Consider the following 238,479-nt stretch of genomic DNA (forward strand, 5'->3'; position numbering starts at 1 on the left):
TCGAGTATGACAATTCAGATTACCGCTCATCTCATTGGTCGAGGAAAGGTCGCTTGCGGAGAAAATACCGGAAGACAACAGATGACCACAACAAGAAGCATGGCCAACAGGGGAACAAACGCCGACACTGCGGTGCAAGTCTCGGACGACAGTACACCTAAAGCTGGGCAGACACTGTGCGATTTTTTCAGTCACGTTATTCAGCTCCTGCTCAAACTGCACGATTGACTCGCAGGGGTTAGAAGTTGGTAGGTCACGATGCAGGTCTCACACTATACCGCCCGATGCTCTGATGCGACCTGAGTGCTCACACTGTGCCTCCATAACATGAAGGTTATAACAGAAATTCTGTCGCTCTCCCTCTCTCTCTCTGTCTCTCACTCACACAGACACACCACCACCATCAACTTTGCTAAATTGCTAATGAAAAACATTGATCAGGCAGCTGTGATTAAGCAGCAGTGTAAATCCAACTATTTTCACGGTTGTTGTGGTCGTGATAATTTTGTGAGGCCACATCGAAAAGGCTCGGATGAGCTTTCCAAAGTTCTACAAGTTGTGCCTCCATCGCTTGTGTCCAGATCACACGCTGCACAGCCGTGCTGCTCCGTCTTTTTCACCGACGTTTACGTGTTTGCACGTGAGCAGTGTGAGCGGCTGTGGTGACACCCTCACGAGCGATTGATGATCGGGAGCTGCTCGAGTTGTTAATCACTTCTCGTTACCCCACGTATACTACACGATGCACGATGAAGGCCAAAATCGGGCCGATCACCAAATCGGTCGCACGACTCAAAAACCGTCTCAAAATGGGCCAAAAATCGCACAGTGTAAGCCCAGCATTAGAGCAGCAATGTTTGTTCCCCTCAGAGAAAGAAAAAAAAAGGCTGCAAAAGTACAGGGAGGAATGGGAAAAGGAAAACACCTGGCTGGAAAAGTGCACGATAACACCTATAAAGCGCACTTCACTGTGTGCCGGCGCACTTTTTCCATAGGCATGCTTCTAATGGTGGGCACATGAAGAACATGAGAGGCGTGAAAGCTCGGGGAACCCTTAACCAATTTTTTGTCCACCAGGCCACGGCAGAAGCAGATATGGTATGTAAACATTGGGGTTAATATGGGCATGTGCAGTGAATATCAGCGCTATGTGGCCAGAAGTGTGATAATATAATTTATTTTGTGTAATAAACAACTGCAAGGATAGATGATTACAACAAATAGATGACTAATACATAAAAGTAATACATAGATGAATAATGATGATGAGTTAAGATGCGTAATCATGGGAACAAGCGGGTTTACAAACAGGAGCAGCTGATTAGCATTAGAAAAGCTGAAATAATACCTCAACTGAAGCCAATTGTACTAAATGCACTATATGTGCACAGTTACAAGAATATTTTTCGTTCTATTGTTTTCTATTAATTTATATAATTTTAAGTTAAGCAGGACAGAGTTCTTTTAAAGAAAGATTTACTTATATTCTCAAAAGTTAAGCATGACAGGCTTCTGTTTAAGAAAGAGACCTGTTTTACTGTGTTAATGTTGTCATTTTGAGCTAAAAATAAATGGCTAAATGATCATTTGTTTCCCATATGGTCATATCACAAAGAATATGCATCTGCTTAAATCAAATTCAAGTCAAATGGTTAAAAAATAATTTCACACACACAAAAAAAGAGCTACCACACTGGGAAGGGTGAAGACAACTGGGTTGCCCGGCCCTGGCCACGAGGTGTCCCTTATTTATTTTTCAAGGAGTTGGCAACCCTAATTCTAGTGCAAAGACAAGTGGAAGCAGAAAAAAACAACAAGCACGCAGGCTACAAACTAAACTTTGTTTAATATGCTGCTGAGAATATAGCCCAGGAGAAGCGTATAGTATAGATTTTATTTTGGAAAGAGACATTTCTCTGTAATAAACTCTCTTTTCCAAAGATGAGTGATTTCTCGATCAGATAGATTTTTTTTAATCATTATTATTTTGTTGTTTTAGCAACATTAAATTTAAAAACTGTACTAAAATATATTATATTAAAATATATATTTCTAATTTTAATAAATGACAAATTAAAAAGGCATGAACCTTTTTTGTATCGAAAAAATATCGAACCGTGACACCAAAGTATCGAACCGAACCGAACCGTGAATTTTGTGTATCGTTGCACCCCTAAGAGATATATATATATATATATATATATATATATATATATATATATATATATATATATATATATATATATATATATATATATATATGCGCGCGCACACACACACAGACATGTATACATACTTCTTTGTTCTGTGCCTCTCCATTCTTTCTGTGTTTTGACCATGAAAAACCTGACAGAGAAAAATAAGAAAGCATAAAGAAGTGAAAAACATTTTTCTTTACCTAACAAAAAACTGTCCAAACTGACAGACTTACATTTGTTTCTTTTAATTTAATTGACTAATATATGAACCGCTAAATGTGTCTGACTACTGAAAAGTAAATATAGTTTAGATACTTTATACATGACTATGTTAGAATGGGCATTTTAAATTTATATTTTACCTACATTTGTAGGTGAAAACCGCAATAACCACAAGTAGCAGGAGAGCAACGAGGACAGCCGCAGTGATGACCACAGTTAAAGGAGAACCAGCTGTAAGACAAAAATCAGAAAGAAATATCACAATAGAGCTGTAAACACAGACATGTCTGCTAGAACTGTCAGTTTAATAGAATTCACATAAATATGCTGACAGACTCTTTTAATCTATCAATAAGAGCACTTTCTCACAGGGACCTGTCACAGGAGGTGTCTGGGTTGTAGAATTGGTGGCTGGAGATGAAGGATTCAGTGATGTAGTGGAGGATGTAGTGGAGGGGTCTGGGTACACAAAAGTATGTAAGTTGTGCATTGAAACAATAGTAAATTAACAAGCTGCCATTATTACAGATAAATTAACAATATTTAGTGAATTTAAAAAAAGTTCATTATTTGGAAACATCGCTGCCAAGTTTAGTTTCTTTTTTCATGAGACATAATATATAAAATACAATGAAATGATTGTACCATTTTTTTACTGCCTGTATTTATTTCAAATGTATTAGATGACCATAATAGGGATATCATCTCTGAGTTACTCTCATTACTTATAGATCAAACATTAGAAAAAGGTAGAGGATTTTGAAGCACGAATTTTTGTCTCACATGGATTATTTGTTCACATTTGGCCATTTATAATGAGCTTTCAATAGCAAAGAATAGTCCGAAAACAAAGGTTGTGTGTCTGAAATGTCCTGTTTCACTCTTTGTTTAAAGATTCTAAATAACATTTAATTTGCATTCTTCTATCAAATATACTATATGTTCCTCTTTCTTCAACATTTGTACACAAAACTGTTAGATTGTCAAGAACGTCAACAAAAGAGAACCAATGCACTCATTGCACACACTGTGTGTGTGTGTGTGTGTGTGTGTGTGTGTGTGTGTGTGTGTGTGTGTGTGTGTGTGTGTGTGTGTGTGTGTGTGTGTAAAAAGAGATGTGCTATCAAAAAGAGAAGGCAAAGAAATGAAACAAATAAATGTTAAAAATGTAAATAAAAGACTAAATCATTCCCTGCAAATAATTAGAAACTAGTCAAACCCTTTGACCAGATTATGCAAAAAAACCCAAAAAAAACCAACCCTCTACCTCGTACTGTAGGAGTTTCTACTATGACTGATGTGCATTTTAATACATGAGCAAGACATGAAAACATGTGGAGCACATAAATAGAAACACACATACTAGATTATTTTTCTCACCTTCAACCTCCAGTTTTATTTGTCTGACTGAAACTCTGTAGCTTCCATCCTTTGATCCCACTCCACACCAGTAGACACCAGCGTCCTGTGAGGAAACATCCCTGATGGACACGTTGAAGCCTCTGTTGGTGTTTGTGAGTCTGAATTTCCCGTTTAACCTCTGACCTTTTGTTGACAAAATATCGTTACAGGTGAAATTCTCCCCTCTGCAGAAAAACTGGACCCCGTACTTGAAATCATCATCTGGATAATCACACTTGATGTTAGCTGCTCTGGTCACAGTTTGAGTAAATGGCTGCTGGCAGTTTTCTGTATAAAAATAAAGACAAAACCCCCCCAAAGCAGGACGATAAAGTATTTGAATGTGCTTCATTATATCACAACATGTAACTTGTACTTTGTCACCAGAGCGTTTGTCACACACTACTTTAACATTTTTAACTTCCTCGTGTGCTGACAAAGGTGTGAAACAGATGAAGACACGAGCAAACTGTGAAATTTCCTTTCAAAAGTCTGAGATGTAAAGTAACTTCTGAGATTAAAAAACAAACAAAGTAATGTAAACATGCGTTTAACCTGTAATCTGTAATAAATCTTTACATTTCCAAACTATGATTTATGTTGTGTGATAGAAACAAACTATATAATACCAAAATACAGGTGAGGAAATCTGATTTTAGTTATTAATTTCTTGTGTTGTACTAATAACATCAACAACAACAATAATAATCACATTTCTTACCAGATTTCAATTTCTTTTTGACAGGAGATCTGTTTGAGCCTTGATCAAATCTGTACGTCCCAAAGTCTGCTTGTTTAAGATCTCTGATGCCCACCATCAGAGTTTTATGTTTTGTATCATGGTACAGAGAAAATCTGCCTTTATCGTCCCAAACATCCTTCAGAGAGCTTCGTAAGCTTGGTCTATTGGGAATAACTACATTGACGTGGTCATATTTTTTATTTGCTCCAGGATATTTGCAGATGAATTGAACCCATCCTTGTTTGCATGCCTTCACTTCATCTTCATCATCACCATCGGCACCACGACCTGCAGATCAAAGACAAAAAGTTGTTTTGAATATTTTTAGTATTTCTGATTTGAGAGAGATGATGTTGCTACACAGTCGTCACTATGAGTAAACTGCATGTTGAACTTTTCCAACAGGTTTGTGATTTTTGCTTTTTGAAAATTGGTCAAAACCTCTTCTCTCAAAACAATAGAAGATGGGACGGTCTCTACATCAGAGGTGGGCGAACTCCAGGCCTTAAGGGCCGGTGTCCTGCAGGTTTTAGTTGTGTCATTGATCCAACACAGCTGATTTAAATGGCAAAAAATACCTCCTTAACATGTCTTGAAGTTCTCCAGAGGTCTGGTGATGGACCAATCATTTGATTCAGGTGTGTTAAACCAAGGTGATATGTAAAACCTACAGGACAGCGGCCCTTGAGGCCCGGAGTCCCCCACCCCCCCTGTACATATTAGAGACCAAACCTCTGCCCTGATGGAAGAACCTGATTCAATCATTAGTCTGATCTTTTCGTATTTTTGGTCTATCAGGAAGGCTTTCATTTCATGTAGATGCTCAAGGTCGTTAAGAGTGGCACCACTACTCTCACAGCACAGTTCAACTTTTTTCCAATTTGCTCATTTTTCTGATTATAAGACTTCTAAACCTCCAAGTCAGAGAAATGTTTGAAAAAATGAATCAACAAATGAAGAAGAAAACATTTAAATTAATGTCCAGTTTTTGCAGATGACCTTGGTATAAAGGTGTTGGGATATTCACCTCTGAGAAGATTGGCAGCTCTCTTGGGTGTTTTCCACTCATGAATAATCACTCTAAATTTTGAATGATGGACTTCAAATTGTATGACTTGAAATAGTCTTACAAACCCTTCACAAATTGATGGGCAGCAGCAGTTGCTTCTCTAAGATCACTGCTGATGTCTTCTCTGAAATGACGTCATGTAATAAATCATGTGTCGTTGTTCATCTAAGGCTGTTTATACCTAATATTAAGACCTTTCATTATGTTGTGACATGTTAACCCTTAGGATTTACAGAATCTAAAATTTAAAGCTTACTTTGTTTTTATCATGACTGTAAATGGCAACAATTTCTGGTCATCATATACATGAAATTATTATAATAATGAATGTGTAATATTACTAATCAGTAGTCTTACCTGTCATCAGCGTGAGGATGAGCAGCAGGAGCTTCATTATTTTGGTCGTCTCTTTGAGTCCAAACAGTGCGCTTGTTCAAGCGTCTCCGCGATGTCGTCTAAAACTTTATAGTGCCACTTTGTTTCCAGAAAAAAGAGGAAACTGCTAACGTCATGATTATCTAAAAAAGGATATGAAATATGTAGTTCTTCCTCAGTGTCTATATGGTTTTTACAGAATTACATAATCTAGTTTAAAGTTAGACTATAGAAAGAAAACAGGATGTGACTCACTTTAACTCACTGCCCATTGCACAAAAACACAAAACCACAGCTTGTTTCATCAGCTGTTATTTTCAAAAGTGTGGTACGAGTGGCAGCTGAGTGCAGTCTCACTTTGATTACGTGTCCACACACAAACTGAGCTAAAGAACCCGCTTTATGGATAATAACAATAATAACAACAACTGCATACAAACATAGCAAAGCATCGTTTCGACCTTCTGTTTTTGTGACAATACTTTTTAGAAAATGAAAAAGTTGACCTACTACTTGACCCAGTTCTCTAAACTCGTCATTAGTCATTGTTAAATCATGATTACTGTTATCGCAGCAGCACAACTCACAAAAGATGATCCACAAAACACTTTACACTATATCACAGGGCCAGGCTATGAAAGTAAGTGCTAAGTTTAGAAGACCTCCCAAGAATACATGTAAAGGGTTTGTTTACTCATACTAAGCTCATTCAATTAAATAATAATAATAATTTAAAAAAACGATGCTGGGTCTAGTATGTTACTATTATTACTTTTTTGGAGAATGCAGTAATTTAACAGCTTACTAAATCAGTAATATACTACAATTACAATTATTTTGCTACTTCTATTACAGGGTACTTCAATTAGCTCCACATGGGCAGATAAAAAGGAAGAAGAAAGACATCAGTCGTGCTTTCTTCTTCCTGTGTAGTTAAGGTACAATTAGCTGACTTCAATTTGTAGCATGTGTGTGTGTGTCTGAGATGTGACAGTGGCAGGACCTCCTGCTGTTGGATCTCTGGCTGACACACCTGTGATCCATCAGTTTATCTTCCTGTTGTGCACTTATGGACGAGCGCTCTGTCAACAGCATCATCAAATACTTCCTGAGATTCATCTCTGCAAAGAAAACTCACCAGCCTGATCTACCCACTCCATAACTCAACCTCCACCATTTAAGTGGCTTTTTAACTTTTGCAGTAAATCCTTAAACTTGAATGATGCGTTTACTTCCACCTGCTGCACCAGCCTGGGAACCAACAGAAAATTGTACTGACACAGAAATGGAGATAAATGAACAACGATTGAGTGAAGAGGGAGAAAGTTTGATCAGACTAGAAATGGACTGTAACAATATGTTACTAGCGTGTGTGAATGTTTGAAACTGGGCATTACTGGAGTTTAATGAGTGAATAGCATCTGTTGCACAAGACACCATTAAAGAAGCATCCTACAGGGATGCGCGGACCAAACAGTCCTCATACGAACTCCACAATCACCAGCAGATCGTGTAGATTGTGTTGAATCCTACAATTTAAACCCATCTGTCATAACTAATACTACGCATAATTTTTCCTGACAATCCTCAGCGGGTATCTTGGCTGTGTGGACTAGGAGGGACACCCCCTTTTTTCATGCAGCACTAATGGCTTTTGGCCCATGTCATGGTTTTGGAGTCTGATAACATACATCATCTGCTCCAAGGGAAACATGGAACAATGGCTGAGTGTGTATTTATGGTTTACGAGTGTGTTTGCAACCTGTGTGACTGCCAGCCAATCTGGAAAGAAAACATAGATAAGATAAGAGATTTTATATGGTTTGGGGTCCTCAGAGCCAAGTGCTGTACTACACACACATGCAGAGCTGATTGGTTTATAAAGACTCTGGCTGTGATTTATTGGTTATTTATGATCTGCTGGTGAGAAGAACAATTACAAGGGATGTCTGTTAGAGTGATGAACAACAGGCTATAAAGAGGCAAGCAAGTGCATGCATGATGATATGTTTGTTTTGTTTCTATTTTTTGTTCCTGTTACTATTTGGCAGTAAAGTTTCTGAGTTTATTATGTGCTAAAGCCAGTCCTGACATTAATAAATCAACATTCAAACACTTGTTTTATTAACCTTTAGGTGCTGTCAGCATGTCCTAAAATTTGCAAAGTGTAAATGTACATGAGTATTTTCAGGCCATGCACATCGGTCTTTGATAGTCCCTAAACTAATTCCTTTCTGTGGAATCATGGTAACGGCCTCCTTTTTGAGAATAATAAGTACCTGGAAAGTAGGTCTGTCATTAAGCTGGGATCTTCTACACACTTGAAACATCACCAGACTGAATGGCTGTTATCAGTGGTTATCACTCTCATACAAATTACCAGTGGGCACTCCTGTTAACTCGTATGGGACTGACAACCTTCTTGCAGATTGTTATAATCCATATATCCATCCATATAATCAAAGCCTACTTTTTCCTAACCCTGTACTTTGTCAAAACCTAGTGCAGTACTTTTGGCCTAAATCTTTACAGCTTACAGTTAGGTGTGGCTCAGGTGACTCTAAACCTTTGCTGCTATAGGTCGACACTGCTGTGGGACTTTTCATGATGCACTGAGCACCTCTCCTCTATTCTCTTGCTATTCATTAACTTTTCTTTACTCTCTCCTCTTGTTTGTGTTTTGTCCTGTTTGTTGCAGCTGTTTCATACCATGAAAGCTAATTAAGTATTTCTAAGGTCTAAACCTAAAGCAACAGTCTCAATAAAGTAAACTGTGGTTGGAGACTACAACAATAACATTATTAAGACAGCATGCAGCGAACAGGGACTCTTGTTGCATTTAAAAGTTTTGCTGCTTCAAAGACAGGGATCAGGTCTGTGACCACTCACAGTCAGTCACCATCTTAACATGCAACAATGCTACGATGACAAATCGTCAGTATATTACGCTTTCGGCCACCCAACACGTCCCTACGAGTTTGGAAAAATGAGGAAACATGATAACCGTTTGTAATGAACCTACACATGTATGTTTATTTCACTTAAATCGCTGTGGAAAACACTTTCTAACTATCTAAGGTGGTGGTTAACGTTAGGGATAAGATTAGGGTTAGGGCTGGAATACAAGCGTTATTTTTTTCAATTTCATGCACAATATGGCGTGTAGCATAGGAACGAGGACGGTCACCTTCGCGTTCCCATGGAATGTCTCGGGACGTGACAAATCATCGGTATATTATTCATTGGGAGGGAGAGCGGGCTCTAATGTATGGCGTTATTTTTGCGCCACTATTCTGAGCACACATATAAAAAAAAGGTTTGCAGGTGCAAGTGTTGCATTTTGAGGAGAAATTTATTTTGAGTGAAGAAAAGCTGAATTTGAGTGAACAAAATTCATTCCTGTGTGCAAAAAATGTATTTCAGTGTTTGCTATTATCCACACACACAACAGCAGCCCCTCTCGCTCAGTTTTTGCATTTGCGCTCGCTCACAATGTGTTGCTCGCGCTCTCAACATTTCTGCCCGTGCGCGCTCAACTCTTTGTGTACGCCGTTATAGTTGTGCCACAAAACCAGCCAATCACAGACTTGGATGCAAAAATATCTGATTGGCTGTTTTGGTCTCCAATCAGCTCGAAATGACGAAATGCAATATCCCAGAATCCATTTCGTCCAAAACTCAAACGAGGCAGTGGTGGAGGAACACAGAGTGGCGGAGTTTGAAATATTACTCTTTCTGGGTCACAAAATAAACTTTTAAGATATTTTCATGCGAGAATGGTGCTGTGTAAACTTCTAATACCTGCTCGATTCATCAAGACATCACATAAGTGCTCTAACGTTTTCGGAGATGCCTGTTACCCACCAGTTGACCGGGTGGTCACTCGGGTTAAACATAATATAAAAGGCTGAACTGACAGAAAAATCACCGACTACACCACCAGGTATTACAGGAAAAACCATAAAGCCTTTGAACTAAAACAAACACTGTTGCAACAGTGATGTACACTGTCTTGTTGGTATATATGTATGATTTGTATCACCTTCATGTTTCCAAACCGATATCATGAGCAGCAGCTTTCTGTGGCTCCAGCAAACATCAGCTGATACTAGAAATTAATTTTAAATAAATTCTAACAACAGCTGATCAAACTTGAACGTGCTGCTGTTGTTTAGCGCGACGTCCGCTGGTTTCCTGTTTCTGGCGCAAAGTGGGAGATAAACAAACAAGAGAGACAATCAGCTGATCATTGATCAGTTTCATGATTGAAGTAGCAACAGGAGAGGGAGGGGAGAGAATGAGGGGAGAAGAGGCAGCTGAGCAACGTAAGGACAGAATAACTCCAGCTTTGTCTTTTTTTCATTCTAGCTGAACTACAGGACGAATCGCGTTCCTTTTCCTCTCAATACAGATGTATTTTAATTGGTCCAGCCCAGAGTTGATCATGACCAATTGGCTAATCCACCACCTTTCATTGTTAATACCATTACAAAGACAAACAAACATAAAAATGAAAAATCACCATCAGTCCACCAGGCAAATGCCCGGTATGCCCAATGGCCAGTCCAGCTATGCGGTCAACTGGTGGGTAACAGGCATCTCCGAAAACGTTAGAGCAATTATGGAAATATGTGATGTCTTGATGAATCGAGCAGGTATTAGAAGTTTACACAGCACCATTCTCGCATGAAAATATCTTAAAAGTTTATTTTGTGACCCAGAAAAAGTAATATTTCAAACTCCGCCACTCTGTGTTCCTCCACCACTGCCTCGTTTGAGTTTTGGACAAAATTCTGCGATATTGCATTTCGAGCTGATTGGAGACCAAAACAGCCAATCAGATATTTTTGCATCCAAGTCTGTGATTGGCTGGTTTTGTGGCACAAATATAATGGTGTACAGAAAGTATTGAGCACGCACGGGCAGAAATGTTGAGAGCGTGAGCAACACATTGCGAGTGAGAGCAAATGCAAAAACTGAGCGAGAGGGGCTGCTGTTGTGTGTGTGGATAATAGCAAACACTGAAATACATTTTTTGCACACAGGAAATTCACTCAAATTCAGCTTTTCTTCACTCAAAATAAATTTCTCCTCAAAATGCAACACTTGCACCTGCAAACCTTTTTTACGTGCGCTCAGAATAGTGGCACAAAAATAACGCCATACTAATGGCGACTAAACCGTTTATGATAATACAGTGTTTAACTTTGATAAATCAAAGTTGCAAATACAAAGTTGCTGCAGAACTGCAATTTAACTGAAAATACCACTCACTATGTGCTCAGCTGTCTTCTTTTATATAGGAATATAACCAGAATACAACCAGAATATAAACAGCTGAGTCCCGTCCCCTACTACAACGAGACACGCCACAGACAAAAAGCCTTGATTACTGCAGACTGATTCAGATTGATTGCAACATGTTCGGCAATTAACACACCTTGTTCATCCGAACTACTTGCAATTGATCACAAAGCAGAAAAATATTTTTTCTCAAATAGACTGACATCCAGGTTTTACTCTGTTGTGACTGAGCCATAAACAAGTACATTTGGTTCCTGAAGCTAATCAACCAGTGAAAAATGAAAATGAAAACAGTTAATTTTGTAATTTTCAAGGTTGACAGAATTAACAACATCCAAAAAGTAACAACAAAATTAAGATCGGCAAATTAAGACAACTATTAAACGGATAAAAAGCATGAGAAAATAATAAAACCAGTTCATCAAACAGTTCAGGCTTTTCCACTATAGTACAGTTACTATACATCTTCAGGCTTTTTTCAACACTAATTGTGAAAGAAAATGTGCAGAAGAATGATTTACAACAGCATTAACCTTTAGGTTTCTTTATGATTGAAGAGCAAATGTCTATGTGCTAAGATTGTAGCATGAAGCACTGCGATGTGTTGAGAGTGTGTGGTGAAGTTTGATTGATGAGGGTTAATGTTACCCTGCAGTTTGGGGAGCTGTAGTGTGTTTACACAAGGATTTAAAAGCCTGTCAGGAACCACCGGCTGCAGGTTGACCTCCTACAAATTCCTCTCTATAACTGTCAAACATACATTTACCCTGCCCACATGTCTAAGCCCAGCCACTGACTGGCCACAGAGCCAGACACTCTGAAAACGAGGATGTGTTAAATTCTTTATTAATAATCCACCAACATCTTTCCAATTATAGAGATTTAATTAGTGAATTACCACCAGTCGCTTTAAAACTCCTTTTTAAAACATTTTCCTGAATAATTAATTCGCTAAGTGACCTCGTTAATCTTCATAGCTGCTGTTATCACACATTAAATAACTTCTATGATACAGTTAGAATGAAGCAGATAATGCTGTATAAACATGATTATCCCAGTGGTGGGAAATCTTCCTCAGTTTATGACAAGTTTTTAGACTCTAAAAGGTTTTTCTGAGGATGTAACTGCAGTAAATTCCACTTTTTAAAGGAAAGATATGCTTTTACTCCCTCACTGAAAGCATTCCTGTCAGAAACACTGACGGTAGGAGATATCATAATTTACATGCTACTGTACGTTAACAATGAGACTGCTTCATAAAATATCACATTATTATCTCTTTAAAGCTAAACAGAAAACACCCCAGGGCAGTTTTATTTTACATTTTGAATTTTCTGTACCACATAACTTTAAAAAAAAACAGACCATTGAAATGATACCTGCTCATGGTCAGCGGTGTTCAGTTGGTAACAATACAATGTTTTTTGAGAATCATACTGATGTTTGGTTAACTCTGGGCTGAAGTGGACCAAATTTGTAGGTTGGATAATTTTTTCATTGAAGATGAAACAGATTTTCGGTCTCCTGTTGATCTTCATATTGAAATTGCATCTTATCAATCTCTTTAAGCTTGATTTTAACTTTGGCACTTCCTTGAATGTAGACCTCAGTTTTCTCTGCAACTTCAAGGCCAAAACACTAGTTGTCAGTGGAGTTTCTCTCTTCAAGCTAATCAGTTCTCCTCCAATTGATTCAAAAATTGGTTGAAGAAAAAAAAAAGTCCTTTGGAAATATACAAGATAAAACAAGAGCACTGAACAGGAAAGCCGCGGTCAATGTGGGCTGTGCTGATGCAACATGTAGTTGATTCAAGCGAGGTACACGTCAGCTTACAAGTTACAGTTTGGGATTTTAAAAGTTGCAGTTAAAGCGTATCACAGCGGCAAATGTAAATCTGTTGTTAGTTCTTGGCTATTTTCTGTTATAGACTCACACAGTCAAGTCGTCGTTCCTTTGAAGTTAGCTTGACGTCCTTGTAGTTGGTGTATTATAATGTAAAGTACTTAATTAGTGAGCAGTTATTGTGTGATTGAGTGTATGAGTAAAATGTGTCAACCAGCTAAAACTGAATATTCACATAATCTGTTTGATTTTCTTGATTAAACGGTGCAAACATCAGATATGTCTGGATATGGATTAAATACACTGTGTATCATCATGCTAACTATCATGCTAACCTTCTAATGATGAAATTTAAATCACTGGGACTCAAGCGGACTTGTGGATATGAAAAGCATAATCCCTATTTTAATGATTATATATTTCTCCTACCCTTTATTTACAATAACTTAATTCAATCAATAATAAACTGAATTAACTGACGAAGAACAGTTCCCATAGGCAAATATAATTAGTGATATGTGAGAATGTTCTTCTGCTACATATTCAAAGACGGCTCCTATTTCTCACCTCTTTGCTCTATGACAGAAAATCAAACTGTCATGGCGGCTGTGTGGCTGGCAGAGGTAGGACCTAAACGCAGGACTTGGAAGAGAGGGAGTAAACGAATATGTAGTTTTATTAAACTAAAGAACAAAATAACAAAAAAAAAAACTAGGAAGAATCAAACCTTTAAGACAAGAAGGAAAAAATATGGGAAGAATATAACAGAAAACAGAGGACAATGCAGACAATTTATACACAAGGAGGATAACGAGGGAACAGGCCAAGGGTGGGATCACAGCTGACACTAATCCAGAGAAATTAGACATGGGAAGCAAAAGCAACAGAATACACAGGAGACCATCGAGTAAAACAAGAAGTAACACACACTTGAAAAAACAAACTAAGACACACAAGCTTGACACTGAGACCAAGGAGAAACAGACATGGAGACATGACCGGGGAGACTGAAGGAATAACAAAACACAGAGAAGAGACTAGGACAGAGCAGAAATCCACAACTATAAATACAAACTCAGAGTCACTGGAAAATGACGTGTTCAGAAACTAGAAGATGATTAACTCATACTTTCAAAGAAGCAAACAACAAATGAATTCAAATTCAAATTCAAATTTTTATTTGTCACGTACACAGTCATACACAGTACGATATGTAGTGAAATGCTTGGACAACTGCTCGTGACCTAAAGAAAACAAAAAAGGAAAAGGCTATGAATAAGATAGGAAATAAATATGAAAAATTAAAAAGGGTAAATTTAACTAGGAAGGAATAAAATATAAATTAAGGTTAAAAATGAAATAACTGTACAACAAAATACACAATATAGAACTATATAAGAATGTATGAAGAAATCTAAATATAAATAAATATATACACAATAACAGCAACTGTACAAGTATTAACCGGAAATGAAGAATATAGTGACCAGTGTTGTGCAAAACCAATGTCCAGAATGTCCAGTGTGTGTGTAAGAACTGTATGTGTGGGTCAGGACTGTGTGGTGGTGTGATTGAGAGACCGTATCGCCTGCAGGAAGAAGCTCCTCCTCAGTCTCTCTGTGTTGGTCTTCAGGGAGCGGAATCGCTTTCCTGACCTCAACAGAGAGAACAGTCTGTTGTTGGGATGGCTGAGGTCCTTCACGATCTTCCTGGCCTTGGTCCAGCACCGCCTGCTGTAGATTGAGTGCAGGTCAGGGAGCTCGGAGCGGATGGTGCGCTCAGCTGACCGCACAACCCTCTCTAGAGCTCGTCTGTCCTGCATGGTGCTGTTCCCGAACCAGGTTAAGATGTTTCCCGCCAGGATGCTCTTTATGGTGCACGAGTAAAAGTTCCTGAGCACCTTGGAGGGCAGTTGGAAGTCTCTCAAGCGTCTGAGGTGGTAGAGACGCTGTCGGGCCTTTTTCACCACGGAGTTGATGTGACAGGACCATGACAGGTCCTGCGTGATGTGAACTCCGAGGTATTTGAAGCTGTCCACTCTCTCCACTGGGCACTCGTTGATGACGGGGGTCTGGTAGTTCCTCTCCTGCTTAGTGCTGAAGTCCACTATCAGCTCCTTTGTCTTACTGACGTTTAGAAGGAGGTTGTTCCTCTGGCACCAGTTCTCCAGATTCCTAATCTCCTTCAGGTAGGCCGTCTCGTTGTTATCAGAGATCAGGCCCACCACGACGGTGTCGTCAGCAAACTTGATGATGGTGGTGGAGCTGGTAGTGGCCACGCAGTCATATGTGTACAAAGAGTACAGCAGGGGGCTCAGAATACACCCCTGGGGGGCTCCAGTGCTGAGAGTGGTGGAGGCTGAGAAACAACTGAAACAGGTCAAAGACCCTGGACCATGACAGAAACAGTTCATAATGCTTACATGTAAACAAATATAAGACACAACAATACAGCAGCTTAAAGCATATACATTTTACTGCAGTGTCACACACAGATCGACAGACGGATTGGTGCTGCAGCCGCAGTGATGTGGATGCTGCACCGGTCCGTCGTGATGAAGGAGAGAGCTGAGCATAAAAGCGAAGCTCTCAATTTACCGATTGATCTACGTCCCTACCCTTGCCTATGGTCATGAGCTGTGGGTAGTCACCAAAAGAACGAGATACAAGCGGCGGAAATGAGCTTCCTCCGAAGGGTGGCTGGCCTCTTCCTTAGAGGTAGGGTGAGAAGTTCAGTCGATTGGGAGGGGCTCAGAGTGGAGCCGCTGCTCCTCCACATCGAAAGGAGCCAGTTGGGGAGTTTCGGGCATCTGACAAGGATGCCTCCTGGGCGCCTCCTGGGTGAGGTGTTCTGGGCATGTCCCAGAAGGAGGAGGCCCCGGGGCAGACCCAGGACACGCTGGAGAGATTATATCTCTTGGCTGGCCTGGGAACGTCTTGGTGTTCCCCCAGATAAGCAAGAGGAGGTGGCTGGGGAGAGGGAGGTCTGGGCTTCTCTGCTTAGGCTGCTGCCCCTGCGCCGGCCTCGGATAAAGTGGAAGAAGATGGATGGATGGCATAAAAATGAGCTAGGGTCCATAAAACATCATGAGGCGGCTGCTGTGATTTGGCTGTTATGGGTAACGCTGTGTGGCGAGTTACCCAGAAGAGGGGCTCCGGAAGCAAAGAGTGAAAATAATAAATAGGTTTATTGCTGAAACTCATAAATCACCAGAATAGGAAGACTAAACTATATGAATCAGAATCATAGCATGAGGGACGCTAGGGCTGTTCGATATAACAATATGTATCGGATGATGATATAAAAACATCTATCGTTTGTTTCGTGGTGTCACAAAATAAACTGTTTACGGCAATATTTTTTCTTCACGCAAGTCGAGCTGCCCGAGATTCACAGAATTTACAGAAAATGTTAAATTTTTGTGATTTATATCATTATCGGACAATAAATGTCTTATATCGGGATATGAGATTTTGGTCACATCGCACAACCCTAAGGGATGCGCATCCTTCCTCATCCAACAACAAACAGCAGGAGATGGACACAATATGCACACTTAGCAGGTAACAAGCAGAAAAGACACAGTGAGGATAAAACCTGGAACATCACAGATGATGAGACAAGTAGAACTAAACACAAGACAAGAGAGTGACAAAATAAGACAGGAAGGTCTAAACACAGAGATGCAAACCTGACTAAGACACAGAGACCAGACCGACTACATACATGGGACATTAGAGAGGACACAGAGAGATGAGACAAAGACTAACAAACATGGAGACACGACTTCAAAGAGACACAAACGAACAAAACACGGGGAGATGACAAACGGAACAGGAAGGGAGCTAATAAACCTCAAGTCATTTATTATTAAATTAGAGACATAAACTAATACAACAGGAAACTAAAAGCAATCAGGAAAAACTCATAAACGCCAAGGAAACCAAAACATAATAATAATAGACTAGAAACAAAAGCAGTGAAATTTTAAAAACTCAAAATAGTGGGCCCTAAACCCAAGACCGTGCCACTAGTGCGATCTAAATAAAACTGAATTGGATCGAAAGATTTTTTTGTAATGAATTTATCGTAGCAAAGTAGACACAAACTATCCATTCATCCTGTCATCAATCCATTCTTCCATCCAGTTTGCATGTATAAAACCTTCCCTCTGTTATTTCCTTTAATGAGTCAAAGCTTCTCAGGTTGCAGCCTGTCACTGTTTTTGCAGGTGCTGACTGTTAGAAAGTGTGCAGAGGATCATCACCTCGTCCATCACAGCATCATAGTACCAGCAGGTTCAGACATTATTCCACACCCTGCTGACTGTGCCCGCCAGTCACTGTGTGGACACACGGTATTACACATGCTGCAGTGCACAGTGATAGAGCTCCAGACATACTGTTACTCTTTTTATATGCACCGTTCCCCTGTCCTTACTTCAGGATTAGTCTTGTGTTTCAGTATCAGTTATGTTTTTGGTTATTTCCTGTTTTACTACAAGACTATTTGTGTCCTGCATCTTGTTGTGTATGCAGGTGTATCCTTTTACCTTCAGAATATAAAAAACAGTCATGGGACAAAGCTTTAATAGAAAATCAGTGGGCATTACTCTTTGAACAACTCCTCCTTGTAATCCAAAAGTTGCTTTAATTAAAACTGACCTTAAAGATAAGAATATTGTGATCTTTGTTAGATTGTTACAGATGTTACATTTGTTAGATTTGCTACATTTGTTACATTTGACATCAAGTGTTGGGCTGTAACAAAAACCTTTTGTGGTGCAGCTTTTTAATTGGCATCACTTTAAAATGAAGATGCAAGGAATCATGTGTCATGTTTTGTGTTTTGTCCCCTTTACCTCATCTCCTTTCACATCACATCCTTTCCTCACCTCCTCCGCTCACATCTCCGATGGCATGGACATTTGATATTTATTTTGCTTACTTTTAATGTTGTCACTTTACCTCCCTCTTTCTAGCACCTTTTCGGGGGTGAACTGGTTCTACAAGAGAAGAAAAGCCTGAGGATTACATGGATTACTTGTTACATGTTTAATATGATCATCCTCCAACTGTATGGCTATATAACAGAAAATAAGCAAAGATATAATGCATTCTCTTCAAACAATTTCACTTCATCTAAGTAAGGACTTAGTCTTTGATTCAAACAAACACTCTGAAGTGCAGCTTTTTCTTCCATTTAAACTTTTCTTCGTGTTTTTGGTGTAAGCGAACACGTCTCCATCCTCTGGTGCGGTCTGTTGTTATTTGGCATTGAGTGCTGGATGTGGTAAAAGTGCCCTGCTGTTGTTTAGGTTTGTGTTCAGCTTTCCTGGCTCGAACATAAAATCTTTGGCTGTGTGCTGTCTCTGGTACCATTACACTGTGTGCCATGTTTGCCTTAACAACCAACATCATCTGGACTTGTTGTTTTGTGCCTTTGAGACCTTGGCCTCCCTCCAGTTCATCGTGCCATGTAGCACAAAGGACCAAACCCCGTTAAATGTGGTGCTGGCAGAAACGTCTGAATGTCCATCACCTGGTTATTAGACAGCAGCAGGTGGAGCTGCTACAGTAAACTTAAATGCAGTGTTGTCACAGCTGGTAGCGACAGCTTTAATTGAGTTCTGTTTAGATTCAACCTTTCCAAGCAATGTGAGAAAAGCCATGTGTTTGTTCATCTGCAGTGATTACAAGTGTGTTTTTTTCTCACACAGTAGAAACAGCAAAGATTGGCACTGAATAAATAGACAGGACACAACAAAGGGCTGGATTTTGTGTGCTAATGTTTGTGTCAAAAATAATCAGATATATGTTTTACATTTTGAAATGTACACTTATGAACCTGATGTAGACTTTAAACATTTATATATCCTGTCTATAATGCTTGTCTATTTTTTTATATTTATACTTGATACTTTACAAAGTTCACCTACAGTGTGAAACATCATGTTGGATTTTTATGGATTTTATCCCTTATTGTCAGCTAAAACGATGAATTCTGTAGAAACACATAGAAGATGAAGGTGTTTAATTTCACATGAATTCAGTGCAAGTTAAAAATTTTCTACTTGTTTTTTTAAATAAAATATCTTAAAATGTATCTGGATAGTTAACTTTAACCAAGGATACAGTACTATAACACATTACTGTAATAAATTTAGCTGTTATATTACGGTACTAATCAATGAATAAACAATTATTCCTTTGACAGTTGGATAGAAAAGGAGGATCTTTAAACATGCCTTCAGTAATAATCATTTGAGCTTAAATCGTGTGATGTGCAGAGAGATCTATGACTTTTGAGAAGTGAAAACAACGTGATGCAAAGAACAAACTGTACTCAATCCTGAAAGAACAATCTACACCTGTAAATATGACATTAAAGCTCGAGAGACACCTACGAATGCAAACAACTCTACAATCTATGATGCTAATAGAAAGCTAGCAGTGAGGTGGAGCGTGTGCCAACTCCAATTGAAGCTTGTCTATAAACAGGTGACAGAGAGGCTCAAATTCACTTTATTTTCTACTCTGACTGAGCAGTCGCAGCATTTTATTTTTGAATAAACATTTAAATCACACACACATACAGATGAATGCATCTGGGGTTCAAATGCTTGTTGGTGTTGTTGTGTATTTGTTGAATAATCCAAAAGTGGATGATCTGATATCCTCGTGTTGGTGTTGTTCCCAGACCATCATGAAAATGTTGTTCCAGGTTCAACATTGCAAGTGACCAATCACATTGTTGTGACGTTATTCCTTTGCGCGCCAAGCCATTCGTGCATTTATGAAATTCCAATGTTGCAAGGACAATATCAATTCTGCTTACTGTTTATTAAAGGGTTACGGTTAGGGTTAGGGTCAGGGTCCGTTGATCGTTGATATATCAGATCAACCTCCAAAAGTAGTCCAAAGAGCAAAGCAAATTAAAGTAAAGTATAGCAATGCACGGCGTGTAAAAAAGCAAAGAATTATATCTCAAACATGTACGAGTATCACTGAGTCACATTGAATGACCACTCTAGTGACCAGTGGTCAACTACAAAAACAATCATCAACAAGTTCAATTCAATTCAATTGTATTTATATAGCACCAAAACACAACAACAGTTCAAGGCACAAGTGAATCAGGTTATAACCAGACGGAGCTCCTGATGTCAGAGACTTGGAGTCTAACTGTATTAATTGGAAGTTAACTTTGTGCCTCATCTTTGAATTCTTTGGCTGTTAAACATGCAGAAATACACAGAATATTTAATCATTCAGTGCAAATGTGAAATGCACGTCATATTTGTCTGTTCTCTTCTCTGTTGGGCAGTGAATGATCCTCCAGATTGTAGTAAAACTTCACAAGCGGCAGGATGCCTATTCTCTCACAGACTCATCGTCTGAAACCTCGAGACAGGAAATCCTCCGCTCTCCTTCTTTTCTGTCTCTGTTTGCCTGAATCTGTGTTTCAATGAATCTTTTTGTCTCCACGGCTCTCCTTATTTTGTCCAGTTTTCATTTGCCCCTCTGTCGCTTTATCTCTAGTAATCTTTTCTGGCTCGATAAATGGATGGGAAATAACATAACTAAATGATGTGAGATATTTAAAAGTACATCAAGTAAAATCAAAACAAAGCATTAAACGTGTGATGCGACTGAGTTCATGGTGAAGAAGTCAAACTACATTAGACAAAAATAAAGATTATCGCTGTTTCTTCTCAAACATGTAATGGAAACAGCATTATGGTTTTGTCCCAATATAGATTAGATACACAAAGTCTTCATTTTTGGCCCAATCGGTCTCTGACAAACATCATCAGAGAGTCGGAAACACTCAGTCATGAAAGCTGCGACAACATGACTAAACTACCAAACTTCATGCATCCAATAACACGAAAGGTCAGAGAAGAAAGAAGCCAGACCAACAAATAAAGATAAACATGAAGTTTATAAAAGGGACAAAAAGGAGACTGGAAAGATCTCATTCTTCCATCCGTCCCCACAGAGAGAAGGTGAAAGGGCTGGTTCATGACTCATGTGCCCTCTGCTGCCTCTGATATCAGCCTGAAAAAAGTCCAGACGAGTACCAGCACGACCCAGAGTCGAACAGGACAGGAGTATCTTATAGCATGTTGTTCCAATCTTCTCCCCAAGATTTACTGGCTCCACAAAAGTTGCCTGTATGAGATATGATCTGATTTCAGTAACTTGACAAATTTTCCACTGACAGTGAGGAACAACCTTCCAAGCTGACTCATCAAATTTAGTTTACTTATTCACCGAGGGAGGCTTTGTAGTTGCGTCATGACATCCATGTCTACTTCTTTAACGTTGTTAAAATAATGAGAAACAGTTTTTCCAGAACAAAAGATGCATAAAGTAACCTTTGTTTTATCCGAAAGTTTTGTATTGACTGCTGTCCTTTCATTTCCTGTTTTATTTTGTAATCTTTGGTTCTCAAGTTTCCTGTTTAGTTTTACTTCTTCTCAACTTTTTTCTAATTCCTACAGGGTAAGCTTTGTAGACACTTCCCCTTGGAAGTTTTCCCCTGCTCACAGAATAAGCTGCTGATTTTGGAAGGCTCAGAAAAGCTGCTTGGCTTTCTGAATCAGTAAAAATGCCCAAGCCTATTGTTCAGCGTGAAGTGTGTGTGTGTACTTTATTGAGTCCCGTGGGGAAATTGCTCTCTGCATTTAACCCATTCACTCAGTGAAGCAGTGGGCAGCCATTGGGCGCCGGGGGAGCAGTGTGTAGGGACGATACCTTGCTCAGGGGTACCTCAGGGTAGCTGTTAAGGGGAATCGAACCCCCGACCTTCCGATCATGGGGCAACCACTCTACCTACTGAGCTATCCCTGCCCTTGAAGCTGAAGAGATCAGGGGAGGAAGTTTAGCAGAGTAGTAGCTCAAACACACTGGTGAATTTTCAAAATAAAAGACCATGTACAGACTGATTTCTCTGGTTCTAAGGCTCTTCCACCGTGATTTGAAGCAAAGGAGGAAACAAAACCACACTGGAGATCTTATATTTACAATGGCTCCTAAACATAAAGACATAACGACACAGTCAGGGTGGATTGGGACACTGTCATTTTAAAGAAGAAAAGCTGCCATTGCTGCCTTCACCATCTGAATATGGAACTTCTCAAACTGGAGGTTATTAGAACGTTGGGCATATGACTGGATTTACTGTACCTGAGGGAGCTGGGGCATGCCCTGGTCATGCCACACACAAAAGGAGAGCTGGAGAGATTTTACCTTTGCATCTGAATCATAAACATGAAGCCTGGCTGCTCTGCATGTAACATGCCACCATGTCACCGAGTATTGCATGAGGTAAACTGGATGCTATAATTGACTGTTGTGTCTGATTATCTCAGTTGTTTTCAGTCAGTTCTGTTCCGTGTACGGCCACAGTGAGAGCTTAGTTTGCACCGCCGGTAATAAGTCAGTCTGGGCAGACGGGGCTGCCCTCTGTCACCGACTCTAGTCACAATATTTATGGGCAGAGTTTCTAGGCTCAGCCAAGGTTTGGAGGGTTCAGTGGTGTCAGGGTCTTATCTCTGCTTTTTTTGCAAATGATGGCTGTGTTGGCTTCATCAAAAGACGACCTCCAACTTGCAGTGGGGTGGTTTGCAACTGAGTATCAAATGGCTGGGATGAGAAATGGTCCTCAGCTGGAAAAGGATGGAGTGCCCACTTCTGTTCAGGGATGAGTCGTTTCCCCAAGTTTCTGAGTTTAAGTACTTGCTTAAGTGCCTGTTTAAGGTCTTGCACCCAAGTGAAGGGAGAGTGGAGTGAGAGATTGACAGATGGATTGGTGTAGCATCTACAGTAACATGAACACTGTACCGGTGTGCTGGTGAAGACAGAGCTGATCACAAAGATTTTATGATCTCCAGGTAGTGATTGAAAAAGTAGTGCCCTCTCTCACTGTCCCTCTCCCCTTCTGTTTTTCTTTTCCTTCATCTTTCTTTCTCCCTTTCCTATCCCTCAGTCATGTCTGTCCCGTCTGTAACAACTGAAAATAAAATAAAATAAATAATAACAACAAAGGTCGATCAAATGGACTAATACGGCATGGCCGTGATGATCCATTTGGCAAAGTAAATCCATTGGGTATCCTTGTTGGTCTTCAGACAACAATTCTGACGGCTAAAGAACCAAATGGGACAGGCAAAAAAAAAAAAAGAAAAGAAAGAGATAAGGTGAGGAGTTTGGTCATTTGGGAGGGACGAAGCCAAAGAAGCCAGCCAAGGGGACGAGAAAGCCTTCAGGGTGAAACGTTTTGGACAGGGGCAGCGGGAGGAGGTAAGGAGGTGGGGAGGCCCCAGGGCAGACCCAGGACATGCGGGAGAGATTAGATCTCTGGGCTGTCTGGTTGTGTGTTTGTTTCAGTTATTTTATACTGTGGTTAAAATGACCCGTGAACAGGTTTCATCAAATAACTCCAACAAATAATGTTTACTTGAAATTTCTGCAAACTAAGAGTCAAAGTTTAAGTAATAAAATGGACTGTAGATGGGATAGAAGCTGCAAATTGTATTATAGAAAAGTTTAGATTATAATTTTATGACATATGCAAATGAATAGTAACTTTGTAATAATAATAATAATAATGAAAGATGGCATTACATAACTTTAAGAAAAAATGAGATGTGCTATCATTTTTATTTTTCTATTATGATTGTGTCTCACAGTCAATTATTCTTGGGGTCCTGAGTAAACCCAGTCTGTGGTCCAGTATGTATGTAAAATATGTTAATAATAATAATAATAATGGATTGGATTTATATAGCGCTTTTCAAGGCACCCAAAGCGCTTTACAATGCCACTATTCATTCACTCTCACATAGGATGAGGGTTAAGTAAAGATCAGTGTCCACAGTGTTTACATTGATTAAAAGATCTAAAGACGTACTGTTTGGAGCAGATAGTGAGACAGAAAATCAGTTAGCAAGTGTAGCACCAAACTCTGATCAATACAAGTGACACGAAAGAAAAAAACAATCAGGGTTGTGCAGATGTGCTAATTCTCAGATTTGCATGTTCTGAATAAATCGCCACAGTACTTCCTCTCTAATAACTTAGTTTATTATTTAATATTAAACTGAAAGCAAGAGCAATTTAGGGGCAGGACAGTATGTATCTCTATTATTTTTCACTGACTGCGATCACACCACATATTGAGGATAATATAAGGATTATATGAAACATCATGCTTTTCAGGGGTATTCATCAACCATTAGCATTTTTTACAGCTTTGTTTGGGTCAGAGTTCATCACAAATAAACAAAATCTGTCCATGAATAAATGAGAACGTAACAAAAACCTGTACCATACATGAGCAGACAGAAAAGCAGATGAAATAAAAGAATGAGAATAAGTGAGACCGAAACAATCCCACAATAAAAAACATTTTCCTCTTAAAACATAAACAGAAATGATGCAATTAGAGGACTCTTCTATGTTGTGCAGCTCTGTGCACCAGGCTCAGGGTCAGGCCGGGCTGAAAATAGGACTGCTTTATGTCAAAATAAATAACTTGTCGGTGGTAAGATGTTGGGAGCAGCTCTTTATCTTTGCAGAAACACAGTCTTCAAAACAGAATCATTCAATCTTTGATCGCCTAACGCTGAGCTGCCATTCTAAACCTGTTTTGGAGGCTTCATTCTCTCGCAGAAATCTGTTTGTCTCGTGGCTCGTATCAAAGAATTTTATCTGCGTTCTGCAAAACAGTTTGTCACTGTGCAAATAAACTCTGTAACTGACAGCGCACATTGTCCCGCCACATGTAGAGCTTGTGTTTCATCATCCGGGGACAAAGCCATCAGTCTGGAACTAATCTTTGTATGTGGTTCCATGTGGACAGATGAGAGGCGTTGAGGAGGTACATCCTGCGACTGAGAGAGCGTTTCAGCTTTAAGTACGTAGACTGCGTGGGTTTCCTTGGCCTCCTGATGTCCCACGATGCCCCTGAGCATGGTTGTGTTTAGTGGACAAAGTGAAATGTCTCTGGCTGCCAGCTCCGTTTGAATGACCATACAAGGCATCAGGATTTTCTTCAGAACTGAGAGATCAGTCAGGAAAGAAGATTACAGGAGCCTCTTTTAGATCTCTCTTTCTTCTTCTATCACGTTCTTTCTCAGTGTCTTTTCTCTGTCTGTCAGCAGTTAAGTTTCTTTTCAAACTTTGTCTTTCTCAGCATTTGTATTCCTTATCTGACTCTTTTTCACTCCCTTAATCTTCACATTTCTTCTTCTTTTCTGGCTACTTCTCACTCTTTCCTTCCTTCCTCCTTTCATTTCGTCTCAGCCCACTAACAGAGAGAGGGTACTCTAACAGACCTCCCTCAGGTCTCCTGTCCGTCCACTCCTCCCTCTCCTCCTCCGTCCTTTCTCTCTCTCCCCCCTCCTCTCTCCCCTCTTCTCTCTCTCATTCCTCCTCTTCTCAGCCAGCGCAGATAAGAAGGGGGCAGAGGCAATTCCCTTCAGCCACTTCTAAAACTGGAGCCACCAGAGAAGAGTGGGAGTACAAAGATATTTAGCTCTTCAGCTTCACAGACTGTTTGGACACAACTGCTCATCATCTTCACATTACTTCTGCTTTTAAATTTGTAGCTTTGGGTTCTTCCATTTTTTTTGCAGAGTGGATCTGGATCTGCACCTGATACCTTAAGGAAAAAACATGCAACAGCTGATCAGTTGAGCTAATATATGAGCCCTAAAAAGTCTTTATTACCTTGAAGAACCCGGCCTCAGAAAACACGATTACGACCAAACAACGAAGACAGAGGAGGGAGGAATCCTTGGACATCGTCACCACAAATGAAGGAGACCATTCAGTGTGAGGCCAGAGATGCTTTCGGCTTTCTTTTCCAAAAACTGTGATTGAAACAGAGGAGATCAAACTAACGACAGACTGTGCTGACACTCTTGTTCATATCCTGCACACAGACGTTTTCCTAAACTTAATCGGGGTCAGAGTGTGAATGAGCTTCCTTTGACCCTCTTCTGCACTGAGAAATAAACAATTTCATATAATTAAAGAGAGTGTCATGAAAGGCTTAAGTCTCAGCCGGGGGTTGCTGGTCTTTCTGCTCCTTTGGACTTTGTCAGCTGTCATTGATGCAGGCAGCGCAGAACGAGGAGTATCTGGAAGAAGGAGAGGAGGAAGTGGTGGCGGCGCCGGCGAGAAAAGGAGGAAGTTGCACCGCATCCAGCACGGCCAGTGCAGCTACACCTTCATCCTGCCAGAGCTGGACGGATGCCCCGGTGGAGGGTCGCCATCACAGACGCAACACTATGGTGGCTTTCAGGGCGGGCCGGGTGTCGTTCAGAGAGACTCGCCGCCTGCTGACAGCGAATGGTCGGCTCAGAAACTGCAACACCTGGAGAGCACGATGGAGAACAACACACAGTGGCTGCAGAAGGTAAGACACAAACTGGCTTCTTATCTTTCCATTAAAGGTCACGTCAACATAAAGTTACAGATTTATAACAGATGTTGAGAAAGGGAAAAGAAAACTGTGTTTACGATCCTGATTAACTCGGGAGAAATGAAAGTATTCACCAGAAAACATCTGTAAAACTATACAGGAACTTTCTTTTCTTGTGTTTTCCCACAAATACCACAACATAATACCAATGGGTACATTCATAACAGTGGAATCAAAATAACACGGTGATTAGAGACTGCAAGTATCAAGAGAATGTGTGTGTGTATTTGTGTTACCACATATGATGATGGGTGTGTTATCATGGAGCACTGAACTCTTTGATAGGAAGAAAAGCATGAAAACCATCCAGTGAGTGGTAATGTCAGAGCAACTCGGGATTCCTCCGACACACACCGCTCGAGCTCCAGCAGCTGTGTGATTTTCAGCAGAAACCGTTTAGGTTTTGGTGTGTGGTGATCTGTGGGCCAGAGATCAAAGTTCCAGGTAATCACTCTGGGACATGTGGTGTCTGCTTCCAATCAGGAGAAAAACAATGAGCGTGTTCCCTTCTGTTGTCCTTACAAACTACAATTCTGTCTAATCTAATCTACTTTCAGCTGAGCTTTGGTTGCGCAGTCAGCGCTGTAATTGAGCACTTGTAATGCCATTGTTCCTCCATTACCTCACGTTTGTGCTGCAGGATTGATGCAGAAATCCTTGCTGTATGATGAAATTAAGCATTCATCCATTACATTTCTTATCATGTTACCACTTTCCCAGTTTTTCTTTCATCACAGATCATAGCTTTGGTCTTTTTCAAAGTACGGGCTGCTGACTGAATCATCATTCTGAATCATAGGACGCAAAAAGTAACTTTACATCAATACATCATAAAATTACAAAGTCAACAATACAAATCAAGAGAGAGAAAAAAGTGAAATCTTTAAATCCCGTGGTAAAGTGAGGGTAACATAGGAGGATCTACAGGAGGGAATACTGATGTGCACATCAGAGGTAATGAAGAGGCTTCAAAATCAGAAGCAGAATCTTAAAATGAAGCAATATTTTGCAGGCTTCCAATCAAACTGCTGGAGCACAGCAGTTATATGTTCAAGAAATGGCATAAACAGTTTCGAACAATTTGAAGTCTATGGAGACTTTTGTGCAGTAAAGCAGAGAGGACAGAATTACAATAATCAATCTAAGATGTAACCAGCACATGTACAAGAATAGCAGTACTGCTAGCTGTGAGGGACGGACACAACCGACTGATATTACATAAGCAGAAATATCCAGGCTGTGATTATTGATATGTGTTTCAAAATTTAAGGTGGTATCGAAAACTCGACTGACATCTTAACCTGGGATGAAGGAGAGATCAGAGAACTGATGATACAAAGAGAATTACCCAACCAATCGTTTACAAAAAGACTTTTAGTTACAACAAGAAGAGTCTCTGTCTTCTCACTCTTTAATTTAATATGCTTCTTACTTTGGTGTTGGTTCCTAATCTGCAGCCAACAACATTCAGATCAGTGTTTGTGCCAAAACTGTTGGAAGCATCAACACTGGTAGCCACAGGAGGGCGGACCACAAGAAATCCACCTCTGCATGCTGCTGATTCTCAGACCTTAACGTGTGGATTGGTTTTCTACAGTTGCCGTCACAGCACCACTTTGGTGGAAAAGAGGATTAAGACCAACTGTGCTCAGTGGAAGGTCAGCCTGTTCTCACTTGGGCGACCGTGGCTCAGGGGGTTGGGAATCGCATCTGTAACCGGAAGGTCGCCGGTTCGATCCCTGGGCTCTCTGTCCTGGTCGTTGTGTCCCTGGGCAAGACACTTTACCCTACCGCCTACTGGTGTTGGCCAGAGGGGCCGATGGCGCGATATGGCAGCCTCGTTTCTGTCAGTCTGCCCCAGGGCAGCTGTGGCTACAACTGTAGCTGCCTCCACCAGTGTATGAATGTGAGAGTGAATGAATAGTGGTATTGTAAAGCGCTTTGGGTGCCTTGAAAAGCGCTATATAAATCCAATCTATTATTATTATTATTATTACTCGCAGATTTGACGCCCTGCGATACTCACAAGGTGCTTTTTGGCGTTGAAGCTGTGATGTCATAGTGAGAAAAGTCTTGTTTCTAGTATCTTGAACGGGTTCTGCGGTCGTCATACGATTACTTTGCAGGTTGCGTGTTGTAGCCGTGTACTCGCTGCAGTGTGCTTTTTTATCGTGGTGTTGTTGTTCCTTCAGCCTGCTGCAGAGTACAGTGAACTTCACACTGAAGTGAAACTGAGTGTTTAAAAACCGTGAAACGTGTTTACTGCTGACACTTATTTTTAGCTTTGTTTTTTCCCCATACTTCCCCCAATTTGTAAACTCTGCTGTTCCTCTCTTTCCTGTTCTGCCCCTCTTTTCAACCAATCAGCTTTTATCCGACACACCCAGGTCGAGCTGCATGGTGTTGGGTTTTTGGGGCGACTGCATTTAAGCATTTTAGAATCGGTTGCGTCCCCGTTTGTGTAGGTTTTATGCTCTATACTGAAACTATGTTAAATGCATCATCTCTTTCAGATAAAATGTAATAAAGAAATCAAAAGTAAAAGTGAAACAACACAAAGCTCTCAAACTGGAAATGAACTGCAAACTCTTGGTTGCACAACACTGATGAACTGATACGGAGAATGGATGACTGAAGAAGTTTCCTTTGGTTCCCTTATTCAAATATACCAATCAAATCAATTTCATGTACTTACACAGTTTGTATTTAAATCTGAGCTGTAAATTTTTTCATCAATCTTCTACCCAAATATGAACTGGATCCCTTTAAAGACAGACCACACAGCATCTTCCTGGGTTTACCTCTCTCCTCCATCGCCTCCCCACAGTTAAACCTCCAGTCAGTCGCCTGCTGATGTGCAGATTGAAGTGATTTGGCTGCAGCAGGAGATGTTGATCCATTAAATAAGATTAGCTAAAGAAAACATTTCTAAAGGGATCTGCGTGCAGGGAGTTCCCATTCATCATCATTAGAATCATTTAAAGCTTTCGTAGAATGACAGCAGCTGCATGAATAACGCTGCTGTCTTGGCAGATTTATTTAACTTTCTGAAGATGTTGGCTGCATCCGTCACGGCCACCGCAAAGTTGAAATGTGCTGCTAATTCTGTGGAGAGAAGAAAAATCTGCGACTTCCTTAATGTATCACAATTCACATAATTTTCAAACAGGCTGGTATCCTAATAAATTTAGGAAGTGACTAAAGAGCCTTAAACTTTGGCCTGCTTAAAAAAAGTTGTTTCAGCTGGCTGTTAGTTAGCATGCTGATGTGTCAGACGCAAAACCAAAGTGAGGTGGTGCAAATGGTCTCGAGGAAAGAGCCGCAGAGAAATGGAGGTGAAATTGAGGTAAGTAGTTTAGTGAAAAGAGGATTTTTGTTTGGAAAACTCAAACAAAGGTAGACTGTCTGGTTCCCAGTAGCAGATCTTTGAGTTCCAGTCTTTTACCAGAACCACCATCCTGCTGTACTTCCAGAGTAATCCTTAATATTCTGCACTTTAACATATGTCATAATTTCACCTTTATTACTATTTATTGATGTGAGAAAGTTAAGCAAAAATGTTATTTAGCACCAAATTACTGACGTCAGTTGTTGATTTATAACTAGACTGTCAGATTTCAGTCTTTGATACGTAGCAATGATCAGATGCCTTACCATCACCTTGGCTAAGAATTTAACTTTGGTGGAGTAAGTACTCGTGGCTTTGACAATGGTTGCTCCGTGTACACTGACAGCATTGGTTATTTCCTTATTTGACAGAAGCCGGTGCTTTATCATGTTATTTCTAATCATTTCAGAGTAATTTTATCTATTTTAATTTATGCTTCAAACATTTTTAGGGATGCAAAGAAACTCATTTCAGAGGAAAACCCCTAAATATTACTGGAAAAGGTTTATCAAGCCCACGCACATGTTAGCAGGTTTTTCCCGTTCAAACAGAGCACATGGCTGAACTCTCAATGACTTTATCTCCACTAAATCTGCTTAAATCATGTCAGTGACTCCACTGATCTTTCCTCAGTAGATCATTTCCCAATATCAGAGCCCTGACTGCCAAAACTAGCCGAGCCTCTGAAACAGACTAAAGTCCCGTGCATGTGCTATTAAGACTTAACGGGAGACGCTGCTTTGTAGCTGCCAGCTGATCGCTGCGTACACTTTAGCAGTGGTATTACAAACTGTTTAATGTTTTCAGAACGTTTGCTGCACCTGTTTTTAGTGAACAAATGTAAAATGTACTAGTGCCAGTGTATTTTACAGTTGCATGGTTGGGCTTTTTTTATTGGCGCTTTATTATTAATATTAGTGTTATTCTTTTAAAAACGGTTAAATCCATTTTTCAAAGCCAGCTGAACAAAAAGAAATAATTGGAAGAAAATGAGTAAAAGTGCCTGTGCTGAAGAAAATGCCTCTTTTTAGAAGCAGGGATGTGGAAAGATCATTTCTCTGTCAGTTTTTTCATAAATTGTTTGGGGTTTTTTTGGTGGGGGGGGGGGGGGGGGGGGGGGGGGGGGTGTCACCTGTGTTGTGCACTCTTTACGTGTCTTTAATGGTGGTCACGTGATCAAAATTTGCACCTTTGCAACCTGCTGGAATACCAAGGGGTCTTTGAATCAGATTTCCTCATTGTAACAGTTTAAAGCAGATCTGCTGCGATTACAGTGGATACATTAAATTGTGGCTTTAGATACATTCCGGTGTAAATGGAGCGACTAAGAGTTTTATCGTTTCTGCTGCCCACCATAGTTGAGTGTTTCTTTTTTGTTTTCGTGGTAGCTGTTGGAGGGATGGAATTGCTTTCTGGAAGGCTGTTAATCTGACTGTAAATTCAGTGTTTCGTTGGATTAACCCTCTGAGAGTTTTCCAACGTCTTCAACGAGGCTTGTGTGTGAGCATGTGTGTGTTTGCCACCCACAATGTTAAAGCCCGGAGGAGACTCGGGTCAAGTCCACAGCTGAGGTCTGCAGCACCCCGACAGGAGATCAACAGTGACCTTTAACCTTAGGGGTGGAGTTAGGGTCAGCTGTTGGGATCTAATCGGTGTCTCACTTAAGAACATCGGTGCAAGCTGTCACCTTCACCTCATCTGAGCTTTAATTCAGTTCAGTTAAAAGATAATGTCTCCACTTTCTTTCTTCTTTGCTGACTTTGTCTCCGTTTCTTGTCCTCCCTTCAGAAAGATAAACCATCAAAGCATCAACGAGTCAAAGGTTCAGAGTTAAAGTAAATTTCCTAATCATAAATTAATCCTTTGAACAAACAGATTTTTATGTTGTGCATTGAAACCAAGACTTTGAAGTTGGTGTTAATTAGAAACCAATACCCATTCAAAAGTATTTAAAGTCCCCTGCAGAAGAAAACACTAAATCAGGTTTCAAGAGAACAGATAATTAAGTGCACAGCAATAACGTTTAAGTTTTTATCTACAGAAAGTACAGGCAAAAAAACAAAAACAAAACACTGTCATGAGTAGAAAAGGAGGCACATTAGCTAAAACACAACCTAAAGTGTCTTAGCCCTGCACAGGAGCAGCGTCCGTCCTCCTCGGCGTTGATGTTCTGGGCCACATGGACCTTATTGCTGACTTCCAAACTATATAATTTTATTTTTGAATGATGGTGGTGATGGCTGCTCACTGAGTCCAGTGATGGTCACTCTGCTTTGGACTAACAGCTGAATATAAATGATGGCCATTGCTGCTGTGAAGTGCATCCATCCAAATGCTGATATTTTTCTTTTAATTTGTCACCTTCCTGTAATAACATCAGTGTTAAGTTGCACCAGCCGAGGTTTCTACTGAACCACAGCTGTGTTGCTTCTAAATCACAGAGCTCGGTCGAAGCACAGAGAAGTATCTAATTCCCCCAACCCTCTTAACTGACGCACAGTGGACTCACTCTATTTGTTCAACTCCTTCTCAGTATTTGTGTATTCAAAACTCCTCTCTCGGGGCTCAGGAAGTCACAAATCAAAACCTTAAAGCTGTGGTCTGTAACGTTGGTTAGATCCAGACTGCAGAAGAGGCAGCTGCTCATGCAGTGTTGCAAGAAGATGAAATGGCATCAGTGAACAGCTGTGAGCCAACAAACCTGACTTCACCATGCCACAGCAGTGGGTCATTGAATCTGTTAGGTAGTCTACTGTTCTGTTATAACAGCCACACCACAAACAGAAACTGATTTAATTACAATTTCTCGACCAAACGGCAACTAACTGGTAAACGTAGTTGTGACCATTATCATTAGCATTTCCACTGGCTAGCTTTAATGGTATAAATGAAGAATAGAGATAAATAGTCTTGCTGTTTTGGTCCTCTATATGTTTTAGATGTCTCAACCTGTAGCCAGACTGACTCCAACTCTGTAGTCTCGGACTAGACTGGGACAATCGTGGCTCAAGAGTTGGGAGTTCGGCTTGTAATCGGAAGGTTGCTGGTTCGAGCCCCGGCTTGGACAGTCTCGGTCGTTGTGTCCTTGGGCAAGACACTTCACCCGTTGCCTACTGGTGGTGGTCAGAGGGCCCGGTGGCGCCAGTGTCCGGCAGCCTCGCCTCTGTCAGTGCGCCCCAGGGTGGCTGTGGCTACAATGTAGCTGCCATCACCAGTGTGTGAATGTGAGTGAATGTGTGGATGACTGGATGTGTAAAGCGCTTTGGGGTCCGTAGGGACTAGTAAACTCAGGGCACTCACTAGTGATTGTGTTGGAAATGCTGCACAGAGCTCTGGCACCTTCGCTCTGGACCTGGCTCTGTTTTCTGTTTCCGTCCTGGCAGAAATTATGGATCAATCCTGAAGAAATATTAATGTAGGACCTTCAACTTAAGCTATCAACAGCACTAATTATAATCAGTTTGAATGAGCAAACTGACCCAGACAGAGCAGACTCTGACACAACAGCTCTGGTTTGAAGTTTACTAACGTGGTCTCGAAAAGCAAATTCAGGTTGCTTCTGCAGGTTGCTTATGAAAAGTTAACTTTTATATTTTATTACTGTTTTATATTTCTGTGAAACAATAAAGAACAATAAAATATTTCTTGAATCAGGTATTGTACCTAAAAATTCTTCTTATGGCTTTTATTTATTCTTTAATCTTTTCTATATGAATAAAATAATGCACACTTTTCTTTACCGGCAACAGTAAACTGCAAATGTGTTTATCTCAAGTGTTACCACTCACTCAGACACTGTTTGGCCTCTGCAGCCGTTTGGTGGTTTTCTCAAAATCTGGTCTGTAAACAGAAGTAAGTGAGGTAGTTAACAGGGGGCTTGTTTAGTTTTCTGCCAAATGACTGACTTCAAATGAAGCCGTGCCTGAGAGACGAAGAGAACGAAACAGGAAAGCCACTGTGGTTAGATCACAGCACGGTTATCAACTGCTGCCACTACCATGCCATGCTTTGATGTGGTCAAAGGTTCTGCTGATGATAACCCTCTGCAGAGAGACTAAGCCAGAGCAGCAGCAGCTATGAAAAATGTGGTGGGATAAGACGGAGAAAGTTTGATTTTATAGCAAAGGATAAATATTTTATTAGTCATGCTTCACTATATGAGCCTGAGGATTGTCCTGGAGCATAAAATTATGTTTATTAAGTCAGCATGACATCAAATGTTATTTCAAAATACTCTGCATTTATGGAAAATATGAATTTTTTATTGAGAAATTGGCTCAAATTAAAATACTTTATATGGCCTCCATTATGAGCTGTTTTACAGGCCAGTTTATGATACATGTCTGGAGCACGTAGCTAGTGAATGTTTCCATTAAATTTAAATAAATTATTAGAAACATTTTATCAACAGCAGCACGCATCTTTGCAGAGTGCTCAAATACTTCAAAGTTGGGAAAACAAACTCTTTATATGCGTATAAGTATGTAAATGTGCAAATAAAGACAAAAACAAAAAGTTGTGTCAATTAGTTTCCAGATATTTTATCCCGTCATGAACACCTTTAAAAGAATATCTGCATAGTTGTTTATGTTTGTTGGTAAATATTTAGACTTTATTCATAAAAATAAAATAAAATCACAGCTTTTGAATTACTTTAACAATAAGTCAAGATTTGACTCACAAGTAAAAATCCAAAGAGAAAATCCAACCTGGAACTGTGAGCTGATACATGATCAGATCATTGATCATGATCAGATCATTGATCATGTAGCACGTGGCACCCTGAGCTATGGTACCAGTGAGATGGGTTTCCAGCCCAAATCCGACATTCTCAGTGTGAAGTGTGCAGTGTGGGCACTGTTACTCAAAAACAGTAACATATTACACATTCCGCATTACTTTTCTGTACTGCAGTGCGTTACCTAATTACTATCCAAAGAAAGTAGTTTGTTACACTGCTCTGTAACTTACTTTACTTTTTATGGCATTACTCAATAAAATAGCCTGAAACGCACTGTCAGATAATGACACTATTAAGAACCTAATACAAGTAATAACATTATTGTTATTGTGATGTCATTACTCAAGCCAGTATAGTTACATTACTACTGAAACATGTACAGTAATGTGTTACTTTGGGAGACATTATACCTGACAGTGCTGCTGTGGAAGGCCAGATTAAACCCAACCAGTCTGATAAACCTGACACACCCACCCACTTTTGTCCCAGTATGGACTTTTTGGCCCCGAGCACAGTGACGCTATCTATCAGTGACCAAAGGAGACCTGGTGTGTGACTAGACCCACACAGGCAGAATCTGATGGTTATCTGACGCCACGGGAAGAAACGCGCCACACTCAGTGACTCTTTGTCGTGCTTCATTGAACAACATGTCTGTACAGTTTAAAGTGTTTTCTGAACTCAAAACATGTCCTGGACGCACAGCCAGCGGGGTAATAACAAACTACACTGAGGAGCTTTCACGAGTACTTTTTGATCTTCGCTCAGAGAAACACCTGGTCTTTGAGCTACTGCCCTGTGCTCCATCATCCTTCACAGCCACACATCAAACAGCTCTGAGCAGACCCCACTGACAGCAATAATAACAGCGTAATGACCCCCATTATCTCCCAGTCAGCCTCCTTCAGTCTAAACACAACTGCTGACAATTCGGCTCTTATTGAGCTGCTACTTGTTCCTAAATACATCGTTAACATTGCAGCGATGTTGAAAGACTCTTATCTGATCTTTTAGAGGACGCAATAACAAATATCTCAGAGGAAGTAAACGTTGCTGATAATCGATCGATGATTCTGTGCTTTAACGTCATAGTTTCAGTTTGTGGTTTTAATCTGAGTAATAGATGAGACATCAAAGACTTTGTGAGGAGATTAACCCTCCTGCCATCCTTTAAAAAACTCACACCCATCACCCTAGGGACCATTCTCAGCCACGCCATAAAAAGACCATATATCCATATTTTATTCCACTTTAAATTAGCCAACCTTGTAAAACTACTTCTCCCTGAAATATTCATGTAAAGTTTTAATTATATTTTCGTTGTTTTAACCCTTCAAATCCCAGTGTTATTACATGAGCGCCCTGTGTTATAAGCCCCAAAAACCAAAAAACGAAACTAAATATTTCCACAAAAAACCAGTTGAAGTAATATGTGATTGTCATTATAAGTAGGCCTTTAGATGGACCAAAGATTGGCACCAACATACATTTTGACCTGCCATTATTTTTTTTGCATTTTTTTTGCAATTTAAAAATTAAAACTTCAAGGCCCTGAGTCTTCATTGACATCCAAGAAAAGAAGAAAAAATAAAATCATATGATGATAATTTGGGGTTGAAAAATAGCGTTTATAATGGAAGTCAATGGGCAGAAAATGGTCCCCAGGGTGATGGGTGTGGGGATTTCTGCTGCTCAGCCATTTTAGGCTGATTTAAGGAATTCACACTGGAATATTAACATTGACAGGTAAAAACTATCCTGTGGCAAGTTTGGTTATATTCCACTGAACACAGTGGAAATGGCAGCCATTTAACACATAGCAGTGGCACAAAAAGGTCCCAAGAAGGCAGGAAGGTTAAGTTAGAATATTCAGCAGCAATGGAGTTTTTTTATGACCTCACTATTATTGGATTTGTATGACCAATATAGCATATTTGTACGAGGGCTGCAAGAGTATCAAATTTTCACTTCATTGTATTGTAGCTGATAGAACTAAGAACATGAATACTTTAAAGATTTCTATACAAAATGTGAATCATATTAACAATTTGACCGTTGCTTGTTTTGTTCATCAGTCCATTTTCTTCGTGTTGTCCAATTCAGGGTTACGCTCAGCTGGAGCCTGTCACAGTTGCCATAGGACAAGGATGCTAACTGATCACAGCAAGACAGACAACCACACACCTACAGCCAGCTTAGAATCAGTAGTTAACCTTACATGTATGACTCTGAGCGCACACATGGGGAGAACATGCCAACTCCAAGCAGAAAGACCACAGCTGACCAGCGGACTCAAACCCACGACCCTCTTGCTGTCGTGGGTTTGAGTTGGTTGAGTCTTGTGGTTTGTCTTTTCTGGCAAATGAATAATTCTTGAAATGCGAGTGTAAGGGAGTGGAGGGAAACCCTTTAACTAAAGCTGTTCAGATGTTTACAGAAACAATAATGTCTCGATTATTTATGATATTATCATGTGTGCTATGAAAACAAGAGCGCTCAGAGAGAATAACTTCCCCTGAAGGGTGAAGGCTATACTCAAACTGTTTTATGCTGTCATCAGCAGAAAAGATGTCAATATTAAAATCCCCGATAATGTGCGTTATTTTCCTAGACCATTACTGCTGATGTCAGCAATGTTACATGGATATCTAATGTGGTATATTCATATTTTTGTGTCATTGTCATTGTCATTTTAAGACATGGACACGTGTTGTCAGGCTCAGGAGAGACTCGGAGGCAGACCGTCTTAAAGTTTCACAATTTATTTACACACAGATACTAAGTGCAGATATATACAGGTGAGGGGGTACGGGAAGAGGGTCTCCGGGGAACACTGGCACGGGAAGGGGACACACGGGGCTATGTACACAATCCTTCGCTGATGCTCAGGTTAGCTCGGACTCCGGCTTTAGCTCACCAAACGGCGGTCCTCAGGCTGACGAGAAATCTGGCACAGGGAGGAAGAACAGGTAAGCTGCGGCACGAAAGAAACTCGTGGAAAAGCTCAGACTTGCAATGACACTGACGAGTGTTACACAATAATCCAGCGAAGAAGCGTTCTCGGCAGCCGCCTTAAGAAGTGAGCGTGGTGATGAGACGATTGCTTGCAGGTGTCTGAGCCAGGGGCTGGAGTCGTCATGACTACGCCCCGGTAGAGCGAGAGACGCAACACAACAGAAACACTTGTAGCCATACAGAGTCAGCCGAGAAGGCACAGGGTCATGACACGTGTTGTGTTTTTGGGGAAACTTTATGGTGTCATTGTGACATCATAGAGTGATGTATTGAAAAAGTAAAACGCAGGTTGTACAGCTCTATCCATGCTCTTCCATATGATATGTTAATCTATATGGTTTCTTGAAATGTATCATTTAAGGTCAACTTTCTCCTTGGGTGGTAACAGTGAAGGTCAAATGTTTATCCAACCTAGGTACTGGTGTCTCCCGTGGCCTAGTATTTGGAGACAAAGTATCTGAATTTCAGGAGCGGGATCACGCCTCCAAACACGCTCCTTTTGGTTTTTATCTATACGTCCCGCCAGTTCTACAAGCTGTTTGTTCAGGTTTATGTGCTCCACCCTCCCTCCCCTTTTCAATTCTTTAACTTCTTCACTTCACTTATTTAATACATGTGGATCTACCAGGCCTGGGAACCACCGCCAACCCCCCTCCAGGCTTTCCCCAAACCGCAGCTCAATTCATGTCCAAGCCCTTTATCGACTAAAATGCTCTGTTGTTGGTGTCGACCATCACACAAAACAAACTGACTAAATGACATACACCTTTCCTTCAGGAGGAAAAAGAAATCTCTAAGGATGACATCTGGGACCTTGAGTTTGCAGAATACGATGTTATTTTGTCAGATCACTTCTGTGTCTCATGATTATGCACAGGGTTTCCTCTGGTCTTGTTGTTTCAGTTGCGTTTTGGTGTCTCAGTGATAATAACCGTTTTAGAGAGCAGCACTAACATCAGGAGGATGGAGCGGTGAGTGTGGCCTGAGCCCAATTAGTGACTATTTGAAATCTTGCCGTGGTGTTCTGCCGTCTGTCTTCACATCTGTGCGAAGGCCTCAGATTAACAACTTTGGGTTCTTGTTTCCGACTTTGCTCCCCTGTTGAGAATAATTGGGAAATGATTTTTGTAGAATTGGCTGCAGTGATGGGAATCTTTGGGAATGCTTTTACCACAATGATGTATTTGATTATGCTTTATGGAGATCTGCAGCAGGGAGGCGGGATTGTGTTTGGGTCTTTCTAAACCAGTTAATAAAAAGATCTGACTGCTGGCTGAAGCGCTCGTGGTTCATGATCTGATAGTGTAAAGGCCAGAGTCTCAGAGCAAAGGGCCTCTGTTATACACTTCTGTGTTTGTGACATCGACACCAGGATCTCGACAGTTTAATAACAGCAATCACCAAACCTCAGAACAAAATATATCGTTACTTTTTTTTTCTTTCTAAAGTTTCATCTTATTGAGTTTATGGGATGTAAATCAAATGAAAAGAGACAGAGTTGCACAATGTAGTAAAACAAGGGCCAGAATAGCTATTAAAGTAGAAATTAGAAACATAAAAAGTGGTAACAGTGCAGGAAATGCACTCACAGGGGATGAGGCTGTGGTCATGAGTGGGAGAGTGTGTGTTTCTACTTGTGGGTGTGTGGATTGTTTATTGGCATGAGAGTCTGACATCAAGAGAGGCATCATTCAGAGTGACTGCTACACTGAGCTTAAAAACTATGACATAGTGATACATGGTCCCTCCTGAATTTTGCAACATACTGCTTGTTCTTACTACTTGTCATATATAGTGACATGAATCACAAAGGCAGGTAAACAAGGGTATGGGTTTTCACTGGAACACAAAATTGGCAGTTTGGAGTTCGTCAGTTTGTCAAAATTGAATCATTTTTGTTGCATCGCCTGGTACTTTGCACAGTATTTGTTACATGCCTACGGTTAAATGAAAGAGGAAAAGTTGAACAGAAGGCAGGGGGCTGTGCTGTTCAACACGAACAACTTCAGAACTAAATTCTGCAGATGTCCAAACTCTTCTGGAGCAACGAATGCCATTCTTTCCACCCTACACATGATCGTCCACAATTTCAAACTTGATGTAATTTCAGACTTTCCACACCTGCACTGTTAACGTTAAAGCCGGTTATTTAATATCGATCATCTGATAACAATAACTTAAAGCAGCAAATTAGAAGGAAGAGAAAAAAAAGCACACAGGATGAAATGTGGACTAAAATACTTTTGTGAAAACACAACAGTCATTGGCCAGTTTACTGCAGAGCCCAGGTAAGGTGCAGACGTTCTTTCCTGTCAGACAGTTTAAAAACAATATGCTGAAATTATGTTGTTTCCGTGCACTGACGCATATCCACGTTGCCCACTGCAGCTTTAAATAAGACGATGACTCAGTCTGTTAAAACCCCAGTGATGTGTTTCCTATAGAAACTATTCTGCAGCTGAATGCCATCAGCAGTTACTTAGTACGGCAGCAGGAGAGGGAAAAATAAACCTTGAGCATGTTATTAATAACATAATATTGTTTGGTACTTCTTGAAAATGTCTGCAAGTCTGACACCTGTGAATATACCGTCTGAGCCTCTGTCAGAAATTGTTTGATTTCATTACACAAATGTACCTGGAGAGAATTTCTGAATATTTTGGTGCTGATATTATGTTGGAAATTGTGCAATCCTTTTAAATGTTGCTCAGCATTCTGTAGTTAGCCTCCAGGGACTTTCTCTTGAACGCTCTCTGGTACATCTTGCTGTTGTTGTCTGATACCTTTACTGTGTATTACAATTTGTGCATCTATGAGTATATGAGAAGCATAAATTCAAACTTCACATGTTGAATCGCAGGTGACCCACAGTGCAGTTTTCTGGGTTAATGTCTGTAATTCCTGCATAGGCCTCACTAGAATGAATTTGGTTGCAAAGCAGCGCTTCACCTAAATCCCCCATATGACTGATTTGGTCACAGTCACTGCTAATTTGCATGCGAGACATCAACCTGTCTGTCTGAAGTCAGACAGGTAGTGACACTGTGGAATGAGTGACGCAAACAGAAAACAAAACCTTTTCATACCTATTCCTGGTAAATTTCACTGTTAAACGATCTGCATTGATTCTCTGTAGAGAAATACACAAACAAATGGAACCATGCTTATGTAAAGCATGCACTGGCTTCCATCCACTGTTGAAGTTACTGTCTGCAATATGACATTAAATTTAACTAGTAGAGTGCAACAATGGTTGCTCCAGCTATTGTGGCTCAGAAGCAGGCCCTTGTGTTGTGTTTTACCAATTTTTGCATTGACATGATTATAAAATCTAAAGTAAGTCATTACATGCAACATGTGGCTGCTACTGCACATATCTGTTGTCATGTTTTCAACGGCAGCAGGTCAAAATAATCGCAGCTGCTTTGTGACCACATGTGGCCCATTTTCAGACCTGGTTACTGACGACTTTAACCGCCCCGTGAAGAAGGAAAGGATGAAACAGACTCACTCGGGGGTTTCTTTTTAGTGGGAGCCAATTCGGACATCTGTATCACTCCCACTGATTGTCGTACTGTTATCGACACAGTGAATCTTACTGGCTGCCGGAGACACACTTCAAACAAGCTGGCAGAGATGCAGAGGGAAGGGAAGAAAAAGAAAATCGTTCATTCAAAGGATTCGAGTAACAGTGGCAAGTTTGTTTGTTCTCTTCAGAAGAAAAAACACATTTTTTTAATCACAGAATGAAAACTCGCAGCTGATTAGTTCCTGAACATTTTACCATCTTTAAGAGTTTACAAAGTTTACAAAGTAATACTTCCCTTTCAAAAACATTAGTAAACCTCATCCTGTTTCAACAAAGAAACCACAAAAGCAAGATGTCATCAAAATGCTGTTAAATTATTTTTACAAGATTTCGCTTTTTTGAGCTTTTAAATAATTTGTGCACAGTTCAAAGACCATATTTTCATGGATAATCGTTACTTTGCTGTTTTGAGCGAAGCATGAATGCGTACCTCAGCTGGAAAACTGTGGGAGGAACTGAAATCATTTGTCACCGGAAACCAAAGATAAAAATAAATAAAATACATCCATCTGTCTTTGTCATGTCTACTTTGAGTCTTTGAGCAGGTGACATTTTGCCCCCCTTCAGACTTTTAGAAATAAAATCGGTTTTAGAGTTATCAGAGTGAGGATGCATTTGTCAGTGGATGTCATCACAAAGATGGCAAAGCAATCATGAGAATATGTTTGCGCCTCTGAAATACTGACCATGAAGGATGTATTTTAATCAAAATATAAGTACTACTCATCCAAATCAACACCCCACTTGCTCGTGCCCCAGCAGCACTGTGGTTCTGTGGTTCTCGAGACAGAACAGATGGACATGATTTCTTGAATTATTAGTAAAATATGCATTCAATATTTCCCTGACCTCCTACATAATGCTGTTCTTATTCGTTCTTCATAACAGCAGCTCTTCTCGTCATGTGTTTCACGTACACATGCTGTCATGAGTAATAACAGTTCATATAGAAACCAGACTGAAAGGCAGAAAGCAGCTACTTCCTAATGAGACTGAGATGATGACATTAATAGATGAGCTAAAGGAGGAAGTCCGTGCTGTTATAATGTCCAACACAGGCCTTTGCTCGCTGTGGAATTCGGGTTTGACTTAATGGCGTCTTGATTCAGCTCGTTGTCATGATAAAACACTACAGTTTAAAAGTTGGAAGAGACAAAGTGGATTAAAAGGAGGGTAAGTGCTTAAAAGAAACAGAGACAGCGAGGAAACAAGGGAGGGGGAACTGAAGAGGAGGACATAGTTCAGCACTTTCAGACATGTCGCCTATTAACTCATGAATCACAACAGTGAAGCCAAGCAAGCACGCTGGGGGGGGGGGGGGGGGGGGGGACGAAGATACAGTCAGCAGAGATAAATGTAAGGAGGGGGAGGGAGGTGAGAGGAACTGTGAGACAGAAACAGCGAGAGGGAGGAAAAATGCAAATACATTAATACAGAGTTGCAAAACCAATTTTAGGTCAATATTTTTCTGAGAATGTGGCATAAAAGATGTAGTTGTTCTATATTTAAAGATTAGATGCTTATGATTTCAGGGCCTTAGGTAATGTTTTATTGATAGTTCTCAAGAATACAATAAAGTCTAGAGAGAAAGAGTTCTCAGTCTTCAGTCAGGGTCAATAAATAAAGGTAACCATTTAGTATCAAGTGTCTGTGTCTGTGGATTTCACCCAGACAGTTTACAGCACGGTAACTACTCCACCATTTGCTCTAATTATGGCCACATCTAACTCCAGAAAATATAGGTGGGGGTCCTAAAGTGGAGGATTCTCAGAATCCAGAGATGACTGGGAAACATCGCGGTTGCAGTTCATTCTATCTTTTATATACAGTCTATGGCTTCTCATGCATTGGACTCGTGATAAGTGTCTTTTAAATTAGAATAAAGTGTTTTGAGGCACTCATGACTTCTTTATACTTTTCCCCCAAAGAATTCGACCTTCTTTCTACACAAAACAGGAAACCTATAAGAATTAATTTCTTCTTTGAAACTGTCGGCGCAAAGAAGTGTTGGCTGCTGGAGACACACTTCTAACAAACCTGCAGAGATACAGACTGAAGAAGAGGAAGAGAGGAAAATCATTTATTTAAAGAATTATAGTAATAGTGGCAAAATGTTTTCTTTTTGGGAAAAAAAACCACATTTTTTAAATCGATTCAATTCAATTTTATTTACACAGCACCAAATCACAACAGCAGTCGCCTCAAGGCGCTTTATATTGTACAGTAGATCGTACAATAATAGATGCAGAGAAAAACCCAACAATCATATGACCCCCTATGAGCAAGCACTTTGGCGACAGTGGGAAGGAAAAACTTCCTTTTAACGGGAAGAAACCTCTGACAGAACCAGGCTCAGCGAGGGGCGGGGCCATCTGCTGCGACCGGTTGGGGTGAGAGAAGGAAGACAGGATAAAGACATGCTGTGGAAGAGAGACAGAGATTAATACCAGATATGATTCAATGCAGAGAGCAAATTGCAAAATTTAAACTCAAAGCTTCAGTTTCTGGAAACTTTGCTGACACCAAACTCAAATGCAGCTCAGTATCTTTAAGAGATACTGGACTGGATGTCTGGACTAGCATGACTTGTAAACTAGATGGCGTTTTGCATATTCTTTAAAGGCCTGCTTTAGACTTGATTTTAGGGATAAAATTTGAGTTAGGTTAAGGCAAGTTTTAGGAACTTAGTTTTGAAGGTTAAAATTTGGGGGTAAATGGCCTGTATTTATATAGCGCTTTACTAGTCCCTAAGGACCCCAAAGCGCTTTACATATCCAGTCATCCACCCATTCACACACACTGGTGATGGCAAGCTACATTGTAGCCACAGCCACCCTGGGGCGCACTGACAGAGGCGAGGCTGCCGGACACTGGCACCACCGGGCCCTCTGACCACCACCAGTAGGCAACGGGTGAAGTGTCTTGCCCAAGGACACAACGACCAAGACTGTCCAAGCCGGGGCTCGAACCGGCAACCTTCCGATTACAAGGCGAACGCCCAACTCTTGAGCCACGATCGGTAAGAGGCTAAGGAATGCAATTATGTCATTATTGTGTCTTTAGGAACTTTGTTACTAGCATCCATCCATCCATCCATCCATCCATCCATCTTCTTCCGCTTTATCCGGGGCCGGGTCGCGGGGGCAGCAGCCCAAGCAGAGAAGCCCAGACCTCCCTCTCCCCAGCCACCTCCTCCAGCTTATCCGGGGGAAGACCAAGGCATTCCCAGGCCACCTGCGAGATATAATCTCTCTAGCATGTCCTGGGTCTGCCCCGGGGCCTCCTCCCAGTGGGACATGCCTGGAACACCTCACCCAGGAGGCGCCCAGGGGGCATCCTTGTCAGATGCCTGAACCACCTCAGCTGGCTCCTTTTGATGTGGAGCAGCAGCTGCTCTACTCTGAGCCCCTCCCGGATGGCCGAACTTCTCACCCTATCTCTAAGGGAGAGGCCAGCCACCCTTCGGAGGAAACCCATTTTCTGCTGCTTGTATCCGCGATCTTGTTCTTTCGGTCACTACCCACAGCTCATGACCATAGGTGAGGGTAGGGACGTAAAAAAATTGAGAGCTTCACTTTTACGCTCATCTCTCTCTTCACCACAAGGGAAGCATCCGCATTACTGCAGCCGCAGCACCAATCCGTCTGTCGATCTCCTGCTCCCTTCTCCCATCACTCGCAAACAAGACCCCGAGATACTTGAACTCCTCCACTTGGTCTTGTCCCTGACAAGACCAAGTGGGAACTCTACCCTTTTCCGGCTGAGGACCATGGCCTCAGATTTGGAGGTGCTGATTCCCACCGCTTCACACTCAACTGCGAACAGTTCCAAGGCAAGTTGGAGGCCATCACCTGATGAAGCCAACAGGCCCACATCATCTGCGAAAAGCAAATGAGATTCTGAGACCACCAAAGTGAAAGCCTTCCGCAACTTGGCTATGCCTAGAAATTCTGTCCATAAAAATTATGAACAGAATCGTGACAAAGGGCAGCCCTGGCGGAGCCCATCACCCACCGGGAACGAGTCTGACTTATTGTCGGCTATGCTCTTGCAATGGTCGTATAAGGACTGAATGGCCCGTAGCAATGGGCCAGACACTCCGTACTCCTGGAGCATCCCAGTCGAATACCTTCTCCGAGTCCACAAAACACACGTAGACTGGTTGAGCAAACTCCCATGCACCCTCAAGCTTCCTCGAGAGGATAAAGAGCTGGTCCAGTGTTCCACGACCAGGATGGAAACCGCATTGTTCCTCCTGTATCCGAGGTTCAACTAACGGACGAACTCTCCTCTCCAGAGGAGAGGTTACTAGCCTCCAATTGCAAAAACACCCCATTTGTTCCCATTTCCTTAGTTGAATCGATGAAAAATGCCAAAGACAACACAGTTTGACAGCCTAAAATTTTATTTTTTTAGTAGTAACGTGATCCCAAAGAGCTATTAGCTGAAAACTAATCTCAAGATGGTATGCAGTGTGTGCTTAAAAAATTAATACAAGTGGAGACAAATCAAGAAGAAGATGAACAGAAACTGAAGTCATGTCCTTAAAAAATAGGGAAAAGTTCAAGCAAAGGCTGACAGATTCATCTGACAATGGCCTTCCTTGAAAGGCCATTGTCAGTGAAGACTGAGGTACACAAGAAATGGACAGAAAATCAGTGGTTCAAGTCATTGTCAATATGTACAGATGAAGCCAGAAGAGAAGTAGAACAGAGAGCGTATAAAGCCATCTGTAAAACATTGCAGAGGCTCTGGCATATACCATCTGGAAAACCTCTGATTGATTATCAGTCTTAGATTGGAGCCCAGATCGCAGCTTTATTGAAGCAGTGTGGGACCGTCCTGACACAGAACGGACCAAAAGGCAGAAACATTGAAAGAAAAAACAGCTTTGAATGTCCTTCAAGAAGCTTGGAGAACTATTACTGAAGACTGGCTCAGAGAGTTAAGATTAAAGGTGGTCAAACCAAATGACTTTCAAGCTCGTTGTAATATAACAAAGTTTACTGTATTTCTGTTTGTATGTTTCAGTAAATCCCTACACCTGTTTCCAAGAATTGAGGTGAAAGACTTGAAACTTTTCCACAATCCTTCCGATAGAGGTTTGGTCTTGTTGGAGGCAAAGTCAAGATGGCCGATTGGTGTCATGCCTGGGTGTAGATGGACTTTCACTGCATTCTGTGTTTTGTTTAAAGAACCAGAAAACGTTTTCCTCTCCAACTCCAAAATCTCACTTCTCTGTTTAGTTTTGACACCCTTTTTTCACATGTCATGTTTGGATCATTGAGATTTGTGAACAGTTTTGTTTTAAATAGCCTGATGAGCTTTAGAAGCTCATCATTCATTTCTGTTAGGGCAGGATAAACATTCCTGCCTGATCTAATACTTCACAAGTTATCTGAAAAGGAGTGATGGCAGAAAATCAAAACGATTTATTCTCATTTAAAACTTCTTGTGTATCATCACTAACATGTGTATCAGAGTGAAGAATTCTTTTGAAGATTACACATAAATGTGAGTTTTACGTTATAATCTAATTCATGTAAAAGGAAAAATATTTAATATTTAATATGTAATTCTCCCTATCAAATCTTGGAAAGGGTGTTGTGCCATAAGATGTATTAACTATATATCAATAAATAAATCAGAAAATCCAATAAAAAAAATATCTATGTTGCGATGAGAATATACAGGGTTTCTTCTCTATCAGTTTTTCAGACAGGCAGTGATAGCAGCACTTTACTGCAGAGCATCACTTCAGCCGCAGCCTCTTCGTCTGCTGCACACCAGCTGCTTCACGTCTCAGCTCAGAGCCGAGACAGAGCTTTTATTTCCCTGGAAGTCAATCTCAAACTACAAGTATCCACAACACCTTTTTTTAAAACCATCTTTCTCTGCTTCAGATCAAACTCGATGTCGCTGCTATGCAGACAGACAGCTCGCATTACCTTCTAATTTACTGCTGTCAACGCAAAGCCATAAATTTCCCTAAAAGACAGTTTGATGAGTTCAGTCAATCAGGAGGACTGACTGAGAAAACCCACTGCTGCTCCATATCGAAAGGAGCCAGTTGAGGCATGCACCTCAAGGATAAGGTCTTCTGGGGTATCCCACCAAGAGGATGGCCCAGAGTAGAGATCAAATCTATTGGCTGGACTGGGAACGCCTCAAGGTTTCCCTGGATGAGCTCAAGGAGGTCTGCGCGTCCCTGACTTAAGACCCAACCTGACTTCAGATAAGCAGGAAAAAATAAAATAAAAATGTTTTAAATATTAATTTGTCATAATATAATAATAAGGGGACTTTAGTAGTAATGTTTTCATATCATATCTGAGTGTTTCTTGGTTGTAGACTTGTTGGTTTGATGGTAACTTTTTTGGGGGTTTCATTGACTAAGAAATTAGTGGCCAGGAGCGTCCCTAATATTAATATTTCAATACAAGATCTCCTTAGAAGTGTTTTTTTATCTAACAGTACTTCTGTCAATAATCTCAAGTGTTACACTTACAATTTACTTGGATCTATTTTATCAGTTATATTTTATTATAATTTTGTTATCATCTCAGAGACAAACGCCATCTAAGAGTGAATCTTCTCTTCTCTTTTGTAGAGTGCTATCCAGTTAAACATGGCTCTTCTTCTCTTGTGTTTTCGCTAAAAAGTATCCAAGTAATTAATGTGATTATTGTGACTCTAGCTCTACACGCTTGGTCTGCAGATGGTGGCAGCAGTCCCTGTTCCTGGTGGGCTAATCCAGAACCTGCACCAGATGTAGCGTTGGTTCTCTTCAGGGCAGAACAAACAGACAGTTCAAAGTATCTGCAGAGAATAATCTTCGTTACGGTATTTAATAATAATGACTCCAATGCTTTCAGCCAAATAACTGGGGCGTTATTGTGAAATATAACCAATAACTAGGGCAGCCTAACCACCACAGAGTCAGCATCACAAACACAAAACCTATAAATGAAACTGTCATTCTTATCAGGTCACAGTCAGACTGACCTGCAACAGTAGGAGTAGATCTGCTGGATGGTCACCAGTTTCATTTCTCGAGCAAAAATGGGAGCTGTTCTTGTTCGTGCTTGAAACTATAAACTATGAAGACTTTCCACTGTCGCCATTCTGCCTTTCTCACTTGTGTTTTTCTTTTTCTGTGCATCCCCATTACTTCTGGTTTATGAATGACCATAAATCCTGCATAAAAAATGTTGCCACTGACTTAGCTTATAGTAGCTGCGGGGCACGTGCAGTATGGATGTTTAATCATACAGGCAACACGGAGGACTTTCTTTTGGGGACAAAAAGCATGCTTTGCACAAATCGTTACATTTTAGGGTGGCAGCTAGATTTAGGATCGGGGTTAGTGATTACTTGGTAATTATGGATAGTTTCCAAGAAATTACTCTACTGTAAAGTCAATATAATGTACTCTGAATTGAGGGGAACACAACTTTGTGAGTGTGTGTTGTTGTTGTAACACAGTGAGTTCACAAGCAAATTCATAGCATAATTCTAGATAATTTCTCCGTGTTATGATCCGCAGCTGCTTTTCGTTTCCCTGATTTTTACAAAAGCTCTGAGACTTTTTAATAGCACTTAAGTAAACCCAGATACCAAGATAAGTTGCAAAAACACACACACTTTTCTTCTAATCAGCTGATCTGTTGCACAATGAAGTACTCTGATTACGTGCATGTATGAAAACAAAGTGAAAATGCACCAATGTACGGTCTCAGTCTCTCACACAGACATGCAAATGTGTTGACAGATGAAGCAGGTTCATAAGAAACATACACAAACAGTAATATAAAAGAATAAGAACGGAAAAGGTTACACAAAAATGCTGCACGGATCACACGCATGGACACACACAGCTCTCATCAGCTGCTGTGATTCCCTTTGGATGTCCTTTTTTCTGACGTTATTTGTCAGTTGGCTTTTCCCAGAGAAAAGCTGCTGCCAGCACAACAGCTGGAAAACAAACAAACCAACAGTCAGCAACTTTCCCATTACTGCTTCCCATTAGATCTGTGTGCCTGTCCGTGTCCGTGTGTGTGTGTGTGTGTGTGTGTGTGTGTTAGATGAACAGGGGTATCATTAAAAAACATTTAATCTGATCCATACAGTGTTTATGTGTGGCATTTGTCCTAAATTATTTATGGGGCGATCGTGGCTCAAGAGTTGGGAGTTCCCTTGTAATTGGAAGGTTGCCAGTTTGAGCCCGGCTCGGACAGTCTCGGTCGTTGTGTCCTTGGGCAAGACACTTCACCCTTTGCCTACTGGTGGTGGTCAGAGGGCCCGGTGGCGCCAGTGTCCGGCAGCCTCGCCTCTGTCAGTGCGCCCCAGGGTGGCTGTGGCTACAATGTAGCTGCCATCACCAGTGTGTGAATGTGTGGATGACGGGATATGTAAAGCGCTATACAAATACAGGCCATGTACCATGTCCTGTAAGTTAAACAGTGTTAACATACTGGCTGTGTTTGTAGTGCACCGGTCCATCCTGAACTTTATGCAAGTGTTACATTTGTGTGATTTATTTACTTACTCTACACACTTTTATTTACAGTTGCATTTCTAGTTGGCACCTGTTGTGCTGATAGTGTTGAAAATTGAATGTACATTGTTGGCACTTGCGTGGATCATCTGCGGCCAAACAATCTCTCTATACCAGACATGAATTGAGTACTTGGATCAGGAAGGATGTCTGGATCCCATTAGTCTTTGATATTTTCTTGAGAAGCTCAAGATGATGTCTTTTTAATTTTATTAGAATTTGTTAAGGTATGACTCAAAATGTCCAATTTTGCTCTGCTTCATTATGGTAAAAAAAAAAACAATTTTTCCAAAAATTCCTGGATCCAGATCTGGATTGACCTCAAAAGTTAATCATGTCTGGAGGAGGTTGGGCCAAGCCATACCTCCTGTAGGATTTCCATGCAAATCATCCATAACTTTTTGTGGGACAAAAGGAAGGGACAAAAGGACCCCCTGATGATCCTCTAATCATCAGGGGGTCCTTTTGTCCCTTCCTTTTGTCCCTCTGTGGGGGGTTACTCCCACTAGGTTTATATCTGGGACTCTCCACCATTTGACCTTAGAACTGAAGAAGCTTCTCGGATGAGAGGTGAAACGTCTTCAGGCAACTTAAAGAAGTCCAGACGCTTTTCTTTGCAAGCTCCTTTGATCCCCCAATAACCCGAAGAGCAGAGTCCTGGCCCCTAGCCCTGCCAGTGTAGCAGAAATGATGAGGATGATGATGCAGCAGCAGCCGTTCTTCTCTGCATGAGTAGCTTAAGGTTGTTTGTGTGTAATTTACGTTGAGTAGGCTAACCACGTTATTACATTAATGCATGTAAGGTGAACTAGCAAACATCATCATAGCTACATGCGGCTGTCTTCTTGTTTGATGGCAGATACTCCCTTCACCCTGGCCAAAAAGGCTAAAATGACCAAAGAAAAAGTGGAAAACAGTTAAACATGAGAGGTTTTTGGACAAAGTTTGTGTTTTTTCCATTGTTTAAGCACTGCTTCCAGTCAAGAGTGATGCCATAAATCACCTATAGCTGCAGAAAAGGCTAACATTGTTATCTTTTTACAAAAAAACAGCTAAACATGAGAGGTTTTTGGACCAATTTTGTGTTCTCCATTCTTTAAGCACCAGTTTGAGCACCGTTTAAGCACCATCACCGTTTCAAAAGTACTGGTTTGGTACTGGTATCGGATAAAACCTAAACGATACCCATCCCTAGCCATGTGACAATCCTTCAGTTCGCTCTGTGAGACAAACAGCTGCTGTCTGACTGTTCATCCATGTCAGCATTCATTCACTATGGAGGTAAATACTGAGAGACTCCAGTCACATTTAACATGTTGACCAGCCGCCTCTCATACCTCTCATAGACTTTTGCATGTTGTATCTTGTGACATTGGCTCCTTATGTGCCCACAACAGCAATGATCTGAGTTATTGGTCCTCTTAAAAGACCTCCCAGCCCATTGTTCCTTCAGTGGGCTGGTTTCAGTCATAATGCAAATGTACTGTTTATAAGATTGGGGAAACCTGCAGTCAGCTGAGACTGAAGAAGTCACTTGGTTGAGTAACGAAACGTTTCTCCCACAAAACGCTACGTCCAGATGAACAGAATCCACTTTTTGGAGAGGTCCTCTTAAAAGGACTTAAAAAAGTAGGTTTAGAAGTTGGAGGTTTGGAGGCTGGAAAAGGCTGCAGATCATCTACTGTTCAGTTCACTGAGTGTTGTAATTTCCTTTATATTTACTCACAGAGTTTTTTCTTCGTATTGACTTTTAGGTTTCTCTTTCACTCAGCAGTTAAGTTTAGACCTCAAGAGTACTTGGCTAAATTTAACCAAACATCGTGGTTTGTGTTGAAATTTGTGGCTTCACAACGCTGAATGCTACATAATGACCGTTGACCAGTGCGTGTAAATGTGATGACAGGGGGTCCATGTACGAGTGTCAGAGAGATGCCTGCTTGGTGCACTTGGGCTTAACAAAAAGAGGAAAAGGTAGAGCTACTCTGTGCAATTTTTAAATTTTGAAACATGAAATTGTACCGCTAACTGTAATGGGTCATTCACATGGTCCATTTGTCTTAACGGACATTTAATCTAAATCGATCGGTGCAGTTGCAGTGAGCGGTTCACCACATCTTTATTTCGGAATATTTTCATGATTACAACTTTAGTTGTTTTTGCTACTGAACATAAAAACTGTGGAAATGTTCTGTTACTCTGCTAATTATAATACTGACATGATGGACTGTTTTAAAAGTCACAGAAAAGTTTCGTTTGTGTTATATGAACAATGTGAAGTGAGATTGTTTGATTAGGTGTCAACTGTCTCTCTAATGTAAATTTGTTTGCACTTTCTTAGAGGCCTTTTTCATCTGTGCACAGGACTCGCTGATGTAACAGGATAAAATAATGTTTGTTTTATATTCTGTTCGTTTATTTGCGGCATTTGAAGCCGAAATGCTGACATTTAAAGTCACAGTTAAATCTTTCAGTTTAATTTCAAATTGGCACAAACTCTCTCTCTGCGGCTCAGACAGGTGGCCAAGTTAAACAAGAAAACGATGCTGTATTTAATCAAGATTTAGAGCAGTGCTGTGGGTGAAAGTGATTTTACTTTAAGCCGCCGGCCAAATATGTGTTTAAATGAGTGAATATCAGTCACTCTGTGTAATAATGCACAAACAAAACGCTATCAAACACACACAGCCTGCCAGCTCTCGAGATGGACACCGATATTTCATCGCTGACGTCTTTTGGAGTGTTTGTGTTGTTGGAGTAATACAGTACGTGCCATTTGTGTTTGTAATGATTATTCAACCTGTCACTGAGCACTTAAGCTACTGCAATTAATTCAGTCCACTTAGAGCTACGTGCTGTGTGACAGTGCCAGCTGCAGCAGCAGCGAGCTCTTTATTCGTCTTTCATTAAGTCCAATTATCTAAATCGTAGATAATGATATCGAAAAGATAAGACTAATTTTACAGGTTCCCAAAGGCGACCTGGGGAGATTGAAGTAGAGGTGGAGGCTGGTGAACAACGAGAAAAACTTACTAAAGGCTTTAAATTAAATGCAAACAGGTGGTTTGGCAATCACTGACAAGTAACGTAATTCTATAAGACATTATTTTCTTAGTAAACTTAGGAGGGAATAGCTGATTAAGTTCTGCTGGGAGCATAAAACTCTTCCATGCAGCTCCAGGGCGTCTGCACAGATTCTGTCTGCAGGACTCCATTTTTTGTCCCACGTACATATCAGACAAAAGCAAAAACACTCAGTAGTGCGAAGCTCAGCTCGGGCCAAGATGATGGGAAGTCAAAAGGCTGCATAGCTGAACTTTGGAAGGATCAACAGTTTCCCTCTGAGTCTTTAGGCAGCGGGTTACCCAGGTCTAGCTGGCTGCCACCATTCACTCTCCACTGCTTGGATGACTCTTCGTTCCTGCGGCAGGTCAGACCTTGTCAGCCGTCTTTAGGAGACAGACGTTGTTTTTAAAAACACTCTGACTCCTTAGAAGATTACTCCAGCTCCCCCTGAAACCTCCAAGTGCTGCTCAGATGTTTGTTTGATTTTTATTTGAGTTGTATTTAAAGTTTATGGAAATCCGCTGAAAAAAAATAAGCACAGCTTTTGTTAAATTAGTGAAAAATCGTGGGATTAAATTTTGAACTATAATAAATTATTGGCTCAGGGGGTCTCCACCTGTTCTCATAACAGGGCGTCAGATACTGTCAGACATGGTCCTGATGCCTCGACGCACCAACGTGGAGTGAAAAAGGCTCACATCGGGGTGTTGCATAGGAGGCGATTTAGGAGGTCCGATGTTTGTCAGTCATCATGGTCATCAAAAATAATATTTCTTGTGTTATTTATTCTTTAACATTGTTCAAGTTTTAAAAATTTGCCAAACCAATTTTAAAAATGTTTATTGATTAATTTAAAAAAAATTATTTTTCTGTTTAATTATTTACTTTGATTTGATTTTTGCAGAACAGTTTTACAATATTTGCATCATTTTTCTTACTCTGTGAAGGACTTGAGGCTGATATATGAATATGGTGAATGGACTGATTCTTATATAGCAGTTTTCTACTCTCCTGGAGTACTCAAAGCCACATTCACCCATTCACACAAGCACTGTGTCTATGCTTTAAAGTGCTTTCTAACTACCATTCACACACATTCATGCTCCAATGGATGCATCAGAGAGCAACTTGGGGTTAATATTTTGCCCAAGGATATTTAGCATGCAGACTGGGGGGAGCCAGGGATCAGTAGATGACCTGCTCTAGAGCTCTAGAGGTAGAGCAGGTAGAGCAAATAAACCTCAGTTGAACATTTGTGTTACTGTTGAATCTAATGAACTATATGTTAAATATTCAATCCCCTGATCGAATATTTGATGCATACTGGTAATGAACACTGGATCACATCTCAGCAGCTGTTCCATCGGTCCTTCTGCATGTTCCTCGCACTTTAAAACATCTCATCAGAAAATAATGAGTGAACATGCACATACTTAGAAAGATGTGCATGTTCACGCCAACTGCGCTCTCATAATCACACAGACATCCAAGGACACTGTGGTGGGACTGAAAAACCATTAATTTGCCATTACTCTGGTTTTCTCAGGGGGTCTTTTCATAAACATTCACTGCTTTCAAAATGTCTTCACCTCCCTGATCCAAAGAAAATGTTCTGTTGAGTTGAGAAGAGACAGAGCGCAAAGTGCACCACACATTTAATCACGTGCAAATAAATATTTGTGAGATTTTCAAGACTGCGAGTGTATAATGTATAACATAGTTAGTTCAGTTTATCATGGGGGAGTATATATAATTAGATGATTTAATGTTAAAGTGGATCAAACAGTGTTGACATCATGTGGCGTAACACTTCCAGGAACAGGCGTTATTTCGACTGTACATCTAACCGACTCTAATCAGAGTTTAATCAAACACAGTTAGACGGGGCGTGTGTTTATTCCAGCACAAACACTACACACACACTTTAGGCTGAGATTTACTGTCCTTGACTTTGATGTGACCCCACCCCACCATGTTCACTTAACTCATTCATGTTGTTTTAGGGGAAGGTTCAGTGTTGCATGGTCCAACGACTTTAGTGCTGATTCCCTCCACTGCCCCAGACGTAGGCTAATACTGTACATAATATTTATATGAGGGTAAATCACACAGGTTTCCATTTCAAAGGCTCATTTGGATTCACGACATAATCTGCTGCCACAGATGGGCAGTTTAATTGCACTCAGCAGGTTCCCATCAAGCTAAAGCTTTGGTTGAAACTTCACCATTATGGAAGTGACTAAAAACTGCTGTTCTTCATGTGGCCACTTGAGGCTAGCTAAAAAAAACCCTCAAATCTCATAGATTCCCATGATAAACACGTTTATATTGTGGTACATAAAATGATTTTGATGATTTACTCCTGCTAATTTGCTGCTCTATGACAGCTGCACAGACTGTTTTTAGTCTATTTGTTTGGATTTTGTCAAGTTAGGTGTGTGGATGCCATTGTTTGCTGTGTGCCAGCACAGGAAGCACAGGAATTGTTTGCTGTAGTAAGTGGACTGAACTGGTAAACTGGAGCTCTAGACTGTGTGTTAACCCTTTTCCACTGAGATGTTTTCACACATTTACATCAATATGTAAAACTCCAAAACTGCTGACCCAAAATTGTGGTTGTGGGAGTTACAGGCAGATGTGGCCTACAGATTTACCAGCATGACTTTCTTCTAATTAATATTGCCCTGACTTGTATTAGATAAAACTAAAGAATATTTGGTTCTTAAATCGGTTGAAATGGTTGTAGTTGGTTCTCAAAAGGCACCAAGGCAAAACTGACTCAGCATAGAGACGCATAGAAGTAAATGTTTACAATGGAGTACACCAGAACTGCATCAGTAGGTAAGAAGTATTTGGGGTCTTGGTGTGTTTTGGAGCATTGTTAATGCTAATATGATGTTTGAGTTTAGAACTAAAATGTTTTTATTTTGGTTTTAGGCAGTGAAATTCTAGTGTGTCCGTCTGGTATTTAGTACTTTTTAGCAGACATCTCCTTCTGTACATAGGCTGTGAATGCAACTTGATAACCAAGGTTGCTATCATTCATTGATAACTTAGCACTCCACCCTGCATAGACCACAATCATAAGATTCTCCCAAAAAGTTGATTCTGCAGTGGGAGACTAAGAAGAGTACTTCTCCCTACAAGACATGGTGGTGTCCAAAACACAAAACCTCAAAGCTTCCAAACTGGGGTCTAAAACCAGTTCAGTTAAGTCCATCCATCCATCCATCCATCCATGCATCCATCCATCCATCCATCCATCCTCTCCTGCTTATCCTTGTCAGGGTTGTATCTAGGTGGGAGTCTATCCCAGCTACCATACAGCAAGGGGCGGGGAATGGAGAGCACAGGAAGAGAGTACAAAACACAAACTGAGGGAGCAAGAGGACAAAAATGCAATGGCATGGTGCAGGTATAGAAACATGTGTGGAGTGAAAAGAGGTGAGTGGAGAAGAATTTCTCACAGCGTATCACGATAAGACCTGCAGCAATCTGAGCCTATAGCAGCACAACTAAGGAATGGTTCAGGGTCACCTGATCCAGCCCTGAAAACTAATGGATGATATCATGGTGGCTACCTCCATTTTTTATATGCAGCCTGTAAATTACATGGATATGATTGTAAGTGTTTCATAAACCCAGTTAGATGCTGTTCCTGGTAGAAGCCAGATTACTGTAGCAGACCTGTAACCTGGTTCGGTCTCGCAGGGTCAAGCTGGACTCGTTGCCCTATGCTTGACCGAGTCCAAAAAGCCCTCTGCTGTATTCCTAAACTCGACCGGGAGTTGATGTAAAGCTTCTTAAATACTTGATTACTCTGGTCAAACAAGCCAAATGGTCCCTTTGGCTCTCAGATGTCCTCCTACGCATCTGTGTTTGGCTGTGTCCTGCCTGACTTGGCTGACATCTTTCAATTTCATTGTACCTGTGACAATGACAATAAAGAATATTCAAAAATATTCAATATAACAGGGATCCAACAGTCCTGCAGCGATCACTGGTTTATCAGGTTTTTGGCCTCAAAGGCCAGTTTTTCTGTTATTAATGTTGTAGTGCAAGCTGTGCACACATAGTAGAGCTTTATTGTTGAGATATTAAAAGTTTTATACAGATGTCTTCGTTATAATATTCAGAAGGTTAAAAAGAGTCACATTTCCTACTTAATGGCAAACAGAGAAATGAAATCAGCTGTAATTACAAAGACATTTGTTCCAGTGAAACCCAGAGACTGCACATTGTCAGCTAGAGTGTTTATTTTTACAGTTTAACTCACAGAGACCATTATAGCATCACAAACAAGCAATGTGGCACCCAATGACCGAGCAGGACTCGGGATCCACGCTGAGTGAAACATTTGACCACACAGCTGATTCACAATGAAACATGCTGTATGAATGACATTTAGCATGCAGGGCATTTGAATGCTTAAACCATATTTAAATAAGTTATAATCCGTGATTGTGAGGGTGTATAAAGGCTTTTATGTAAACTGTTAGTCGCAGACTGCGATGTTTCTTTATTAGTGAGACACAAACCAGCTCAAACCGACATCCAACAAATCCGGGGGATGAAGAATATTTCGGTTCATGTGTCATGTACAGCTCAGTTTGATTTCAAATGTGGTCGGAGCAGTGAAATCATTGCATACTAACCTGTAATCAAAACCCAAACGCCTCAGATTTCTTTTCTTCTTCCCGTATGAAGATGTACAAATACGTGTCCGCTTTCAAATCAGATTTAGTGAGAAATATGCGCTTCAAACAACACATCTCAGTTTTTCCACACGCAGCCTTTTGTGAATCAATAAAACATGTCATGATAGCTCCTCTGTGCTTTCATCGCCGTGCTCTGGTGTGGTGTGGAAGGCTGTAAGACCGAGATGATTCAGACCTCTGGCTCAGATGAAATTAACAGTGCAGACCGCTCTCTGTCATGGTGCTGGGTTTTGTGTAAAGTTTGAGTCTTTGTTCCTGTTTTCAGTTCATTTAATATTCTTTGTTGTGTTTCTGGGTGTTTACCTTTTTCCCAGCATCCCCTGTGTTTGCGTCTCTCGTGTTTCTCTGTAGTCGTTTCCTGTTTCAGTTGTCCTACCTTTGTCTTCTCATCGCTGCTCTTCTCTAATTGATTGCACCTGTGTCTTCTTCTTCCTTCCCCTGCAGCCCTCAGCACAGATCTAATCCTGTCTCTGCTTCCATAATCTTTCACCCTCCCGTGTCCATTAGTGTCATTGCTCACCTCCTGTGTGTTCTCCTTTCTATTCCCTTTTTTGTCTTTTTTCCACCTGTCACCTTCCTATTTGGCTACATTGTTTAAATAAATTATTAAATAACTTATTTGCCCAGAAGTGCAGTTGCAGCCTCTGAGATTTTAAAAACACTCACAATGATTCATTCTTTGCACTATAAAGCTTCTTGCTGCAGAATTTGGGGAAACAAGCTACTTCCTCCTTTTCTACTTTTTTCACAGTTTCATCAGTGGGCTGGATTTGACCTTTACGTGAAGCAGTTCACTGTCTGACCAATCAATCAAATGTCAGACTAAAACTAGGAACTTTTGTTATTAACATCAAATTCTGAAATCAGCTTCCTCCTCACTCTCTCTCATACACAACTGCACAGTCACGATGATTCTTGTTGGGGCTTTTGGGACTAAACGGCCACATATTTTAAGCTTGCGTTGAGTCATTTTTTTAGTTAAGGTGGTCTGATGCAATTGATGTGAACGTGATTCCCTTTACATAAGCCACACTAACAGAAGGCCTGCCTATCCAGTACAGCAGCCTGTACATTAACATATATGCGTGTATATTACTGAAAAGGCTGGTAACTGACTTTTAATAAGTGTTTTTGATGAGCAACAACATGACTGAGGTGGCATTACTTCTGTATTATCAGTACTTTGGCTCTTTTGCTGTGCTGTTGGCCAGTCACTGTTTGTTTATGTGAGCCTGAGAGAGGAATCTCAGCCTTTGGCCCGCCGCTGCTCTTTCCCTCTGAGCAGCCGGGTCAAAGCACTCAGGCCCAGTTTGGGGGAAGCCAGCACCATCTGAATTGCAAAGAAAACATCAAATCTACTTGAGGCTCAGTCCTGACTTTATGATAACACATAATTAATCGACTGGAATCTTCTGGCGCAATCAGCTGTGGCCTTAACCCTGCACCTCTGTGTAATTACAAGCTAAGGATGGAGAATATGAAGTGTGTTCTGGGGGGGAAATTGTTTTACTCAGAGTTGCTCCACATGAACAAACAACTGGGAGGAAGTGTTTACAGCACGTCTGGGTAGAACGTTTTGTGTGTTGAATCTCTGTGCGTACTGCAGGATACTCCGTTTGTTGATTTGCTTATGGCACTTTCTGGAATGAAAGCGTTTGTCTAGAGGGAAAACAAATACTGCAGAGAGGTTCTGTGTCTGTGTTTCAATTTGTGAGGCTCTCTGGGGAGGTAGCGTCTGGACATCAAGTGGACATTCAGCCCACAGCAAAGCGTCAGGAAGCCTCACTGCAGGATTAAAGGATTAGTTCGTCCAATCATAGCAAATGCAGGTTTTTATGATGTCAAACCATCACGGATTATGAGACGGATGCTAAAGTCAAAGAGGACAGAGTCTAAAAAGATCAAATTGAATTATAAATATTATCTGTTTTATGTGACAGTAGGTCAGGTTTTACAAAATGGGTTCCTGTGGGTACTATGAGAGTACCATCAGAAGGTTGGTGGTTGATGGTTCGATCCCAGGCTTCAGTATTTAACATTGAGCAGGTAGAAACAGAGACATTGTGAGATGTAGCGCTAACGAGTCCTGAATGAACAAAGCATCACGGTTGCTGCTCGGTTGCATGCTCACAGTCAAGGTTCATAACATTTTCACTTGTTTGTGTTAGGTCTTTCTAATCGATGTCACAGTACAGGTGTAGGTCTCATGACTTCATATTAGCATCATGATGAACAAGTTCCCTTGTGGAAAATTAACAGGTTTATGAAGCCATGAACTACTGAATGAATTTTGTTTTGTTTGTTTTAACACAGACTTGGTTTGTCATTCCAGACAAGCAGTTTTTCTGTCCTGGTGATCACTAAAATGAAACTATTCTCTTTATTTATTAAAAATGGGCTTCAGTATATGTGCCAATTTCCAAGAGAGCTGCCAAGTGCTTAAACCTCTTGTTATTCTTATCCTGTTGAGACAGATACCCATCTGACTGATGAAATTGTTCTTACTTTTGCAAGTGTATGACTCCATGGAGCGTAAAAAATTTCCAACCATCCATTCCGCTTGTCCAGGTTGCAGGGTGGGTGGAGCCTATGCCAGCTGTCTTAGAGTGAAAGGCGGGGTACACCCTGGACAGGTCGCCAGTCTCTCACACACAGAGCACTCACATCACCATTGTGTGATTGTGGCTCAAGAGTTGGGAGTTCGCCTCGTAATTGGAAGGTTGCCGGTTCGAGCCCCGGCTTGGACAGTCTCGGTCATTGTGTCCTTGGGCAAGACACTTCACCCGTTGCCTACTGGTGGTGGTCAGAGGGCCCGGTGGTGCCAGTGTCCGGCAGCCTCGCCTCTGTCAGTGCGCCCCAGGGCGGCTGTGGCTACGATGTAGCTGCCATCACCAGTGTGTGAATGAGTGTGTGAATGGGTGGATGACTGGATATGTAAAGCGCTTTGGGGTCCTTAGGGACTAGTAAAGCGCTATATAAATACAGGCCATTTACCATTTACCATCACCAATTAACCTGTGGGAGGAAGCCAGAGTGTCCAGAGAGAAAAAGCACAGGGGACATGCCTGACAGTGGAAAGGACCTTCTTGCTGTGAGGCAGTCTCAGGCACAAGACTCTGGTTATAAAAGTATGAGGCTTGAAAACAGCAGAATGGCTCCTCTCTAACATGATGAAGTTTACTTTCTCTCTTTTTACATAAAATAAGGTTGATGAGAACCAATTGCTTCATTTTTTCTGGCTGCAGTGCTGCTTCGTGGTGTTTGGGATACATAACCAAACATTCAGTTAATTTTTCCTGTGGACACAGCGATGTTTGTAACTGAGATGGTTACGTTTAGTGGACTAAGGCTGCAGCGTCTCAGTTCCTGCAGGTCAGCAGTACAGGTGTATTTCCTCCACCTTAATTTCCTTCCTGCAGTTTTAATGAACTGTGTGTTTGTTGTCTGATGTTATCGAGATCCTGCGAGCAGGTGAGGACTTGAGATTGTCATCCTTTCATAAAGTAAACACAGTTGCTTTTCCATGGACCAAACGACCACCAACATCTTAGGAATAAAAAGAATAAACAAGATATCTAGGCATAAACAAGCATATGAGACGTCAGCACAGTGAACACAGGGATGCACCAGTACTTCCTGCAGTGTTATAATACACTGAGATCCTTTTTCAACTCAGCTCTGATAGGCCAGCGGAGGCTAACTGAGGACTTTTTCTTTCTGAACCATTTTTGAAATCACAGCCGTTTAGTATAAGAAAATGAATTTTACTTCTAATAAAATTATACTTTAAGTCATACTGTGTTTATATCAAATCGGTCGCACATTATTCCCAATCTGTAGTCCGTAAGAGTTGCATTAATTTGAACTATTCTCTGAACAGATTTGAAGTCCAATATCAACACAGGAACCTTGCAGAAACAGTCTTTACTTGTAGAGTGGTGAAAGGAAACGGGACGCAGCTCGTGGTGATGAATGATCCTCGTTTTGTATGTCAGCAAAGCTTCTCCATATGAAATGGTATCAAAGGAATTATTGGATACCTGTTATATTATAAAATTCATCTTTGGTGTTTTTCTATGAGCTCTGTGTGAAATTCTTAGTTTTCTTTTTTAGTTTTTTTTTTTTAGGCTGCTAAGTTTTGCTATTTCAATAGAAACGAGGGGACGTGCAAGTACTGCCCTTTCTGTGTACAAACATGGTAACAGAAGTAAACAGTCTGAGACTGCAAACCTTCACCTTCAGCCTTAAAATTCACTCCACGCCATGCACAAGGACATAAAACGGATCAAATGACTTTTTCTTGAATTATTCTTCAATTATCGATATGATGTTTTTCATCGTTTCTCGTACCAATTTGTTATAGTTGATATTTGTGAAAACATAGTGCAACGGAACCATTTTTGTTTTAAATTACAAATGTTAAAGAATAATTCTGGTTTGGATTAATTCCAAAAAATAAATCATCTCAAAGCCGAGCCGGGCCCCACTGCTAGTGGAATTTTCAAGCAAATCCAGCCAACAAACGGACAAACCAAACTGGTCACATGACCTCCTCTGTAGCTGTAGATTACTAAGAGAACTGCCCCCTCATAGTCATAAAGGGCTGTGGTCATTTGAGGTTGCATTTTTTCATGTATTGCTACCTAAATAATAATCTGTCCCGCTTTTTCCTGTCTTAAAATGCTGTTATGTGCAGTACAATTTATTAGCATTGAGCCTTTGGGGGTTACATTCGTACGTGTACTGACTCTACAGCCTCTTATCTTCTGTAGCATGGGCTGTTATCTCACACTTTAAATTCATGTTCGGTTAATGCAGTGCACAGACATGCGTCCGTGTTTTCTTCGTATATAAATTCCTCGACCTTTTGGCTGTGACAGTAATACACAATACTTCTGAACTTCTGGATATGAGGCAACATTTCCTCCTGTGGATCATTTCCTCTTCCTTTCACAAGATGCTTTCTGCCCCAGAATCTGATTTATCACAGCCTCACCTCATGCGTCCTGCAGAGAAACCTTCCTCATGCTGTGGATTGTAAATACACGAGTCTTGTTTAACATCCAGAGTGGATCAACATATGTCCAGTGTTGCATTTAAGAGCACACTTCAGGCTCCCAAACTGTGCGTAAATCTGCTGCTGTTAGAGAGTTTGAGTGCTTTATAAGCATCAGCCACACTCAGATAGCAGCTTATACAGAAGAAATATTGAACACACATGAGTGGCTGTGTGGGTTGCGGTCTGCCTCTAGAAACTTCCGACCTCACATGATTATACGTGCAGCTGTCAAAAAGATTTGTTCAATTTAGGAAAAAAAAGTTGTAAAAACAGAGTGAAAACTTCTCTCACGTGAAGCTGAAATAGCGTTCGTCTTTTATTGATCCCTGAGAGTTTCATGATTCTGATTTCAGTTGATGGTTTTATTTTTTGTTTTTCCACTTTGTATGAAGGAAATTTGACCCAGCAGGACGCCGACATATGACAAAACCATCAGTGAGCTCTGTGGGGTCTGAGCAGACGTACTCACATCTTCTAAAGAGAAAATCAACTAAATACAAATTCCAGTGTTAGTCAAGAAGCTTTGTTCAATTATTTAAAAATCAAAGGCATAAAATGACAATGTGTTAAAAAAAAGTATTTCATTTCATTTCACTGAGCTAAAAACAATGTTTTTAGTTTAAACATCACCAGGAGAAATCACTGCAATAACATGTTTGTTGTTCTGAAGTTATGAGACCATGACCTGCATCGCATGACTGAAATCACACAGGTCTGTCTTGCCATAAGTCAGTGAGAGCAAATCATTCAGTCTTGATGTTTTACCTGTAACTTTGCACCATAAAACGTTCCATAAAACTAGACTGCATTTTCAATTATCTTACAAGGGAAGTGTATCTTCTGACAACAAAAAAAAGTCTTTGGCGTAGGTTAAACGTGAGAAGGCTGAAGCTTGAGCCCCATGTGAGACGTGGGATCAGACTGGAGGTGAACAGAGGTGGGAGGGCTGTTTTCCAGCCTGGCTGGACGATCATGGTGATGATCGTGGTTATTATAAACAGAAGTTAAACGACAAAATTACAACAATAACTAAGAGATAAAGCATGTAGCTGGTCTTCCTACCTACAGTATGCAGAGATGAGTTTCTGGATATCCACTGCATTTCGTTTACAATATGCCACATGAGCAAAGTCAGACCAGTATATAAAACCTACAAATGCATTTATAACATTTATTCAGACGAAGGTTTGAGAACAGCTTTTGCGAGTTTCCTACAGTAGAATTTGAAATTGGCAGGTAGAAGGAAATGTCCTCAAATCAAGGAAAAGGTAAAGTGGGACTGTTGCAGGTACGCTGTTCAGTTAGGCCAAGAAACCCAAACTTCTTGGACAAGATCAGGTATATATTTAGGTTGTGTTATAGCACACGACATGATTCTGAAACGCTGAACTTACCTGACGCACCTCACCGAGGAGGTTTGAAAAAGGCATCTTTTCTCAAAAGCTAACGTCGTCTGCATGGAAAGTCGTGTTTTAGGAGACAATGGCATTGTGGGTAAAACAAGACTGTGTAGTCAGCATGAGCAAAGCAATATGCGAACAAAGAGCCCCAGCGATTAGGTTGTGACGGGCATTTGATCTCCACAAAGTGCTGTTCCAGCACATGAAGCGCATCACAGGGCAAAACAAACAGGCTCAGGTGTCTGCCTCAGCTCCAGTTTTGAGCTGCTGACTTTAAACATCCCTGTTCAGCGTCTCTAGGAGACGTTTTTGTGGCGCAGAGCCAGAACTTGAGACCCGGTGCTTTATGTGACAAATAGGCAAGAGGAGGAAAGCGAGCGAGAGAAAGACTGTAAGTGAGATTTATGGTCTGTTCAAAAGGCCACCAAATTTGTTAGTGCAGCAGACGGGCTTTTATCAGCTGGACGGGGATAAAGTATTGTGTGTGTGTCCCACTAAGAGATTGGGAGTGAGTGGTGGTTCCTTTTGTTTTCAAATCCCAGTTTAAAAAGTCATTAGTCACCGTACAGCTGCGAGCTGCCATAGTGAGCGTTGCCGTGGAAGTCGGCGAGCCGAGGGCAAAGGGAGGACAGACGAACAGAAGAGATGAAGAAGGAGGAAGAAAAGGATTAAAACAGGCACGATTACTGTGAAGTTTGGGGCAGAATGATGGAGAGAATCAGGGTGGTAGATGTGTGAAAGAGCATAAAGATGGGGAGTGTGACTGAACGGGGCTGAAAGAAGAAATAGAAAGAGGGGGAGTAAGAGAGGGAGAGATTCCCAGTGACTCGTGGCTGAGCGCCAAGCTGACCACAACCACGCAGGGCTTCTTGGAAAATCTCTTCTTGTTCCCTCTCACTCCGGCTCTCTCTTTCTCTGATTTTCACTGAGCAACCAGAAGCTCACTAACTGCACACACACACACATGCACTCACACGCACACACACGCACACACACACGCACGCACACACACACACGTATACACACACACACACACACACATATACACACACACACACACGCACACACACACATGCACTCACACGCACACACATGCACGCACACACACACACGTATACACACACACACACACACACGCACACACACACTTGTATTTCTGTCTTTGTGAGGACCATTGTTAACATACTGCATCCCCAGCTGCTTATACTAACTTACTGAAAACATGATTTTTAATGGTGGAGATCTCTGTCCCTCTGTATAACGGGGTCATTAACTCTCCCTGATGAATACTGTAAATCAGCTAAAAAGCTGATAAACTGCACCCCAGGATGAACGTATGCTGTGTGTGTCGAACCATCCCAAAGTACACAAAAGGATTCGTCACTGAAATGCAATTCATCGCACAATAAAGAAGACCTCGCGCACATCAAGCACATCAGGTAGACCTTTTTTGGTGTAAATCACTAAAGTACGACAAATACCTCGCACTGAGAGGGGGTCCTGCTGCTGCTTTCCTTGCCTCAGGCTTCCCATGTAAGGCAGGGAGGTCCCAGAACAGAGAGCCATCACCAAATAAGAATCACTGCTGATGGAAATCGCCATCGTCTGCTCACTGCAGTGGTAACTAAATTATAGATGGGCTGTTAAAATCCTTTTTTGGTGTTTCGAACTTGTTCCTTGTTTGTTTCATTTCATACGTCGCTCTCTCTGTTTGTCTTTGCATAAATCCACAGATTTTCTTTCTCACTAAAATCATTAAAAACTTGGCTCACTCCCACTGTCGCTTTGTGAGGAGGGAAAGGGAGCTTTGTGAAACAAATTATATCACCCATATTCTCTATAATGCATGCAAATGTCAGGCAGTTTGGTTTAGTGTAGCCGTTGTGTTGCTTAGTGTTTTTGTAGGTGTATCATATGTGACTTGTATTGCACCGAAAAATAGGAGAAAAAATTTGGCTCTTGTGTATTTTGCAGTTCGTATTAAAGGGTTAGAGACGTGTGTCACATTTGTTCTTTTATTTCATTGTTATAAATGCTAATAATAAAGAAAAACAGGATGATTAAACGTTGCTAAAGCTTCGGTGAAATTTGACCAGAACATGATCCGAATCCATCTGAGAGCAGCAGAAATTCACAAACGATGACTGAAAGCTCCTGTTCCCAACAGAGAAAGCAGAAAGTGTCCTAAAGCTTATCCACAAGTGTGACTCTGCACTGCGTTACACTCACAGAGGTCAGTCATGGAGTAGGAGGGTGATGGAACAGAATGGGAGTCTTCTTCTCTTATTCCTTTCCTATTTACTTTGTTTCTGAAACGCATGAGGCAACGCTGCTCCATCAGTTAGAAACATTGGCCGCATCCACTGGATTAGCATGTGTAACCATAAACATTTGTTACACTACACAAACCTGAGCAATAAAACTACGTCTGCATTCTTATATAGTTCTTGGAGGATCAGCCAGAATCCTCTGAAAATGTTCACACTCCCCAGATCTCAAATGGTCCCTCCAAAGACAGATGATCAAGTACACAGCTGGCCTGTTTCCAAGCATCACAACCACTCACAGGCTGAAACATTCCTTTTTTATTGCCCTACAAATGAGTGAACACAAATTTTTATCTGCTCTCCTTCCACGGTTCTTAGGGGACAGCAGGTAGTCAAAACCAAAGCCCCGATCGTAATCAGATGTATGAAAGTTTTTAGGACGTGTGGGAGTACATTTTGCTTTCTTCTTTCATAGTCAGACTGCGAGGACAAACAGGAAGGATAGGAGAGCGTGAGGGAGAGGGCATGAAAGACAAAAGTCTTGGATCAGATTCAAACCCACAACGTCTCAGTTACATGATTAGCACAGCAGACCCCCGAAGGCCAAATTCTGAGCCCTTATTTGCAATTCAGTCCTGTCATTTATAAACTCGTAAGTCAGCAGCTGTTATCGCCAACAACTCAGCCCCACATCCTCAGGTTCTCTGCATTTCCCATTTCTGCAAACCACACTTTGATTTCACACTTGTAAACTTTTATTCAGCATGTGTTCACAGTCCCAGGTAGACTGTAACGTGCTGTTGTGGCCAAACAACAAATGCAAACTTCAGCTGCTCCAGAATGTTGCAGCAATTTCAGAATCCAGTAAAATGTAATTAATTTAAAGCATTCATGGGATTGGTTCCTGATTGCATCCCCAAAATCCCCCAGATCCCTTTATGAGCCCTAACGCAACCTTCAGCAGATTTCCTCGGTCATTTCCTAACCGGAGCCAGAGCTATGAAGCCCCTCTAGGGTCAGCTGAGAAAAAGAGAGGCATTTATGACTCTTGGTTTATAAACTGTGCTTTTGGTTTTGTAATTCATGCCCACAGATTTGCAATCAGAGGCCACAAAGACAGATCATATTTCTTCTCTATCTTACTATGTGCATGCATTTATATACTGGAGTCCATTAGCTTTTGTTTTCTCTCTCGTGTCGACCATCTTGGCTCTGCTGGAAGTTTCTCCCTGTTAAAGGGAGTTCTTCCTCCCCACTGTCATAAGTGCAGCACACCGCTATCATCGGGTCATTAAACAACTTGTCTAAAGGTTAGTGGTTGTCAGTCGGTGCAGTATGAATAAAGCTGTGGTGCAGTGGTTAGCACTGTTGCCTCACAGGACTCAAATCCATGTTTCTGTGTGGAGTCTGCATGTTCTCCCAGTGTCTGTGTGGGTTCACTCTGAGGCACAGTCCAAGCACATGCATGTGGTTAGGTTAACTTAACTTAATTCTTAACTGGTGTACTCTTCTCTCAGCCTGTGGTTGGATAAGGATGTGCTGTAAGGATGTGTTGAAAAGCTCCGTTCAAGAGATCATGCTCAAATGTGTGTGCGCTGATTATTCACATGAAGATGTGATTTATGAACCAAAAGTTTACTTGCTGTCTACAAAATATTTACTGTTTTGGAGCTGATCATATAGATAGAAAAGGGGATAGAAACACCACACTATGTTTTGTGAATTTATTTCTGTTTTATTTGTGATTTTAATTTTAGGTTTATCTGAGATTCTCCTGATTTTGTGTCACTGGTTGAAAAACTAAAGATTTTTGTAGTATTTCTTGTACTGTTCCTTGAGTTAATAAAGATAAAACTACAGCTACATGCAGCACAATCTGATCTCTGAAGAGTCAATTTTGCCCTTCAGCCATGGCCAAGATTTTTTTAGAAAACCCTACAAATCAGGTGAACGTGACGCAGATCGCCCCGTGGGTGGGGCTTCACGGCGTCAATGCATTAGCGCGGTTAGCTCGTTAACGCATTAGCGCCGTCCAGCCCCACGCACGGGGCGATCCGCGTTAACTTGCTAATGGGGATTTGCCGCATTACTGCGGTTGTGGTGCCAACGTCACTTTAACGAGATTAACGCTGCCAGCACTTTTGAAAACCTGAAAATTATTGGTGTTTTTCTACGTTTCAACTGTAAAAATACTTTAAACTTGCCAGATATTTCCACTGTGGTGTTTTACTGACGAGAACAGAGCGACATTCGGCTGCTCACTTGTCACAAGGCATATTTGAATTTTCAGAGTTTTAAGACTGGATGCCTAACCCGATGCAAACAGGAAGGGTTTGTGTCTCTGCCTGAAACCGAATGACGAACAATTTGCCTGCCAAGACATTATGTAAATCACCACACTATAGGACAGACATACACAAGAATATCAGCGTACTTCAATAGAAACCCTGCAATAGTTACTGACTTCAGACTTACAGCCATTAAAGAGGCCCAAACTGGACCCTTCAATGGGCCTGCTGGGGCTCCTGGGCCACATGTTTGACACCCTTGTCCTGAGAGGACAAAACCTCTGCGACCACAGATCAGCTCTCTGACTCTTTCCACCATTGTTTGCCGTCTCCACCGAGGATTGCAACATCCACAACCGCAATCACTTTTCTTCTTGCTCTACCAAACTAACATCAGCCACGCCGTCTATCATCCAGCAATAAGTCCGTCATCGAGTGGCGCCCATCCAGCACCATCTGTTCATACACGCTGACGGTGACAACACTGGTCATTAATATTAAACACTGACTTTATTTGTTGTGATAGTAAATAGATTAGGACATGCAGGTAATGTTACAGACGTGCCTTTCAGCGCCTCAGATGTCCATCTTGTCCGTGCAGTTTAGCTAATGTTCAGCACGGTGAGTGCGGAAATAACAGCTGCTGTCACTCATTTATTTTCCTACACCTTACCTGCAGCCATCACAGCCTGGGCTCAACTATAACTATATTCTATGTTTGCATTCTTCTGCTGCTTTTGAAACCCTCTATTTTACATCAGAGCATTAACCCCTGTGGGCTGTCTTTATATATGAACCAGACAGTCACGCAGCAGGACAGGTTCTGGCCTCGAAGCGGAGCAGCAAAATCCTCTTTCCCAACCCGTTGTTTCTCCCCCTGCTGTGTCTTTGCCCTCTGACGGGCCTGGCAGATTCTTGTGCTTCATGAAGCCTCTACAGAGTCCACAGCCATGCTTGCTGAGGCTCTACTGTCCCCTCGCACTTTAAAAACTAACATCTGCACAACTTCACACTCACACATGCGCACACACATCACTGTGTTGACTTAGCCCATCTGGTCCAGATTGTGTTGAGATGATTGAGATATTTGTCGTAGCTCGTTTGCGGGGGTGTAGCGGTGACCCGGTAGGCTAACTGAGACGCACGGTCATGTGTGTATATGTTGTAGATGGATTTACTTACATGCACCCACTCGCTCGTTCACTTTGCACACGCAAGCATTCAGACATATTTTCAGTGCTGTGGATGTAACACACAGCAGACAGTTAAAAGGTCATTAAACTCTAATATTTAGGTTAGTGACACAGTGGAGGGTTTCATTACACAGACACAGAGAGCTGTGATGCACTGCGTGTCAAACAGGAAGCTTTTCTTTTGTTTTCTTTTTTATTATCTTATCTTTTCTTATCTATTCCTGTCATGTGGGTGTTTGTTTTGCAGCTGGAGTCATCAGTGAGTTATCCTGGCTGCGATTTGATCTCCAATGACAAAAATTCCAAGTAACCGGTGGTCTGTTTCTAAGAAAAGTTACTAATGCTGGAATTTTTTGCTGTATTTAAAGTGTGTGTCATGGTCCTGGGTCATTTTGGCCCAGCGTTTTGTGTTTCCTTGAAGTTCATTTTTGTGCTTTGTGTTTATTCTGATTTTGTATTGGTTTAGGGTTGAACCTGTAGTTTGGTGTGTGTATTCAGCCCTACCTGTGTCTGTCCTTGGTGCTCTGTTCATGTCCCCGTGTTGTGTTGTAAATCAGTCTGTGTGTTCCTGCTTTACTTTGAAGGCTCATGTTCTGGATTTCCTATTCTATTTTGAAGGTCTGTGTCTGTTGTCATTGTGTTCAGCTTGTGTCCTCCGGTCCTCATGTGTATTAGGTTCAGCTGTTCTTCCCTCCTGTGTGTGATTACCTGATTACCTTGTGTGTGTGTGTATATTTAGTGGGTGTCGGTCTGTGTTCATTGTCGGCTCGTCTGCGTTCTATGGTGTTCCTGTCTCTGCGTCTCTCTGCCCCGCACCCCTTTTGTATGGTCTCAGGTTTGTCATTTAGTTCTCCCAGTTTAGGTTTCTTCAGTTGTTTTGTCATGCCTCACTGCCTGTTTCTGCCATTGTCACTTTGTAAATAAACATCACTCGTATCATCAGTCACTGCTGCATTTTGGGTCCTCCCTTTCCTCCACACCACACGGCTCACTCCGCCAGCCGTGACAGTGTGGCTATTGAGACATCTGCCCGTTCAGACTAAAACACTGCCATGAAATTTAGCACAGACGGGAACGTTGTAGTCACAGTGAATGGCATCATTTCTGGCTTCTGACAAATATCATTTTTGTATGAATCACATACCTTTATGTGCCATGCAGCCCTGCTGTCCACCAGCCTGCTGACTACAGGATGTTTTTGTAAACGTTGATCTCAGAAGAACCCACAGTTCAGAGTCTCGGCTGAGATGCTACCACATCGTGCAAACGTCTTCAGCTCGGATGGATGTGTATTTGACGGTTTACAGTTTTGCATGCAGTTTTGAAAACTTGGGTTTGAACACACCTTTATTCTTGTTTTGTTGCATGACTGCACGATGGTGCTCATCATCTGCTTGGACATCTGTGCTGCTAGTTTAAGAACACTCCTGTTCAGAGCACCTTGCTCTTGCTTATCTTTGGTGCATGTAGGATCCTCTAACTCGTGCCAAAATGGTGACCCTTTATCTTGAATTGTATAAGAAGTTGTAGAAGTCAAAGTCATGGGGACGAACTCCTGTAGAGTAGAGCAGTCAGGATTGGATGCAGCAGTAAAAGCCTGTGGTGAGAGTCTCTCACATCCCCGGTTTGTTCCTTCCAGCAAATTACATGAGCTCTAAACCTGTGATGATTCACAACATGAACATGTTGAGTCAGTGTGACACAGAATGTGTTTTTGGGCAACTTTGAGGTCCGTGGTGAAGCACAGCCGAGCTGAAAGCAGGTCAGAGATGCTCAAAGAGCTGAACATGAAGGGGGAAAGTTGTAAACTTGTTTCTGGTGAAACATATATGTGTGTAAGAAATTGGTCCATGAGATGACAGTGGTCTTTTTTGGGGTGTTTGACATTGAAGAAAAACATTTGCATAAATAATCCTCGCATAGAAAATGGTTCCAACTGTAGCCTAAAGCCATTACTGGGCATCACTGCACCAGGATCTGTGCTGTTTGTGTTTGTCCCATGCCTGGTGCAGTCTTTCTGTTGGTGTCCTGTGGGAACAAGATTCAAAATAACTAATCTGGCCCCACATCACCACTTTCCCACTCCTACCTCTTTCATAATTTTAGACTTCCCATAAAAAGGATTAAAAGACACTCAGGCTTGAGTAGAGAAAATGAAAGTTAAAAATGCATCTGTTTTTCATTCAGTTTTCTTCTCTACAAACTGAGCGCTGGAACATGAACTGTGTGTTGAGCACATCCATAAATGTCTGCTCTAACAAAGATGTCAGTGCAACAGAAGAGTCGCTTAAAGACATTGTTGGACAAAGTTTGAGTGATTTAAAAACTGCTGACAATCACATCAAACACATTTAGACACTTGTGGCTTGCATACATTCCCTCCATGAGATTTTTGAAGGCCTGACAAATTTTGCAGACAGTCAACACAAACACATAACAGTTTGTTAAAAAGGGCTCAAGTGAATTGTCATCCCCTGGAGATTTTTCCATTGCACTCTTTGCCTGGTACCAAAGCAACTGTGAGGTCCACGCCAGATTTAAAAGAAACCACAGTGACCCTGATGGATGAGAGGAATGAATATACGCTCTCATTCTTAGTAACTTAGCTGTAAATCCACCTTTTCCCCTCCTGTAGTCACCTGGGCCTGGACTATGAAGTATGATTAGCAGGGTATTCAGGTCCCTTTAGACTTAATCTCTCATTTTTACCTGTGATAAAAGTTCACTTTAGATGCTCGAGGATATCACTCATACAGATGCTATAAAGACATTAACAGAATAGTTTGGTGTTTCCAGATGTGTCTGCAAACAGAAGTACTGACTTGAAAATGACAGCATCATTTGCATCCCACCTGATTACACAACAAATCTTGACTTTAACTAGAGATAAAGCTGAAGTCTGATATTTTGGGACCTGAAAGCACATGAGGAGTCCCACCTTGGATATGTACGTGGCCAGAAATCTCGGAGTGCTCAGACGTGCTTTAGAGATCATTTCATTTTTTTGCAATAAAGTATCTGAATTTCAGGAGCGGGACCACGCCTCAAAACCTCCGGTTCTTATTTATATGTCGCACACTTGGACGAAACGACACTTCCAGGCGTGCATGAGATTGGAATCGTTTCTCTTTACTTGTTCATTTGCTCTGCAAATACACAAACACAAGCACTTTGGTTCATCGTGGCTGCACTCTGCAGGCTGTCTCTGCACTAAAACACACAGGACCCCCAAGCTGTCCCATCCAGCGCCTGCATGAGCGTCACTCATGGGAATCATCATTAACTAAATTATTCTAGCTGGAATGCCAGTGAGCACAATACGTGTCAGAAATACAGTAATAAAGACCTGAATGCACCCAGTAACAACGATAAGCACCCCAAACACATAACATTCACATACACCAGTTCCCCCAGTTCTACAAGCTTCTTGTTTTCATGCCCCACCCTTCCTCCCCTTTTTCAATCATTTCACTTCTTCACTTCTCATTAGTACATGGGGCTGTGTCAGGCCCATCCGAGGCTTTTTCCCAAACTGGAGCTCAATTCATGTCTAATTCCTTCACCTTTGTCTACTAAAAACACTGTTGAACCTAAAAATGAGTTCAGCTGGTGAACTACATGATTCCAAACTCAGACTCATTTGTTTTGTTTAAAGACAAGTTCCTCAGATGTGACACATCAGAGGCGTGTTCTTGCTCGTTGTCTTTTTATCCTCAGCTGTTCTTTGGTGGTGGTTTGTTTTGCAGCATACAAAGTTATTGTTGCAAACAGGACTAAGGCAGCCTGGTTGAAAAACCTGTGAACCACCCTCATTCCTCCGTCTTCCTAACACAGACCTTTTCAGTCTCAAAAAGAGGACCGTTATCTCCCAGGGACCAACAGCAAATACCAAAAAGGCTCTTAGGGATGAAGAAGATGTCCTAAATGAAGTATGTGGAGGTTTGCAGACATTTTAAAACATTTTTATGTTTTTTTATTTTGCTTTCGTGTCAGTGTAGAATGTGAATGTGGAGACCTGAAGTGAAGTATTGGCGTATAAAGGTCAGGAGCTGTTATCAGGAAGTGTAGGTGCAGGGATGAAAGTGGAGCAATGAACTGGTCTGTGAAGTCTGGATGAACTGCAAGATTCAAATCAGGGGTCAGATGTATTTTTAAATTTGTATCAGGGACGTGGTGAAGTTACAACTTCATGTTAAGGGGCTCTTCAAATTATTAAGTCCAATTGTAAAAGTAACACTTTATAACCTACCACTCCTGTAATCGTGAGGGTGTTATTGTATATTCCCTTAGAGGACCATGTGCAAAGCATCTTCTTGCTGCTCTGGTGTTTTTGAAAGCACCTGTCAGGAGATGTGCTAAAGATGGAACATATGAGGCGTGGGGAATGAAAACAGCACACTGTGGTTTTTACAGCTTCGGACAGGTGAAAAAACACGACAGCACTTACAGATGATTAGCAACTGACAGGAAGACGGGAATGCCTTAAAGTGCGCGTGGTTAGTGGGACACACGGGGCATATGAATTCAATGGAAAACACATTAATGAGGCAAGTATGGAGTCTGAAGGTTTCATCGTGTGGTAGCTTTCACAGCTCCGCTTTTACAAGAACACGACTCAAAATGTGCCTTTAGGGGGTGACAGCAATAATCACCAGGGGTCCACGTACAGTAAAGTCAAGTCTGTTATTTATATCGCACATTTAAAAGTAATAGGAGCTGACTGAAAGCAGTTTCCAGTCTGGGTACATGAGCTGACTGACACATGGGTGGTGTAAATGAGAAATACAGCGAGAGAATAATAAAACATGACAACTGCAACCTCAGACTGAGCTACAAGAAAGAAAAGGGAAAGAGGTGCATGTGAAAAAATTAAAAGATGCCAAACTGAATAAATATAAAGTAAATAAAAGAATGCATTATTTTATTATTTCCTGGAATAATTTCCAACTATTCATCAGTTTTCTTATCCACTTCAGGGTTATGAGGGGAGGCTGGTGTCTAAGCTAATGACAACAAGGAATACTTGATTTATCCTAAAAGCTGGGAATGGGGCTGTTAGAGTGAGAGGTGAGGTCATCATGGTCACCAGTACATCAGGAAGACCAGCACAGACCAATTACACTCAATTTACAATGTAAAATCTCCAGATAACCTAACACGCGTGTCTTTGGACTGTGGGAGGCAGAACGGAGAACCCGGACGAATCCCACGCAGACACGGGAATCCGAGCACAGACTCCAGACTCAAACTGAAGTGACGGTGCGGCACAGAGCCAGCCAACGCCTCATAAACAAAGACATGATTTTACTTTTACACACAAACCCTCTTGCAGAGTATGATGAGATGTTTTAAGGTTTTTTTGGTTTAAATGTGGCTGTTTTGGGAAGCAGTGACATGCGTGTGTCCTCTCATGTGCTCCTCGCTGTCCTCTCATACACATTATATATTTATTAATTATTGAACAGCAGCAATTTTCCGTTGAGCTTGTGGGAAGCAGCTGTTGTTAAGGAAGCATCGGGCTCTTTGTTTGGGAAGCTCGTGTTGGAAGTGTTCGTCTTTATGGGTCGGATGTTCTCAGGCACAGTATGGACTGACAGTGACCTCTTAAATTGGAAAGTATGTTATTATTACTGTCACATCATTTTCACATGTGCATTTGTGTAAAAATAAAACTACAATGTCGTAGTGCAAAGTAGAAGTATTTGAATAGTTTATATTGCAGCTACCTCAGAGGTCTGCAGAAGATCCTGACTGGCTGTTCTGTTTTACTTTTAGTGACTAAATAAGAATATTTATCAGATTTTATAGTATTCAGTTGTTTGATGGTGCGAGGTTCTGGAAAGGCAACGAAACACATTGAATAGAGCTATCTTGACCAAATGTCTCTTTGCGTTGATGGCTTTCATGCTGAAGGCTTGGAGGTAAAGCAAATATGGTCCATAAATTGTGTTTTTAATCTCAGGTTGAATATTGCTGTTAAACTGTCAACTTTTGCCGCACGTGCAGGAAAAACTTGGTTTCCTCTTAACAGCAATTACGGTTTTTAACTTTGTCATGTAACTATATTTTTAAATTCTTTGCTTTGCCCCCACTAAGCCTAATCTGATTTTTTGTGCTTATTTGCGTTGTGTCACGACACTGTGGAGCTTCATAAGGAAATGAAATTCTGTCCAGACTACCTTTAGGGATTCCTGTCTGTATCAGAAAGACCAGCATTAGCAGGTGTCACACCTCAGGCACAACCACTGAAAAAACTTCACTCAGCAGCTCATCACTGCACAGATCTTCACAAATAAAGAGAGTTTATTTAAATTTATAAATGTTATGCAGTTATCTAAACAAAAAGTGATGAAGTATCCTGATTATGATCCTCTGCACATGAGACCCTGGAGTCAAGTTCATGCATGAGGCATGCACAGAGAGCACAGAGGGGAAAGAACAAAAGTTGGCGAGTGCACAAAAAGAGGAGAGAGCAAAGGTCGGGTACCACGCAGGCAGATATATTTGCCTACAGTGCAGCAGTGCTCAGAAATGAAGCCTGAGGCTGTTGGCTCGTTCTGCCGGTTTATAAAGTTCTGATTTTCAGCCAAAACATCTGGCCGCTCTAATACTTACAGGCACGCTGCAATAATATAACACGATCTGCAAGTGTGCCTTTCTTATCTCCTGTTCAGCTGGATCGAACTCAGCATGTTTGTCCAAGTCAAAATATATCATTATGTAGGCTAATAGCTGGGAAGGTCTGAATTAGAAGAGCCATCTGCACTGCAGTCGTGGATGACAAACAAACACTAAAGTTAAATATCTAAATGTCTTCTGTTGCTTTTTGTGTGTGTGTGTCTATGTTTGCACAGGGTTTACAGTCACTTCTATAGAAAACTTTTAATCTTTTCCTGTACTTGTGAATTTCTGTGCTCACATGCTGGTAATATTTCCACATTTACACTTGGTAATATCGTCATTTTGCTACCCACTGGCACCTGCAGTCTTATTTAGCTTTCAGGCTGGTCAGCACAGCTTTCCATCCGTGACCTCAAACAAAAATTCTGCTTTGCAAAGAAAATCTTCCTCCTTATAAACAGAAACCAGCGGGCGATGTCAACTAAACGCCTTGACTGGACATTCAAGCAATCATTCAATGTCAAATATTTGCTTAACAGAAGTTTTTTCGGGGTTATTAGGTGAATCACTCAAGCTTAAAACGATTGTGGTCATGGGGAAAGGAACTGTTGAGAAACAGGACTTAAACCCTCGTTTTTGATGCCGAGCTGACCTCCAAACTTCACATTTCACTGCACTCAAACGTCACACTGCTTCCTTACTCGGCACTAAAGATAAACACAGAGCTGATTTTAGCTGTTTGAGCAGAGGGGCGGCGGCAGCCATGTTTCAGTCCCTCAGCGCACCTTCGCATCCTCAGCTGCCAACTCAGACCCCGACACACTCCAGCGACGCACGGTGCACTTGTTACCCCAGATCGCTATCGGTGCTACTTGCCTGTGCTTCAGTGTAATCGAGGCTGTTTGGCGACCCCACCCCAGCACCCCCCCCCCCCCCCCCCCCCACCCACCCACTCTTCTCCCCTCTGTCCCCTGTGAAGTCACCCAGAGGGCCAGATCACAGCAAAGCCAACATGTGGTTTGAGTTAGCGTCTCAGAAACCAGCCCTCCATACGTGGGGTTGTGTGCGTAATCCCAGGGCTCGCTGGTCAGGCTCTGCTTGTGTAGTGTGCAATTGTGAGCGCAGAGCTAATTGTGTTTGTGTGTGTGACTCTTTTTATAAATATATGCCAGGTTTTGTGAGTCTTAAAAGGAAGTACTATTTTGCATGTGGTTGTATCCTCACACAGGAAGTCAGCTGAACAAAACCAAGAACTAATTTTAAATCTCAAGAGTATTTAGTCGCGCTCTCACACATAAGCCGCATATTTCTGTCCATACTGTGTCTGTTTCGGCCTCTCTGGCTCTGCTGGTTGGACTGCGCAGCAGCCAGGTGGAGGTTTTGGCTTTCATCAAACTTTTATCTGCACGACATCTCAGGAAGCAGAGCAGGAGGGAGAAATGAACCGGCTCGTTCCAGCTATTTTCTCCTTTGCTGATTATTTGATTAAGTTCTCGCTGAGACAAAGCATCAGATTTTTCCCCTCTCTCTTTAGTCCAGGTTAGCTCGATTTACTCTCTCACACTAAAGTCCCTAAGAAAGGCCATTCGAATTTGTGACCGCTCCGATAGGCATCTCCCCACTTGTAAAATCATTTTCTGATTGAACAGAGCGATGCTTGTTCAATCTGAATCCGAATTGAAGCAGACTAAACATAATAGCACTGGAATCACTTTAATTGGTTAGTGAAAATGAGTAATAGTGGCGTCAGCATGCGTGAAGAATGATGAACATGATAAGGTCAATCAACCAGGATAACATCGGCAGCTGATGGGAATAAAAGCATGAAAACATTGCTGAAAATCAGGCGGTACTTATTAAAAATGAATCACCTGTCAGTGTTTAGCAGTCATAACAAGTGAGTTAAAGCCAGAGTCTGAAGCACTTTTTACACATGAACTCGTTGGCAGCATCAGGAAGGAACAATTTTCCATTATGGAGAGTATTTAAAATGAAAGAAAATTTATTATTGACACATAATCAGGGGCATAGTCCGGGTTATCAAAGGTGGGGAGGGATCCATAGGAAACCATAATATTTGTCATATATGCATACACATGTTTTAATGAAAAGGGGTGATGCAAATATTAAAATGTTGATACGAAAGGTCTGATAATAGGTAACTAAAGCTTTAAGATAAACAGCATGGAGTGCAATAATAATAATAATGGATTGCATTTATATAGCACTTTTCGGGGCCCTCAAAGCGCTTTACATTTCCACTATTCATTCACTCTCACAGTCACACACTGGTGGAGGCAGCTACAGTTGTAGCCACAGCTGCCCTGGGGCAGACTGACAGAAGCGAGGCTGCCATATCGCGCCATCAGCCCCTCTGGCCAACACCAGTAGGCGGTAGGTAAAGTGTCTTGCCCAAGGACACAACGACCGAGACTGTCTGAGCCGGGGCTCTTTGAGCCACGATCGCCCCCAATATTTATGAAATACTGTGGAACAGATGAAGAAAATAGCACAAATACTTAAATAAATTACATTAAACTGATTTCAGGAAAGTCTTTAAGGAAATGTAATCACTTACACTACAGTCCTATCCATGCTCTGCCTGGTGATACTGGTCTCTTTTTAAGATTAATAGTACTTTAGCCAATGGAACTGGTGTCTCCAACTTGTCTTTTGTTGGCATTTGTTTATCATTATATCAAAAACTAGTTAATTTAGTTTGATCTAAAGTCTAATTTTGATCAGGGTTCATGTTTTTTTAATCATTTCTTGAAATCCTGGCATTGCTTAAACCCATGTTCATAGATTTTGTCCATGTGCTCGACCCAATCACCTGCACACGATGCTCATGTATGCTGATGTATTGACTTGAGCACATGAGATTATCCCTGCGATTCATTTCTTGATTTTTTAGGGAAATACAGACATTCATGTGCTTTTCAAGATGAAGCATCAAGCTGATTTTCAGTTTAGGCAAAGTAAATCTGTTTTCTCTCCAAACACGTTTTTTAAAAATATCTGTGCAAAAATGTGATAATGAAACACAAAAGAAACAATGATGCCAAACCCCAACTAACTTTAAACACTAGTTAAACCTTTGAAAAATGTCACTATTGGGAATAACAAATTAGGTTTTGCAACGAGACCCCTGCAAGAAAAGTGATCTACACCAGAGCCAAATGTGCTCTGGGCACTCTGGCCTGAACTTTGCTCCGCTGGTTACTGGCCGTCCCACTGGGACCAATCTGTTTGTTGGTCCAGCGGTATATTTATCAACTCCTTCTTCTCAGTGGCACTGACATCCTGAGGACGTGGAGACTGAGGCACGAATGGATGGCTGGATGGATAGATTATTTATTTGTCGGGGTTGAAGATTACAGCATGGCAGTGCGAGCTGGCACGGGTTGATATTCCCAGAGATGGAGAGTCCTGCGTCTTTATATACCAGACCCCCTGACATGTTTTATTAACATGTTTGATTTGGTGAACTTGATACACTGAGTGGGTGGCTTTCCAGAATAAAACAACTCACTGCTGAACTGTGGAAAGACTCAGCACAAGTCATTTTATTTTAGCTGTGACGTCAAACTTACTCATTAGCTTTTCATCACATACTCGTCTTTTCTGTTTTATTGGCTCTGTGTCTTTTTACCCATGCATTGCCCTGCACCTGTACGAACACTCGTGGGTTCCAGATGATGAATCCCAGTGATTGTAGCTGAGACAGACACTCAGCAAATACTGAATAGTATACTGGGATAACACCAAAAATGGCAGTTTCCCCATCAGTGTCCCCGAAGAGCAAATCAACAGCAAAAATGAACAAGTCGTCCACGACTAAGTCCAAGTTAGTCCAGTTCAGGCTGTTAAAGTCTTTAATCCAGCAGAAATGTTGTGAAAAGACAAAAGTGAAGCGTTTATGGGAGGACACTCGCCAACATCGTGAATGTTTTCTGGGCATTATAAAGGACTAAAAGTGGATCACGCCAAGTAATAAAAACAAAGGCTCTTAAACTGTTACCCTCACAGATAATAATAATATCGGATCCTTTTCTTAAATAAACAAAAAGTCCAATATTTTAATTTCCTTTCATTAGTTGCTTTTGTCTTTTTCTAGGACGTCTAGGACTAAAATCTGATGGTGCTGCGTTCATATTTATGCAGAAATTTGCAATATTTCAGCTGCTCTGGATCCTGTGGGTTGAACATTGGTTCCTCATTGGGTTGGCTCATCCTACAGGGTTTCAGCCTCAGTCCTGAGTCACTGGCTTGAATACTGTGTGCTGTTTTTCTTAAAGCTGTTAGCATGCTGATTACCACTACAAACTTGAAATACTGGAAGGGTTTGTGGTTGGAGGGTAGGGGTTTATAGAGCGTGCAGGATAGAGGACATGTTGTTCTCTTGCTGTATGATCCACAATATTCTAATTTCACTGTACTATTGTACGAAGTATGACTGTGCAATAAAGAGTTATCTTATGCTCCCGAGTTTGGGCTCACTGATCTCATGTTTCTGGCCAAGAAGCTTGTTTTAATGCATCCAACTAACAGCTCCGTGTTTTATTGGTGGGATGCAGTTTTATGTTGGAATGCTGTGTTTTTCCTCCAAACACTTCTCATTCCAAATCAGAAACTTTTAATCTAATTTAAACACAAAACATTGTTCAGCCTTGTTCACATGACTTCAGCAAACTGCAGAAAGGCACCAGTGATCTTTTTAGAGAGCAGAGGCTTTTCATCTTGATGCTCAGTGTCGTCTTGGTTCTGAGAGACTCATTTTAGATGCTACAAGTTACTCCAGGGCAGGCTTGGCCAACTCCAGGCCTCGAGGGCCGGTGTCCTGCAGGTTTTAGATCTCACCCTACACACCTGAATCAAATGATTAGTTCATTCCCAGGCCTCTGGAGAACTTGACATGTTGAGGAGGTCATTTAGCCATTTAAATGAGCTGTGATGGATCAAGGACACATCTAAAGCCTGCAGGACACCGGCTCTCAAGGCCTGGGTTTGGACACCACTGCTCTAGGGTCAGCTGTACTATAACACACCTCATTCTTGAAGGGATTGCTGTTGTCATTAAAATCGTTTAGTTTGAAGTCAGTCTGTTTGATTCTGGGTGGATGACTCCGCTGTGATGACTGGATGTGCACTGGATGGATTTCTTTGTGTCTCTTGTTTTACTTCTCATCTTCCTCTCATATAACAGACTCTGACACCTTGTGTTTCCCTTTCGTTGAGTGCAGTTGGAGAACTTCCTTCAGAAGAACAACAGGCGTGACGTTGCCAACATGCAGTCGCATGTCGTTCACAACCAAACGGCCACGATGCTGGAAATCGGCACGAACCTGCTCACGCACACAGCAGAGCAGACACGCAAGCTCCATGTGGTCGAAGCAAAGGTAAGGAGCTGCCAGTGAACCTGTCATCTGAAAACAGACTTTTGTGAGTTTATTCTCTGTTTTTGTGTCTCATCAGGTCCTAAACCACACATCTCAGATAGAGATAAAGCTTCTGGAGAATTCTCTGTCCACCAACAAGCTGGAAAAGGAACTGTTACTGCAAACTTCAGAGATCAGCCGGCTACGAGATAAGAACAGGTGGGAAATGGTTTTGTTCTGTCAGCGTCTGCGTAGGTGGAAATGAATCATAAAACCAATTTAAAATCACTCTGAGTAAAGACAACGGCTAAAAGGACTACTTTTTCTACAATCGAATGCTTGTACACGGTTTGTTCTGACTCAGAATTGGCCTTTGGGGGACATTTGATTAACAAAAACATCTGCTGTCAGTTAATCGAGTTAATAAAACCTCGGTTAACAAAACTGGTTAAGAAACAAGAATAATACAGGAAGGGATTGAAGCCTCTTGGAGTGAGGCAGGATTTCTTTTTTCTGTAGAAGAACAACTCGGCAATAGTGAAGTTAGCACATCACAACCTTTAAAAGCAGCCAAGTGATCATGTGAGACTGACATCATACGCTTCTACGACAGAGACATGTCGCAAAGTAGCCGAACCTCATATAACCTCCTTTCTAACACTAATAAAGAGCACAGCTTGCAAAAGGAACATCATATTGTATTCATTAAGACTCCAGCTAGCAGCTGACCCTATAAAGTCACTGAGGTCATAGATCAGGTTAGCCTGAGGGTAGTTTTCCCATGCACTTTTATAAAACTAGACTTCTTTTGGCGTCAGAGAAATGAATCTGGGTTTGAGGCACTTCAGCACTGACTTTACTCTCAGAACTGGAGACTATGTTTATCTTTTATATACTATGACCTCATCAGGATCCCAATGTTATATTTTGTCAAAACATAATGAAACTGATTGGATAATATGTGTATGACTGATGAGCTTTTCTAGTAGCTATTAATACATTTTTCGTTGCCCTCATAAAAATAAAGCCATTTTTTAATGAAAATGTAGCTGAAATATATCGAATCAAATGTTCATTTATGAAAATGATCATTAAGAAAAAATAGGTTTGCTGTAAACTGAATGTATACCAATCAAGTAAATTTAATTTTATCAGATTACATTAAATTTTATATTTCACATTCTACTTCTGTTATAAATTACATATAAAAATGTACATTTTTTAAAAAGCAAAAGTCAGTATTTTGGGTGTAAATCTTTGTTTCAAGTGTTCCTGAAATCAAACAAACAAAAATATTCTGACTGAAGGTTTTACTTGTTTTATGACAAGTTTGGGTAAAAAGGTGGATTTATTTTGCTATTTTCTTAGTATAGTTAGTAGAGGTTTTGACAGACGTCAAACACATTGTGTGTTCTTGTATTTATTACAGGTGGTCTAATACATTTAATAAGCACTGTATATATAAGCACTGTATATTCACCTGTTTGCAGTTTTATGTATTTGGAAGTCAAGTATTTATTTTTTCATGTTCAGATGATGTCGTTGGATCAGGCTTTGTGTGCTCGGTGCTGCAGCCCCCCGTGGGCTCCTGCACTGTGCTTGCTGGGTCTTTCTTTCTTTTTTTCTTTTCCCTCCCCCTGGTCTTGTCCGTTATGGTTGTAATGATCCAAAATAAAAAAAAATACCAATAAAATTCTAATAAAATGTGACTGTCAAGTGCACCATTATAACAAATGCCGTAATGCTCCACTTGTGAAAGTAAATCTGTTTGGCATTCAGAAAACAGTTCTGATTGCTACACTGCCGGACACGACAGCGAGAAAAAAAAAGACTGGAGAAGGCTTATATACATTATTTTTTGCAGTGCACACGAGGTAGCTGACAGATTTAGCATTCCTGCTACATACTGGATCTGCTTCTAGACATGATGTCAAAATGTTGCTTCTTCAACAGCGTGCGTCCATGATCAGCCTCTTTAATAGTGGCATATTTCTGAGATTTCCCCCGAGACAGATCAACATCTAAAACATATTCTGTTGCAGTCTGACAGGAAAAAAGACGAGCAGCTTATCAGTGACAACATCTGAAATACAAGCAAATCATCGCAGCGACGTAAATATGTCCTCAGCTGTTACTGCAAGACGCAGAAATATTTGGAGACACAATATTTTTGTCATTTTTCATTGTGAGGTGAACTTGGACCGTGCACTGTGCAGTAAAACATGCAGAGCAATTATCGAGCATGTTTACAGTAACAGACAAACAGAGTGCGGGTGTGTGAGACTGTGGTGCAAGGGGACCATTCGCTGATGATCAGCCACAACATCAAAAGCACAAAGAAGTCGATAACAAATCAGTAACATTGATCATCTCGTTATCGTGAGATGTTCTGCTGGGAGCCCATCGTCCTGGCTTTCATGTGGATTTTACTTTGACACGTATGAAGGAAATAAGGCGATGAGACCTTTCTAAACAAATGTAGGTGTCATGTTTGGTCCAGATACAGAAAATGGGAAACCAAACCAGTCTGACAATGCAATCAAAGAAGAGCTGATAACATGTCAGATGACATGATACAGATCTGAAATCTGTTAAAGTCCCAAGTTGGACTTTATCCAGCTTCATCTTCAAACTGAAGCCAAAGTAGATTGCATCACTGAACACATTATTAGCAACCGTGTCTAAGTTTGTGTCAACAAAACTGACGTCTTTGTGTCTTTTGTGCCCGATTGCTCCTGATTTCTAGGAGTAGAGACTTCTAGAAATCCTGAAACCATAAACACCCACACAATACATTTTTGGCTCGCATACTTTTGAGACCTCAGTAAAACAGCTGTCTGAATCTACAAGAGTACATAAACTTTGCACACACATTTTAACACACACATTCACAAACACCACTTCACTCATGCTGCACAAACCACAGCGATCAGTGGCTCCCCATCAGTCCACACCACATTAGCGTTTCCCCGTTCATGTGCGGGTCAGCATGTTGAAGTGATCAGAAGCAGAAGCTGATAGCGTGTTTCAGCTCCTAATGTGACCAAAGTCTCACCTGCTAATGTAGAATAACATCAGTCATCGCTGTAAACGAGCTGCATGATACAGCATGATGGTGGTTCACGTCTGACTTATGTCAGCTACACCTCTCAGAAAGTGGACGTGTGGTTGTAAGATTCATATTCACGTATTACAGAACTACAGCAGAGTATTGAAGCCTAAATCTTTTGATATCAGTTTACTTATTTATGTAGAAAGTGTGTAAGAAATAAGTGTTTACTGTATACTAAATTCAATTCTATTCTATTTTATTTATACAGTGCCAATCACAGCAGCAGTCGCCTCAAGGCGCTTTATATTGTAAGGTCGACTCTCCAATAATACACAGAGAAAAACCCAACAATCATATGACTCCCTATGAAATACCACTTTGGCGACAGTGGGAAGGAAAAACCCTTTTAACAGGAAGAAACCTCCGGCAGAACCAGGCTCAGGGAGGGGCGGGGCCATCTGCTGTGATTGGTTGGGGTGAGAGAAGGAAGACAGGATAAAGACACGCTGTGGAAGAGAGACAGAGATTATTAACAATGTTAAATGACATTATGTGTCAAATTTTTAATCTTAAAATCTAAAAAACTGCAGAATTAATGGTCCTTTGAATCAGCCTCAAGAGACTGTATGGTTGGCTACTTAGCATGCTAACACGCTAATCTCTGACGGTAAAGACACGAAATCTTATTGTGGAGCATTTAGCTGAGTGTTTTTTTGTTTTTTTTGTTAAAAAACAGATGTTATGAGTGAGGCGTGGATCTGACAAAGACACTACATCAGGGATGGGCAACTCCAGGCCTCGAGGGCCGGTGTCCTGCAGGTTTTAGATGTATCCTTGATCCAACACAGCTGATTCAAATTACTATATTTAAAAGAAGTGTTCTGATAATGGCTGCCAGCAGTTAGTGTGTATTCAGCATATTTTCACCACATAAGTCACTTAGATGGAGCTTATTTGTAGAAACATTTAAAAGAAGATAACATTTTTCCACTGGACTCCTGCAGACCAACGCACTCTTAGCGAGTTTGAACTAGAAGTTCAGCCACTTCGAGTGTCCCACGTTCCCCTCTGAAACTCCTGCCACTCCTTCATCGGGTTTCATTCATTTGGCTCATACTTTGTTGACCCAACTGTGGGCTGGAGTCTATTTTCAGCAGCTCTACTGCTGGTTCAGCTGCACAGATAACGAGAACTGTAGTCTGATCTGGCACCAGAAATGATGGTCGCAATATTAATCTTTATTTCGCTGCTGCAGCTTCGCTAATGAGACGGAGTAATTCGGGAGGTAAAAACTCCGCTCCATCAAAAACAGAATAGAATATAGTCTTTCAGACCACCTTAATGTTTTTATCAAGATTTTGCTGCTCCTGCTCTTCACTTGGATGTAATTAGGATTTCTCAGGAAAGCCTTCATTTCTTCCTCTGTCCTATGCTGCTTGTTTGCATGCGTGTAAAGCTATTACAAGGGTAGAAATCGTGACTGAATAAAGTGAGCTGTTCCAGAACCCTTCTAGTTTACATTTTGGTTTTGTAAGTGTGGAATCTCCTGGGCCCTTTTCCATTATTTCTTTACAAGTGTTTGTGTAACACCAGGCCTGCAGCACTAGAAAGGCAGCTTTTCTCTTTGCATCTGAAAAAGAAAGAAAAAAACAACCTGCACAAAAACTTGATCTCCCAAAAAATAATATTAGTCCTCAGGTTTTAAAAGACTCATACAGACAGTGGAATTTGTGCGATCTTGCAAATATCACAGAACAATTACTGACTCACATCTGAACTGTGAGGCAAACTGCGAAACCGCGTGCAGCGAAGGACACCAGCATCTCTTATGTTTAAGGAAGCTTCTTATTTCTGTTGTGATGATATTACTGAGTCTCATTTTTCCTAGTACAACAAAAAATAGTGTGACAGCAGAGTTTATAACAGAAAGTCTTTGTATTCACATTTCCAGATATGAAAAATTTAAATCTAAGTGCAACGTATAAGAAAAAATATAGCAGAGGAGCAGAATGAGAAGCATGAAGTGATGGACTCTGTATGCAAACCCAGTTAGGATTTTCAGCCTGTGCATCACCCAAAACCCTCCATCACCACAGTTCAACATGACTCTTGATAAAACTATTAAAACGTCACCATTACTCTCGTCCTCTGACGGGATGACTGAGACTGTTATTCATTCAAGAATAAAGAAAATAAACTTTTGTCTAAAGTGAAGTCTCGTTTTATTTCCTGAGATTTTCTTCTGTTTTTCTTTTTGTTGCTTTGTTTTGCACTTTAGGGCCACGGCCGTCTAACCTGGTTAAAAGCAAACAGCATGCATAGAGCTGATAACACACATGAGTCAGAAAACTCACAGCAGAGCATTTTATTAACTTTGTTGGTTGTATCATCAAAACACAAAGATCTACTTTGTCTTTGACTTGTGTAAATTATGCAATCAAAGCATTTTTGCAGTTTCTTTCGTTTACTTTATGGGAAAAAGCTCTGAAACAAAAACTGTGCTGCTGTGAGCTGAGTTGTTTTTTTCTTTTGTTTCAGTCATTTGGAGAGCAAAGTTCAGATGTTGGAGTCTAAGCAGCGAGGAGAGCTGGAGGACATGAGGCAGGAGAAGAATAGACTTCAAGTTAGTAAACCTTTGTAATTTTATATATCACCATCAGAAACATTTTTAAGTTTATGAAATCAAATATCAACATGGATTTTTGCCTCACGTGATATTTGTAAGCCCAAGTGGTTTAAAAACCACAAGCTTCTAAACTTGAGTGATAAATGTTAATTATAGAGTTTTAAGCACGTAGATGATGATTTCACTGCTGTAATCTGGGCTGTCTTGGTGAGGGAAAGTCAAACATTACAAGAAATGTTAAAATCTGTAAAACTGTTAAATCATTAAAAGTAAAAAGTCAAAGTAAAGAACAAAAAAGTACATTTTCAAGTCTGTGGGGATGTAGAACCAAAAAGCAGAAAATGCTTAAACAGCAGTGAAACTTTTTTCTGGCTCAGTCCGTCATCAGGACTCAGATGGCGGCCATCGAGTCTTTAGAGAGGCGGCTGAGAGTCGCCAGCACCAACAACACCGCCCTGCAGAGACAACAGACGCAGCTGATGGAGTCTGTCCACACGCTCCTTAACATGGTGGCTAGTACTACAGGTACACACACACACACAGGTACACATGTAGTATTTTTCACACAGTACATTTATATTTCTCACAATCTTCTGGCGTTTTGATGTAGCAGCGCCTCCCAGGAGCCAGATGTGGAGGGACTGTGCAGATGCTTACAAGGCCGGTCACTATGTGAGCGGCCTGTATCACATCTACATCGGCAACAGGACTGAACCTGTGCAGGTAACGCCTCAACAGCAAACATGTGCAGTGTTGCAAAGGGCGACTCAAATGGCAGCAAGTCAGAATTTTTTTTTGTACATTAAAATGTTTATAAAATGACTTTAACAGGAGTTTTCTTATCAAACCCATTTTTTGTCATGTTTCCTGCTAGCTAACAACTGCCCTTAAAAATCAGCTTCAACGATTATGTTTAAATGACCTCAAAATGTTCAACAGAAAGAGAAACTGTCTTTATATTCAAGTGTCTTTGTATTTAGAATAATGTGATTCTAATAGTTACAGTTAATATAATTTAAATCATCATTGGTAGTTAATGATCAGTCATTTCTGTTTCTCCCCCTGAAGGTTTACTGTGACATGGAGACGAGTGGTGGAGGCTGGACAGTCTTCCAGAGACGGTTTAATGGCAGCGTGGACTTCCAGAGGAGCTGGAGGGAGTACAAAATGGTGCGTTTGTGTCACAGTCACCAGGATTTATCTCAGTCCCAAAGTTTGAGTTATCAGTGTAAAGAGTGCTCCTCTTATGATTCTCCCTGCAGGGTTTTGGGGACGTGTTGGGCGAGTACTGGATGGGTAATGAAGTTTTGCACCTGCTGACCAATCAAGGTGTCTACTCTATGAGGGTGGAGATGATGGACTGGGAGGGAAACTCCGCCCACTCCCACTATGACCGATTTACACTGACCAGTGAGCGACAGCAGTACAGGTACAACCGCAGTCCAAACACACACACACAGACAGTGTTTTACTTTAATGTTTTTAGAGTTTATTTTTACTATAATAATGAAAATAAAAAGCTGCTGATTACATCTGAAGGCGTGTATAACATTCAAACTTGAACAGACTAATATTGATTGTTTTGGAAATACTGCTGTGTTGTAACTCTGCGATTTATTTTCCTGCTATTAATTATAATTAAATTGTTAATGACATGGTGAGACCACAGATTCATAAGCCCCAAAAATGATGTCCTGAAATTGTTGATCTTGTCAGCTGAGGAAATGAGATGCTGCATTATTCAGAGTGTCTGTGGGGAAAAAAACACTTTATAATTTATTAGTTGTGAAAATTGCTGTTAATTTGATGAAAACTGATAACACTGCAGCTCAGCTTGGGGAACTGTTTTTGGCATGCTTCAGTGAGTGGATGCACTCGTCTGTGATTGTGTTGAGCAACAGAAAGATTTTCACACAGCTTTATAAAAACACCTTATGGAATTCCATTAATTCCATAAAGCCGGTCCCATGGGTGGTCAGAATTCAGTGAATTCCATAAAGGACCAACACACTTGGTCCTGCCAAAAACAGAGTCACCAGATGGTGATCCGCTGGATTAACTGCCTCATAGATGTACTGTAAATACGTCCTGTCTACAAGAAAAGATTAAATCAGTGTTTGTTTCATCAGATCTTGTCCTCCTGTGTGTCTCCTCTCCCTCAGGTTGTATCTGAGAGGTTACAGTGGCACAGCAGGGAAGCAGAGCAGCCTGACCACCCACGGGTCCGGCTTCAGCACCCGAGACAAAGACAACGACAACTGTGAACACTGCAAATGTGCCATGATGCTCACTGGAGGTAGAAGCTTTTCTGTTCGTCAGCAGTTTAAAGCAAACAAATGAAATAAACGAGATTATGTATTGGAAATACTCCATAAAGTTGAGATACTAAGATATTTTTGAGAAAATAGAAACACTGCATGCATTACATGGACAAAAGTTCTGGGTCATCCCACCTATAGGAGCTGCTTGGCCATAAACGTGGGGCCTTTTACGCACTCTGTGACCCCGCTCTGAAACTTTACATGCTCTCACACTTCATGGCTGAGTTCCTGTGATTCGTAAACACTTCCACTTAACAACACAACTTACAGCCGGTCATGGAAGACCTAGGAGGATCGTGGAGCCATGTTTGAAACCATGGAGCATGTTTCAGTGAGCTCTTTAGAACAAGCCCGTCTTTCACAAATGTCTGTAAAGGCATACATAGGTACATGATTTTATACACCTTTAGCACGTGGGCTAAAAACACCTGAATTAAAAAATAATAAGGTTCAGTTCAAATTTATTTATAAAGCACAAAATCACCGCAACAATCACCTCAGCATTCTTGGATGTAGTCTGTGTGTTGCAAAGACACAATTTGACTTAAAACCATGAAAACCATGAAACAACTGGATACATTTATTGAACGTTTACTACTGACATAACAAATAAAACACACATGATGATTCACAAATACATTGTTTGCTGTTTGCAGATCAAAATTAGCAGTGTTTCCCCCCAAAGTTCTGCTCTTTCAAACATCTGTCCCCATCATCTTTCACTGCACCACCCTTCATCTCACGCCAACGCCAAGACAAACAGCTCTTTAGACTCCCCTCGATTGGCTGTGAATTAACTTAATCGTTTCGGCAAAACGTCAAGTCCTTTGAGAAAAAGACGCCAGTGGTCACCATTAGACAGTGAGTCATTTAAAATCACAGCAATTTACTGAGTGAAAGAGAAACGGTGACACAGACGAAATAAGAAACCGAGGGGAGTAACAGTAAGGAGAGAGACGAAGAACAGAAACATGTACAGCTACAGTTTTCTCTCACGGAGAAATTTCAGTCAGACTTTGAAAATGACCCCCAAATATGGAAATAATATAAACTTTCTAAAAGAAAAAAAAACATCCTGAGATCAGGAATTAAAGTATTATTTTCGGACACGTGTCACTTATTTACAAAACTGAGAAACAGATCCCAGTGGGTCCCCCTGCTGACATTTTATTGCTTTTATAGTCACTGTTAAAAACTTTTTATGTTTGTCAAACATTTCTAATTGTGTGCAGGCTTAGAACAAACATAATTATAAATCTAAATGGAGCTTAAACAGAAATGTGTCCTGTTCTGTGTCCTGTACTGAGGAAACTCTACAGATATGAGTCTTGTGTGATTATTTCAGAATGACATTCTCAGTACTAAACAAATATCAGAGAGGACATGCCACTCACTCAAAAAGCACTAGCTGTATATCAAAGACGGCAGCCACAGTGACATCACACACTGGTTTCTAGACTCTTTAAAACTTTGACCAAAATCAATGCAGGGAACTGTTCTACTTTCTATTCTTCCCTTTCAATAGAAATTAAGTGCAAATTGGCTTTAGGGCAGCAGAGGGCGCCTGTGAGTCAGTGACACTGACTCAAGTGGCACTTCAGTATTGTGGTGAACATTTATGTGTGTGAACATATTTATTGGCAAGCTCAGTTAGCAAGCTGCTTTCAAAAACTTTATGGGTGCATCACAAAAATACAGATATCTGCTAATATCTGCTCAGGGGATTGGGAAGCTCATCTGTAACCGGAAGGTTGCCAGTTCGATCCCCCTGCTGTCTCTGTCCTGGTCGTTGTGTCCTTGAGCAAGACACTTTACCCTACTGCCTACTGGTGTTGGCCAGAGGGGTCGGTGGTGCGATATGGCAGCCTCGCTTCTGTCAGTCTGCCCCAGGGCAGCTGTGGCTACAACTGTAGCTGCCTCCACCAGTGTGTGAATGTGAGAGTGAATGAATAGTGGTATTGTAAAGCGCTTTGGGTGCCTAAAAAAGCGCTGTATAAATGCACTCCATTAATAAGTGCTAAAAAACAAAGAAACAAACAAAGCTCAAACTTCTTTAACCATCTATTAGTGCAGCTAACTGCACAACAAGACACAACCTAACAAGCAGCAAACTAGCAGAGTTGCGACAACCAGCACACCTGTCAATCAAAGAAACTGACATTTGAAAACATGGGTTACATATTTATGGTAACTCGTCACAAACGTGCTCTGTAATGCTATAAAGAATTAATGAGCACTTTGGGAGCGTAGGTCCGGGGACCCAATCACAGTGGATGAGACGCCGTTCTTTACCTGTTAGTAGATTTTCACAGATCATTTCTGTTTTTCAAAGCAGAACTTTTCTTGTTTTTATGCTCATGTTGTTTTAATGTTTGCAGCCTTCATCTTTGTCTTTATGGTAGTCAATGCATGTAGTCGATAGACGCTTTGAAACTCACCCCACGTGATGCCACTACGCCAATCAAATGCTTTATTCAGAAAACTCAAAGGAGGAGACGAGACGTGAGACGAGGGATTTAAATGTGACTTGGTTCACACATGAGAGGTAGTTAAGGAAAAATAAGAGAAGGGAAAATCAAACTACACTTTTTCATTATTTTAAGTTGAGCACTTTTTTTGAAAACAACTTTTTAAAAAAAAAATTTAATTTATTTTTTTTAATACAAACTTTATTTTACTTGAAACGATTAAAGACCCACAGTTCATTATAAAAAATATTAGTAAACATTGTTGAAATAATGTTGAGTTGTTTTCTCTAATTGGACCTAAATAAAAACATCTGGCAGGTTCACATTAGCTGTCACTCCTCCATTCAAAATATGCTTCAAGTGCTCCTAAAGTAAAATTGTACCACTGCAGTCTGCTTGTTTTATTACTGCATTAGTGTTATTAGTTGGCTTTTGTTTCTCACTCCCTCTTGCCTCCATCAGGTTGGTGGTTTGATGCCTGCGGTTTCTCCAACCTAAATGGTGTGTACTACTCCATCGGCCATAACATCAGGAAGCTTAACGGCATCAAGTGGCACCACTTCAAAGGTCCCAGCTACTCTCTGCGCGCCACCTCCATGATGGTACGACCCTACGACTTTTAAAGGCACCTTTCACCCTCCACAATGGTTTGATCCAACGGAGCTTAAATACCACAGCGGTATCGACCTTCAACTCCTCCGAAATACCATCCTAATGATAGCAAAGCTTCAAAACAATGGCTCCCACCTTCACCACCATCATGGTACAACCCTAAAACACCTCTTGGATATGATATGGTACAGCCCTGAACTGAGGAAATAGTGACTTTAAAACAATAATGGTTAAAGTCATGTGACTCGTGAGGACCTTGTTTGTTACATGTCTCCTGGACTTGTTTTCATAACCAAGGATCATATTGAGGAAAATAAGGGATGGATCATGTAAGAAAATATCTCGTCTGCTTGAAATGTGATTGTCCTTTAAATATGATGATAACGACACACATTTTCAGCCAGTCTGTGCTGGAAGCTATTAAAATGGTTGTGCTGGTTTGTACACATGAGAAGTGCCAAAAGTGTTCACCCACACAGCCAGCCAGTCGCTTGAGACGTGGGTTGGATTGTTGCTTTTGGGTTGGAAAAGGTACACTCTGTGGTACTCAGTCACTCCACCCCGGCTGGTACAGAAAGGGTGACTGAGGGGTTTCCAGAGCTGGAGCATACTGGCAGCTTCACGGTACTTTCCTATATGACATTTGAGAATGTGTTTAATGGTAAAAGGCATGAATGTGGACCCTCATAGCTCACCTGGTAGAACAGGCATCGTTTCTACTGAAGGATGAGTTCGCTACTGTAGCCTGGGCTGCCCCCATTAAACTGTCACTGTCTAATAAAGACTGTAAATAGGAATAAATAATATTATCCACAAATCTGAATTGAAATCTGTGGCTAGCATGAAGGTATTCACCTACTTTTTTAGGAGGGAATACGAGATTCTCTTTGATGTTATCAGTGTGTTTATAGTGCCACTATCTATGACCGGCACCGAAACACAGACAAGATTTAGATAGCTGATGTCCGTGTCTATGGGAGGTGCTACGGCCTCTGGCTGCCATATCACCTTCCCATGGACCCAACGTCTGCTTCTCAGATCTGTTGAGATGAGGACAGTCTGCACCAGCACAACAATGGAAAAGAGGTTTGAGTGATTGGCTGGTTTTTGGTCTTTGGTGAGCAATTGCATTACATGTGCCATGTGGAAGCACTGCAACATGTTAATCAACAAACCAGATATTTCACAGACAGTGATTGTTTGTTAACAGATATCAAAAGACTGGAGAGACTGCAGATTTCTGAAAATGTACTTTCCAGATGGTACACAGGGCAGCAAATTATACAAACCCATCATTTTTGTAGTGTGATTGTGAAACCTCAGCGCTAGTGTTTTGGTCCCTGCCATATTGGGCTCTTGCAGCCAGAAGTGGCCATACTTGGATAAAAGGGTGGCGTTCTGAGTTACCAATTCCTGGAAATCTTGGTGAGGAGCTTCATCTCTCAAACAGATCCCTGCAAATTGCTAACACACTATTCAAATACTAGAATTTCACTCATCAAAACTGGAGCGCAAACTTTTTGGACAGCCTGCACCACACAGCACGCCAGGCTATTAGTCAGATAATTGTCAGATCAAAACTGCTCCAACAGGGAGCAGGATGGCAAACATGATGCAGCGACTCTGAGCAGCAGCTCTATGACAGCTCGCAGCCACAGCAGCCTGCAAGCCTCCAAATACTGAAAAGGTGAGTTAGCAAAAAATATTTACAACCTTGTTTTTGTTGTAAGGACTGAATGACCTCTATGAGTTTGTCCTGGGATTTCTGTTGCTGCGAGTCTTTCTACAGAAAACGTCTATGTTTAAGAAAACGTTAATATAAGGCGAGAAAACAAGCAGTGAGGATATTGGAGTTTATTACACGGACAGCTTAATACTGAGAGATATGTGACTGAGCAAAGAGTGGAGTTGGCTTTCACAACCCACTTTTACTTGGACTGTTTTTAAAGGAAGCCAGCGTTTCCACATGTTTATCAACAATTTTATAAACGTGGACGCTAAAGCTGGTGTGACTGCCAGAACATGAATCAGATCAAACTGATGAAACCTGAGAGTCACGTTGAGGATTGATCTGATTAGCTGGAACAACATCAGGAGCCACAGCGGATGATGTCCAGCAGGAGAAGGTGATTTTCTTCCCACTCACCTCCTTTGGGCGGTGGTGGACGGTCCATCCTGGGTCCTCGTGTGAGCCTGGACGTAATTGTGGGACGTCTTAGATGCCGAATCAGCACATCTCAGATTCTACTTACCGTGCACAGTGTTGATTGAAGCTTGTGCATCATAAATAGAGAATCATGCAGAGGCACGCAGCTGGAGAGACCCTGAACGCTCTGGTTTTCATTATTGGTCAAGAAATAATGGCAAGCAGATTGAGTTTTTTCATGAATAAGTAATCGCATGTTTGCATATGTCAACACTTAAAGAACTTTACAGGAAGAAAGGAGGCAAACAAAACGCAGATCAACCTTTTTCAGCTGTTTTTGTTTTGAACGATGAGCAAAGAAAAGAATTCAGTGAAAGTGAACTACACGCCAGTGATTTACCAGATTCTGAAGCAAAGTATTGTTGCTATAATTATCTTCCTAATACGAACAATATTGTTTTTTTGTCTCTTGTTGGTCTCTGCTCTTCATTACTGCACAAAAAAACAAAATTCCCATCGCTCTCATACAAACAATAAATGATTTACAAGATATGATTTTATGATTTCTGGTTGTGAATTTCTCATTTTCTGTCTCATGAAGGCGCTTTCAATCTGTGGGCCCCTGCAGCCGGGCAACCAGATAACATGCAGTGAAACTGAGGCTCCATTAAAATTGTGCAGTTGATACATTGTAGCTGCGTGAACTGCAGCATCTATGGTCCACTTGGTGGTAACATGCAGTGAAAACATCATATTGATTAACACAAGGATAATGTCTCTGCTGAATGAGATCTAATGGGCTCACAGTGGTAATGTGCTAATTGCAACAGCTATCAGTCTGCCAAAGTAAACGTGTGTAATAATCATTTAAACACGAGCGTAAACTCAGTCAGTTCTGAAGTTCTCTACTTTTCACGCCGTTTAAAATTCATCAGAGTCCAACATCAGCAGAGCAACGCAGACACACGAGAGCAGAGATTCAGCACAGGATGATAAATCAAGCTTAAAATGTAATTATATAACTTATGTTCAGAAAATAAACACATGTTTTAATGCTAGCAGGTTGACATTTTTGTAATTAAAAGTCAACTTGGGTCATGTTTTTAATAAATAAAGGAAAAATGTTGTAGGAGTGTGGGGGCGTGAACATTTTTGGCTTCTGATGGGGGAGGCACGCCAGAAAACGTCTGAGAAACACTGATGTCATTCTTCTCATCTGTCAGACCGTGCAAACACACACACACACACACACACACACACACACACACACACACACACACACGTAACAAGTTTTACATTAAACCATAAGTAACTGACACTAACTAAAACAGAGCTTGGAAAGAGGCGTCTGTCAAGAATTTCATTACAGCTTTCGTATCAGTTTTAGATTTGTTCTAGGTTGTGTGGGTGGGTGAGAAAATTCAATCCCGTGTCTTTGGTATTTGGTATTCAGGAGATGATTCTAACATATATATATAGATATATATATATACCTATATATATATGAACTAATCAGTTAACTTTTTTATGACACATATATGACACATTTTACTTTTTAAAAACATTTGAACATGTTATCACACAAACTACAAGAATGTTTAATGCTTCATTAAATTCAGTTACTACGAATTTGTGGTGGTTTGAGGCAGGAGTGCACTCTCAGTCAAACACCAAAGATCACAAATGAAATTCTTACCTGATCTCGTCTCCAGCAACCACAGCATTTCAGGTTTATTGTCATTATTATCATTAAAAAGTTAATTATCCCGACTTATTATTCTTGAGGAATTTGTGAAGACCATTAATTTGTTTGCAGTTTTTTGAAGTCTTTTAATGAATCCTTCTGATGTCATGGTCTTTATGGTCTTAAGATGCACTTTACAGGAGTGAAGCTGAGGGCGGGTGGAGTGTGTGGCTGGTGTCTCTGTTTTGTACAGGATGTTGTTCTGCAGTGAGGCTCGTTTAACAAGTTTCACTTTTCCAGGGTTAAACCTGTTTTTTATGTACTGCACACATGTAGTGATGCTTGTCCACTTAACACTGAACAGCCTGCAGCTGTACAATAAAGTATGTTATTAAAAACTGCTTTCACTGTGTGATGTTCCTCTTTGACCTGAAAGCACAATGACAGTAAATAATATTTTCAGTAAATACTTACAAAGATGTGCTTTTACATCTTATCATTTTAGAATGTACAGACTTTTGGTACTATGACCACTGGAATCTGTAGTTTAAGAAACTTTTCTTTGCAATTGAAATAATGTTGTTTTATCTCAATCCTGCATTTACTGAACTTATAGATATTAAATAACAACTATTTTTCTATAGATTTAAAATTAGCCTGAGAAAAATATCATTTGCATCATTCGTGTTTTTCAGGTTAGGGTAATAATCTCTCATCTCACATCAAAAAATATATATTATTATTCAAATTTCAGTGAACAGTTTAAACACCAAGTGAGAACAAACAAAATACAAGTAAAAGAAAATAAGTAGAGAATTTAAAATGCATTCTTATGGTTCATTAGTAATAATAATAATAATAATAATAATAATAGTAATAATAATAACTTACATAAACTAATGAATGATAAAATAAATGAATGAAGAACTTGCAGCCTTCTTAAATAAAACGTAAGTATTATGTTATTCTGATCTTATACTATAAATTGCTTTTCTGTTCTTATTTTTATTCATTTATTACATTTAATATTTATATAGTATTATACTACACAAGCTGTTAGGCTCCACAGGTGAACACTTCTTGGTCGCTGTTCTGTTTTCTAACCATTCTGTGTTGTTCTGCCTCCCTCTTGTGGTCAGACTGTGTTACTACAACAGCTAAATTTTGGTCAAAGGATCTGCATATCCTCCTTCATTACATCCCTAAATCTTTTCTGTGGTCCTCCTCTTTTGCTCCTGCCCAGCAGCTCCATTTTCACCATCCTTTATGTAATATATCCACTAACCCGCCTTTGCACATGTCCAAACTATCTCTGCCTCTCTAACTTTAGCGGTGTCTCAATTCAGGGGCTGCATCGTTCGGAGGACCCAGGCTTTGCGGTCTATGTGGGCCGGCTCCTCCGAAGACCGAGAAGGCTGGAAGTGCGAGGCTGTGAAATGGGATGGTCACTGCAAACAAGAAGAGGCTCAGAGCAGATCCCTGGTGTAACCCCCAACCCCCAGCATGAATCCATGACCTGACACTCATAAAGCACACATCATCACTGTGTCACTGTCCTCCTCATACATGTCCTGCACCACCCTCTCACACACTTCTCTGCCACTCCTACCTTCCCCATAAAGTACCACAGCTCCTCTCTTAACATCTGTTTTCTCTGATCCACAAAGACTCAGTGAAGCACATTCTGATCATCTTAAAACTTCTACATCAACACTCTCAAAGCAAACATCACATCTGTAGAGCTTTTTCGCCGCATCTCACCCCCCAAAGTTATTCCCAAAGAGATCTAGTGGGGAAAGTCCATTGCCCTCTCTCATAGAAATTTCTATACATCCACAGGTATAACTGAACCTAATAAATCTCACTTAGTTTTGTATTTTATAATTAGTTTTCTTTTTATTTCATTGTGACTTGTATTTATAATTCGGTTTAGTTTCAGTTTTATTTTTTATTGTTTGAAAAGTGCCGTTTTAGTTTAGTTTTTTTCAGTGCTATTATTAGTCTTTTTAATTATTCTTGTAATTGTAATTGAGAGAATTTCCACAATACTGACAAGAACTGAAAATGCAAAGCAATATACTGAAAGATCCATTTCCTGATGTGATGTCATAATGCGAGACAACAAAACAAGATAAAATAGTTTTACAAATAATACCATACAAAACTTTTTCATACGTCACCTTGTCGTTGTTGCCTTCTGTGACCTCAGTTGCTCTGACTGACTGACTTCGCTTTTACTCCACCTAAGTTTGTCCCTCCGCCGTCCCGTCAGAATCTCTTCCGGTTGCAGCTGCAGTGCGTTAGCGGTTTCTGTGAAGGTCGTGAATCCAACCTGTGAGTATCTGTCAAAACGGAAAACGTTTATATTCTTACACTGAATTTTGTATATAATATGTTGATTTTCAGATGGCTGATATCTTCCGGGTTATTAGTTTCTCCTATTTTCTCTGCTTTTTTCTTTTTGTCGCGGGCCGGTTAGCTGTCTTTGTGTACAGCTAAAGCTACCTCGGCGCTAACACAAAGCCTGTTACTCTTATAAACTGTAGTCCAACAATACATGCTAATTTATGCAGGCTGTGTTGGTATGGCTTGTCCCACCAATAGGTAAAGAAATGGTCGTATTAGAAAGCAAATTACTTTTTTTAAGTGTCGCCAGTGAGCTAACGTTATTCTGACCCTGCGCCGAAGCTGGTGGCGTCAAACCGATTTTACTTCGTTAATAATCAAAATCAGCCCGTTCAAGCCCTTCGATAATGCATATAGATATTATTTAAGAGTCTTTAAGTGTAAACGAGGGCACACGTCAGAGGTAGTAATGGGACTAAGGTCACACCGCTTGAGTGCAGACCTGACTCTGCAGCCATGTGTAATGGCGATCCTCCACACACACACACACACACACACACGGATTCATTTCATTCTGCGTGTTTTCAATATTTTATTGTTGTCTTGGATCTTGTATGTCGTATTGAGTTAGTTCAGGTGAAGCAGGGATCTGAGAACAGCAGGTTCATTTAGGGGTGACTGCTAACGACCTTCAGGCGAATTAGGAGCCTCAGATGGGTCATTTTACCCGCTTTTATTTATTAACTGGTGCCAGAGACGTGAGGTGGAAACATGACCATTAAAGAATCCAGGATTTAAATCTGCACCAACAAAGATGACGGTATAACTTCCAGCCGAATAAAGCTTTTATCACACCTTTTTAAAGCAGATATATCAACTGTTAGTCGGGTTCTTATTTGTATAGTCTTTATATTTTGGTGACTACCGAAATTAACTTTAATCTATGAAATGATTCAGAATAACTGCCTGAGTAAATGTCTACATGCATTTCAAGGTTTCAAGATTAAAACTTTCCTGCGTTATAAAAAAAAAAAATCATGACTGAGATAAATGTGTTTTTTACACATTATGTTTAAGTAGGGTTAATATACTGTATGAAATGTATTTTTATTTATCAAAAATGAGAAATTAAAGGAAAATGTACCGATTTTGTTTTATTATTACTAAGTTAATTTAGTCAAATAGTGAGTTTAATTGTTGTGTCAGTTTTTAGGGAAAAGGGTGTCTTATGGAAGATATTTTCAGATTTCAGTTTGTCCAGTGAGGAGATTTGCAGCCTTGGTTTGTCACCAACAGGGTTTCTGTTTTTTAATAGTCTAAAAATCCAAAAATGAGTTTCACAAATTAAAATCTTTGTTTTTGTCTTAAAAATTGATCAAGTTTATTTTATAAAGTTGCATTAAATTCAGTTTCTGTTAAATGTGTTTTGGTGGAAAGGTAGAAACGGATCATGCACTCATCGAAAGGTTGGTGGATCAATCCAAGGCAATCAGTCCTCATTCCAGAGATCCTTGGGGCAAGATACTAACCTAAATTCCCCTCTGATGCATCTGTCATAGTATGAATGTGTGTGAATATTAGAAAGCAATTGCATAGAAAAGTAATTGGAAAAAGTGCTTGTGAATGGGTGAGTAATTGGATTGCTCAGAGTAAGAAAGGACTATGTTAGAAGCCCATTTAGTCCATTTATTATAGCAAAACTACAGAATAAAGCCAACATGGTGAAATTTTGTGGTGAATCAGGGACGAGTCTCATTGTTTTCAAAACTGTCTGCTTAGCAAACTGCATTTAAAAACTACTTTGTATGTACTGCAGTATTCAGTATGTGTACAATTCCAACATATTTTGACTTTGTACTTTCACCTTTGACCCCCTTGCTGAGTGGGTCACAGTAGCCACCAAAGCATGCTGGCAACAGGCATCCTGGTACTTTTAGTGTGCTGCAGTATTTGGATATACATAAAATTTGTGTGCAGGCCATTTAGTCTCATCCACGTTTTCTCCCATATTTCCTTCCACGGTCACTCTCTGTGTCGTCACTGCAGTTTTTATTGTCTCTATTAAAACTTCCATGGTGGCAATGGTAAAACATGGAAGCTATAAAACTACATGCATCTTATTTTTATAAATCCACTTTTATCAAAACACACACCATGATTTGTATTCATTGTATTTACATCGGGTCATTCTTTAAATTGGGTTGTTAAATTCAGCTTTTATTTGACTCTGATCACTAACCAGGAAATGATTGTTTTAAACATTTTAAAGTGAAATGATATAAAGACAGTACTTTTGTTCTTTCTCTCTGATATTTGTACAGAATTTAATAATTGGGGGGAAATTTAAATGATTTTTTTTGTATTTTTTTTCCCCTCTGCAGGTGATTCATCATGTCTCTGCCAAAGCCAATGATGAGGGGGCTGCTTGCAAAGCGACTGAGGTTTCACCTGCCCATTGCTTTCACTCTGGCTTTAGCAGCTGCCATTGCATTCAAGGTGAGAGGATGACGCACACTCAGGCGGCTACAAACACAACTCTGATGGTGATGCTAAGATTAAAAAAATGACACAGCCGTGATGAAAGGAACACATCAAGTGTCCTGTCAGTGTCTAGATCCACTTACAGCTCAGCAGACAGCTGATCATATTTTATTCATCACATTTATTTTCTAGTTAAACTTCTTTTTTTCAGATCAGTTTATAAGATGCAATGAATCGTTCACTTAAAGGATATGACATTTTTGATGTTGACAAATAAATACAGTAATATAATAGTTTTTTTTTTTATTGTGACCAGTTTTACTCTTCTGCATAGTGAGTATCCTACTTTCATTTTTAATACTTTGAGTAGTCTCTGTTATCTCTGTAGTTATACTAATTTTACCTGCAGTAAGTTCTGTCATATTTTTGTTGTTATTCCCCACAGTACACGGTGACAGAGCCCAAGAAACAGGCGTACGCAGACTTCTACAAGCAGTACGATGCCATCAAAGACTTCAACGCCATGAGGGAAGCTGGGGTCTTTGAGAGTGTGCAGCCCACTGGGAAGTAAAGCCACGGTGAGGGCCTCATTACTTGGCTTTAAATATTGTCATTTCAAACTTCGGTATCATATGGAGTGTAACATATGATATGATGGTGTTTCCATCAGCATTAACGTTCTGCTTTTTTTTTTTTTTTCCTGGAGATAATATTCTTAGTCTAAAGCAGGTCATGGAAACACGAACTTTCATCTACGATATGTCGGATTAGCCTTTTAATATTTTCTGAAAATGATACGAGATGTGCAGATATTGAGAATTTATTATTACTGCAGTTTGTAACAACTTCTTTCTTGTTTACGGGCAGTTTCTGTGACTGAGCAGGGCTGCATATTCAAAGGAAAAAGTTCACATCTGTGGTTGGAACAAGAGACACAGCTAGCTTTAAATATAGGGAAAGTGGATCTGATCAGATTTATTGGCATGCAAACAAACATTACAGCAGCCATGTTTTCAAGAAAGTGTTTGAAGGCTGTCTGTACATCGCTGAACAACATTGTTGGAAAGTATTTCATGTTAGGTGCTGTAGCAATTCTTCAAAAGAATGATGCAGATCTCAGTCTTTTAAAAAAATTGGGGGGGGGGAGAGTTAAATACCGTATTTCCCGGACTACAAAGCGCACCTAAATATTAGCCGCACAAGCTAAAATCAGGGGAAAATCCTGTTTTGTACATACATTAGCCGCACCTGACTAAAAGCCGCAGGTGTTTCAATGTTGACTTATCATATGTAAGAGAATATGCACAAAGGGAATTGTCAGGAAAGAGATGGCTGTTTGGAGACACACCCCTTTTATTAATATTTTTGAAAAACAAGTTATGGGTACATATTTGCACATGTAGTACATAACAGTAACCTATAGCACACCAGGAAAATAGATTCGGCCTACCTTTTAGGCTCAGGTGCAGTGACACGGCTTTAACAAGAAGAAAAGTCAGTCATTCACCACCATCTTTCTCTTCTTCCTGCCCACTAAAACCACCAAAGTCCTCTTCTCCAGTGTCGGAAACAAACAGGCTCAGGATGGCTTCGTCATCCACTCTCCGCTTCTCTCCTTCGTTGTCACTTTCAAAACCAAAGAAATCCTCGTTGTCAGTGTCAGAGTCGAACACCCTAAGAAGGGCCGTGGCGGTGTCCTCCTCTCCATCATGCAGCAGTCCAGCCCTTCAAAATCCGTTGGTGATCGTGGATGTTTTCACACTTTTCCACGCTGTCAGAATCCACCGGTGGAGTTGGGCATAACTTGCTTTTTGCAAGTTTATCGCCGCTCATCATCCACGACTCCCGCTGAACGCGTAGCGCTACTTTGAAGTTTGTTTTTCGCGCTACTTCGTACGGCACTACGTTGCCTGGCGGACGGACATGTGACTAACATACCACTCTTGAACCCCGATCCTTCCGCCAGGCAACGTAGTGCCGTACAACAGCGGAACAAACAAAACAAATCGTCTTACGATATCACAAAAATCATGGACAATCCATAGAAAAGCCGCACCTGACTAAAAGCCGCAGGGTTCAAAGCTTGTGCAAAAAGTAGCGGCTTATAGCCCGACAATTACGGTAATTTAAAAATGTTTTTAAAAGTCTTTTTTTTTTTTTTTGACCACAGGCATGATCTTAATTGAATCCTAAACAAATGATAAATTCCATTATTCTGAAGTATTTCCACTTCACTCTTGAAGCTGAGTGTTAAGTAAAGCAGTTCACCTTTCATCAGGCTTTAGCTTCACAGCTGCACATTATGCATGAGCAACACAGTACATGGAGATGGACCATCTCACAATATTGCAGATGTTTTCTTTTGCAAGCTCAGATTTTGTTTTAGTGAAACTGTTACGTTTAATTATGAACGCAGCTTGGTGCCTGCTGCTGAGGTCCTTTGAATTTGTATGTTTTCTAAAGGCCAACAGGGAGTGCCGACTCTGACTGTAAATAATTCAGATTGAAGAGAAGTGTTTAGAAAAAAGACGGTTGGCTCTGTGGAGTTTGGTCTCTGAGTTGTTTAAAGTCTCATTGAATACAACATGATGGCCGTTCTTATAAATTATGGAGTCAGAAATGGATGATACAGCAAGGTTTGCTTAAGGGTGGGGCTACCATATGAATGTTGCTGCCCTGTGATGAGCTCGCAGCATCACTCAGTTTCTCAGTCAGGTCTGCGTCTCGCAGGCACGTAAAGTTTCAAAACATCTGTGAGACGGTGACTTTACGAGCCAATAGGTGATGTCATGGTGGCTGCATTCATGTTTTGTATACAGCTTTTGTTTAATCTTTTTTAATTTAAGTTTTGTAAATTGTATGTAAACTGGAATAGTACTTTATTTTATACTAGCTCAGTAAGAATAGTATTTTTTTATTTTTTATTTAAACAAAACGTTTGTCGTGCTCGTCAACGTGCTTACTGACGTATCAAACCACGTGCATCTCTAATGTCTGGTTGTTTCCTTCCTCCAGCTCTGCTTCCCTGTTGTTCATTCCTGGTCTAAAAGATGGTTCCTCTCCACCTCCACCTTGACGTTACCTACTGATCAGATGTAAACGTCGCTTTGCTGTTTTTGTTCATTCAAATAAAATAAACTATTCTATTAATGATCAAACATCTGCCTTTGTGATTTATTCAAAATAAGCTTTGAATCTTGTTCTAATCGGTTTGACATTTTTGAGATGGAGTATTTTGAAAATGCTTTGACATTTGAGGTGAAGCATCAAGTGTGCGCATTACAAATGCTGAGGTTGTGTCTACTGAAAATGCTCAAAGCTTCCAAAATCAAGTTCAAACTGACGGTTATCTTATACATGGCATAAAACCTTCGAGGTTTATCTATCACCCGAGAAAGCAGTGTGATTAAAGTAAATCAGTGTAGACATTATTTCTCACAAAGCAGGAGATAGATACACCAAGTTATTACAACATTTCTAAACTTTATTAATAATACATTAATTATAATTAATACATTATGAAGAAATTAAAGAGATGCTCACTACAGAACAAACCTGATAGAGGCAGGGAGTGAACGATTTCAAAGACTGGAAGAAAGAAAGCTAGTAGTAAATGTTTCTAAAGACTAAAGGACTGAGTTGGGAATTGTAGTCTCAAAGAAAACTATCACTAGACTTCACCCTATAAATGAAATTTAACAGAACTGAATTGAAGAAAAAAGGATGTGTGAAGATTCTGAAAGAAAATCTCAAGCAGTCAGCAGTAAATCTGTGTCTGGGTCTTTGGTCTGTTTTCCTACACAACAACGACCCAAAACATGCCCCGCTCCAAACATGAAGAACAGAAACAGAATACGGTAACTTTATATAATATTAGTAACTTATCATGTTTCGGTGTTATAATTGTTTTTTCAACATACTTGAACAACTGTCGTGTATTGGATGGATGGATTCTATCTGGTGCCCCCTGCTGGCCGCGTCCCGCACTGCAGTCTTTGTTTGCACCGCCTTCTACTACACTTCCTGGTTTTTTCAGGTGGATGTCACAGCGGCTGCCAAACGGTCTGTCAAACAAGTCTAAAGTTGGAGGACGGGAGAGGAGGATGAATTCAGTGATGAGAATACGGCAGCTGGAAGAAACGCGCGGTGTGTGTGGAGCCTGTATTGCAGAATGATGACCGGACGTTGTATTTTTGGCGGATATCAGGCAGCAGCGGCGGCAGCGGGGAGGCTGCTGTGAGGCGGAGGAGCGGGCTAAGTGTCCCTCTAGCTGCTGCTAGCCAGTTAGCGAGCGAGTTAGCATTAAGCGGTCTGCTACTGTTAGCATCGAGTGTCTGCTTTGAAACGTTGGCCAGCTCCCCCCGAGTTTGACTGCAGGCCAGAAGATCCAGAAGAGTCCGGTTCTCCTGAAGAGGACATCATGGACTACAAGGACAAAGTACAGATGAGGCATAACCCTCGCAGGTAAAGCTATGCTAAGAATGAAAACAGGCTTTTTGATGGCTGGCATCTCATTGATTTTATCAGTCTAACGGTAGCAGTCGGTGAAGTTTGTCAGTGGGGTGGCAATCTTCCGGCCAATTGGTATCTATTCAATGAGGCTGTAGCATTACATAACCGACTGTACGATAAAACAGACATTAAGTTAAAACGACTTTAAAGCTTCTCCATGTCCCCTGTAGTCTTCTTATGGGTAACTTTAATGGATCGTGCTGTCCTACATGTAGTTTATGTCTTAAAAGAGTCTGTTCTGATATGTTGTTCTTTCACAATATCCAGAAATTGTAACAAAAAGTCAAAAGTCAGTCTTACGATTCCTTAAGATCTTAAACGTTTCTCACCTAAGAAGCTGCAAACAGAACTTTTTTTTGTCTTAATTGATTAAATAAATAGTGGCCTGTCAGTACGACGCTATCCCAGCTCTTATTGCATTAACCAAGCCGCCTGTGTACACTTGATCTGCTGTGTCAAATCCTTGGGCTTGTCACCATCAAAGGCCCAGTGATCTAATTTAATGCCGTAAATCTCTTTGAAGATCTCGGATTATCTGCTTTAATCTCCAACAGGTTGTTACTGAATCAGCTCAGAGTCAATAAAACGCGCAGTAATTCTAACAGAAGAGCTGTGTGTGTGAAACTTCGTGTGAGTGTGTGGGGTGTCCACAGCACTGGGTTTGTGGCAGGTGGAAAGAATGATACAGGGGTTAGAAGAACACGTTTTAATGAAATGAGTGTGATTCATGCGGGGCTTTGTTGCTCCTGTGTGTGGCTGCTGTGTCTCTGCACCTGCAGATCTTTTATTTACACTGCAGATAACCTGATTCAGATATGAAGTTGTGAAATGTGTGATAGTGTGACTAGGCTTTTAAAAGGAAACGGGTATAATTGTATATGTGCAAAAATATATAGACAGGAGTGGCTTAATGTCCTGTTCAGTTAAAGTTGTAAATATAGGTAAAAATTGCTTTTCTCTGAGATTCTAAATTTAGATTAGTTTTAGTCATTATGTGTTTGGTGCTATGCCCATAAAACTTGTACCAATTCAATTGTATCCAAATTAAATGTTTTCCATCCACAATCCTTCGGCAGGTACTCGCGATATTAAATAAGCTATAAAATACCAAACACATATAAAATACAAGTCATAGTGGTGTAAACATTCTTCAAAACCACAGTTTAGTTAATGCGTTGGTTTCTCGAGATAAATAACAAAACACAGGAAAGTCTTGGTTGCCTGATCAGTTATTCATGACCAAAGAAAAAACCCTCCATTATGATGATGTATTTGCAGTTCACTCGTTTCCTGAGCTGTCCTTAAACGTCACAGCATTCACTTGTCTAGTTCCACTCGGGTATTAAGGTACAGGAAGTTAGAGCTTCGATGTGATATTCTGGCTGTTTGTATCAAAGTCTTAGTTTCTGTAGAATTACACCAATATAAAGCACATAAAAAAATTAACTGATCAGCCGAAAGTGACTAAAATCTATTGTATGGAAAACATATTTCAGGATGCTTTTGTTTTGGCCTTATACATCTCCTTTCTTTACCTTTGTCCCTCTCTTGTGCCAAACAAGTTCAGATTCGCTCCCTATTAAGCTGTGGCACGTTTTGTTCAGTTTGTTTGAATTATAATTAAAGTTCAGGGAAAGCAGTGCATCTTTTCTTATTTGAAATGTAACAAATCTACAATTTTTCTAAAGCCTGAGTAATCGTGTTAAATAGCATCAGCCAAAATAACTGATTGTTTTCCATTATTGAGCAGCTTTAGAGACATTTTCACCATGAAACACCATAAATGCTAAAAATAAAAAAGAGAAGAAGAATAATGAAAACTAAACAACAAACTCTTCATTAAAAATGCATCCTGTTTTTTTTTCTTTCCTCGCTGTCATCACTCTGTATGTTGATGTTGAGCAGCTCATAACAGACGTGAACTTGTTTGTTGTGGGAACTGGTTTGTGAGCTCAGCGTGTTTGACAGTAGGAACTGAGAGGTTCCTATTATCCCCTCTTATCAGGAGGATGCTGGTAAAACTCGCCGCTCTTATGTTATCATTTTAACTCACTCATCCACTGTTTCCTCATTGCGTTGACGTAACGCAGGACTTTTGTGTTGGTTTCATCCCTTGTTATTGCAAGACTGGGTTAGACTTTGTGTTCAAATATAAAATCATGTTTGTATATCCTGATGTATTTCATTGTCACCCTCAGGTGTGTGGGGGAGTCACAGTCGTGCTCTTTTAAATGAATTATTAAATAAATACTTTTATGGGGCCTTCCTCTGCAAATACCGTAATAAGCAAGTACTTTGTGCAGATCAGTAACAGGCTAACAAAATCCACTGTTGCTGTACTGAGTTTGTCGTCCTGTGGATGGACTCCACAGTCTTGCCCTGCAGCTGCTGATGATAGTCGTCGTTTGCTCTGCGAGCTCAGTGCGGTGGTACATGAGTCTGTTCTCCACCTGTAACCTGGATAAAGAGACCCTGTAGAAGCAGCTGAATGACACTAAGGTGTGGTACAATAACAACCTGCTGAGAGGAAGTCAAGAGATGGGAAGGACCTAGCGTGTTAGGAGTGATGGGTCTTTCAAAATAAAAGTGCAAGGATGAGTTGTTTGTTCATTTTAGGATATAAAAAATGACTTGGTATATTATTTTTAGGGTTTTATGTTGCTTTTACTTTATTTTCATCGTCTCCTGAAGCAGATCACCTAAACCTATCCAGTCTAATATTTTCTTAGCTGCTTATCCAGTTTGCAGTTGCAGGGAGGCTGGTGGCTGGCAGACTAGGGGTGGGTGATATAAACGATATACGATAGAAACGATAGAAATTTGGCCAACGATAGAGATTTTGACTATATCGCTCTATCGCGATAGCGCATGTTGATGATGTCATCAAGCTGCACCTGTTTTGGTCGAAAGCATCGCAGAACCATTATCATCTGCAAATTATGCCGGGCGACAGTCATAGCAAAGAGATGAAGCACTTTTGAAATATGGGGAAATCCAAAAACTGCGCTTCCTCCACTTCCGTAACATTGATACATTAATGTTGAATTCTCTGGCAGCTGCTCTATTCCCATGTTGTTGCAGTATATTAATGACTAACCTCGTATTGTGGATGAATAAACTCAGTTGTTCTCCTGACTGAAGTTTGGCCCGTGTATAGCATCAGCGAAGCTCCTCACTACGGCAGTAGTGGTGGTAAATTTGATTCTTTTTACTGAATTGAGTTTTAATGAGTCACTCACCAAAGTGAATCGGGTTTTTTGAGTCATTTGATTCACTGAGTCAGTCGACCAGAGAGTGCAAAAATGTACATTTTCACTCAAACTTAATTTGTTTCTCTTTTCATGTAAATCCTACTGCTAAGATGAATGATTCTAAAAGAAAACAACTATTTTATAGAGCAAAAAAGAGCAAAAACATTTCTAAAATTAAGCAATTTCCTATCAAAATTGCTTAATAAACATTTATTATGTTTATTTTTATTTTATTAGTATTTTCCTTAAATGTGTCAAATATATATTTTCTCATCTAAATGTCCACTGAGCTGTGAGCCAGGGGGCGGTAATGCGCCTTAACATTGGTTGCCAACCAAGAAAAAATGAAGCTGTGAGCCAGGAGGGAGGGGTGAGTAGCTCAAATGTGCTGTTAGCATGTTAGCAGAGCGATGCTACTGTGAACCGTGGAGCTATTGTCTTGATGTGAGCTTCTACTCAGGGTTTTTTCTTCCAGTTCAGAGCAGAAACGTTTTTGTTGAGATACTGGATGTTGTGTTTTTCTCCACAGTTGTAATTATAAGCTAGATATATTGCTTCTAACAGCAACAGGGACGAGTCAGTGAGTCAGTTGGGCTTGTGAATCATGATTCTCGAGTATCGAACGATTCGTTCATGATTCGCGCATCACTATACGGCAGTAATGCTCCGACAATCCATCAAGCAGTGTGGCTTACCAAAGTTGTACTAAAACATTTTTTAACAGATTTCTGCACCCCCAAATTGGTTAGAGGTCAGTAAGCACAACCAGAATTCATACATAAGGCACACTCTCGATTTTTGAGAAAATTAAAGGATTTTAAGTGCGCCTTATAGTGTGGAAAATACGTTATACAGAAGAAAAGAATATATCGTGATATATATCGTTACTAGGGCTGCCACAAACAATTATTTTGATAGTCGACTAGTCACCGATTATTTTTGCGATTAGTCGACTAATCAGATCATCATCCATTGGACGTACAGCTTATTGCACCAGCAGCATCTGCTCTTATATAACTATCATTAGCTTACAGCTTTAAGTGTTTCAGGTCTGTGCTAACTAAAAATAAAGACAAGATGATAGTTTATTAAAATTTTAATGAAATCTGCAGATTGTTTCGGTGAAGTTTAATAAACTCCTTGCTATCTAAAATATAAAAGGACACCGGAGTAAATTCTCGAGCATCTCACACTTCTGATAATCAGCTGTCTGCTTGACGTTTATTCAGCTGTGTAAAAACTATAACTTTAACCTCAGCCAAACCGATTTACTCAGGAACAAATAAAATACAAAAAAAAAAGCCAAACAATAACATTTTTAAGTTATCTAAGTGACTCATATATATTTAACCTGAGTAGCGAAAGATGGCGGTGGGTTTGAAAACGATCTGCCGGGAGTCCGGTGTTCTCACGGCTCTAGTGAGCCTTGCCCCCTGCTAGCTATCGAGCTAGTGGGTAACAGACGTCTCCGAAAACGTCGGAGCGCTTTTGAAAATATGTGGTGTCCTGATAAACTGAGCAGAGGAAATAGATTTTATAAGTAATGATTGGAACAATACTGGTCCATGTAGATGTAAAAAGCTACAGTCCTGTTTCATTCCTATGCTTAAAAAGACCTGGCACCATGTTTTTAATGCTCATCAAATATAGTTGGGGAAGCAGGTCCTACTGTGTGTGTCTAGTTTCGGGTAGACTTTAAAAAGGGTCTTTAAAAGAAACGTAGCACTTTTTAGACACAAATATTAGTGTTATGCTTTTAAATTAACAGTCCAGTAATGTTACTGATGGGTACGATGATACATTTCATATTTTATACTTAAGTATATGTATATTAATACATATACTTACTGAATATACAGAGTAGACTCCAGGGTTGGGCGAAATGTAAAAATTTTCCAACCGGCAGTCTCAGTAAGAATACCAGCAAATATCTGCCTGAGCCTGACGTGGCCCCAAATGACAGGAGACAGGCTGTATGTGACTTCCACCGAGCAGCGGGTCGGCCACATGTGGTCTAAATGTCAAAACACACATTTGACATCTGGCACACACGAGGCAGACGTGTGACGGAGTTGTGGCTGACAGATTAGAGGGAACATTTGGGCCAAATACATTCACCCCTGTTTAACATTGCTTTGATCAATTTGATACACGTTGAGTTTTAATAAAAAAACGTTTTCATTGTTTTTAACGGTGTCTGTTATTCATGTTATTAATATGTAATGTCTGCTGGTATTTGTTAGCATCCTCTTATTTGTGGGATACTTGGGATAAAACTTTCACTCGTGTGTGAAAGTTTTCATTAATCACCATCACAGCTGCTTGCCAGCCGCTTTAAAAAAATGTAAACACAAGGTTTTCTTTCTCAGTGTTTTAATAAATATGGAAGAATATTATAAGCAGACGTTGGTAGTGAACAAATCAGTCTGATCAGTCGGACTGTGACTGAATTTCTAGAGGAAAAATAGACATACTTGAAGCATATACAAGGAAAGGAGATTTTAGGTTAAAAGATTTTAAATTTAGGAACAGGAGTCCAGGTCTTTTGGCCTCAGCAGATCCACACATGCGTTTTTAGAAGTTCACTTGAAAAGCAGATCATGGGCTGCTGTGGTAGATTAGCATCTCAATGATTTGCTCTCACTCTCTCTTTTGTGGCTTGACGCTGATACACTGGACAGCTTGGCTTACTGAGCTGTGCTGGGCAGTGTGAGGTAGAAAATGTGGTTTGCTGGCTTTAGAGAGGCACAGACTCACAAATCAGGCTGCCTGAGACACCAAGAGAAAGACCGGCTCTCAGCGTTCAGTATGTTCTTAAAGAGATGTTCTCTGTGTTGTAAAGACTTCTCTGCCATCTCTGCTGTTTTGTTTTTGGATTTTATTCTTATAAAAAAAATCTTGTATGATGTTTTTTGAGCTCAGACCATAAAAATCATTTCCACACTTCTGATCTGCTCCAGACTTCTTCTGATCACACGTCACACGTCCTTATCTTTGCATAAAGTTTGTCGGTCAGGTTTTTGTGTAATCCCACTGATGAATGCACACTTATAAAAAGGGCAATAAAACACATCTCTGTTTACTCTGTAGATGCAATAACAGTCACCATTTGTAATATCAGGCCTCACAATTCAAACTAGAGCAGATTAAAATGGAAATAGTCCTCATGTGTTCATATCTGAGTGGTGTGTTGGGCCGAGTGTTTGAAATCGGTCAGTGTTGTTTGTGGCTAAAGAAATAAGATAAACCTTTTTGTTTAGAGTCGCTAAGAGGCTCAAACTGCACTAACCCCTACTAGTGTTATTTATTATTAATTATTTATTTATACTTGAATGTTTATTTCTACAGAGATAAGCATGCAGTATGACCCTGGAACAACACACAGCATTTATTGCTTTGGCTTTGCAGTGTCCCTCAGACGTCAATAATAATCATTAAATACTATAAATACTAATCCAAATACTCAGAACACAAAATTTAGACAAACACAAGTCAAATACAACGAGAGAGGAGGCAGCAGATTATTCAGGATATGACTCGGCTGGATCTTTGGTCAGTTGTTTTTAGAATAAATGAGACCTGCTCTCACTGAGTTGGATTTAAATTCTCTCACAGAAGTGTAAATACAGTCCAGGTAAGTTCAGGTATACGCTTGAAGTCTCAGCACAGCAGCCAGCTACAGTTTTTTCCCTGTTATTACTCAGCAGTAAAGTAATCATAGTTTATTTGCCCAAGCAGAAGCTGCCACTCTGTTTTACAGCTGCTGTGATTCAGAGTCTCGGAGTCAAGGCCATCATTATTACTTAAATCATAACATTCCCAACAGCTTCTAGTTAATAGAAAAGATTCTGAGTCGAAAACGATCTACTGCTAACCGATGTTGCTCCACTATTTTGTGCTTTTTTTTCTAATAATATTAATAAAAAGAACCGACCTGTTCAAGAGTCTTTTACACTTCCCTTACTGTACTAAGTACTTGTAGAAAAAGTAACTTGTTACAGAACTTGATCTGTTTAATTGCCTCTTAACAATCTAGAAATAAACTTTTCATGTCTCCACAAATAACTAGAAAATCTATAATCTTAGAGTAACAAAGACTCTTTGTCATAATTATATCAGGTCAAACAAGATAGTCACTCCTCAGGCTCGTTGAACATCAGTAATCTACTTTGTTGTATATGAAGTATAAATTGTGGAGAGAGAGAGAGAGAGAGAGAGAGGATTGATTGATTGGGGGTGCAACAATACACAAAATTCACGGTATTTTGTCGATACAAAAAAATGTTTAATTTGTCATTTATTTAAGTTATAAATATATATTTTAACTCAGAAGTACAGTTTTTAAATTTAATGTTGTTGAAACAACAAAGTAGTAAAAAAAAATCTGATTGAGGAATCACTCATCTTTATTACAGAGAAATGGCTCTTTCCAAAATAAAAGCTATACTATACGCTTCTTCTGGGCTATATTCTCAGCAGCATATTAAACATATTAAAGTTTGTAGCATGCGTGCTTGTTGTTTTTCTGCTTCCACTTGTCTTTGCACTAGGATGCTGTCGGTGTAAATGTGCAGTCATATTCGTTGTGTTCCCTCTAGTGCTGTCAGCGTTAATCTGAAATGACGTTAACGCCACAACAAATCTCCGTTAACGAGCTACCGCACGATCGCCCCCGTGTATGGGGCTGGACGGCATCAACACCTTAACGAGCTAACTGCGCTTATGCACTAGCTCCCACCCATGTAATTGAGCATTGCGTGGCACATCCAACATACTGTTTTACTTTAGTCCATGACGCGCTTACCTTCAGGGTCATACTCCACATGAAGACCAAAATAGTTCCAAAGGCCAGATCTGAATGAGGGTGGGGGAGGTTCAATTTGCCATGTTGCAACGAGCTTAGCTTCTGTCTTGCTAGCTTGCGCTGCGCTCAGTGGATCTGCGCTCGACAGTGCAGCCTAGGCGGAGTAGTCGAACGCAGATCCACTGAGCTCTCAACACAGACAGCATCGTCAGAAGAAAAGTTGATAAAATAAATAAATAATTTTGTATTGTTCGATACATATGTGTACCGAAATGAAAGCACTGTATCGAACAGTTCAATATCAATACGAGTATCGTTGCACCCCTAATATGTAGGTGTATTCATCTGCTTATCAGCAGGAGTTCAAAGTGACCCTGTTTTTGTAAATTAATGCCAATTTTAAAAAAAATTTAAGTGACCACATTTCATACTAAAGCTTGCATGTCTGGGTGTTCCCTTTATAATATCGTGATCATAGGCTGTGGACAGCTACAGGTACCTTGGTGTTCATCTGAACAATAGACTGGACTGGACTCATAACTCAGACGCCCTCTACAGGAAAGGGCAGAGCAGGTTGTACCTGCTGCGGAGACTCAGGTCGTTTGGAGTGGAGGGCCCACTCCTGAAGACCTTCTATGACTCTGTGGTGGCTTCTGCTATCTTTTATGGTGTGGTCTGCTGGGGCGGCAGCATCTCTGCTGGGGACAGGAAGAGACTGAACAGGCTGATCCGAAGGGCCAGCTCTGTTCTAGGATGCCCTCTGGACCCAGTGGAGGTGGTGAGTGACAGGAGAACGGCGGCTAAGCTGTCATCCCTGTTGGACAACATCTCCCACCCCATGCAGCAGACTGTGACAGTACTGAGCAGCTCCTTCAGTGGGAGACTGCGGCACCCACGGTGTGGGACGGAGAGATTTCGCAGGTCTTTCCTCCCCACTGCTGTCAGACTCCATAATAAAGACTTTAACTGATCAAGCACACACATCCATACATATGCAATAATACTAAGTGCAATAATCCTTTCTGTCATCGTTGTATTTTTACTCAGTTGTATATAGTATTTGTATTCTATTTTTATCTTATTGTATATTTATTTTATTTTATTCTACTGTATATAGTATTTTATTTTATTCTATTCTGTACAGTTGTGTACTGTATTTATTCTTATTGTATTCTAATTTTTGCCTCATAACTTTTGCACTGTCCACTTCCTGCTGTGACAAAACAAATTTCCCACGTGTGGGACTAATAAAGGTTATCTTATCTTATATTAGCATTACTTAGCCTAACTGTAGAAGTAATGCTATTATAACATAGTATTGCATTTTTATTTTATTCCCATGGACTTGTGAGCAGAGGACCTTCAGTTATCCTAAAAAAATATCTCATCACAAGCTGCATCTGGGACATGTTGCATCTATTTTTGTTTGCGTAGAGATATTTTTGTCTCTTCAGTTCAAAGGTTGTGGAGATATTTTAATGTTTCAGGAGAGAATGAACGTGATCAGCACTCAGAAGAAGGCTGAATTCAGTAATAAAGTCTTCTCTCAGATTACACACATGCTTTTGTTGGAAGGAAAAAAATGTATTTACTGTTTTCATTACTGCATAAAATGTTGGCCTTGAAATGTTAAGCTTTTAACATTTTTTTATCTTGAGGGTGGAAAATGGAACAAAAAATAATAATAATAATAATAATAATAAAGATCCTGCACCAAATTAATGCGTTTACAATTGTTTTTTTGTTTTTTTTTTACTTTCAGGTGTTAATTACTGGCACGCTCTGCAATATTTTTTTAATGTGAAAGTGCCAGAGTGTCAGTTTAGGTCAGCAGGAGTTGTCCTAAAGTGCTTTAGAGGCATGTAGTGTACAAAAGCTGTGATCGTGTGCTGCAAACGATGAGACAAATAACCAAAAACCACGAACAAAAATCCTGAAAATTGTTCTTTCTGTCACTGCAGACAGCTGAAGAAGCTGAGCGAGGACAGTCTCACCAAGCAGCCAGAGGAAGTCTTTGATGTCCTGGAGAAGCTGGGTGAAGGGTGAGTCATGTAGCCGTACAGTCTGAGGCTCACCTCGGTCCTGACAGGAGCAAAGTTTCACTTTGCCTGTATTTATGTGTCATCCTGGACTGTGTTAGTCATCCTGGTCCTCTCCGTATCTCTGTCCTTCTTTCTGCTTCATTTCATCTCTGTTCCTGTCAGACTTCAGGCTCCGCCCTCCTCTGTTGCCTGTCAACATTGAGAAACAGGATATGAAGAGGCAATGTGCTTCCTGTTCCGAGCGGTTGATTGACTCCTCGCCTGCACGCGTCATAGCTGATTCCAGACATTTCTTAATGATCCTGCAATTAATCAGAGTCATTCGGTGCTGCTCGACTTTTGCAATAAAGACGTCTTATTAGTAACGCTGGCTTTAATGAAACTATTTTTTTCATACCCGTTTTCTTTCATGCTCATATCACAGCTTTTTCTCACTCTTGCTTCATCTGTCAAAGTGAGAAAAACTGTTGGTGGGAAAGTAATGAAATAAATTGAATAGTACACTGATGTTTACTATTGACATCAGTCACTAATTAATGTGTCTGTGAAGTCTTTCCACTGCAGGAACTCGCAGACAGTTTTTGGGAGGCCACACCTTTAAATGTGGGAACCCCCCCGAGGGCTATTTTCAGTGGAGAAAGAGAAGAAGGACCTCTTCTAGGACGGTTACTTGAATTTTGGTTTCCAGCGATTGTGAAAACAAAATAATCAGGATAAAAGGTTCACAGTTTCGATTCAGTTTTGCTACAACCCTCTCATATTTTTCCAATGTTAGAAATGAAGCCCACTGCTCTCCTATACAGAGACGTGCTTTTCACTTGCTGTCTAGTTAAGCGCAGTACAAGATGACTGAAAGAAAGAGTTTATCTAGGGAAAGAAAAAGTTACAAGGTTTCTGAAGGAAGACCTGTGGAAAGATCGTTAACAGGTGCGTTTGTCTCTAGATCGCTCAGCGTCTTTCACCTCAGAGCTGAGTGAGTTCCAGTAATACGGTTGGAAAAGCAGGAAAAAGAGGATTTGTTGCTTCTTAGCACGTTACAGCTATTCACAGATCAATATTAATAAAGCACAGATTAGCTTTGACTATTTTCCATCCACTGTTGGATCCTTAACTCAGGATTCGTGGGGCTCCTCTGACTTTCCGAGTTGGAAATCCAACTTGAGGGATCGTTCCATTTTTAAAAACCCGACTGGGAACTCGGACATTATGACTTATATAGGGCCGCTGTTGCCCACCTGCTGGCCGTCATGCAGGTCCTCCGAGGCACCTGAGCTCACAGCTTCTGCTTTTTTACTGCTTTGTGCACCTTCACACAAAGCACGGACAGACGAGCATCCCTTAGACTGAAAAAGAAAAAGGCTTCTCTCCTTTTTCAGTAAATGTAATCTGTTAAAATGAAGTTTATAAGTTCAGTAACTGTCTGTGTTTAAGTTAATGAAAATCATTTAAATTCTGTTATAATCGAGCAGCCTCACCAACTCTTGGGTGTGGCTCGATACTGTTTGGTTAAACTTGGAGATAACAACTATCTGCTCATTGATCTCAGTCATTAACAGCCGAAAGAACATGTTAAGCCTCTCTTTGTGTTCCTGCAGGTCTTACGGCTGCGTATTTAAGGCTCATTATAAAGAAACTGGGGAGATCGTAGCCATCAAACAAGTTCCTGTGGAGTCTGATCTGCAAGAGATCATCAAGGAGATCTCCATCATGCAGCAGTGTAACAGGTACATGCGTTACTGAACTCGATCCGTGCCATGAAACATAAGAAAAACCCAAAGGCAGTAAGAGCATCACTGGTGTGACTTGGTGTTTTGTGTGGTCAGCGTTTTGCCGCTCATCTTTTGCACACGTCCTTCCGCCCTGTAATTACACACGACCTCAAACTGGATTAAAAAAAGTCCCCCGTAAGAGAAGTGTGGGCGTAGATGTTTGGTTAAATTGCTGAAAAGCAGTGAAGCAGATACTCGAAACATTTACAGTAAGTGATTTCAGCCTCTGCGGAAACATTTAGAAAGTTTCATTAAGTTTTTCTGGGGGGGCTTTCCCATAAGGTGACAGCCCCACCTCCACACCAACTGACTGTTATATAATTCTCCAGGGGAAACACATTATTATGGTCTGTTTCTCACTGGGAAGTGTACCAGACCTGCAGAGTCTGTCATATAAAAGTGTTTACTGAGGTTTTTCATTCATTGCTGCAGCAGCTATAAATAGACAAAGTACCAGCAGTTCCAGAGTGTTCTTCAAACGTGAGCGACACTTTCACTTTGACTCACAAACCTCATCAGGGCCTGGGGATGCTGTACTACTGCACTCTGTCTGCTGATCTGCAGATAATACAAACTGTGATTTCCACTAGAAAAATAGTGAGATCAGTAAAGTATTACATGTAGTAACAAAATAACTATTACAATATTTCATCAACCTCAGAGGTTCTGTGGTAGTTTTAGTCCATTGTGAGTTAGCACAACACTAAACACTTTGAAACAATAATAACTAAACTTGAACAAACACTCTGAAACTAACCACAGATGTCTGTAAATTCACTTCACCCCTGTGTGATTGCACCACAACTCAGACGTGAGCTGGCCGTTTCATAAGGTCTCCTGCTAATGTTGAGCTCAACTTTAGGAAATAAGTTTCATCAGGGAGAGAATCGTAGCCTGACTGAGCATAAAAGCAACACATTGAATCTCAAACATCCTGAAATAAATGGATGAATGTGGTCTGACTCACCCATGTCCCTGTGTTCAGTCCCCACGTGGTGCGCTACTATGGCAGCTACTTCAAAAACACAGACCTGTGGATCGTCATGGAATATTGTGGCGCTGGGTCCGTATCGGATATCATCCGAATACGTAACAAGACGGTAATGTAACACCCAGACACACACGTACACACTCACTCACATGTAGTTTGCATGGAGCACAGCGTGTGTGTAAGGCTTCTGCACGACTTCAAGGTTTTCGATAAATGAATGTTAGTCTGATGCATCTCTACGGTTTCAGTTTAAGAATATTTAGATGTGCCTCCTCCACATCAGTGCTACGTCTTGTTTGAACATTGCTTTGCATACATGAATCTAATTAATGTTACTTGCGTTTGCCTTGTAGCTCAAAGAAGAGGAGATAGTCACCATCCTTCAGTCCACTCTGAAAGGTCTGGAGTATCTTCACTTCATGAGGAAGATCCACAGAGACATCAAAGCAGGCAACATCCTGCTGAACTCGGAGGGTCAGGCCAAACTGGCCGACTTTGGAGTTGCTGGACAGCTCACAGTAAGAGAAATCAATCTGCTACTGTAAATGCATATGATGTATGTTTGATGTGTTTTAAATGTTTTGTTATATCTGGTTTAATATAGAAAGAAAACACAATTAAACACCAGTAGCTGAATAAAGATGCTATCTGCCCTTTGAATGTTGTAGAAGCTTTAACCTTCTATGCTTTACTTTATGTTATTTTCTCTCCATCCTTCATCAGGACACGATGGCGAAACGAAACACTGTCATCGGCACGCCGTTCTGGATGGCTCCAGAAGTCATACAGGAGATCGGATATAACTGTGTGGCAGATATCTGGTCTCTGGGAATAACAGCTATAGAAATGGCTGAGGGCAAGCCACCCTACGCGGACATACACCCAATGAGGGTACGGATCGTGTTATAGTCCACAAATCACGTGTTTTTTACGAATACTTATTTTGAACAAATACTTGAAAAAATATTTGTATTCGGGAACAAGAAAAACTTTATATCAAAAAGCTGAGTTTCCTTATGAGACCGCAGTGCACGACCGGATGAGTGAATGGAAGAGGTGACTGACAGAGAGGCTCGGCTGAGTGAAAAAAGGCTGAACTGCGTCACTATTTTTGTTGAATATATTTCTTTGTACCTTAACTGGGTTCCGGAGACAGTTTATAACTTTTGCGAAGATTGAGAGATTATTCCATTACGCTGCATTACTGACGACTGCAGTCAGTGCTCTCAATGGTAACTTTAACTCATGTTCGCTCTGTTTACGTAGCTTTGTTAGCTCGGTCATTTAAAAATAGGCTGTTGACAGAGTAACATTAAAGTTTGGTTTAAAAGGTTAAAACGATGCTTGTGTAGTTGTGTCAAATTGTATGCACTTGTGGGAGTTATATGATACGTTTAAGTTACTATACCTAATTAACCTTAGCATAGCTTCCCGTCACACATGAACTTAGCTGAAACTCCCCACATGCATTTGGGCAACAAAATAGAAAAGAGTGTGGCTGCTGCTGAGCCACCTCTTGGTCCTCCACCAGCCAAAACAACTTGATCAAGTTCTGTGTGGAAGCATTCAGTCAGTGCTGCAGATGAAACCAAAGTGATATGTAATGTGTGCAAAAGTCAGATCAGCAGAGGCACACATATCAAACATCTGTCAACATCTGTTATGCGTAATCACATGCACTTAAAGCATCCTCTCCTGGCACTGTCTGCCAACCCCCCCACAAGCACCAATTCATCATCACAGCCATGTTCTGCCCCTGCAAGTCAGTTTCGCTGTCTGTTCAGTCTCCTCCAACAGGACGGGTGGTGGTGGGTTCATAATGTTCATAATGGTATTTTATCAGTTGTTGGTTTGACCACTGATGAGGTAATGGCTGTTATGTTATTTTCTTTTCAATGACGTTCCTTGTTACATGTTCATTGCTGGATTTATGGAAAAACATCAACTAATATTGCATATCCATAATGATTATAAAGGATAGTGCAAGTATTCTTTAATTCTATTACGTTAATTAAAAGTATAACGCAAATTTTTTTGAATTTTACTTGAATACAAATACAAGTACAAATACTTTCCCCCCTCAACAAATACAAATACAGATACCAGCTGCTTTCTACATCTCTAGTAGAAAGCAGTGCAAGTGTGTTTGCACTGTGTGTGTAAGCCCCAAAAATGTTAGTATGTAAATAATAACAGCTGTATGTGTGTGTAAGAGAAGACAAAGAGAGGAAACGAAGGAGTGTGACATAAATTACTGTATTTAGCTGAACAGTGATGGTTAGCTGGTTTTGCCTTCAGTGTGCTGAACTGTTTCCTCTTCCAGGCCATCTTCATGATTCCCACAAACCCTCCCCCAACCTTTCGGAACCCGGATCTGTGGTCTCCGGGCTTCCGGGACTTTGTCAGCCAGTGTTTAGTGAAGAACCCAGAAAACAGAGCTACGGCCACACAGCTGTTACAGGTAACGAAGCAATCCTGTAACTGACAACAGACCGAGTGTCGTGGATGACCGTGTGATCAGAAAACATTCAAACCTTTAGATATCTTTAAATTAGATTTTTAATTATTAAAGCCACACTATGTAAATGAGGTAATAACTATTAAAAAAAATGTGCTCATTTTTTAATCTGTTTATTATTTTTATTTCTGTTTTATTGTGTGACCTGCTCTTTAACTTTTTCAAATCAAATGTATTTTTATTTTAAATTTTTACATTTTTTTGATTTGATTTTTGAATATTTTCTTTTTTACATTAATGAGCTTTATTTTTTTGATATTGTCTTTTAGTGGACAGCTTCACTTAACCATTCATTTTATTTTGTTTTGTTGCTGGCTGGAATTTCAGTTTAATACATCATATTATAGTAGTATTTTTTACATAATCGTAGTATTTGCTGTAATATTTGCTATTGTGGTCATGCTTTAGCTTTCATGGATCATTTCTAATTGTAACTAATGTCAAAACCCATAAACGTTTGGTTTGAGCGTTACGTGTCTTTCTCCTCGACAGCATCCGTTTATTAAATCGGCCAAGCCCAATTCCATCCTCAGAGCTTTGATCACAGACGCCATGGAGATCAAACTGAAGAGACAGGAGGAAGAACAAAGAGAGCAGGATGCAGACGACGATGAGAATTCGGTACAGACTCAGCAACTTAAATATCAATAGGATAGCATTTACAGCTTTTAAGTTACTGCAACAAAAGAAGACGTTAACTTACGAGTGTTTTTGTAGTTGACGAGCTTTTGATTTCTAACTTTCCAAAGCTAAACACAGCCTCATATTTATAAACATGTCCTTTCTGGATATTGTAACTGCCGTTGGAGAGCATTAAATCACGCTGCCCTCTGCCTCTGTGTTTCAGGATGAAGATGAGGTTGACCAGGGGACGATGGTTCGGGCAGGTACGGGTGACTCAGGAACCATCCGGGCTGCCGGTTCTTTAGGAAGTTCTCTTGGAAGCTCCGCAGGAACAATGATTGAACACGATGACACGGGAACCTTGCAGTCACAGCTGGGCACCATGGTCATCAACTCTAATGATGACGAGGACGATGATGATGACGAAGATGCTGGCACTATGAAAAGTAAGTCCCTCTAAATACATGACATGCGTGCTGAAGTGATCGATGAGGGCTGCAAAATCAACTAAATTCTGGCCTCTGATCATAATCAAAGTTAACTTTATACAAAGTGTAGTAGTAGTAGTAGTAGTAGTATAATAGTAGTAGTGTAGTAGTGTTGCTTCTCTGTGATTTTTGGCTTTGAGGAGCTGGTTGTCTCGCTGCAGAATGAATTGGAGATTAGTCGAGTGACTTCTCAGCGCTGAAATCTAAATATTTAAATTGGGTAAGTGTTTGCTCTGCACTCCTCAGTGTGTTTTTAGCTACAGTGAAATGTGCTCGTACATTTGTGGAGCTGTGCCTGATAAATGCAGTGATAAATTAGCTCTCAGTTTACTGGAAAACATGTAAGAGGAACCAGATGATGACGTGCTTTGGCATTATTTTTAAACAGACAGGATCAGCGTCACGTCATCCCTCTCTTTCATGCACTCAGGGTTAGAATAATAAGATCGAGACATTCAGAACCGTGTTCATGGACATGCACTGTGTGATATTCTACCTCTGTGACAGGCCAGCGGGATTATGACAGAGAATTGAGTGAGCTGAACTATGTGTGCAAACAAAACCGAAATAAAAACAGAGATTTTAATGGCCACTTACAAAACTAAAGAAAACAAGCCTGAGCTTTGGTGCATGTTTACTGACACTGGGATATCTATCAGACAAATACCACACATTATAACTGAACCAACAATGAAACTAATAATGCCTTCAGGTATATGCATTGTTCTGCAGAACATGCAAAATGCTTGAAATTGAAACAAAAAGCTCAGAATATTCAAAGGCTGGAATGACTGCAGGTGCAACGCAGTCATTTTTTAGCCATAATATCCAAAGATGCAGCTGTAGTGTTTAATTTGTCCACGAGGGGGCAGACTGTGCCCGAGCTGTGAACCGACAGGTTCACTGTGTTGTGTGTGTTGGTGTTACTGAGGATGTTTCCTCCAGAGGCTTGAACTCCCGTACCACAGTGACTTTCCTCCTAATTCTGGGTGTGTCCGTTAATTCCTAAATTACAAGCACGAACTTGCTGCTGGTGAACTCGGGCGGGATGCGTGTCAGCAGAGGCCTCGAATAGTAACAGCAGAGTTTGTTCCATGTTTGATTTATACACCAGTGATTTTTCTAATGGCTCAGTGTGTGTGATGTTAGCAGCAGTGATGTCCTGAACACTAACACTTTGTATGGTCACGTGTGATTCTGGGTAATGTAGTTCTGCTTTATTTCTTGTCTCTTTATATAACCTGTGAAAATATATGAGAGACACGTGGCACTCAGATAACCACGAGTAGAAGTAGAAGAATTATGTAGTGCGATTCTTGGCAGTTGGCCCACCTCTGCATCCAGGGAGCCAATCAACGGCCAGTTGTGTGGCTGCAGGAGAGGTTTTATTACAGCTTCAGCTGTGTGGTGGCAGGTATATCTATTGTTTTATTGGGCCAGTCAATGTAGGTAAATGTATTTATATTTTATTCCCGGCAATCTATTCAGAATATTCATTAGCTTCCTGTTTGTGCAGTCCTCTGGTGGGAGGAGGCATGGGCATTAATCATGTGGATGCTCTGGATTGATCTGTTTAGGCGAAATTATGTGAAGCTGCGTGTTTAATAAATGTGTAACTTTTAGGGGAAAATCACAAATTTTTCTCTTCTTGTCTGATTTGACTGATTCTGTATGTTTTTGTTTCAGTTACCTTTGAAGTAAACCTTAAGCCATTCAAGCATTGCCTGTGCGCTCCCCCAAAAGCTTTGCTATAACCTTTAATTGACATAACCTGAGGGACCAGACTCAGTTCACCTGAGAGAAACAAAACCAGAGGGCAAAGAGTTAGAACAAAAAGATGAATAAGATCAGACCTGCTGGAGTGTCTTTCAGGGATGTGTTGGTGCTGCATCGGTCTGTTGGCGTCTGTCGACTGTGTGGGAGCTGAAGCGTTGGCTGTATTTGGTGCTTTGGAACAGATTCTCAATAAGAGTTGGACTGAGTTGATCAGTGCTGGCGGTCTGTGGGCGTGTTTTATGTTTGTTTTTATACGCAAAGAATTAACCCCAATGAGACACTGAGCACGCTGACGCTTGACGTGTGCGTGAGTGTATATTTGCTTTAGCTCTGCGTGACTCCAGTAATATGCAGCCAGAATACGCTCTGATGAAAATAAAGCTACTGTGGAGGTTCGTGGCCAAATATCACAACTCCTACACTTCATCTAATGAGAGTTACTTTCAAACCAGGGGAGCGCTGGCCACATTTACTACCACTGACACGAACCGGCAGCATTCAGGTGCTCACTGGACCAGTTTGCAATTCTCCAGTGCCCTGATGAGAAAAAAACCAAAGTAATCTGGAACCACCATCTGTGGAGAAATAGACCTTTTAGATTCAGATATACTCACATGAGCGACATACAACCCAAAGGCCAAAGCTAGTCTGTGAGCCATCTCAGTCCAGACTCTGACCTCCCACCACAGGAACATAAATAAAAGGCAGTGTAATGTTGATGGATCTCAGGTTAAATGACTTTAATAGTTTTTATTTTGTGCATTTCACTGCTCTATAAAAGCCCAAACTCACTTACAGCAACTCATCTCTATCATCTCAGCTCATGTCTAGAGCAAAGACGACTACCAAATTAACATTATCTGTTTGCAAGAGTTAATGTGTGCAGTCGTTTCACAACAAGGAGGTCTTTGGTTTGAATCCCCTGGCCTGCCGTGGGCCTGTATATCTACATGGGGACTCTGACTCTCCCCCCCCCCCCCCCCCCCCCCCCCCCCCCCCCACTGTCATGCATGTTGGTGTTTCTAAATTGTCCATAGGTGTGAATGAAATTGGCCTCCAGGTGGAAGAAAATGGATGGACGAATAAGAGCGAGGGGCTGTTTGTGCAGAGAATTTAACTGAAGTTCAAAAGGGAAATAGATTTTTACTGCTGGTATTTTTGCACAAGCTCAAGAAACTGGAACTGCTCTGACTGCCAACCACACGTAGTTACAGAAATAAACGGTCTATATTTGACCCGCACAGTAACGGCATGGTTGGCTGTTTCATCATAAACAACGCTGTCCACCACGTGCTGTTTACTATGACACCAGAAGTCGACTTTCAGGTGTAATTTGAATTATTTTGAGGGCTTAACTGTTGAAGACTTGGAGTAACAGGCTTTATTGGACTGACACACTGATGCTCACAGTCACTGTTAATGCAAGACACCACACTCTCATATGAGACCAGATGTACAGACGTACACTGCCACAACGCCACTGTGAATTTATTGAGTCTCCATCTCACACACACACACACACACACACACACACACACACACACACACACACACACACACACTTCTCGTACCTATGGTACGACAACTTTTCTCGTGCCTATGGTACGACGACTTTTCTCCGTGCTCCTGGTACACTGCGCAGAAAAACCTTGCCCCACACACACACACACACACACACACACACACTGTGTGTCTCCGGTCAGACGTCCTGATATCAAGTTAGTATGGATCTCCACAGGCAGCGGTTTAAACTGCATTAACACTGGAACATTTCGAATTCATAATTGCATTACAACTCCAGTGTCCTTCAGTTGTGTGTTTGTGTGTGTGCGCGCGCGAGTGTGCCTTTTTCTCTTGTCTTTAATGTGCTCCTCAGAGGGTGCCTGTGTGTGTCCCAAGCTAATGACTGTGGTCTGATGCTGAAGGGGCCCTGAAGATCAAGATGAGATATTAGATCAGTTATTGATCCTCCCTAATGCTACTGAAAAATAAAAGGAATTTTAATTTGCAGTGATTAGCCCTTAACTGTGTCTGACTAGAATCCGGATTAGAAACTCATCTCCTGAAAACTGTACGGGACAGAAAACCTCGTAGAGTTTCAGCCAGATCTACATTTAAATGGATAAACGGGTAGAAATATTGCAATTTTTACGATCTAACTTTGTAGTTAGATCGTAAATTTAAAATTTTCAAAATTATTTTGGGATTAAAACTAAACAAAAGAATCAAATATTTGATATGATACGACATAGAACAACAAGAGTCATTACTGCCCTCCAGGTGGACTTAAAGGAACACAATTGGAATGAGGTTTTTGCAAATGAAGATTCAAATAGTGCATATGATGCATTCTTATCAACTGTAATTTCACTATATGAAAAACATTGTCCTTTAATGAAAATCACTAGAAAGCATCACAGATCAAATAAGCCATGGATCACAAAGGGGATAGAAGATGCATGTAAAAAGAAAAATAATCTATATAAGAGATTCATAAAACAGAGGACAAAAGATGCTGAAATAAAGTACAAGTTATATAAAAATAGATTAGTAAATATTATAAGAACAAGTAAGAAAGAATATTAGCACAAATTATTGGAGTAGAAGTAACACACAAGAAACATGGAGGATATTAAACAGTATAATCAAAAAGGGCTCAAAAAATAAGAATTATCCAGGTTATTTTAAAAAAGATAAAGATATTGTGCTTGATAAAATTAAAGACATTGCAAATGAATTTAATGATTTTTTTGTAAATGTTGGCTTTAATTTAGCAAAAGAAATTCCAGAGTCAAGAAATAATAACGACTTAATATAGACTTAATAAATATATTGAGAAGCATAATCTCCTAAGTGATAACCAATATGGCTTTAGAGTGAAAAGGTCCACTTCGATGGCAGTGATGGAACTTGTAGAAGGGATATCTAATGCTATAGATAATAAGGAATATACTGTTGGTGTTTTTATAGACTTAAAAAGGGTGTTTGATACAATTGATCTATATTAATGAATAAACTAGAGAGATATGGCATAAGAGGGTTAGCATACAAGTGGATGAAAAGTTACCTGGATGAAAGATATCAATATGTCGAATTCAATAATGTAAAATCTAAGCAGTTGAAGGTAACTTGTGTTCCTCAGGGCTCTGTGCTGGGCCCTAAATTATTTATATTATATATAAATGACATATCTAGTGTTTCCAAACTGTTAATATGTGTATTGTTTGCTGATGATACCACTCTGTATTGCTCAGGTAAAAACCTAGAACAGCTTCTGACTACAGCGGAAAAGGAGTTAAATATATTAAAAAACTGGTTTGATGTAAATAAGTTATCATTAAATATAAAGAAAACAAAATGATTATTTTTGGCACTAGACAAATGAAAAATTTATCTAAAATCAGGGTTAATGGAATTGAAATTGAAAGCGTGTACGAAAATAAATTTCTTGGCGTGATAATTGATGATAAGCTGAGTTGGAAGTCTCATATAAACCATGTGAAAACAAAAATGTCAAAAACCATCGATATTCTCTATAAAACAAAGCATGTCCTGAACAAAAAATCATTATACACACTTTATTGTACTCTGTTGCTTCCATATATGACTTACTGTCTGGAGATATGGGCTAATGCATATAAAACGAACACTCTTCATATTTTCAAGTTACAAAAAAGAGCTATAAGAATTATAAACCAATCAAACTATATAGAACCAACTAACATTTTGTTTATTAATCTGAATACCCTGAAATTTTATGATTTAGTTGAATATAAAATGGCACAGATAATTATAAAGCACAAAATAACTTGCTTTGCCCCAGTACTCAGAAGCTGTTCAAAGTCAGAGAGAGTCAATATGACTTAAGGGGAACAGATTTCTTTAAAAAAAAAACAAGATAAGGACAAATATAAAGCAGAGATGTGTTTCTGTTAGAGGAGTTAACCTGTGGAATAGTTATGACAGTGATTTAAAAAGGTGTAATTCATTTTCCTTGTTTAAAAACATGTTTAAAAATAGAGTATTAGAAAAATATATAAATCAAGAATGAAAAGAGCAAAAAAACCAAAACTCTTGGTTCTTTTGCTTTGATGTAGTTACTTGTGTGATGGAAAGTTTTGGTTTTTTTTGTTTGTTTTTTTTCTTGTTTGTTTGTTTGTTTTGTTTTTGCTTTGTTTTAGTCTTTGCTTCGAGCCCTGAGGAGCTGCATGCAAAAAGATCTTTTGTTAAAAGGGTTGGCGTAATAAGCAAACGCTTCAGCCAATACCTTTTGATTAGCCTTGTCTCATGCTTTCTTGCTTTGTGGTAGATCTTTGTTCTGTCTTCACTGAGATATTTGAATGCTAATCAATAAAAAATCAAATCAATAACTTGACAAAATCTGACCCAGAAGAGGATTTTGGTGGACAAAGGTCACACAAATTGTATAATATTGAGATAAAATGATAAAGCCAAAGGTGAGATTCACTGAGCCGTTTTATTGTTCTGCAGAGACACTTTTCTGTCCATTATTCACATGGTAACTGAGGAGCAGGAGGAGACATTATTTCAGAGATTGTGTTTCAGATGTGATCAGATACTGAATTAGTGCATTAATCCCTGGCACTCATCTTGTAAGTGGTGATTATGGCCACATCTGTACACATAAAACCTCCCTGTTTTAGGAGCTCTTTGCAGGACCATCGATATTCGAAGTAGATTTAGTTGACAGACATTTCAATAAATTCCTCCCAAGTCTGCACTACAGTACAGGCAGAGATGATGTTGACTTTAAATTAGCTGGTTGGAGGAAGCATGCAAGTGCAACGCATTAATTGCAACTAATATTCTAACCACAGGCTCTGATTTTATGTCAGAAAGTAACCTTAATCTCCTTTGATATTTCTTAATGAGACAAGTATGAAGCTATAAAGATGTAGTCTGTGCTCTTCGACCATAACGCAGAGACACAAAATGGGAACATGTGGCAAGTTCTGACATTGGTCTCTTTCCCTCTGTCTCTCTCATGCAAACATGCAGAGTGGCTGGCAGTGTGATCTGAGACCGATTCAGGCTTTCCATTTGTCATCTGAAGTGGATGTAGTCTGCGCCATTAAATTATTTAAATAGAGTTTTCTAACTCTGAGCTGTGACAGTGTTCTCTAATGTCGCTAACATTTTCTAATATAGCAACTCACAGCCATCACACAGTAAACTCTGTACTCTTAAAATGAGCAGGGCAGTGCATTTTCCTCCACCTTCTCTTTACGGATCCTCGTTAAAAAGACAGAAGAGCTTTTTAAACCTGCTCATCTCTCACAGCTCTTTGTGTTATTAAAGTTTAATTTTGTTGTGGAAAGTCGTAGAACGCACTTCCTTGGCTTTAAATTGAAACTGTATTTTCCTAAACTTGTAGGTTAAAGACTGCAGCCTTAGCTGTTAATTCTAATGATCCAACACCCCAAAACATGGATATATGTGACATATGTCCATACGGATCGCCGGCTACGCCAGCAGGTGTTTGTGGTGCTGGTTTCTTCTCCTAATCAAAAGCTTCTGTTAACTGTTGTGCATGCTCAGACTTGATGGCATGAAACTGCAGAAAAGCATATTGTCTGTAGGCTAATATGAATTTCATATGGATGGAATAGGAAAACAGTATTTGAGTAATGAGCTTTTGGTGATCGCTCTGACCTTTATCAGTCCCCGTAATCATCATCCATTTGCACAACCCTAATGTGATCTGTTTTAGATATGCAAAAAGTTTCAAACTTGAGCATAAACTTGTCTGAGGTTATTAAGTTTACTGGTTCTGAACAGCCGGGTCACTTCCCCAAAGAAAAGGGACACAGGCAGACAGAACTTTGGGTTGTCTGTGAAGGTTCTCAGTCATCCAGATCATCGTAGTCTAAGAAAAAAGCGTCTGGACTTCTTTAAGTTTCTTGAAGACGTTTCATCCGAGAAGTTTCTTCAGTACTGAGAGCGTCTGGTGGAGAGTCCCAGATTGGGAGTGTCCCCAATAGGGTCATGGACCCCTATTGATCCTCTACCTAACGAGTCACTCTCAGCCAAGGTTTTGGGTGAACCCATAGTGAGACCTTGCCACACCCTGTTATCTGATTTACTGAGATCAAACGGCCCAGGATGAGCAATAGACAGTTGTTTTGTTTTGTTTTTAAATGCATAGAATCCAGGAAATAAAGTCGCTTAAAATAACCTGTGAATGTCACCAGCCCACCTGCTCGAGGTGTCCTCCCAGGTGCGCAGCTAAAACCGACATCCCAGCAAGCTTCTTGAAATCCAAGTTCTAATAAAACCAATTTTTTTTACTTTAAACCGTTAAACTTATACAAAGTTCTACAAAAATAAAAAGCAGGCCACTATTTATACTTTTTAATTCAAAGTAAACGCCACAATGTCGACTTCCTGCAGTGATGATGTAATTGGTCAGAAAAGACCCAGCACACAGCAAAGCAGATCAGTGGCAGAGCAGAGAGGACAGAATAATGGGCTTGTCAGTGGGTGACAAACGGTAATGGCAGAATGCTTTTCTTCTACTCTTTTATTTTTGTCTTTTTGGTACAGGCCCCATCAGCTGAGGGCAGTCAGGCTGCGTCTCCAAGCCGCTCAGTGTCTGTGCAGCGGTTAGATTTAATGTCTCAATCAGCTGCTCAATTGGTATGAAATATTCTGGTGGCTGTTGCTTCCAGTAAAGGGGGGGAAAAAGAGATCAGTGTCCCCATTTTTTTCCCCCCGCTGCAGTCTACAGCATCTGCTGTCAGAAAGTAGAAAATAAATGGAAGATCTAAATGTCACAAGAATCTTTTCATTAAAGGTGATGGACGTGTGGAGTCTGGGTGCGGCGGCTCTGGTCAAATTAATTACTCACAAAGCCAGTCATGACTCTTGCTGTGTCGCTCAGCTCTCTTTATAAGTTTCCTGTGTCTCCTGATCAAACAAATATGAGAGAAAATTTACTGCAGGCTGAGAAAGATCAAATAAAAGAATTCATTAACTTTTATCTCTACATTTGACTCTTCATATTACTTTCATTATGCATAAACTTTATATTTTACTGTTGTTTCAACTGTTAACAAAATTATTTTCCAAATATGGGATACTTAAAGTAAATCTTCTTGTTTTGCTCATTTGCTGCCAGTGTCGTCATCAGTTTTATCAATTATTGATGTTTCTCTCACTCATTTAAAAGGCTGTGTTGCACAGAAGCTGGATGTGGATCACAGTGTGGGTCAGGTTAGGTGTGAGTATCTCCTCAAAAAAGTGGTTTAGTTAAAGTGTAAGGGTAATGGGTGTTATAAAACATTCAAACATGGACAGCTGCATAAAAGATGGAGCACAGATCAAGTGTTTGGTTTGATTTTTGTTTTTCTCGTCTCCGGCTGAAGTTTTGAAAGTGAAAAATCATGTTTGAAAACCTCACATTTAAATACTCGCAGTCTAACACTTACCCTCGTCATGTCTTTGTGGTTTTTCGGGAGTTTGCTGTTTTAAGCTTAAGTTGAGTGGAGGAACGTCCACTGAAGAAGTCACTTGGATGAGTGACGAAACGTTCCTCCCACAAAACGCTACGTCCAGATGAACAGAATCAACTTTTTGGAGAGTAACTGGGAATTAGGGCTGTTCGATATAACGATATATATCGGATGACGATATAAAAACATCTATCGTTTCATTTTACGCTATCGTTTGTTTTGTGGTGTCGCAAAATAAACTGTTTACGGCAATATTTTTTCATGGTTCTGATGGTCACTGTAGTGGCTATATTCATTTCTTAAAGTTCTCTCTTTCTCTTATATTTAATACAACCACACTACGGACGGACAAGGGCCTGTTTTTATGCGTTGTCGTTAGCAACAACGACGGTAAAACCACGGCGTGTCAGCTTGTTTATTTTCCACATAAACCTTTCACAATAAAGCTCAAGATCCTGTTGAGACTTTTCAAAATAAACGGAATCACGTGAAAGATGCAGAGTATTTACGGTTGAGAAGCAAAAAAATAAACCTTAGACTCAAACGTTAGAACAGGCTTTTCCCCGCAGCACGCCGTGTAATAAATACTCACAAAGAAAACGGCGGCCATTACAGCTTATGTCTAAAAATGTGTCTCCCCCCCGTCACCTTGTAAATGAGACATATTACCATAAACATGCCATAAGAGTGGCCAGCCAGTGAGCCAGGTGGTATGGAAACACCTGACAGGAAGGTCCAGGTGTAGCTTTACAGCAGCGACTGAACTTTCAGAGTAAGAGCTGAGATTGCCCACTAGTTGGACCAACGTTGTCCTAAACAGTAAAGGTCTAAAACATAAAGAATGCTTTGTAACATACTTCCTCCCACATGGCATTGCAAGCAGCATGTCCATTTACAGGAATGTGGTGCACAGCTGGAAAAAGTCTTTGTCCAGTCAGATAATTCCTCAAGTTACCAAACAGGAGATGCCAAGCACTAGATAACAAACTAGGATCAAAGTAACATTAGCTCATTGATTTTTATGGGTCTGACCTTTTGTCATCTGATTAAAGTGTTTCCTCTAATAGAAAACCAAGAGTGAAGTAAAAGTCTTTAAATAAAGGCTGCCCCCCTCACTACATCCAGCTGCATGCCTGCAAATGTCTCACAATAAAAGCCTTCTGTCCACTCACACATGGAGCATTGGATTTATGTTGAACACCTGGGTTTGGAGGAAGCTAATCGATGTTAGCCAACATTAGTAGTTAATTTTGTGTTTGTTCCTCTTTGTTTAGAATTGGCTCACTGATGCTTCGTTTGCTTTCATGTTACTTTAGTGAAACTGTGACACCACGAGTGCAGTGCTGGCTGGTTTTGAACAGACTGAAGCTTCACTCGTGGAAATTAGAACAACTGTGTGAAGATTCAATGTTACTATAATTTCTCGTTTTAAATACAGACCTGTTGCATTCTGCAGCTCAGGTGAGTAAAGGTCTCTGAGGAACTGCATTATGCTGAAAAATTCCTTATCAGGAGAGGTTTTTTTCCCAACATGCCCGCGGGTAGCTGTCGGTAGCTGTGGTTAGCTTTCTTAAACAATGACTTTGTGTGTGCCCTTGGCAACTTCATCTGGGAGAGAAGGCACCCGGCAGCACAAATGAAGAAGAACATTCATTAATTCTTTTTAGGGGGGGCACTAGACTTTAAATTGATTTTGTGCTTGAATGAAAACAAACTGTGGAGCCCCAAGTGAGATTATTGATGCGATGTTAGCCATTAGTCACCATTACAAAGAAAGCAAAACACTTTGAGTGGAGGTGGAGGTAATCGCCGGATGCCTTTCTGTTTCTGACAAAAACAAGTTTTTCCCCTCTTCATTGTTGCATTTGAGTGATAAGGAGACAGACGTGCCTGGAAATAAATACAATAAGAGCTTACATATCTCACCCAGATCAGAATCTGACACCTTTATCTAAGATAGTGATATTTTCTTGAGAACATTAAGAGAATGAGTTTTTATTAATTCAGTTTTAAACTATTTTCTGCTCCCACTAGTAGAGTTCTTTCAAAAAATTCTGAAAATGGATGAAAAACAACAAGTTTATCACGTCTACACTGGAAAACAGCATTTGGTAACAGTTTTCATAGAAATCTATACAATCTTCCAACATGTTGTGACTGTATTGATTTAGAAGTACTAATACATGCCCGTGCTGCAGTACTGCTTTCTGTGTTGGTGGAATAATTGGCATATACTTATTCACATTGAAAAAACAAAAGTTAGAAATGAGATATGTTTATTTGCTAAAAACAATCATTTTAGCCCATTGCTGGGTGGGGTGTAAGGCAATGTGATGATATATCATATGTCATGTAGATCAGCGGTCCCCAACCCCCGGGCCTCGGACCGGTATCGGTCCGTGAGTCGTTTGGTACCGGGCCGCGAGAGTTGAGGCTCAGGTGTGAAGTGTATGGTTTTCAGGTTTTTTATCAGTTTTCAGCGTTATTTTGTTAACGTTTTTATCGTTAACTCTGTTTTCCTGGGTCTTTTCACATGTGTTATGAATAAATCTTCTTTTTTTTCGGTACCGGTACTAGTTTTATTTTGTTGTATTTATCCGCGACACCTTAAAGGCCGATCCTTGAAAATATTGTCGGGCATAAACCGGTCCGTGGCGCAAAAAAGGTTGGAGACCGCTGATGTAGATGAGAACCTTCTGAGTTCTGCAGTGTAGCTGCGCACCAGCTGTAGTTTGTAGGAGTCATGCAGACACATTTCATGTATTATAGTAATTATTTGGTCTGCACCTAGAAAAGTGTAAGTGTGTGTGTGTGTGTGTGTGTGTGTGTGTGTGTGTGTGTGTCTGACCGTAAACAGTAAAGGGAGTAAACAACAGATTTGAATCACTTTAGATGATTAATATGAGGAAATAAAGTCTCAGCATGACATCACACCTTTAGCCTGTGTGACATAAAGCTGCACAACCACCTGGTTAAAAATCAACATATTTCTTCAGCCATTACAGCATTAAACAAGCCTGAGTCACAGTCAGCGTATCCCAGTTATTACTTGCCCATTTAAAAATAAATAAATAAATAAATTGCTGTCCATAAATTTATTTAAGTGAGCGCACACACACTAACCAGCTCTAATGTCCTCCTACTATGACATCAGAGTTTCCAGCACATCTAAAAGGAGAGGCTCAGTAAGTCAAGTGCTGTTATAAATCTGTGAATAATTTCTTACATAAAGAGCTTTTTAAGGATAAACCTGATGGAGCGTTTTTAAAAAGTAGAGAATTATTAGTAGAAACGATCTCTGTTATCACAGCAGAGCGGTGCTATCTGATCACACTGGAATCTGTGCATAATGTAGGTGTGTAAAGACCGCAGGAGCTTATTAAAGCCATGAATCAAACGCTCAACGACACTCATGAACTCGCTGATTTCCTCTCGCTTGGGTAAAATTGACAGTGTGGACATTTTTATTCAGTGAACCAGAAACCGTGTCAGTAACTCCTCTGGAATTGTCCATGTAGCTGCTGACTTTTCCATGCACGTGCACTCAAAAGCACACAGTGTGTATATTATAAAATTACTTAGGTTGGGTGAATTTTCCGACTGGTCAATGTAATTATAACAAAATTGAGCCATATTACTCGTTATCTACATCCTTGTCTCGGGGCAGGTTTTGTTAGGTTCGTTAAAAGTACAAGCTAACATTGTTTTCATTACAGCAATGGAAATAATTTGGAAATGATGAGGTCTTTTTAAAAAGTCTACACTGAAGTAATCTAAAATGTAAATGTATTTTGGAGAAAATCTGTAATGAGCACCAAAAACAAAAGAAAAAGGCATCGAAGCATGACGTGTTTCCTGCTATCACCTCAAGTGTTTCTTAAATCAAATCAAATCACTTTTATTGTCACATCACATGTGCAGGCACACTGGCACAGCACATGCGAGTGAAATTCTTGTGTGCGAGCCCCACAAGCAACAGAGATGTGCAAACACAACAACACAAACGAGCAAAATACAAGAATGGCCAACCTGAAACTAATAAATATATGTACAATATATAATAGTGTATGCATTTCTGGATGTGTATACTAAATATTTTCCTACGTGTGTGTGTGTGTGTGTGTGTGTGTGTGTGTGTATACACATTTTTACAAATTAAATAGTAAAAAAGAAAATAATAATAATAATAATAATAATAAAATATATAAAATATACAGAGTTGAATATGTGCAGAACAAGTGGCATTTATATACAGTGTGGAGTGCATAATGTTGAAGTTCCAGTAGTGAAGCTGAGGTGTCTATGACGTGTTCAGCAGTCTGATGGCCTGGTGGAAAAAGCCTGCTGTTGTTCTGTTTACTGTTCGTCTGGGTTTTATACTTATTTATATATATTGTCAACAATAGACAGCTGCTATTGTTTTTTGTTTGTTTTTGGGGTTTTTGTCGTCGTTGTTGTTGTTGTTGACATGTCAGTGAGACAGTTCATGCTTCGAAAGAAACAAGATGCTAATCAACACTTGAGGCAAATCTAAAATCTAAAATACCCCTAAACTTCGCTCCAAAACAAAGACACACAACCTTGGGTGTTGTTTGTTTGCCTTTTCCTAACATCCAGTTTCCAAACCCTAATATTTGCTTTCCCGACCATTTATTATTAATTTAGCACTCGTTAGCAAGTCTTAAAATATTTCATCTAAGTGATTGGCTTTTTTTAATGGGCTCCATCACATGCCGTGCACTTCCTGTAACATGCATTAAAATCTGGAGGTGCTCTCCTCTCTCTATCTGGTTCAATAGTGTTACATTAAAGCCTCTGCCATCTTTTTTCCACTGACAGAGTTTTAAAAGCCGTAAAGCCATCAGTACCTGAGCAAGTCACTTACTGGTATCACTTTAATGCACATATATTATGATAATCTTGTTCCCTGCTTATTGCTGCCTTAATAATGGAACACTTCATTGATCCCTGAAGGAAAATCCTCTTTATGCCTCCACGTTCATGCTGAGGCTAGAGTGCAGTAACCTGTGACTGTGGGTGATGGATCCACTCAGGGATCTTTGAGCAGGGCAGATGCTTGCTGACATTTGTGTTTGCACCGTTTTAATCCTTTTTTGCCGGGAACAGATCCTGATTTGCATTTATAAATTTTTACTTAAATCACCAGAAAAACTGAGTTACAAGGAAAACGAGTTTGTGGTAAAGTGAATGATTGTTTTAAACTAAGTGCAAAAAGAAAGCAGTTTAGTGCATCTAAATGCTCTGCCTTAGTTTGAATTATTATGCACTTTGTCAGCACGCAGTAATGCTCGCACGTCTCCATTTCTGATGTGACTGACTGTAGGAGGATCTTCTCCTTCTACAAAGCTTCTAAATAAGGAGGAAAAATGAATGGATGCAGTCTGTAAAGGGGAGTACATGTAAATTACAGTCACAGAAATATCTTAACAGCTGCCAGTGTTGCTGCAGTTCACTAAAACAATGCTGTAAAACCACAGCATCCCCCATGTTTGAACTCCCAGAGCCCCACTTTACCTTTTCCAAGAAATATTTAATTCAACAACACTCGATTCCAGCAAACCCGTCATCCGCTGCAAGAACAGCAGCAAAGGTCTCAGCAGTCCTGCTGCTGTGTTTCAGTGCGGTGTCTCTGAAGCTACCTCGAGATTTCAGTCCATTATGGAGTCTGTGCGTGTCGCTCTCACAGTCTAAGACTCATCTGCAGTAAAGTAAATGTTGGACTTGCTGTTTGTTTTACAGGGCGAGATGAGACCATGCAGCCTGCCAAGCCAGCCAAGCCGTCCTTCCTGGAGTACTTTGAGCAGAAGGAGAAGGAGGCGAACATTCATAATGACGGAGGAGGAAAAGGACAAAACAACGCTGATAACCGCAAACTGCCCGGAGAAGGAGATCTTGAAGTGGTGAGCTGGAAACGTGGCGCACACTGTTACACTTTACCGTGAAGCCGTTACCTGGTCCACTGAACACCTGTAGATGTTACTGAATTCACATCAGTACAAGCACTGAGGTGACAGGAACTATATTTAAAATGGCACCATGAACACGGCACAGGGGTATGATCCCCACCAGCTGCTTCGTTTTCAATAAAAAGTAGAGGTCTTCATTTTGGAAATGTTCCTGATATCTAAGTGAAATACTGATTAAATACGAGGAAAAGTCACACAGGTTTGAAAGTAAGAAAACACTCAAACCATAAATCTGATGGGCGAGGGTAAATATTACCTGTACAAATACTGTGTGTGTATTTAAGTGCGCTGCTGCTGTCTGCAGTCAGGTTGCTCTAAAAAGCAACACGAGTAATGGAGATGAAGACGGTGAACCAGCTGCACAATGAGCCGTGTGATTCAGGCTTCTCTCCTAAAATAAAGTTACTAAACTAAACTAGTGAGGATTGAAAACTGCCAGTAGCTCATAAACTTATTATAAATAAGAAACTACCAAAGTGGATGGAGGAGATGGAGTTAACCCAACTGCACCTTCTCCTTTGGCTTTATATGCATGCAGGTGAGCCTCTGCAGCTAATCAGAACTCAGATTAAACCATAGAGAAAGGGCAGGAGGGCGGAGGTTAATCACAACATGGATCGGGCTGAATGCTCCTTAGAACCTCTCAGAATATGTCTGATGTCTTCAGATCAACCTGTGGAGATGTCTAATAAACAATGAGTGATGTCTAGACCAAAATACTCAATTTTGCTCTCCAAGGGCCTGATATCCACTTACGAGGACGTTATACTGCCACTGTTCTATCGAAATTTAAAACGAATATCCTCATATGTGGATCTCATTTTTCTCAGAAACAAAAATCAGGTAATTCTTTGTTTTTACATTCATCAAGTGCCAATGAGCCCAAATAGCAAAGAGAAATTAAAAATGCCATGGAAGAGTTCGGGTCTTAGGTTAAAGAATTTAAATTCAAAGCTCTAAAAATGGTTAAAATTTAGTTTATTGTAGCTTCTGAGTTGCTTCACTTTTCAGAGCCTGATGCCTCAGATGAAATCATGTTAACGAAAAAGCAGAGGTTGTTTGTCTCGCTCAGAGACATTTATGCTGGACGGGTGGCTGCTCCTGCTGCTGGAATTAAATATTGAATATGTGACCTTTAACTGCGAGGTGGTTTCTCTTACCTGATCACCCAGCTGCCGTTTCACCTTTAGCTGTTCAGACGACGCATCAGCAGAAAGCAAAAGGATAAATAAAACTACAGGTAGGCACCGAATCCTAAAAGCTGAAATTATTAAAAAGAAACAAACAAAACAATAAAGCAAAATTGTATTTTGCAGAATTTATTATCAGTGGTGAAGCTTTGCTTGAATTATGTACAACACTGAATTTCACAGTGGCTGTTTGAGCCATAAAAGAACAAAGACGTGTGTTCTGCTGAATGTGCGCATGTATGACTTCATAATTTTCAAGTGTGTGTGTGTGTCTGTGTGTGTCTGTGTGTGTGTGTGTGTGTTGAATGCAATGTGTGCAACTGTGCGTTTGAAGTCGGTACACTAACAGACAGTGACGGCTCCCCGCTGGTTGACCCTGATTTTCCCTCTTGTTCTCCTGGATCTTTAATATTGTAACTGTTCGATGTAGGAAGGAGGGAAGAAACACACAGTCACTCACACTCACACACACACACACACACACACACACACACACACACACACACACACACACAGAGGATCATCACAGAGGTGTATCGCTCGTGGCTGTGACGCCTACATGCTGTCAGGTTTGATGCTTGTCAGGCACACGTTCAGTTAGAAGATCGTCTCAGTGACTTGAAAAAGTTTTGGATTGTGTGTTCGAGGGAGACGAGTTGACTTAAACATTTACATCTGCACTCGAACACGCAGGAATATAAGCAGCATGCATTTATAGACAAGAGGAAGTACATGACAGATGCTTCCTGTCTACACTGTTTGATCAGAGACTGCGTTGAGCTGAAATGCTCCCCAAAACACTGAGGAACAGGACCTGCACATTTACAGGAAGTGTAGAGCAGCTGGCTCATAACTGGACATATGGAAGTTCCAGTTAGGTTTGCTCTTTGTGGTTTGCATTGTTTTAAATGTGTTTGTTATCATCAGCCAGTTTAAAGGTGGAGAGCTCACTCGGGGTTGGTAATGAGGTGCTGCCCTCATTATGACCACGAGCAGCAGGTGGCGACCAAATGAATCAGAGTGTGGATGCAAGCAGTGGCAACGCAGGACTTTAATAGAGGAGCAGATTGATTTGTTTGTTTTCTTTCAGTTAGTTTTGTTATTACACAATACTGTTTATTCAAAGTGTAATCTTTGTATTTTAGTCAGCTAAATTATCTTTTCAAGACTTTTCAGTTTAGTTTCAGTATAACTACAACAGCACAGAGGATAAACGCAGGTTTTACTAATACTGACATTTTCACAGGTTGAACTTGCCTTGTGTTTTGTAGCACAGAGGATCTGAGTATTTCTGTGTCTGCGGTGCATGAACATACTGCCAATTAGCACTGAGCCTCTGTGTGTACAGAGACGACCTGATGGCAGCAGAAGTAAAGCTGTTTCTGCAGCGTTTAGGGGAAAATCAAGTCGGCTTTACTCGAAGACTCCAGTCCCACTCGGGGGGATTTATTGTTCCATTAGACTTTCAAATGTGAGGATAAAAAGCTAATTTCTTTTTGGATCTCTAATACACTGAGACAGCTTGTTGACAGCCGCATGCTGACTGTGTTTAATTTTAGATATGTCGGCTCTTCTATTTTTGTATTTTGCTATCAGATGTTTTTTTAATGCTCTTACCCGGGACAGTCATGTAGGCTCGTTGAAAACTCCAGCAGTTTGTGATTTATACATGTGCTTTTTAAAATCTTTTCGAGGTTTATTTCTTCCCGCGCAGGGTTGCTCTTTCACTCTCGTCTCTGTAGACCCTTGCTAATAGTGTCCCCATTGTACATGGCAGAGGTGTTTGCATAAATCGCCTTTCACCTTTATTTTAAGGTGTGTCATCATCTTGTATAGGATTTTAAGGTCTATATATAGCTGTCCTGCATTAATATTTACCATTTTAGCTGTGGTTTTAGCTCCAGCCTCCTTAGTAGTGTGACAATGCAGCATAAGAACATATGGAGGAAAGCACTAACCTGCATTATTCATGAGAAGACGTAGAACAACCTTCCCCGCGCACCACCCAGCGCTTTCTCTTTTTCTCTGTTTTCATTCCCGTCTATTTTTGTTCTTCACTTATTGGTTTCTTTTTTTCATCCCTCCTGCTGCTTTTTTCCATTCTCTCTATCTCTCTATCTCTATCTCTATCTCTCTCTCTATCTCTATCTCTCTCTCGCTCTATCTCTCTCTCTCTCCTCTTCAGATGTAAAGGAGTCCATGTTCTTGGCTGGCAGACGGTCAGCGGATGCAGGCTGAAACCAGTCACTGTCTAGTGAGCCCTCATCTGTCACATGATCTGTCAAAACGTAACTGTTAAACAACTTAAAGAGACATGCCAACACACACACACACACACACACACACACACACACAGACCACTGGAGTTTGTTTGCTTTCCTGATGGCGGCTTCAGTGCAGTGGTGGGGGAACTCCAGGCCTCAGGGGCTGGTGTCCTGCAGGTTTTTGAGGTGTCTGCTGGTTTAAATGGCTAAAGGACCTCGTCAACATGTCCTGAAGTTCTCCGGAGGCCTGGTAATGAACTACTCATGTGATTCGTGTGTGCTGACCCAGGGTGATACCTAAAACCTTCAGGACTCTGGCCCTTGAGGCCTGGAGTTCCCCCACCCTGCTTTAGTGACTCATCTTATAATCTCAGCAGACATTATCTTTCAACTTTTCTTTATTACCTTTCCCTAGCATCCTCATCCTCTGTCACACCAGGCTTCTGTATCTCCTTCAGTAGGTTGTCCCTCCTTTGTGCCTTCCCCCGCCTCCTCCACCTTCAGCCAGTAGCAGTTTCCTCAAACACCCTGCTGGTGATCAGCACTGGGAACAGTTATTGTTAACCCATTTAATTTAGTCATTCTTGACACCACCCTCCCATTTATCCGTGTCTTACACCAGCACTAGGAGTACCCTAGCTTTTGCTTGTGGATGAATGGAAACTTTGCATAAAGGGTTCAAAACCTTTTCCAGGGAGCCGTCATGCGTCATGCGTTCGAGAGGGAGTCAGACTTGGTGGGAACACGTCTGAATGTCTGAGTACAGCCAGAGCCAGCAGGCGCTCATTGTTAAAGATTTGTGTACTTTAACTGAAAATCAGACGTTCTCCACTGCTTTAATGAACATGGATTTGTTTCCAGAGGTTCCTGTTTGAGTCTTTATGTCTGGAATGAAAGCAGCTATTGAACAGAAGGCTCTCTTCAGCTACTCTGAGTCTATGGCTCAACTTTTGACCTCTGTGTGATCGAGGCTCAGAGAACCCTAGAGCAGCGGTCCCCACGGACCGGTTTAATGTCAGACAATATTTTCATGGACCGGCCTTTAAGGTGTCGTGGATAAATAGAACAAAATAAAATGATACGACCAAGACAAAAACTGGTATTTGGCATTTTGTAAATATAAAAATAAACATAAATTCAGAAACATGTGTAATTGTGTAACTTTATTAGCAGCGTCCTCCTGAAATTGCGCCAACAACACTGAGAGTAACATCCCCCTCTCTGCCCCTTAATGCTCTCTGGTCGCTATGGTAACACATCAATATTTCTTTCAAAATAAGACACAACTGCAACACGGAAAAAGACCCAGGGAAACAGAGTTAACGATAAAAACCCTGAAAACCATAAATTTCACACCCGAGCCTCAACTCTCGCGGCCCGGTACCAAACGACTCACGGACTGGTATCGGTCCGTGGCCCGGGGGTTGGGGACCGCTGTGCCAGAGCAGTTGGAGCCTGGTGCTTCTGCAGGGCCTGATGAACTAGCAGAACAACTTTTGCTTTGAATTTTACTCTGACCAACAGTGAGATCCCATATCAGGTTCCCACGGAGATATATCGAAGTTCTGTTTTGTTTTGGGTTGTTTTGCAATCTTTAATTAATGATTGTGATAATTAGCCCCATTTAGAGAATCTAGCAGATGAAATGCTGCTGTTAAAGTGTAAATACAGCTTTAAAGAAAGGGAGTGAAAAGCATCCTGATGTGCTGCTCGTCTTCTGGATTTGCCGCAGGTTTTTGACACAGCTGATCATTTCTATAGTTTCAGTCATTACTCAAGAGAAGTAATGTAACGCATATTAATCCTTACTTAAAAAATCATGCAAATAATGCTTTACTGAGAATAAGTAATCTGGTAACACTGTTACATTAGTTCTGTGGTGAACTGCAACACTGAGTTACATTATTACCAGTAATCAGCTGTTCTGCTTTTTCATATTGTTTATTTCATATTTAGATGTGAATCGAACAAAATCTGTCCCGGAGTGAAGAAGTGAGGAAACACTTGATGGGGCAGTGTGCTCTTTCTGGTTGCTCCTGAGCAGACTGACTCTATAACGCTGTCCTGCTTAGAACAGTTTGAAACAGATGAGAGAATAGTGCTGTTGGTGAGCCTGATTGCTCTTAAAGCTGCACTGAAGTTTGTTTGAAATGGAATCTTTAGTTCTTGTGACGGTACATCCATTTCTACAAGCAAAGCCCCGTTTGTAGTCTGCGCACACTTAAGAAGTTGTGTACTCATAGAAAGCTCTGAGCTGGCAGGACGAGCTGCAACAATGTCAGAACAGATGAGCAGCTTTGTATCTGCAGCCAACAATACAGTGAAATCCTTTAGCTCTTCAGCTGCTGAATGCTCCACTGTTTTTGCAAACTCGTGTTTGGCTGCTGAGATCTCACAGAACTGTTTCTGCATGAAAGGGAATTAAAATGGCAGAAAAGTGCTGAGATGAGCTGAAAAGGGAGAATTCAGCTGTGGGTTTACCACTACAGCAAAATATGAAAACTACAGATACACACAGCAGCCTTAAATACCCTTCGGTTTGATAAGGATAGGTGGAGAGGGAAAGCCCACCCCCATTCTTCTTGTACAGCCACCGAGTGCTATGATGTCGTTCCCTTTAGAGGGCGGCTCTGTGTTTTTGGTCAAATTATGCAGCGTGCTGTGGAAAAGCCGAGAGAGCAGACGGTTTGTAAGCAGTTAGCTCAGGTGCTAAATATTTCATAACCAAAGTGTGTGTTTTTGTAGTTGTTTGCTCAACAAAATAATGCATCACAGCTGCAGCTGAAAAGAATGCGCTCATAACAACATTATGGATAATTCATATTTTCATTTTAATGACCGCATCCTTAAAGAGGGACTCCTCCCTAAACCCGGCATCGAAATTTACAACAAAGTCAAGAGTGTGCTGTGTCAAAGTGCATCAGGTGATTTTATTGGTTTAACTGAAGAAGTCGTCAAAGTTTTAGTTTGTGTTGAAGTTTGAATGAATTCAGTCGGCTGTGAAGTCGAGCGCACCGACCGCTGGAGTCGAAGCAGGTTTCAGTGTTGAGGATTGTGATGGGAGGAGCCGAGCGATCCTTCTGTTAATAACAGCAGCAGGTGCACAGGTGTGATGTGCGTCTGTGTTTAGGTGAAGCACACTTTCACTTTGGGTTTGAACCTGCTGATCAGCAAAAGTACTGATAAAGCTCCGAAGGTCACATCTTAATATTCCAGTTAAAACCTCCCGTTGCTGCTTTGATGCACTTCATCATTTATTCAATAAGTGAGTATTTTTTTATTGGCTAGTTTAATAACTGATTAAGAATTTATTGGCTAGTTTAATAATTAAGCTGTCTTCTCCAAAAGTTAAAATGCTTCTGACAAAAAAAATATATTTGTTGGTCTGTTAGGTTAATTTTACTTCTTCATTGATGAGTCCATAAATCAAAGAAGGTCTTGTCCCATTTTTAAATGCTTTAGTTGGATGATTCCTGTAAGCAATACTCATGATTGATTACTGTAAATATATTGAATAAACTGGACATATCAGCAGCAAATGTTGATGTGAGCTTTTGGCCCTTTTGGCCGCTTTTTTGGAGTCCAGTTGTAGGACCTTCCCTTGTTCACGGTTATCTGTCTAGTGGACTCAAACGGCGGCGTTATTTTAGCTCTATTGATTCTGGGTAATAAATAGCCTGAGAGCGTTGTGCTGCTGGTAAAAGCTGAGAGGGGGAATCCCCTGGGGAAAAGCTAAAGCAAGCACCAGGTCCCTGTCTGAGGCCGGCAACCAAGAGAGGAGGGATTGAATACAAGTCAATAGATTCATCCTTTGAAAGCTGCTAAAATAGATACTTTCATCAGACACTTTGGTTATTGCTGTCATGTGTGACGTACTTTGAGGGCGCGGTAAAGGTTTTTGTCAGCGTCCACTAATGGACTGCGTCCGCATTGATCTTTGACCCTAAAGTCATCAAATCCTGCTTCGAATGTCGTTGTGACGCGTTGTGTGTATCAAAAGCTGACCGTGAGAGTTCACTCATGACAAACGTTCAGTGTTCAGAAAACTTTGTGTTTCTCGTAACTATAATTTAAAGCAGAGAGGTGAGAGCAGGGAGGGAGTCTGAAGCCAAACTGTGAGCTGGTTCCACATGAGAGGAGCCTGAAAGTCAACGCTCGTCAAACTCAGGGAAAATAAATGTTTGCTCTTAATGAGGTGCCCTGACTTTCCGTCTCACACACCCGAGGTCCTCGATGCTGATGAATAAGCACAGCAGCCTTAACATAGTTCAATGTGTTCTCCTCTAGGTAAGCACGTGGTCGGTGGAGGATCTGCGGCTGAAGCTCGCCTCTCTGGACCCTCAGATGGAGCAGGAGATCGAGGAGATCCGCCAGCGCTACCAGTCCAAGAGGCAGCCCATCCTCGACGCCATCGAGGCCAAAAAACGAAGGCAGCCGAACTTCTGAGAAGTTCTGAAGGATTTCTCTCACGTTTCCCGCAGCAGTTTGGAGGAACGTCACCGAGGCTGCTGGAGTTTCTGCGTGATGTGACGTTTGGGGAGTGAGGATTATCGGTTTGACGTCTGCCTGCTGAGCTTTTGGACCTTTGTCTAAGAAAAACTGTAGAAAAGCTGTTCAGCTGAATATCATTGACATTTATTTTGTCTGCTTGAGATCCATGATCCTTCTGTTTGTGGCATTTCTTTTCATTTCAGTATCATCAGCAGCAGTTTTGGACTCGAGTTTCTTTCTGCTTATTTCAAGCTTGCACACAGTTTCTTTAAGGAGGTGAACAGGTGAACATACCTGGAGACCGTCAGGTCCTGTCTGTAATCATGTGGTACATCATCATTTGAACTGCTGACTGTTAAACTTCGGTACTCGTCTATTACTTAACTTCTTGCCATCATTGTTGGTGAAGCTGCGGAGCTTTTCTAGGTTTCTGCGTCAGACAGCGAGGTGTTTTATAGAACAGGATGAATCTTCATTCTTGAAAAATGCACAAAAATGTAACATGGACAGTGGATAAAACTGGGTTCTGTCGGCACGTCTGCTTTTCCAAAGATCTCTAAAAGACAACAAATCACTGAATTTGAATTCACAGCTAAAAGCAGAGGAGATAACCAGTTTTTCTCCTCTTCCACTCGACTGGTCATCTGAGAGATGCTGCACATATTCTGTGTTTCCACACAGTTTGCTCTGAACTCCAAAGCTAAGGTTTCTTTCAAAGCTGCTTGAGGAAACTCTCTAATCTGGTACATGTCCCTGCGTTTCTGTTTTCTACATTTCATAACTTGGTGTTACATTGAAGTCCTACTCATTATATCGGACTTTGTGTTTGTGCCTCGCGACCAAACTGTTACTAGATCTTTTCTTTTGTCTTTGATCTTCTGTGGGCTGAAGCACATTTCTCTCACTCCTGCAGCTGCAGCATGAAGCCAGCCTGCAGAATTACTTCAGTAAAGAAGACAGAAAAATGGGATCAGTTAGTGCAGAGTGTGGTTCGTGAACCAGACGTATTCTTTGCTTTGTAGAGCACATCATTTCACTTTTTCCAGTTTTATATATTTATAAGATTATGCGATCGTCATCTCAGCTCTTGGGCCAGTTAATGAGGAGTGTTTACAGTTCACAGGTGACGATTCTGCTCTCTGATTGGTTTGTTCGGTTGGGTTTCGGTTGTCTGTCGGCTTGTGGGTCAGAAGATGAATCTGACAGGTTGAGATGATCAAAAAGAAAAGAAAAAAGAAATCTGGCTACATGAAATTACAAATCTGTAGAACTATGTCAATATTTAGTAAATGTTTCTAACACACTGTAAATTAGGAGTTAAAAGACATTTTCAAGTGTTTCCAGTTTGTGTCGACAGTCATAACTCCAGTATTACAGTACGTCATCAGTATCCTGTCATTACAGCACAGGAGGAGTTATTGTTGTCGACATGCAGACTAAATGAAGTGCCCTTTTTATTTTTTTATACGTTTCCTTTGTTTGAGTGGGTCTCTGAGTGTAGCACGGGGCACAGTGGCCGCCCGGCCGCTGGTTTGACTCGTCCTCAGATGAACTTCGCTCACTGTTCTCGCTAAACTGAAGCAAAACTTGTTGTAGAGAAACTCCCTAAAGTCCAGCAGGGGGCAGTAGACAGATTTTCCTGAGTGAAGTGGAGTGTGTGGAGCTCGGGGGCTAAAATGATTGTGCTCTACACAGAAAATCCCTCATTTTACTTTTTTTGTGTTTGTTTGTTGATAAAGTAAAATTACACTCAGGCCATTTAATTTTTCTTCCAGTGAAGCAGATTTTTTTTTTTCTTTCGAGGTAAAATGTTCGCATTGTGCTAAAACATGCTGATTGGTCAGGACGGCCCCCTCGACTATGCCCGTTCCCAGAGCAGTGTGGTTGAACCACAGCACAAACAGAAGCAGCCGGCTGTGATTGAAGGCGACTGTATCTAAAAATCTCTCCTGCTCGCTTCATGACTGAAATCAAAGCTGCTGTACTCGTGGTGCACGCTCCTGTCACGTCTCTAATACTTACAAAAACGTATTTTACTTCAGCTGAGCTTGTTTAAAAAGTATTTAGAGAGAGAAAGTAGAATTATATACACTCTCCTGCCCTTCTATCAAAAATGTTGACCCTGCAAATTTTACATTTTTGGCTGCAGCTCAATGAAGTCTCCTTCATTTTGGATCGTCTCAGCACGACTCCCTACAAAGACGTTCTCTGACAGTGCCTTATTCTCGATTAGCCAAGTGACCAATCACAGCAGAGACAGGTGACCAATCACAGCAGGGCCAGAGGTTCTGTATCAGTGAAGCCTGTGAGGAAAATCCTGCATTCTTTAACATTAAACATGTAGACGTAGTCTGCTGCAAAATGAAACGATGAAACTGTAAATGAGCATATCGTGGGCACTTGTAACGTTACAGTGTGTTAGGAACCATTTATTAATGTCTCCTTATAAATGTTTGACAGTGGACGATAGACGAGAAGATCTCATCTTTCTTATATCCGTTTACTTGCTAACTGTTCCATCTCTCCACAAAGTCATTTTTTGAAAGCACAGATGATGGTTTGTAAGTAAAACATGAAGTTTGGGATCCTAAAACTTCTGAATTTTGATGTTCTGATTGTTGATTGCACCAAAATGTGAAATATGAGCACATTTGCCTTTTTGTTTAACCACCAGTGCCCTTCTTATTGTTTGGATTTTCATTTCAGATCCAGTTTTTTTCTTTATCTCTCCTAAAATAAGCTCTAAAAAATCAGACCTGGTTTGACAGATTTATGGAGCAGATTCAACAAAGCTTTTATCCCCCCGGGTTTGATCTGGCACAGCGGACTCGACGAGGCCGCTCCTGAAAAAGTGCCAAGAAGACTTAACTTCTGACATTCCTTTAGGAGGTCCAGCACAAGAGAAAATAAGGGACGGTTTATATTTTTCTACGTAGGTTTAGCGGTGACGCAGTCAGTCGGCGAGGTGACGGTTTGTGTGTGTGTCCGGATGAAAATGAGCTTCTCAGGTCATAAAAACTCCTCAGGGCTGTGAAATAATGGCAGAACCAATTAGAAAACGCTGTAGATGGTTCAGAGTTCCTTCATACACGGTCACGTCTGTATATATGAGCAACACTCGGCTGCATGTGTATATTTTGATTCATTCAGCTGAAAAGTTCAGTGTCAAAAACAGGACTTTAGAAAAAATGTGAGAACGGCTGCTTTCAGAGGGAAACCCTTCAGATGGATTTCATCACACAATGCTGTACTTAACGGGTGGTTCAAATCCACAATGTGCACATTTTCCTGTGGCCTGCGGTGCTCTTTATCCACCAGCCATGTTTTAGTCACATGGCCAGTTTCCTTTCGGTCCACAGCATCATAGCAGAAATAAACATGTTAGCAGCCTGCTGCAGAAATGGTTCTGCCCTCTGTGGCTGTTTTCATCCTTCATAAGAACTGTACAGTGGGTTCACTTTTCCTTTGTCTGTTTAGATTTGATTGTGGCTTGAAATTCGAATTGTCCACCTTGGGAAGCTGTAGCTGACCGTTGTCTGTCTACAGCTCAGCTAATTTGGATCATTTCTCTGTGTTCACACTGTTTTTTGAGCCTTTTTGTGATGCAGATCATCCATCAGGTCTGTGGTTACAGTCATTGACATGCTCGTGTTTTATCAGCCTGTTACTTTGCAGTAATAAGCAGCTGTAGGCATGTCTGAGACCAAACTGATAAAGGTGGATGGATATCAGTGCAGGCCGGAGGAAGAACCTGTGAGTTTGTTTGAACTGCCCCTTTAAGCTGGTTGGTGTCTCCTGTGTTTCTCTGTAAGATGATGACTCATGAGCACAATTCATTTCCTGCTGTGTTACAGGCAAAGCTTTTTCTGCCTTGTCCTACCAACTGTGGATGCACTGTGGGGCTGTCAGAATATAAAAACTGGTTTTGATCCCTCGATGTTCAGAAAAAGGGGACACATATTTAAAATAATGGCGCCTGATTGTTGTTGAATTATTTGCATGAGCTGCTTGTTGCTGCCTGAAATTAAGTCAAAGTCACTGGAGACCAGACAACCTCTTTTTTTTTTTTTCTTTCTTTAATGTAACAGAGACACTTTTAAATGCTTCTTTGATTTTCCAACCTTTGACTGATTCTTCATAAACTGCTGAATATGGAAACCACAACAAACATCAGAAAGCATTTGCAGGTTTATTTTTGGTACAGCCAAACTTCTTCAACCTTGAGACTGTTGAATTTTTACTTTGATTTAATATAATTTACATGCTTGAGTTTAAAAAAAAAACTGAGCAGCATGTCAGTTTACTCAACGAGTGATTCATGGATAAATCCATACACTCAAAATGAGGCTCTCTTTAATCTCTACATTTGTTTTGTGAACATTTCTTTCTTTAACTTTTTGTTTCGTGCTGGTTTTATATAACTAGCTGTTTAATTTCACCTCAATATTCAAGCACAAACATTTTTTGGATCAAATAAAGACCAGAATTGGATTCCTGGAAAAAAGTGAACAAACGAACAAAACAAAGAAAACCAGAGAAAAACATGAAATGTTGCTTTAGTTCAGCAACTCCAGATTAGACTTTTTATTTTACAAGTTAATCTAAGTGAAAATCTTTCTGCCGTCTTGTGTCTCTGCCTTTTGTATAAATCTGTTTGAGCATGTCAGGATCTGAGTTTGCTTCCTGTTGGCGTCGGCCTTAAAGTCAGCTTGTGTTTGAGATCACTGGTGTTTGGTTGGTTTGTGTCCTTTGTGGGTTTTTTGTTGTTTGCTTGTCTAACAAAGAAAATAAAAAACTAAAGCAATAAAAGATGCTGCTTTTACTTTTGTACATATAGATTCTTATTAAAGTTCCAATTAAATCAAATGTAACTGTAAACACGCAGCAGACGCTTCATTAGGTACACCTTGGCAGTAACAGGCTGGACCCCATTTTTCCTTCAGAACTGCTTCAATTCTTCATGGCAGAGATTAAATATAAAGAACACTTCTCAAAGATTTTGGTCCATGTTGAAATGACAGCATCACAAAGTAACTGCAGATTTGTCAGCTGCATCCTTCATGTAACTCTCCTGTTGCAGCACATCCCAAACTGAGACTCAACACACCAGGCAAATTATATTTCATCATTTGTTCACCAGTTTTAATAAGTCTGTTGCAATTATTGCCACAATTTCCTGTTGTTATTTGACAGGTGTGGTCTTCTGCTGTCTACAGTTCAAGATGCTCTTCTGCATATCTTGGTTGTAACGAGCGGTTATTTGAGTTACTGAGTTACTCTGACCTCTGACATCAAACATTAACACAGTTTCTGCTCACTGGATATTTGCTCTTTTTTTTTAACCGTTCCCTGTAATCAGCAGTTTCTGAACTACTCAGACCTGCTGCTCAGTTGGAGCTTCAGCAGGTCGTCTTGACTCTACGTGGCTAAATGTACACTGTTTCTGCCATGTGACTGTCTGTCAGTATTTCCATACTGGATTTTATATCTGATGAAATAACTGATGTTCCAGTTTGCACAGTCATGCTCTGCCTTCATCATCAGCGTTGGCTGCAGGACTCTCACTGCCTTCTGCACTTTCTGAAAGTTTTCTCGTGTCCTATCAGATCCATCACAAACACCCAAACTTTTTAGGCACGCCTCGTCCCCCTTTTTCTTGTTTCCTCTCCTTGTTCAGACTTTTGACTGTCAGCCAAAATAGCAGAAATGAATTTTTAATCAGCCAGTCACGAATCTGATCTCTCTCTCCTTCAGTCTGTCTGCAGATGTGCTGTTTGTCCCGACAAAAATAAAACAGAAAGTGTGTGTGTGTGTGTGTGTGTGTGTGTGTGTGTGTGTGTGTGTGTGTGTGTGTGTGTGTGTGTGTGTGTGTGTGTGTGAGAGAGAGAGAGAGAGAGAGAGAGAGAGTTTTCCTAGAAAGAGGACATCCAGCACTGGGGCAGATCTACTGGGGAGCAAGAGGGGGCAACTGCCCCCCCACTGTAGAGCCTTGCCCCCAACCTGCTGCATGTTGCTGAGTGTTCTTGAGCTTTTTGCTCTTCCTAAAGCTCTAAGATGCTGCCCACCTGCATATTTAGGGTTCAAACTATAGAAATAGGCATTCATGGCCTTTTCATTCACCACATCCAGGAACGTAGGGGCTCTAGGAACGCAACCCCCACAAATTCCGGGGGTTGACTGGATGACTGGATAAGCCACCTTTGTCTGACTTTTGCTGTGATTGGGAGCTACATGATTAAAATTGAATTGAACTAAATGAATTGGATGCCTCTCTCTGAGACTGACAAACCCTGACGGCACCTGAATGGTCGTGCCGTCCTAGAGGAGCTGGACTACCTGTGCTGCTTTAAAGGAGTCCAGCCTCTCCAGGGCTCCTGATGTCACTTTGATCCAAAGCAGCTGAAGTGGAGTCGGAGTAGTTTTTGCTTCCTAACTGGACAGAGAGATGTCCTTGATGCTTAACTGCTCTGACTGATTGTTCCCTTAATCCCTTAATTGTTTCCTTTTGAGCACTGTTGAAACTTTACAGTTCATCCGTTACTTTTTCTTCCAAAGTCCTGAACACACTCTCATCATGCTGAAAAGGCAGACGTTGCACTGTGTTTAGGCTGAGAAACATTGTGCCAAGGCTTTTTCAAATGATGACAAAAACCTTTCTCAGTTTCTCTCCGCGTTTTCAAACAGACAACAGCGTTCAGCCCCAACTCGACGTGGCACAGCTTCAAACTGTGGATCATCAGCTCTCTGTCAGACTGGAAGGAATCCTGCCCGGAGACTCGTCCGACACAAGCATCCATTATGTGAAACTCAAGCTAAGCTGCAGAACAATCTTAATGTCGTTCATCCTGCGGAAATTTCACCCTGCTTGTCTTTCAGAACGAAGTTTTGGCAGAGAGGTGACATTTAAAGGGCCAGTTCACCCAAATCCGATTCTCATTAAGACGTCTTAACGGTTTCAGTCCTCTCAGAAAGAAAGTTGTTATAGTAAGTAAACCAGAGGTGAGTGAACTGGAACTAGAATAGAACTAAATATTAAACCAGTTCTTCTGTTAACAGCTTCTTAAGTTAGAAGTTCAAAAGTTAGTCCAGAGCCAGAACAGTGTTGTCGTCCACCGTCTGCTACATAAAACTATAAAAGAATATGCACCGAGGCTCATGCTGTCGTGTTTAAGAGTTTTGGTTATCCTTCATTTCCTGTTTTTTTTTTATTGTGAAAGTATCTTTTCACCTCATTAAATGTCTTGTCTTTAACTTTGTTATTTGATGAGTTTAATGTTTCTGTTTTCCTTTGCTCTCTTTCAGATTTTCCCTTTTTTATTAACTTGTTGTCTCCATTTTAAGAAACATCTTTAGTGCTTTTATAAATGCAGCACTTCAGGTTTCCTTTCTCTCTTCAACACGTGCCTTTTTATCTTCTGTTTGACTTTGACAAGTTTTAAAGGACATTTGATTTGCATTTGATATGATGACAAAGAAAACAAAAGGAAGAGAGGGAGAGAGCAAAGTGCCCAACGGACACTGAATATAAACTGAGTGTAAAAATTAGATGGACATGAAAAGGACTTAGTAGAATTAAAAAGAAAGAGACATCAGCTCAGGTGAATGCTGAGTTTGATGCTCTCAGCAGCGTCAGAACTGACTTTTAGTGACAGTTTGACAGGTTTGGTTCATTTACGAGTACAAAGTGTTTGACGTTTCACAAAGTGATGACTAAACAAACACCAATGACGCATCTCAAACTGAAACAGGCCTGTAGGAATCTATAAATACTGTAAGATGCAGTATATCTTTATTTATCTTTAGAATATGACCCAAATTTAAATGATTTACTCTTGAGTTTCATGTATTTGCTCTTCTGTGCAACAGATTATGATTTTACGGTTTTCAGCTGCTGTCCTGAGTCAGAGCTTAAACGTTGCATCTCATCACCCTCCAGGAGATGAACTGAAGCGTCATCTGTCTGGTTAGTGTTTCCTCACAGAGAGGGTCTCGTGCACCTTTTTGAGCCAGTCTGAAACGTCTGGAAGGATTTTTATAAACATCCACAACCATGTTTATTATAGCACACTCAAAATCTGTGTTCAATTTAGGTTTTTACACCTCAGTGAGATTTTTCAGTCAGTTCTCAGAGATAATTCTGGTTTTTCAGATGCTGCCTGCATCTCACTGTTAATCATAAGGTGACTTTTGGCTTTAGTGTCTTTTTAAACCAAATGTGACAAAATAACGACCCAGTTTCAGAGACAGTTTACAAAGTCTGTTAGAACCTGAGCGGTCCGAGTCATTTGGGACTTGGTTGCGCTTCTTTCAGTCACTGATTAGGTTTATTAAAGATCACGGTTTGGGTTAAAACACAACCCTCAGCAACATAACAGTGACACGGCGCACACCGGCCTCTCACTCAGTAAAGCTGTAGGTTAGTCAGTCACACTGATTTTGACACATGTGGGCTAACTGCATTTGCTAGAGTGACCATATTTTGATTTCCAAAACAGAGGACACTTGGCCCAGTTATGAAGAATTTTAATAATACTGTTTGTTTAAAGAAAATTTTAACATATTTAAAAGATGCCTTCTCTGTGCGGTTAATGAATGGTGAAATAAAAAATGTCATAAAGGCTTTTACAAGTCAACAAGTGCAAATAAATAAATAAATAAATTTACAAAAATTGGCGTTTCTAACCTCAGTTAACTTTGTTTGCACGCCACCATTCGTCCAGTCAAATTGGGAATATTTTCTCTGTTCCATGGTTACTTAAGTCTGAGAAATGTCACCGTACTGGATTTCATAGCTTCAAGAGAGACAATAGCTTCAGTCTTGGTGCGACACTGCTGAACTTTTTTAGCTGTGTTAAAGTCTGGAAATGTTTTTTTGTTGGTTTTTTTTAGCAACACACTAGTGCAATCCATGGATGTGTAGCTATTGTGATGCTTCATAGTATGAAATGTCAGTGCACCTTCTGCTCCAGATACAAGCACCCTCGTTTTTCCAGGTGTAACAAAGAACTCAGTCAACTTACAAGATGAATTTTTGCCTCGTGCAGCCTTTTTAAGTTTTTCTGTGTCCATGTGAGCAACAAGATCTCTGGCACCTTTGTTAGACACACAAATGTCTGTGCCAGCTCTGCACACAGTGCACTCCGCCTCCCATTTATTCCGACTGGGATGGTACAAGAGAAATTTCTTGATGCACTTGCGCTTTGGCATCTTTTCAGCGCGCTGCTGCGCGCTCTGTCCCGTCTGTGCGTGCGACCCCTTACACCACATTTCGGGGATGATGTTGCACATATGAGTCCTCTGTAGGCCTGTAGGAAAACCCGGACATTTTCATCCATCTCAAAGAAAAGGACGGTTGGTCACTCTAGCGTTTACCTCTTTCCAGTCTTTATGCTAACCTAAACACAGCTTAACTTTTCTTATTCTACCTGCAGAAAACTACAAAAATGCTCCCACTGAGGCTTCAAATGATAAAGTTGACCAACTTTTTTTTTTATCAAATGTTACCTTTATACATTTTACTTCAAGAACAAAATAACAATTCAGACTTTCATAATCTTTTTATTCGTTTCATTTCATACACGTGCATGCTATTTCTCTTCAGTCCAGCTCAGTTAAGGCTCAATTGATTCGGTTCTTGAGCAGACCGTGTTTAATCTCGCCTTATGTAATTTTATTGTTTTGGGTGTTTTATCTTTAACAGCTACATAAAAACTTCATTATCAGAAAGAACAAATTTCCACCCTGAAAGCTGCCCACATGCACGAATAATAGCAAACTACCGTCCATCATGTAGGTTTGTCATGGAAACCCAAAGCTAATAATTAAAACCAATTTACAACACGATCCCTCCAACTCCTGATTTCTTTAAATTTCCCAAAATCTGATCAAATCCCAGCCCTCCTGGACTTTAGTCCTCCTGTTTATGCTCGATGAGTTCAAAGGTCAAACTTGAAGCGTACAGATCACTCTTGTGTTGCCTTGTTTTAAATAAAAGCCAGATTAAATATGAATGCAGTCATCGTTTCCATATGAACACGTCATGCATGAGGCAGGAAGTGAATCTGAACAGCTTTGATCTCCTGCCTTGATCAGCTCTTCAGCAGCTCTTCATCAGCTCTTCATCACAGCTGATGCGGCTCCTTCTTCCTCGTTATCGACGTGTAAGATGGATGCTCCACATAACTATAGTTTATTACACCTCCTTCATCCTCATAATCTATATCGTCCTCTTCAATATCATCAATATCATCATCGTCCAGGCAGCAGCTGTCCCCGTCTGACCCCTCGTCCTCTTCATCCTCCTCTGGCACATTCTCGCAGCTCATCCTCATCTTCTTGCCGTTGTTGTTCCTCACCGACGCCTCCAGAGCTTTCTGGCGACGGTAGAAGTGGGAGAACTTGTTGAAGATGATGGTGATGGGCAGCGCCACCACCAGGGTGCCACCCAGGATGCAGCCGCTTGCCGCCAACTTCCCGACCACAGTGACCGGCACTACGTCTCCATAACCCACTGTGGTCATGCTCACTGTCCCCCACCACCAGCAGGCCGGGATGGTGTCCAGGCCCACATCCTGGAATCAGACACAGAGGGATGCTTTAGACATCCAAGGTAATGATTTTCAGATGTATTAATATTATTATGTAAAGAACACAATTAAATAATAAAATACTTTGGTATATAAAATCTATCAGAACAAAGTTGAAGCTCTAATTTTCAAGAGGAAGAGATAAAGACAAACCTCTGACCACACGGACTAATGTGCTCTTTGAATTGAATCATTAGTAATTACACCAACAGGTGTGTCTTCCAACATCACAGATATCCCTGAAAAACAGGATAACTGCCACTTCGACTGTTCACTCACTGATATTTTTATTTGTTACAGACCAAAGCAAAGCTAACAGCTTGATTACGCTGTGAAGGATTTATCAGCGTCTAACGACACTAATTAAAGTGAAACACTCTTAATTAGCCAAATGTCATGAAAATCAGCTCAAGGATTTCATTGGCCGGAGGAACACGAGTGAGTATTAACACAAAGACTTTGTTACAAAGTAACTGAGTAGTTGGTTGAAGTGTGTAGCCATGTTTTCCGTCTTCATACCGTAGCATCCGCCGAACATTTCACAATGTAATGTTTGCTACGTTCATCGCCGTGTTAGCATTCCGACATTTATACTGAGAGGAATTCAAACTGCTCAGAAAGTTTTGGAAACATTCAAACTGTAAACTGATGATGGCTGTAAAACCGTACGCCAAACAGACTCTCACTGAAATCACTGAAACTAAGATGTTAAACTTTTAAAAGGCAAATTCAAAGAATTTATTTGAACACAAACTAAAAGTGAAATGATTTCCACCAGTGAGGAACGCGACCCCACGTCAGTCAAACTTTACCTCTTCATACTCAGCAGTGTAGGCGATACCCGAGAAGACGGACACTCCCACGGCCAGGTAGAGCAGCAGGATGCCCACCTCACGGTAGCTGTGCTGCAGGTAAAACATGGAGGGGTTGAGATGTGTTTGTGCACAAAGCCTCATCTGTCACGATCCAATAACTGAGGTTCAATTTGTGACAGCGTCACAGCCAAACGCCCACCGCCACTCCCGCCCAGCGGGAGAAAACACTCATCTGTGTTTTTTCTTGATGTGAACTTTGTGTCTGCAGCTCGCCTGACAAAAAGTTTGTCTCTGTAAATGTGACTCTACTTCTAAAGTTTTGCACTTCCTCATAAAAACTCATAAAAGAAGGTTTTATAAGAAGACTAGAAGAGAACATGTGGAAATACTGATTTGTATTCGACTGCCGCACTCCTCCACCAAGCTGAAAGTCCTCCATATAATGGAGGAGTTCAGTTCCTGGTTTCAGGACATCTAGATGTGAAATCACTTTGAAATAAGAAAATCTCAAGAATGTCAACAGATTATTACAGTTTGATATGTATTTATGACATTTTGACGCGATGTGTCCCGTCTCCTGTAACGTTTTTAGGGAACTCTGCCCATAACTTTTTATAATCCTGCCAACAATCACATGAACTTCTTATTGAAAGCAATGAGCAACACAATCTGACAACACAGCAGAATTTAACACAGTTTAAAGTAGGGGTGGGGAACGTCCGGCCTCCGGGCCGCATGCGAGACCGTTTCAATCGGACCGCAAAGCAATAACATGTATATATTTTATATATGTAACTTATAGCATGAATAAAAAAATATGGAAAAAAACCCCCACTGACAGTCATTAGTTTTCTGAGATAAAACAGACGGCTATCTACGTCCAAGTCAAAATCCTGCTCCTCACATACAAGGTCTTAAATAATCAGGCCCCATCTTAATCAATCAATCAATCAATCTTTATTTATAAAGCACTTTTCATACAAAGATGTAGCACAAAGTGCTTTACATGGTTAAAAGCAGCCCACCCCACCCCGCCCTCCAACTCACTCCCCACACTCTCATTAACATAAACGATCGTGAATACATACACCCCCCCCCCACCCACACACACACACACACACACACACACACACACACACACACACTTAAAGAGTAAAATTGGGCTGGGCACACATGAGCCCAGTGAGGAAACACTATCACAGAGAGCCGTCTGCACCGGGAGCCGGTCACAGACCGCAGCCTCCAGGCTGGGCACACAGCAGGAGGGAGGCAAAGGAGCCCCCCAGCCAGGCTGAGAGGACCCCCAGAGACCCAGCAGCCACAGTCGATCACAGCCCCGGTGCAGAGAGCGCCCTCTGAGGAAACACTGGAGATATGACCTAATAAGAGTATATACAGAATAAAAAGATAAAATAAATAAGATACAATATAAATATAAATAGAGTAAGAAGTTTAAAAAAAAAATAAGAATAAAATGAATAAATATTAGGCAAAACCTAAATTAATGATGTAAATAGAATAACAGGATAGAATAAATAAGCATAAAATTAATAAACGCTAAGTAAAAGCTAAATTAAAAAGGTGGGTCTTGAGCCTGTTCTTAAAAACATGTACGTTCTCTGCGGCCCTGAGCTCCTCCGGCAGGCTGTTCCACAGACGAGGACCATACCACTGAAAAGCTGCCTCTCCGTGAGCATGTGTCCTGACTTTAGGGACAATCAAAAGGCCAGTACCAGAGGACCTCAGGGTCCGCGAGGGTTCATATGGTAAAAGCAGATCTGAGAGATAAGACGGCCCAAGACCATTAAGACATTTAAAAACCAATAAAAGAACTTTACAATCGATCCTGAAACACACGGGGAGCCAATGACCTTTGTAGTACCATATCACCCTATTAGAGCACTTCGCTCTCGCTCTGCAGGCCTACTTGTTGTTCCTAGAGTATTTAAAAGTAGAATGGGAGGCAGAGCCTTCAGTTTTCAGGCCCCTCTTCTGTGGAACCAGCTTCCAGTTTGGATTCAGGAGACAGACACTATCTCTACTTTCAAGATTAGGCTTCAAACTTTCCTTTTTGCTAAAGCATATAGTTAGGGCTGGACCAGGTGACCCTGAATCCTCCCTTAGTTATGCTGCAATAGATGTAGGCTGCCAGGGATTCCCATGATGCATTGAGTTTTTCCTTTCCAGTCACCTTCCTCACTCACTATGTATTAACAGACCTCTCTGCATTGAATCATATCTGTTATTAACCTCTGTCTCTCTTCCACAGCATGTCTTTATCCTGTCTTCCTTCTCTCACCCCAACCAATCACAGCAGATGGCCCCGCCCCTCCCTGAGCCTGGTTCTGCCGGAGGTTTCTTCCTGTTAAAAGGGAGTTTTTCCTTCCCACTGTCACCATAGTGCTGCTCATAGGGGGTCATATGATTGATGGGGTTTTCTCTGTACCTATGAAGCGCCTTCAGGCAACTTTTGTTGTGATTTGGCGCTATATAAATAAAATTGAATTGAATTGAATACAGCACGTGATGTACATTATTACATGATTGACAACAAAGGATGAATCCTGGCAGCTGTCATGAAAACGAAGGTGGATTCAGAACGCTGCGTGTTCCAGGAAAGATGGACACCTGATTTTTTTTCTTTGTTTAAGTGAAAGGCAAGCTGTGCCCAGTTTGTGGCGCGGCGCCGGCGCCATTACAGTTCGAAACATGCTAAACATGATGAGCTGAGAGCTCAACGTTAATGCTCTTCCCCAGAGTTTGAGTCCTTAACAAGCAGCTCTCACACGACCACAGACAGACAGAGAATAACGTGTGCAAGTTTTGTGGTGAGTGCATTAATAGCCATGAAACCTCATGAGGCTTAGTAACACGGTACTTTGTAAAAAATGAAATGGCCCCCACCCCTGCTTTAAAGGAAACAAATGTCAGCTATATTAAAATGAAGAAGGATGGTGCTGAAAAAGAAGTGTAAAAAATAAAGAAATGTGGATCCTTTGCACTATGAAAAACAAATCTAAGAGAAAAAAAACTTTGTATGCAAAAAACAGTCAGTGGAGTAAAAAAATGAGTTATCTGAGAAATGGAGCATTTCCACAAATAAGCAGCAGTAAAAGTCAATTCACAATGAAGCTGGTCTTTTTTCAGAGAACTGCTTTTTCATTAGATTATGCTTTACTTCTGAAATGTTTTGTTTTCCATTTTCAAGATCAAACTAAACATTAAACTAATGTTTTGAGTTAAAGGCTTTTTCATTACTTGATATGCAGGAAAGAGACCAAATAAGCTCTCAGTGCTTCATTTCAAATGCCGGTCACGGATCAGGAACTTTATTAAAGTGGTGCTGCACTTTAAAGGCTTTAATAATCCTCTGCTGGAAGGAACAAGCTCATGGTATAGGAGACGAGACGGAAACACAATGTGCAGATGTAATGAAAACCAGGAGGAGCAGCATGGTCCCTGATCCTTCATCAACAACTCCACCTCCAAAAAATGTCAAATAAAACAGAACACATGGATTTCCATAATATCAGATTATGTTCACAATAGAATTGACAAAATATCTAATTTTAAGAAAAATAAATGCTCATTTTGAATTTGATGACAGTAGTCCATCTCAGGATGCTGGGACAGGCCGTGCATTCCCACATGCATGCATTATGAGTCCATAAACATCTGGGAACTCAGGAGACCAGCTGTCATAAGTCAAAGGAGACTCTGAAGTTCTGGACTCTGCATTCACAACCCAGCAACCGACAGAGCTGTTTAACAAGTGTATTTACACAAGGTTTAAAAGGCAGCAGGACCTGAGGCTGATGAATCACAGGACGGTGATTCAGGCGGCTGTTTTGTCAACAAAGGAGAGAAGACTCGGTCAGAGCCAGAGCAGAGGAGTGGTTAGACTATCCTGACATCCTGGGAGGGACGGGAGGAGCGGTGGCGTGTGGACAGGCAGGTAAGTTTCCTCCGTTCCTTTCTCAGTGCACACAGACCAGCTTGGAAATCCCGGGAAAGACGTCTGTTGCAGGTCAGTGGCTTAACAGGTATGCTGACTGATCACAGTCTGAGAGGTTTGGCTCGAGCGGGTCTTAAAACTAATCACTAATCCTCAGATGGACGGCATGTGCAGCAGGCGAGAAGCGATTTTCAGTTGGTGTACGGTCCGGACTGCAGGCTGCCACTTCAGCACTTGGACTCTATCCAAGGAGCTGTGCTGCGGGAATAGGAAGGCCTTCTCTGGAAAAGTTGTCGTCTGGATGGAAGCATATGTAATACCATCAGAGATGCAGGTTTCTGAACTGAGTGCTGATAACAAGCCAGATGTTCCCTCTGCTCTTTAGTCCAGAGGCCGTAGCATCCATGATTTCCAAATAGAATTTCACATTTCAGTGCGTCTGACCTCAGAACAGTTTTTCACGTTGCCTCAGTCCAATTTTAATCAGCTACGAGAGACGGCGGCGTTTCTGGATCACGTTACCATACGGCTTCTTGTTTGCACGATAGAGCTTTAACCTGCCGTCCCGCGCAGATGGCACGGTGAGTTGTGTTCATAGGCAGAACCGACCCTGCACACACTGATTTCTCCCAATTCTCTGATTATTTTGATGATATTATGCATCATAGATGAGGAGATATTCACAGCCTTCACAATTTTAAATTCAGGAACATTATTCTGGAATATTTTACTTCTTAGAAACGGTCTCTCTGAGCTTCTCGGTGAATAAACTTTGGGTCTATGAGGTTTACAAAAACATTTTACGCCGCGTCCCAACTTTTTAGGAATTGGGATGGTGCGTCCATTTTCCCCGCTGGTGTCATTGATACATTACACATGATACTAAACATACACAATATACACAAAAAGGTTGCTTGGACTGATTTAGAATATTAAACCAAGTTTCCATCAGATGTTAAAGGTTGCATAAAGAGATTCTGAGCAGATTAATGTGTAAACATGACTTAAAGTGTAAATGTTGCCATCATAGATTGTGCTAGCTTCAAGGCTTTTACAGATGACCTCACTAATCCAACTTATACCTTGAAAGCATGATTTGAATTATAAACCATCCACAGCAATGCTAGCTAATTGGAATTGCTAAGTCATGCGTTTCCTAATGTTGTTTTTCTTCCATCTCAAACACACTGACACAATTCCCCTAAACTCAACAAGTGAACATCAGTGAGATCTTGTGTTAAAAACTGCAGCCCACATGCAAACTTTAGTTTCCTTCCGTTGTCTTTTTTTGTGCGTCATCTCCAAAACAGTGTGCATCACATCAGCTGAGATCTGCTCACAATCCATCAACCTGTATCTGAGGCGTCTACAGAAAGGTCAACAGAACAAAATGTCACAAAACTACAAAATAAAAAAATCAGTCACGTTGTTTGTACGGCTGGTTAATGTCGCTGTGTGTATGGGATACACACATTACAAAACTTTGTGTGTCTGTGCGAGCAGACAGAGTCCCCACTCACCCGCAGTGTTGCTCCCAGTGATCGCAGGCCTGTCGAGTGTCGCGCCAACTTTAACACTCTGAAGATCCTCATTAACCTGAACACCTGAGAGGACACAGAGTGGACTATGAGTCTTTAAAAAGAGTCGAACTCTGGCTGCACGGCAGCAGCTGCAGACATTCACTACACTGATCCAACGGTGGAGTCACGAAGCTTCAAATAACGGGGTCAGTGTACGGACGCGTAATCGCCGCGAGCTTCAGATGGGGTTTTTTCTAATGAGCACAGAAGCCACACCCACCATGTGCTCTAAGCTTTTGTTTGCGAGGAACAGCCAATCGGAAGGAAGTTGCATCAACAACATGTTGGTGTTAAAGACCCTAGCATTAGCTCAGCAGCAGGCCCATTTTATTTTTAGTGCTCTTTAAATGACAGAAAGTAACAGAAAGAAGAGAAGACGAGCTTTAGGGAGATAAGCACAAAGCATTCATGGAAAAATCAGCTTCACATTACTGTAACTCCTCAACCACACTGGGCTACAGAAAAAATGGTTCCTGAAAGATGAGAATCATCTTATAATTTTACAGCCACAATGATAAAATAAGCCCAGGCCCAGTATGATACTGGTGTGATAAAGGGTTGAACAGTGGGTGAACGGAGGCGCCTCATTAAATATAACTGTTTTGAACTGGGAATCATAAAAAGTTACTCAAATGTGAAACGAAACCCTAAAAAAAAAATCCCTGACCCCGATGTTTTCAATTTAAAATGAACTGAACGTCGTTGTTATAAAGAGCAGGTTTTGTGTTGTGGCATTTGAATCTGTTTGTCATTTTAGAAATATTGATTGAGAAATAGCTCCAGTTACACATGTATCATAGTTGTGCACTAATTAGCCGCACAGATCCATGAAATGCTAGACTGTCATTCAGGACCTGGAAATATATCAGACTAATGGAGCTACAATCCATAAGCCTTAGTTTCCTCCTGCTACAGGAGAATCTTAAGTGTGACATTAAGACCTGTGAGTAAGCATACACTCTTACATTGACTTCCTTTATGATTTCTCTTCATCGTGTGTAATATAAAATGAGCGTGGTCCAAGAACTGGTTGTTGTTGCTTGTGTGATTTCACTCTACATGGTCTGCAGTTATTAATACTGTCTCAGCGTTACAGTTTGAGGCTAGCAGAACCTCCACAGATGGTGCATGTAATATTAACAGTGTGCTCTTTGATGGGACTGATGAGATTAATACTGCATATCAGACACTGTCACCATAAATACAAACTATCACAGCCTTTACTGAGCGATTATGACAAATGTGACGAATCCTTCGTTACATTTTTACCAGAGCAGCATGCGGTCCACATCCACAGCACAGACCTGTATGAGTCGTCCCAGGTTGCCCAGCTCGGACTCGGATCCCAGAGTCATGTCAAAGAGCAGAGTGACGTAGATGGGAACCACAGACACCATGTCAATAATGTTCAGAGGGTGATGGAAGAACTTCTTCCTGTTTGGTGCGAGCAGCAGCCGCGTGACGACCTCAAAGAGATCACAAACACTCAGCGTTTGTCACTGTCCTCTGTGTTCAGCGTCTCTATCAGCACTGACATATTTGGGCCTAATATTTAAGTTTAGGTATTTTAACTGTGCCTGGAATTTGTGTTTGGTCTAAACAAAGTAATAAAATTAAACTGATGCAAGTCAAACCAATTGAATGAAGTATGTAACAGCTCATCATGGTCTGACTTTGCATTCTTTGAGGGTTTTTTTCTTTGTCTCATGAGTTCCCCGCGTCTTTGTGTGATGTTCTTTGTCTTCTTTTCATTTTACTTCCTTCTTTATTTTAAAGATTTATTTGACGGGACAGCAGTAAAGAGGGGAGAGAGAGCGGGGAAAGATACACAGTAAAGGAACGTGGGCGCAAACCTCAAACTGACGTTCTTCCTGTTTTATTTTGAAGGGTATTTCCTCACTTGGCTTCCATAAGTTTAATTCCCTCCTTGTGTACCTTTCTCTCTCTGCTGTATTTACTCTGTTAGTCTTTGTGAAGTTGTCCCCGTGTCTTCCTTCGCGACCTGTTTCTCTGTTTTTTTTCACTTCCTGCTCCGTATATTTTCGGAGTGATCCTCTCTGTTCTGTGTTTCCTGCCTTCACCGTGTAGCACGTTGCTATCTTTCAGGAGTATTTAAAGTGCCTTTTCCTTCATCCCTGCAAAGACATTAAACTCTGTGCTGTGTTTCATCTTCCCTTTGATAAATCTCCAGCGTGAGATACATATTTATGATCATTTTAAAGCATATTATCTTTATTGTTTGCTTAACTGATACACAGTTAAGTTTATTACTTTTTTTCTTCTCATTGACATGCATGGGAAATGCCCTTATACACAACCTCAAATATTAGACCCAGTGAGTTTTTAGTGCACAGTAAAACAGTTCACAGCAGGCTTAGTTTTAATCACCTCACCTCGAAGGTGAACCAGCAGGAGCAGAACACCTCCAGCGCCTGCATGGTCGGCTCTTCAATCAACTTTCCATCAGAATCAAAAGTCTGGGAGACAAAAAGGACAGAGGACAGTTTTTAAAAGTGTTTTCAATTAAACATTTAGTGATTTCAAATGTATTAAAATTTGAGAGCCCATTAGATATTTTTATTTTGAAATAATTACAAACACAAATTTTTATTCATGTATCTTTTCAACGACAGGATTTTCTTTAACAGACATCAAAGGTAGAATGCTCAGTTCAGCATGAACGCTGATCTTAGAGCCAAAGAAAAGACAAACAGACACATGGTGGCTAAACAGAAATGATCTGTTGTAATAAATGCAAATACAAACAGGAAAAGTGATGATATAAGGTGGACTAAGGATAAAAATAAGGCATCAAGAGTTTAAATAAAACACAAGTAAAACAGGGTCAATCTATCTGACTGATTAAATCATTTTATTGGTACTTTATTCTTCTTTAATTATCTTTATGTAAATAGTTGTTCGTGTGTTTTGGGACTTAATCAGGAAAAATCTAAAGCACAGAGAGCTGCGTGTCCAAGCTGTTGATTTACTGGTTCATTTAGTTTCCCACCATCACCTTTGGCCACTTACTGAAAGAGTGAAGTCACAAACGAAGGAAATGAACTTCCTCTGCAGACTGTCTGAGCAGTTAAAGGACACACTGGAGAGATTATATCTCAGTTTACTTCCTTAAAAAGCTGGGAGAGCTGGCCAGGACATCGCTGTCCCTGTGACCTGGACCCGGGTACTTTGGTTTTTAGCATCACTCTGTTTGGATGCAAACAATTATCAGTATTTTACTTTGTTTTCAGTTCATAAGGTTGCTTCAAGCATGTTTTTCTGTCTTTCTCAGAGCGGATTTAAGGCTCTTTGTGAAAGACATCTTTGGTAATATTAGACGAGTGTAAGTCACACAAAATTAGTTTGTCTATTTGATTTCACTGAGTTTGACTCTGAGAGCAAACAAACAGTTTTAATGAAACTGTGGATGAAAAGGGTTAAATACTCGAATTGTCTTCATGTGAGCCTGAATCAGCCCGATGAAGCCAACAGATGCTTCCTGCTGAAAGCTGACTGAACCGTGTTGTTTGGTCTCCACGTTTCCAGCTCGCCGTACCCACCTGATACTCTGGCATGCTGTTGATACACATGGTGGAGATGGATGTGAGCACCACTCCGATGGAGAGCAGACTGAAGAGCTTGCTGGGGATGGAGTATCCCGGGTTCTCCAGCGTCAACCACAAACACTTCCTGATGTTCCCATAACGCACTTCCTGGAAGTGCTGCATGTCTCTGCGAAGGTGGAAAAAGGCAGTGAGTTAATAATTTATTTAAAAAAAGGAGAAAGAAAGTGCAGCTGTGTGTCTTTTACTTGTTTAAGTCGGATATCTCGTCCACAGATGTGTCTACACTGCTGGCGTCGCTCTCATCGTCCCAGCTACGATGTCGGCTGCTCTCCAGTTTGCGGTCGTGGTAACGGTAACTACAGCAACTGTCCAGGAAGAACTCATTGATGCCCCAGTACTCGATCTCCTGGCTGTTCGGGGAATAGAAGCCAAATCAAGGTTATCTATGCAGTATTAAAAGAAAAGTACAAACTACATCAAAATAAAATGATTTCCATCTGTTTTTTTCTTCATCTGCTTCCAATGTTATTAGTGCACTAAATGGATCCATGACTCCTATAATTATGCTGCATAAACAAAGGACATATGCAAGCAGGCCAAAGGCCTAATTCACGTTAAATCTCTGCTTGTTCTTTCCAGCACAAATATAACACTGACACACCTGAAGATCCACTACAGGATTTGCAGATTTGCTTTGGTGTGAAAACCAGGATGTGTTCCTGAAGGTAACCAAACAGGCTTTTTGAGCAAACCTCAGTTTAACAAACGTTAAAGAAAAGTAAAACAAAAACAATCCAACCGTGGAGCTCAGTCTTTGCGTTCATGTCCAGGACACGGGACCAATCAAAGCCTCCACCACCAGCGCTGCACCCTCAGTGACTGTAGATGATGTCACATTTGTGCACAACAGCAGTGCTTCAGTGTGTGAGATCATGAATAAGAGGTGAGATGTTACAACTTAGTCTCAGTAGTTTGGGTTTGTGACTTTTTCAAAGGATCAGCTGCTTAAATTTTACACGATTGTGTAGAGTTGATGAATTCATTTTACTGTTTATGTTTTTAGGCTTTAAAGTTTTTCATGCAAAGCAACAATGAACAGTGAAGTCTGTTAGCAGCTGCTGTGTCTGATTACAGGTCAGATAAACCAAGAAAAACTGAACAGACTAAAACCTTTGTTTGAGTCACAAACGTCCACAATCAGTTCCAGCTGGATTGGTATGACAGGTGTAAAGGTTCTCTGGGATGCAGAAGGATGAGGATGTTAAAATGAATGTTGCTCAGACAGACCTGAAGGAGAAGACGCACAGCTCCTCCATGATGTGAAGTTTGCCAGTTTGGTAGAAGTGGATGACGTAAGGGAACAGGCCGGGATTCCTATCAAAGTAAAACTCCTTCTCCTGCACATCATAGTCATCACACACCTATAGCAGGAAAGGTGGGAATACGACAGAGGAAGAGTGAAGAAGAAGAGAAGCAGGTGGGCTTTCAACAAGTCAAGCAAAAATCCATCAGGTCTCGTGTCAGTCGTATCCCGCTCACACCCAAACACCTGCAGTATGGCCTCCTCTGAGTCACATGCCAGCAGCTTTCCCAGTCTGGTGTCTGGGAATTTCTTCAGCGTGCTGGAACAGAGGCTCCTCTTCAGACCTCCGACGTTCACGTGGACGAGACCCTCGTCAGAGTCCTGGTGAGCCCAGCTGGGCAGACTCTCCTTCCCCATGGTTAGATCAGCTGAGACACAAAGACAATGAAATGAACACAAACTGAAAAACACCGCTCTGACACTTTTTAGAGACATTTAATTTTGTGGTTACATTATTAAAAGACACGATGTAGATAAAAAAGGAACTGTGAGTCTGATCTATCAGTGTGTTAGCCTGAGTCCTGTAAACATACCCTTGTCAACATATTTACCACATCATGCCAGTATACTCAACCATCTGTCACCATTCATTTCCTTTCACCGCATCCCCGCATGTCTCTGCTGCAACAGTTTCCCTTTGTGTAAGTCATTTGTGATAAAATTGCTGGTTAATTTCAAAAACTGTGAACGTATATGGATAAAACCCAAACAGCCAAGCTGTGCTCAGACATAAAAATCAATTCAGCTTTGAATTAAATCTCCACAGGACACAAACACAGATCTGCAGCAGTTTCTGTGAAGACTTCTCATAACCCCCCCTCTTGATTCTTGTCTCACATGTGAATCTGTCAGTAAGACACATGAGTGAGACAGCGAGAGAAAAGAAGCATTAAAATGTAATCATCTTAAAAGGAAAAGACATCAGAGGTGGAAAAGCCAATTCAAAGTGACGTTTCCTAACTTAAATCGGCGTTTTCTGCCGTGGTTCTGCTGGGCCGAAGCTCAGAGGCATTTGTCAACGTTTTTTTTCAAAGGGAATTTATCGACGCATGGTTTTCTGAGTACACGCGATCTTTACGGTCCAGATTCAGTTACATGAGAGCTGCTTTATATTCGGCAACCGCAGCCTTCTAGTGAGGAGTAAGTACTGCGATTCAGTATCACTAACAATGATAAATAATGCCCCTCTGTTCTACTATCACTCACTCAGACGATCAAGTTTTATTCTTATTCTTGCATCTATACGTCATGTACAGGTAGAGGAAACCTGTACAGTTTATCCTTCTCCTCCTTCCTTCTATGAGTCACATGTTCCAGGCTTCAGACTGTGCTAAACACTCAGATTCACATAGTTTTTTCTGCTCTTGGGTCTTTGTGATGTCATAAAGAGTGGACATCTCCACCCATGTCCATCCTGGACATTATGGATGGGGATAGAAAATAATATATTCCCTAAAACCTTCAGTTTGGGATGAGCGACCAATCAGAAACAAGCTGGGAGGAGCTAAATCGTCTGGTTTCAGACAGAGGATGAACTGGAAGTTTCACCATGACATAAACAAGGATTATTTTGAAGTGCGATCACTCAGAGCTATTCTTGGGGCTGGAAATTAGCTGAATACGACCCCTTTGATGACAGACACAACATTTTAATGGAAGCTGTGATCGTTTGACAGTTAATGTGCATCTGACTGAATCATGACTCATCTCTCGCCCTTAATCTTTGTCTTCTTTATCTCAAGCTGAGTCAGCACTCATTAAACCCCCCATGAAGAGCGTGTAACAAAGAAGAGTCTCAGCTTTATTTTCTGCTCCAAACGTTTGAGCTTCTTTTTAAAATTCTAGCTCCTCTAACTCCACCTGCTGCTCTAAATGCACTTTTAAGACCAGGGGGGCAGAAACTAATATGTAAGTACATAGAGACATTTTCATGTTGACCACAAAACACAACAAGCACTGGTTGAGAGCCAGACTTAATCTAAGCGTAACCACAGTTTGCACATTTTCAAAGTGTTTCTGTGCAAGAAGCAGAAGATTTAAAACGGTTCTTCTGACCTCATGGTTTCTTGCAACTTTCTCCATCAAGTTTAAAAAAACAAAAAAAACATATATCGATGCAGCCAGAACTCCCACACGTGCTCATTTACTGTACTCCCGGTGCAAACACCCACACAGCGCGCATACTTTCACAACAAAAAGAAGCTACACAATGAAATCAGACAACAGATGAGTAAATTACAAAGTTCACATCAAACCCCCAAAATTGTGGAAAGTGCTGTGATGCTATCAGCGTCTCCCAAATCTTCCTGCTGTGATTTAAGATGTTTTTTAACAATACCAAGGTAACATGACCGCCAGGAAAACATAATTCAGTCCTGTTTAGTTGCCAAGAATTGTATTAATATCGCTTAGCAACAAGTAAAGGTTGTGAGGATGAAGGTGTCTGCAGCTCTGTTTTCATTTTCACTCCATCACTGCCAGTTTGAGCTGAGTGTAACTCGTGTTTTTGGAGCTACAATTTACAGCCGTCCCCCAAACACACCACACAACAGTTTATCGTGACACTCTTTCAAAGACCTGTCTGAGGGCTGAGACTTGGCGTCATGTGACGACTAGAGCTGGATATTATACGGCATGTCTGGTGAGGATTCCCCCACAAAAAACGTTTGAACCTGACACTTCATAACTTGTGTTTCTGCACCAATTTGTACTTTTTTTTCACTGATGTCTTTAAAGGGAACACAAAACTCCATCAGTATATATACTGCAGTCTAATAATGTGAGGCTTTAAGGCCATACTGTGTTGCTTTTAAAAAATTATGCTCAGTTATTCCTTGTAATAGTATCCCTGCTGGGCTAACTCGCAGACACATTTCCTCTTCATCTTCTGTGTTTTGACTTTTGCAGTCATCAGTCTGAGCTGACGACGTGTCAGGCTGCTTTTATGTGGGGAAATCTGGTTAAACATGTGTCACATGGTCACATCAGTACTAAACTGTTGTGTATATTTTAAGCCACTTTTAATAGGTCAGATGCACTTCAGACAGAAAATGCTGCTTCCAGTTTGGATTGTGATTGATATTCCCTCAGTGTACACCCTCCTTATATTTCTGAGCCTTTGTGTGGCCGTCCTCTACACACAGAGTGGAGCAGGCAGCAGATGCTGCAGGGGAAACAAAGGCAGCACAGGTGACAGTTTGTATTTGTCATCAGAGTGTAAATATCCAAACGGTTGCTTCTCATGTGGTGCTCACTCTAGCAGGACCGAGGACATCCATCCATCCATCCATCCATTGTGAGGCTGCAGTAAGTGCCTCGCTGCAGGTAAAGTGTAGCTATAATGTAATGTAACAAGGTTACAGAGCCTCTAATTACAGAGTGTAGGAAATCGCCCGAGGAATCGCAGACAGGTGTTAACCTAATGTGGACATAATGGCGTTTTAACCAGGACGCTCTGACTTCATCTGCTCCTGAATCTTTCACTGTCTTCCTGCTGGTATTTAATCAGGTTTCTCTGCGCTCAGCTCACTGATTTATGGTCACACGTCCTGGCTACTGTTCGCTTCACCGCAGCTGGAATCTGTCTTCATCCGTCAGCGGCATGTTTGGGTCAAACTCAGAGACGGGTGTAAAAACTCACAGAGCGCTGGACAAGAATAATAATAATAATTCCATGTACGTTACTATATAACGCTCTTTTACACTTGACCACATTTTTAACTCATTCACTGCCAGCCATTGGCAGTGAATGAGTTAAACCCATTGACTCATTCACTGCCATTGACGGCTATAGACGTCAATGGCAGTGAATGAGTTAACAGAAAAACAGATTTTTTTACATCCCTTTGAATTCGTGTGTAGCTACATGTTTATTTAAAAGTTGACCATGAATAATTTATGAAATATGATTTCAGTCTGAAAACGCCAACATTACATTCAGCTGCTGAAACATTAGAATCCAGCCACACAGTAATGCACAGCTGATATATTTCGGATATACTTCACTGTAATCTCTGGTCTCCTCTTTGCTGTGTTTGGTTTCTTTGGTGATTTTTAGTTAATCGTATTTATGTGAATGTTTTGTCTCTGCATGGTCATTGTCTGTTTTTTTATGGTCGGTCTTTGTGGTTCTCTTGTGTTTTCTTGTTTCATGTGGTTGGTTTTATGGTTATTTTTCATCCTTCATAATTGTTTATGCTCTCTTTGTGGCACATCCTTGTAAATGCATACATTGTTGTGAAACCACGAGAGTTAACGGTCCCTCTCTGAAGTTGATGCATGTTCAGAAATCCATTTCTAAAGATTCAACGACCGAATGCCTCCATGCATTAAACTGATGAGGCAAGAGTATTTAACCACTGAAAACGGCCTCTAGTGATAAAAGCTGAATGTAAACAAAACTTACAAAATAATCTGAACTCAGGAGTGTCTTACTGAACCTCTTAAACTCATCACACAGCCTTGTCTAAGGAGCTTGGAAAGAAAAGCGACTGGACTTTTCACCTCTCATCCGAGAAGCTTCTTCATTCTAGGGTCAAATGGTGGAGAGTCCCAGATTTAAACTAGAGATGGCACGATACCACTTTTTAATATCCGATACCGATTCTGATATCATGAATTTGAATATCTGCCAATACCGATATGAAGCCGATATAGCGTATTTTGTAATCAATAAAACTGTTTTTTATAAATATCTCGCTGCATTTTGTATAAGTTCATACTTAAGTTTTAAAAAACAAGCGACCGAAGCTATTCTGTTATACCCGTATGCAAAAAATACACTACACACAAAACATTTTATAGTTTAGCAACACTGATCAATCTAATAAATCTAAACCTACACCATCCTCCCTATTCTGGTATTTTAAAGAGTAGTTACCTACCTCACTAATAGGGTTGCAAACTCCCAGCAAAAATATTAGGGAACCACCCCCCGCCCTTAATCGATGTAATCAACTTTAATTTAATGCAAGTGTAAAACAAATGCACAGAAATGAATTATTTTTCTACAATAATTAAATAGATTCAACATCTTTCTTCAACAGAATTGCAGACTGCACAGATGGTACCAAAGGAAAAAGTACTATAGCTTACTAGGGTGTATGTTAGACTTATTAGTTACTATATACAATAATGGATTTCTATACATTTAATCAGATGACCACGTTTGTTATAAGATTCAGATAATTATTTATTCAAAGTTTTTAAATGACATAACAAAGAAAAGTATGTCTTTGTGCCCCTCCCTCTCCCTGTTAATGCCCTACCTGGCCCCCGACAAAACTTTGCTAGACCCGCCCCTGCACAGTTACCAGCCTTCAGCTATGTAAAAAAGGATCCTGGTGTTAGTTGTCTCTCAGAAACAGTTCATAACTTCCCTTCAACTCATTCAACTAAAAGGTAAACCTGTTTCTCCATCACCTGTTCAGCTCTGATGGTTCAGTAAGGACATCTCCTGGTTTCATCTTCATGTTTCCCTCTCACCACATAACCAAACCGACATCATGACCAGCAGCTTTTATAAATACATTCTGCTGTTGTTTATCCGCTGGTCTCCTCTTTCTAGCGCAAAGTGGGCGATAAACAAACAAGAAAGACGGAACTTGCAGCAGAAAACCCGATCAGCTGATCATTGATCAGTTTCATGTTTGAAGTAATAACAGGAGAGGAAGGGGGAGTGAATGAGAGCAGATGCAACTGCGCAGCAAAGACAGAATAACTCCAGCTTTGTGTCTATTTTTTAATTCTAGCTGAAATACCGGACAAATCGCTTCCTTTTCACCTCAGTATGGAACTCCGATGGTCAGTGCAGCTGTGGCTCAATATATCAGTTGTTAAGCTTAACGTGGAAATACTCTGCAAACATTCAGGGATGAACTTACACACTTGCTTTACTTCTCTGGGAAAGTTTTTGCCAAGATGAAATGCCGCGGTTAGGAAGCATGTAGCGAGGCTCCAAATGCTCCAACAGACCCCCGACAGGTGTCGCAGACAACAGTCGCTCTATCACGTGACACATACTGCTCCGATGCGCCGAGCTGGGTTACGCCAAGTAGCGCGTTTTGTGAGGTGATTTTGTGATACTTCGGATCGGATTACATTTTTTATTTCTCTCCGATATCCGATCCAGTAATTTAGGTCAGTATCGGACTGATACCGATACGTAATATCGGATCAGTCCATCTCTAATTTAAACCCCGTGGGAGTTTCCCCCCAAAGAGGGACAAAGGACCCCCTGATGATCCTCTACCTAATCACATGAGCCAAGGTGTGAAAGCGGGTGTGGGTCACAATCAGCCAGGGTTTCAGGTGAGTTCATTGTGAAACCTGGCCCCACCCTATCGAGTGAATTCCTGAGGTCAGATGGCCCAGGATGTGAGTGGGCGTTAAGGCGTCTGGGAAGGGATCTCAAAACTGGATTATAGATGGCAGAGAGTTGGTGTCATAAACCACCGCCTCTGTTCAAAGATGGTCGCTCACAGTGGACATAGATGGCTTCTTTCACTCCTCTTTCAAACCATCTGTCCTCTCTGTCCAAAATGTGAACATTGGCATCCTCGAAAGAGTGTCCTTTATCCTTAAGATGCAGATGGACAGCTGAGTCTTGTCCTGTGGAGGTGGCTCTTCTGTGTTGTGCCATGCGCTTGTGAAGTTGCCGTTTAGTCTCTTCGATGTAGAGGTCTGGGCATTCCTCGCTGGACTGTACAGCAAACACCACATTGTTAAGTTTGTGTTTTGGAGTTTTGTCTTTCGGGTGAACCAGTTTCGGTCTGAGTGTGTTGCTGGGTCTGAAGTAAACTGGGATGTCATGCTTGGAGAAAACTCTCCTGAGTTTCTCTGATACATAGGGGATGTAGCCGGTGTATCAGAGAGTGTCTGGGACATCCCTTCCCAGACGCCCACTCACATCCTGGACTAGGTTTCACAATGAGCTCACCCGAAACCCTGGCTGATTGTGACCCACACCTGTTTTCACACCTTGGCTCATGTGATTAGGTAGAGGATCATCAGGGGGTCCTTTTGTCCCTCTTTGGGGGGAAACTCCCACTGGGTTTAAATCTGGGACTCTCCACCATTTGACCCTAGAACTGAAGAAGCTTCTCGGATGAGAGGTGAAACGTCTTCAAGCAACCTAAAGAAGTCCAGAAGTTTTCTTTCCAAGCTCCTTAGACTATGATGACCTGGATGACTGAGAACCTTCACAGACATACCACACAGCCTTCACTGAGCCTGGATTATGTTGTTGTTAGAGTAAACTGCTCCCGAGGCTCAGTAACTGACTTTAGCTCGAAGGAGTTTGTTCAGGATAAGAAACTCCCAACGATGACTTTAAAGTATGTTTGTTTTTGTTATCTGGAAACACTGTTCAGCCACTGCAGCTCTAAAATGATAGATTGCCCCAAAGCCTCTGTTTCTGACACCAACACTGACCTAGAGCTGACCCATTTTTTAGATTTAGTTTCACTAAATGAAACAAACATAGCTCTTTATTACCCGCTGCACTGCATCTGTCGTATTAAAATGGGCTTATTATGCTCATTTCCAGCTTGAGATGTTTATTCTCGGACTTTATCACAGTGGCTTTGCATGATTCAGATTTTGAAATAATCCTTATTTGTCATGTACAGGATGGCTTTCTTCAGATTGGCTGCCCCTTGCAAACAGAAGGTTTGTCCCTGAGACAGTTCTTGGGGATGTAAGTGCTGAGTGAACCTCAGACTGTCTGAAACCTCAGTGTTTCAGACAGCTTGTGGTTGACAGGGATGAATATTATTTAAGTTTTTACATATTTAGTATGAACATCCACTGAAATAGTATACACCACAGGAAATTTACAAAGAGCAGAATAGGCCCACTAAGGGCTCCACAGCTTGTTAATGAAGTATTTAAATATTTTCTTGCCCCCCACATTAAATACGAGTGAGACACTGGGAGCCTCCGTGTGTCTGTAATTACATGCTGAGCTCTCAGGGGAGCTGCTTTGGTGCACATACAGAAATAAAGTTGATCTATAATTCAGCACCTGCAGCCTGGAATCACAGCGGTGGGGAAAAAGCATCTTCAACAACAAACTCCCTCCGTGAGCGAGAAGCAGTGCTGCAAACAAAAGGGCGAAACTTCCCAGAGTAATCTGGGATAACTGGAGCTGCCACTTTAAATCTATTTCACTAAGACCACGCGACGAAAAAAGATGCTGGTGTGTTTTAATGTGACTTACCTGTGATGTCATCTTCACCCCATGATGAAGTTTTTCACTCCTCCACCTCTGAAAAAGATGTGATCGCTGGAAAACAAACAAGAAACCTTGTAAAACCCGCGCGACCTCCTCGTGCTGGAAACTTCAGCCTCCTGCTGCAGGGCTGTCACAGTCCGCCGTGCGCGCGCAGCTTTCCTCCATCTGAAGCGCTCATCGGTCCGTCTTCTCTCTCGGAGGCGGTCTTCGGCTTTTTCCGTCACATTCCGTAACAAGAGCCGATCTCCGAGTGAGACACGTCTCCTGTATGAAAGACTTTTTATGATGCGTTTGCGGCGCTCAGCGGTTATTCAGAGTTCAGCGAGGCTGTTTTTAAAGTTTTAATCTGTCCGCGGAGAATCAGCGCAGCTGCGTTAAACCGGCTCTAACACCGTCATCGTAATATCTCTTATATCTTACATCTGGGATGTAAGCTCTGTGTGTGTGTGTGTGTGTGTGTGTGTGTGTGTGTGTGTGTGTGTGTAATAAAAACGTGTAAAGTCCCAAATGCCACTTCTTCTTTTTCTTCTTCTTCTTTTTTTTTTTAAAATTAATTTACTTTTATTTCCTATATTAAGGCTTTAATATCCCAGCAGGGACACACTGCAGCTGTGAACAGCTGACTTACCTTTTTTCTTATTAAGGTATAAACTTTAAAACACTTCCTCACTGTATTGCCAACAGTGTCTGTGTCACGTGTTCAATTCTGCTTAAATCAGTGGTGTCAAACATGAGGGTTGGGGGCCATAACTGCCTCAAGAAAGACTCCAATCCGGTCCACTGGAAAATGTGAAGGAAAGCATAAACTGTATTTAAAATAGTGTTTACCTGAATTTGAACTATAATTTAATAAATGTTTACAACTCGTTGCACTGATAAAGACCTTCTCAATGGCTATTCATACAGCACCAAAGTAATTATGTAATAAATAAACGTAAAAAAAATCTCTGATTTAATAAAAACTTTCTGGGTGATGAGCTACTTTCTATAATTTTACATATTTATTTCTTGCAGTTTAAGCCCAAAGTGATGTGCTGACAGATGTCTCTTATCTGCTGTAGCAACATTTCTTTGTTGTGCAGAAAAACTGAGAGTAAGTTTCCTAGTTGGACTTTTTTCTTACATTAAGATATCTCAGGGATTAAATGTGTAGCTTCTTTATACTGACAGAAAACTGATTTGTTTTAGGTCTGAACCAAAGTGCGCTGTGTGTGGCCCACAGTGTAACAGGCTTATATGCCCACTTACATCTTTTCCACAGCTTTTTTTCCCACATGTGATCTTGAGCTTCTTCTCCTCCTTCCTGCATCATCTCGCTATCCTGATTTGTGAATTTGACTAATTTTAGCTCATTTTGTATCAGTTTCTTTACCTACATTTGACAACCTCATAATCTCAGCATGTGAGCATGAGTCCCTATTGATTTCATAATAAATTTATAAATAGATGTATTTGTTCATTTGTTTATTCGAGTGCCGTAAACCATTACAAAGGTTTATTCTGCACAAGCTGTGACACACAGAAATTTGGAATATGAGTCATGATGACATTCAGTAAGATTCCAAATTGATTCAAATATTCAGCAAAACTGTCCAGTTCACAAAGTGTTCTCATCATTTGCACATCTACAATCTTTTTATGTCACTGATCTGCTGCACGCTGGAGTTATAATACAGAAATGAGCATTTCATTGAGATAATGGGTCATACTTCTTTCCTTTTATATTTTTTCTCATATATTTTTAAATGTTCTGTTTACCTTTTTATTACACAAATTTTTTTTATGAGGAAACATGGGAAAAACACATTCCTGAGAAATAATAAGCGCAGTGTGTGCAGACCTGGGTTTTTAACATACCAGACTGGAAAAATTGTGTTTTGTAACAACAGATATTTCACTCAGTTTCATAATTTAAACATTTGTGAAAAGGTAACCTTCCTGTCCATACCTTAAGTACACATCATTATTACTATTACACTTTATTATGAACGTTATTGACCTGTTCATTGAGTGTTCTTTATTTTTGCTTTGTAAGGGTATATGAGTAGTACATTATTTCAATATTTAGGCAATCAAAGGGAAATTTTCAAATCAAAAATTACATTTAGCTAGTAAATAAAACAGAAGTCTTATCTCTCACAGCGAGTCTGTACAGTAAGCATTCCATGTTGGAAAGCTCCTGCATGTCTGTGATGAGGGCTCCATCTAGTGTGCATGATGAAGTTTTACAGCTCAGTCTGGGTCGATGGACGTCTTTGCTTCTCTTTTTTATTTTGTTCATAAACATTTTTCAGAATTTTACGTGCGGTGCAATAAGAAATTCTGTCATCTTCTCTGATAACTGGAACACCTAACCTGCTGTAATGCTTCTATCACCACACTGTTATTCACAGACTCCACTTGAGCAACTTCACATGAGTCAAAGTTCAAAACAAATCCTACCCTACACTCAGTTCATCATTTGTCTCATCCCGTTTTCTTTCTTCTGATTGGCTGCCCCTCTTAATCAGAATGTTTCATTAGCAAGTGGGGCTTCTGCATTTGCAGCCAGAGCTGACAGGGCTGTGTGCCTGACAGGGTACATGTACAAATCTATACTGTAGGCAAGTTTTAGCCACAAACTCTTCTGACTGCACCTACATAAAAATGTGCATAAGGTCAATTAATTTGCTTCATTTAGACCAGAGGTGTCCGACTCCAGGCCTCGAGGGCCGGTGTCCTGCAGGTTTTAGATGTGTCCTTGATCCATCACAGCTGATTGAAATTGCTAAATCACCTCCCCAACATGTCTTGAAGTTCTCCAGAGGCCTGGTAATGAGCTAATCATTTGAATCAGGTGCGTTGACCCAGGGTGAGATCTAAAACCTGCAGGACCCGGCCCTCGAGGCCTGGAGTTGGACAAACCTGATTCAGACCAAAATCAACGTCTGTGCTCACTGGATAAATCAGGTCAAACCACACTTTTTTAGGTATAGCGTGTGTTTAGAGTCAGTGCTTCTCAGGCACCCTGCACTTCCTGCTCTTCCCTCTAGATTTAAAACCTTTACAGCCAAAGTGAACCCTGAAGTGGCTGCTGAGCTTCTGGTCTCTGGCACCATAGATGAGTGGACTGAGCAGACGTGGAAGCAGGTTGGTGAACAGAAAGGTGGTGAATAGGATTATGGTCCTCTTATGGGGCCAGGCTGTGACTAAAATGAGGTTGATGAAGGGAGAAATGTATGACAGCATGCAGATGAGGAGCTGGACTCCATGCAGCAGGATAGTGTTGTGAGCATTTTTAGCAGAGGCCTGGTTAGAAGAAGAAACTGCCCGAGCAGCACAGAGGACCTTCATGTAGGTGACGATCAAAGTGAGGAAGACAAAAGAAAACAGGAGGACCTGAGGGAGAGAATTCAAGTTGATTTGATCCACCAATCATTTAAACTGAGCCATAAACGTAGAAAACGAACATGTCACCTGGATGACCAGACTTTGTGTCTCATGGTACGGTGTGTTGTACACAAAGGAGGGGTAACAGATGACGTTCTTCGTGAAGACAGAGAGGGGCTGGACGAGGAGGAGGATGATGACATCTGAGATGGAGGGGATGAAGGAGACAGCCCAGATCAGTGCAATCAGAGCGTACGCTCGCTGCACCGTGCAGAGCTGAGAGTGATGGAGAGGCCGGCAAACAGCAATGTAGCGTTCAACCGCCATGCCGGCCAGATTCAGAGGACTGTTCCTGCATGAAGACAGTTAGAACACACAGGTTTATATTTGCTCATGACGTCTGTGATTCTCTCTTTCTCCCTACAGTCTGAGTACAGCTCAGACTGTCTTAAAGTGCACATTGACTGTCCACTTTAATTGAACAAATAATAGCAGAATACTGCATTTCATTTAAAAGCGTAGTGAATATTTTGTCACCCACGCTTCATGTATGTTAACAGTTTTCAGGTGTACCTAATAATATGGTCAGTGGCTATGTACAAACTGTTATACTGTCTCTCGCACAGATACTTACTTGTTGGCTGTCACTGAGATGAGCAGCATGACACAGCAGGGAGCAAAGCTCAGGGGGGCGGTGTAGGTGAGGATCTGCAGCATCACAGTAACTGTCAGCATAATCATGTCATTGATGACCAGGTGGATGTAAAGCACGTACCTGCAGGAGACGGGACAGGAGAGGACCAAAGAGCAAAACGAGGCAACAGATGCAAAAAACAGTCCCAATGTTAGGTAGCAGAAATATCAAATTATAATAACAAACTTCATCCTGCTCTCAGTTTTCTTTTATTTATTATTGAAATTGATGTGATAGAAATCTTGTAGAAGGAAATGATACACCTGGGGTCTTGCTGGAAGACAACACTCTTAAAATAGGTATAGACAAACATCCCATTAATGTAGTTGATGATGAAGCCGAGAGCAAAGGAGACAAAGTTCTTTGTGAAGGCGTCATTGAAGCTGTCCTGGCGTTTGGTTGTGTTCATGTCACACCTCGTCCTGCTCGGACACGACAAACCGAACTCACCTAAAACAGAACGAAAGATGAAACTCAGAGAAACAACTCCACATATAGCACAAGGTTCAAGTGGTGTTTTTCATTCATTGCAACCACTGAGACAAATAAAACGTGTTTTTAACAGAAACTTGATTCTGTTGTTCATGATTCTTTTTCAAATCACGAACAAGAATCATGATTTGAATGAAACTAAAAGAAATGACAAAAGGAAGAATTTCATTTTAAGAAAAACAGACAAAAGAAAAATCAAAACAAACATTGTGTTACATGTTAATAAGATGTAGTTTGGTGAATTTTGCTGAAATATCACTGCCAGCCACCAAAAACAAAACATGTAAAATACAATGAGACAATGGAAGTACATTATGACTGTATAAGTCAATATTTATCACGACCGCCTTTATTGTCCTCCACACTGATGGTGATAGATCCTGATGACAAACTGGACTAAAAATGTGACATTTGGATTCATGTTTCTATTTTCATTCAAGTCCTAGTGTCTAAAGTCTGTTGTGCACAGACACAACACTGGTTCATCACTTGAGTTAGGATTTTTTATATAATGCGTGAACAATTCATAGGTCAGTGTCATGATGCTTAAGAAAAGAACAAAAGCTTTCTCTGAAATCGTTAGGTTCAAGGACTGGACTGAAAATAAGTGAAACAAGAAGAGTAATAAGCACTTTTTAGTCACTCTGCAGTTTCAGATGCCCTGAAAATTTTTAAATATCCTGCCATAAACACCACTTCATCTCTAAAGTCCAAAACCTTGTTGGTATTTGTTCATTATTCTTAAAATGATCACCATTCATATGTTTTCACAAAAAAATTCAAAACTTCAGCATTAAAAGACAGCAAACAGCAGATGTAAGTTACTTCTTCCTACTCTTAAGTCTTTAAGCAAAAATGACTTACTTCAACACGACACCGTTCTGGCCTGTGCTGATGTAATAGGCTGTGCAGCTGCGTGTGAGAAGTGAGAGGAACAGGAAGACGTGTGGTTATATAGATTTCGCTGCCGTAGTGATGTGAGATGATCCTGGAGAGGTGGGGAGCTGCAGGCCAGAGGGTGGATTATCATTTACGTTTTGAAAACTGTGTGTAGTTGTGAACTGTGAGTTTGTTTATCAGAAATCTTGTGCAAGAATATTATGAGAGATCTAAATGAGGTTTTATTCAAACAGCATGATCAGGTATTTACAATTCAGAAAACCCACACCGTATGAGCAAACGCTTTGGCGACAGTGGGAAGGAAAAACTCTCTTTTAACAGGAAAAAAGCTCCAAAAGAACAAGACTCAGGGAGGGGCGGGGCCATCTGCTGCGACCAGATGAGGTGAGAGAAGGAAAACAGACATGCTGTGGAAGAGAGATTACTAACTGCAGCTGGTGAGGGTTAGGGCAGGTATAAGCACCTCCTGCAGTTTATGTGTTTGTTGTGTTCAACACGTTCTCACTCCCAAAGCGTAACATTTTACGCTAGGTGACAAATCGTCAACATATTAAGTTTCCGGCTACCCACCACGTTCCGAAATGACGACCTCGGAAAAATGAGAACTGTCTGGACTGAATCTACACATGTTTGCTCTTTTTCTTCAAATCGCTTAGAAACACGCTATTTAACGTCATTAAAGCCCTGGTTAAGATCAGGAATAAGGTTAGGTTTAGGGCTGGAATACAGGGCTATTACCGAGGGAGCGTCATTGCACTGGATTTCAGCCATAACCCGCCGCGTACCATAAGAACGCCGAAGGTCTCCTTTGGTGTTCCTCAGGAACGCCGCAGGACGTGACAAAACGTCGGCATGTTACGCCTCGTGCTCTACCAGCTTCTGCTATATTAGGAAATGACCTGTTTCGTCCAGTTCCTCTGCACGAGAACAGCTGATACCTGGTGTTTTAGGAATGATGCTGATCTGCTCAGTACTGCTGACATCACTGTGGTTAATTTTAGGGTCACTCACTTTAAAACAAAACAAGTATTCTTGCTTTGACCTCTGACAGTTGATTTGTGTTCCGACACAATTATATAAACTTTATTCATATAAAAATGGTTTTGCAGTTAATTACATATATATTTTTAAATATCACAACTACCTTTATGATTTGTTTAAAAGTTTTTATAGACAAATTTCACAGTGTTTTGGTCGCGCTTTGATTCAGAAACACACGTGGATGACAAAAAAATACAGATTTCACTGGAAATGTATTAATCTGCACATCAGCCCATGCACTTTGAGCTTTAATTATTATAGATGTTATTTAAATCTATCCATCCATGAATGCATGACAAACAGGTGAAACAATGATCACACAGTGGGCTGTTTGTGTGCAGCAGACTGTGGTCAGGTTGAGCTGAGGTTCCCTGATTGTTTCACCTGAGGGTTCATTTTCTGTGACGCCAGCCTGAGCAGAGTCACGCTGTGTTCGTGACAGGAAAGGTATCGGGTCCAGTACTTCCTGAACTGCTCATCACGAAAGCCATAGATCATGGGGCTCAGGAAGCGAGGGATGATGTAGACAAGCAGGAAGAAGATGTATCGAATCTCCAGGCTCAGCTGAGGGAAGAGAGAGATCAGAGCCGCCTGAAGGGAGGGAACCACAAAGGCGAGCATGCACAGCAGCAGCTGAAACAAAAACAGAGTGTAGATAAAGCTGATTTATGCCTCTGGACTCAGATATTTTCAGATATATGTTCCTTTAACTGTTCAGGGGATGTGGTAAAAGTAACAATAGGGACAAAAAAGGACAAAGAGGCAAAACTGGCTTCTTTGTAGGTTGCTGGTTGCACCGGCAGCGGGCAAAGCCGGGTCTTCCAGATTTTTCTCCACAGCCACACGTTCCAGCTCCAGCTGGAAGGTGTTTCCAGGACAGCCAAGACATGGTGTTCCAGTTCAGATTCCCAGGAGGCCAACTGCCTGAACCACATCAACTGACCTTACTGTAAAGAGGATGCAACATGGAGGAGCAGCAGCTCTACTCCAACATCCTTCCAGATCTTTAAGCTCCTCACTCCATCTCTAAGGCTAAGCCCATGCACCCATATGAAGCAAACTCATTTCAGCTGCTTGTATTCATGACCTTACTCAGATTTCATTGCCATAGCTGAGGGTTATAATGTAGATGGACTAATAAATCAAAATCTGTTCCAATGCCCACATTGCTGCTGATGCTGTTCCAGTCCACTCACTCTCCACCTTCCCATCACTCATGAATAAAATCAGGTTCTCAGACCGATGAATTTTCGCAGTACACCAGACTGGTGGCTCTAGGGAACTCGGCTGTAACCCTTCTCCAAATCTACAAAACAATGTAGACTGGACGGTCAAACTCCCACGATGCCTCCAAAAGTCCCACAAAGGTGAAGATCAGCTCTACTGTTCCATGGCCTGTTTGAAATCTGCATTGCTCGTCATGGATTTAAGGGCAGAGCCTCCTTCCCATCAGCCAGAAACAAACTGTCCCCAGTAAACTGAGCAGTACCCTGATAAATGGAGCAATTATACAACAGTCTCAGTTTTTTAAAAATGGCACCTTCCACACTCTGTCTCCACCTCCTACTTGTTTGTTGTTTTGGGAATTTTTTTTTTTAAATTCAAGATAGAATTAAGTAAACGGTTTAAAAATCTCGTTGCTCTTCATCACACCATCTTTGAACATTTAAGGGGGAACTAGTGATAAAGGCAGATGATAATGTTTGGTGAATGGTGTCGATTCATAAATGCTTTTTCATGGTGTGACACCCACCTGCACCCCATGAAGCAGCACGGTGTTCCTGGCTCTCTTCACAGAGACGAGGCTTGTTGAGACAGCCTGCGCTGTCAGCATGATCTTACAGTAGGTGTAGAGCAGCGCAAGGGCCACAAAGGAGAGGTAAGTCCCGTCAAACACACAGTTCTTGTAGTAAATGGACTGGTCACGAAAAAGAAGTGAGTGGTCACAAAAAATCTTGGTGTGGAAGAAACTCGGAGGCTCCTTGATGATCGTGATGAGGAGGTCGGTGATGGGCGGGGTGATGGTGAGGATGACGATGACGCAGATGAGGAGGAGAGTGCGAGGGATGTTACACATCTGGCTGTAGTGCAGAGGGAAACAGATGGAGATGTAGCGCTCCACAGCCATGCCGGCCAGGATGAGAGGGGTGGAGCGAGTGGTGAGGACCGCTGTCATGATCTAAGGATGGGAGAGGAGGGTGGAGGGAGAGCACAAAGGTTAACAACGGTGTATAGTAGTTAATTTGTAGATCACAGAGTTATATTCTTCTTTACTACCTGTTGTGGATTATAAATCAATAATAACAGTATTCATACTGATCCTGTGAAGATGCAGCACTGTTTTCCTTTCCTCTGTTTACGTTAGATGGTCTGTAGTCAGGATCCCATAGAAGGATGACATGACATGCAAAACATATGTGATGGGCTTGACTGATGCTGCTGTGATTTACCAGAAGGCAGCAAACAGAGGCATGGATCTTCCTGAAGATGTAGCTGATCACATAGAGAGCTGTCACCAGGGTTAGCTGCAGAGCATCATTGATCACCATGGAGATGAACATGATGTATCGCGGGTTCTCGTAGAAGAGACTAGGGTCAGAACAAAGAGCTGAGAGCTGAGAGACAGATGCTGTGGTTTATGTTTGTGTGTATACCATATCATCACATGCAAGTTTTTCTACTTTGGATTCATCTGCTTATTTTTGAACATTTTCCAGGAAATGTCTCTTCCTTTTCTCTTTTCAAACCAGTTTAGGCTTTTTATTGCTAAACTGGAGATTAAACTGGACTAATGCAGCGAAGTCTAAAGCTGTTTTCACATAAGAGCTCTGGACTGAATTCGCCCTTACTCGTGTGTTGGACACAAGTTCGAAGGGTCACCTCTGGATGTATTCTCAGTGCTGAAAATGCCTCATTTGAGGTGAGGGTGCTTCCTCGGTAGAGCTTGCAAGAGTCCCTATATATGAATTCACCACATTACTTTTATACCACAGTAAATAATATCAAACAGACTTTTCATGCAGCATTATACTCGAGACTCAAAGGTTAAATGTGTCCAACATCTGACTTCTCATGTGCATCTTTTCTTAATAAAAACATTTTAATATGGAAGAAGGCAGAAGAATGTAACCTTTGGGAGTTTTGCTGTCCTCTAATACGTTTTTGTGTATCCCTGAGGCTCTGAGTACCTGTGTCGTTGGAAGGTGTGCACCATGCTGCCATTGATGATACTGAGGACCAGCCACACCAGCATGGCCACTATGTTCTTGGTCAGAATGCTTGAGAAGCTCTCCTTAACACCTTGTGTCTGGACAGAGGTGGTATTTGACACCAGCGGGTCCAGAGGCCCAGTGGAGGTGGAGTTCATGACCAGCATCTCCTCCTTCTCACTGTCTGAAGGAGCAAAGAAATAAAACCTACAGTTATACAACAGTTATACTAATGAACTTCTTCAATTATTAATTACACACTGCATCTTTAATTAATGATAAATCTTTGATCAATAGTAAAAAAAAAAGACACATTTCTGGAATATGTTAAAGTACATGGTATGGATATGTTTTATTATTATTATTATTATTATTATTATTATTATTATTAGCACAAGTATTATAGTGAAAAAGGTAACGCTATAATAACATTTTAGAATAATGAGGATAGAAACATGTTAGCCTTCACACACCTGTGCACAGATCTGCTCTTTACAGTAAGGTCAGAGGTCATTTCTAATTCTGTTCTCTCTTCTAAAAAACAAACAAAAGATTCAAGAGTGCAGAAACATTGTTTTTGTGAGTAACTCAAACACAACATAACCTATGTTCATATGCACACACTAAGAAAAGAGAGATGATTAGATTAAAAAATTATTCTGTTTCACTGCCGATACATCAACATTCACATTTTATATGTTAATATCATCAGGGAAAATATACAGATGAACAGAAGAAAAACCTTTTTACAACTTTCAGCCTTTACAAACCAACAAAATAGGAAATATTCATATTTAAAATATTGCATTAATGTATCCTGAAGCTTTGATAGCAAGAGATGGCAATCACAGGCTAGAGTGATGTGCAAAGACATTAAACAGACAGATGTCAGAGCCTCTCACCTGCTGACTCCCTGACTGGGCCTGCTGGCTCTGATAAGCCCCTTAAATATGATCCGTCCTCTACAGGATGATGTCAGATTACTAATTTCAAAACTGGAGCTTTGAGTGGTGCAAACCACAGGACACCACTGTTGTCATGCAGCCAGGCAATTACAACATGTTGCTGTGTTTAATGTAAAGACATTATATCCATGTCCAAAGCTGCTGAAGACCATAAAGTCAGAAAAAACCACACCAAGATGGAAATGCTGGAAATTATTTTGTCACAAAAAGAAATCATGTCTGGGTCCAAATGCAGATTAAATCGAGACCTTTCATTTCGATCATTTAACCTACATCATGATACAACCCTTAAAAGCTTCACTGAAAATTAACATTTTGAGCTTTACTCCAGATATCAATGATAAAAACCCAAATAAAACATCCAGAGTACCAAAGCTTGTTTTTGTATTCCTAATCATAGTCATGAAGTGGGTTTATCTGGATATATTCTATGACATTAATGCTCAAAGTGGGATACATATAAATTGTTGCTCAACAAAAATAAGATTTTGGTTTTAGAATAATTGACTCTATTATATTTTCATTCATTTTGATATCTCCTGTGATGAGGAGTCAAAAATGATGTGACTTCAAAAGCATGTAGCTCTAATTTTAATTTTCGTAATATGAGGGTAAAATTATTTTTTGTATTAAAAAAGCAGATTTTGAGGTCGGCTGAAACTTTTTTTAAAGGTTTTATCAGATGGTTTTGATCTTGCTTTTCCTTCAGGCTGCATTTGATTTCATTCAGTGTCCCATTCTGCAGTTTTAGTCTGTGAGACAGTGGTGAGCTGGATTTGTGTTAGAAATATAACCAGCAACATTATTTTGCTTGACTGACTTCCTGCTCACTGCGAGTCTTAGCGAAGGATTAGAAAAAGGCCAACATTGGTTATCAAGTAAACCTGGGCAGGTGTTAGTACACCAGGATGACCCCAGGATACCTGCTGCGAGAAACACAGATTTCAACATGTTACGCAGCCTTTCTCTGTAAAATAAATATAAACCGAGACATCAATAAACTCAGAATGTTTTCATTCAGTAGGTTTTACAGCAGAGAATAGATTTTGCCACAAGGTGGAGCTTTTTTCCATTGAGACTGTACATGTGGGAGAGGTGCTGCTCGGTGTAGCAGTGTCAACAGTATCCTGAAGGATAAATTAGTCTATGTGCTTCCTCTGCATGCTGGGTTTGGAGTTTATCTCTGTCACTGAAGATCGGTGCCACATTTAAAATGGTTTGGCTTAATGAAAGTGAACACAACTCTTACGAAAAGTGTAGCGGAAAAAGAAATGTGCTGACGTAAGGCATCTGTACTGGAGTCCAAACTGCAGCTGAAAAAACAGAAAAGAGTCTGAACTGTTGCTAACACAGAAAAAGTCAGTGCTTCATATCAAACCATAAAAACATTTTTTATGGTCTTGGGTAATCTGTCCTTTATTCTCCCACACAAATGAGTTTTTTTTTATCCCTGATTTAATTTGTTGGGACGTGGCCTCCCCAATAAGCATTCGCTCCTTTGAACAGTTTGTTTTCTCCTTAATCTCTGAGACATTCACACATTCAGACCACATGAAATTAGATATTTGCACTTGCCAGGATTGTCAACATAAAATACATTTTTATGTATTTATTTTTCACATTAAAACATTGCAAATTAAAGGTTTTCTTCAAGCACTATACAAGTCTCTATAAGTGGTCTTTGTCCTCGGGTGTTACTTTCTTCACTTTGTTTCTGCATCTGTTGCTCAGAAAGTCCATCCTGAGGTACTCCCTGAACTTCTTGTCTCTGACACCGTAGATGATTGGACTCAGAAAACGGGGCAGGATGTAGACGATCAGGTAGTTTGCAAATCTGATTTCGAGGATCCAACCTGGGAAGATGATGTGCAGGACCACCTCCACGCTAGGAGAGACGTAGGAGAGCATGCACATAGCCAGCTGGGCCCCGTGGAGGAGGATGGTGTTCCTGGCCTTCTGGGCTGATGTCTTATCTGTGGAGAGGGCTCTGGCTGCAAACAGGATCCTCAAGTAGGTGACGACCAGAATCAGAAACACACAGGAGAAGTAGATGATATCAACGGCTTGCCTTTTGTACGCCAGGATCGGGTCTTTGAACACATTCTGGCGCAAGCAGAACACCGACTCATGAAAGAAGCTCAGAGACTCGGTTGCAAGTGTTACAAACAGATCTGTAATATCAGGAGCCACACAGATAAACCAAATCATCCCGATGACGATGTAGGTCCTCCTCACGGTGCAGATTTGGGTATACCGCAGAGGTTCGCATATGGCTATGTAGCGCTCGATGGCCATGGCAGCTAAGTTGACAGGGGTGTTTCTGGTGGTGAAGACTGCCACCAGGATGAAGAAGCAGCAGAAGGCGACGTTAATCTTGTAGAAGATGTAGCTGAGGATGAAGAGCATGATGGTGACAGTCAGCTGGATGGCATCGTTGATCACCATGTGGATGAAGAGGATGTAACGAGGGTCGTCATGAAAGGTCTGAAGGAGGAAACAGAAGGAGTGAAATGTCCTGTGCTGTGATACTTCTGTGTGACACTCCTCGGTGAGTTTGGTGTAGAGGCACATGAATCACTTCTGCATCTGATGCATTCAAACCTCACTGCAAATTTCCAGACATGCACATTAATCGTGAACTCCAGCTTTAAATCACAGCTGTGGACAAAAGTTTACCCAACGAACAGAGTCACAGCGACCTCTATAGAGAGGCAGCTGAGAGGAAGCAGAATGACTCTGTGCTTAACAGCAATAGAGATTTTGTTCAGACTATTGTAGAGTTTTGTTTCTCCATGGACTGAAAAGAAAAGAGTGACGGGCGTAAGTAGAGTTTGGGGGAAATACTGCCTCAAAAACAGTTTTATTAGCTGCGGTTTCATGTACTCCTTTTTTCTAAATTCCATAAAAATAAAACGTCCTCTGTTTTTAGACACATTAAGGACGAATAACAATAAGAAACTTTTACAACCCTCCAAATTTTTGTATCACTCACTCAGCAGCAGAAATAATACCGGCCTTATCATCAAATATGGAGTGAATGGAAAAAAAAAACCTTTACAGGTGCCTGATGTCACTCACGGTCAGCTTTGTCTTTGCTGCTGTTGTTAGTACAAAATGCCTTCAGTGTCTTACTGGAGTGCAGTGAAGCACACACTCTTGAAACAGCAAGATCAAATATCAAAATCTCTGCTGTATCTATATTTCAAACATGCTTTGTACGTGTGTTTTGGTACTTTCTTCTTATTTTTTTGTCACTGTTTTTCTCTATGTGTTGACCTTATAATGACATCTTTAAATTGTTTTGTGTAATTTCCTGTAAGTATGCACTAAACAAACATTTATCAGTTCATACATGTGTGTGACGTGTATGTTCTGTGGGCGCTGCAGGGCCAGTCAACTAAAATATCATATTAATAACATGTTTTGGATTAATAATTATAAATGACAGGATAAATAATAATATGTGACAAATAAGCTGCTGTGTGTGTGTGTGTGTGTGTGTGTGTGTGTGTGTGTGTGTGTGTGTGTGTGTGTGTGTTTACCTGGTGTCTAAAAAACGTGACCACCAAGGTGCCGTTGATGTAACTGAGTGTGAGCCAGACCAGAACCACGATCAGGTTCTTGACAAACGCTGTGGTGAAAGTATCTCTGATGAGCAGCAGCTGATCCAGCAACGAGAGACAAGAAATTCAGTTTATCTGCTTCTGGTGTCTGTTAGCACACACTTGAAACAGGAAACGGAGAATAACAGCAAACAACATCTTCATTGTTTATTTGAGTGATAGTGTCTGGACTGAATTTTCCTCTTGTAGCCTTGATAAAAGTACATTTTACTGAGCAGACTTTCAAGTTTTAGTAATTTGTTTACACCATAAAGTAAATCAACATGAGGATTTTATTTAAATATCAATAGATTTATATTTTAACTGATTTAATTATTTACTGGAGCTGCTTTACTGAACCTGATAAGGGACGGTCATGTTGCCTCTGAGACCCAGCAGTGAGCTCATTCTTCACATGTGAGACCTGAGGGAGGATGGACGCAGACAACACAATACCTGTTTAAATAACTCATCCTAGTACAACTACATTAATAGTAGTATCATAATTTTAATAATCAGTTAAAAAAAAAATCTTGCATACCACGATTTAAAAAGTGGACACTTTCCCCTAAAATAAAGGAGCTGTGAGTTTTACAATTTTACTGCCACATTATTATGAATTTCATACTTTGTTCTGAGTCTGTATTTTAGTCTTAGCTGCTGATGCTTTAACAGATCAGATTTTTTTTGATCTCCCCCATTACCTGTCTGACATGAGCGTCGGCCAAAACTCAAACCATTCTCAGTTATTCTATAACTATAATATCATACATGTTAACAGCAGATTCATTTAGGTCTGGGTCTGTGTTTAAATAAACATTTGATTAAACAAAAACTGCCATGCCCTTTCCTTTTCATCACAAAGTTATAAAATTGTGGTTTTATTTCAGTTAGTGCAGTTTTATTCCATATAATGTTAATAAATGTCTACCTGAGCACTCAAAGGGCTTTATGCAAATTGCTTCATTTACCCATAAACACACTTTCTATCTAACATTCACACACATTCAAATTGGATGGATGAATCAGAGCAACTTGGGGTTGCTGCCTCTAGAATGGCAATATTAGTAATAGTAGTAATACTCCATTACATGTGAATGACCTCAAATTTTACATTTAGGTAAATAATATTTAAAACATTAAATTAGAATATCATTTAAAATATAGAATATAGTTAAATCATATAAATAAAGGAACAGAGTAACTGCTGCCATGCAAACAAATTCACACTGCAGAGATTTTAATGAGGACCTACCTGAGTGCAGGTGAAACACAGAAGGCAGGCAGTGTGAGAGCGGAGCTTTTATAAGCGTTTCAGTGTTTATCACAGGAGGGAAAGCTTCCTGATGATGACAGTGATGGTGCTGCTGTGATTGCTATGGTCTCAAATATGAGATTTGAAAAAAAAATCAAATGGTTAAAAAAATAACAGAAAAATAAATGTTAATCTCTGTCAGCTGTACCAACTCATTGCTTTTACTGTAAAACAGGGGTGGGGAACTCCAGGCCTCAAGGCCCGTGTCCTGCAGGCTTTAGATGTGTCCTTGATCCAACACAGCTGATTTAAATGGTTAAATTACCTCTTCAACATTTCTTGAAGTTCTCCTGAGGCCTGGTAATGAACTAATCATTTGATTCAGGTGTGTTGACCCAGTGTGAGATCTGAAACCTGCAGGACACGGCCCTCGAGGCCTGGAGTTGCCCACCCCTGCTGTAAAGGGACCAGTCATGTATAATCCCCCAACAAAGGCCAAGTCTGAAGCATGAATGCTCTTTGTCACAGTTTCTTAAAAATATATGAATCAGTCACAGCGATTTTCATTATCCTTAATTTATAAGATAAAAAGGCCAAAAAGAAGAGAAGAAAATGAAGCATATTCTGACCTAAGAGGACTTTATTTATTATTTATTACCAAAGCATGATGCACAGTAAACCCCAAACTAACCTCTGATCATTGAAGGCTGGTGGTGAGTATTTTCTGCTTTACTTTTAGTGTTTTCATTGCACATTAACATGGAATTTATACAAAATGTCTCATCATTTCTTGACTAATCCCAGTGGATATTTTCTTTTCATTGAATAATTATAAGCCCCCCCCCGGAAAAAAGAAATATGCTTTATAAAATCAAGCAATAGTATTTATTTATTTATTTGCAGCATAAAAAACACAAATTAAGTTAATAATAAAGTTTTATACTGTTGCAGATGTTACAGGCCTTCGATGGGGTCTGTTTTTAAACTGTATTTTTTAACAGAAAAGCAGAGACAGGAGACATCAGTTGCGTTCGGTCTGCAGGCTCTTCCTCGTCTGGTTTATTAACAGAATTTAACAACGTCCTTTTCTTTTCATTTAGACACACACATTTCTCTTTTAACAACACAAACATTCAATTAGGTCCATAGCTCAAACCCTTTTGGTTACCTTGCACTCTCGCAAGAATAAACTTACAAAATAATCATTGTATATGAGTGTCCTTATTTACAATAAATCTGTAACCAATTCTAGTGCATTTCAGCATCAAAAACATTTCTGTGCAGCACCACTAACACTGCAATTAACCCGCTTATATACCATTATACATTCCTTATACTTTAACAGATTCAAACAACATATTACATTTGTAACCAATAAACAAAAATATTCTTCCATTGCTCACAAACAGTTCACAATCATCCACAAACAGTATACATCAGATTATTTACATTTGACACATAAGAACTGGGTAGGTCCTATTCAACTGTAACTTCCAATAATGTCAGGATAAAAGAAGCGTCTTAAGAGCTGCGTTTGTCACAAAATAAAACAGGTAATAAGACCAGCTGCCTATTTAGACTAAGAGTGAAATGGCGGCTTCACTGCAAAAACTCAAAATCTTACCAAGTATATTTGTCTTATTTCTAGTCAAAATTATCTCATTACACTTAAAATAAGACACAATCAGCTACAGGGCAACATTTCAGTAAGCTAAAGGAACTTGTTTCAAGACAGTGAATCTTGAAACTAGAGAAAAACTAGAGATTTTTCACTTGTTCCACTGGCAGATTTTTTCACTTATTTTAAGCTAAAATATCTTGTATTAAGTGAAAAAATCTGCCAGTGGAACAAGTGAAAAATCTCTAGTTTTTCTCTAGTTTCAAGATTCACTGTCTTGAAACAAGTTCCTTTAGCTTACTGAAATGTTGCCCTGTAGCTGATTGTGTCTTATTTTAAGTGTAATGAGATAATTTTGACTAGAAATAAGACAAATATACTTGGTAAGATTTTGAGTTTTTGCAGTGTTCCATTACAAATGGCGGTATAGTTAGCTTTCTCTCAATCGGTGAAAACACACTCTCTCACAATATTCGCGGTCTTTAAACTAAGACAGAAAAAGGTTTCTTGCCTTTATATGTACATTGCAGTGAGCAAACTTGAACCACTAACCTGTTTTTTTAACAGAAAAGCAGAGACAGGTAGTGATGTTCGATTCGTGAACAAATCGTTCAATACTCGAGAATCACTTTACTGACTCGTGAATCATGATTCACAAGCCCAACTGACTCACTGACTCATCCCTGTTGCTGTTAGCAAACTAATTCCATTAGTAGAAATATATCTAGCTTATAATTAAAATTGTGGGGGGAAAAAACAACAGCCAGTTTCGTAACAAAAGGATTTCTGCTCTGAACTGGAAGAAAAAACCCTGAGTAGAAGCTCACATCAAGAAAATAGCTCCTCGGTTCAGAGTAGCATCGCGCTGCTAACATGCTAACAACACATTTGAGCTACTCACCCCCTCCCTCCTGTGCTGAATCGTAAGCGTAAGCGAATCACTCAGGACTCGCTCACCCCCTCCCTCCTTTGCTGAATCATAGAGCGAGCGAACGAATCACTCACTCACCCCCTCCCTTCTGTGCTGAATCATTGAGCGAGCGAACGAATCACTCACTCACTCACTCACTCACTCACTCTTCTTTCCATTTCTCAGCATAACCTCTTGCAGTTTGTGGCTCTCCATCAGTAACCAACTTGAACAGGAGGTCTACTGGCATTCGTGGATGTCGACCAAAAAGCAGAAAGAATGGTGAGTAACCCGTTGTTTCATGGCGCGTGCAATTGTACGCATGAACCATCTGTGGGAGATACTCTCTCCATCTTTCTTTTTTTTCTTCACCCAGGGTCCTCAGCATCTGCAAATTGGTACAATTAAAGCGTTCAGCTGGGTTGCCCTGAGGGTGGTACGGAGTTGTTCGAGAGTGCCCCACATTGCTCAACTGTTGTAGAGTCCGGAAAAGCTCGTTCTCGAACTCCCGCCCCTGATCATGGTGCAGCCTTAAAGGGTAGCCAAATCTGGGGATATAATCACTGAAAATCCTTTCAGCTGCAGTTTTTACCACTCTTGTTGCGGGTTGGATAGGCCTGGGCATACCTAGTAAAGTGGTCTACCACAACTAGGATATACTGATATCCGCCCCTGCTTGGCTCTAAGTGGAGGTAATCAACTGAAACCAATTCCATTGGTGAGCTCGTGGTAATGCTGGACATGGGAGCTCGGACATGTGTCACCGGTTTCTTCTGTTTGATGCACGGACACTGCTGGGTGACTTAGGCTTCGATGTCTCGCCTCATGTATGGCCAGTAGAACCGTTGCCTCGCCAGGCTGAGAACTCTTTCTACCCCGACATGCCCCATGTCATCATGCAGATGTTTCAGGACCAGGGATTTGAAGCTAGCTGGTAAGACTAGTTGGCGCTTTTCTGCAGTCTTACGGTACAGAACTCCGTCTTCTAAGCTCAGCTTTGTCCACTCATGCATCATTTTCCTTGCCGGACCGCTCACATTCCGTCTCATGTCATCTGTCAGCTTTTGATCTGCGTCTTTCATTTTCATGATCTCACCTATCGCAGGGTCTGCTCTTTGAGCCCTTTGTAGTTCATCCAAATTGATGGGCGTGACCATTTCTTGGATTACTGGTTCAAGCTGGTCACCTTGTGCTAGAGCCAGAGCAGCGATCCATGCGACATCTCCATGCTTGCCTGCTCCACATCCCTCCCAAGTAGCGGCAACAGCTTCTTTGGAGAGCTCTTTTGTACATTCAGTGACGTATCTGTCAATGTCAAGGGGACTCCTCGGCAGGGTGTCTGCGTCAACATTTACTTTGCCAGGTCTGTACCTTATATCAAACCTGAAATCTGATAGCTCTCCCACCCATCTGAACCCAACCGCATTCAACTTGGCGGTACTCATGACATAAGTTATGGGATTGTTGTCTGTGTAGATGGTAAAATACGGGGCATAGAACAAGTAATCCCTGAACTTCTCGCAGACAGCCCACTTGAGGGCGAGAAACTCAAGCTTACCCGAGTGGAGTCTGTAATTCTTTTCAGCCGGTGTCAGTGTTCGGGAGCCGTATCCAATCACTCTTAGCTTCCCACTCTGATGTTGGTAGAGAACGGCCCCAAGTTCTTTATCAGATGCGTCTGTATGAAGGACGAAGGGAAGCTCAAAATCCGGGTAGGCAAGTACAGGGGGGTTTACCAACATATCCATCAACTTACACAGGGCACCCTGGTGCTTCTCTGCTCACTCAACTGGTGTTTTGGGTGGTAACTGTGCACCTTTCCCCTTCTGTCCTATAACCTTCCCCAGAAGATGCTCCTCTTTGGTTTTCTTGGGTTGCAAAAGCTCATAGATGGGTTTTGCTATTCTCGAGAAATCCTGGATATACGAGCGATAGTAACTCAGGAACCCAGCGATCCTCCTCACATCTTCCACTGTGGCAGGTGTCTCCTTTTTCAGGGCGTACACTGCCTCGAGATCTTTTGGATCAATGCGTACTCCTTCAGCTGACACTAAGCCCCCTTCATACCTCACTTCTCTTTTAAATAGGTCACATTTTGTCGGCCGGAGTTTGACTCCGTAGTTCTGCAGGGCTCTCAAGACTTTCCTCAGCCCTTCCACATGTTCCTCAAAAGTCTTGGCGTAGCACAAGATGTCATCCAAGTATGGGATGCAGCACTCATCCCGAAGGGGAGCCAGCATTTCTTCCATACTGCGTTGGAATGCAGCAGGTGTGTTGGTAAGACCGAAGGGAATTCGCACCCATTCATAAAGGCCCCAGGGGGTGATGAATGCAGTCAGATGGCGGGATCCTTCTGCTATAAAGCCCTGGTGATAGGCTTTTCCCTGGTCCAAAATGGAGAACCAGTTGTACCCTCCCAAGGTGTCAATGAGGTCCTGGATTCTTGGTAATGGGTGGCGATCAGGTACTGTGCGCTGGTTCAGGAGACGATAGTCTATACAGAGTCTTAGGGAGCCATCCTTTTTCCGCACACAAACTATTGGCGCAGAGTAAGGAGATCTAGACTTTACAATCCATCCTCTTGCTAGGAGGTCCTCAATATACCCTTTAACCTCCTTATAAAGGGGTTTTGGAATTGAGGTGTACGATTTCTGAATTGGGGTTGTGTCTTTGAGTGTTATCGTCATTTCCAAGCTGGGAATGCACCCCATGTCATTCTCATCACGTGCAAAAGCCCCTGACTCTTCCCTTAACATTTTCTTGGCAACAGTTTGTTGGTCTTCAGTCAGGTGGCTAACATCAACAGGTGGATCCCATTCCTGTGTTGCTTGATCTTCACCGCACTGCTGGGGTATTTGAGATACATCAGCCGGTGAGGGTCACATCGTGCTTAGTGTGGTTGCCAATAGGTACTTTGACATATGGGACTCTGGCATCACAAACTGTGAGGAGGCTGTTGCCAACATCAAGCTGTTGCAGTTGTGGGTTGCTCTCAGTTGGCTCAAAGAGCACGAGGGGGTTGGACCTGTCAACTGTAGAGGAGACTTTACACTTAACATACTTAACTTGACCAGCTGGGATTACTACATCATACAGGCCCACTTTTAGGACACTCTGGCTGACCACGTTATCACTGGTAAGCTTGGTCTGGATGAAGTTGACCAGTGCCGTCGCTGTGTCATCCTGGAGGTTCATTGCGCTGCGCAGGAGGCTCACAATGGTGGGTATGAGGTTTGTACTAGCATTTGGCCCCAGTATCAGCTGTTCAATTACATTGAAACCAATCAGGGGGCAGTCCATGGGCACACTGCTTACTAAAAAGGGGACTTGTACAGTCAAGTTTGGGTCACTATTCTCTGGGAGACTCACCATCACGCCCACCCAGCCGTCGTAGGGTAATGGCTGGCCATTAACACCAAGCACACTAAGAGCCTTATCTCCAATAAGTTCTGTCAGTGGCCGGAGTTTGTGGTCAGAGAGGTAGGTTTTTGCCCACTGGCGATCAATGAGACTCACTTGTGCACCTGTGTCCAATAAACAGTCCACTGCAAAGCTATGAATGTAACATTTGATTTTACATTTCTTTCCAACAAGCTGTGCCACTCTCTCACTTGCCCCTGTGTCTGCATTTTTCGTTGGAAGGGTCGCCCAACTACTTCTGACATGAGCAAACTCTTCTGAGCACATACCTCGTGATTTTGGGTCTGGCTGTCCACTGGTTCTGGGAGTGTGTGTATCAGCAGAAGGCCAACTAGAGCTTCTGTGTTGGCTTCGTTTGAGACATCCCACTGCCCTGTGACCTGTCTCCCCACAGATAAAACAATGAGTGCATGAAGTAGCCCCGCTTTCAATACACTTGGGACAGCCGTACTGTTTTGCAGTTTGTCTGGGCTTCTGCTTTGGGTGTGCACACTGACAGTGGGTTCACGAGCCTGACTGGCTGTGAGAGACTCCACCACTTTGGTCAGGGTTTCCACCTTTGCAGCCAGCTCTTCTATGACTTTATTCTTACTCTTAGATTTACAGTCAGTCATTTCAGTGTCTTTAGCCGGTTCAAGTTGAGCAGTATGAGCATGTGTTACCTTTTGTCGAGTGGAATATCCCAGCCTTCGCTGTCGCTCACTCTCTTCACTTGACACTTTGTTCACTTGCCTTATCAAGGCTTCATCTGACACACTGTAGTCTGATAGTAGTGGCTTGAGTTCATTACGAATATCACTATATTTTGGTAGAAGACCTTGATGAATGGTGCGTAGAAACACATTTTGGATCGTACGTGTCTCATACGCAACGTCCATGTTATCCTGCCTGGATGCAAACATGACTTTCTGCTTCAGTCCAATCATCCTGTAGAGGAACTGTTGTGGAGTTTCATGGTCATGTTGCTTAGTGCTCAACAATTCCTGAAATAACTCACTCCCACCCTTCTCACTCAGGTGTGAACATAGTAAGCTGTTGAGTTCAATGAGGGTCAAGTCATCTTTACTGATCAACATGTCCTTAAACTGTCCAGGCTTGATAATACGGAGCACACCTTGAATGATCTCTCCCTCTGTGTGCTTCACCTTGAGCCCATCCTCAATCTGCTTACACAGTCCATGGTAGCTAATGTCAGATGCAATGTCCCCAACCTGACCACCATGTACTTTAAACTCTCTGCGTTGCAAAAATGGCAGGTCTGTTAGGGAAAACATGTGATCAGGCTTAGATTGTCGCATGCCTGTGGTGGAGAGGCTGTTTGTCACATTCTCAGCTCGAGGCTGGAGTGACTGTGTAATAGTGGGGGTGGGTGTGTCTTGTGTTGCGGATGTCACTTGTAAATCTGCTAACTTTTTACCAAGTGCCTCGTAGTTAGCCTTTAGCATTTCATACTCTGTTGTTTGTGGATTAGCAGACTCAAGAGGCAATATAGCTGAGGTAAGTACATCACTCTGTTCAGGGTGCTTAAGTGTCGTGAGAGTAACAACATTTTCCTCTGAGACTACAGGGTGAGATACTTCAGCTGTACGACTATCAATGAGATGAATAATAGCATCTTTCAACAACAGTAGGTGTGAAAACCCCTGATCCTCTAAGTCAAGCAATGTCTTACAGCGCAGATAAGCACAAACATAATCAAAACAGCTTTCCTCATCACCACGTCGTACACTTGCGGGGTCCACATCAGGTACTGGTGTGATGTTTGTAGCAATCTGGAAGAGTTCCTCTGCTGTCAGTGCATTAAGACTCTTTCTGATCTGCCAAGCCAGTTCTTTTCTTTCACTGTCCTCCATTGTGTGTCCTTTGGCTAGCAACTCCTCACAGTGCAGTCAGCTCAACCACGCAGCCCGTCACCTCTCCAGCAGGGGTTCCCCTCCTCGACACAGGTCCCTCTGCTGCCTCAGTTGCACGTCTGCTGTTCCAACACGCCTGCCCTGTGATGGCTGTCTCTGGTTCATTGATTAAAGAATCAGCAGTCACCCTCGTAGCATGCTGATCCCTGTACGGGCCACCAAAATTATGTTACAGGCCTTCGATGGGGTCTGTTTTTAAACTGTTTTTTTTAACAGAAAAGCAGAGACAGGAGACATCAGTTGCTTTTGGTCTGCAGGCTCTTCCTCGTCTGAGGCCAAGACGCGTTGCAACGGCCTATCGCACTCACCCCTATCTCTCCCTTGTGGCAATGCCACGCAATTACATTGTCCAAAACTCTAAATGAAAAGTGCAATACCACCATAAAATCAGGTCTTTTACATCAAAAACAATTCACAAAAAAATTACAATAGTGACCATACACTTGTGGGCGTCACACAGATGTAACATTAAGTGAGGCCTTTTTAGTAGTGGTGTTTTCTGGGTGGGTGATTCCTCTCTCACGGCAAACGAGGTACCTTCTCACATATTTCCTGAACGTCTGGTCTCGCAGTCCATAAACGATGGGACTTATAAACCGTGGTATGATCTGGACAATGACAAAGGAAGCAAATCGTATTTGACTTTCCCGGTTTGGGAATAAAAAAAACAAGCTCTGTTCAAAAATGGGCCTCACATAATTCAGCATAAGTAGCAGCACCTGAAAACCATGAAGAAGAATAGTGTTTCTGGCTTTTTTGATGTCACCGGTTAGTCCCTTGGCTGCAAATATAATCCTAGCGTAGGTGTATATGAGTGTGAGCCAGACCACGACAAGACAAACAATGTGTGAAGCGTCCCTCTTGTTCTGGCTGTATGTGCTTCTGAACACGAAATCTCTAACGCATCTCACTTTAGAGTGAAAGAACTGCAGAGGCTCTGTAGCCAGGAGGATGAACAGGTCAGGGAGGATAGAGAGTGCACTGGCAGCCCAGATCAAACCAATCAGAATGTAGGTTTTCTTGACTGTACAGATCTGCCCGTGACGGAGAGGCATGCAGACGGCGATGTAACACAAGATTGACATGCCAGCCAGATTTAATGGGGAGTTGTGGGTGACGATGATGGAAATGATCAGCAGGATGATGCAGTAAGGCACGAAGAAGATGCGCAGGGCGTAACTGATGATGAGGAGAAGAGTTGACAGGAAAAGCCACATCATGTCATTGATCACCAGGTGGATGAAGAGAATGTAACGAGGGTTTGAATGTAAGATCTGTAGAGTAAAAACAGTGAATCCACACATGTGAGGGAAACAGGATTCCTTTTAAAGCAATTTGATGTTTCTGCAAATGGGCAAGAAAAGATTTTCACTACATGGTACTGAAAGCAGACTCTACGGTTAGCAATAACTGACACAAAGTATTACAATAAGGATTTTTAACTATTCGAACTACTTAATATTGATTTAATCACATTTTCCTGAAATTTTACACCTTTAAAGAAAGCTTCCATGTTTTCCAGAAGCAGATGATTTTTATTTTATTTCAATAATTCGGAGTAAAAGACTAGATTTAAAGGCATGCCTTGATGCATAAAAATACACTATTTGCAGAGATGCACACTGTATCAATATTTCCTAATGTCGTTTTTTACATAGAAAAATCTGAAAATGAATCACAGTGAGAGTGATAAACTACTCTTTTTTCATGTATCGCTTAAGATTCAGAGCAAAACCAGCACACCAAAAACATGAACGCATAAATATATAATACAAAATACTACTGTACATATGCAGTCAGGCAGCAAATACTGATCTTCATCCTTTTAAACAAAAAGAAGAACGAGCTTTGCCATTAGATTAAACTCAAAACAGGTAAAACTCTGCATCCGTTTCTTTAAGCAGAACAAAACAAAGTCAGAAAGGGTTTGCATCTAAGATCTGCCCTGTGCTGCAGTAATAACAATCACAATTTTTCATGATTTGTACAACAATGTACGAGTTTATACCTGATATTTTCTGAAGGTGTGGATCAGGGTGCCATTGATGTAATTAATGGTGATGCAGAGGGCTGCAGCTACTATGTAGTTGGTCAGGAGGGGATTCTCCTCATACGAGGTTAGAGTGGAAGAGAAATTGACTGAAGACAAATTCATGTCTGACACGACAAATCCTCCCAGTCTGAAATGACACACACACACACACACACACACACACACACACACACACACACACACACACACACACACACACACACACACAGAGAGATGGTGTTGGAGGTTACTGTGTGGCATTGAAAAGGCTCAAACATTCATGAGTAAAAGAGCTGTTACTGTACAGCGCATTGATCTGTGAAAGACATTCGATGTTTCAAACACAGCTTGAAACTTTATCAAATCACAACTGCTCACATGTTCTTTACTTTCTTTGTTAAAATCAAACCTCCACCAAACAAGTTACTACAGGAAACTGCATTCATTACACGTCTTCACTTTAGTGTTTGCTGCAATAAAACTGCTAAGACAACACTTGTAATCTAAAAATCTAAAATTAAAACCCCAGAAAAAGTTAAAATTATATAACAAATATGGCAAACAGCAAAAAAGGATATCAAACAACAACACAGTAATTTATAGTCTGCAAAGTATTTCCAGTCCAGTAATGCAGTAACAGTACACACTAAATAAAGATTGTACTTACCCTCACAAACAACATGCTCTATTAGATTGTAGGGAGTGCAAGGAATTTATATAGATGCCAGTGTTTGCACGCCGGCTTCCTCCATCTCGCCAAGAGGTTTGGAGTTAGATTGGATAATCCCAAATGATGTTATATGCAGTGATTGGTTGTTTAGTCTGTTTGGTTGCATCATTATTTTGCATATTTGCCCACTTCTGGTGCACAAAAAGTTCCAGGATGAAGAAAAAAATTCAACACAGAAGAAAAAACAAAAAACTGGAGCCACATCAAAAATGAGTTGATCCCCACAGACTCTCACTTCAACTTCCTGAAAGGACAGTTTTACAGTCTGCTTTAAAAAAAGGTTTCATTCCTGGTGTGGAGTTTCTCCCTTTATAAACACGGTATGTTGGGTGACAATATTTTCTTTTTCTCCTGTTTAAAAAAAAAAAATCTTAACAGGCATGTCTGCTAATCAGAGTCATTAAACTGGACTTTGCATGTTTATGCCACTGGTGCAGTGTCACTGTGCAAATTGTTACTGATTTAACGTTATTAGATATATTTGTGGTTTTGTACTCTTTTACCTGAATCCTCATGCCATGAGACAAATGTTTTCAAAAACATCATCATCATCATTTATTTATATAGCACTTTAAAAACACACCTGGTAGACCAAAGTGCTGTACAATACTAATATGCACATAGTAATAAAACCAGAAATAGCAATAAAAAAAATTTAAAAAGTCAGTTACCCACAGAGTTAAAAGCCAGGGAATAAAAATAGGTTTTTAATAAAGACTTAAAACTGGCACTGATGTAGCCTGTCTAACATGGAGAGGAAGGTTATTCCAAAGCTTCGGCGCTGCAACAGAGAACGTTCGGTCTCCTCCAAGTTTCAGCCGTGACTTTGGGGCCGAAAGCAGCAACTGCTCAGCTGACCGAAGGGAACGAGTGGGGACGTGGGGCTTCAACAAGTCAGACAAATAAACAGGTGCCAGACCATTTAGAGGTTTAAAAACCAATAAAAGGACTTTAAAACGGGTCCTAAATTCATAATTCGTCACCTATGAGGTGTTTTCAGTTTTGCTCATCATTGAGTGTTTTTTAGGTCTTAATGTCTTAAACTTATACTTTCTTTTAAATTCTTATTCGTTTTGTTTCTTCCCCACATGCAGTGGGTTTTCAGGTGAAAGTAAAAAACTTGCAGTTCTTATGGGATTTGGGGAAAAAATAGACAAGAGAAAATAATTTTGTACCTTGGTCTGGATGTCAGCTGATTTAGCTTTATCTAAACTTTTACAGGTTCCACTGATTACAGTAGGTGCGAGTTACGAGCTGAGCTGCTGGTTCCTTTGTTGCCTCTCTTTTTGTTTGGTTTTCATGTTGCTGAGTAACTTTTGTTTCAAGTCTCCTGAAGCTCTCAGATTGAGATTTTTGATAACTGTGAAGGTGTTTTTCTTTATCATGATGTCTTGTGTGGACATAAAAACCTTTTTATATTTCAGATCATTATTATTATTATTATTATTATTATTATTATTATTATTATTATTTCTATTATTATCATCAATAAATATGTTTTGGTGGCATAAAAAACCAAAACGTGTTACAAAATGCGTTACTATCAAAACATTTCCCGACCTCAGGATAAGTGTGCATTTGACATACCTGTAGGAGAAATTTGATCTGCCTTCACTCTTCAGAACAAAGCACATAAAGAGCCTGCAAGGCTTTATTTGGTTAGGACATAAATGAGCGTCATTTGAACATGAATGATGATCAGAAATGGTTGGTTGGTTTTAGTTTACTGTAATTGGCAGTTTAGAAACATACAAACATATTTCTGGCAAAAAACACAAATTTCAAAAGAAGATGTGCTACACCTAAAGCTGTTTCTGTTTGGGTGGATCCAGAAGAAAACAATAATTAGATGAAGAAAGACTGATGAACCTCAGTCTTTAAAACAGAATAAAGCTAGTGATGTTGTTTTGGTGTTAATTATCAGAGTCAGGCTTTGGTGTATAACGCTGGTATCTTTTCAAGTACTTTCTGAATGTCTTGTCCTGTATGCCATAAACTGACGAGTCGAGCCAGAATGTGAACGAGCACCGAGATTGTGTAGCGAACAGTCAGCACTCATTTTGGGAACAACCTTGTCAAACCACTTAGTATCAAATCACAAATCAGCACCGTTGTTTACAGTGCACTCAGTTTCTCATCCACTCATCTTCTTTAGTTTTTTTTAATTCACTGTGTTTATGCACTATTTACCTTCCCACTGTTGCCAGATTGCTTGCTCATAGGGGGTCATCTGATTGTTGGGGTTTTCCCTGTTTTTGCTGTATTGTAGGGTCTATACCAGGGGTCCCCAATCCCAGTCCATGAGGGCCGGTGTCCCTGCAGGTTTTAGATGTGTCCTTGATCCACCACAGCTGATTTAAATGGTTAAATTACCTCTTCAACATTTCTTGAAGTTCTCCTGAGGCCTGGTAATGAACTAATCATTTGATTCAGGTGTGTTGACCCAGTGTGAGATCTGAAACCTGCAGGACACGGCCCTCGAGGCCTGGAGTTGCCCACCCCTGCTGTAAAGGGACCAGTCATGTATAATCCCCCAACAAAGGCCAAGTCTGAAGCATGAATGCTCTTTGTCACAGTTTCTTAAAAATATATGAATCAGTCACAGCAATTTTCATTATCCTTAATTTTTAAGATAAAAAGGCCAAGAAGAAGAGAAGAAAATGAAGCATATTCTGACCTAAGAGGACTTTATTTATTATTTATTACCAAAGCATGATGCACAGTAAACCCCAAACTAACCTCTGATCATTGAAGGCTGGTGGTGAGTATTTTCTGCTTTACTTTTAGTGTTTTCATTGCACATTAACATGGAATTTATAAAAATGTTTCATAATTTCTTGACTAATCCCAGTGGATATTTTCTTTTCATTGAATAATTATAAGCCCCCCCCCGGAAAAAAGAAATATGCTTTATAAAATCAAGCAATAGTATTTATTTATTTATTTGCAGCATAAAAAACACAAATTAAGTTAATAATAAAGTTTTATACTGTTGCAGATGTAACATTAAGTGAGGCCTTTTTAGTAGTGGTGTTTTCTGGGTGGGTGATTCCTCTCTCACGGCAAACGAGGTACCTTCTCACATATTTCCTGAACGTCTGGTCTCGCAGTCCATAAACGATGGGACTTATAAACCGTGGTATGATCTGGACAATGACAAAGGAAGCAAATCGTATTTGACTTTCCCGGTTTGGGAATAAAAAAAACAAGCTCCGTTCAAAAATGTTCCTCAGATAATTCAGCATAAGTAGCAGCACCTGAAAACCATGAAGAAGAATAGTGTTTCTGGCTTTTTTGATGTCACCGGTTAGTCCCTTGGCTGCAAATATAATCCTAGCGTAGGTGTATATGAGTGTGAGCCAGACCACGACAAGACAAACAATGTGTGAAGCGTCCCTCTTGTTCTGGCTGTATGTGCTTCTGAACACGAAATCTCTAATGCATCTCACTTTAGAGTGAAAGAACTGCAGAGGCTCTGTAGCCAGGAGGATGAACAGGTCAGGGAGGATAGAGAGTGCACTGGCAGCCCAGATCAAACCAATCAGAATGTAGGTTTTCTTGACTGTACAGATCTGCCCGTGACGGAGAGGCATGCAGACGGCGATGTAACACTCGATTGCCATGCCAGCCAGATTTAATGGGGAGTTGTGGGAGACGATGATGGAAATGATCAGCAGGATGATGCAGTAAGGCACGAAGAAGATGCGCAGGGCGTAACTGATGATGAGGAGAAGAGTTGACAGGAAAAGCAACATCATGTCATTGATCACCAGGTGGATGAAGAGAATGTAACGAGGGTTTGAATGTAAGATCTGTAGAGTAAAAACAGTGAATCCACACATGTGAGGGAAACAGGATTCCTTTTAAAGCAATTTGATGTTTCTGCAAATGGGCAAGAAAAGATTTTCACTCCATGGTACTGAAAGCAGACTCTACGGTTAGCAATAACTGACACAAAGTATTACAATAAGGATTTTTAACTATTCGAACTACTTAATATTGATTTAATCACATTTTCCTGAAATTTTACACCTTTAAAGAAAGCTTCCATGTTTTCCAGAAGCAGATGATTTTTATTTTATTTCAATAATTCGGAGTAAAAGACTAGATTTAAAGGCATGCCTTGATGCATAAAAATACACTATTTGCAGAGAAGCACACTGTATCAATATTTCCTAATGTCGTTTTTTACATAGAAAAATCTGAAAATGAATCACAGTGAGAGTGATAAACTACTCTTTTTTCATGATTTGTACAACAATGTACGAGTTTATACCTGATATTTTCTGAAGGTGTGGATCAGGGTGCCATTGATGTAATTAATGGTGATGCAGAGGGCTGCAGCTACTATGTAGTTGGTCAGGAGGGGATTCTCCTCATACGAGGTTAGAGTGCAAGAGAAATTGACTGAAGACAAATTCATGTCTGACATGACAAATCCTCCCAGTCTGAAATGACACACACACACACACACACACACACACACACACACACACACACACACACACACACACACACACACACAGAGAGATGGTGTTGGAGGTTACTGTGTGGCATTGAAAAGGTTCAAACATTCATGAGTAAAAGAGCTGTTACTGTACAGCGCATTGATCTGTGAAAGACACTCGATGTTTCAAACACAGCTTGAAACTTTATCAAATCACAACTGCTCACATGTTCTTTACTTTCTTTGTTAAAATCAAACCTCCACCAAACAAGTTACTACAGGAAACTGCATTCATTACACGTCTTCACTTTAGTGTTTGCTGCAATAAAACTGCTAAGACAACACTTGTAATCTAAAAATCTAAAATTAAAACCCCAGAAAAAGTTAAAATTATATAACAAATATGGCAAACAGCAAAAAAGGATATCAAACAACAACACAGTAATTTATAGTCTGCAAAGTATTTCCAGTCCAGTAATGCAGTAACAGTACACACTAAATAAAGATTGTACTTACCCTCACAAACAACATGCTCTATTAGATTGTAGGGAGTGCAAGGAATTTATATAGATGCCAGTGTTTGCACGCCGGCTTCCTCCATCTCGCCAAGAGGTTTGGAGTTAGATTGGATAATCCCAAATGATGTTATATGCAGTGATTGGTTGTTTAGTCTGTTTGGTTGCATCATTATTTTGCATATTTGCCCACTTCTGGTGCACAAAAAGTTCCAGGATGAAGAAAAAAATTCAACACAGAAGAAAAAACAAAAAACTGGAGCCACATCAAAAATGAGTTGATCCCCACAGACTCTCACTTCAACTTCCTGAAAGGACAGTTTTACAGTCTGCTTTAAAAAAAGGTTTCATTCCTGGTGTGGAGTTTCTCCCTTTATAAACACGGTATGTTGGGTGACAATATTTTCTTTTTCTCCTGTTTAAAAAAAAAAAATCTTAACAGGCATGTCTGCTAATCAGAGTCATTAAACTGGACTTTGCATGTTTATGCCACTGGTGCAGTGTCACTGTGCAAATTGTTACTGATTTAACGTTATTAGATATATTTGTGGTTTTGTACTCTTTTACCTGAATCCTCATGCCATGAGACAAATGTTTTCAAAAACATCATCATCATCATTTATTTATATAGCACTTTAAAAACACACCTGGTAGACCAAAGTGCTGTACAATACTAATATGCACATAGTAATAAAACCAGAAATAGCAATAAAAAAAAAAAGTCAGTTACCCACAGAGTTAAAAGCCAGGGAATAAAAATAGGTTTTTAATAAAGACTTAAAACTGGCACTGATGTAGCCTGTCTAACATGGAGAGGAAGGTTATTCCAAAGCTTCGGCGCTGCAACAGAGAACGTTCGGTCTCCTCCAAGTTTCAGCCGTGACTTTGGGGCCGAAAGCAGCAACTGCTCAGCTGACCGAAGGGAACGAGTGGGGACGTGGGGCTTCAACAAGTCAGACAAATAAACAGGTGCCAGACCATTTAGAGGTTTAAAAACCAATAAAAGGACTTTAAAACGGGTCCTAAATTCATAATTCGTCACCTATTCGTCATCTTCTTTTATTTTTTTTAATTCACTGTGTTTATGCACTATTTACCTTCCCACTGTTGCCAGATTGCTTGCTCATAGGGGGTCATCTGATTGTTGGGGTTTTCCCTGTTTTTGCTGTATTGTAGGGTCTATACCAGGGGTCCCCAATTCCAGTCCATGAGGGCCAGTGTCCCTGCAGGTTTTAGATGTGTCCTTGATGCACCACAGCTGATTTAAATGGATAAATTACCTTCTCGACACGTCTTGAAGTTCTCCAGAGGCCTGGTAATGAACTAATCATGTGATTCAGGTGTGTTGACCCTGGGTGAGATCTAAAACCTGCAGGGACACCGGCCCTTGTGGACTGGGATTGGGGACCCCTGGTCTATACCTTAAAACATAGAGCCCCTTGAGACAATTGGAGATTATGGATCGGAATTTCAGGAGCAGGACCACGCCTCCAAACACGCTCCTTCTGGCTTTCATCTGTATAGGTTCTCCCAGTTCTGCAAGCTATCATTCTCGTTTACATGCACCTCCCTCCCTTCCTCCCCTTTTCAATTCTGTAACTACTTCACTTCTATTTAGTACATGGTGATCTGCCAGGGCTGGGATTTAGGTTGGTTAGATGCTGAAAGACCACGTCTTTCATGTGAACATGGAGGGGAAACTCTTGGTATGTTGAACTCTCTTTATATGTTTGTGAAGGTTCTCAGTCATCCAGGTCATCATAGTTTAAGGAGCTTAAAAAGAAAAGTGTCTGGATCTTTAAGTCGTTCACACACATGGACCAGAACCTACTCTTTGACTTCCACTACCCTCTGGAACACAAAATTGGAGTAATCAGGACTGTTCCCTCTGGGACTGTGGCAGAAGGGAAAAAGGAGGAACACACACATGCAGGGAAAGCCCATCTATGTCCACTGTGAATGACTATCTTTGAAAAGAGGTGTGCCTTCCAACACCAACTCTCTGCCATCTATAATCCAATTTTGAGAATGGCCCAAATGCCTTAATGCCCACTCACATCCTGGGCCATTTGATCTCAGTAAGTCACTCGATAGGGTGGGGCTATGTTTCACAATGGGTTCACCTGAAACCTTGGCTGATTGTGACCCACACATGTTTTCAAACCTAGGCTCTTGGGATTTGGCAGAGGATCAATAGGGGGTTCAGGACCCTCTTAAGGAAACTCCCAATAGCCCTTAAAAATCTGGGCCTCTGGGATTGCTCTTAGAACTGAATACACTTCTTGGATGAAACGTCTTCAAGAAACTTACAGAAGTCCGGATGCTTTTCTTTCCCAGCTCCTTAAACTGTCTTTGTAGTATAGGGCCCAGGATGGACTATGGCAAAGACATAAATAATGAGGATCATTTGTACATGAATAATGAAAAATGGTTGGTTTTGGTTTTAAAAAGCCTCATCTACAAAAGACTGAAGATGGTTTTAGAAGAAGATGGCTTTAGTTGATCTCTAATAAGAAACAACACATTTACATAAGTACTATGACTCTGACAAGAAATAAAGCAGACTACAGATCATGCACTTCTCAATAAAAGAATGTAATAGCACATTAAGGTAGGTGTCATCAGCATCGATCAACATGCTGCTATTTTTATGAGCACCACACTAATGCTGAAGAACTTTCCATTCTGTAAACCTTAGTGTTTTTACCTTAATGCATTAAGTCATTTAAAAATATCACCTGGAATGTATTAGTTAATTAAAGAGAAACTCTTAAACTCAGAAGAATGTATTTTGGATCTTATTTTATCAAGGAAAAATCACTGCATTCAACTCGTTTAAATATAGATAATATGATAAATAACTGCACATAAGAAATGTCAGGAAAGACTCTGAAATAAAGTTTTACCATTTTTTAAGTCACCAAATATTGGCTTGAAAAATCCTGGCTGGGCTCTACTGACATCTTCTGGTGGGCACTTCTGACTGTTTTAGAGCTCTTGGGTTCCTTCACATTGCTCCTAAAAATGTATATATTTAAAATATTTTTCTGTATTATTTAGTTATACTTACTCTTTTTGCATTGGTTCTTTTGGTAATATCTACTTCTTATGTTGATGGCTTTTGTTTTGCCTTTTTGTGCAACATTTTCTTCCATCTTTATTAACTTTGCTTTCATTTTGTCCAGTTTTATTTCCGTCCATATTTTCAGCTCTCTGGTTGAATTCTGCAGTTTTTGTCTTTCCGAACACTAAAGTGTCTTATAAAATCGTGTCTTATAAAATTGCCATATAGTGAAAGTTACTGTTCGACACATTCAATGTGACATTAGATTAGAAAGATATGCAAACAAAAAAGGACAATAGAATAAGATAAACAAAGACTACTCAATCTCAGTATTTTAAATTAAAAGCGCTGATGGCATTGTTTTTAACTTTTGTTAACATTAGCATTTGGTGAGTAGAACAGATATTTTCTCAGATATCTTCTGAATGCCTTGTCTCGTATCCCATAAACAAGTGGACTAACAAGTCGAGGCAGAACGTGAACGAATACTGAGATTGTGTAGCGAATAGTCAGGACTCCTTTTGGGAACAACTTTGTCAAACCATTCAGCAGCAAATCATACACGTAGGTGAGCATGCACAGCAGCAGCTGGAAGCCGTGCAGCAGTACAGTGTTTCTTGCTTTCCTGGCGTTTGCAGCAGCTGCCTGTGCAGCGAAAAGGATTCTGAAATATGTGTAGACAAGGGTGAGCCAAACAATAACCAGAAATACAATGTTGGATATAGTTCTCTTCTTTTCTAATTCAGGAAGTCTGAAAACAGTTTCTCTAAGGCAGAAAACTCTTGAATGAAAGAAATCTCTGGATTCTGTGGCCAGGATGGTGAATAAATCTGGCAGAATTGTAAGTGAACTTAGCACCCATATCACTGTGATCACAACGGTTACATTTTTGACTGTACAGATCTGTGAGTGCTGGAGAGGGAAGCATATGGCAACATGACACTCTACTGCCATCACAGCAAGGGTCAGTGGAGTGTTCAGGCTACAAATTATGGAAATCAACAATAAAATGATGCAAAATGGAACAGGAAGAGTGAAAATGATGTAGCTGAGGACTTGAAGGAGGGTGAATATTATGAGCAGCAGGATATCAATGATTACCAGATGAATGTACAGGATGTAACGAGGATTTGTGTTGAAAACCTGAAGAGAAGGACAGGATAGTTTAGACTTATAGGTACATTACAGATGATCACCTGAGAATATGCATGAAATAAATCACATTATACGATGTCCCACATACATCCCAAACATATTGAATTATACAAAATGAATATCAGGAATGAATAAAATACAGACCTCATGTTTTTTGAATGTGTGCACCAAGCTGCTGTTGATGTAAATGATGGAGACAGAGAGACCCACGGTAACCAGATTCTTGATGATGGCTGTGCTTAAGGAGTCCTGATACACCGCTGTTGTCGAATTCATACCAGCATTTGAACGGTTCTTGAGACGTCTGAAAAGTTTTCTAAAAACTGGACACTTTATTCATCAGCATTTCAGGTTCATATAACATAAAACATTAATATAGGAAAGCTTCAATACTGAAGGCTGATTATCTTGGAAACATTATTCTCAATAAGAAAAATAGCAAATAGAAGCCAGAAGAGTAAATAAATATACATATATGTATTCATTATATGCTTTTTTTTTTCTTGTAAGCCCAATCATAATGGTAATGATGATGATCCTTCTGTTATATGTTTAATTTTTATGCACAATGTCATTTTTTAACCTACCAATCTGTTGCCAAGGAAAGAAAAACAGCAAACAGTAAAACAACGGTTCGTAAGGCACACATATTATTTATACTGTAACACTTGATAACATTTAAAAAAACATCAAGTGAACACAATGATGAAAAAGATCGTTATCATATGATATCGTTTTATCTCTTTACACACAAACAATTTAAGAACAGGCACTCACCTGGTTATGATCTCATACCACACAGGTCTGGTAAGTCAGGTAGATTGTCACTTCTAATATAGAGTACTGGTACTAGTCAGGTAATAGTGAAGGGGTCTGGTTGTGTGTGTGCATGTGCACGTGGTTTCATGAGAGCCTTCAGAGTGCGTGTGCCTTAGCTCATTACGTTTCATAAATCCTGATGCTTACACGCAGTACTGAACAAACCAATTTAGATGAATGAAATCTTAAATAAAATTCTACTACAGCTCTTTACAATCCACTTCTTTTGCCAGATACTTTTTTTCAGTTGTGACTGATGACCTAAGGAGGGTATAATGAAAGCGAACCTGAACTTTCAATCGTTTTCATGGCATGAGAGACAAAATTTCAACAACACCATGGTGGTTGCTGGTTTACTTGTGGTTCCTGGAGTATTTTAACCTCCACGGCATGCATTTTTAATTTCTCTTTGATATTTGGGCTGATTGGGGCTGGAGAAATGTAAAAACAAAGAATTACCAGCTTTATTTTTTTTTTTTACCTTATTTTTGTTTTTAAGAAAAAATCTGAGCCACATCTGAGGATATTCGTTTAAAATTTTGATAGAACAGTAGCAGTATAATGTCCTGTATATCAGGCCCTTGCAGAGCAAAATTGAGTATTTTGGTCTAAATAACCCAAAATGTGATGTCCACATATGTGGACGGAGGTAAAAAGTAGAATGGGAGGCAAGGCCTTCAGCTTTCAGGCCCCTCTTCTGTGGAACCAGCTTCCAGTTGGGATTCAGAAGTCAGAGACACACTCCTGACGTTATTCATCAGCATGTCACTTCTCAGGGAATATATAACAGAGAAAACTTTAATACTGACATTGTTTGTCCTCTCATAAATATTATTATCACAAAACAATCTATGGCTTTTAAATCAATTTACAAATATAATTTTGATAATATGTTTATTACATAGTTTTGTCTTACACTGTAATGCCTACCATAAACTAGTTTTCTCATTTTCTGGTGATTGATGATGACCATTATTTTAAATGCATCACACTTCTTATGGACCATGTCCATCCATCCTCTCATCCTATTCAGGGTCATGGGGCGTTGGAGCCTATCCCAGCTGTCTTCAGGGCAGGGTACACCCTGAACAGGCCACCAGTCTGTTACAGGACTAACACGCAGAGACAGACAACACTCACATTAGTGCAAAAGGTTGCCCTATTTCCAATTTCGAATCAATTAACACTAAAACAGGGACACACAGGGAAAACATGAAAACTCCACACAGATGTTAGAACTGAACTCAGGACTTTCTTGCTGTGAGGTAACAATGCTAACCACTAAACTACCATGCTGCCATGTGCTGCCACCATGCTACCGTATCATTTTTTTAAACTTACTCATTTATCGGCATAGGGGAAAACAAAGGGAGAAAAATGGTACACCATAGACTAAACACTAAATTGAAGCTGCTAATTTAACCTTGGTCTTCAGTTGTTATTTTCAACATGTCTGCTATCGCCCTGTAGCCCTCACCTCAGTAGTGATGAAGTGTTTTGAACGCCTGGTCAGAGACTTCATCATTTCTTCACTACCAGACACACTGGACCCACTACAGTTCGCTTACCGTCCAAATCGTTCCACAGACGATGCCATCTCTCATCTCCTCCACACATCACTCACTCACTTGGACATTAGAAGGGGGAATTATGTTAAAATGCTCTTCATAGACTACAGCTCTGCATTTAACACCATAATTCCCTCCACACTCACCACCAAGCTGGAGCTTCTGGGACTCAGCTCATCTATGTGTCAGTGGATCTCCAACTTCCTAACTGGCAGACCACAGGCAGTAAGGATGGGCGGACATGTCTCAGCCTCCACCACTCTCAGCACTGGAGCCCCCCAGGGGTGTGTTCTGAGCCCCCTGCTGTACTCTCTGTACACATATGACTGCGTGGCCACTACCAGCTCCACCACCATCATCAAGTTTGCTGACGACACCGTCGTGGTGGGCCTGATCTCTGATAACAACGAGACGGCCTACCTGAAGGAGATTAGGAATCTGGAGAACTGGTGCCAGAGGAACAACCTCCTTCTAAACGTCAGTAAGACAAAGGAGCTGATAGTGGACTTCAGCACTAAGCAGGAGAGGAACTACCAGACCCCCGTCATCAACGAGTGCCCAGTGGAGAGAGTGGACAGCTTCAAATACCTCGGAGTTCACATCACGCAGGACCTGTCATGGTCCTGTCACATCAACACCGTGGTGAAAAAGGCCCGACAGCGTCTCTACCACCTCAGACGCTTGAGAGACTTCCAACTGCCCTCCAAGGTGCTCAGGAACTTTTACTCGTGCACCATAGAGAGCATCCTGACGGGAAACATCTTAACCTGGTTCGGGAACAGCACCATGCAGGACAGACGAGCTCTACAGAGGGTTGTGCGGTCAGCTGAGCGCACCATCCGCTCCGAGCTCCCTGACCTGCACTCGATCTACAGCAGGCGCTGCTGGACCAAGGCCAGGAAGATCGTGAAGGACCTCAGCCATCCCAACAACAGACTGTTCTCTCTGTTGAGGTCAGGAAAGCGATTCCACTCCCTGAAGACCAACACAGAGAGACTGAGGAGGAGCTTCTTCCCGCAGGCGATACGGTCTCTCAATCACACCACCACACAGTACTGACCCACACATACAGTTCTTACACACACACTGGACTTTCTGGACTTTGGTTTCACTTCATTACTTAAATCACGCTGCTGTTATTGTGTATATATTTATTTATACTTCTTGTGTATTTTGTTCATACATTCTTATATAGTTCTATATTGTGTATTTTGTTGTACAGTTATTTTATTTTCAATTTAATTTATATATTTTATCTTATTCTTTCCCAGTGTGTTGTACAGTTATTTCATTTTTAACCTTAATTTATATTTTATTCCTTCCTAGTTAAATTTACCCTTTTTAATTTTTCATATTTATTTCCTATCTTATTCATAGCCTTTTCCTTTTTTGTTTTCTTTAGGTCACGAGCAGTTGTCCAAGCATTTCACTACATATCGTACTGTGTATGACTGTGTACGTGACAAATAAAAATTTGAATTTGAATTTGAATTTGCTGTGAGAAACATCTTCTATTCTCGCTCAAGCTCGATTTGTAAGTGATTTTATATGCATATATTTTTAAGTTCACACATATAACTCTCATTTCATAAGAGTAAATAGAAGAAGATCCAGACAATGTTTATTTCTAAACATGAAGTTTTAACTGAAGTAATATTTGTTATACAGGCAAAATATTATATTATGAATTTATATGCAAGAAAACACAGAAGAGGCACTCACGTGGTTACCGTCTCACATGTCATACATCTGTCTAGCAGGTCAGCTACTAATACAGAGTTAATACAGAGTAGTCAAGTAATAGCAAAGGCCTTTGTGTGTGTGAGAGAGTTTGGTGAGAGTGTAGTTTAGTGAAGGCCTCAAACTGTTGCCCCATTATGTGAGGTGTGACTCATGAACGCGTTTAGATAAAACATAGCAACTTAACAAATTCACAAATGTGAATGAAAACATTTTAAATACTGCTTCAGCTCTTTACAATCCACTTTTTAGCATTAGGGTTAAAGGTTAGCATATTTTACTTGTGTTTACTAGTAAGATTTTTTTCTAATATTTAAATTTGTGATCGTGCTGGAGGTATTAAAGAGATTCTGTTGCAGTGGTTTGAATCCTATCTATCTCATAGAGTCCAATTTGTTCATGTATTTGCAGACTCCACTTCATACACTTAGGCTGATTATGGAGTTCCACGGGGTTCTGTGCTAGGACTAGTTCTGTTTACTTTATACATGATTATTTTAGGCAATGTCATTACAGGGCGTAGCATCTATTTCACTGCTATGCAGTTTATCTATGCATGAAGCCAGATAACGCACACCAATTTGTTAAACCTAAGGAATGGCCTAAAGACAAAATGACATGGATGGCCTCTCATTTTTTACTTCTAATTTCAGATGAAACTGGGGTTATTGTACTCAGGCCTAAAAATCTTGGAAATATGGTGTCTAACCAGATATCTACTCTGGATGGCATTACCTTGGTCTCCAGAGACACTGTGAGGAACTTTGGAGTCATTTTTGACCACGAAATGTCCTTCAATGCACATATTAAACAATGTGTACCGTCCCTTCCTGAGCCTGGTTCTGCTGGAGGTTTCTTCCTGTTGCTAGCTCATAGGGGGTCATATGATTTGTGGGGTTTGCTCTGTTGTCTTTTTATTATTGTAGAGTGTTTACATTAGAATTCAAAGCACCTTGAGGCAAAATTGAATTGAATTAAATGTACGCAAAAGGGGGCAAACTATTTTTCACACCACTGCAATTATCAGTTAACATAAGGGTCATTCCATTTCAAATCATCAAATTTTCAGAACAATTTCTGCACAATCATTTCTGATGGGTTTAAAAAAATTACATTCAAAATTTTGGACATATGTAATATTTGCTATGAAACTATAGCTTCATACTTAAATTATTTTTAAAGATATATGTTCTTGAAAATAATTTTTGGTCAACACACTTGCAGCATGTTATGTTTTTCACTTTGGAATCTGAGATCATGTTTGAACAGTATTATATCAAAATCTATTAAAGACTATAGTGATGGGATTTCCAGCTCTTTTTAGAGAACCGGCTCTTTCGGCTCGGCTCACTAAAAAGAGCCAGCTCATATATATGTATATATATATATATGTATATATATATATATATATATATATATATATATATATATATATATATATATATATATATATATATATATATATATACATATGTATGTATACCACTCATATATATTCAAATGATTTAAAAAAAAAAGTTCATTTACCTGTTACTACCACACACCAAATCCGGTCGTTGGTACTTGCTGGCTTGGGTAGCCACTAGGTAACAAAAGCTCAACACTTCGCCTGCATCCTGGAGCACTTCTGTTGTGCTTTGTACGTGTTTTGGAGTTTTTACATGTTTTGGAGTTTTTACATGTTTTGGAGTTTTTACATGTTTTGGAGTTTGTATGTGTTTTGTCTCTAGGGGCCACCGTAAATCTACTTTTTATTTATTCTCTCCACATAAAATGTAATAAATAAATCATATATTACAAAAACCAACTATTCGCAGTTCAACTTTTAGCTATTTAAATTTTCAGCTTTTTCCTTTTAAACAAATTTTAAGTAAAACAACACAAAACACTGCAAACCACAACACAATTACATATAAATGAAAATATGAAAACAAAAAGAAGATGCACATTCTCTGTCATATGGGCCTGCATGAATAAACTTTGTGAATCCTTTAACATCCACAACTGTATTTACTATACCTTTCTAATGTGACATTGTTGTCCCTGGCTCTCTCTCTCTTCCTCCTGCTCTGTTCCTGTGCTACTGCGAGTGTAAATTCCGCCCCTCCCCCCTCTTCCCAGCACAAAGCACAAGGCTCATGTGCTGAGTGAAGCGGAAAAAAAGAGTGAGAGAGAGAGAGAGAGGGTGAGAGAAAGAAAAAAAAAACCCCCACGGCTGGCGATAAGGAGCCGGCTCGTGTCGTTCACTTCAAAGATCCGGCTCTAAGAGCCACTTCGTTCGCGACCGACACAGCATCCATAATTTAAGACAAATGTATTATTATTACCATATTATTCCATTTGAGCACACATAAATAAAAAAAACACAAAATATTCTTAAATACAGTGGAACCCTGACTTACGAATACCCCATGTCACGAAAAATTCAAGTATGATACCAAATAACACAAGTGAAAACTGAAAAGCTGGATCAGATCACTGACAATGAGCCAGTCCATTCAGATCAGTTCAGTGGTGTTCTTCATTCACTTCATCACTGCAAGTTCAAGCACTAATGTAGCTTACAGGAAGCCAAAAGCAATAATTACTAATTAACAGTACTATATAAAGTATCCTGCTCTGCAATTTCAAAATTTCCCTCCACATAAACCACCACATAAAATCCATTAGTGAGCCAATGGTAGCAAAATGTTTGCAGGAAAAAGACTCATTTGATTATTTTCCCATCATGCACATAATTGGAGAACCTGTTTTACATAAGTAACAACAAAACTGTTATACCATTTTTCAATTTAGCACAGTAATGCTTTATGGAAAAATGGACTGTCAATGAAGTAGCATCTTACTTTGGAACATATTACACTAAACACTGAGCACCTAAAATGAATCCAATAACACCAAATTCTGAAAACTCATGAAAATATGTTTTTATTTGCTGTAGGTTAGGTTACTGCAGTTTTCTCCTTTGTGATACAAACAGGAAGTTACAGTATTTCTGCCTACAGCTTCAAAATGCAGAGACTAACAGAACACTGTTTCACTGTGAATGAGAGTTTAGAAAGATCAAAAAAATTGTATGATATGAGAAACATAAAGTGAATTTCACTACTCCCATTACTTCTACTTAGCCTGTATCTAAAAGAAAATGGTAATAAAATTAAGAGAAATTGATAAATGTGTAACGTCAACAATGTCTGTCTTGTCTGGGTTACCTGTGTACAAAAGCATTAGCATTTTTTGTATGAAACAAGTATTTTTTCAGGTACTTTCTGAACATCTTATCTCGTATCCCATAAACAACTGGACTGATGATTCGAGGCAGAACATGTATTAGTATTGAGACTGTGTAGCGGATAGTCAGTACTCCACTTGGAAACAAGGATGTCAAACCATTCAGCAGCAAATCATACACGTAGTTGAGCATGCACAGCAGCAGCTGGAAGCCGTGCAGCAGTACAGTGTTTCTTGCTTTCCTGGCGTTTGTAGCAGCTGCCTGTGCAGCGAAAAGAATTCTGAAATATGTGTAGACAAGGATGAGCCAAACAATAACCAGAAATACAATGTTGGATATATCTCTCTTCTTTTCTAGCTCAGGAGGTCTGAAAGTTGTTTTCCAAAGGCAGAAGACTCTTGAATGAAAGAAATCTCTGGATTCTGTGGCCAAGATGGTGAATAAATCTGGCAGAATTGAAAGTGAACTTAGCACCCATATCACTGTGATCACAACGGTTACATTTTTGACTGTACAGATCTGTGAGTGCTGGAGAGGGAAGCATATGGCAACATAACACTCTACTGCCATCACAGCGAGGGTCATTGGAGTGTTAAGGCTGGAAATGATGGCAATCACTAGCAAAATAATACAGAAGGGCACATGAAGAGTGAAAATGGCATAACTGAGAACTTGAAGGAGGGTGAACATGATGAGCAGGAGGATATCATTGATTACCAGATGAATGTACAGGATGTAACGAGGATTTGTGTTGAAAACCTGAAGAGAAGGACAGGATTTAGAAGATGAAAGGTGAATTATTCCACTAAACATTGAACGGTGGATAAAAAACTGCTTCAGTGACCAAACTTGGACGTCCAAAAATATCACTTAAAAGACGTCACTCCAACGTCTCTTTGCGCGATGGAATGTTCACCGTGCAGAACATATCACATTCTGTCGTCTAGTATGTAGTTCTAAATGGATGTAATAAATAGATGCAAAATTTATGAGCAGGATACAGACCTCATGTTTTTTGAATGTGTGCAGCAAGGTGCCGTTGACATAGATGATGGCGATACTGAGGACCACAGTTATCACATTCTTGACAATAGCTATGTTTAACGGGTCCCGATACATAACTGTTGTCAAATTCATGGCAGCATTTGAAAGGTTCTTGAGTTGGCCAAAAAACCTGTAGACATCATTGATTGTTATGGCAGGTTGTAACACAGCAGGTGTTAACTTTAAAAACACGGCAAAGTGTTGATATCTATGAGCATTCCTTATCTGATCAATAATAATCTTAGAAATCTTAAATATTCTGCAACACTATTACACCAACCATAAAACACCATATCCAAGCATGAAAAATTATTCATTTTGCATAAGCAAATAATTTACATTTCAGAAAATGCATTTTCTGCAATGTAATCCACCATAAATTATTTATTCTCTCAATTTTATAAAGTTCAAAAACCTTTCTGCTCCAGTTTACAACAAACTATGCTTTTCTGCACTAAACTCTGCTTTAGTTAAGTGTGAACTGCAATAAGACATTTTCATTAAAGAAAAAACTCCACATGTTTGTCCTATAACATTAACTTAGTCACAACGAGCTGGATAATAGTAGCATTCTCATTCAAAGCAGTAACTTAAATCATAGTTGATAATTGCGCCTGGTTGTGTTACAATCAGAGTTATTATATAGCTGATCACATAAAATAAAATATACTACACTAAATGATTCAATACAATACAAATCTCAAAGAATATATAAATTGTTTTTATAAACAACCCCACCCACCAAAGAATAGGTGCTCACCTGGTTATGGTTGACTTCTGTCTTGTAGCACTTGCCAGTGATTGATAATTTATAATAGTGGTTATATGCAAATGACGTCAGGTGTGTCTATACTGTATGTGTGAGAGAGGGAGACAGTGCCTAAATGTTTGTGAGTAGTAGGAGTGCTCGTACCCATTAGTGCATGCACGTGTGTATTAGGCACTTTTGCTAGCTCACAGAGAAGAGACAAGAATCTCTGCAAATGTGTCAATATCATGCTTTGTCTTATGGTCCATCTCCTTAGGTTGACATGACACCAACACATGCTCTAGTGTCTTTGTTTAAAGTTTGAAAAGTCAGAGGATATTGTCAGCATTTAGGCTACAACATCCACTAACCCCAGCTCTCCAGAAACATCTGAAACATCTCTCTGTATTATATGTGTATCAGGGCCCTAGGCCATGTGCATGCATTAAAGGACTCCATTCAAAAGGCCTGCTCATTAAGGGCCTTAATACCCATTATTTTTTGTCTTTTACATCAGTATGACAAAACATAGTTAGATTTTCTTTAGAACATGCTGTTACGGTTCGGCGTTGGCAGTGTATTGTTTTAGGCGTTTTGTTTTGGCGTGACTGTTATGTGTTTCCTGTTTTACTTTGAAAGTCTGTGTTATCTTAGTGTGTTCAGTTTACGTTTCCCTGTCTCGTCAGTTCAGCGTTGCCCCAGCTGTGTTTCCCTCTTGTTGTCCATTTCCTGATTCCTTCTAGGTATTTAAACCCTGTGTTTCAGTGTGTCAGGGTCGCGATCTTCCCCCCGTTGTAAATAGTTTGGTGTTTTGCTGTAAATAAATGTCCTATTTTTCTTTAATGTAAATAGTTGTCGATACTTTCATTTTGGGATTTTTTTTTTGTGGTGAACCGTAGTAGTTTTTATTTTTTTTCCCCTTATTTTTATTTTCCTGCGTTGCACGCCGGTTGCCTAGGCCGGGGTGTAACATATGGGGGCTCGTCCGGGATTGCCTTCGCTGGGGGGTCCGGGGACCGCCCCAGCCTTTGTCGTCTGCTGGAGGGTCCGTGGGACCGCTCCAGCCTTCATCCGCCTTCGCTGGAGGGTTCGAGGGACCGCTCCAGCCTTCGTCGTCTGCTGGAGGGTCGGTGGGGCCGCTCCAGCCTCCATCAGCTTCGTCTGCCTTCATCCGCCTTCGCTGGGGGGAGGGTCCGTGGGACCGCCCCAGCCTTTGTCGTCGCTGGAGGGTCCGTGGTGGCTTTTTGATGGGCGGAGCCATGCAATCATGCATGGACTGATTTGAGTGTTCACAACTCAGAAGTCTAAGCACATCTTTGCAGGAGGTCTCCTCTCTACAGGAGCTCACTCCAATATCTTTAGGGGAGAGATATTGGAGAGGTGGAGAATGACTCAAATTGGGTGTCTATTGTCTTGTGCAGTCTGGGAGAAGATTGGACGATGAGGTGGGTGCAGTTTTCTCTGCGGTGGGGTCGGGTGGGCTGCCCCGGACTCTGTGGGGCGGGGTGGTGCTGCTGCTGTGGGCCCCGGTCTGGATGGGCCTAGGCCACATTGCCCTGGTGGGTTCCAGAGTGTTGGGATACCTCCTGGGGTCAGCGGGGGAGCTGGCCCCAGGAGCTGGCCCCTTTCTTCCCTCCCCATCCTCAGCTGCCTCCTTCTTCCCGCTCCACCACACCCACACACACACCTGCACCCCAAGCAGGTGACACACCTGCTTGGGGTGCAGGTGTGTCACCAGGGTGCAGGGGAGGCACTCCCCCTCTGTCCCCTTCTGGCTGCCTGTGCCTAAATTTTATTCTGCAACCTAGACATCCACATTACTCACACTCTCATAACACATACATGTAGGGACGTGGGGGTGGGCACGTTATACAGCGTCCAGAGGATGGTCTGTGTATTCAAACCCACCTCTGACGCTGGTGCCCTATCCTCAATTTTAAATGCATATAGACACTGAGGGTTATCAGTAGGAGCCGTGCTGCTCTCTGGCAGGAAGAAAAATGCTTCCTGCCAGAGCAAAATGAGTATGTTTGGGGAGTGTGAATGTGTGTACAGTGTCTATTTGTGTCTGTCTACACATCGGGTGAGTGTCAAGTATTTGTTTGTGTATATGGGGGTGGGAATGCATGTTTGTGTCTGCGTGCGCCTGTTCATCTGTGTCTATATGTCAGCTTGGGTCTTAGACTCCACGCTGTTGTCAGCGTTTGACATGATATGTTGGCGCATGTGTTGTGTCTGTGTATATGAGTTTTAAAGCATGAGTGTGTGTGTGTAAACTACAGTGCTATTTAATTTAGAGACAGATACCATGAGCATGTGACTGCTGATCATCCAAACCTCCCCCCTCCAAACTCTGTGTCTTTAGCTCTCTTCCACTAGTACATATTTGGCTTCACTCAAAGTGACTCAACTCATCTATTACAATCGTGTACCACTTAATATGAGTGGTGTTGTTATAGCAATGTGGCTGAAAGTCTGTGACATCATTTGTACGCAATACAAATGCCACAACAAAGGAGGATGTCGAGGTGATGGTATACCTGCTGCTCGGTGTATGGCATGTTGTTTTCTGTGCAGACATTTCCCTTAATGGCTGCACCAATGGTTTTAAAAATAGCGGTTTGGATTTTTGTGAAGGAGACACCTTCATGACTCATTGAGTGCCACCACTAGCCGATTGGTGGCATACAGTCGGTTGACATCACATTTTTCTTGGAACCCTGACGGAGTAATTACATGGTACCAGGAACTATCACCTAATGGAAAGCACTAAAAACGTAGTCAAGCCGAGCTAAAATAAGCAGGTACAAGTGGAAAAGGCCTATAAAGTGCAGATAAAATTGAGAGGCAGACAATAGCCCCAACCACAAATCTCTGGCTAACACACCTGCTCCTGCAGGCCCTATTTCTATAGTGATGTACTGAGAACCGTAATCACTATAGGGTAATTAAAAAGGAGGGGCAGGTCACCGCGCAGCAGCTGTTTGAGTGATGTGGGGGAGGGTCAGGATGCAAAGGCTAGGAGCCAGCTGCAATTCATGGTTTGTTTTTATACCACTGTGTATTTAATCATTCTTTGTTAATTTTTGTCTCTTTTCCAGTGTTTTTTTGGTCCTGTCTCCTGCTCCTCCTGCCACCAGTAGATGTCAGCCATCTACTGGTCTTAGTAGATGGCTGCCCCTCCCTGAGTCTGCTGGAGGTTTTGTTTAAAGGGAGTTCTTCCTTCCCAGTGTCACCAGGTGGTTGCTAACAGGCTGCCATCTATTTGTTGGTGATTTTTCTCTGTTTTATTGTAGGGTTGCAATCTTGTAATAAAAAGCAGCTCGAGGTGTCGTTGCTTTGTCTGTTTTTATATAAATAAATATATTTAGCAGCATTTTGTCAATTCAAGAAAATGTTATTTACATAGTTGCAAAAGACAACCAAAATTGCATCAAGGCATTTTATGCTGTAAAGTAAAGAACCTACAATAATACATCAGTAAGCATGTATTTATGTTTTTTTACACACTGCTTCTGCATATTGGCATAATAAAAAAACAACAACTAACAACAATATGTCATGCTGTTTTCATGTCAGATTGCATTTGCTTATTTTAAAGACCTGCTAAAGGCCAGATTACTCTTTCCCCAAAAGGGAGGGAGTATGTAATCAAGTGCTACATCATATGAAAGGAAATGAAGAGAGATGTTCATCACACATTATATTTTTCCAATACAACGCCCTACAAATTCTCAATGTCTGTATAAGGTTTTGCAAAATCACACACTGCATGAATTTAAGTATTTAAAGCTTATAGAAACCAAAGATTTAAGCCAGTTATGCTCCAATCAAATGGGTAAAGATATAAAATACACCTTTTAGTATCTGCTTCAAGGTCAGAGATCAAACATCACACAGTCACACAATTAGGAAAACACTAGTTTCCACTGGATCATCTCCAAACTTTAAAGTAGTATATTAGGCATTGTGAGACAAAGGAACTTTCTTTCTTTGAGCTTTTTAAAACATTTTTTAATACACCATTATATGATTCATAATGACACTAAACTATACTACATTATAAACTACAATATAGATAATGCTGACATCAACACAAAGAAGAACAAAAACAATGCAGATGAGATTTTGGGGGATTTCCATATTACCACTGCTGACATCAGCATTAGTTTTAGTATCGCCTGTTACTTACATATCATGTTTTGATACATAAAACCTTAGAATTGAAGGAGGATGCTAGTTTTTTTTAAAGTGGACAAATATTTGCCAAAGAGTTAAAACAGTAAATTATCACTAGTAACAGTAACGGTTTTTTTTTCTTTCTTTTTTTTGTTGCTTTTTTAAAATTGTTTTTTTTTTTTTACTTAATTCAGATTCTATACAACGCTACTAACAAGAGCAAGGGTAATGTGTGATTTTCAAGACTGATGGTGATACCTATGTCTGAGCATTTAAAAAGCCAACATATCAACTAATATTTGGGGGTTTTTCTGGAACACAATGTGCACCCAGTGCATGTCCAGAGGATGAAATCCAGTTAACCTGATGATTAATTAATGTTTTTTACCAATACACCTAGCTGCCCTCTGCTAGATCAAGAATGTTATAGTCTAAAATCGGTCTTGTTACCCATTTTCATGGTACACAACAGATACTTTTTCAAATACTGTTTAAATGTCTTGTCTCGTAACCCATACACAATAGGGCTAACAAACCTGGGGACAATGTAGATTATGATATAGGAAATAAAAACAACTATTAGATACTGTTTAGGGAACCAGCGCACCAGAGCCTGCATTAATGCAGTTGCTATATAGGTTAGCATAGACAACAGAAGCTGAAAGCCATGGAGCAGGATTGTGTTTCTCGCCTTCTTCGACTCTCGCTTGGCTGATTTAGCTTTGTTAGCAGCAAAAAATATCCTGAAGTATGTGTACATGAAGGTGAGCAAAACTACAATTAGGAAAATTAAATATGAAACCTCTTTCTTTTTTACAATGATTGGATGCTGGAATAAGTTATCTCTCTCACATTGTATTGTGGAATAAAATAACTCCACTGGCTCTGTTGCCAGAATAATAACGATGTCGGACAAAGCTGAGACTGCACTCATGGCCCAGATCCAACCTATAGCCACGTATGTTCTTTTAGTGGTGCAGTACTCAGCGTGTTGCAGTGGTAAACAAATAGCAATGTAGCACTCTAGTGCCATGAGAGCTAAATTTATTGGAGTATTGAAGGTGGTGAAGATAGCCAAAGTGATAAGGAAGCAACAGAATGCAACATTAATTTGATAAAAGATATAAGTGAAAACAAATAGACTAATTGAAGAAGTGAGCTGGATCATGTCATTCACCACCAGGTGGATGAACAGGATGTAACGAGGATTCAAATAAAATATCTGAAAGACATGAAACACCTCATCTCACTTTTATTACTTTAATACATATATATTTCTTGTGTTAGCAATATTTAGGTATATTTTTCCAATAATGATAATTAAATAAAAACAACAATAAGAATAAATACTGACCTGGTGTTTTCTGAAGGTGTGTATCAGTGTACCGTTAATATAGTTGATGGTAAAGCCGAGAGCCAGAACGATGACATTTTTGGCCACGGCTGCACTTGGCGAATCGCGATATTTCAGACTGCTCGACGCATTGAGGGCATAAGATGAGGAATTCATAGAGATGCTTTTTCGGGATCCTTACAAAAGAGTAAAAGTAAGTCACACACACTTTATTGCCTAAATTATTCATTCAGCCATCCAAATAATTGAATTCAGATGATCCATGGCCACAGGTGTATAAAATCAAGCATCTAGGCATGCCGTCTGCTTCTACCAACATTTGTAAATCAATGGGTTGCTTTCAGGAGCTCAGTAAATTCCAGCTTGGTACCATGATAAGATGCCACCTGTGCAACAAACCCATTGGTGAAATTTCCTCAGTACTAAATATTCCACAATCAACTGTTAGTGGTGTTATAACAAAGTGGAAGTGACTGGGAATAACAGCAACTCAGCCACAAAGTCATGTAAAATTACAGAGAGGCATCCGGGGATGCTGAGGTGCTTAGTGAGCGATGCTGAGTGAACAAAGGTCACTAACCTTCTGCACAGTCGGCTACTACAGACCTCATGTGGCATTCAGATTAGCTCAAAAACAGTGTGTAGAGAGCTTCATGCAGTGGGTTTCCATGACTGAGCAACTGCATCCAAACCTTACACCTTCAAGTGCAATGCGAAGTGTTGGATGCAGTGATGTAAAAAACAACAATCATTTTACTTGAAGCAAAACAATGATCCTAAATACACAGCTAGGAAACGCTCAACTGTTTCAGAGAAAGAAAATAAAAGTTGTAGAGTGGCCCAGCCAGTCTCCAACTGAAACTCTGGAAAGAACTAAAGCTCCGAGTACATAGAAGGGGTCACACAACCTTCACACAAATAAGCTGCTTTGCTCAAGCTTTATGCATTAAAGAATCCTAAATACTGCACTATAATGAACTGATAGCAGCGACAAAGACAAAAAACTTTCCTACCTTAGACAGACCACTTCAGTCTCCACTTTGACCAGTTAGGAAACTGATGTGGAAATAATTTGTCTTTATATTAAGGAGTTTGATGCATGACTCCTGTTAAAGGTTAGAAATGATGTCACTGATACTGTTTCTCCTCATTGGTTAAACTTTGGCATCTTTTTTTTAAAAACATTTCTGTTCTGTAAACTAATACCAACCCCTGTTATATCCCTCTGGGTGTTATTACATTTAAAAAATATATCTAACATGAAAAAAACAACAAAACAAAAAGACATTTTCATTTATTGACAGTTAAAAACATTTCCTCTTTGTACTTTTTATCCTGGTGGGAGAAATGTGTGATATGGGAAGGTGTCAATTTGGCCTCAGTTTCAGAGCCCTTATAGCCTTCATAAGCACTCACTCAGTCACTGAACTCTTTAAAAGACATTACAAAAGATCTGAATTATTTACATAGAACAAATACTTAAATAGAATGTATTATAAAGCATCAATGGAAAATTCTCAAAATGGGGCAAAAGAAAAAGAAACAAAAAAAAAATCAAGAGCAAATTAGCCTAACCTTAACACCAACAGACATAACCACACAGCAAAGTACCAAATGCCTCCTTTGACTTAAACTATGTTGCCAAATGTATTCCCTTGTCTGCACTTGTCACATGCATATGAGCTTGAGTGACATCCCATTCCTAATCCACAGAGTTTAACATGATGTCAGCCCACCCTTTGCAGCAAAACATCCTCAACACTACTGGGAAGGCTTTCCACAGGTTTAGGAGTGTTTATGGGAATTTTAGATCTTTCTTCCAGAAGTGCATTTGTGAGGTCAGACACAGATGTTGGATGAGAAGAATTGGAGCGGTGACTGCTCTAATTCATCCCAAAGGTGTTCTTTAGGTTGAGGTCAAGACTCGGTCAGGTCAGGGCCAAACTCCCTCTTATATGTCCTCATGGAGCTTGCTTTGTACACTGGTCTGCAGTCATGTTGGAACAAAAAGATGTATTCAAACTGTTCCACCTTCAAACTTTTAAATCTTCAAACTGTTCCCACAAAGCTGGGAGCAGTAAATTGTCCAAACGTCTTGGTATGCTGAACCATGAAAGGTTCCTTTCACTGGAACTAAGGGCCCCTTTCAAGAATGTGTTAACACGCCATTATGATTAGTGTGATTAAAATCTTTAACGCATTTAACCCAGTCATTCATTTAATCCAGTCATTCATTTAATCCAGTCATGAAATTTTCTCGCTATGAAATACTTCATAATCGACTATTAGTAGTGTTAAAAGTGGAAGTCATGTGAAACAACAGCAAATAAGTCATGAAGTGGTAGGCCGTAGTACAGAGGTCACCAACTTTCTGCAGTCAATCGCTACAGACTTCCAAACTTTGTGTAGTCTTCAGATTAGCTCAAGAACAAGTTTCCTAGCAGCTACATTAGTGCCTTACATCGCTAAGCTCAGCGATGTAAGGAAGTGTCAGATGTAGTGGTGTAAAATATCACAGCGCAGAGTGGACAAGCTTTGAACATACTGCCCGAAATGTAAGAAGTTATGACCTGCAGTCTATCTGGGTCAGATATAAACCAAGTTTAGGTGGAGTTTATTTTCGCTGTGCTGACTTTTTACAGTCAGTTACAATAACTCGTACTGCGTACTAGCTAGCATGACGGAGTTTCTATACAGCTGGGTGGGTGCTATGATGTTACTAATGGTGAACTTTATTTTATTCATAAGGTTAGTTAGTAGAGTTGCCAAACGTCCGGTAAAAAATGGAATTGTTCCGTATTCAGAGAAAATGTTACGCGTTTCAAATTCATTCATTCATTCATTCATTCATTCATTCATTCATTCATTCATTCATTCATTCATTCATTTATTTGTTCATTTCAGGCACAACAAAAATACATATATTGAACATAAAGTGCACAAAACAAAAAACAAAAATTACCTGACAAGGAGTGGGACGAAGAAAACTTATTAAATCCCACCCCTATACTCACTCATCAACAAAAAACAATAAGCTTCCCGCAGCTACGCTCATCGTTGCAACCAAATAAACCATCAACAGCCCCGGGCACATGCAAGCATCTCAACGGCAGCTCGCAACAACAAATAGAACCTTCATAACTGAATACAGAATATATATTAATTATAAATTGCGTTACCACAGGTAACAAGCAATACTAATTACATAGTGACAAACACACATACATATACATGTACATGTACATACATACGCACACACTTTCTTTTTTTTTGGAATCCATACCAGCAATGGTAAGAGAACAGACATTACAGAGCACACTAAAACCATCATTGAGTATACTGTGACCAGACCAACTGTTTGTAGAGAAATTAAAATCTATGAATATTTTTGCATTGTTTCAATTGTAAACTCAGACTGTTCCAGAGTTTCACACCACATACAGACACACAAAAACCTTTACGGGTTGTTCGAGTTCTGGGTAATTTGAATTCTCCAAAGCCTCTCACATTATAAACCCTTTCTCGAATTTCAAATATAGTTTGTAAATTTGCAGGGAGAAATTTATTAAAGGCTTTGTATAAGATTATAGATGTATTGTAATTAACCAGATCCTGGAATTGAAGTAACTTTGCCTGAAGAAAGAGTTTGTGAGTATGATCTAGATAACCAGCCTTGTGAATAATACGCAGTGCTCGTTTCTATACTGTGACTAATGGATTAGTTGTATTTTTATATGTGTTTCCCCACACTTCCACACAATATATAAAATATGGAAGAACCAGGGTACAGTACAGAGTACGAAGTGCATCTTTATCAAGGTATGGTTTCACTTTGTTCAAAACTGCGATGCTTCTGGAAATTTTGTTTTTTATGTGTCTGACGTGGGGTTTCCATGAAATTTTGTTATCAATTACAACTCCCAAAAATTTGTTTTCACTCACATTATCAATTGGTACACCTTCAATGATAATTGTTAATTCTATATTATATTTTAAATTACCGAAAAACATTGCTTTAGTTTTATTTATATTTAATGATATTTAATAAAGACTTAAAACTGGCACTGATGTAGCCTGTCTAATATGGAGAGGAAGGTTATTCCAAAGCATCGGCGCTGCAACAGAGAACGTTCGGTCTCCTCCAAGTTTCAGCCAAGACTTTGGGGCCGAAAGCAGCAACTGCTCAGCTGACCGAAGGGAACGAGTGGGGACGTGGGGCTTCAACAAGTCAGACAAATAAACAGGTGCCAGACCATTTAGAGGTTTAAAAACCAATAAAAGGACTTTAAAACGGGTCCTAAATTCATAATTCGTCACCTATGACGTGTTTTCAGTTTTGCTCATCATTGAGTGTTTTTTAGGTCTTAATCTCTTAAACTTATACTTTCTTTTAAATTCTTATTTGTTTTGTTTCTTCCCCACATGCAGTGGGTTTTTGTCAGGGCTCTGTGTGCGGGCAGGCGGAGATGAGGATTCAAATGCAGGACTCGGAAGACGGAATGCAACTCAAAAACCTCAGCTTTATTGCTGGCAAGAAAACAAAACATGAAGTGAGGCCTGAACACTGAGACCAAAAAACACACAGGCATAATCTGATGGTACAACGCGACACCGAGCATGGGAAAACACAGGGCTTTTATACACACAGGGTAGCAACGGGGGAATCGGCAACAGGAGGGAGACACAGCTGGGAGAGATCAGGGCTAACGAGACAGAGGGAACAAAGTTGCACACATTAACATAAGACAAAGACTTTCACAATAAAACAGGAAACATGAATCACAACTCAGAGACATGGACTCAACACAGAGAGACAGAAAATGACACATGGAACTGAACTATACATGAAACCACAATTCCTAAAACATGGATAACAGAAACATGAAACTCTAATAATAATACTAATCACAACCACAACAAGAGAACAAGAAAACAATCCATGATGCAAAATTAAACCAAAACATAATAAACTCAAAATACCGTGAACAAGAACCGTGACAGTACCCCCCCTCTAAGGGCTGGTTCCCTACAGCCCTAAACAAAAAAGCACATCACAAAACCCCCAGCTAACGAAACTCGAGGCTGGCTGGGTTCTCTTGTGATTCCTGGAGTATTTTAACCTCCAAGGCATGCATTTTTAATTTCTCTTTGATATTTGGGCTGATTGGAGCCGGAGAAATGTATAAACAAAGAATTACCAGCTTTATTTTTTTTCTACCTTATTTTTGTTTTTAAGAAATAATATGAGCCACATCTGAGGATATTTGTTTAAAATTTTGATAGAACAGTAGCAGTATAATGTCCTGGATATCAGGCCCTTGCAGAGCAAAATTGAGGATTTTGGTCTAAATCTAAATAACCCAAAATGTGATGTCCACATATGTGGACGGAGGTAAAAATTAGAATGGGAGGCAGAGCCTTCAGCTTTCAGGCCCCTCTTCTGTGGAACCAGCTTCCAGTTGGGATTCAGAAGTCAGAGACACACTCCTGACCAGTGTTGGTCAAGTTACTTGAAAAAAGTAATCAGTAACTAATTACTGATTACTTCCCCAAAAAGTAATCCCGTTACTTTACTGATTACTTATTTTCAAAAGTAATTAATTACTTAGTTACTTAGTTACTTTTTAAAAACCCGATTTACAACCTGAAGAGGTGATAAAGTGATAGATCTTTCAGCCCAATTCTACTTTTTCTACATAATCCATCATACAAAATGTAATCAAATGGAAAAGTCTCTTTTTAAAACTTGTTTTATTAGTTTTAATCTTTTAACTTTATGCATCAAGCAAAACATTTAATTATATGCAACATTCTCTGACTTGAATAAATTAGTTTAACATTTAAACCTATTTTCTACACATTCCAGCACATAAAATAAAATATTTTTTGTGTTTTCACTCACTCTTTCAAACAGATGCAAGTAAAACACAGCAGAAAATAAATAAAGTCAAAGACTCAGCGGTCCTTTTGCTCTATTTTCACCTGTAAAGCAGGAGCAGGGTAGGCGGAGGGTTACCCTGGTGCAGGTGTGCTGCGGTCAGTTGAAGAATCCGCGCGAGTGTCTCTGTGAGTTTCCCATCACGTCGTAGCTACTCGGTGCTTGCTCGGAAGTTTAGGGGTTTTTTTCGCTGTAAAAAGAAGTTTTCTTCCCATGCACGATGGACGCTAATGTTTTTGTCACTTTTTATGGAATCAAACTCAAAGTAAGGTCAGTACTTCCACACTTTAAACGCTGCACGCTCATACTCTCTCCCGCACTCGATATATTATCCATTGTTGATCTGCACACAGCTGCTGTCACCAACATAGCACTTGCTTACGTCATTGTCATGAGACATTCTCGCAAAAAAAATCACGGTTTTAGTAACGCAGTAACGCAGCGTTCCTACGGGAAAGTAACGGTAATCTAATTACCGATTTTGCAATAGTAATCCCTTACTTTACTCGTTACTTGAAAAAAGTAATCAGATTACAGTAACGCGTTACAAGTAACGCGTTACTGCCCATCTCTGCTCCTGACATTATTCATCAGCATGTCACTTCTCAGGGAATATATAACAGAGAAAACTTTAATACTGACATTGTTTGTCCTCTCATAAATATTATTATCACAAAACAATCTATGGCTTTTAAATCAATTTACAAATATAATTTTGATAATATGTTTATTACATAGTTTTGTCTTACACTGTAATGCCTACCATAAACTAGTTTTCTCATTTTCTGGTGATTGATGATGACCATTATTTTAAATGCATCACACTTCTTATGGACCATGTCCATCCATCCTCTCATCCTATTCAGGGTCATGGGGCATTGGAGCCTATCCCAGCTGTCTTCAGGGCAGGGCACACCCTGAACAGGCCACCAGTCTGTTACAGGGCTAACACGCAGAGACAGACAACACTCACATTAGTGCAAAAGGTTGCCCTATTTCCAATTTTGAATCAATTAACACTAAAACAGGGACACACAGGGAAAACATGAAAACTCCACACAGATGTTAGAACTGAACTCAGGACTTTCTTGCTGTGAGGTAACAATGCTAACCACTAAACTACCATGCTGCCATGTGCTGCCACCATGCTACCGTATCATTTTTTTAAACTTACTCATTTATCGGCATAGGGGAAAACAAAGGGAGAAAAATGGTACACCATAGACTAAACACTAAATTGAAGCTGCTAATTTAACCTTGGTCTTCAGTTGTTATTTTCAACATGTCTGCTGTGAGAAACAACTTCTATTCTCACTCAAGCTCGATTTGTAAGTGATTTTATATGCATACATTTTTAAGTTCACACATATATCTCTCATTTCATAAGAGTAAAGAGAAGAAGATCCAGACAATGTTCATTTCTAAACATGAAGTTTTAACTGAAGTAATAGTTGTTATACAGGCAAAATATTATATTATGAATTTATATGCAAGAAAACACAGAAGAGGCACTCAGGTGGTTACCATCTCACATGTCATACATCTGTCTAGCAGGTCAGCTACTAATACAGGGTAGTCAAGTAATAGCAAAGGCCTTTGTGTGTGTGAGAGAGTTTGGTGAGAGTGTAGTTTAGTGAAGGCCTCAAACTGTTGCCCCATTATGTGAGGTGTGACTCATGAACGCGTTTAGATAAAACTTAGCAAATTCACAAATGTGAATGAAAACATTTTAAATACTGCTTCAGCTCTTTACAATCCACTTTTTAGGGTTAGGGTTAAGGTTAGTATATTTTACTTGTGTTTACTAGTAAGATTTTTTTCTAATATTTAAATTTGTGATCGTGCTGGAGGTATTAAAGAGATTCTGTTGCAGTGGTTTGAATCCTATCTATCTCATAGAGTCCAATTTGTTCATGTATTTGCAGACTCCACTTCATACACTTAGGCTGATTATGGAGTTCCACGGGGTTCTGTGGTAGGTCTAGTTCTGTTTACTTTATACATGATTATTTTAGGCAATGTCATTACAGGGCGTAGCATCTATTTTCACTGCTATGCAGTTTATCTATGCATGAAGCCAGATAACGCACACCAATTTGTTAAACCTAAGGAATGGCCTAAAGACAAAATGACATGGATGGCCTCTCATTTTTTACTTCTAAATTCAGATGAAACTGGGGTTATTGTACTCAGGCCTAAAAATCTTGGAAATATGGTGTCTAACCAGATATCTACTCTGGATGGCATTACCTTGGTCTCCAGAGACACTGTGAGGAACTTTGGAGTCATTTTTGACCACGAAATGTCCTTCAATGCACATATTAAACAATGTGTACCGTCCCTTCCTGAGCCTGGTTCTGCTGGAGGTTTCTTCCTGTTGCTAGCTCATAGGGGGTCATATGATTTGTGGGGTTTGCGCTGTTGTCTTTTTATTATTGTAGAGTGTTTACATTAGAATTCAAAGCACCTTGAGGCAAAATTGAATTGAATTAAATGTATGCAAAAGGGGGCAAACTATTTTTCACACCACTGCAAATCATCAAATTTTCAGAACAATTTCTGCACAATCATTTCTGATGGGTTTAAAAAAATTACATTCAAAATTTTGGACATATGTAATATTTGCTATGAAACTATAGCTTCATACTTAAATTATTTTTAAAGATATATGTTCTTGAAAATAATTTTTGGTCAACACACTTGCAGCATGTTATGTTTTTCACTTTGGAATCTGAGATCATGTTTGAACAGTATTATATCAAAATCTATTAAAGACTAGGTACCCCTGCCCCCCTCCAGGGGCAGGGGTACCTAGACCCGGTTTGTAGAGTACGCTTGGGGAGTGTGATCGTGTATACAGTGTCTCTTTATGTCTGTCTCCACGTCGGTTGAGTGTGGTGTAAGTGCATATGAGAGCATGAGGGTGGGAATGGATGTTTGTGTCTGTGTGTGCCTGTATGTCTGTGTCTATATGTCAGGTTGGGTATCAGACGCCACCTCTCTGGGGACATCTCGGGCCTTCCAAGGTTTGGAGGCCTATCTCCACCCACCACCACTTCCCCTGCCGGTGGCGGACTCCCTCAGGTGTCGGTGCGTTGGTGGTTCTTTGTATCTGGGGGTGGGCGTCCGGGTACACACCGGCTCACTCCTTGGCGGCCGCTTATTGGGGCTCGCTCGGGCCATTTCGGAGGTGGGGTGCCCCCGGCCTCTCGGCCTGGGGCTCGGTCACTCAGGCACAGCTGGCTGCCGGCGGAGCCCACGGGCGCATCACTGCAACTCCCCCTGGCTTCTGCTCCGCGGCTGCTGAGTGAGCCCTCATCTGGGACTCTCCTTAGCTCTTACTGGGACAGTGGCGCAGCTGCCCCTCTGTGGGTCTTCCTTGGTCTCTTGTGTTCTGGGGGCCTCTGGATGTCTGGAGTTTTGATCTCCTCCATACCCGCTTGATACCATAAAGGACGGGGCTGTGGCTCCCCACACTCCCTAACAGATCATTACATGGAGAAATCTTTGGAATGCAAGCATGCTGATCCACACAGGTATGCACACAGGTGTACACATGGGTATTCACAGACGCGGACTAAAGCTTTCTTGGCTGCTGCCTCAAAGCACACTGTGCGCTGTCTATCTTGCGTGCTGAACAATATCGTCTATTATTTAGTAACTATTGATATCTATGACTAGCTAGTTTATTGTGATGGTGCTTTTTTTCTTCTATTATTATGTTGCTCTTTGTTGTTTGCTGTCTCCTCTGTTTGTTTGGTTTTTTTTCTCCATACAGGTGACCCAGGAGTTGTTTTTTTTTGTTTGTTTGTTTGTTTGTTTGTTTTTTCTCTCTTCCCCCCCTTCTCACCGTCTCTTCTCCCCTTTGGTTTTCTTTCTTTCTCTCCCCCTCTTTCTTTCATTCTTTCCCCCTGTCCTATTTAAAAAAAAAAAAAAAAAAAAAGATGACAAAGGATGAACTGAAGCTCCGCCATCACGTGATGTCACATGCTGCTGTTTCTGATGTCAAAAAAAAAAAAAAAAAAGACTAGTGATGGGATTTCCGGCTCTTTTTAGAGAACCGTCTCTTTTGGCTTGGCTCACTGAAAAGAGCCAGCTCATTCATATATAAAAAAACACCCAGCGCGCCCCTGCGGGCGGTTTATCCTTCAAGCTCGGGTCCTCTACCAGAGGCCTGGGAGCTTGAGGGTCCTGCGCAGTATCTTAGCTGTTCCCAGGACTGCGCTCTTCTGGACAGAGATCTCCGATGTTATTCCCGGGATCTGCTGGAGCCACTCGCCTAGCTTGGGAGTCACCGCACCTAGTGCTCCGATTACCACGGGGACCACCGTTACCTTCACCCTCCACATCCTCTCGAGCTCTTCTCTGAGCCCTTGGTATTTCTCCAGCTTCTCGTGTTCCTTCTTCCTGATATTGCTGTCATTTGGAACCGCTACATCGATCACTACGGCCGTCTTCTTCTGTTTGTCTACCACCACTATGTCCGGTTGGTTAGCCACCACCATTTTGTCCGTCTGTATCTGGAAGTCCCACAGGATCTTAGCTCGGTCATTCTCCACCACCCTTGGGGGCATCTCCCATTTTGACCTCGGGACTTCTAGGTTATACTCGGCACAGATGTTCCTGTACACTATGCCGGCCACTTGGTTATGGCGTTCCATGTATGCCTTGCCTGCTAGCATCTTGCACCCTGCTGTTATGTGCTGGATTGTCTCTGGGGCATCTTTACACAGCCTGCACCTGGGGTCTTGCCTGGTGTGATAGATCCCAGCCTCTATGGATCTTGTACTCAGAGCTTGTTCTTGTGCTGCCATGATTAGTGCCTCTGTGCTGTCTTTCAGTCCAGCTTTGTCCAGCCACTGGTAGGATTTCTGGATATCAGCCACCTCCTCTATCTGCCGGTGGTACATACCGTGCAGGGGCCTGTCCTTCCATGATGGTTCCTCGTCTCCCTCCTCTTTCTTGGGTTTCTGCTGCCTGAGGTATTCACTGAGCACTCGGTCAGTTGGGGCCATCTTCCCAATGTATTCTTGGATGTTCCTTGTCTCATCCTGGACTGTGGTGCTGACACTCACCAGTCCCCGGCCCCCTTCCTTCCGCTTAGCGTACAGCCTCAGGGTGCTGGACTTGGGGTGAAACCCTCCATGCATGGTAAGGAGCTTTCTTGTCTTTATGTCAGTGGCTTCTATCTCCTCCTTTGGCCAGCCTATTACCCCAGCAGGGTACCTGATCACGGGCAGGGCGTACGTGTTGATGGCCCGGATCTTGTTCTTACCATTCAGCTGACTCCTCAGGACTTGCCTGACCCTCTGCAGGTACTTGGTGGTTGCAGCCTTTCTAGCGGCCTCTTCATGGTTCCCATTTGCCTGCGGGATCCCCAGGTACTTGTAACTGTCCTCTATGTCTGCAATGTTGCCTTCTGGTAGTTCAATCCCCTCAGTTCTGACTACCTTCCCTCTCTTTGTTACCATCCGACTACACTTCTCCAGTCCGAACGACATTCCAATGTCATTGCTGTATAGCCTGGTAGTGTGGATCAGTGAATCGATGTCTCGTTCACTCTTGGCATACAGCTTGATGTCATCCATGTACAGGAGGTGGCTGACAACTGCTCCGTTCCGTAGTCGGTATCCGTAGCCAGTCTTGTTAATGATCTCACTGAGGGGGTTCAGGCCTATGCAGAACAGCAGTGTATATATATATATATATATATATATATATATATATACACACACACGCCTTTGGAGCAGAGGATCGCAAGTTCGATTCCTGCCTGGGGTGTCTGTATCCAGTAAGGGTCCTAAGGCTAGACCCCCTATGCTTAGTGAGCCTACCGCAGACATGAGCGAGACAGATAAATATGAAGGCATGCCGGCTCGGACGTCGCCCGGATCAACAAGGTCTGCGTCAGGTGTTGAGGAACCAGGGCACCCTGACGACAAGTGGGCTACTGGAACAAGACGGCATCGGTGGGCAAGAGACGAAAACAGGGCGTTGTTGGAATGCTACTACGCAAGTAACCCTGGCAGAAGGGGCTACACGAATAGGATGAGGGACCTATGGATTCTTCGATACCCAACATCAACAATGACAGCGAAACAACTAGTAGCTCAGTGTTCCAACATTCGAAAGAAGGGACTGCTATCACAGCTAGAGATTGACAAGGTACAACATAAATGCTACGGCAAGGAGTCAGGATGCCAGGTCAGGGGGGAGATATCATCACCCCTACCCGAGATTGGGTACATAGCCCCAAGTGCGATAGGAGAAGGATCGTTGAGTGCGAGAGGAACTGACCTGAAAAATAGGATCATGGCCAAGCTTGAAACCTGGATCCCCCGTAGCTGGTTACCAAGATTACGTGAAGTACCCTCAGAAGGTCTGCTAGATGATGTTAATGCAGCACTACAGATGATACCTACAACCACGATTACTGACACTAACAAGCTGATGTACAATACGGCAGCAGTGATCAGTGAGATGCTTGGCTACAAGTTGAACAGCCACAAGGGGCAGTACCCTCCATGGAGAAGGAGGCTAGAGGGCAAGATCAAAGTAGCACGTAGGGAGGTTAGCCAACTAACGGAGT

The 238,479-nt window shown here is 40.7% G+C and overlaps 13 protein-coding genes and 1 long non-coding RNA gene across 18 annotated transcripts in view; 4 read left to right on the top strand and 10 right to left on the bottom strand.

Moving 5' to 3' along the window:
• The window catches only part of LOC147331583 (uncharacterized), a 9,660-nt gene extending 3,546 nt beyond the window's left edge, over positions 1-6,114 (bottom strand). The window contains exons 1-6 of one of the 2 annotated variants that reach the window (XM_086293984.1): positions 5,990-6,114; positions 4,543-4,851; positions 3,801-4,109; positions 2,796-2,879; positions 2,565-2,651; positions 2,297-2,346 (exon numbers count right to left, since the gene is read on the bottom strand). In XM_086293984.1, coding sequence (XP_086150110.1) covers positions 2,297-2,346; positions 2,565-2,651; positions 2,796-2,879; positions 3,801-4,109; positions 4,543-4,851; positions 5,990-6,026 — 876 coding nt within the window. In that variant the 5' untranslated portion in view covers positions 6,027-6,114. Of the gene's footprint in view, positions 1-2,296; positions 2,347-2,564; positions 2,652-2,789; positions 2,880-3,800; positions 4,110-4,542; positions 4,852-5,989 lie in introns of both variants that reach the window. The other variant, XM_086293983.1, reaches the window with a different exon arrangement.
• A 20,092-nt stretch (positions 6,115-26,206) lies between these two features.
• On the top strand, positions 26,207-96,284 carry LOC147331584 (angiopoietin-4-like). Its single transcript, XM_086293986.1, has 10 exons — positions 26,207-26,581; positions 81,790-81,945; positions 82,022-82,143; positions 87,515-87,599; positions 87,980-88,127; positions 88,213-88,325; positions 88,671-88,772; positions 88,865-89,031; positions 89,765-89,898; positions 92,854-96,284. Exons 1-10 carry the CDS (start codon positions 26,207-26,209, stop codon positions 93,012-93,014), a joined length of 1,563 nt encoding a protein of 520 aa, XP_086150112.1. The 3' UTR covers positions 93,015-96,284.
• A 2,751-nt stretch (positions 96,285-99,035) lies between these two features.
• Positions 99,036-104,818, top strand: LOC147331585 (cytochrome c oxidase subunit 6C-1). The gene is made up of 4 exons (XM_086293987.1): positions 99,036-99,167; positions 101,561-101,675; positions 102,106-102,238; positions 104,676-104,818. The coding sequence occupies exons 2-3, from the start codon at positions 101,571-101,573 to the stop codon at positions 102,229-102,231; spliced, it is 231 nt and encodes a 76-aa protein (XP_086150113.1). The 5' UTR covers positions 99,036-99,167; positions 101,561-101,570; the 3' UTR covers positions 102,232-102,238; positions 104,676-104,818.
• Positions 104,819-105,699: 881 nt separating this feature from the next.
• LOC147331586 (serine/threonine-protein kinase 4-like) lies at positions 105,700-147,577 on the top strand. Of its 2 annotated transcripts, none has more exons than XM_086293992.1 (11): positions 105,700-106,124; positions 116,189-116,269; positions 117,865-117,993; positions 119,024-119,138; positions 119,383-119,547; positions 119,753-119,920; positions 121,353-121,490; positions 122,040-122,168; positions 122,395-122,617; positions 137,668-137,828; positions 145,636-147,577. In XM_086293992.1, the coding sequence occupies exons 1-11, from the start codon at positions 106,081-106,083 to the stop codon at positions 145,792-145,794; spliced, it is 1,512 nt and encodes a 503-aa protein (XP_086150118.1). In that variant the 5' UTR covers positions 105,700-106,080; the 3' UTR covers positions 145,795-147,577. The 2 variants fall into 2 exon arrangements, with proteins under 2 accessions (XP_086150118.1, XP_086150119.1); XM_086293993.1 differs by lacking the exon at positions 145,636-147,577 and adding an exon at positions 141,270-141,348.
• Positions 147,578-155,492: 7,915 nt separating this feature from the next.
• Positions 155,493-176,073, bottom strand: LOC147331587 (delayed-rectifier potassium channel regulatory subunit KCNS2-like). 3 transcript variants are annotated; one of them, XM_086293988.1, is made up of 10 exons: positions 175,923-176,073; positions 167,891-168,072; positions 167,629-167,762; positions 166,587-166,751; positions 166,336-166,507; positions 165,169-165,252; positions 164,080-164,241; positions 162,716-162,799; positions 157,238-157,330; positions 155,493-156,410 (listed from the first exon to the last, which is right to left on the bottom strand). In XM_086293988.1, exons 2-10 carry the CDS (start codon positions 168,059-168,061, stop codon positions 155,961-155,963), a joined length of 1,515 nt encoding a protein of 504 aa, XP_086150114.1. In that variant the 5' UTR covers positions 168,062-168,072; positions 175,923-176,073; the 3' UTR covers positions 155,493-155,960. The 3 variants fall into 3 exon arrangements, with proteins under 3 accessions (XP_086150114.1, XP_086150115.1, XP_086150116.1); XM_086293989.1 differs by lacking the exon at positions 175,923-176,073 and adding an exon at positions 169,960-170,078; XM_086293990.1 differs by lacking the exon at positions 164,080-164,241.
• On the top strand, positions 167,002-168,059 carry LOC147331588 (uncharacterized). Its single transcript, XR_015129199.1, has 3 exons — positions 167,002-167,066; positions 167,172-167,284; positions 167,476-168,059. It is a non-coding gene; the product is annotated as an uncharacterized LOC147331588 (long non-coding RNA).
• Positions 176,074-178,874: 2,801 nt separating the features above from the next.
• Positions 178,875-180,409, bottom strand: LOC147331589 (odorant receptor 131-2-like). Its single transcript, XM_086294115.1, has 4 exons — positions 180,264-180,409; positions 179,941-180,081; positions 179,394-179,658; positions 178,875-179,315 (listed from the first exon to the last, which is right to left on the bottom strand). The coding sequence occupies exons 1-4, from the start codon at positions 180,407-180,409 to the stop codon at positions 178,926-178,928; spliced, it is 942 nt and encodes a 313-aa protein (XP_086150241.1). The 3' UTR covers positions 178,875-178,925.
• Positions 180,410-182,784: 2,375 nt separating this feature from the next.
• On the bottom strand, positions 182,785-187,558 carry LOC147331590 (odorant receptor 131-2-like). The gene is made up of 5 exons (XM_086294116.1): positions 187,531-187,558; positions 185,622-185,826; positions 184,884-185,022; positions 184,187-184,612; positions 182,785-183,066 (listed from the first exon to the last, which is right to left on the bottom strand). The coding sequence occupies exons 1-5, from the start codon at positions 187,556-187,558 to the stop codon at positions 182,785-182,787; spliced, it is 1,080 nt and encodes a 359-aa protein (XP_086150242.1).
• Positions 187,559-188,061: 503 nt separating this feature from the next.
• Positions 188,062-191,674, bottom strand: LOC147331591 (odorant receptor 131-2-like). Its single transcript, XM_086294391.1, has 4 exons — positions 191,465-191,674; positions 190,570-190,633; positions 190,150-190,269; positions 188,062-189,091 (listed from the first exon to the last, which is right to left on the bottom strand). Exons 2-4 carry the CDS (start codon positions 190,615-190,617, stop codon positions 188,276-188,278), a joined length of 984 nt encoding a protein of 327 aa, XP_086150517.1. The 5' UTR covers positions 190,618-190,633; positions 191,465-191,674; the 3' UTR covers positions 188,062-188,275.
• Positions 191,675-199,777: 8,103 nt separating this feature from the next.
• On the bottom strand, positions 199,778-201,480 carry LOC147331592 (odorant receptor 131-2-like). Its single transcript, XM_086294118.1, has 2 exons — positions 201,334-201,480; positions 199,778-200,599 (listed from the first exon to the last, which is right to left on the bottom strand). The coding sequence occupies exons 1-2, from the start codon at positions 201,478-201,480 to the stop codon at positions 199,778-199,780; spliced, it is 969 nt and encodes a 322-aa protein (XP_086150244.1).
• A 3,591-nt stretch (positions 201,481-205,071) lies between these two features.
• LOC147331593 (odorant receptor 131-2-like) lies at positions 205,072-205,929 on the bottom strand. The gene has a single exon (XM_086294392.1). The coding sequence runs from the start codon at positions 205,927-205,929 to the stop codon at positions 205,072-205,074; it is 858 nt and encodes a 285-aa protein (XP_086150518.1).
• Positions 205,930-210,476: 4,547 nt separating this feature from the next.
• Positions 210,477-211,544, bottom strand: LOC147331594 (odorant receptor 131-2-like). The gene is made up of 2 exons (XM_086294119.1): positions 211,413-211,544; positions 210,477-211,256 (listed from the first exon to the last, which is right to left on the bottom strand). The coding sequence occupies exons 1-2, from the start codon at positions 211,542-211,544 to the stop codon at positions 210,477-210,479; spliced, it is 912 nt and encodes a 303-aa protein (XP_086150245.1).
• Positions 211,545-218,603: 7,059 nt separating this feature from the next.
• On the bottom strand, positions 218,604-219,440 carry LOC147331595 (odorant receptor 131-2-like). Its single transcript, XM_086294393.1, has one exon. The coding sequence runs from the start codon at positions 219,438-219,440 to the stop codon at positions 218,604-218,606; it is 837 nt and encodes a 278-aa protein (XP_086150519.1).
• A 5,582-nt stretch (positions 219,441-225,022) lies between these two features.
• LOC147331596 (odorant receptor 131-2-like) lies at positions 225,023-226,108 on the bottom strand. The gene is made up of 2 exons (XM_086294120.1): positions 225,953-226,108; positions 225,023-225,820 (listed from the first exon to the last, which is right to left on the bottom strand). The coding sequence occupies exons 1-2, from the start codon at positions 226,106-226,108 to the stop codon at positions 225,023-225,025; spliced, it is 954 nt and encodes a 317-aa protein (XP_086150246.1).
• Positions 226,109-238,479: the final 12,371 nt, after the last annotated feature.

This window comes from Aulonocara sp. 'chitande type north' Nkhata Bay, linkage group LG5 (assembly GCF_057382095.1).
Source record: "Aulonocara sp. 'chitande type north' Nkhata Bay isolate Kocher_YH1m ecotype deep benthic linkage group LG5, A_spYH_male_GT1.1, whole genome shotgun sequence".
In the NCBI taxonomy this organism is placed as follows: Eukaryota; Metazoa; Chordata; class Actinopteri; order Cichliformes; family Cichlidae; genus Aulonocara; species Aulonocara sp. 'chitande type north' Nkhata Bay.

Coding starts and splice junctions, on each gene's coding strand:
- LOC147331584 (XM_086293986.1), top strand. CDS start 26,207: ATGAAAGGCTTAAGTCTCAGCCGGGGGTTGCTGGTCTTTCTGCTCCTT. Junction 26,582..81,789: donor ACACACAGTGGCTGCAGAAG/GTAAGACACAAA, acceptor CGTTGAGTGCAG/TTGGAGAACTTCCTTCAGAA. Junction 88,773..88,864: donor GCTGGAGGGAGTACAAAATG/GTGCGTTTGTGT, acceptor TTCTCCCTGCAG/GGTTTTGGGGACGTGTTGGG.
- LOC147331585 (XM_086293987.1), top strand. CDS start 101,571: ATGTCTCTGCCAAAGCCAATGATGAGGGGGCTGCTTGCAAAGCGACTG. Junction 101,676..102,105: donor CAGCTGCCATTGCATTCAAG/GTGAGAGGATGA, acceptor TATTCCCCACAG/TACACGGTGACAGAGCCCAA.
- LOC147331586 (XM_086293992.1), top strand. CDS start 106,081: ATGGACTACAAGGACAAAGTACAGATGAGGCATAACCCTCGCAG. Junction 119,139..119,382: donor TCCGAATACGTAACAAGACG/GTAATGTAACAC, acceptor TTTGCCTTGTAG/CTCAAAGAAGAGGAGATAGT. Junction 119,548..119,752: donor GAGTTGCTGGACAGCTCACA/GTAAGAGAAATC, acceptor ATCCTTCATCAG/GACACGATGGCGAAACGAAA.
- LOC147331587 (XM_086293988.1), bottom strand. CDS start 168,061: ATGGGGAAGGAGAGTCTGCCCAGCTGGGCTCACCAGGACTCTGACGAG. Junction 166,752..167,628: donor CTGTGCGTCTTCTCCTTCAG/GTCTGTCTGAGC, acceptor TTCCCCGAACAG/CCAGGAGATCGAGTACTGGG. Junction 166,508..166,586: donor GAGATATCCGACTTAAACAA/GTAAAAGACACA, acceptor CCACCTTCGCAG/AGACATGCAGCACTTCCAGG.
- LOC147331589 (XM_086294115.1), bottom strand. CDS start 180,409: ATGAACACAACCAAACGCCAGGACAGCTTCAATGACGCCTTCACAAAG. Junction 180,082..180,263: donor GTCTTCCAGCAAGACCCCAG/GTGTATCATTTC, acceptor CGTCTCCTGCAG/GTACGTGCTTTACATCCACC. Junction 179,316..179,393: donor CACAAAGTCTGGTCATCCAG/GTGACATGTTCG, acceptor TCTCTCCCTCAG/GTCCTCCTGTTTTCTTTTGT.
- LOC147331590 (XM_086294116.1), bottom strand. CDS start 187,558: ATGTTGAAATCTGTGTTTCTCGCAGCAG. Junction 185,827..187,530: donor ATCTGTGTTTCTCGCAGCAG/GTATCCTGGGGT, acceptor TTGCTCCTTCAG/ACAGTGAGAAGGAGGAGATG. Junction 184,613..184,883: donor CCTCTGTTTGCTGCCTTCTG/GTAAATCACAGC, acceptor TCCCATCCTTAG/ATCATGACAGCGGTCCTCAC.
- LOC147331591 (XM_086294391.1), bottom strand. CDS start 190,617: ATGAGCTCACTGCTGGGTCTCAGAGGCAACATGACCGTCCCTTATCAG. Junction 190,270..190,569: donor ACATGACCGTCCCTTATCAG/GTTCAGTAAAGC, acceptor TTGCTGGATCAG/CTGCTGCTCATCAGAGATAC. Junction 189,092..190,149: donor TCACGTTTTTTAGACACCAG/GTAAACACACAC, acceptor TTCCTCCTTCAG/ACCTTTCATGACGACCCTCG.
- LOC147331592 (XM_086294118.1), bottom strand. CDS start 201,480: ATGAATTTGTCTTCAGTCAATTTCTCTTCCACTCTAACCTCGTATGAG. Junction 200,600..201,333: donor ACACCTTCAGAAAATATCAG/GTATAAACTCGT, acceptor TTTACTCTACAG/ATCTTACATTCAAACCCTCG.
- LOC147331593 (XM_086294392.1), bottom strand. CDS start 205,929: ATGTGTGGATTCACTGTTTTTACTCTACAGATCTTACATTCAAACCCT.
- LOC147331594 (XM_086294119.1), bottom strand. CDS start 211,544: ATGAATTCGACAACAGCGGTGTATCAGGACTCCTTAAGCACAGCCATC. Junction 211,257..211,412: donor ACACATTCAAAAAACATGAG/GTCTGTATTTTA, acceptor CCTTCTCTTCAG/GTTTTCAACACAAATCCTCG.
- LOC147331595 (XM_086294393.1), bottom strand. CDS start 219,440: ATGTTTAGTGGAATAATTCACCTTTCATCTTCTAAATCCTGTCCTTCT.
- LOC147331596 (XM_086294120.1), bottom strand. CDS start 226,108: ATGAATTCCTCATCTTATGCCCTCAATGCGTCGAGCAGTCTGAAATAT. Junction 225,821..225,952: donor ACACCTTCAGAAAACACCAG/GTCAGTATTTAT, acceptor CATGTCTTTCAG/ATATTTTATTTGAATCCTCG.